Source organism: Marmota monax, unplaced genomic scaffold (genome assembly GCF_021218885.2).
Source record: "Marmota monax isolate L192 unplaced genomic scaffold, Marmota_monax_Labrador192_F-V1.1 WCK01_AAM20220418_F8-fsc00018, whole genome shotgun sequence".
NCBI lineage: Eukaryota > Metazoa > Chordata > Mammalia > Rodentia > Sciuridae > Marmota > Marmota monax.
In genome coordinates this window covers 14,285,083-14,573,440 of record NW_026692201.1, presented here as the reverse complement: position 1 = coordinate 14,573,440, position 288,358 = coordinate 14,285,083, and the positions used below count along the sequence as shown (strand labels likewise).

At 33.9% G+C, this 288,358-nt stretch overlaps 2 protein-coding genes, 1 non-coding gene and 1 pseudogene across 4 annotated transcripts; 2 read left to right on the top strand and 2 right to left on the bottom strand.

Annotated features, from left to right (window-relative positions):
• Positions 1–118,830: 118,830 nt before the first annotated feature.
• Positions 118,831–135,958, top strand: Ccnh (cyclin H). 2 transcript variants are annotated; one of them, XM_046428258.2, is made up of 9 exons: positions 118,831–118,921; positions 120,349–120,471; positions 122,269–122,342; positions 123,623–123,833; positions 125,800–125,963; positions 129,138–129,208; positions 132,205–132,316; positions 135,177–135,237; positions 135,798–135,958. In XM_046428258.2, the coding sequence occupies exons 2-9, from the start codon at positions 120,391–120,393 to the stop codon at positions 135,834–135,836; spliced, it is 813 nt and encodes a 270-aa protein (XP_046284214.1). In that variant the 5' UTR covers positions 118,831–118,921; positions 120,349–120,390; the 3' UTR covers positions 135,837–135,958. The 2 variants fall into 2 exon arrangements, with proteins under 2 accessions (XP_046284214.1, XP_046284205.1); XM_046428249.2 differs by having other exon boundaries at positions 118,842–119,112.
• On the bottom strand, positions 133,956–240,612 carry Rasa1 (RAS p21 protein activator 1). Its single transcript, XM_046428235.2, has 26 exons — positions 239,431–240,612; positions 194,826–194,978; positions 193,507–193,642; positions 192,940–193,010; positions 187,690–187,807; positions 184,600–184,631; positions 181,265–181,317; positions 178,436–178,586; positions 174,183–174,261; positions 166,367–166,487; positions 165,261–165,417; positions 159,376–159,463; positions 156,999–157,076; positions 155,309–155,466; positions 154,743–154,819; positions 153,499–153,671; positions 152,799–152,958; positions 151,630–151,772; positions 149,802–149,917; positions 148,875–148,961; positions 146,616–146,683; positions 144,828–144,916; positions 143,564–143,641; positions 140,380–140,514; positions 139,081–139,210; positions 133,956–138,046 (listed from the first exon to the last, which is right to left on the bottom strand). The coding sequence occupies exons 1-25, from the start codon at positions 239,946–239,948 to the stop codon at positions 139,127–139,129; spliced, it is 3,123 nt and encodes a 1,040-aa protein (XP_046284191.1). The 5' UTR covers positions 239,949–240,612; the 3' UTR covers positions 133,956–138,046; positions 139,081–139,126.
• On the top strand, positions 217,024–217,131 carry LOC124082833 (U6 spliceosomal RNA). The gene has a single exon (XR_006848498.1). It is a non-coding gene; the product is annotated as a U6 spliceosomal RNA (small nuclear RNA).
• Positions 240,613–255,198: 14,586 nt separating the features above from the next.
• LOC124081849 (actin, cytoplasmic 1-like) lies at positions 255,199–256,998 on the bottom strand (annotated as a pseudogene).
• Positions 256,999–288,358: the final 31,360 nt, after the last annotated feature.

Genomic DNA, 288,358 nt, shown 5'->3' with positions numbered 1-288,358 from the left:
AAGTGGCAAAGCAATTTTTTCATAGCTGAACAAAAAAGCTAATACTCTCCAGTTGGGTCAGGTAACCTTTTTCTTGCTCACAGCAAGTAATGGAGTTTGCCTCATGTGAATGAGACTGACCAATGGACATATATTGCTGCATTCCAGTGAAGCAAGTTCCCCTGTGATAAATCTGCTCTCCACTTATTAAGGTTTTTTTTTTAAAGCCCTTTCTCATTTTATTCATTTTTCTTAGCAAGCCTAAGAAAGGCTATATGCACACTCTTTTTAAAAATATGTAGGTTGACATTAAAATGCCCCGCATGATTTCCAAAAGCACCTGGAGAAAAAATGATCCAGTACCTCAGAATTGAAGTTTCTAAAATAAAACAAATCAAAGCAAACTCACACACACACACACACACACACACACACACGTCAAGGAAATCTAAATATCTAAATGGTGTCAGAAATTAATTAGAATTTTTTCTGTGTAATTCATTTCAGAAAAAAAAAGTGTTAGTCACGGAGAGGCAAGACATCACAAAGTGAGTATCTTAGAAACTATTCTATTAACAGTTCCAAAGCAACAAAATGTAGGCATCACCATATAAACTAGAGAATGACACCCTACTGAATAGAGTATGATATTTCTACCATCTAAGCCAGCCAGAGATGCAAAACTGGTCTAGTGCTGCCTGGACCAGACCAGACAATTCTCTTTCACTAACTGCCACTAATTGTTTTTCTAGGGCTACTGTTCATGCTTGTGTTGCCTCCATAGTCTATTTAAAAATAATTCTTTCCTCAAGTAAAGATGCATTTAAAGGAGTGTATTAGTGATTCTCCAATAACAATGACAAACTCATTTTACATAAATTATACAACTCACATAATTGAATTTAAAGGAAAGGAAAACAGGTATGATGGCCCAACTCACTAGCATATCATAATTTGTTATAAAATACTTCTCTCACTTTCATGGAAATAAAATTCTTTGTGGCAGTTTTGAGGCTGACTTGTTCCAATATCTCCATTTTTATAGAAAGAAAATGATAAAACAGGAAACAGACATCACTGACTAAGTTTTTAATAATTTGTTGTCTCAAGATATGACATTCTCCAATGAGAACTGATGTTGAAAGAGTCAGATACTGAAAACTACAAAAGTATTTAGAAGTACATTTTTTAAATGATTACTGTGAACATACTGTAGCATCTCAACAGGAATAAAACTACATTTTAGAAAACAACGGCAAGTTTTTAAATTCCTCATATAACAATGTACCACTAATATCATACTTCTTTACAATGTTCATTGTTAAATGTCAAATGCAAATTTTTACATCATTTTATATGTATCACTTTTTTATAATTCTTTAAATTATGAGTGTTATTTAGAACTGTGCTTCTTAAACATTAATGTGCATACAAATCACATCAAATCTTGTCAAAATGCTGTTTATGCTTTGGGGCCTGAGATTCTGCATTCTAACATACACCTGGGATGCCAATGCTGTTGGTCTGCAGTCTACATAAAAAGACTATAAGATTCTTTCACTATTATACAGCATTCTTCAAAGAATAATCAATGTTTTACCCTAAAATTTATCTTTAAAAAATTAACTATATCAAGCTACTAAATTTTAACAAAGTCCATTTTTATACTGATGAAATTAAAGATTAAAAATAAATAGCTACTATAACTAGCTAGCCAGCATTTTTGTAATTCTGAGCTTATATCTAATTCCTGCTTTGTGAGTTATTAATGATAAATGTATATGTATTATTACATAGTGAATCATGTAATAATGAAGGCACTTAGAAATTTACATGAGACAACAGTAAGCTAATGGCAATAATATAAATTAAAATACAAAATATCAGACTATTGTTTATACTAATACTGAACTAGCAGTTTAAATTTTTTAAGATACTCAGCAATCAGAATACAAATGTGGGAAAGCAGCAAAATTTCCTTATTTAGACATTATATCAAAAAGATCCTCAATTGCTGAGTGTTCCTCCAGAAAAGAATGAGCATCAACCCTTCTAGAACAAGACATTTCTTTCATTTGTCTGAAAATTCTTGCCATGTGTGGAGTTTGTTAGAATAACTTCTGTATCTGCATATCATAACAAACCATTTATATTTGGAAGAAACAAAGTTATAACAAAATTGCACACATTCCCCAACTAATGAAAGTATATACCAGGTGCCAGTATATCTTTAGGAATGGGCTCCCTTGTTGGGTATATACAATCTTGACAAATGTATGCAGGACACATAGCTCTACTCTTCTGATTAGAGGGTAAAGGCCAGTGACTATGGACCATGGAAAGAGGAATTGATATTGTTCTCACAACAGCATCCAGAAGCACAGTTAGAGAACTCAGCACAGAGGAGTTGTGACAGTCACGTGGGTGGAAGCTCCACAGGGTCCAACGTGGCCACCTTGGGGCTTACACTAGTGAAAGAGGGTGCTGTTTCATGTGGAGGGTGGATTCCCTCTTAACTGATCATTGTTTTTAGTGGCCACTGCCTTTCAAATATCTAGTCACAAAGAGATTTATCTTCTTTCTCTTAGGAGGAGTAAGCAGCTGTCACAGAATATAGCTGCTTCTTATTCTCCCTTAACTTTACACTGCAGATTTTGAAACTTAAACATCAGGACTTCAATTCCTCTTTCTTTAGTGTCTAGTTCCTCTTGCCTCTGGTGACTGTGCTTAGAAAAAAAAAAAAAACTGAATATAAAGGTGAGAATCCTCCTGTTATTTTAATACTTCACAGTATTATCTTGTGTTGTCTTATAAATGCTAATTGGAAGCATGCTATTAATATTACACATGGCACTTTTACATTTTAAGCTTCAAGCTAAATTGTTTTTATGTTAACTACACTAAAAATAGTATCTGTTGGAAGGATTTTTGATAAATACTAAAAAGAAACATCTGGCAGTTCAGAAAGTGATCACAGAAATCTGATAGAAAAATATTTAAAAATTGAATCATAGGAATGTTTGGTGATATAGAGGGCTAAACTGATATAGATAAACATTTCTGATTACAAATACCCAGGTTGGTTAGATAGAACCAAAAACTTTAGATGCATGGAGACATTAAAAAATGAAATAAAGGGGGAATCCCCAGGTATCAGAGAGAAAAAAAAATGAATCAAGAGATGAGAGTCTGCAGGTTGATGGATGTTTCTAACTAGCTGCAGGCCCTGGGGTTGTGAAGAATAGGGTACTGATGATCATAGTGTGATAGTAGGAGCAAATGTGACTCCATTTTGTTTTATGACTTCATCCTGTAAAACAACCAAGCCAAGTAGAAGAGTCATGACTGGAGCAAGATGTTCTTTTCCTTTTGCTATAGAAACCTTTAAGAACATGGAACTACCTAATGGGGTATTGTTTCTGTAACTAGGGTAACGGGGCTCTGTTTCTGTAACTGGGGTGACTGGGCTAACTGTGATTGGTTAGGCTTCCCTCCGCTTGACTGCACTGTCCTGCTTCTGTAACCTGGCTGGCGTGCATTGGCTAGACCCGCCACCCCCCCCCACCCCCGCCCCCGAACATCCCTTTTGCGGTTTTCAGGTTTATAAGGAGTGCCCTTGCAATTGTTGGGGGCTGATCAGGGAAACAGCTTCTTTATGTTCTGGTCAGCTGCCACCAGTGTGCTTCAATAAAGGCTTGATTCGATTATACGTGAGTGGTCTGGAAGTCAGTTTATGAAACCCTGGGACAGAAAAATAGGAGGGAGGAGTTGTAACCAAAGACATAGGGCATGAGTGACTTCAACCATTAACATTCCATTTGCTGACAGGTATTCTTGCAGCCAGAGTCCTCCAAGGAGCTCCTCCTTCTATTAGCCCTTTCCCTTCCTGAACAATCAGTACCAAATCCATGAGGTGGATAAAGAAAGGTAGTGATAGAAGTGGGGGGAAGAGGCCTAATGAGGAGAACCAAATCCCAAATAGGACAAAGAGGGCTTCCTTAGGCAGTCAGAAAATGGCCCGGTTTCAGGGCCAAAATGGAGTAGAGAGGACTTCTATGCAGTGATTCAGTGCAGTGCAGTGGGTGAGCAGGGGAAGGAGGCCCAGATGGATGTCCAGCCAAGAAGGGTGAAGCAGGCATGTGCATGGGAAACAGTTATACACTAGAGAAGGGTGAGATAAATATATGTAAACACAGAAGTTTCTCCCAAAAGGCAATCGCAAATTTGAACAGAAAATTATATTGAACCTTGAAATGTTGTCCAAAAATATAAAAAAGACATTATTTTTAAAAGTATTGCATTGGTGTAAACATCTTTGCATAACCTAAAATTGTTTAGCATAAAGAATGATAGAAAATAATTTAGAGCACATCAATGCAAGACATGATTCCCATCATTTTTATGAATTTTACTTGATTTGATTTCAGAACAACACTATGAGGCTCATAATGGCAAAGCTGAGGCACATAAAGGTTTATATAACTTACCCAAAGTTATCCTAAAAGTAAGCATCAAAGTGGGGATTTGTATTTATATGAAATATTTATATGCTCTCTAACCATATAGAAATGTAATTGGTCCAGAGTAATTTCACTCTGGGATTTGCTTTAATACCACCTTTATTCAAGTAAAAGTCACTTGATCCTTTTAAACTATTATCTTAAGATTTAGATATAGGATATTTGCCCAGGGTTAAGATGAGTCCTTCCAAAGGGAGACACAGAAAAGCTCAAAGTCAACAAAGGCAAACAGCAGGGCAATCACAGTGTAATTAATCTGAGAGCTGGTTCAGCACAACTGAGTCAGGAGAGCCCCTTTCCCCTCTGTTGTCCATGTGTACAGAGTAGGAACACAGTGCAGCCAGGGTGGAGTCTTGGCAAAGGGTGCAAGAGCTGTTCTCTCAAGATGGTAGAGCCTCTTTGGGGGAGAGAGTCACAGTAAGTGTTGAAAGTGGAAATAATCTCAAGTAACTTAGACCTTCAATGACACACTGAAAGAAAAAAGTCATATCACCAGAAACCAAATACTGTAAAGCTATTCACACCTAGAATAAATTCACCTTTAGGAAGACTATTTGCCTGTACACTCCATACACCCACGGGACATCTTACCTGTCAACACAGAACAAGCAATTCTCTTTGTTCTCCACTTTCAAAATTAATGACTATCGAATTTTTGAAACTTAAAGAAAATATGTTAATCTTTTATTTATAAATACTCTGACAACCAGACAATCAAATATTTTTAAATATTATTAATAAGAAAAAGAAAGATTGAGCTGAACACCATTAGGAGATTACCAATAGAAAAAAATGGCAAAGAGTCTGAGCAGTCATCCTATTAAAGAAGAGAAAACTTAAATTACTAATAAAGAGGTAAACAATGTTTAAACCAAAGAAGACAACTCAGTCTTGGTGTATGGATGGTTATTCGTAACATGTAGGCATCCCCTGGAAATGGACATAGCCGCCTCAGCTCATAGCTGCTCTGAGAACTAGGGGGTCAGGTAGAAGCAGGGGTTCATTCTACCTGGAAGAGAGGATAACTAGATTATATATAGATCTGCACCAGTACATGAGTTGTAACTATTTAAGTGGGTGGTCAAGAACTTGCTAAGAAAACTACTGGAAAAATCCTTCTGAGAGGCACAAGATACTGTATCTCATGTGAGTGCTCACCAAATGATGACCTTTGGAAGACTTCAATAAACAGGAGAAGATTTCCCCAACCTGAGGATGTTAGTCAACTCCCTCTCTAGACACTTAATTCATTGCTCAGTGGGAACATGAATAAAGTGGCCATGGGAGTAAGTAGGGAGGTTATAGATGGACTGTCTTCCAAAAGTAAGGAGCAACACTGAGGCTCTGATATGGCACCATACTGCAAAAGAATCACCAATAGCAGGTTGATTGAATTGGATTGTTTCCATCATGGAAGGGGCAGTTCTTTGTTCTTACTTGAACAAATACTGTAACTATGGATTTGCCTTATCTGTCTTTAATGCTCATTACCACCACACTGAAATAGCTTCCTAGACAGAACAGTGGAATGACCTTTTGAAGACAGTTAAGGGCCAACATGTTGTATGGCAACACGTTGCAGTGCTGGAGCAATGTCCTCAAAATCGCAGTGTATGTTCTATATATTTCTAAATCCTCAAACAGTATGTGGTACAGTTTGTCCAAGAGCCAGAATGTGATATAATTCTACAACACTAAAGAGGGAAATGAGAACAATTTCTATTACTTAACTTTTAGTGATAAATTAGTAAAACTTCTGTTTCTCATCTCTACAAATCTCTACATCTCTTTGGAGCTAAGACTCCGAAGGCCACTTTATTCATGTTGCAACTGAGCTAAGACTCTAAAAGTCTTAGCTCTGAAGGGAAGAATATTTCACTACGGGATTCAGCAATAATTTTGCTAACCCAGCTGAGATTACCACATGACCACTTTAGGCTTCCATGCTAATCAATTAGCAAGTGAAGAGGAGGGTTACATATTAGCTGGGGTAACTTATTTATCTTGAGGACTATGGAGAAAAACTGGGTTGCTATTACATAATAGGAGATCTTTCCCAGCACCTCTTCATACGCTCATGACTTGTGATTAAAGTCAATGGAAAATTAAAACCACTCATTAGAGGAAGGACTTCTAATAGCCCAATGAACAGAGCTCAACACACAGACTGTTGATGTCTCCACACTTCCATGTTTCATTACTGGGCTCCTTTCGGCAGCTACTCCATATGCTGCACCCATACTGAGGTGATTGCAGGAAATCCAGAATTCCGTGTGTTCAGCTGCATCATGGAGATTAGGGGTGAGGAAGCAGCAGCCAAAGACATGTGATTAGTTAGCTTCAGAAGTGATGAAACTGCATCTTCAGAAGAAAAAACAGTAGAGGGAAACTGATAGAGCCAGTGAGCCCCATGTCTGTAAAGAAAGACTAGATAGTTAAGGCTTATGCTTCTTTCTGATGAACCGCTTTGGGTAAGCCCAATAAGCAGTTCCTTGTGCTGTGCTGAAAAGAATTTAAAGAAGCAGGAGCTAATTAAATGTTTAAGTATCTTGTGCTTAATAAAAAAAAACACTATAAAAGTCAGGATTTAGGCAAGGATATCTACTAAAATAATGATTTCTTAACATTTCTCTGCAGAAACTAGTCAGTATATTTATAAAAAAAAGAAATTATCAATATAAAAATTGGACATGATAGAGTATCACTGTTTTTAGGTAGTGTAATTGCATCTTGGGAAATGTAATAGAATTGCTGAACTATCACAAATAAGAGATTCCAGGGAGATGGATAGATACATAATTAATAAACACAAATCACTGTTTTTCTTTATTCAAAAAAAAAACATATTATAGGTTGAACCTACACTATGAAATGAGCAAGAGCTATAGAAAGAAAACTTTAAAAGTCTACTTCAGACAGAAAAATAATACACAGAAAAACAGAACAGCATCATATGATCTTGATAGGGAGATTCAATATCACAATGTTTCCAACTCTTACCAATTTAATTTATAAATATATCAGAATCTAAGAAGAATAAAAATTAGTCTTAAACTTGACAACTTGATTCTAAAAATTTATAATAAAAAATAAACAAACAAAAATAGGCAAGTTGTGAAGAAAAATAATATTAAGAGGGACCAGTTCCATGAAATATTCAATTATATTATAAAGCTGAGGATGTAGCTCCATTGTAGAGTGCTTGCTTAGCTTGTGCAAAACCTTGGGTTCAATCCCCAAGATTGTAAATAAATAAATAAACTATATGAATAAAAAGAGTGTAATATACTGGTTCATGGTTATAAGAAGGCATTTTTAAAGTTCAAAATGGATTCAAATATATATATTAGAATTCAGCATATGGTGAAGATTAAATTACAAATCAGCATGAAAAGATTTTATAACTAATGAACAATGTTAGAGAAACATTAGAGGAGAGATACCTATTCCTCAAGCTGATAAGTTCCACTCAGATCACAAATTTAAATATAAAAAGAAAATCAGAATTCTGAAAATGCTAAGAGAATATGTACTATCTATCCTTGTTAATCTCAAAATGAAGGAGGCCTTCTGAGAGGGAAAACTGACATAAGGATACAGAAGGCCACTCCTCTGCCTCAGGGTGGGATGAACTCCACTTGGTTTGTGCTCCAAAGATTCTACAGGATCCCTCTCCTGCTGTTCTTTCCTGCTCTCCAGCTCCTTTTCTTAAGAGCATTTCTTAATAAATCATGTAGACAAGAATCTCTATCTTAGGACATGCTCCCAAGGAATCTGAGCTAAACCACTGCTTAGTTTATACTCTGTTAGAAAATTTATTTAAAATAGAAGTGAAAATAAAATAAAACCTATGTTCTGAACCCAAGGTGCAGGTTATTTTACTGCTGGAGCACATCATGGTTATTTGCTTTAATTCTTTGAGATCCAGTGTAAGCTGTGTCAATTCCCTCATAAAAACAAGCCAGTTAATTTACAATGGGCCTCAAAAAAGTCAAGTTCTGGTCTACAAATCTTTTATTAACATGATCAGTCACTGCTATTTGAGGAGAATCTCTAAAATGGTGAGAATCTCTTCTCTAGTATCAAGACCTAGAAACTGGTGAGTGGGGAGAATGGGTTCCATTAGTTCTAACATCTTACGTCTGGGAACATGGACCAATGAAACTGGAGACCATAACATCAGGAGATTTCAATATTAAGAGATTTTAACTGCAAGATCTTTGTTTGCTTTCCTGTACAAATCCCCAGACATGCTTTCTCAGCAAAATTATGTAAAACTTTTGAGCAGAGAGGATTATATTTGCATTTGGGGCTCTACTAGGTTTAAATGAACATACCAGCCCACGGTTGTTGAAAGTTTGACTGATTTCTCCCCATCCCAGTATGGACTGGCCCTTTACCTCTCTGCTTGTCCAACACCACCCTTAACAGCTATTCCTGGTATAAAACCAACCTCCATCCTTAAATCACCTAGGAAGGGTTGTTCCTATTATTGTTCAGTTCTTTCCATTTTCTTTGTATCTGTAACTTTTCAATAGTTTTAAAGAAGAATATGTGTATTAGGTTAATTTGGAGATTTCTTATTGTTACAATGTTATATATTTCTTTTATATCTTTCCACTTTCTAATAAGCAGTACCCCCAGCCTACCTCAAATTATGCCTAACATTATTCTGGAAGTGTATAAAATACAACAAGGTATAAAGCAAAAATAGGGAACAGAGAGGTGAAAAGGATAAAGCAAAATATTACTTGAATATTATCTGAATGAATACCAGAACACTTGAGAGAATCACATAAAATGAGAATTCACTGAATCCAAAGCTAGTTAGAAGACAATATAAAAATAATTTTCCCATATGACACAAACATAAAAGAAAATACAAGAAAGTAGAAGCTTATCAGTAACAATTCCTGTGGCATAAACAAATACCTAACAATAAACTTAAAATATTAGCAAGGTCTTTATGAAGAAAATCACAAGTAATAATGAAGATTCGAATAAATGAAGAAGCATACCTCCTTGCTAGACAGGAAAACTTAATAATGTTTTGACATTTACATTTTTAAGGAATTACTGTATAAATTTGATACATTTTCAATCGAAACTGAGCATGTTTATAATTTCGGATGAGACCAAGGAAGATTTCACTGAGACAAAATATTTGAGCCAAGAACTAAAGAAAGTGAGGATGCAATGAAGAAGAGATCTAGAGAGAAGCATTCTAGCTGGAAGAGACATGGAGGCCCTGAAATATGCAGAAGCCCTGAGAGATTGAAGGAACAATGCATCTGGAATGCAGCGAATGAGGGAAAGGGGCATAATAGGAGAGTAATAGGAACGAGATCGGAGAGGAAATGGGGTCAGTTCACATGGTTCAGTGTCAGGCCTTTGCTCTGAGTGAATTGGCAAATCCATGGAGAGTTTGAAGCAAAAGTGTGATGTGGAATGAGCTGCATTTTAATAGGATCCATTTCATTGCTGAGTTGAAAATGGTCTGGTGAATGGCAAGGGTAAAAGAGGGAAGAACAACTAAAAAAATTGTTATGAAATTAAAAAGCATTTACCCACAATTAGAAAGGAATGATGTGATAATATAACTAAGCAAAAGACAGAGACAATCTTTAAAAACTAAATAAATAGAAGACATGCTCCTTGATACAATAAAGGATATATGTGACAAATCCACAGCTAACATCATACTTAATGGCAATAATTTCTGCTAAGATCAGAAATAAGAGAAGATTAGGAATAAGACCTTCCAAACATTCCAGCCAGAGCAATTAGACAAGAGAAAGCAAGAGGCATCCAGTTGTGTGCAGAGGCATGCACCTGTAGAATCAATTGTTTGGGAGACTGAGTCTGGAGTATTGGTTGAGCCCAGCAGTTCAAGGTCAGCTGAACAATATACTGGGAACAACATCTTAAACGATTTAATTAATTTAGTCCCAGTTACTCAGGGGACTGAGGCAGGAAGATCACAAGTTCAAGGCCAGTCTCAGCAACTTAGCAAGACCCTGTCTCAAAATAAAAATTAAAAGAGCTAGGGCTATAGGTCAGTGTCAGAGCACTTGCCTAGAATCTAAAAGCACTTGCCACGCTTTTAGATTCAATTCAATTCTCAACACTAAAAAAAAAAAAAAAGGCATCCAAATTGGGAAAGAAGAAGAAGTTAAATTATAACTGTTGGCAAATAACATGATTATATACATAAAAAACCCTAAAGGCCCCACCAGAAAACTGTGAGTCATAAATGAATTAAATGAAGTTACAGGATACAGTTGTATTTCTCTATACCAACAGTGAACTATAAAAAAAAAAAGGAAAAAAAATCTCATTCACAATAGCTACAAAAACAAAATAAAAGAAGTTGAAAAGTAGATATAAGTAGAAAGATATGTCATGTTTGTGAATCTGGAAGAATTAATATTGTTGAAATGTCTATACTACCAAAGCGATATACATATTTAATGCAATCCCTCTCAAGATACTAATCACAGAAACAGAACAATCTCTAAATGTGTGTGGAATCACAAAAGACACCAAATGGCTTAAGAAATCTTGAGCAAAAAGAATAAAGCTAGAGACATCACACTATACAACTTCAACATACACTTCAAAACTATTGTAGTCAAAATAGCAGCTTGCTGGATTGAAAACAGACACAGAGATCAATGGAACAAAATAGCCTAGAAATAAATCCACGTCCTTATGGCCAATTGATTTTTGACAAAGGTGCCAAAAACACACCACAAAGAAAGGATAGTCTTTTTTGAATAAATGGAAATGGGACAAAGCAATATCCACATACAGAAGAATGAAATTAGAGCTTTATCTCAAATCATATAGTAAAATCAATTCAAAGTGGGTGGAAGCACACATAGGGGAAACACTTCAGGACACTGGGATGGTCAAGGATGTTTCAGAAATAACCCCTGACGTATAGGCTACAAAAGCAATGATAGACAAAGAGGATTAGAAGAAACTAGAACTTTTTTGCACAGCAAAGGAAACAATTCATGTAGTGAAGAGACAGCCTATGGAATAGGAGCAAGTATATGCAAATCATGCATTTGATAAGGAGTTAATATAAAAAGAACTCAAAATATTAAGAGCAAGAAAACAACTCAGTTTTGAAATGGGCCAAAGACTTAAATAGACATTTTTCAAAAAAAAAAAAAAAAAAAAAAAGATATACAAACAGCCAACAAGTACGTGAGAAAAGGCTCACTCAATATCAGGGAAATGCAAATCATACCCACAAAGAGATACCCTCTCATTCAAATTATAAAGGCAATTTTCAAAATGACAAAATATAACAAGTATTAGCAAAAGTATGGAGAAAAGGGAACTCAAACATACTGTTGGTGAGAATATAAATTAGAATAGCCATTATGGAGAACAGTAAGGAGGTTCCTCAAAAAATTAAAAAATGAACTATCATATGATCCAGTAATTACACTTCTAGCTAAATCCCCAAAGCAAATGAAATCAGTATCGCAAAGGGATATCTGCACTCCTATTCATTCTCAATAACAAAGATGTAGGAGCAATCTGTGTCCATCACAGATGAATGGATAAAGAAAATGTGGTGCATATGCACAATGGAATATTAGCCACAAAAAGAATGAAACCTGTCATTTCTGACAACATGGAGGGAACCAGAGGTCATTACTTAAAGTGAAATAAGCTAAGCACAGAAAGAGAAGCAACACCTGATCTCACTCATATGTGGAGTCTAAAAAAGTTGATGTCGATCTCATAGAAGTTAAGAGTAGAGTGGTGGTTAACAGAGGCTGGGGCCTATAGGAGATAGGAGGGAGCCTGGGAGGGATAAGGATGAGCTGATCAATGGGTGCTAATTACAGTTAAATATACCAAGAAGGTCTGTAGTGCTGTTGCACAGTGTGATGACTACAGATAGCAATAATGTACTGTACATTTCAAAATGCTAGATGAAAGTATTTTGAAAGTTTCACCATAAGGAAATTATAAATGTTTGAAGAGACAGACATGTTTAATCTAAATTTAAATATTATGTAATGTGTATCCATGTATAGAAACATTTCAAGGCACACAACTAATATATACAATTTTTGTATTTTTATGTATCAGTTAAAAATAAATTTTAAAAACAACATTAAACCTGTAGTAATATAGAAGGGTAAAAGGAAGCCTACTTCTGTAGGGATATGTGGTAACAGATTTCATTTTTAATATAGTGCATTAAGCTGTATTACATATTGATGTTCATAATTAACCATTTAACCTATAGTTATGATTTATTATATTTTTATAATAGCTATGCTGTCAAATTTTTCTGTAATATAATAAAATGTTGCTGAAGAGCATGGCAGGGATTTTTGCCTCTTTTACCACCTCTCAAAGCAAATTATTAGTATTGGAATTTATATTGAAAAATCTGCCTTAGTTTTCAGTCTTTTTGTTGTTGTTGTTGTTGTTATTTCATTTTATACTTAACTGACACGTAATAAGTGTATATGTTTGTGAAGTAAATGATTAAATCAGATTGATCAACGTTATTAACCACTACATATTACTCACCACTTCTTTGTGGTAAGAACATTTAAAATCCACTCTTCTAGAAATTATTATTTTGTGATTTACATGTTTGTTTTACTTTCCCTGTCCTCTCTTTAGTATAGCAAGGACTGGCTGTGCAAATAGATTTCTCCAGCAGTAGTGGATAAGGAGTATGTTGTCTGTAGAAAATTTCCAAACAGTAATAAAGCCTCTTCAGTCTGGCTGCTTTTTATTATCACCCTGCTCCAGCGGTCCTAAACAATGTTAGTGACAAATTTACTCCTACTCCAAAGAATTTTGTATATGCCCTAAATAAATGTTACAGCTATGGATGTTTCAACAATTTATATGTAACTTCAAATTAACGCAATTTTATACTTAAATAAATATTGTATTTCCTTCGATTTTTAATTCGGTGGCTTCCCAGTTACACAGCCGCTTCCCAGGCATGTGTGGACCCAGCCCCATGCATTTGTTTGGAGAGTCATCTCCTAAGGGCTACAGACATCTGCCTTGTTTCCAGTACCATTGGTGTCATCATCCTCTGAGATAACTCATATTCCTGCCTCCAAAAACTTAAAATAAATGATGACAATGCATGATTGTAAAGCCCAAGAAATTGAACTTGAATTATTTCAATTCTGTCACTTTATATGACCACATGGAGTTTTTACGCAATCTTAAAAAGTTTAAAACTGAAACTGTGTGCGAATGACAAGACATATTTTTGTCCAGTATGTGCAAATTTATAGACATGAAAAATATACATGAATGTGCATGAAATATGTCTATTTCACATTATGATCTTTACGATAAATAAACATGTCTAAAAAAAGAAGGTAAGAAGATATTCAAAAACATCTACTCTGGGGTCAAAAACTACATATACCATGCTTACTACCACCTTCTTTCCTTGCTAAGCTCCCTTTAATCAACATGTATAATATAGTTCAGATGTCCATTACTAGATATTCTGAGAAGATACACATATAGCAGCTTATTATTGTTACAGAAACAAAGCGTCAAATAAATGTTTAACTTAGATAATGTAGAACTAATTTTTGAAATAATTATAACTATATGAGTAAATTATAACTGTATAAATAAACTGTTTATGAGTAAATATGTGTACATATATGTAAGACACACAAATTTTATAAATGTTTATTTAGATATTACATATCTTCTTGGAAAAAATAATAGCATCTCTTTTAAATAACCTTTAGGTGAAAGAAGAAATTGAAACTCAAAATATGTAATGTTTAGAAATGAGTATCAGTATGAATTTACATACCAAATCTGTGAAATATGGACAAAGAAGAATTAAAAGGAAAATTAAGAAGCTTTAATGTCTTTATTAGAAAATGAAGCATGTTGGTAACAAATGAATTAAATTTTCAATTCAAAAAGCTAGCAGCAGTAGTAACTATATTTTTAAAAAGAAAATAGCAATTGACAAAATAGAAAATACATTCAATATGTAAAAAATTCTAAGGTTTTGTAACAATTTATAACTACCCTACCAATTAATAAAGAAATAATAATTTAAGTGGATTAGTAATGTGAAAAAGGCAAGAAATATTTAAGTAAATTTAAGCTCATTTGAAATCAACGAATTTCAAACTAAAATAAGAATTTTTGAACATCCAATGATAGAAAATGTGTGCAAAATATGATCTCTAATACAGTGGAAGAAAATTTATCAGTACTTGTAAGCATTACAAGAGACCATACCATGTTGACCTGTCAGTTCAATACAAAGCAATAAGTTTTACAGAAAGACTTGTTTATATGTTCACAAAGATATTTGTACAAGTAGATTTATTGCATCATTCTTTATAGTAAAAAAAAATAAAAGATATAACCTAAAAGTCAGCCATTTCTAGCTTAGGAGTATAATTCCTCCATTAAATAGAATAATGCAGACCTGTATGTAGCAAAAAAAAATCAAACCTTATCCCCTTATCTTCCTAAGCATATTACTAAGTGAAGAAAGTCAAGTCATGGAAAAAAAATACATATACTCTGCTTTCATTTTCGGAAATAAATTTTTGAAACTTAAATAAATATATATACTATAAGTAATTGCCTGGAAAGCAATCTGGAAAGCACAGAAAAGTTTTCTCTTGGGATAGCATTGGCATTGGGGTAAGAGGATAATAGAGAATTTCCATTTTTCATTTCATATATTTCTATGTTATCCATAATTCTTACTGTATTAATAAATAACTTTGCAATTGTGAAATGTATGTTTCCAATTTAAAGGTTAATATAAGAGCAATCAATGGAAGGCCATCCTAAAGATGATATCAAAACCAAGATAATAGTACATCATTTCTAGAAGCAACTTAACTGAGTTTAAGCCCCACTACTGTGCAATCTTTTGTCTTTATTCCCTTAGCTGTGAAAGAAGGGTAGTTACAATATCATCCTTTTAGCATGATTTGAGTTAATTGTGTAGAATTCTCAGACCAGTGTCCAGCACATATAAAAAAGCATTTGGGACTGGGGATGTGGCTCAAGCAGTAACATGCTAGCCTGGCATGTGCGGGGCGCTGGGTTCGATCCTCAGCTCCACATAAAAATAAAGTAAGGATGTTGTGTCCACCTAAAACTAAAAAATAAATATTTAAAAAATTCTCTCTCTCTCTCTCTCTCTCTCTCTCTCTCTCTCTCTCTCTCAAAAAAAAAAGAGCTTTCAATGATTCAATGCACACATACTGCTAGTTATTCTTATTAAAGTCAAGGAAGGAGCATTTTTCCACAAAAATGTTTGATATTCTTAAAATGGGATTGGATGAGAAATGAAACAAGTGAAGTACTATTTTCACATTAAAGAGGATTGAAATCAAAGAAATAGTTAACAGCTGAGTCCCCAAATTAATAAGAAGTGTAAAGTGGGAGCATCGAAACATGTTGATGCCTTAAATAAGTATACAAGAAAAATGTGTGATGAGAATGTAGATTAATTTGTGGGAGCAGGAGTGAAGGAAATGTTTATAGAATAAGAATGTTCAGTATTGTTCATAGCAAAAGGAAACAGTGGAATGTAGGAAAAGGAATCAGTGGACAAAAGCCTAAAAGGTTGTTGGTAGGTACACGTGATTGATGGGAAATGGTCCCAGAAGCGACAGAAGGGAAATGGAATGAGTAGCACAGCAAGAGGTTATAGAAAACTTATATTTCCAATTAGGAATTAAGGGACGATACCAACATTCATAAAACTTACATAGCATTATAACTTTAGAGTTTGAGTCTTTTTTTTTTTTTTAATGCTAAGAACACTTACCTTGCCAATATGGAGGAAAAGGGCTGGTGCCACGGTAGCTTAGGAGATGACTTTGGTTATCATACTGAATGACAAATTAGGACATTAGAAGGACAGGAGGAAAGTGCAGAGGCTCAAAACTATTGATGAAAGTTTAAAAGAATTGTGGAGGTATGAAGGAAAGTTAAACCTGGTATGGAAGCTTAAGAAAGAGTGTGCTAAACCAATCAGTCACAAGAAATGGAAGTTTCCAAGCCCTTCTCCAGTACGGGATAAAATGAAATTGGTGAAATGGATTATTTATATAAATGTCCAAGGAATGTAGACATTATTTTTAGTGCAATCATTTCTTTTAGTGTTTTTGTTATATTTCAAATGTCATGTATTTAACATGTTACATGGTATTCAATCATAACAATGCACTTTCTACTGTTTTTAAAGACATTTAACATATTTGTGGACTCTTAAATTTTGAGTCTAATTTTTTCCTATAATTAGAAAATAGAAAAGAACCTACAAGCATAATTCACCAACCTTATACAGCTAATACTACTCATGTCTTCTTTGTTCTAAATCCTAAGCAAAATATGATGTTTAAGAAAGGCAAAGGCCAGAGTAAAGAGTGAGCATGGGGAACCTGTAATGGAAGGAACATGGGACATTTCTCTCCCCTACCAGTTCTGATGTGCCTTTCCCAAGCCTATGACTGTTCTAACATAACCTTTCCCCTTTTTGAGAAAGTATTTGGGAAGGAGAAAGGTGAAAATAATGGATAGATACAGGGAGAAAGTAAAAATCACAATGTATGTCTTTGTGACAAAGAAATGTATTTTTCTGGGTATGTGCATGGATCCTTGAAGCTCATATGACTGTATCTCATTTTAAATAAACTTTGGTATACTAAAATCATGTTTAATGTATGCAAAATACAAACTAGAAAGTTATTATTCACTAGGATTTTTCAATTGGCAAGAGACCTCAGGGTACTCAACCTAAGACTCCACCTACACATAATGCATTCAAGTGTATCAAATTCTGCCCAAATTCCGAAAGAAAAAAACAAAACCATGCTAAATGCATGTCAATAATAATATACATGACCTTCTAAAGGTCTAATGTAGGCAAGAATAGATGATAGTTTTACCAGTCTAATTACTTTCTGGTAGGTAGAGTGGTTTTCCTGAGCTATTTATAAAGTGTAATTAGAAGATTTAAGGGAGAGGAAGTTTCTGCTCAACAAGTGGCTTGGCTGAATTAGAAGTATTTTCTTGCTTTGTCATCTATAAAATTCAGAAAATGCTTTATAATATATATTTGAATATCTATGTCCTTTTCCTGTTGCAAGATCTCTGTAACACTTAGCGTGGAAACTTTGCCAGGCTTTATTCCTTCTTGATATCTAATTAAACCTGATTTAGTGGAGAATTTATCAGTATGTCTTTTCCCTCATATTTCATTTATGGATATGGACAGCCACCCATTTTTACCATGCATTGTATGTTGAAAGATCAAATACATCAGCATAATTTAAATAAATCCGAGCCCTATAAATTCCCACTGGATACAAGACCACAAATGGAAACAAGAGCAAGGGCATGTTCAATGATATTAAAATGCAACTAATTTAAAACACAAAGGAAATATGTTTCTATGGAGTGCCTAATAAATCTACAGCACTCATTTCCACAAGATTTTAGTGAGCCAAATACCTCAGCAACTTTCAAGAAAGAAATACACATTCACAGCCTAGGAACAAAATATTTGTGGCTAAGATTCCACAGACTATCAATTAAAACACTTTGTTTTTGAGTCAAAAGAGACTCCAAACAACTTGATATATTAGTAAAAACTCCTTGACAATTAGAGAATGTGCTAAAGAAAACTATCTTTATATTTGGAGTCTTCATTTATTCAGTTATTTTATTTCTGGGCTTATTTCAAGTGGCACTAAAATCACTGATATGGCTAAATTTTTTCTTGATTATCTTTGAATTGATTATATCAGTGTAATCCAAGTAATATCTCCCAAAGACTGAATGATATACAAAAACAATATTTTTATGATAACACAAATATGTTTGTGTGAGAGTGTTAATGGAAGAGAGTGTTATTGGAAATAAAACAATGAATAGAAGATAAAAACGAGAAGATGAGAGCTGGAGGGGAGAAAGAAATAAACAGAACATGGCTGGATGTGATAGTATGACTAGAGCCAGAGAATAGTTCTGGACAAAATAAAAGAAACCAAGTTTTCCTAATTAAAAGATAAAAAACTTAATTTTTCCTCATTATTATTATTGTTTCTTAATCATATTCTTTCACACAATGTGGAGATACACACACACACACATATATTACATAATGTGGATATATATATATATATATTTTTTTTTTTTTTTTTTTTTTGATACCAAGGATTGAACTCAGGAGCTCTTAACCACTGAGCCACATCCTCAGCCTTTTTGTATTTTATTTAGAGATAGGGTCTTACTGAGTTGCTTGGCACCTTGCTAAGTTGCTGAGGCTAGCTTTGAACATGTGATCCTTCAGCTTCCCAAGCCACTGGGATTACAGATTTGTGCCACTGTGCCAGACTCCAATATTTTCTTTTTATTCCTCCTCCTATGCCAGCAATTGCCAAAGAAAGGAGACTTACGTGAGCTTACCTTTATCCAGATAACTTCTTATAAGTACCTCTGAGGTTAAGAAAGCTAACTACCCCTTCCTGAGAGCAGGAATCTAAAGCTCATAGTAAGTAGATGTATGGAAGATTCTGAATGCCATTAATGAACTCTCTACAATTACAGGCCTATGATCATTCCATTAATTAAATCATAAAGTGAACAACCTACTATATCACCAGCACTTCAAAGGGCTCTAGAAATAAAACAATGAATAGATTAAAATCCCCATTTTCATGGACCTTAGACTCTACTGAGGGAGGAAGGGAATGATTAAAAAATAAACTAGATAATAATGTAGAAAAAATGTTATAAATGCAATAGAGAAAATGAAGCAGGAAATGTGAGTAGAATATATTTGTAAGGCTGTGACAGGTGAGGATGCAGTTTTAAGTACAATGGTCATGAAAATTCTCACTGAAAAGTGTCACATGAACACCACAAAAAATAAGAAGAATGTCCTTGGACTAGCATGAGAAGAGTATTCAAGTAGAGGGGAGACACAGAATGCAAATCCCAAAGGCAGAACCTTGTCTGGCATGTTTAAAAAAATAAGGCCTACATGGCTTGAGCTGGGAAAGCAGCAGGTCATGGATCGGGAGACATCATGGGGGGAAAGGAGGTAAGGTACAGAATGTGCCTTATGGATCCAGATAACAACTCTTGATTTAATTTGAGAAAGACTTTGGAGGATATTGACAATTTGTATTATAATCGTACTTGTATTTTAACAAGATCATTTATTCTTGCTTTATATATAAAAGAATCTGAAGCTCTGAGTAAATAGATGTGTGGAAGAAGATGTAGAAAGTTTTGGAAATAGATGCAGATGTTAAAACCTTGAAGGTTAATACAAACTTCCAAAGAAAGCAGGTGAGAAAAATATAAAATAGGGAGAGTGATGAGAGCTTGTTGAAAAGTAATATGTAAGGGGTGGAAAGAAATGAACTAATGGAATCCAAGCATGAACTTCTCAGAAAAGTATGAAAAGAAACACACACTCAAGAGGTGAAGACAGTCGAGCTTCACTAAGGACATGGGTGACCTTAAATACCATGAATTTGGAAAGATTATATATATATATATATATATATATATATATATATATATATATATATTTGTTGAATTCATTCAGCAGTTCTATTCTAGTAGCAGCATAGAAGATGGATCACAGAATTGATTTAGAGCTGTTGTTTGCCTAAGTGGGTATAATACAAATTAAGAATACCAGATAATTGAGGTAGTATAGATATTAGTGAGAGTACAGATATTCAGTCATGTGGTTCTGTACAAGTAATAGCAAATAAATCCAAATAAATAAATAATGAGGAAATGTAGGAATCAAGAGTTGGAAGAGCAGATTCGTAAGAATGAGGTTGAAATTGAGGAGCAGTCAAGAATACAAACAACAGTAAGTGTTGGCGAGGATGTGGGGAGAAAGGCACACGCATACATTGCTAGTGGAACTGCAAATTGGTGCAACCAATATGGAAAGCAGTATGGGGTTTCCTTGGAAAACTTGGAATGGAACCACCATTTGACCCAGCTGTCACACTCCTTGGTCTATACCCAAAGTACTTAAAATCAGCATACTATAGTAATGCAGCCACATTAATGTTTATAGCAGCTCAATTCACAATAGCTAAACTGTGGAAGCAACATAGAGGCCCTTCAATAGATGAATGGATAAAGACACTGTGGTGTATATACACAATGGAATATTACTCAGCATTAAAAGAGAATCAAATAATGGCGTTTGCAGGTAAATGGATGGAGTTGGAGAATATCACGCTAAGCGAAGTAAGCCAATCCCAAAAAACCAAAGACCAAATGTTCTTTCTGATAAGTAGATGCTGATCCATAATGGGGGGCAGGCATGGAGAAAATGGAGGAAAGTTGGGCAAAGGGAAGGGAGAGGTAGGGAGAAGGCATGAGGGCAGGAAAGATGGAGGAATGAGATGGACATCATTACCCTTGGTATATGTATGACTGCACATATGGTGCAACACTACATCACATACAACCAGAGAAATGAAAAGTAGTGCTACAATTGTATTCAATGAATCCAAATTCATTCTGCTGTCACAGATAGATAATTAGAATAAATAAATAAATAAAGGATAGTGATATGTTGTTATAGAATAGGATTTGATGTTTAAAATTCTTAGTTTAGGACATAATATAATGAAAAATAATTATGCAAGACGCAATCAAAGTTTGATGTCTTTGTTTAGTGAATCTTCAGCTATAGAGAGTTTCATATCATGATACAGATCTGATCTTCTCATTTAATTTGTTTTGTTTTTGTCAGAAAATCTCAAGTTAAAGCACTCCTTTCCAGGTGTTTTTAGTTAGAGGTATCTGTTCCAGCATACACCATCTGACCACTGTAGGCAAAATTGAGGGGCCCAATGTAGGAAAGCTACCACTAGTTCACAGCATCCTCTTTTCACAAGGCTCATTTCAGACTGATGTAAACATTTTATTCGAACTTACATCACTTGAGGAAATTCATAAAAGAAGTTTTGACTGTGATTAGTTCACCAAATACTGAGTGTTTCTTGCTCAAAACAGTCTGAGTTAAAGGAATTCATGCCTATTTAGTAAAACCAAGAAAATCAGATGAAAAGAAGGAAGCATGCGTTATTTAAATTAAACATATATCATTTGCTACCAAATATAGTCATAAAGGTAGATAGATATACATAGATAATCAACCTTTGTTTTAATTTTAAACATAAGCAGAATATATCTCTTGAAAGAGACTAACAGACATGTCTAGGTCTGCTCATGCTTTTCTAATTTTTCTGTATTATCTTCCTAAATCAGCAGAGCAAGGCCTGCAGGTATAATTTCTTTCTTAGTATGAATGCTGAAGCAAATTGCCTCACTTTCTCTTAGGCAGAGTGCACTACTTTGAGTTTGCTTCTAGCCTCTTTAAATTCCAGTCACTAAGTGTGAACCTAAATTTTCTGCTTCACACCAGTTTTACAGGTATTTAAGTCTTTCTTGCTGTCAGTGAATGTTCACTACTTTAAAGCTCTGCATAAAATCATGACATAATGACCCAAAAGACTTCTTTTGGTCATTAGTCTCCAAGTGTCTCTCTCTAATGTAAACCTACAAAGGAAGAGTTTGTAGTTCCATGTAATTAGAGTAAAATCAAGATTTTATGGTCCTCAAACCCAATACTCCCTAAAGTAAATCTAGCAGCATAAACTTCTCCTTTTTCCCTTTAAAACAAATAGCCATTTTCTCAGCAAATAGAGAATTCATCAACAGAAAGAAATTCTCATAAAAGCTTAATTAGATATTTAGCAAAATAAGCTAAAAGAATTAATAAAAGAGAAGATAGTTTTTGTCACAATTTGGTGAATAATGTCCATAGGTATGTTAAAATAGGGAGTAAGCATTATGAAAAAAGGAAAAAAATCAGAGAAGAGAAAGAGAAGCAAAGTTCTAGAGATGTATAAGGAGAAATAGAAGAAATGAAAGAAGACAAAGGATAGTAAATTTTACAGAAATTTACTATAATAGAAAATTCCTACCATTGTAAAGCACAGTATTATTTTAGTAATAATATTTTGAATATTAAATAACAGGGTAATATGGAATATTTTCTTATTAAAGTTCTATTTACATGCTATTGTATTGTTTTTTATCTAATGTACTTCTATCTTAGTAAAATTGTCTATGGGCCTCTTCGTAATATCATTGAATAGATTATTTCATATAGATAAGTTCATGTGAAAACAGAGTAATCATACAATGTCTCAAATGCAGAGAACTTATTATGTGTGTGCATTAATCAGAATATTCAATTCTACTTGGGTAAACACAGTTACAATGCCAAAGTTTTATATTTTATGGATGCTTGACTATTTGATCGATGTTATAGGATTACCAACACATTTAAAGTATAATTGAGATATTCCCCCAAAATTCAATAGTTGTTCCTTATAACTGTGTGCTCAGAATTATGTTAATAGAAAAAAATTTCTGCAGCATCCTTGAAAAATGAAAATAAATAAATAAAGTATCTGATTGTGATTGCTGTTTTGTAGATTCAGACAATTTTTGCATTCTTTCTTGTAAAAAAATAACAATAACCAGGGACAATAATCACAGGCAAAACTTTGCAACACCAATTGCCTTGAAAAGGAAACAAATATTTCCCCCACACACAAGAAAAAATACTGTCCATTCCTGTCAGCCTTTTCAACCTCTTTTGTGTTCCAAGAAATTGCGAGTAATGAAAACAGGGCAGAGCCAATCAAATGGGTGTGTATACTAGTGCACTGTGAGAGTTGAAAGCTCTGCATTTAAAATAAGGTTTATGCATAATTCATAGGCTATGCATGTTTATGTAAATTACCAAAGGCGGAAGTGTATAGGAAACCAGAATCTGAGGTAAAATGACGATGTTATAATATACTGCTGGACTTGCATCTTACCAATTCAACATACCCCCGTTATACTATTCTTGAAAATTACATCATATGCCAGTTCACACTAGGAAACCTAATAAAACTTTGAGGCTTACACACATCATATATTTCTCAACATTTCTTTCAAATTCAATATATCATTAAATGCTAAAACTGAACCATACATATTTCAGAGGGCATAGAAATAAAAATATACACATAGATTCCTGTAAATGAGTGTTATATAAGTAGAGGAAAATAGAAACAGTGCCTAGAAATTTAGTTTAAAAAAAAAAACACATAGTTTTTAATGTATGGGGATTTCTAGTAACAGCAATAACAACAACAACAACAACAACAAAAACAAAGGACAAAATGAGCCCTTCCTTCTTCAAAAATAGAGCCAGTGAATCTTGGACCTAATATCATATTTGGAAAGCCACATCCCACCTAATATAGAACACAGGAGTGGTCTCTGGCTGGCAACATTTAGCTCAGACTCATCTTCTGGGTTATAGTGTTCTTTTGAATCAGTCATTGTGGACTGCCAGCAGAGGAGACTAGCTCATTTGCATGAGCTCTCCACCTCCTGGTCAGCCCTGAAAATCTTGCCAGCTTAGCACTGAATTGGCAAAGCAGCGTTTTTTTAAAAAAGAAATTAATAAATAAGGGTTTCCAAAGAAAACATTACCACCAAATTAAGTCCAATGCACCTGAAATACATTGCTCTGTTATCTTTTCAATTGTTACAAATATGGCAGGCATTTTAAAGTCATTTCTGTTTATTCCCTACCTAATGTACTCTGTGAACCATTTTTCACATATGTTAACGTACTATATGCAAATGGTGTTTAATGTGTTTTACTCACAGAATGCATTTACAAATCATTTTGTGTATGAGGGAAAGCAGTTGCTTCACTTCTGCATGTAAAACTGAAAAAGGAGGACTGTATATATCACTGTATTTCTAAAATGAGAGAATATTTAAATGGAATGAAGAAAGCTCACAGATGCTATAATAAAATTTGTCTGTGTACCTAATTCAACTATTAGTGCCTTTTCTTGCTTCATAGAGCTTCAAAAATCTAGTTGCTGAATTTTCTTTAAGAATCTTAAGCTCTTATAATTTAAAACAATTATCCCTTCCATTATTCATGCATAGGTCCATGTGCACCGTTCCTCTTAGGAAATCAAGAGAAAAAGCTCAGAAACAGCAAATACTTCTAGGTGAAGCAAAAAAGAAAATAAATAAATAAATAAAACATTTGTGCTCCATAAAATATTGCAGTAACTGGGAATAATTTTGCTACATCTAATCATCATGTACATTTTATTCGTGGCACTTAAAGACTTTCAAATAATTTGCAACATAACTTGTTTTATTTTTATTTTAAATAGTTCCCATACATTAAATCATATAAAATCACCAGGTATTAAAATGTAGATTAGGTTAAATACTGAAGATATATTAAAATTCAATTTTACATAATATATAACCAAAAATGAATGTCTCTAATTATTATAAAATTATGTGTAGAATGTGTACAGCATAATGCTTTTATTCTGCTAATTTATAAGAATAAGTTCCCTAACTGGTTATTATTTTTTCTTCCACATATAGAATGGGAAAAATGCTGGCAATTACTCTGTGAATGGTGTTCTACCCTGGCATGAAGCTATGACTAATTTGCATATAGCATTGTTGGAAATGAAGCCTGTGACATACAGATCATCATCAACATTGGGAATGCACACTGCCAACTGTACCTCCTCATACAAATAGATACTGCCACTTATGGATCAAAGGGAGTGTTGCGACTGCAGTCCTTAGCTATTAAAACACATCACGCTGCAGGAATTTTAAATGTGGTTTATAAGTGGGGCCCTTACCATTAGAAGGATATTCTTCCTTTGTTATGTAAACAAAAGGAATTTTCTTATAAAGTTATTCCATGAAAATATTGATCTTTTACCTGCATTGTCATATTTCCCCTTAAAGAAATAAACCTTAGAGTACAAAAATAAAAATTTGTAATTTTTTGATATGTTAGTAAACAGTACTTTGTATTTTTCATAATAGAATGACAATGAAGTCTTCTTTAAATTTTAGAATAAGAAAGAGAAAGAACAAAATGTGGATACAATCCACTAATCTTTGATCGATGGCTTAGTAGTTTCCATGGTGACATAAATCTACAAATATAAACTCAAGTAAGGCAACTTTTACCCCATTTACCAGGAAAAAAAAAGGCAAAAGAGAATTTTATTTTCAATTACCTGGATAATCATCTTCATATTGCATATACATCACTGATTGGCTTATCTTCTACTCTGCATTTTTGTATTTAAAAAATCTAAACATTCTTGTTCTGCAAAGTTTAGAAGTCTAGATTTTTTAATTTGTTCTTTTTACTTATACATGACAGTAGAAGTCTAGATATTTTGAGTATAATATAATATGTACTTATTATTTCTTGGTGTTAAATAAAATCTTTTTGATAACAAAACAGTGAATTGGTTATAGAACTTGAAGAGATTTAAGCTCCCAGCAGCAAGATATTTCTCTACCAAAATTTTTGAAAGAGGACTCATGAATACATTAGAGATTTTATATCTGCCCTCTGGGACTATCTACAGCATATTGTTTCTATATGTTATGTGTCAAGACTTGCCTATTGAGGCATACACAGTTGATATGCACACACAATTTACCAAGAATATTACAAAATATTTCTAAAATGTCCTCACCTACCCTTTGTGGTCTTCTAATTTTCATGAATCTTCATCATGCATCAATTTTTTTTATTCAGTGAAGAAACAGGGTGATTGGTAATGGTTGATAAGAGTAAAATCATTGAAATGTGGACAACACTGGCCTGATAAGACTGAAATGAAGTATGATTTTGGTTGGGTAATAATTTCCAGCTGTGTTCTAGTTTAGGAAAATGTCCAACATGACACTCGTAGCTTAGCTCAGTCAAACATTTCATACAGGTAGTATTTTTCAGATGACACTAAGTTAGACGGGGTTGTTAGAATCAAAGAGGTTGTTAGAATCAAAGATCAGAATTAAAAGTGACCTTGATGAATTGATGAAACAGCATGAACCAGATGAAAATACTGGTTCACAGTTCCTTACAAGGGAAAAAAATAAGCTAGAATTTACCATTCATTTATTTATTCTTTTATCAAATAGTTATTGAATAGTTATTATTGGCTCAAAGCTGAACATCATTTAGTATGAACACATTTTAAGTTTAAAAATCTACCCTTTCTTCATTGAATAATTGGATCCTTTTAGAAAATCAGTCCCTTTCAAAATTGCGGGTTTATTACGTTGTACAGAACTTAGTGTTAAGAAGAAAAAGCATAAGCAGGTCACGAAATGCAGCATCACATTAATATGTAGATATCAGGTATATACACCTCCTCATTATTTTTAAAGACAAAATAAGTCATATTTAATGTTTAACTTTGGGTTACTATAGGGTTATAATAAAAACAATGAAAAAATATATTGTACTTGTTCAATCTTTGAATGACAAATTTTAGGAATATTAATGCACCTTGAATTCAATGCACCTTGAAGATAACCTGATTCCAGTAGTTTCTTACCTGTGTTTCCACCCTAGCTACCTGAAAGTAGGGTAATCATCTATACTAATTTGAATGGGAGAGTCTACCCTTACTGTCTCAGAATAACAATCTTTCAATCCCAGAAGTGGAATTGACTATTAATTTAAAAATAAATTATATGCCTTCCATGCATTGAGGTCTCTACAACTGTACTTAAGCTGAGCCTTTTTTTTTTACTTATTTTTTATTAGTGCATTTTAATTATAAAAATAATGGGTTTCATTATGGCATATTTGTGTGCATATATAACATACTCTGATCATATCCATTCTCTCATTACCTCAATTTTCCCTCTCCTACTGATTAAAAAAAAATCTGGGAATATAACTCCATGGTACAGCTCCCTTGGGTTCAATCCCTAGTACCAAAGAGAGAAAGAGAGAGAGAGCGGGGGGAGAGAGAGAGAGAGAGAGAGAGAGAGAAGCATCATATGTTTTTTTTTCTCATACGTGGACTCTAGGGGGAAAAAAAGTGGACATGAAAGAAAGGAGAGGATATTAAAAAGGTGAGCCTTTTGATGTTGTCAAAAAAGATGTCATTCCCATCCTCTGACAGGTCACTGAACACTGGGGGAGTCATAAATATCAACAGAGTTTTTCAGGGGAAATCAGGACCCAAAGGGGGAGGAAAAGCCTTCATATAAAGTTATAGATAAAAGGGGTTAGTATTCAAGAATCCATTAAAGCTGTCAAATTTGAGAACACAGGACATCAAAGCCTAATTAACAACTTATCAGACACAGTTCACCTTTGTACAATAACCACTTTAGATAGGTATAGGTAACTTCAAAACCAGGTTCCAGACCCTGTGACAAAATAGGCAGAAATGATAATGGTACATGTACTACCAGTAATACCATTAAATAAATCATATGTGCACATATGTATACACACACATATAAATATGGAAAAGAATTTCTAACACTATTCCAGTCCCTTATTTTATCTATCCTTGAAGTAAACAATGTATATGTTTTTCTGATAACAAATATTTTATAACTGTTCTCATAATGTTTATCTCTTCTTATTTTTGTAACCTTAGGTATGAGGAAATAAAGAGTTAAAATTTTAAACAGCCACTGATATGCTCTCTAAAGCAATTATTCCTTCTGTCACCAAGAGATAAATGTACTACCACAAGACATTACAAATGTGCTCTTCCAGACTCTAATACAAATTACTGTCAGACCACACCACTTAAAGTCTTCCCCCTCTTATTTAGTAAAGACAATTTCTTGTGAAAATTTTTTACACATAAAGAAGAAAATATCTTGCTTTGATGATTGTTGAACACATTTTTAACAATTTTTAACCCACTTTAAATAACATTAACCACTTATTATTAACACCTAAAACTATTGAATACTGAGACTCAGACATTCAGAAACAAGTTGGTGAAGAAGAGAGGCTCTGATGTCAGGTGAATTTACCATCTGTTAGTGGAGCCAAAGCAATGAAGGGAATTCCAACATTAGCTCTGATCCTAAACAAGCCTCTGAAAGAATAATTTATTGCAAAAATTGCACTAAAGTTTTACCTCAATTACAGTCTCCTCCCAGACGGAATTATCTTCGCATTATTCAGAGCCTATCCATCTTCCAAGAGATTGTAAACAAATAACTTCTAAAAATAATGTGACTCCAAATGAAATTTCCCATCTACTTTCCCATGGAGGAATGGGAATGTGTATTTCTGTATTTGTATATATGTATAATTCTATATTTCCTCCTGACTCTCTGTGTGATTACTGATGAATAACTAGAACTTTCTGTTCTCATCTGTTCACCCATTAAAAGCAAGAACTATGTTTTGTGAAGAGTTTGTGTTGAACCAAAGCCTATGAAAACTTTGAAGAACAGTCACATGCACTTTCTAGATATGGAATTATTCCTCTTCACCTGCATCCCAACTCACAAACTGCTCCTAAGATCACACCATGAAATGTTGCTTCCCAGACCTCATATCACATCCATGGTCACACCCTGTCAGTTGCTCCCAGTTGTGCCACAATTAGGACCTGCTGGATCCAGTGTCTGCCTAATTCCTCTCTCATCCCATGCCTCGCTGACATTCAACTTCTATGCCAGCTGCACCAGGCTTAGGTCAGTTTTTAAACACATCTAGCTCTTTCCCAGAGAAAGGTTGTGCACCATTTTTCCCTCCTTCGGGAAAATACTTCTCCCAGACCTTAACAAGGGCTGCCTCTTCACCCTCCTCATCTCTGTTTAATGGTGACCTCCTGGTGGATATCTTTCCTGATCCTCTGTGTACACTATCTCTTTTCATTGATCACCTTAGCAATCTGTATTTCTATAGTATTAATTGTTTTTGTGTTAACCTAGTTTGTCGACTACAAAAATGGCCCTCTAAAGGCAGGATCAACATCTGTACTGTGGGTCTGGTGCTTGTATTCCCAGCACCAAGCCCAATGTCTGGCACATAATCATTTGCAACTCGTTTCTCCTAAAAGCAGATGGAAAAGTAGTAAATGACATAATAAGCAAGCAAGAAAACTGGCATTCCACATGCATAGATGTGCACACTCACAGACAATGGAAATTATGCATTAAAGAAAATAAAGTTACACTTTAATATTTGAAGAGGATGAACAAGAGTAACTCAGCTCTTGAGAATATTGTGCTTTGGGGAATAACCCCAAACCTTTCCACTTTGGGCTCCACAAACTTTGGCAGTCAGTAATTAAATGGCAGACAGGAGATCACTGGATCCTGCATCAGGGAAACTGATTAACCAAAGAGAAAACATCCACAAAAACAGACAGTTGAGAATCATGCAACAACCAATCAGCTCCCTGTCTAATCATCACATAATGATGCTCATAATTTCACAACTCCTTCCTGTGCATCAGAGTTTTCAGTCAATCATTTGCATGCTTCCATTAAATATAAACAGACAATCAAAGATTTGAAGAAAGCCTCTAGAATAACAGCTCAAAGAAACAAAGCAGAAAGGAGCTGGGGATGTAGCTCATTGGGAGAGGTCCTGCTTAGCATGCGCAAGGCCTTGGGCTCAATCCCCAGCACCAAAAAAGAAAAAAAAAGAGAAAGAAAGATAATAAAGAAAATAGAGGTGGGGGAGGAGGAAGAAAGAAAGGAAAGACTCAGAGAAAGTCCATTCACTGAAGGAAAGATTAAAATGTTTTCCTCAGAAGATATTAAACCCATTAAGAGGAAGAAAAAGGAGAAGGGAGAGGAGGGAGAGATGGAGAAGAAGAAACTGCAATAGCAGTGGCAACCTCTATGAAGCTGTCATTCTAAGTAACAAAACACTCTTAAAATTAACATATAATAAAAATGAAATAGTCAACACAAAAGTTGGTTGACAAGACGCTCAAAAGATAGAAGAAAAGCCCAGGATAGAAAACAAGGAATAATAAATTTTGAGGACAAGGTAAAGGTCAATATAAGAAAAAGTAGAGTTTGAGAGAAAGAACATAGAGAGTAAAAGGAAGATAATCAATGAAATGACACAAAAAGTATCTATGAAAACATGACAAATACCTCCAAATTGAAGAACACCAAATTGAAAGTATCCATGGACCAATCACATCAATGCAACTAATTATGAAATTTCATAATTTCATAATTTTCAAAATAGAAACCCTCAAAATCTTCCCAAGTAATATAATAGGTTTTGAAAATAGGATCAAGAATCATGATAACACCTGATTTCTGAACAGGACCAGGAACCCAGAGAAGCAGTGGATCCATGCCTTTAAGCTGTGTTGGACAGAAGATTTCCAACATTAAATGTTTTAGCCAGCCATATCACAATCCATGCATCTTCAGAGGTACAAAAATTAAAAAATTAGTTTCCATGCACCCTTTCTCAAAAATCTACTATGGGATGTGAACTATCAAAGAAAGGAGAGTCAATCAAGAAAAAGCAAAGAAAGAAGCAAGGACTTGGGAGTCTAACATTGCAAAAGTCAAAGGGAATGTCAACATATAATTGTACAAAAAGTATAGAAAGAAGCAGTACAGATGAGAGCAGGAAGGCTTGAGGACTCGGAGGGAATGTCTTAGAATCTCATGAAACTGGTAGAACTTGTAATGCATGGGAAAGAACTGAAGGAAATTTATACTTTTGTCACAGAGGTTTGGATAAGTCAATCCTGAGAACTATAGAAAGTTTAGCAATGAAAAGTAAATTTTTCATCTATAGGAAATAACAAAAAGTTGTACAACATAAGAAGAATAATCAAAAGTTTATTATACTGCATAATTCTAAGTAGTATTTGCATCATAGTGATATAAACAAAAACACCAAATACAGAAGCTGCTAAAAAAAAAAAAAGGACTCAGCTATTTTGCCATGTAGGACTGTAGGGCCTATGTAGCCAGATCTTGTCACCTTTTAAATAACATTTAACCCAAACCAAACATGCTTACAGGCACCTGAAACCCATTTAGTACCTGTTTATGACTTCTGGCTTCTTTCTGATTGACCCAGAGCATGGTCACATTAGCATATACAAATGAAAGCTAAAGTAAGGCTATAAAATCAACTGTGGAAAACAAAGATTCTTTTCACTCATGCCCACCTGGAGGATACCAGATTTCTCCACTGAACAGCTTGGGATTCTTGTAACAGAGTGCCTAAAGACTCAACCTCTGAACAAACACTGCATCTGTAGGACTGACATCCTTGTGCCCAGTGCAAAGAACAATGTGGGAACCTGGCAGACCCTCAATAAATAGTTATGATAATTTTGAATGAATGGATTTTTGTCTTTCCCAATGCCTTGAAAATGTTTACATCTTCTCTGACCACTTTGAAGAAGAGGTAATCATTCTCCATTTTGTATTATCTCTGTATAAAGTACTTGCCACATTTTTAATATTGATCATTCTGTAATGAAAAATACATATTTTATGTCTGTTTTCCCCAAAGTCTATAACCACTTTGAATGCAGGAATTCTTTTTTAAATTGTAATATCCACAGTAATAATTTATTATATTCATTGATGATTTAATGTTTACCAGGCTTCCCTTATACTAATTTCATAACATTTACTCTCCATAGTATCCTCCTATAAGACTATAGTACTGTTACCATCACCATTTTACTAAAGCATAGTGCCTAGCATCTAACTAATCATTTAATAAGGTTGTTGAATGAATGAATGAATGAATGAACAAATGTATTTAGATCTGGACATCTAGATTAGATCCTCAGGAAATTTGAGAAGATACATCACTTTTTAAGTTTTCTATCAAAGTAACAATAATAAGGTTATTTCTTTACCTGAGACTCTGCACATGCCCATAGACAGGCAAATATTCACGTGGGAATGCCTTGGCAGAAGACACAACTCATCATATGTAATTATAGACTTACAGTAGCTCCCCCTGAAGTGGTACAATGTAGAGTTCTTTCTGTATGTGTGTGGTTCTAGGGATTGAACCTAGAGCCTTGTGCATACAAGGCAAGCACTCTACCAACTGAGCTACATCTCCAGCCCAACATAGTGGTTGAGTGGAGAACACATGAGAATACATGATAGCTAGTGGTTATTTTGAAAATACAATGGAGTTTAAAAGTAAACAATTGTATTGCTAAATGATTCAACATTTTAAGATCATCTTGTGAAAATTTCATACATGTTGTTTTAGTCTGATTTAACCCTGGAAGCATAGTCTGAGACAAAGTTTTGATGTAGGTAGGTAGTTTTGGGGAAATGATCCAAAGAAGAGGAATGGAAATGCCAGGAATAGAAAATACGCCAGAAGAAAAGATCATTCAAAGGTTTAGGTGGTTTTAGAATTACAGGTCATGAGGACTCAGTCTCCTTCAGGAAGGATGTACTGACTCTCAGAAACATATGTCCAAGACATGACAGAGAGATGTATTTATTCACCATCTCCCATTGGTCAAGAATTGAATCAATAGGATGTTAATCCCTTCCCACTTCCAGACTTTTGCATGCCTCAGAATGAATGAGCAAGCTCTGTGGGCATTCCACAAGGCATGGCAGAGAAATATTACACTTAAAACAACAGACAATTGTTGCAGCTAAATAGGATGCTCTCAGACTATATATCCGAGCAAAACAAGTGGACCTAAAAGATGTGATGGCATGGTAAAGGTTCAACAAGTGCCAACCTCATACTATTCTTTTCTTTTTGAGAGAGAGAGAGAGAGAGAATTTTTTAATATTTATTTTTTAGTTTTCGGTGGACACAACATCTTTATTTCTATGTGGTGCTGAGGATCGAACCCAGTGCCCTGCGCATGCCAGGCAAGCGTGTTACTGCTTGAGCCACATCCCCAGCCCTCATACTATTCTTATAAAGGAAGAGACTAAAATTCAGAAATTAAAAAATAAAAATGTCAATATATGTTTTTAGTTAATTGTTAATTAAAAAAACCTATAAAACCCATATTCTACATGAAGCATTAAACCTGGAGTTGGGAGGACTATAGAACAAATAAATACTACAGACCCTGTATTCATGTATTTTTAAATTAAAATGAGCATAAACATGAATGTATGTGAATAGAAGTAATTAAATAGAAAATAGAAGTAATTAAAATGCTGAAATTTGTTTATTTCCAATTGTATGGATTCCTGGAGTTTAGAGGGAAAGGAGGTCAATAAATGCCAAGGTAGTTAAGCAAGGCACTGTGGAAGAAGTCATACCTGCACAGACCTCCTAGGATGAGCACATTTTCATGAATGGAAAGACAATTTAAACTTACTTGTGATAGTAGTATACTGCTGCCCACCCACATTCTTTTGTGGGAGAATGAATCTAACTGTAACCACTGTTGAAAACATAGTAGGATTTTTTTACCAGATGATGCCATATTGCCCAGTATTCAGACCAAAATTTGCTTCTGTTAGGTGACCAAAGAAGTGTGAGCACAGAAGAGAGAGAGAAAGGGGAGTGGGGCAGAGAGAGAGAAAGAGACAAAGGGAGACAGAGAGAGAGAAAGAAGTAAAGGCACCTTGATGGACCTATCCAGAATATTGTTATTTGAAATTATTGGATCAATCTAATTTAATTTATGCACACATGTAAGTTTGTGCTTTTATAGTATAGTTTTAATTCTTCGGACTTTTGGTCTTACTCTGATCCTACAGCAGGGGATTTGCTTTTTTCTAGACACAATAGTGACAACCAGGAGTAAGCATCTGACTCAAGGCCCACTGATGAGCACCAGCAACCATCTGTGACATGGTTTTCTGTGAAAAGATAAGTAAATCCAATCAGCAACTCATTCCCCAAAAAAAATTTAAATTAAATTTAAATTAAAAACTCAACTACTTGCCACCTATAAGCCAAGAAAATGTACCATGAGTTAGACTAGGGTACATGTAAGGTAGTGAAAAATTGACTGTTTAAGAAGAGGATTTCAGTCAGTTGAGTGGAATATGATGTGTCTGTGCAGTTTGACAAAAGTTTAAGAGACTGAACCAGCTTAGATGTATTCCCAGGCCAGGCCTGCTTTGAGTGCAATACCCACTCAAACCATCAGCCCAATTTAAATTATAAATTTTAGGTATTTCTTCAACTAAGGGGAAAAAATGGAGAGTTAAATGTATAAATAAGGAAAGTGTGGGACAGAGAGATCATCTTTTGTCTGGAGATTGTGTGTTGACATTAATGGGAAATAGGTTAAACGCTATGCCAAGGACTTGAAAATTCTGGCTTTGGGACTATTGACCATGAAAAAAAAAATATTCTCTATATTTTGTTTGAAAATTTTTCACAAAAGTTTAGAATAGGGGATCACAGGGCCTTGACCCTTCCTACCAAGATATTTACACAAAACACAACAGCAAAAGAAAAGAGGCTTGAAATATTCTAAAAAGTCACACTCTCTGGGGAAATCATATCTACTTTCTATTTCATAATAATTCTATTGGATATCAAAGAATACCTCTTTGATATTCTCATTGCCCTAAATAAGAACAGTCACGTTTGGACAGTCTGATTTTTGATCATTACATCCAAAGAGGGGGTTCTGTCACCTCATTCTCTTTGAAGGTGGTCAACAGATCACTTACCTAGAGTTGACTGTGGAATGAAATGTCCTTTTAATTTGTTCCTCATAAGAGCAAGGGAGTTCTAACTTATCGGAATTTGAAACAAAACCAGCAAACCAGCCAAGACCCAAGAGTCAACATATATACGACTTTATTTAACTCTTACCTTGACACTTAAAATTCCTCCAAATTATACATTTATAATGGTTAAAATAGCAAATTTTATATTATTATACTTTAGTTTTAAAATATTAGTATGTTAAAGATAAAGGGACTTTGTTTAAAAAAAAACTTGACTTGTTTCTTTCTCTTAAAATTCTGAGTTTTGGAACCCACTAATTGTGAAAATGACTAATTAATTAATTAGGACCTGTATGAAGAAAAAAGATACCTAGATTATCTAAAACTTATAGGTAAGATAAAGTGAGAATAAGGCAGACATTGAGAATCCCGGTATTATCACCTTAGGAATGTATTTTAAATAAAACAAGTTTAGTCTTCAACACATCTTTATTTTTCGAGATCTTTATTACCATTATGAAGAGAGATAAAACAAATGACCAAGTAAAAAGAAGAGGAGACAGGTGATAATTAAGAGTGGAAAAAATAATTTTTAAACATTCGGAAATTCTTGACTGTGGTGATTGCTTTGCTACAACTGCAGTGACATGAAGACTATTAATTTGCCATAAAAAGAAAGAAAAGAATAATTGTTGGCATTCCAAATAATTAAGCAAAGTAATCTTTGCTTGTATTGTTAAAAGCATGGTCAGGAAGACTTTCAAACTAAGTTCTTACATCTATAGAGAATAACATTTTTTTAAAAAAAAAAAAAAAAAAAAAGAGCAGAGAACTTCCAAATGATATTTAATAAAATCTTTTTTTTCTTTTGATTGATGATCCAGTGCTAAGGAAAATCAGGTATACCTTTATGTAGTGCCAGCCAATATGCTAAATTTTTCTATCAAAAACCTTATCAAGTGGGGAATTATTTCGGCTAACCTCACATTTATGGACTATTTAAAAGACCTCTGATACCTCCTTATACTATTCTGCAATGCCTTTCTCATGCTCCCCCCTCCCTTTTTTTCTTTTTCTCATTGATAGTTCTCTGCTAAAAACAGCCCTTTCCTCTTGTTTGCTTTGTCTTTGTGAAATATCAAGCAAAATGATCAATTTAAAACTGACAAGTGATAAGAAACTACCAACCAAACTACCAGGCAGTTGTAAAAGCACTGAGTGTGTTTCATCAGAAAAATGGCAGACAGAGGCAGTACTATGAATAGAATTATATATTTCTAAAAGATTATTCATAACAAAAGACTTTCTTCCTCATTTTGTAGAATATAAAATACAAACATAAAAAAGATCATGAAAGTTCCTCTTGTTTTGCATGTCTTGTTTTGCATGCTGACCTGGGTTCAAAGACAGAAACAAAAAGCTTTCACTTATGGTTATAGATAAACAAAAACAACAACAACAAAAAAAACACCCTGTCATCGTGCTTCCTCCTATCTACTTCCATTTACGGAGATAACAATGGAAGCATCATGGCTATATGCATCAGCTCTGAACAAAGTTATTCATTAAAAGAAACTTCCTACTGGGGCTTACCATCTCTCCTTTCATCTGCCCTCCCTTGTTGGTGGAATAATACATGTATGTTATAGCCTTTGGTGTACATCTTCCAAATTTAAAATATATGTATACCGTTATCCTGAAACTTGTATGAATATTTCTGTAGGGCTGATTTTGAGAAAAATAAATCATCCCCTAATACCCAGGCATTGGCCTGATACTGACCCAAGACAGGATGTTGCCAGTTGCTTGCCTGGCACCCACAGAGGCATTCTGTTGCACACAGACACTGTAGAGGACACCAACAGTCTCTTTGCACCTGTGATGAAATAAGACCAAAGCAAGGCAAAACTGAGCAAGTAAACCAAGACGCAAGTAAACCAAGACCACTTCCTTGACCGCAAATTACCTAACCAAAATCCTAAATTCTGTAAGTCTTTCTCAGTACCCTATTACTAAGATGGCCCTGTGGTTCCCTATGAGGAGAGCTGCCTCTGATATTGTAACAAGCAATGTTGTAATAATTGTAATAGTAAATATAACAGAAAAAACTATATGTACAGAAATATGAAAATGATTCAATAGATTATGGGACACCCTATTTATGAAACAGATACTAAGAAATAAGGTACACTGCTGGGTGCAGTGGCACATACCTATAATCCCAACAACTTGGGAGGCTGTGGCAGGAGGATCAAAAGTTTAGAGCCCAGACTTGGCAACTTAACAAGGCCCCTAGCAACATAGTGAGACCCTGTTTCAAAATGAAAAATAAAAGGAGATGAGGATGTGGCTCAGTGGTTAAGTGCCCTGAGTTCAATTCTCAGTACAAAAAAAAAAGGAGAAGGAGAAGAAAGAGGAGGAGGAGAAATGGAGGGAGAGGGGAGGGGAAGAAAGGAGGAGGAGGAGGAGAAAGAGGAGGAGGAAGAGGAGGAAGGAGGAGGAGGAGGAGGAGAAGGAGGAAGGAGGAGAAGATGGAGGAGAAGGATAAGGGAGAAGGAGATGGAAGAGGAGGAGAAGGAGAAGGGAGGAGGAGATGGAGGAGGAGAAGGAGAAGGGAGGAGGAGATGGAGGAGGAGAAGGAGGAGGAGGAGAAGGAGAAGGAAGGAGGAGAAGGAGAAGGGAGGAGGAGATTGAGGAGGAGAAGGAGAAGGGAGGAGGAGATGGAGGAGGAGAAGGAGGAGGAGGAGAAGGAGAAGGGAGGAGGAGATGGAGGAGGAGAAGGAGAAGGGAGGAGGAGATGGAGGAGGAGAAGGAGGAGGAGGAGAAGGAGAAGGGAGGAGGAGAAGGAGAAGGGAGGAGGAGATGGAGGAGGAGAAGGAGAAGGAGAAGGGAGGAGGAGATGGAGGAGGAGGAGAAGGAGAAAGGAGGAGGAAAAGGAGGAGGAAGAGGAGGAGGAAGGAGGTAGAGAAGGAGGAGGAGGAGAAGGAGAAGGGAGGAAGACAAGGAGGAGGAGAAGGAGGAGGGGAGGAGGAGGAGGGGAAGGGGGAAAATTAGATGCCAGAGCATTACAGTGGGGAGGAAAACCTGTAAAATTTGGTGCTATATTGGAAGAGAAAACAAGCTAGTGAAATATATCAGTGACAAAAAATAAGATAACTATGTTTAAGAAAAAGCAAATGTGGTATGGGGAGTAAAAAGTTCTGAAAATATACACATATAATTCAATGGTAATATTGAAAAGGTATGAAAGGAAATTTTCATTTTTTAACTTGTACATAATAATATTACTTTAATTTTACAAGGTTTTAAAGAATTGCTTTTGTAATTTTTAGAAAAGACTATAATCTTAAAATTGACTTCTGGGCTGGAGATGTAGCTCAGTGGTAGAGCACTTGCATAACATTACGTGAGGCTCTGGGTTTGATCCCTAGCATGGCAAAAAATAAACAAATGAATGAATAAATGAATAAAAATTAGCTTCTCATAAACAAATGCCAATATATATGTAAATGTGTCTATGTGTATATTATACAGGCTGAAGGGAATGCTGTATACACTCTGCACCTAATATATATATTAAAAATCCCTCTAAGTCAACTGGTACAGATATGAGTGTTTATAATAACTACATAACATTCCATCATACACATGTGCAAAAATTGTTTGTTCATTTTTCTGTTGATAAAAATTTGTTTTCCATACCTTTTTGGCCATTATACATTGTTGTTCATGATAGATAGGTACATCCTTCTCAACTTACATCCTGTTAAACTATCATAAGCTTAAGTCAGAAATGCACTAATACGACTAACCTCCAAACATCCTAGCTTAGCAACACAGCACATGTCGAATATCAGTTGATTACCCTCGTGATAGTGTGGTTTTCTGAAAGATACAGCTCACTGCTGCTCTCCAGCATCACAAGACACAAGACAGTATCAAATGGCATATCACTAGCCTTGGAAAAGATCAAACTTCAAAATTTGAAGCTCAATTTATATTAAATGTTAATCTCCTTTGCACTATCAAAAAATGGGAAAGTCTTAAGTTGAACCATTGGCCGGTTAGGGATCATGTATATATGTATATATGTATTTCCTTATAGGCATATACTTCCTTGGTATAGATTGATAAAATGGGCTTTGGGGACCAAAGCGCATGATGTATTCTCAACTTTAATGGCTACTGACATCATTTTTCTCAGAATAATTCATTTTCTACCAGCAAACTTTGGGAATATTTTTTCTGCTAATTCCATTCACCAGTAGGTATCACCTTTCTGTAAATTTTGCCAGACACAAGTGATTTATTTTTTATATTATTTTGCTTTCTCTTACATTTAAAAACTTGAATAGATATATAATATTACATATGTATGTGTGTTGTGTGTGTGTTTGTATACATATATGTATATTTAATTATTGAAAACTTTGAAATTACTAATCAGTGTCAATAAATATCCTTCATAGTCTTTCCATTCTTCTATCTTAAATCATTTTTATTAATAATTTATGTTATATTATAGATATATTTATTTACATTATATTATTTATATTATAAGTAAGTTTATATCATAGATACATTTGTAATTTGCAATAGTTTCACAAGTTTTCTTTCAATTATTTACGTTGGTATTTACTTTGGTATCTTGCTGTTTTTACAGGTTTTATGCAATTCAATGTGCATAGTTTGGGAGTTCTTGAATTCCTGTCTTGGTTAAAACAGTAGCTACTAAATTTGTATTGCTTTTATACTCAGGAGTTACTCTGTCTGAATTTACGTTTTTTGTTTTATAGAAGTCAAGGGATACTCTATTTTCTTCCAAAGCATTAGTCCATTGTGCCACTTGCATAAAATATTCCATTTCCCCATAGATTTGTAAACCTCTTTCATATGTTAAAGTCCCATATTTTTATAGTTTAATTTGTGGCATAAACATTTGGGAGATTTTAGTGCATAGGCATTTGGGAGACACTTATCCAAATAGTTGGTGCCCAATGTGGCATATTTGGGAGATGGTAGTACCTTCTGGAAGTACAGAAAGTCCTTAGGTCATTGGGAGCACCCTTGAAGGATATTGTAGGACCCTGAGCCCTTCCTCCTCTTTTTTTGTTTGTCAAATAATGATGTTAGTGGTTTTGCTCAGCTACTCATTTGCACTATGATGTGTGAAATTTTCCAGAGACATAAATTAATAAGGTCACCTAATCTTCAGCTGGAACCTCCATAACCTGAGCCAAAATAAACCTTTTCTCTTTTTAAGTTAATTGTCTTGGTATTTCATTACAGTGAAGGAAAAGTGGACTAATATACATGTGTACTAGGATTTCTATTCTCACTTTCCTGATTTGCTATATTCACTAGGATTCCTAAAACAAGTTGAATTATAATTGGGAATATTATTATTAATTCTAATGTTTAGCTTTTTTCCACTTACCATAATGTTTGTTGTTGACTTAATACAAATAATTTTTGTCATGCTTAAAGTACAGTATCTTCAGTTTTATGGTTGAAAATGTCTCCTTTGAGACTTCTGTACAAACTTGACTAGCAGGGAACTAAAACTCACAATTTGATATGGGCCAAGAACCTTATACAAGGAAAAAGTATTCTCTTGAAACAATAAATACTTTTGTTTATTTAGTAGTGTTACCATAAATAGCCTCCTTCTGTCCTAAAAAAAAAAGATATAAAATTTTTACAAGTTCATGAACTTGAAATAAAGCCATATTATTGACTAGTCAGATTAAAATCATTGTCCCAGATGATGAAATTTGACTATTCTCTGTGCTCAATGATAAATTATGGATCCTCTGTGTTTCCTGATATCAGGATCAGTTGCTTAATTTGTGGGGCTAAGTGCAAAATTAAAACATGGTGTCCCTTATTCAAAACCAGGAAAAATGTATCATGAACATTACTAAAACAGAAAACATTTGTCTTTTTCTATTTTATTTTCTTTGACCTGTTAAGATTTTTTTTTAACTTGTTATTCAAGGTTACACTCTCTGGGGCATAGTAATCTTGTTGGTGCAAAAAGACACAGGTACCCAAGAACTGGGCTATGATTTGACCCACCTGGGAGTCTTTTGGCTACCATTCTGTCAGCCAGCCAATGGCCAGATAGAAGCACAATGCCGCATCTAGGAGCAAGAAAGTCAAGCCAAGGATTTCCCTTTTACATGGGGTTCACTGCTACAACCCACAGCAGAAGGCTGAACCCCCAAAGAATATAACACTTGACTCTACCAAATTTAATTCAGTACTGGATGGAAGTGAGTGTATATCTTGCCCCTAGGAAATATGGGCCAAAAAGCACTGTGGCATTGACACTTGTCTCCTAGAACTTCCCCAAAATGCCATGAGGCCCAAGCACCCAACCTTAGTCCTTCTTGACCTGTGCCTAGGCCCAGGCCAGAGAGAAGACATAGTAGTATCCGGATGAGGATAGGGAGATGGATCCAGGTGCAGGGTAACAAGCAGCTGAAATTCCACTCAGGAGAAAGAGGGGTGACCAGTGGGGGCTTCATGTGACCATAGACTTAAGGCCTTCACCCTCCTCTTTCTACCATGTGCATTCAGTTATCCTGTTGGTCTTCACTTCAAAAACACAAATTCAAAGAAAAAATAATTAAGGTCATCAAGACTCCAACTGAAAAACATTGAACCCCAGACCTATGGCCCTTCTGAGAGTGAGACACTGTACAATTACACTAGTCCTGTGCCCATGAGGCTGGCCCTGTATGACACAACATTTAAAAACACTAAAAAATAGAGTATCATAGCCAATAATATATCAAGTAATTTTTTTAAAAAGAGAGAGAGAGAATTTTAATATTTATTTATTTATTTTTTAGTTTTCAGTGGACACAACATCTTTGTTTGTATGTGGTGCTGAGGATCGAACCCTGGGCCGCACGAATGCCAGGCAAGCACACTACTGCTTGAGCCACATCCCCAGCCCAAGATATCAAGTAATTTAACAACAAAGCTTACCATCACTCCAACATCAAGTCATTTATGAAATCTGAACCTTGTAAAAAGTGTTTTAGATAATACTATGGAATCCTCAAGACTTATGTCAGTAAGGTCATGAGTTATACTCTGTTAATTAGCAAGAAAGTCAAGCCAAGGATTTCCCACTTGAATTGTACATGTCATGCTTATTTAGGGGAATTATCTTTCTTCTTTCTTTATGTGTCCTTACATTTATGCTTGTGTTCCTACATTTGCTGATATCAAATAAAGTATCTCTGAAGAAAAATTTACCTGACTAGGCATTTCTCAAAAGACATAAAAAATAACAAATACATGAAAAATGCTCAACATCACTAATCATTAAAAAAAATACTAACTGAAACCATAAAGAGGTGTCATCTCATTCCAGTTAGAATGACTATAATAATTTAAAATAATGCTGGTGAAGTTAAAAGAAAGGGGAACTCTTATATACCACTGATGTGAATGTAAACTAGTACAACCACTCTGAAGAACAACATGAGGTTCCTCAAAAAGTTAAAATTAGAACTACCATATGATTCAGCAATCCCACTACTGAGCATATAGGCAAAGGAAACTGAATTAGTATGTGAAGGATAAACCACATTCCTATATTTATTGCAGCACTATTCACAAGAGCCACAATATAGGATTAACGGAAGTGCCCATCAGGAGAAGAACTGATCAAGAAAATGTGGTATATATACACAAAAGGAATATTATTCAGCTGTAAAAACAAAATAAAATACTGTCATCAGTAGCAACATTAACAGAACTAAAGGACATTATGCTAAATGAAATAAGCCAGGCATGGAAATGCAAATACTGCACTGATATGTGGAAGCTTATATATATATATGGTAGCGAGTAGAAGCATCACCTCTATAAACTAGAAAAGGAAGATGGAGGAGGACAAAGACACCAAAATAAAGCTCTGTAGCAGAGTGTGGCAACTGTAGTTTACAATTCATTACATATCTTATAAAGAAATAAAAGAAAGGAATTCAAAGGTTCCCAGCCATAAGAAATGATAGATGTTTAACAGGGTGGAAATGCTAACAACCTTGACTTGATCATTACACATTGTATGCATGAGCCAAATGATCATCCTGTACCTCATAAAGATGTACAGTTTAAAAACAGAATAATATTGAATGGGAAAATATTTCTCTGTCAGTTTTCTGAACAAAAACAAAGCAAATAATTTTTACCACATTTTCTCCACATTTATATTTCTATTTTACTAAGTTTTATTAGGAGTGGCTGCTAGAGTTTATCAAATGCTGTTCAGCATATTTTATATTTTTCCTCCTGTAATTGGTGATTAATTAGTTATTTTCTTACACTTTCCTGATATCGTCCTATCCTTGCATTGCTAGAATGCACCCTACTTGGTCATGACATGTTTGTCTTTGAAAGTCTACTGGATTCTCCATGCTGTTGTTCAGAATTTTTTTGCATTTGTATTTATGTATGTGATTGGTTTGTAGTTTTCTCCCTTAACTATCATTTTCAGGCTGGATTAAGTTACTTGATTTATAAAATGAAATGGAAAGTTTAAAGAGCATTTCAGTATCCATTATCTCAATGTAGAGACCTCAGTTGTGCAGGCATTCTGTAGTAGTAGGTCTTTAATCACCTTTCCCACCTCTTTTGTGATTAATGATCTAGTAGTAACACTATTACTTCCACAAATAAGTCTGGAGATCTAGATAGAGTCTAGAATTTCACTATGGTTATGACAGAATCACACACTTCTTTTTAATCTGTTCTGAGTGTATATTATATCTTACTTCCTCTCCCTCCCTCTCTGTAAAAATTTCCTGTTGTTTCCTAATACCTTATGATGAATAACACTTTTCATTAACTTATTATTTCTGCTTTAATAATTAAGCTATTTAAGAGTAAAAAGCTTTCTGTAAACATTGCTTTCAGTGTGTTCCACTGATTTTAATGTATTCTTATTTTCAATTTAATTTGTAATATCAGTTTTCTTTCCTTTTAAATCTACAGATTATATAAGAATGTGGGCCTTAATTTCCAAGTAGTTTTTTCCTGGTTATACATTTTGTATTTCTAAGTTTATTTGTCAACTAAAACTATGACCTATAATATTCTTGCTGCCTTGAATTTAACTACATGATCAAATTTTGTGAATGTTCAATAGCGATACAAAAAAGTAGATTTTCTAATCAATGATATAAAAGTTCACACACACACACACACACACACTCAAGGTGAGTGTATCCTTAAATTCTTCTGTGACCTTGATGACTTTATATCTGCTAGATCAACATTTTTAGCTATATTAAAGTACATTCATTCCTTGTTCTGGCATTATAATCAAATTATGACTATATTATATAAATTTAGTTTTTTACTAATATATGTTAGATACATTGTCTGGCCATAGAGTTTTGTTTTCTTTTTCTTTTTGTTTTTGTTCTGGTACCGGGGATTGAACCCAGGGGTGCTTAACCACTGAACCACATCCCCAGCCCTTTTTCAGCCCTTTTAAAAATATTTTATTTAGATTCAGGGTCTCACTGAGTTGTTAAGTGCTTGCTAAATTGCTGAGGCTAGCTTTGAACCAGAAATCCTTCTGCTTCAGCCTCCTGAGTCACTGGGATTACAGGCATACGCCATTGAGCCTGGCTTGGTCATAGTCTTATAACAGTACCTTTTTAAACTAAGATTTTTATCAAGTACTAATATATCTTTTCTCCTACTTAATGCTTATAATCCTAAGTCCCACCTTCTTTGATGTTAATCACTAGTATGCCTTCCATTTGATTTAATGTGGGTTATTTTTTTCATTTTTTTTATCTTCAACTTTTTCTTGTATTTTCAGTGTGTCCCTTGTAAATAATGTAGAGTGGATTCTGCTTTTACTCAGTCTGATAATTTGTGCTTTATTAGTGGTATATAGAATACTGACACTGCATATAACATGCAACTATATTTCGTACATCTTACTTTATATTCATCTTCATATCATTATTTTTTACTTCTTTTTCTTAATTTTTTTCTGTTTTCACAGTTTCTGGCTGTCTATTCCCTCTCTTCCTCTTGTAACATGGAAGTCCTACAGGGTTTTCCAAGACCACAAACGATCACGTTACTTTCCTCCATAGTCAAACATTTATTTTTCTGCTATTATGTCCAATAAGATATGGCCTTAGATTCAGTGTTCTTCCCACTCCTCCTACCTTTGAGAGCTTTGTTATTTTTACTTCCTAACCTCATCCTTTTCTCCAGCCTCATCGCAAGTGCTAGCTCTTGCTCAATTAATTTAGTAATTTAATCCCTGATAATCATTTTCAGTGTATTGTTTCCATTTTGAGTTGTTTTTTAACACTTAGATGTCACATTCCTAGTCACTGTTTCATTAACCATTTAACTACAATTTTAAATAGCACAGATGTAAATACAATGTGAATTTATTATACATTATAATTGATGTTATAGATATAGCATATAAATACACGTATGTAAATTTTGCTCACTTCTCCTTTTGTATTCCCCTATTTGGGAGTTTGTGGTGATTTATTAATGCAGATTAAAACCTGTGTACTTTTCTTTATAAATTGTATATAGTACTTACTCTCTGAATCCATGCATATTTGCAAACACTTTATTTTACTTGGTCAAATGAACAAAATAGCCTGACTATGTTTGGAGTTCTCTTGCTGCAATCTCTTTTCCCTGCAGTCCTTTAGAATGCTTCTAGCATCCACTGAAAATACTATATAAGTAAAAAGTTTTTTGTCAATTTGATTCTTTCTACATGCTTCCTCTGTTTGGAAACTTGTATAATTTTCTCTTTATCTTCATATTTGAGGACTTTATCAGTTTATATGTGTAGTATTTCTCAGTTCTGCCTGGAAGTGGACTTTCCAAAATAAAATTTCAAGAACTCTTTTCATCATAATTTTCTCCCATAATTTGTTTAATTACTGAATGTCCTTCATCCCTTTTCTTTGTGACTTTATCTTTTTCTTTTCTTTTTTCTTCTTCTGGGCCTCTTATTATTACCTCTTAGTGCCTCTTTTTTCCCTTATGATTTCTGCCCTCTAGTTTTTCTATTCTCTTGTGTTTTGATATACTATTTCCACTTCATATTGAAGGTCACTGGAATTACATTAATGAGCATAATTTTCTGATTCAATTCATTTAGCAATTTTTTTAAATTACAAAAATTTTAGAGTTTTTCTTAGCTTTAATATGATGAAAATAAAGTGACTATGTTGGATTTTAGGTACTCTGTTTATCTTGTGTTTGTGTAATAATTTATTAGAGTTGAAAGTTGCATAAAATCTTTTTAAAAACTGAACAATTAAGTGGTAATTAGCTTATTCACAATGTTACTGTAACCACCTCTTCCTAATTCTAGCACATTTCCTTCACTCCAGGGTAAAACCTCTTACCATTTCAGCACTTTCTCCTCAGACAAACATTTACATACATTCTGTCTCTGGACTTATGTATTCTAGATATTTCATGTAAATGGAATTATACAACATGTGATCTTTTGTACCTGAATCATTCACTTAATATATTGTTTTCAGGGTTCTTCCATGTGTAGCCTGTATCATATAATAATAACTGAATGATATTCTTTTTTATAACTGAATGATGTTCCATTCTAAGCAGACATCAAAATTTGTTTATCCATTCATTTGTTGATGAAAATTTACACTGTTTTCACATTTTGACTATTATAAATATTAAACATGTAATTTACAAATATTTTCCCCATTCTAGTAACTTTCATTTTCACGTCTTGATAATGTCCTTTTATGCACAAAAGTTTTAAATTTTGAAAAAGCACAATTTATTCTGTTTTTTTTTTCCTTTTGTTGCTTATACTTCAGGTGTCATATCTAAGAATTAATTGCTAAATTCAACAGGAAGATTTGCCTGTTTTATTCTAAGAGTTTTATTGTATAAAATCTTTTATTTAGCCTGTTGGTCTTTTTTTGAGTTAATGTTTTTTAATGCTGTGAGGTCTTTGCTAACATAATTCTTTTGCAAATGGAAATCCAGTTCTCTAATCAGCATTTGTTGAAAAAACTATTCTTTCCCTATTAAAGGGTCTTGGCAAGACCACTGGAAATCAATTGGTCATAGTTGTATACTTTATTTCTGAGCTCTCAATTCTACTCTATTGGTCTATATGTCTATCCTTAAAATCAATACCACTCTTTTATGATTATTACAGCTTTGTAGGAAGTTTTGAAACCAAGTATAAATCACCTGACATTTTTTATTTTTAACATTGTTTTGAAATTCCATGATTTTGAGGAATGATTTTCCACTCTTTTAAAGGTCACATAATTTTAAAAGATAGCTTTGAGTAGTATGATATCACACCAATATTACTTCTTCCAATTAATTAACACTAAGGTATTTCTAATTATTTACTTCTTCTTAAACTTGTTTGAGCAGTTTTATGGTTCAGTGTATAAATCTTTCACCTCTATATTAGTCAGGGGTTTCTACAGATGCAAAATCATTAGGATATACACAGATATAAAGGAAGAGATTTGTTAGGTGAAATTAGCTTATGCAATTATGAAGCTTAATTCTAAAGGACAGCTTTGTTATGCACTATATCCAACCTTTTTACATTGAAATATACCTTAGAGTTTTAAATGGGAAATATGATTAATTTAGGGAAACATCATATACATGGATAACTTTTCATGCATTCATCTCAACTACTTGCTTACCTTAAATAAAAAGTACAATCATCCTACACCATAAGGAAATATATATTAATATCCTTTGTTCCAGGTAAATAATGAATTGAGATTCTTTCCACAGCTAAATTATTTATTTCAGCCAATGAGTAACAAAGTATACTGTACTTTGTAAGATTAATTCTAAACACAGTATTAGGAACTACAAAATATTTTCTACAAATTTTCTCCAAGCCCCAAACTTAAAGGAAAAATAGTCACAGAAAATAATTCAAGTGAAACTTTGAGGGCTGGGCTGTAGTTCAGTGGCAGAGTCACTTGCCAACCATGCGTGATGCACTAGGATCAATCCTCAGGACCACTAAAGAATAAACAAATAAAATAAAGGCATTCTGTCCATCCACAACTAAAAAAAATTTTAAAAAACTTTGAAATAAATTTGTTAGAAAAATCAACCTAAATTCATAAAAACCAGTTTTTATAATTTGAACATACATTGTACCACAATCTTAGTAATTTTTATGTCAGTGGTTCTTAAATGTCATTTATTTTTTGGTGGCAACAACAAATGGTTTATTGCAAGCCCCCTAGAGCTTCTTTTAAAAAAATGTTCTTAAAAAATTATGTATTCAGGGCTGGGGTTGTAGCTCAGTGGTGGAGCATTTGCCTCACACACGTGAGACACTGGATTCAATCCTTAGCTCTACATAAAAATGAATAAATAAAATAAAGATATTGTGTCCATTTACAACTAAAAAAATGTTTTAAAAAATATGCATTCATTTCAATAAAAAGTATTTTTCTAAATCCATTTTTTCTCTGATTTTCAAAATTATGAACAATAGTTGATATTCTAACTCCCTCACACAGCCTACAACATTTTGATCATCCAACCACATCAAAATGTAAATAACATATTCTCCATAACTCATACACTTCACAAGAATAATAATTTTGGAATTATTTCAAATCTTGTTTTAAAATGTGTTAAGCCTGCAAGTTTCACCCTTTTGCTTATAAGCCACTTATTCTTATTCATCAACATTCACATAGCAAGATATTTCACCAGCTGATGGTAGGTAAACAAGTAGTAATTTAAAAAGTGGCTATCAATAAGACAATGTTTAATTTGTAATTTGCTAGTAAGTCAGAGTTTTTAATACTTGTTTATACTTTGGAACATTCATCTTTTGACAAGAGAAATAAAACCATTCTCTAATTATACTAGTAACTCAATATATGAAATAACTGAAAGATTTTGCTTAAACGGTGTATGATATTTTAATTATCTAATTTTAAATTGAAAAAAAATTAATTTTTGCAGTTCTGGGGATTGAACCCAGGGCCTCACCAGGCAAGTAGTCTTCCACTGAGTCACATCTGCTCCCTTCAATTTTAAACTAAAAAGATACTGTTAGTTATAACAACTTTGTCATCATCTACACATACATTTAGTAGTTTTCTGAAAAAATATATGTACTTTAATGTCTATTTGAATTGTTTGCCTCTACTTTCAGTTTTAGCAATGTTTTTCTATTTGCTGTTGCTCTTTGTTTATGACAATAGAAGATATTATACAATCAGCCATCTTTTTCTGTAGTTTCTGCATCCTCAGAGTCAATCAACTACAGGTTGGAAACATTCCAAAAAGAAAATTGTATCTGTGCTAATATACAGGTATTTTCCTCATCACTATTCCCTAAACAAGATAATATAATAATTTCTTACATACTATATACATTATATTAGGTGTTAATCATCTAGATATGATTTAAAGCATATGGGATGATTATGTAACCAATATGGAAAAATATGATGCCATTTTTATAAGGGACTTGAGCATCTGAAAATTATGGTTTTTGCACAGGGTGTCCTGGAACCAGTGCCCCATAAGTACTGGGAGACAACTGTATTGTGATTTGAAAGTACAATCTAGCTAAAAATTGGGGGACATTACTCATACGACACTTCACAATGAACATAGTACAGCTTACTGCACAGAATTAGACTTCACTCAAATTTTTTCCAGAGTAATTGTCCCCTAATCAGTCTACACATATTCATAACTCATAAACAATTTTTCAATAACCTTTAGCATAAATGTCATGCTTGTCATTGTGGAATTTTAGAAGATTGAGAGAATCATAAAGCAGCAGCTAATGTTTGTCTTTAAGCCCATTACCAACTATACATTTCAATATATATTTTCTTATAAATATATACATATGGGAACCCCCAAATTTAGACCATACCATGCATATTATTTTATAGGCTACTCTTCACACTATGTATTATAAAACTTTTAAGCATATTGGTGCTTTGTGTAAATTTAAATAGGAAGTCTGTGTATATACACTAGTAACTATCCTAGCATTTCATGACCAGAATAATGAATGTGTTTTTTACATATATAATCCTTGCTTTAATTTTGCCCAGATGCTGGAAAGAATCTAATTCTCCTTATAAGAAATTAATAAGAATTAGTACACTAGTGGCTTAAACTCTTAAGAGGTATAGTCTTTAAAAAGAAAAAGGCTTTTTAGTTGTTATTTTTAAAATTATTATGTACCATAATTTTGAGAAATTTGAGAGTTCATGAACAAGCTGAGTTGAGCTAGTATGTATGTCTTTGTTTTTGGTTTGCATATTGTTGTTTTAAGGCTTTTTTGGAAAGGAGATTCTAAATGATGAAAATTACTGAAGACCTCTTAAGTCTATAAAAGTTATCAGTTTCATGCATAAGTAGATTCTAATTTTTGTTTTGTATCCAAATTTACTCACTTTGTTTTTTTAAGGATATTGGGAAATTAGCCATAATCCCATTAAAGTGCTGAACTGTATGTTTACCTTCATCCTTAGCACCTAACAAAATTTTTTGCTTATTGTTTCCACTGCTGTTTCTATTGTTGTTGATAAATTTAAGAAAGCTGTCTTGCTTACTCCATCACTGAATTGCTTCTCAATAATTTGAGAAAGTTGGTGCATAATTTGATGATCCCTGTTATGGTTCAGATATTGAGGTACCCCCTAAAAGTTGACATGTGAGATAATGCAAGAATCTTTAAAGGTAAAATGATTTGATTATAAGAGGTATAACCTAATGAGTGGATTAATCCACTGTTATGGATTAACTGGATGGTAACTAGAGGCAAGTAATGGGTGATTAGAAGAAGTAGGTCCCTGGAAGTATGGCTTTGGGGTTTATATTTTGTCCGTGGAGAACAGATGTCTCTCTCTCTCTCTCTCTCTCTCTCTCTCTCTCTCTCTCTCTCTCTCTCCTTCCTATTGCCATGTCTTGAGGAGCTTTCCTCTGCCATGCCCTTCCACCATGACGTTCTGCCTTCCGGGGTCCACAAGTATGGAATTGACTGACTATGGACTGATCCTCTAAAACTGAGTCAAAAGAAAATTTTCCTCCTCTACATTGTTCTTGTCAAATCTTTTGATCGCAGCTATAAAAACGCTGACTAAAATTATTCCCAAGATAGAGTTCAACAGATATGGAATAATAAAGCAAAAAATGTAAGCTTTAATGCTTAGTAAAAGTATTAAAATGACTTTACAAGTAGGGCTTACAAATTGAACTAGGGAGCATAATCCTGTGTACCAGGTTCACAGGCAAAGATCTTGCATGGACAATCCACACCTGGTTCTTATTCCATGTTTCTCTTCATTCTTTCACTCAAAATAATACCCTCATTCTTTGCCCTTTACCGATAATGATTCTATGACCATTATGACTGCTGTCTAAATACCCTGCATTCTCAGCATCAAACTCTATTCCTTAGGATTCAACATATCACCTACAGAGTATGAACGTATTCTTGATGTTCGACTTACTGGGGCTTGACATTAGGGAAAATGATCAGATTCTGTGCGGATGGGCTGGAGCTTTTAGAGGTCACCATCTGCAGAGGGTGGGGCTATCAAAGGTGATCACTTCTGCATAGGAATTGAAGTTTTCACGTACAGACTTTTTCTTTGAATCTTTGTTAAGGAATAGAAGGCTGTAGTAAGGAGCAAAGTGAGAATCGTTTCAATGAGGAAGAGGCTTGATATTTATAAAGTTTTGTGAAACTCTTGAAAACTCTACTTGATACGTTCACATTGTATTTGTCATCATCCCATTTTATATTACGAGGTCAGGAGTCTTTCTTAGATTCTGTTAAACAGAATTCTTAGACTGTGAGTTTCTTCCTGTGACCTTGTGGAGTATAAGGCTACATAGGTCAAGGGGTCCAATACTAAAAGCATTGTACAATAGTCTCCCCTTATTTGTGGTTTTACTTTCTGCTATTTCAGTTACCCAAGTCTGCTGTAGTCCAAAAATATAAAAAAGAAATTTTCAGAAATATGTAATTCCTAAATTTTAAATTTCCCTCTGTTCAGAGTAATGTGATGACATCTCACATTATCCCACTTTGTCCCATCTAGAAAATTCCTTTATATATCCATACTGACATGATGCCTGCCCATGAGTCACATAGGAGCTCCATTTCAGTTATCAGATCAAGGATCATGGCTTTGCAGTAACCCTATTTTCTTAAATATTACTTCAAAGTACTAGGGTAGTGATACTGGAAATTTTATCATACTATATTGTTATAATTGTTATATTTTATTGTTATTAGTCTCTTACTGTGCCTTATTTATAAGTCAAACTATGTGTTTGTGTACAGAAAAAGAGTCTAACACACATAAGAAGCCTGTTAAACTTCTCTTATCCTTGGTATCTATATCTTCATGTTAAGAATAAATGAACTCATAACATTTTTGGCAGATTTAGGCAGTGGGAGCTTCAGTAAAATGGAAACAAAATAAATGTCTTAGGTGGAAGGAGAGCATAACTAAAAACATTACACGTTTATGCATATAATCACATGGAATTATTTTCTCCACTTCCCTTTTGTTTGTTTTGTTTTCATAACTCCAGTTTAAGCACTTTAAAGATCCCAGGATGTGCTAATTAGAGTGGCTATCTTTAAAGTGTCAGAATAAGTCAGACTACCTCTACGTAGCCTCCTTAATGTATTACTTTGAAATGCCCTAGGATGTACAAGGATGTGGAAAAATATTAACCCTACAGAACAAGATTTATCACCCCTGTCAAATAATACTCACACTGATGAATTCTGACATTCACCTAATATAAGTCATAATCCACTTATTATTTAATTAGCTAATTCTATATAACTTTTGCCATTAAGTTTGACAACATATGCAGCCTCTCTCTTTTCCTGTATTATTGTATAACCTAACATGAATTTAAAATTGAAAGTTCAATCTTCAAAGTCACGTATTCTTTGACCTGTAGCGTGGCATCCCTTGAGTGATCTGAGTTTTTGTGAAGAACTAAACCCTGTTGGAACATTATAAAGTCTGGTGGCATTTCAAAAATGTAAATTCTTGACATCAAGTTGACACTTATTTCTAGAAATGAGTAACTTATGAGGAACATAATGGCTTATGTGGTTTATCTGAAATATGATTGCTATTATTCAGGTAGTCTTTGTTCCAAATATCTGTTTATTGACAAACTGAGTCACGTTTTCTAACTCTGAGAATAGTGGGGTTTGCCTATGAAATTAAAAGTATTTCTAATCGCATCTCTTTTTATAGTTGAAGCAACTAGATATCTAAGTCTAAACAGAAAATGGATAACCATTTAATTAAGCACCTGATTGCCTCTAAACCTTAATATTTTTAAGCAAGAGGAACCCACCAAAATCATAATGTTTAGAAATGCTTGCATGTTATAATGTGCAGAAGTGATTTTGTTAAGCCAGATCTCTTCCTCTCATTGCATTATTCTGGTAATAGCTTTCCTTCCTTTTGTAGATTTTTTTCCTTCATCATTCCATTCAAGTGTTTCAAGTAGGGACTGCCATGAGTACACACTTTTCTAGCCAAGATTGGGTGGAGTACCTTATACATCCCGAGCCCCACTTATTCCTCCATCCCTGAGGCTATGGTTATTTTTCTAACACCAAATAGGTGACCCAAGCTGAACCAGAGGACTTTAGTAGAACATAGTTGAAGATTTTCAGGATCTCTTTTTTTACCTGTTGAATTATAGAGATGGAAGTTTTTAAGTCTGAATTCTAGAGCCATGTTCCTAACTGTGGGGAAAATTTATCTGGAATAGCAAAGAAAAAAAATCAGAAAGAATAAGACATAGAGTCATTGAGAAGAAGGAAGAAATTGACAGGGTAAACTTCATGAATCTCATCATCTTTAAGTCTATTTCACCCCTGCCTTTTCTGTGGATTGGTAATATGAGACAACAAATTTCTCATATTTGCTTGAGTTAGTTGATCCAAGTTGTCACTTGTAACTGTAAAAGAATTCAGTGTACTGGGATATTGGAAAGTTTCAACGTTCTTCCAGAATCCTAGTGGTTTCCAATCAGCCTTTACAAGGTTTTTAAAAGACATTCTTGTATCTAAGCATATATAATATGTAATACACACAGATTCAGTGTTGTAATAATTAAATAACTGTTCCCAATGATTTGTCTCAAAGAGAAAGTGGCGTTTATAAAGATATTCATATCATGAGATTTATTTATATAATTTGAATCTTACCATATTTTAAACAACTCAATAGCAAAAACAACAATGAAACAAAAATATCATTCAATTTAAAAAATGAGTACAAGACCTGAATAGGCATTTCTCCAAAGAGGACATACAAATGAATGACCAATAGATGTATGAAAACGTGTTCATCAGGGAAATGCAAATCTAAACCACAAAGAGATGTTATCTCACAGAAGTTAAAGTGGCTATGGTTTTTTAAAATGATAGTAAATGCTGGTCAGTATGTAGAGACAAGAGAATCTTTATATATTGTTAGTAGAAATGAAAACTAGTATAGTCATTATGGAAGGCAATATGGATAGTCACAAAATTAAAAATAGAAATACTATATAATACAGCAGTCAAACTGCTAGGTGTATATTGAAGGGAATAAAAAATAGGGAGCTCAAAAAGAAATCTTCACTCCCGTGTTCATTACAGTGTTGTTTTACAACAGTCAAGATAGGGAAGCAACACAAACAGCCATCATTTAACAAATGTATAAAGCAATTGCAGTATATGCCTGTAATAGAATATTATTCAGCCATTAAAAAAAGGAAATCCTGAGATTTCCAGCAATGTGAATGACTTAGAGGACACTATGCTGAGTGAAATCACTCTTAACACAAGGACAAATCCTACAGATCCCACTTGCTTGAGAAATCAAAAATAGTCACTCACAGACATAGAACCAGTGCTGGTTGTCAGGGACTGAGAAGGTAATATTTCTGGAGGTAGACACAGGAAAAATGTTTGCATCATTGAGATTAGTGAAAATTCTTCAATATGCCCAAAAGTACAAACCATAAAGACAGAAAATTATTAAACATCACCAAATTTTTCAATAATTTTTAATTTGTTTTACTTAGTTATACATGACAGTAGTATGCACTTTGATACATCATATATAATGGAGTATAATTTCTCATTCTTCTGGTTATACATGATATAGAATCCCACTGGCCCTATAGTATATATGTATATAGGGTAATAAGGTCTGAGTCACTCTACTATCCTTCCTACCCTCATACCATCCCTTTACTCCCCTCTACCTAATCTAATTATATTCTTCTTTAGCATGCCCCCATGTGAATTAGCATCCTCATATCAGAGAAAACATTCAGCCTTTGGTTTGGGGGGATTGGCTTATTTTGCTTAGCATGATATTCTTTTTTATTTTTTTATAAGTTACACATTACAGTACAATGATCTTGACAATTCATACATTTGAATCAAATGGGGTATAATTTCTTATTTTTCTGATTGTACAGGTTGCAGAATCACATTGGTCATACAGTCACCCATATACATACACCAATAATAATATCTATTTTATTCTGCTGCCCTTCCTATCCCCCCTTCCTCTCCCCTCCCCTCCCATCACATCTCTCTACTCAATCTAATGTGACACATTTCTTTTTTTTTTCCTCATCACAACATCATACATGTATTCTATATAACGATGAGGGTCTCTTTCCATCTTCTGTGCAAATCCTCTAAATCCATTTATCAGCAAACATCACCAAATTTTTAAATTTAAAATTTTAAGATTAAAAATTTCCAATCTATGAGAGATACCACTGAAAAAATAAAACACCAGCCACTAACTGAAAATAAAAAATACCTGCAATAAAAAAACTGAAATAAATCATTTTAATAAGAGGAAAAGTTATTTTAGCTCACAGTTGGCCCTGTTGCTTTGAGCCTGTGGTGAGGCAGCACCACATGGCAAGAGCATGTGGCAGAGAAAACTGCTTCCCTCACGGAAGCCAAAAAACAAGAGAAAGGAGGGACCAGTTATGGTTATGGTTACAGAACTTCCAAACAGGGCCGACCTCTTGAAAGTTCCACCACCTCCCCAACATAGCACCATGGACTTGGGACCAAGCCTTTAAGTAAAGGACCTTTGGGGGCACACATATGCAAACCACAGTGCCAATTAAGGATTGGATCCTTATAGAATATAACAAAAAGAAAAAAAACTGCTAAAACTCAATAATGAACATACAAACAATCCAATAAAACTTAGGAAAGGATTTTAACAAAAATATCGAAAAAGATGATAGAAACAAATAAGGAAACAAAAAGATGTTCAATATCTTAATGAAATGCAAAATAAAACTATAATGAGATATAACTGTGAATCCACTAGAATGGGTAAAATATTTTAAAATTGATTATACTGTGTGTAAATAGAAATATGGAGTAACAGAATTCTTATACATTGCTGGTGGAATGTATAGTGATACAACCACTGTGGCAAACAGTTTAGGGACTTCTTAGATAAAATAAATCCTTAACAATAACATTTTCTTTTATTCTTCTGTTGTTAACTTTTCTATTAAAATATTTCACCTCACTACGTGATTTTGTTCAGTCCCCCAATATAGCAACAATGTTAATATAGAATCAAATTTTTAGAGAAAAAAATTAAGAAACAATCTGAATACAACTTTATAAACCTATGAAACTAATGGCTTTATGGCCACTATAGAATAATTTTGTTATAAAGAAGAAAAGAAGAACCCGCTCAGACTTCCAGGCTACTGATGCATATCTATAAAGAAAAAGTTGCTTTTGCCAATAATCTGAGAAATAATTTCCTGGCAGCCAAGTATTGTAACCTACATACTAGATGGAACATCTTTGTAAAGGAACGAAAATTCCATCTCTAAGACAAATTGCTGTAGCTATTGTCTTTTTTTTCCATAAGAGAAAATAAAGTTACAGAACTTCATGTCATAAATACATGGATCACAGCTTGTGAGTTTTGTAACATTTTACCAACTATAAAAGAAGTTTAGTGATGCCAAACGTGTGTTTTTTGGTTATTCTTTTATGCTCAAACTGTTATCTGTCAGGAGCCAAACAAAACTGTTCATGCTAACTGGAGGTGAGAAAGTTCAACTTGTTTATCAAGAGAGAAATATTTTATTGCTTATGTTTTCCAGACTGAGGCAAACTGATAAGCTTTAAAAGAGGAAATCCACTCATGCTAGGAATATGATAGGAGAAATTATCTTTAGGTTTAAGCTTCTTTCTTGGCACAGGCATAAAGAATAAAATTTTCAAAATGCATTCTTTTCTATCAGAAGCTAACAGTTCACATTTCAATACATTTAGCAAGTAAAGAATAGCCCCCAAAGTCTTCAAACTGTGCTGGTAGTTTTTCTTTCTTTCTTTCTTTCCCTCTTTCTTTCTTTCTGTTTAAGTGTGTGTCCTTGTCACTTTTTTTTTTTTTTTTTTTTTTTTTTTTTTTTTTTTTTGTTATAGGGCTGCAACTCTCACAATTCCAAACTGAACTATAACCATAGTTTTGCTCCAACTCACTATTTGTCTTTTGGGGAGTCCCTTCATTTCTCTGTCTTACATTCATGCCTGACAAGAAAATGGGATTAAAGTATACCATACCTTAATGTCTTCTTAAAAACATACAGATATTAAACTAAGGGACTGATGGTTTATAATTCTGTAATCATGCTTGTCAATGTTCTTCACACTATAAACTATTATAATCTTGGATAAATTTCAATATGTTCACTGTAACTGGACACTCCCTTAGTTCTTCTTTTCTTATTTTTTTCTTTCCTTTCTTTTTTTCTTTCTCTTTTAATATAGCATTGAAAAATGCTGTCTCCAGTAGAACCTGTGCTTTCCCCTCTCTGGTCTTTGATAAGAATGTCAAAATGTACTTTATTTTCTTAAAAAGAAACTTTATAAAGAGGAAAAAGTACAAGAATAGCCTCGTGAATTGAGTAAGAACCCTTTTTTAGTTTCATTTCTAATGGGAATATTTAGCAATAAATACAAAAGTGTTGTGGTGACTTTTTTATCACAGAAAAGACAATTGATTATGTGTGTGGGAGAAAAATGGAATTAAAATACCTATCACTTACCATAACCAAAAGTTCATTACTGAAGGACTTAAAAATATAAAAGTGAAAGACAAACCATAAAGGCTTCATAAAAATGTATTTATGTTCTCAAGATGGGGAAGAATTACTTAAGCAATATACAAAAATTAATCAGGGCTGGGGCTGTAGCTCAGTGGTAGAGAGCCCGTCTCACACGTGTAAGGAACTGGGTTCAATCCTCAGTACTACATAAAAATAAATAAAGATATTGTGTCCAACTACAACTAAAAAAATAAATTTAAAAAAATTAATCATAAAAGATAGATTAACTACAATAAAATTTAGAACTTCTGTTCAAGAGACCCGCAAAGAAGGCATAAAGGTACTGTAAACTGTGGGAAGATGTTTGCAACAAATATAGGCAAAGAAGGATTAGTATCTAGGTACAAAAAAAAGAAAGAAAAGCAAAAGAAGGAAAGAACAACTCTTTCCTAAAAGCGAGACAAAAGACTCAGTAGAAAAATGTGCCAAAGAGAGGGAAATCCACACATTTCATAGATGAGAAACAAATAGTTCATAACCATGAGAAAAGAGATTCATTAGCAATTATTAGTTGTCAGAAAAAAACATAAATTAGAAATAAACTTGAAAAAACCAAGTACATGTATAAAGACATGAATTGGCATGAACATACTCTATATACAAAGATATGAAAAATTGTGCTCTCTATGTGTAATAAGAATTGTCGTGTATTTTAAAAAATAAAATCAATTAAAAAAAGAAATACAACTTGATATTTTTGGGCACCTACAATATTGATATAAATTTACTAACTGATAACTGCCCACAATACAAACCATGGAGGAATCCTAGACATTGTTGACAGGAAATGAAACTGACAGTACTACTTTGGAAAACAATTTTTGCATTGTAAATCTGTGAATAGTCAGTCACATCCCTAAACCCCAGCAGTTTCAGACCTGGATATAGAGCATCTCTCTTGCATATGTGTAAGAGAGATAATATACAAGAGCCACAGAGTTAATAACAGCAGCAACCAAAACAAAACAAAACAAACAAACAAACAAAAACCTGGAAACAAGCTCAATTTTTTCCACAGAAGAGAGAAGTATGTATATGTATAGTTGAAGGTATCTGCCAGCATTAACTCACCAATAATTTCCTTTTGTCTTGCTCCTGCCTAAAGGTCATGTGCTTCCAAAAAAGGTCAAAACAGAAAAGCAGAGAGAATCCATAGTTCCTTGAGGTAGGCTGTGGTCTTATTCATATTAACTGTCCACCATAGCCTGTAGTTCATATGGGAGGCATGCTTAGAAGAAACAACATGGGGTACAAAACGTATCTGCTACCAATACATACTTACCCAATCTAAAAACAGTGTCTGTATTTTATCCATTCCTCTGTTTCAGCTCCTTGTAGATTGTGTGGAATATTCTGGAGATAAAACATATGTGTTATCAACTGTGGAAACTCCACTGCAACTGCTGGAGTACTGGAATATAATTTGAGAACTACTGGGCAACGGCAGCATTCCTTGTCAATTTTTCCTGATAAACCCTTTAATGGTTAGCATGTTCAAGACTATAGGGCCACATTATTCCCCAAGACAAAAGGACATTCCCAACCATTCATTTGAGGTGACCTTGAGTAAATGGCCTGCTTCAGAGGAGCTAGGTAGAGCCCATTTGGGGGTTTCAGCCATTGATGTATAAACAGAGACATATGTACTACTTCTAGTACTGCCCTATAAAAACTTTCCATATATAACCATCCATGCTCTTTTCACCCTATAAAATGAATAGATACATAAAAATTTTTTAAAGGAAAAATAACACAGTGTCTGAGCTCTTCAGAGGTTCATGAGCCTTACTTAGCCTATCCACACAGTTGCAGGGAAAATGATATTATGGGGAAGGCAAAGAAAGATCCTAAATATTAGGGTTATGATACCAGCAAGGAAGACAAAAATCAATACCAATCTGTCGGCTATCTAGACTTGGTGAAGTAAAGTGCCACGAGGTTACATGCTATGAAGTATATATAAACAAGTCTTAGAATAATTAGAGCAAAATCAATTGAAATATTATCAAATATGGGATCAGGGATAGAGGAAAGCTAAGCTAAAATTATAAATAAGATTTTAAAAATAAAAAAGAAAAGTATCTGTAGATCTGATATATAGAACTTACAAATAAAATGTCAGACAAAAAATACATAGCCAAAATTTGCCTATTTTTTCACTAATAGTAATATCAAATTACAATTATATTATTTTAATTAACCTCTCTTTTCCATTTCATATAAGGAATTATTTTTCTTTTTGCTGGCTAAACTTAATGCCACTAATATCAATATTGACAAAAATAGTGAATAAATTAATAAATCTGATTTCTCCTGATAATGCAAAACTTGAGAAACAAGGACATGCTTGCAATTCACAAATACAATTCACTTTCCTGGAAGCTAAGATTAAGAGAGTCTTTACCTAACTAGTTGAGTCTGAATTGATACTGGAAAACTACACAGCATCACCATAATTAATACTGTAAAACTTCTTTCCATTCAGAATATAATCTTTGAAAATGCTTAGACACTTATCATCACTTTGAATTTAATTTTTTTCTGTATTTCATTAAGATTATTTCTTGTGTTAGTATTTTCTCTATCTAGATGCCCTCTCTTCCCCCCCCCAACCCCCATTCATCAAAGAACAGCTCAAATCTATTTCCTCTGGGAAGCTGACCTTTCTCTTTTCTAGATTTCTCCAACCCTTACCTTTGGAAGCAAATCTCCCCTTGCTCAAATCTCTCAAAATTCTGGAATTTCCATTACAGCTATTTTTTACCACTCCTCCCACACTAAATTATAAACCTTTAAATGCAGAATTCACTTGATTCATCTTAGAATTCCAACTGCATTTAAGAAGAGTAATATTCATATAGTAGATGTTCTAAAATAGTTCTTGTGTCAACAAGTTAAACTAATGATCACACACAGGTAGCTAACATATAATATTTTTTGCTACTTACTTCTATGCCTTACAAGCCATTTAAATCCATATACATGTAGAAATCTAGTACTTCCATTAGTTGAATCCATTTTATAAAAGATAAATTTTCACTTTAATTTACAAAGTGGTTATTATTAATCATTGGCAATTTGGACTTGTTCAAGTTACCTAATGAAAATAGATTCTCACAAATATCTAGGATTGATAGGAGTAATAAATGATAATGGACAGAATCTCCAAATATAATACTTATCTCAATTTTATTTTTGAAAACAGATTATAAATGAGTGTGTGAGCACACACCATTGTTTCTCATTTATTCTAGATCTTTGTGATTATAACTTCATCTGTGAAAATTATTGAAAACTTAGTTGTGATTCTTGCTAGTCAGTCTTTCTCAAAGTGATTTCTAAATATTACAGGAAATTGGGGGAAAAAAGAAATTTGCTTGCCTTAGCCAGTTTGCAGAGATAAACAACTCGTCCTACCTTTCTGTATTTCTTCTTTGTAATGTCATTCAGAGAAGGCAAGTATGTCTCTATAATCAAGAGACTGAAGTAAAACCTTCTTTGAAAAATCTACAGTTTCGTCAGTATAGTTAACTCTGAACTCAGGGTATATTCACATTTCAAAAAGAGTGGCTATAAAGAAAGTCAACAAGGTGCTGGTTTTGTGAGATATTTTTATTCCATGATGCTAATATAACTACCTGATATGTTAAATCTGAAAAGAAGTCTTGCCAAGAATATTTTATGATATGAAAGGAATTCACTAAGTTTGCCATTGGTTTCTTAGTCTCATAATCAAATTGTCACCAACTTGATTATGGTCAATGGAAAGAAATTAGGATAAGTTTTTATAAACATCTTTTACAGGAGGACCTAATACTGAATCCAGAAAACACTGTCAGGCTATGAACTTTTCCAAATAACTCAAAAGATAAACTTTTTCTTTTTTTTTTTAAGGAAAATCAGTATTTCTATAGGATCAGTATCTACACCTTTTATGGAACTGAACCTCAAATGCCTTTGATAATATTTTATATTCTAAACTTATATGCCAATCATTTCTCCTCCAAACCTTCATGCATTGTCTCACATGTGAGCTTTTTGGGGACACCTCATATCCAAACTACAGCAATGTATAATACAAGTGAGATGTTGAATACCAAATGTGAAAAAATGTAAAATATCTCAATAATTTTATATTGATTATATGTGGAAATGCTCATCTTTCAGACACGTTTATTATTAACATTACTTTTACCTGTTACTATTATTATTATTTTTGGCACTAGAGATTTAACCCAGGGGCACTTTGCCACTGAGCTGAATCCAAGCCATTTTTTATTTTTTAATTTTGAGACAGGGTCTGCTAAGTTGCTGAGGGGCTGACCTTAAACTTGCAATCCTCCTGCCTCAGACTTCCAAATTGCTGGAATTATAGGCATGTGCCACTATGCCCTACAACCTGTTAAATTTTTCTTTTTGTAAATGGTACCATTAAATTTTTAAAAATTATATGTGTAGCTTCTTTTTTGACACTTTATACATATTTTTTAAAAAATTTTTAGTTGTTGATGGACATGTATTTTATTTATTTATTTTTATATGGTGATGAGAATCAAACCCAGTGCCTCATACATGCCAGGTGATTGCGTCACCACCAAGCCACCATCCCAGCCCAACACACATTATATTTTTATGAAACAGCATTTCTCTATACCTTTACCTTGTTTTACCTAGTTTTTTTGGTACTCTGAATTTTACCAGCTGTAAGTCGAGAAATTTGATGAAGCAATGAATGGTTATGATTGATTTTCCAAACCAGATTAGTGTTTGAGAGACAGTAGCTTGTTAAGTGATCGTTTCTCTCCTCGATAGTTGTTTTCACACATTATGAGAGTTTGTTTGGTTTTTAGTTAGACTGTGTGCAATATTAACTTAACAAAATTAGTCTTGATTGTGTGGCGTGAGATACATATGAATGTTGTAAAGTGCTGCCCAGTGTATTGGAAAGCCATATTCAGCATGCTACTTCACATTTAACAATGACTAATAGTCACATCAGAATATTAATGCTCTAAAGTCAAAATACCAATAAAATAAGTGAAGAACTCAGAAAAGAAATGAAGTCCTTCAAATAAAATCACTGTAAAGAACTAGAATTAAGTTGTTAAATCAGAGTGACACTCTTGCTTTTCTTATCATATAACTTAATCTATAGATTGATTCTTAGTCATCAAAGTAAAAAGGATAAATTTTAAACATTAAAGATATAATGGGAGTTTTTCTTATAATCTTTTAAAAATCTGGCTTTTGAAAGTTCTTTAGTGTATCTTTGAGAGAAGTCACTATTTTCCAGCATCATCTAATGAGAAGCCTAAACACAATGATACATTAATAGAAAAGAGATGGTTCTGGAGCTTTCTACTAACATATTAAAGTATACTGCACACTCATCAATTTTCCAAATTCTTTTTAGACAGTAATCATTTGCTATAATTCCATCCCCTAGAAATGATTCAATATCAGATACTTAGCATGCACATCATCTGTCTGTGTTATTTAAACCAAAGAAAAAGGGACCTGAGTAGTGGATAAGTAGTGTGGCTCCCCTTGCCTGGTTATTGTTGCTAGGGAAACCACTTCCTTCTAATCCTTGTGTTCAGCTTGTCCATCCCACTATCTGGCATCATTGCCTCTTAAAAAGGGCAACATCACAGCATGGCATAAGAACAGGAAACAAAAGGGACAAAAAAACAGTACATTTGCCCTGCTGCATATAACATTTCTCAGAAAATCTACATGGTAGGGACTTCTGGGAAATGAAAAGCAGAGCCAATCCCCTAAAAACTGCTATGTGCACATGTGCTAGTGGTACTACATTCACACATACAAGTATGCAAAAACACCAATTTCCAAGTCACACTTGTGTTTTGCAGAAGAGAATATAATGTGTCAGGCCTGGACAGGACAGGGCTTGGCAGATCAGCATCCAAGGGCATGCTGGGTCAGTAATGGAGCCCTGTGATCTTCCTGAGAGGCAGCATCACTGGCTGGCAATATGATCAGTGAAGCGACTTTGTAGAAGTATATTCTGAAGACAAGAATAAGGAGAACTGAGATCCCCCAGGTAGGTCCTGGGGTCAGGCTGAGGCATAGGACACACAGCTGGTCAAATCAGAGCATGGTCATGAGTAAATAAAAGGAAAAGCTAGTGTGAGCTGGTAAAAGAACCACAGGCCACAAAGGCAACTGTTGTTATCAATTCAGTATTGGTTTCCTCCTGTACATCTTATCAACACACTAAAAGATCCAAACTGGCTCTACAAAACAAAGAAACAAAACCTTGTAAAGTGATAATACATAGTAACTAATTTGAATGAATACAATTAAAAGCACATTAATATTATCATCTGTGAGAATACATTAAATAATCAGCTCTGTTTTTTGTTTTACTCTGTTTTTAATATTTACTTCATGTGTTCTCTGTAAACATTTGTTAAATTAAATCAAATGTATAAGACAGTATAGCAGAGAGTAAACAGTGTCTATCCAATTCTAAAGTCAGTGGGTGATAGAAAAGAGTTGCAGCTGTAGCAGATAATTATGCAACTAACTTGCTACAAGGCTACAAAAAGTAAAATAAAGTATACTACAGTAATCTGAAAGAAGTATAACCCAAAATATGATTATTATCAACCAGATGCACTAATAGTATACAGTTGGTATGAGACCATGTTCAGACTCTATCCAGGGACAGTCAGCTTCCTTTATGCTTTTATAAACCATAGCACATGAGTCTTAACTACCTTATAAAGTACCTATGTTTGTATCTTCTTGAATGATCATAGATGGTGGTGCCTGGATACTGCTACTATAAAGAGTGCCTGCAAAGACCTCCAAAGATAGCCATACTAATTTAAAAGGTTGAGTTTTCCCCCCCTAGAGTCTCAAAAGTGCTTTTCTGTTCAGTGCCACAATACAATCATCAGATATCACCTCAAAATGTAATGGCAATTTATCTATTGAATATAGGAAAACAAAAGCAAGTTGTTTCAAGTTCTATATCACTGATACCCAAAATTCATCCATCAATTTCTTAGACGATTTTATAGGCAATGTCACAAAATAAGAAGCAGCTTCCAAATTCTCCTCCTGCAAATAGACCCAAATTGCCTTCCAAAACTTACATTCCACGTGTTTATGTAATCAGTTTATAAACTTACTCAGTTTCTAGACTCAGATACACCTAAGATCTCTGAGAGAAAAATCTAAACTCATTTTAAAGGATAGAAAATAGTAAACTATCCCAGGTGCAGTGATACACACCTGTAGTCTTAGCTGCTTAGGTGGAGGTGGAGGATCACTTGAGCCCAGGGGCTTAACACCAACATGGGCAACATATTGTTAAATTAAATCTAAAAAAGGAAAAATAAATTGAAAACATTAAACTTGTATTACTGATAAAACTAATTTTAATTCATTTTTCTAAATAAATACTATGTTCCCAGTGATACAAGACCAAATAACAGAATTTCTTTTGCTTTAGTCAGCTTTTTCACCACTGTGACTAAAAAACCTGACAAGAACAACCTAGAGGAGGAAAAGTTTATTTGGAGCTCATAGTTTCAGAGGTCTCAGTCTATAGATGGCTGAATCCATTGCTCAGGCCTGAACAACACGGTAGAAGGGTGTGGCAAAGAAAAGCAGTTCAGGACATGGGAAGAGAAAGCAGAGAGAGCTCTGCTCACTAGGGACAACAATATATACCCTAAAGACACACTTCCAGCAACCTACCTCCTTCAGCCACACCTTACCTGTTTATAGTTACCATGCAATTAATCCATTCAAGTGTATTAATTCCCCGATTGCATTAAGGTTCTCATAATCTGATCATTTCACCTCTAAACTTTCTTGCATTGTGTCACACATAAGCTTTTGGGGGACACTTCATATCTAAACCATAACACCCTTCCTGAAAATTTGAAAAATTAGTTGCAAATGTGATGAATATCCAGTCTCCTAAGTAGCTATATAAGAGTTACTTAAGTATTCATACCAATAGAGGAAGAAAGAGAATAGAGGCAGATAATATTTGAAACTGTGACTATAGCTTTCTCCAAAATGTAGCTTTAGCACTATAACACTGCAGAAACAAACACAAGACATGCTACCTTCTTTCAGTTTTCTGTTTTTATTTTACTCCATAATCTAATGCAAAGTTTTGTGGTATTATCTCCCTTATACCCATAATATTCTTAATAATTATGACCTTATAATTTTATATTTTACCTTATCATTTTAGGCATGAACAACAGATACAATTTAGTAACTTAGTTCTGATAGCTAATGAAGATATCAACTCAGTGTTTAAACAACCAGGACTCAGTATTTGACTAACCAGGAATTCCAAGTGGTTGAATTAACTTGTAGTTGAATTAACTTGTTGTACTTGGTTGGTTCAAGTGTCAACCACTGATGAACAGACAGCAGTATTTGAGAAAACTATATAAGTAGTGAAGTAATGTTTGATATGTTGTGGATCTATAGGATAAGATTTCATGTCCTATCTGATAGGACAAGAATTTATATGTGGACTCTGTACCCTTTATTTCACTGTCCTCATACCCCATCTCTATCCCCCAGTGAAAGTGCCTTTGAAGATGTCCCATTTAGCATCTCCTGCTCCTTGCTCTGAGAAAGAGAGACACAGATAGGGACAGAGAAGTCTCAACTCTGAAAGCAAGTCTTGAGGAAAAGAGTTAAGAACTCTATAAGAATGGGAGCTGAACTCCCATTTGGAAATCAAATGTGTGTGGTGAGGGGGTGAAGTGTCTGGTAAGCTTCATGCGGGAAAATGCAACATGGTGGGGGATGGATTCGGGAAGCATAAGCACCTACAAGAGAGAAAGGATATGAAAGGAAAGAATGGAAAGCCTATTTGGGGTGTTCTTGAAATGCTACACCAATGCAAAACTAGACCCTTTGGGTCTAAGTTTTATAAGCATTACACATAATAATAAATATCCATGATATTCACACAATGAATTTCTGTAGGTGAAATTCCTCAAACACAATGTTTTTTCTAAAAAAGGAAAAGCTAAAGAAAGATCGCAAAACAATTCCATATCTTGGAAGGATTTAGTAGCACCATGTTCATGTGTAACAGTCAAGTGTATCTTAACTCATAGTGGAGCGTCATCTGTTCAGTGTATGTAAGATCGTCCTTGCACGCTCAGGCTGCAGACTGGGCAATAGCCAAAGTTAACTAACTTGAGAGCATCCTCCAGACTTCTGACTTTTATACTTTTTTTCACTCCAAGTAACCAAAGCCACATTTTAATAAGTGACCTTCAACAAGCTGAATAATTTCTTCAGTACACGGGTACATTTAAAAGCCTTGGAGGATTTAGCTATAATAAGTAGTCCTTGCAAATATATGGTCTTATGAAGCCTTTGAAGTCTCTGAAAACTTCCCTTAAATAGCCTCAATTGAAGGTTTGGACTAGATGATTTACAGAGCCCCTTGCAAGGCAAAAATCCTATGATTCGGAATCAGCAGAACTAGCTGGATATTACAGCTTAGTGCCCTTAATATGGCTTCCCCAACTTGAAGAATATTTTTGGATATAAAATAGGACATTCAAATTGTTCAGCTATTAATTATCAATTTACACCAAGTCTTTAAACCAAACAAGGCAAACATTGTTATTCCCATCTCCCTAATTTAAAGAATGTTCTAGTGAAAGTTTTTTATTAATGTAATTTGAGATCATGGCACAGTATTGAGAAGCCAAAGATATTTTTTGTGACTTTGTTGGTATCACTTAACACACTTCAGGACATGTATTTTCCCTTCAGCAAACATTTGAACTTCATTTAAAACTCATTGCACATCTATTTCTGTTGCTTTTAAATAAATTGAAACTAATATAACACAATGTTGCTGATTTTTAATTTTTTGGTTAGATAAATTAAACATCACAGAAATTTTCTCTGGTTAGTAGCCCATTTTTTAAAATGGTATTTTAAAAATGCCATTTTTTTAAAAAAAAACTTTTTTGAAGACTTTTTATGCTAATTACTGCCTTTCAAAATAGTAATTGTATACTTTATCATATATGGCATCTAGGCCATGATTTTGGAGAAATAAAATTTTATACATACTCAAAAATAATACATGCATAAATAGAGGATCATCATCAATAAAAAACATAAAAATTGACACAAAATTCATCTACTAAAATCAACCAACTGAATTATCAATTCTTATATATATATGTACATATATATTTTTTTTTCAGTTGTAGTGGGACACAATACCTTTATTTTACTTATTTATTTTTATGTGGTGCTGAGGATAGAACCCAGGGCCTCACACGTTCTAGGCAAGTGCTCTACTGTTGAACCACAACCCCAGCCCTCAATTATCAATTCTTGAATGTCTAAATGGTCTGCTTGATTGCAAAAAAAATGTCAAAAACTTATTTTAAGAACCATTCTTTTGCAATGTATTTAATGAAAATGAATCTTTTAAATACATCTATTGAATCTAGTCTGTTTTCCTAATATTTATAAGGACTTAAATTTGTCAAGCATTATTTTATGTTTTATATAAATTTACTCTTCACAACAATTCTGTGAGGTACAGTCTATTATTATCTCCATTTATTGAGAAAGAAACTGAGACACAGTCACACTGAGTAATTTGTTCAAGTTTCCACAGTCAATAAACTACAGAGTCGAGCTGTATCATATTCACTCATAAAATAACATTCAAGAAATTGCATTATCATGATATATTTTAGAATGCATTTTCTATACATAGAAAATAAGGAGTTTAAACCATGTTGTAACTTAGCTTACAAAATTTGAGTATTTTGTAAGTTTGTTCAGAAGGATATATTCATTTGAAAAGTAGATAAAACTTAAAAAGAATATATTTGTTTTAGTCAGCTTTTTCACTGTTGTGACTAAAAGACCCAACAAGAACAATTTTAGAGGAGGAAAAGTTCATTTAGGGGCTCATGGTTTCAGAGGTCTCAGTCCATAGACAGCCAGCTCCATTCCTCAGGGCTCAAGGTGAGGCAGAATATTATGGTGGAAGGGTGTGGTGGAGGAAAATGGCTCAAGCAATCACACCAGGAAGCAGAGAAAAAACTCTGCTCAACAAACACAAACCCCAAAGGCACACCCCAGGGACTCAATGCCTCCAGCCACACCCTACATGCCTACAATTACAACTCAGTTCATCCCTATCAGGGGATTAACTCACTGATTGGATTAAGGCTCTCCTAACCCAGTCATTTCACTTCTAAACCTTCTTGCATTGTCTCAAACATGAGCTTTTGGGGGACCCTAAACCATAACAATATTCTTATTTAAGAAGAATCTTCATTCCCTAAAACATGTCACCACTTAGGCTTTATTCCACACATTAGAGAACAATCATTAAATCCAAGAATTTAAGGTAATTAAGCTCCACCACTTGAAGGGAGAATCAAAGAATTTATTAAGATATTTTAAAACCACCATGTGAGGAAAAAATTAATCAAAATAAAAGATTGAATATAGAAAATTATATACAATTATTTAATGCATAATTAAATGAATAAATGCGAATCAATTTTATATATATTCATGACCCACTGGAGATCCTATGTCTTCCATTGTGCTGGTCTATCTCAGAGTTACCTACCCAAATGGGTATACATCCTTAATTTCTCAGCTCTAATATCACTTTCACCACAGCTTCCTAAACTATTAACTGAAAATAGTTAAGGTGCTCTATTATAAACTCCTATGTTCTTCTTGACTACTTTATTTAATATTTAATTATCTGATTAAGTGTCTTTAATATACCCAATATGCCCAATTAAAATCTATAGTTCTTGAAGCCAGGTAGTATGCTTGTGGTTTTATGTATTCTACACCTGACCTAATATACATACATGTATATGAGCATACTTAATCAAATAAATGATCTGATTATCTGATCAGGCAACATCTGGATGATTTTTCCTGCCACTAGAGCAATACTGTTATGATTTGAAAAAGAGTAGAGGAAGCTAATAAAAGCATGATGGCCTAGTAAAAATGTTGGTGAGGTAATATATCTCTTGAACCTAACTTTAAGTACCAATAATAGTAGGCTCATTTGACCTATAAATTTTTGTTGGTTTTCTAAACTCATATGTCATAAAAATCTACTTCATAGAGACAAATGTGCAATAACTGTGTTTTTTAAGAATTTCTTAAGCTTTTACATTAGAGAAATTATCCAAAATAATACTGGATGTACCACTGGGGAAAGAAAATCTTGACAGTTGATTTTAGAGACAGGTTATTTTAAAAGCTTTAAGTAGTATGCATTTTTTTTTTGGTATGAATATGTTTTACTGTATATTTAAAAAACAAAATAAATGCCACTTTGTTTTTGTCACCTTTTTTGCTGCTGTGACCAAAACACCTGACAAGAACAATTTTAAGGGGGAAAATTTTATTTGGGGGCTGACAGTTTCAGAAATCTCTGTCCATAGAAGGCTGTATCCATTCTTTCTGACTGTAGATGGGGCAGGACATCATGGTGGAAGGGGATGGTAGAGGAAAACATCTGGGAACATGACCCCCAGGGAGCAGAGAAAGAGCTCCATTCAACAGGACAAAATATAAACCCCCAAGGCATACCCCCAGGGATCCATCTCCTTCAGCCTTACCTGCCTACAGTTACCACTAAGTTAATCCCTTTGGGGGATTAATGTACTGATTAGGTTAAACCTCTTACAACCTATTTATCTCTAAACTTTCTTGCACTGTCTCATATATGAGCTTTGGGGGACACCTCACATCTAAACCATAACACACTTCAAGGCCATGATTGACATAGCTGTAGCACTTTGGATGTGTTTAAATAAGTATTTCAATTTAAAAAATAATAATTATCAATTAAAATAAGTTAATAATATGTGATATTAGATATGTCCAAACCTATGACTAAAGCTTGAGAAACATTGTTTTAAATAACAAAAATATTAATTTAGCTGGGCATGGTAGTGCATAAGTGTAATCCCAGCAGCTTGGGAAGCTGAAGCAGGAGGATTGCAAGTTTAAAGCCAATCTCAATTAGTGAGGTCCTAATCAATTTAGCAAGACTGTGTCTTAAAATAAAAAACATACAAAGGGCTGGGGATATGGATCAGTAGTTAAGCACCCCTGGGTTAAATCCCTTTAACCAAAAAACATTAATCTAACTCTTTTGTAGTGTTGGAGATCAAACCCAAGGCCTTTTTCATGCTATCCAAACACTCTACCACTGAGTTACATCCCAGCCCCCTTAATCTAACTTTTTATTGAAATCTAAGTTCTTGGGGCTGGGGATGTGGCTCATCGGTAGAGTGCTCTTCTTGCACATGTGTGGCCCTGGGTTCCATCCTCAGCACCACATAAAAATAAAGGTATTGTGTCCAACTAAAAGAAAAAAAAGAAAGAAAGAAATCTAAGTTCTTACCACTATTGAATCAATAATTAGGACTGCTAGTGCACTAGTTAGCTTTACATCACTATAACAAAATACTTAAGATGATAACTTACAAGAAAAAAAGCTTTAACATCTCAAGTTTAATTCATCCCAATCAGATGGACTGATAATTGTGACAAGGTAGCACATCATGGCAGAAGTGCATGATGGAACAAAACTGCTCAGTTCATGAGCCAAGGAGCAAAGAGAAAAAGAAGAAGGGGTCAGGCTCCCATATGCTCCTCAAGGATATGGCCCCAGTGATCCAAGGACCTACTACTAGGTTCAACCTTTTGAAGATTCCAATTCCTTCCAATAGTGTAGTCCTGGGGACCAAGCTTTTAATACATGGGTCTTTGGGGGTCAGTCTAATCCAAACTAACTTTCATTCATTTCTCAGACATTTATGGAACACAGAACTACAGAAATGAAATGATCAAGATATTTCTTTCCTCAAGAAGCTCACAACTCCAAAGAAAAGGAATCACTGGATAATGATAGTGTAATTGCTCTATTACAAGCACATATATTGGAGGATCAATTGTAGAGGGTTAAAAAAAAAAAGATCAGGAATAATCAGTTCTGCATGAGGAAGGAGTGTCAGCAAAAGGGCCAGTAGAGAAGCTGCATTAAGGAGGCTGAGATGTTCATCAGTCAAATGAGTGAGCCACAGCAATGAAGGCATAGTTTTTCTCAAGACAGAGGCAACTAGGATGAGAAGCAATTTCAAATGGGAGGAGGCTTGGTTGCAGCATTGTAGGGAATGGGAATTGAGGCAAAGAGCAAGTAGAAGTTTAGTATGTCATGCTGAGGGGTTATTCCAGTGTCTTAAAGGACCAATTCTTATGACAAGCACATGACTGGGTATATTTATATACTTATAAATACAACAGGAATGTTATACTCTTAGGAATTTTAGTTTGTAAAGTTTGAAAAGTGCTTTTCCTAGCAATGATTCTCTTGTAAAAAAGAAAAAAAAATTCTCCAAGATGCACCAAAGTGAAATTAAAAGAAGAGACACAAACTGATGTGAAGTGAAGAGAAACTTAACAAACCATTACAGAAAAAAAAAACCAAATTGACCACCTCCCTTAGTTTCCATTTTCAGTCCTGCAGATCTCACCTATTTCTTAAGTAAAACAGTTTGCAGTCAGCTACTGTCATATTCCTTTCCCTTTGGCATTTTCTGAATAATCATGGTGATTTTATGATCTTTTATTGACAAATATACACATCAAGAGCTTTAAAAAATAATTTAGCCTTACAATGTAAAATATCAATGATATTTTTCATCATTACCTTTAAAAAAAAAAACGTGGGTAAGTGGGTAAGTGCTGTGACCAGTGTGGCCAAACTAGCAGGTTCCAGTAAGGGGTGATGGGAGATTAGAAAAATAGAGACTTTATATGTCCTCACCATGAAATAATAAGAATAAACAGCCATAAAAAGAAGGTGGAAGATCTCTAAGTACTGAATGTATGAATTGATTCTCAAGTTTATCCAAGAACATTAGTAAGAAAAAAAGGGGAAAAGCAAGCCTAACAAAAAATACATACACACACACACACACATATACACACACACTTTTTTAAAAAATATTTTTTAGATGTTGATAGACCTTTATTTTATTTATTTATATGTGGTGCTGAGAATTGAACCCAGTGCCTCACACATGGCCAGGAAAGTGCTCTACCGCTGAGCCACAGTCTCAGTTCCCTCCTCACACACACTTTGTGTAAAAAATAAGAGAAAATAAGAATGTATTTTATGGGTTTTATGTTTGCAAAAAGAGACACAAAAATAATATTCCAGAAAATAACAAAATTAATTGCCTACAAGAAGTGGATAGGAAGGGGGAGGGAAGCAAGTGAAACTTTTCTAATATTATCTCTTTATATAGTTCTGATTTTATAAAATCTTAATGTTGTATGTCTTCTAAGAAATCAAATAGGAAAAGATAAAAACTAAATAAAAATGGAATCAAATGAACTCATCTGTATATCAAACTGATAACTACTAAGTGAGAAAAATGACTGATTATGAGTAACTCCTGAATGCAGTATTCAGACTATATACCTTCAGTGGAATATAGTCTAAGGAGCAATGGAACTGCAAATAAATCTTGAACTTCACTCAGTAGGTTTTTTGGTGATGGTAACAATAGGATAATTGTAGTCATTCAATAACAATTTTTTGTGTAACCCAAGTCCAAGAAATACATAAATGTTTGGTGTGTTTAGGAACCAGTCTTCTGTCTGTGGGAGAAAGCAGATGCAGAACAGAGACGAAGAAAAGAAAACTTGTAGTGTTGGATTTATAGTAGACATATTTACATAAACTCTTAAATATACATGAAATTACTCCCTCTGTCCACTGAATGACCCTAGAAGCAGTAATCTCAGTTCCAAATGAGCACATAAAACAACCAGAACTAAATGCCTTTTAAAGATATCAGGACTTTTAGAAAACAACTGAGCCAAGTGTGGTGGTGTACATCTGTAATTTCAGTAACTCAGGAGACTGAGGCAGGAGAATGGAGGCCACCCTTAGCAATTTAGCAAGACTCTGACTTAGCAAAACACTGTTTCAAAATAAAAAATACAAAAGGACTGGGGATATGGCTCAGTGGTAAAGTGTCCATGGATTGAACTCCCAATACAAAAACACTGATTCCAGTCTGAGGCAGTCAAAGTGTTCATTAGCTTGGAGTATCTTGTTGTATCAGGGAGATAAGAAGTATCCCAAAAATTGAACAGGGAACTGTCAAGAGGACACCACAGAGCCATTTAAAAAAGCTCCTCCCATGAATCAAATTTGGTAATTGGAGCATTAAAATGAGTAATGACAGTTACGTATAACGTTGAATTTTAAAACCCATATGTATATATTAGAAAATTAAATAAAATGAGGGCATAAAGAAGATGTCTTGTTTAGAATTCTTTAGAATACCAATTGCACACTGTATTAGGCATGACAAATTTTTTTTTTACTCTTCATCTTACTAAGACCATTATGATAATTGCTTCAGGCAAGATTAACAATGACAGTTAAAATCATCAGGTGAAAATTTGCTCAGAAGTAGAATGCTGAATCACAGTATCATTTCATTTGTCACATTATTAATGACAGAGTAAAAAGAGTACATTTTTATTGGAGAAATCTTTAACCAGGTGATTACTAATGAGACAAATAACATTGGGTGAACTGAGATGAACATTTCACAGAAATAGCCATCCTACCTAAAATGTTTAACCTAATATTTTTTTTCTTCCTCATTTTGATACCAAGGATTGTGCCCAGAGGAGCTTTCCCACTGAGCCACATCCTAGCCCTTCTAATTTTTTATTTTGAGATACAGTCTCATAAGTTGTTTAGGGACTTGCTAAGTTGCTATGATGAGCTTTAAACTTGTGATCCCTCTTGCCTCAGCTTCAAGAGCCACTGGAATTATAATTGTGCACCACCCCACCAGACTAATCTAACCTAATCTTGAAGAAACAAAAATACAAATCCAAGTTTTATATCTGTTTTTTTTTTTTTGGCTTGATGGTTACCATAAGGTTTACAGAAAACCTCTTGTGGTTCTGACAAGCTGATAAAAACCTAACTTTGATGTCAAACAAAAAAGCCCTCTTTGTCTTCTTTAATCTAAAACACTTCTCAAACAGACTACACTTTCATTTCAAGTCTTAGAATATTCTCTGGAGTAGATTGTATGTCAGGCCACAAAACAATTGTTTATAAATTTAGGAATATTAAAAACATATCTAGCACATTTTAGGACCACTAATGTATGAAACCTGAAATCAATAACAGGAGGATTTTAGATAATTTACAAAAGCATGTAAATTAAACATCATATTACTGAAAAAAATAATAATCCAAATAAGAAATTAAAAATATAAATGACAATGAAAATGCAGTATACCAAAACTTATGGGATATAGCAAAAGAAGTTCTAAGGGGGAACTTTATAGCATTAAATGCATAGCCAATAAAAGAAGACCTCAAATAAACTAATGTCACACCTCAAGGAACTGAGGGGAAAAAAAGAACAAATTTGATTCTAAATCAGTAGAAGAAAAGAAATACTAGAGATCAGAGCAGAAGTAAATGAAACAGAGACTATAAAAAAATGAGAAAAGATCAACAAACCTAAATTCTGGTGCTTTGAGAAGAAATAAAATTGACAAAACTAGCTAGACTAAGTAGAGGGAAAAGAACCAAATGAATAAAATTAGAAACAAATGAGGAGATATTACACCTGATTCCACAGAAATACAATGGATTACAAGAGAATACTATGAAGAATCATATGCCAACCATTGGGTAGCCTATAAATAAGTGGATCAATTTTTAGAAACATACTACCTACAAAGACTGAGTAATAAAGAAGTAAAGAATCTGAACATCCAATAAAACTCGCAACAAATTAGGTATAGAGGGAATTCACTACAACATAATGAAGCCCATATAATGATAAAAACACAGCTAATATCATTCTCAATGATGAAAAGTTGAAAGCTTTTTCTCTAGGATTAGAAACAACACTTTCTCATCATTTCTATTAAACATTGTACTGGAAGTTCTAGCCAGGGAAATTAGGCAAGAGAAAGAAATAAAAAAACATACAACAGAAATAAGTTAAATTGTTCCGGTTTGCAAACAACATGATCTTATCTGTAGAAAAACCTGAAAAAATCCACTACAGAATTATTAAAAATAATAAAGAAATTCAGTCAAATTTCAGAACACAAAATCAGTATATAAAAATCAGTAGCATGGGCTGGGGTTGCAGCTCAGTGGCAAAGTGCTTGCCTCACACATGAGAGGCCCTGGATTCGATCCTCAGCACCACATAAAAATAAATAAATTTTGTCCATATATAACTAAAATTTTTTTTCAGGGCTGAGGCTGTAGCTCAGTGGCAGAGTGCTTGCCTAGCATGCGTGAGGCACTGGGTTAAATCCTCAGCACCACATAAAAATAAACAAAGGCATTCTGTCCCTCTATAACTACAAAAAAATATATTTTTATTTTTTTTTATCAGTAGCATGTTTCTACACTAGCTATAGACTATCTGAAAAAGAAATCAAGAAAACACACACATACACAAAATACAAATATACCCACACTACTGAAAGCAATCTATAGATTCACTACAAAATTTCAGTGACCTTTTTCACAGAAATAGAAAAATTCTCAAATTCAGATAGAATACAAGGGACCCTAAATAGCTTAAGTAACCTTGAGCAAAAAGACCAAAGCTAGATGGTGACCACCTAACTGCAAAATATACTGCAAAACTATAGTAGTCAAAATAGCATGAGGGCATTAAATATACACAAAGACCAATGGAGCAGAAGAGAGAACACTGGAATAAATCAATACATTTATGGTAATTTGATTTTTAACAAAAATACCAAGAACACAGAGTAGAGAAAAGATAGTCTCTTCAGTAAATTGTGCTGGGAAAACTAAATATACACATGCAGAAGAATGAAAGTAGACCCTTACCTCACATCATATACAAAAATCATATCAGTGTATATTAAAGACCCAGAACTGTTAGATCATTAAAAGAAAACAGAGAAAAAATTCCATTTACAAGGGTCTGAGCATTAATTTTTTGGATTCTGACCCCAAAAATATAGGCAAAATAAGTGAATATAAACAAAACTATAAAGATTTTGTTCAGCAAAGGAAACAATTAGCAGAGTAAGGAGACACCTATGGAATGGGAGAAATATGTGAATACCAAACAACTAATTAAAGGTTAATATCCAAACTATATAAGGAACTCCTACAACTCAATAGCAAAAATAAAATGAATTTCTTTTTTAAAAAATCTGATTTAAAAATAAGCAAAGGCAACACAAAAAAATGGTAAATGTTTGAAATGATATGCATGCTATCACCTAATCCCTGACTTGATCATTGCACATTCCAGATATATCAAAATATCATACTGTACCCCATAAAAATATACAAATATTATGCATCAATTAAAAATTTTTAAATAAATTTTTAAAAATACCTAGTCGATGTTCTGCTATCTTGTGGGTTTCTGTCTATAGAAGATAATCATTTGAAAAGTATTAGGCAGATGTAGAATTTGTCCAGTCCCTACATTTGCAAGGGCCAGCACAGCTTAATTAGCTTGAAATATAGGACCATGAAACCTGCTATCCCAGTGAAGGACCTCTAGTTAAACCAGATGAGCCAAAAAAAAAAAAAAACCTGAGTAGACATTTCCCAAAAGAAGGCATACAAATAACCAAAAGATATGCAAAAAAAAAAATGCTCAATAGAATAAATCAGCAGAGAAATGCAAATTAAATTAGAACCACAGTGAGATATCTCACACTTGTTAGAATCAATATTACAAAAAAAATAATAATAATAAGACAAAAACTTACCCAGCATGGCAAGAACATGGAGGAAAGGGAAAACACTTGCACACTGTTGGTAGGTAGCATTGTGGTAGCAAAAGAAATTAGTGTAGTTTGTCAAAGAGATATCTGCACTTCCATGTTTACTCGATATTATTCACCATAGCCAAGATATGGAAGCAACCTAGGTATCCATCAATAGCTGATTGGTCAGGGGCTGGGGTTGTGGCTCAGCGGTAGAGCACTCGCCTAGCATGAATGAGGCCCTGGGCTCGATCCTCAGTACCACATAAAAATTAATTAATTAATTAAAGATATTGTATCCAATTACAACTAAAAAATAACTATTTAAAAAAAGAAATAGATGATTGGCCAAAGAAAAGATGGAATATATACACAAAGGAATACTATTCATCCTGAAAGTATATCCTATCATGTGATAACATGTATAAACCTAGAGGATCTTATGTTAAGTGAAAAAACTGGTCACAGGGATTGGGGAAGGAGGATGGCAGGCCAGAGGGAGGCAGCATTCTGTGTTGCTCTGTGAGCCAGATCTCACCTAGCCAGAATACTGCATCTCAGAGGACATAAGAGGACTCCCATACAGCTGATTTCTGCAGAAATCACCAGTGCTGTGACCCCTGTGCAGGGCTCAGAGCCTCAGCATTTGAGTAGGACTCCGGACCTCTGGCTCCCAAAACCCAAAGCCCGCAGCTCTAGCCCACACATGGCTCACAAGGGCCTTAGCAGAATCACCTATCAGCACCTCTGCAGAACTTCAGACTGCACTCTGCTCCCATGCAGGTCACTCTGCTACTACCTACCAAGAGCATAATGCCACCTCCTGGCTCCTCCCACATCACCAGACACCCCAGCACTGGAAACAGACTGCCTCCATCTTGGATAACCTTTTTCACCATATTAGGTGGGGGCAGATCTCAGATCAGATCTCCATCTGGCCAGGTACCAGGTAACCAAACTCACCCTCTCCCCAGTGGTGATAACTCAGCACAGTGACCACACAACAAAAAAACAGCTCTCAGTTGGGCAGGTGTGCAGTGCATCCAAGGCGCCTCCCACCTGGTGTGAGCCTTGGTGAGAGAGGTCCTGCAGTTGGGAACTGCTAGGTAAGAGGAAGACAGGACTAACGTTTGGAACCTAGCAGAGAGACTAGGAACTGGGAAATCTCCAGGCCCAGAGGGAGATAGTATTGGGCGCTCAAGTCAGATGAGCGGTCCCAAAAAGAGACCCGTGAAGTGCAATCTCCCTGCAGGGACTAGCGGGTGGCACTCCCCACTTCCAGACGCCCTACACCAGGACTAGTCTTCCCACCCTGGTAACCTCCACCATCCTGAGGGCAGAGACAACAGCTTACAACAGACAATCCCACCTATTGGATGAGAAGAGAAGTAGAAAAGATACGGATCTCTAAAACTAGTAACAACCCTGGTTTCTTCTTGCAAATATCTTTGTTCTTTCTCTTCTACCCCTCTATCCTCTAGCCCTCACATCCCCAACATATGTGAAACTAAGAACTTTGCATGAAATAGGATTTTGAGGACTAAGTTATCTGAATAATATAATATAGAGGTGTTGTATATGCTCTTTTTTCTTTCATTTTTCTTCCTCCTCCAAATTTTACTATTTTAAGATTCTGTATATATATATATATATATATATATATGTTTGTTTTATGTACTCTACTGACTTCCCATGTACTTGTCTACCCTAATTTACTTTTTGTCTATTCTCTGCTACTAACCCTCTTCATTAGATTTCTATGTCACATTTCCTAATGTTCTCTTTCACATTTCCTAATATTAACTCTATATCCTCACATCCTTCCTCCTCAGCATATCGTCCTACGCCCCACCCCCAGTTCATTGTCCACCATCAGAAACTGTAAACCTTTTTACAAAACTACTGATATATTTTAGATAATAATTGAATCCAACATTTCTGTACATTGAGACTAAATTGTAAACATCTTGATAACAACAAATTGTTCATAGGTGATATATTGTTGATATGGGGATCTGTTAACATTGTCCTTCCCCCAAATGGAGGGATCTTGGAACACTACAAGAGCATTACAAACCTATAGGGTAAAAGAAATAACACCCTAGACCCACAGAGCTGGAAAGGAAGACACACAAGCAACATGAACAGACAAGGTAAGAAAGTGCCCCAAACAAATCAAGACACTACATCATTAGACTCATTGGTAGCCACTGCAGAAAAAAATTAAAGAGAAAGAAAGAGTTCAGAATATACATGGTTAAAATGTTCTGTGAACTCAAGGAAGATATAAGGGAGCAAATACAGGCAGTGAAAGATCACTTCGACAAGGAGCTACATAAACAAATCCAAGAAGCAAAAGATCAGCTAAACGGGGAGATAGAGGTTCTAAAAAACAAACAAACAAACAAATCAAACAGAAATCCTTGAAATGAAAGCAATAAATCAAATTAAAAGCTCAAATGAAAGCAAAACAGAGTAGACCACTTAGAAGATAGAAAATCAGACAATGAAGATAAAATATACAATCTTGAACATAGACCACAAAGTGATAATGGTAAAAAACCATGAGCAGAACATTCAAGAAATATGGGATAGCATAAAAAGTCCAAATTTAAGAGTTATTAGGATAGAGGAAGGCATAGAGGTCCAAACCAAAGGAATGAACAATTTATTCAATGAAATAATATCAGAAAACTTTCCAAACATAAAAATGAGTTGGAAATCCAAATTCAAGAAGCCTATAGGACACCAAATACACAAAATCATAACAGATCCATACCAATATACATTATAATAAAAATGCCCAACATACAGAATAAGGAGAGAATTTTAAAAGCCACGAGAGAAAGGAATCAGATCACATATAGGGGAAAACCAATTAGGATAATGGCAGATTTTTCAACACAGACCTTGAAAGGCAGAAGATCCTGGAACAACATATATCAAGTTCTAAAAGAAAATGGGTGCCAACCAAGAATCTTGTATTCAGCAAAATTAAGCTTTAGATTTGAATATGAAATAAAAACCTTACATGATAAACAAAAGGTAACTAGAAAACTGGCACTAAAAAACATCCTTGGTAAAATGAAGAGGAAACAAAAACAACAATAAAAATCAGCAGAGGGAGGTATTACCCTAAAGTAAAAACTAATCAAAGAAGAAAATCAAGTCAAGTTAAATAACAAAAATAAACAAATATGGCTGGGAATACAAATCATGTCTCAATAATAACCCTGAATGTTAATGGCTTAAACTCATCAATCAAGACATAGGCTAGATTGGATTTTAAAAAGACCCAACAATATGCTGCCTACAGGAGACTCATCTGATAGGAAAAGACATACACAGACTAAAGGTGAAAGGTTGGGAAAAATCATACCACTCACATGGACTGCAGAAGCAAGCAGGGGTTTCCATCCTAGTATCAAATAAAGTAGACTTCAAGCTAAAGTTGATCAAAAGGGATAAATATGGGCATTACATACTGCTCAAGGGAACCATACACCAACAAGATATAACAATCATAAATATATATGCCGCAAACAATAGTGCAGCTATATTCATCAAACAAATTCTTCTCAAGCTCAAGAGTCAAATTGACCACAACACAATAATCTTGGGTGACTTTAACACACCTCTCTCACCACTGGATTAATCTTCCAAACAAAAGTTGAATAAAGAAACTATAGAACTTAACAATACAATCAATAATTTAGACTTAACTGACATATATAGAAAATTTCAGCCTACATCAAGCGGATACACTTTCTTCCCAGCAGCACATGGATCCTTCTCTAAAATGACCCATATAATATGCCACAAAGCAACTCTTAGCATATACAAAAAAGTAGAGATACTACCAGGCATTTTATCAGATCATAATGGAATGAAATTGGAAATCAACAACAAAATAAAAAATAAAAATTTCTCCAGCAATTGGAGACTAAAAATATGCTACTGAATGAGCAATAGGTTGCAGAAGACATCAAGGAGGAGATTAAAAAATTCTTAGATAAATGAGAATATAGACACAACATATCAAATTCTGTGGGACACTATGAAAACAGTACTAAGAGGAAAGTTTACTGCGTGGAGTTCATTCCTTAAAAGAAGAAAAAGTCAACAAATAAATGACTTCACATTATATCTCAAAGCCCTAGAAAAAGAAGAACAAATCAACAGCAAAAGCAAGTAAAAGGCAAAAAAATAATTAAAATTAGAGCTGAAATCGAAACAAAAGAAACAATTGAAAAAAATTGCCAAAACAAAAAGTTGCTTCTTTGAAAAAATAAATAAAATTGACAGACTCTTAGGTAAGCTAACAAAGAGAAGGAGAGAGAAAACTCAAATTACCAGCATACGTGATGAAAAAGGTAATATCACAACAGACACTACAGAAATACAGGGGGTAATTAGAAATTATTTTGAAAACTTATACTCTAATAAAATAGAAGACATTAAAGAAATTGACAAATTTCTTAAGTCATATGATTTGCCCAGATCGAATCAGGATGATATACACAATTTAAACAGACCAATATCAAGTGAAGAAATAGAAGACATCATCAGAAGCTTACCAACCAAGAAAAGCCCAGGACCAGATGGATACACAGCCAAGTTCTACAAAATCTTTAAAGAAGAACTAATACTAATACTCTTCAATTTATTTCAGGAAATAAAAAAGGAGGGAGCACTTCCAAACTCATTCTATGAGGCCAATATCACCCTGATCCCAAAACCAGGCAAAGACACATCAAAGAAAGAAAACTTTAGACCAATATCTCTAATGAACATAGATGCAAAAATTCTCAATAAAATTTTGGCAAATTGAATACAAAAACATATCAAAAAGATCATGCACCATGATCAAGTGAGATTCACCCCAGGGATGCAAGGTTAGTTCAACATACAGAAATCAATAAATGTAATTCATAACATCGATAGATTCAAAACTAAGAATCATATGATCATCTCAATAAATGCAGAAAAGCATTTCACAAAGTACAGAACCCTTTCATGTTCAAAACACTAGAAAAGCTAGGGATAACAGGAACATATCTCAATATCATTAAGGCTATCTACATTAAGCCTCAGGCCAACATCATTCTAAATGGAGAAAAATTAAAGGCATTCCCTCTGAAAACTGGAACAAGACAGGGATGCCCTCTTTCACCACTTCTGTTTAACATAGTTCTTGAAACACTGGCCAGAGCAACTAGACAGACGAAAAAAATTAAAGGGATATGTATAGGAAAAGAAGAACTTAAATTAGCCCTATTTGCTGATGATATGAATCAATACCTAGAAGACCCAAAAAGCTCCACCTGAAAATTTCTAGAACTATTAAATGAATTCAGCAAAGTAGCAGGATATAAAATCAACACCCATGAATCAAAGGCATTTCTGTATATCAGTGACAAATCCTCTGAGAAGGAAATGAGGAAAACTACCCCATTTATAATAGCCTCAATAAAATAAAATAAAATAAAATACTTGGGAATCAACTTAATGAAAGAGGTGAAAGAGCCATACAATGAAGACTACAGAACCCTAAGGAAAGAAATCAAAGAAAACCTTAGAAGATGGAAAGATCTACCTTGCTCTTGGATAGGCAGAATTAATATTATCAAAATGACCATACTATCAAAAATACTAAAGAGATTTAATGCAATTATGATCAAAATCCCAATGGCTTTCCTCATAGAAATAGAAAAAGCAATCATGAAATTCATCTGGAAAAATAAGAGACCCAGAATAGCCAAAGCAATCCGCAGGAAGAGTGAAGCAGGTGGCATCACTATATCAGACCTTAAACTATACTACAGAGCAAAAATGGCATGATATTAGCACCAAAACAGACTGGTAGACCAATGGTACAGAATAGAGGACACAGAGACTAACCACAAAATTACAACTATCTTATATTAGACAAAGGTGCCAAAAACATGCATTGGAGAAAAGATAACCTCTTTAATAAATGGTGCTGGGAAAACTGGAAATCCATATTCAACAAAATGAAATTAAACTCCTATCTCTCACCATGCACAAAACTCAACTCAAAGTAGATCAAGGACCTAGGAATTAAACCAGAGACTCTGTGTCTAATAGAGGAAAAAATAGGCCCTAATCTCCATCATGTGGGATTAGGCCCCAACTTCCTTAATAAGACTCCTATAGTGCAAGAATTAAAGCCAAGAAAACCAATAAATTGGATAGATTTAAACTAAAAAGTTTCTTCTCAGCAAAAAAAAAAAAAAAAAAAAAAAAAAAATCTGTGAAGTGAATAGAGAGCCTATATCCTGGGAGAAAATTTTAACCCCTCAAACATCAGAGAGAGCACTAATCTCTAGGGTATATAAAGAACTCAAAAAGCTAAGCACCAAAAAAACAACCCAATCAATAAATGGGCCAAGGAACTGAACAGACACTTCTCAGAAGAGGATATATAATCAACAAATATATGAAAAAATCTTCTCAGAAGAGGATATATAATCAATCAACAAATATATGAAAAAATGTTCATCATCTCTAGCAATTAGAGAAATGCAAATCAAAACTACTGTAAGATATCATCTCACTCCAGTCAGAATGGCAGCTATTATGAAGACAAACAACAATAAGTGTTGACGAGGATGTGGGGGGAAAGGCACACTCATACATTGATGGTGGGACTGCAAATTGGTGCAGCCAATATGGAAAGCAGTATAGAGATTCCTTGGAAATCTGGGAATGGAACCACCATTTGACCCAGCTATTCCTCTCCTGGGTCTATACCCAAAGGACTTAAAATCAGCATACTATAGGGACACAGCCACATCAATGTTTATAGCAGCACAATTCACAATAGCTAAACTGTGAAACCAAACTAGATGCCCTTCAGTAGATGCATGGATTTAAAAAAAAATGTGGCAAATGTACACAATGGAATTTTACTTAGCAATAAAAGAGAATAAAATCATGGCATTTGCAGGTAAATGGATGGCATTGGAGAAGATAATGCTAAGTCAAGTTAGCCAATCCCCATAAAACAAATGCCAAATGTTTTCTCTGATATAAGGAGGCTGATTCATAGTGGGGTAGGGAGTGGGAGCATGGGAAGGAATAGATGAATTCTAGATAGGGCAGAGGGGTGGGAGGGAAAGGGAGGGGGCCGGGAATTAGCAAGGATGGTGGAATGTGATGGACATCATTATCCAAAGTATGTGTATGAAGACACGAATTGGGTGTCAACCTACTTTATATCCAAACAGAGATATGAAAAATTGTGCTGTATATGTGTAAAATAATTACAATGCATTCTGCTGTCATTTATTTTTTAAAAAAAAATCAATAAAAAAAAACTGGTCACAGAAAGAAAAATACCTCATAATATTATTTACATGTGAAATTTTAAAAAGTCATACTCCTAGAAATATAGGAATAATGTGGAGATAGGAGGGTAGGAGCACTGGAGAAATGTTTGTGTTAGATAGAAGAAATACTTTCCAGAGATCTGTTATACAACATGGTGAGTTAATAACAATGAATTGTACTCCTGAAAATGTCTGTGAGTAGATTTTTAAGTGCAGTCATTACAAAAAAATGCTAAATATGTGAGATAAAACATGTTAATTAGCTCTAGTGAGCCTTTCCACAATGTATACATATTTCAAAATGTGCCGTACATTATAAATCTATATAAATTTGCCAATTACAAACTTATCAGTTAATTTTTAAATAAAAATAAATATTATGTAAATTAAATTACCACTTATGAGTTATTTGCATCAGATAATTATGATACTCTAAGACAAATTAAAGGTGAGAAAATTTGATTTAGATAAAAACAAAAGGACGAAATATACAGACAAACAACATGTAATCTTTGAATTGTGATTTTTAAAAACACAGGTATGGCCAGGCATGGTGGCGCATGCATGTAATCCCAGCAACTTGAGAGGCTGAGGCAGGAGGATCATGAGTTCAAAGCCAGCCTCAGCAAAAGCGAGGCCCTAAGCAACTTAGTAAGACCCTGTCTCTAAATAAAATACAAAATAGGGCTGGGGATATGACTCAATGGTCAAGTACCTCTGAGTTCAATCCCTGGTACCAACCCCACCCGCCCCAAAAAGAGCTATGAAGGACATAATGAGCATAAGGGGATATTATCAATACAGACTGTGTATTTGATAATAATGTTATCATTGTAAATTTCCTGAGTGTGATAATTATGTGGGGTTTATATAGAAGAATGTCTGTTTTTAGGTGTTAGGTACAGAAATATTTAGAGATAATATTTCATAATTTAGAGTATTTCAGAATAATAAAAACATATTAATGCTTATATAACAAGAGTTGAAGCAAATGTTCCAAGGGCTATAAGTGTTGATTTACTATTCTTACAGATATTCTCTGGGATTGATATATTTTCAAAATAAGTGCTAGGAATAAACTGATGCCAGAATCCCACTCCCACATTCCTGATTTAATTGTCAGTAGGTATAGTGTAAGTATGGAGATTTTTTGAAATGGCCTAAATAATACTTAGGTTGAAAACCACTGCAATAGTTCAAAATTACTATTTTAAAATTATATGTGGGGGATGGAAATCACATGTCTGAGCACAGCAGGTATTGAGCTAAAACTATAAGACAATATTTTTATAAATACTTAACATGTATTAATTGGCTGCATTAATGAATAGCATACAGGCCTTGAACAGATATTTGATTTTACTATTTTAATCACTTTTGTAAGATGTATATAAGTGATTAATTTGTTCTGTAAACCCAAACCACTCTAACCCATAAATAAGCCCAGACCATTTAAGAGTGTCTGCCTTGAATATGTAAACTACTAGATCAGAGAGTTAAAATTGAGAATGTTATGTGAAAAACACTCAAAATTATATGCAATCATGCTATATATCTCTGAAAAGACAAGATTTTTCCACTCAAAAATATATTTATGCAAGAAAAGAGGTGATAAAATATGTACATAGTTATCCCAAGCATTGAGAGAGTGACATAAATATAAATTTCTGAAATCAATAGCTTACTAAAAAAATTAAACTTTATATTTGACCTTCATCTAGAGTAAAAGAATAAAGATAAAAATTTCAAATTTAGTTATATTTTATGTTGATTTTTTAAACAGTTTAGTGGATGATATAATATCAAAGTTACTCTATATCTCCCTGGCCAAGTATAAATTTTAGATTTCATTTGGTAATGATTTCAGAGATTTGTGTTACTTGCTATGGGAAAATTAGACATCATCTGAAGCTGTAATTACATTTTATTTTTGCCCTGACATTTGTCAGCTAGTCAGTGTTCTTGCTCTTTCCATGTTTTGCATGTCAAAAATTAAATAAATTAAACAGTAATATTTCTATAAAAAGGAAGGGTACAAGAAGAATGGAAAATGAGTGCTCTTCAATATAATAGCTTCTCAAACAATCTGTGGACATTTTTAGTCTCAAACAACATATTAGTTCTTTATTATTATTATTACTTCAACAATTAAATATTTCATTTCATTAAAGCTTATCCTTTAATAAGAAGCATATAATTGGTCCACGATAGTGTTTCCTGAGTTCTAGTTTCATAGCTAAAATTAAATTTGAAATTTAGAGCTTATCTTACACTGTTAAACACAAGGAGTCTATATGTTCTATAAATCATTTTTCTAATTTGACCAGTACCTCAAATATTGACTCCATTATATACATCAGGGAAAAAATTCGTTTTATAATTGTTAACCAGAGAAATGAAACCCTGCCTCCTCCTTCTTGACCCCCTTCAATACCATCTGCATGTCAAAACCAAAAAGGAGGTCAATGCATTGGTGCAAGAAATTGTTTGGTTTGGTCCATATACAGTTGAGGAAGCAGCCATAAAGAAAAATCTGTTCTGAGGCTGAGGCAGGAGGATCACAGTTACAGTCTAGTCTGGGCTTAGTGAGACCCTGACTCAAATTAAAATATCACAAGAGCTAAGGATATAGCTCAGTGGTAGTATTTACCTAGCACATATGAAGACCTAATTCATCTCCAGTACAACAGAAAAAAAAACTGAATCAATTACTTTTTTATACTCAGTAGCCTTAGGAATGATTTATGATTTGGAAATGTGGGAGTAAATGAACAAAATTAATACCAGTAGACCAAATTTTGAATAATGGTTGCCTTGAAAATTAGAGGAAGGATAATCAATTCTCTCCCTCCTTGTAGATTTAGTTTTTCCTGTTCTTGAACATTAGTATTTGCCATTGGGGAGGCTTTCAGAAAGTATGCTCGCGAGGCCACAAGCAATCTAGACATTTTCATGAACTTTCCATGAGGCATGCCATGTGAATGTCAAATCTAAACTGTCCTCACTTATCTCCTGTGAGGTTATTCTAATTTATACTTGTGAAAATATACTTCCATGAGGAGAAATAGATTCTGGAGTAAGATTAACCTTTGTGGAGTTATGTATATATAGAGAGAGACAGATATATATATATATATATATATATATATATATAGAGAGAGAGAGAGAGAGAGAGAGAGAGAGAGAGAGAGAGAGTTTCTGACAATATGTGGAGGACTGACAAGCAGAAACTCTTACAATTTGGAGGATAGAATGAATGAGGTTGGATGCTGGGACACTTTCCTAAAAGGCCCTTCAAGAAAGGTAGAAATTCTTGCGTGCATTCTCCTTTGACTTTGAGGAAACCACATCTAACATACTCATTTACAATTTTTTTTCATTGTTTTTAGTTTTCTTCAATCTTTAATAAATTCAAAATAATTTATAATTTTGATGGTTGTGATGAAGAAGTAAGGAAGGAATGTGGCCATAAAGACAGACTGGATTTGCAACACTTTTACTGTACGTATCTTCTGAAAAGGACCTTAGAAAGTAGCACCATTTCCCTAAGCGGCCATAAAATCCATGAATAAGATTTTAAAATAAGAGTAAGGATTTGCACATCTATTTTTCTATTATCATTGTATGTGTGCCCTCCCTCATCTTCCTTGTGGTATTTTAGAGACTGTGAAAAAAAATTTAACTGGTCTTTTGTCATTAAAAATGGAAGAAAAAAAAGAATTAGAAAGAAATAGTATAGAATGTTGATCTTCTGTTCCTAGAACCCTTGGGTTCTATCCTCAGAACCACATAAAAATAAATAAACAAAATAAAGGTACTCTGTAAAACTAAAAAATAATTTTTTTTAAAAAAAAAAGAACATACAATGATTTTCATTCAGGATATATTGCTTAAAAAAAAAAAAAGTTGATGAGTACAAATGGACCTTAAACAAGTGACCTGATCACAACCACATAATTAGTAAATAGCAAAACAAGAGTCTGCTCAGTTTGTCTAACTCCAGAACTCTTTGTTTTTTCAGTTGTAGATATACACAGTATCTTTATTTATTTATTTTTATGTGGTGCTGAGGATCGAATCCAGTGCCTCACACATGCAAGGCAAGCGCTCTACCATTGAGCTATAGCTACAGCCCCAAACTCCAGAACTCTTGTTGTTCCCTACCTTGCTGCAGCACCCCCTAACTGCACAATGTCAGCCTATACATGTGAGATCATAATGAATCTATCAGTTCCCAGGATCTTGTAGAGTGACAGGAAGCCTTGCTGAATCCCTGGGGGCAGGTTATGACAGCACTATTTCTCTTGAAAATGTGGAGCAGAGTTGTGCTTATAAGTTACCAACCGTATAAAGATACTGATACTTTTTGTTTTTTACTCAGAATTATAAAAGGGACATAGGGGCATCAAGACTGACATGCAGTAAGATCCTTCTGCCTGCAGCCTTGAGAAGCTTGAAATTTAGGTAGTTAAAAGGTGACTGGCAGGAGGATCCATTGTGTTCTCGGCATTGACATATATATCAGAATGTTGCGTAACAGTACAATTTTGAATGCAGGATATAGATTTCTTGTCATATATCATATTTAATAGATGTATTTAATATTCACTATTGAATATTAAAATTATATTCCCTTGAAGCAATAGAGGCATCAAAAAAGAAAGAAAAATGACATGTTATCTTTTTTGACACGGTGAATATTGAGAAAGACTCAGAATAAATACTTTCTAAATCATGACAGGTATGCCTGGGGAAAGCTCAAGGTTGTTGCCAAAAGCACAAGAGCATCAGATAAGTCCAGTAAGCCTCATTCTGTTTGTGACTGTGACACCAAAAACATAACCTAGGACAACCTTAAGTCACTCACCTTAGTTTCCTCATCTGTCAAAGGCAGATATTTATATGATCTATATTTTCCTTATGGTTTCTTATGAGTAGCAAATAAAATTATAAACATAATTACCACAAACTATTATAAAAATTCAAGTTGTCTAATAGTTTAATAGAATAATCTATTGTAAACAAATTCCACTTATTAATTATATAATTATTCTAATTAACAAGCTACAGATTAACTGAATTATCTATGCAAAATAGAAAATGCATGTATTTAAGCAGAAGCAAAAGCAACATTGAAACACTATCTATTGATTATAATCTCATGTACTTATTCAATTCCCATCCCAATGAGGTGGAATGCCTGGGTTTTCACAGACAACACATAATATCAAACTCTTCAATAAGAATTGGAAGTGTTAAAAAAAATTTCCAATTAACATTAAATTCTGACAGGTGCAATATTTTGAAAGGAGAAATAGAGCCAATAAAAACATTAAATTAGTTTCTAAGTCTAAAAATTTACTAATGTAAAAAGTCGTAATTGAAGCAATAAAATGGTGGCTGTAGGATATGTTCAGTGCCTTAGTCTGTTTGGGCTAGTATACCAAAATACCATCAAATTGGTGTCTTATCAACAACAGAAATTTAATTCTCACTATTCTTAAAGCTGGGAAGCACAAGATGAAGGTGCTAGCATATTCAGTGTCTGGTGAGGGCTCATTCCCTTATAGCACTTTCTAGTTGTGGACTCCCTTTGGTAGGAGAGAGAACCAGCTCCCTAGTGTCTCTTTTATAATAGATTACTGAATGGCAACAATAGGGAGGTGTGATGTGACTAAAGAATATAGGTCACTGGTGTGCCCTTGGGAACTATATCTCATCCCTAACTCCTATTTTCTCCACCCCTCTCTCTCTCTCTCCTTCCAAGCTGCTATGAGCTGAGAAATTATTCTTTGTCAAACCCTTCCACCAGCTGGCCTTGGAGCCAGCGGACTATGGAATGAACCTCTAAAACTATAAGCTGAAATAAACTTTTCTTCCTCCAAATTGTTCTTATTTGGTATTTTAGTCAGAATGATAAAAAGCTGACAAACACACTCAATGTCTTGATATGTCTCTTGAAATTTTCTAAGGCCGTCTCTGATGCCTAGTTGTAGCCAGAGCCAACAGCGCCTATGAAACAGAGTTCTCCAAACTCAAATCATGAACTTTAAGACCTTCATTTTATTTCCTATTTCTCCACTTAGTTGAAGTATCCTACCCTCTTTCCAAGTCATGTGTTTAATAAAATATCTCAGGAGGCCTAGGACTCATGTTGATAAAGTTATTCTGAAACTCCCAGGGTGGCCCTTATTCCAGAAGATCTGATTAAACAAAAGAATGTTTCCTGATGGTCAGTATACCATTCCATTTGCAGGTTCATACAAGATTGAATTGCCAGAATGGCACTAAAGAACACCAGATGTTAGTTAATGCTCTCATAAATATAGGACAAGTTTAGGGCTCTGGGCTACAAAGAATTGACTGCTGAACTTTGGACTTGATCTGTGTATGTGTGTTCTCATTCATCTGTTTTGACTACTGCATCATTTTTGATACATCATCAAAGGGTGTGATATATTCTGCATACCCTTGGCTATTGACCATCTACTCTTTTATAGGCCATGACAATTATCTGGCAGTCTTCTGGGTATGATCCTACTTATCTAGTCTAAGGGCTTTGGATCAATAACAACTCTTGCCTTTGATCAATGTGGTAATGCAGTTTCTGGAATAGCTTTCTTCAAACACATTGGACCATTTACTTTTGTTTTTTCATTTCCCTATTCCCTAAACCTCTCACCTATTTTCTCTGGTGTTAATGTATAGAATAAGATAGGCAGTCAACATTTAAAGATAACACATTCTAGAAATGTAGTGATTATACTCTAAAGATTTCAAGAGAAAACATTATTAGAAGGCATGTTGTTGTATATTTACATCATAAAATTCCAAATGATAAATTTAACATAGGTGGAAAATGAATTGCTCATGTTTCTGTGTAGTTTAGGTAAAAATTAAATTTGTGTTTTTCATTAAGAAAGCATAGTGACAACATTTAAGAGGGTCTTTGGAAGCCAATAATCATGGGAGGTACTGTGGATGATGCAAAGTCATGAGCAAGTATATGACCAGAATTAAATAAATGGTATTGAGGAACTGCAGAAGCAAGATCTATAATTTCAATAAAAGCACGTTTCAACAAGCCATGGTCTTGTAAGTAATAGCAATGTTAATGTCTTTTTCTCTCAGTGGGAGTTAGGAAATCAGCCAGAAATGGTACATTTGAAAATAAGGAATATGAAGAAATGGTTGCTGGGGCCTGAACAGGAACAGATAATGCCTGGATAGTATTGGGAAAGGCTATCTGCCATGGCCTTAGTAGTCCCTGAATGATCTTGCTTTGTGTGCTATATTCCAAGGCTTATCCACCCCATGATATGGAAGAATGTCTGTTACTAGTTGCTAGATCCTTGGCCATTGGGTTCTCTCCTACAACCCACTGCTTGTACAGGTGTATTCTTAACTCATCTCATCCTCTTGGCAAGGAGAATCAATGTAAACATGCTGGTGCTCACAACTCTTTGCTGTCTTGTTAACTAACTCCTTTGTCTCTGACTTAGAACTCTGGTTTTCCTCTGCCATTCTTGAAATAATAGCAACTAACTTGTTAGATTTCAAGTAGAGCAGACTCTCAACCTTCATCATTCATGGCATTTTCCCTTTCTTTGTTTTTTTTTAAATAATTTTTTAGTTGTAGTTGGACACAATATCTTTATTTTATTTATTTGTTTTTCTTAATGTGGTGCTGATGATCAAACCCAGCACCTCGCATGTGTGCTAGTTGAGTGCTCTACTGCTGAGCCACAGCACCAGTCTGTCTTCCTTCCTTCCTTTCTTCCTTCCTTTCTTTCTTTCTTCCTTTCTTTCTTTCTTCCTCTCATTCCTTCTTTCTTCATGGCATTTACTTCAAAGAATTTTCAGATGCACTGATTAGACAATAAATAAATACAGAAAAATCACTGTTCATTATTCTAAATCTTCATCAATTCATCAGTATAACTCAGATAGACCTGTGAATTTCATAACATATTTTAAAATCAAATTAACCACATGGACAGTGACCTGAAAAAAAATTTACCCTGGTCTCTATAGTCCCTGGGGATGGAGTTGGATAGGTTCCCATTGTTTGAATGATTACTTATAGGAGAAAACTTATCCAAGTTGGCTTTGTATCATGAAATTAAGAGTTCCAAAATAATATATGTATTCCAAATATGTGTTGTGTAAGTAATCAAGAAAGATGATAAAAAAATAATGACTTTTTATTTAATTATTATATTCCAGGCACTGACCAGATGTTTTATTTATTTTCTCATTTAATCCCAAAATACTATTATCCTCAATATTTTCAGCTAATTAGCATATCTAAAATTTCATCCTTAGTTAATATTTTAAAACATTCTACTTAAAGGTGTGGATAGAGTTAAACTTAGCATAAAGAAGGTACAGTATATGGGCTGGGGTTGTACCTCAGCAGTAGAGCGCTTGCCTTACATGTGTGAGGCACTGGGTTCAATCTTAGCACCACATAAAAATAAATAAACAAAATAAAGATATTTGTCCATATCCAATTATATATGAGGGTACAGTACAAATAAAGTGCTAATGGAGAAGGTGAGTGTATTTGCTGATATTTACAAAGAACACTAGATCCACTTAGGTTGAATAAGAACAATCAAAAGCAAAATTGGAACTAGAGATGTGAACACCCTCCTCAGGACTCTATTTCTTGTGTTCCTTCAGTTCCTCATTGTCTTTTATTCTTATGTCTGCTTATAACTCTTAGTCCAAGGCTGAAACATTGCCATTGGCAAATAATTAATATACTCATGTTTTCACCATCAGATATAAACGAACTCATCCCTCTAATTTAGGTTTAAATTTTTAGGAAGACTCTTATTGGCATGACATGTCAGATGCCCACTCCTTGGACTAATCACTGTGTCACAGTGTACTATGATTAGCAACTACTAAATGTAGGGTGTTAATCACAAAAGAAGGGAAAGATACCAGGCAAATTAAGCAAAGAAATATCTACAATACACCACTGAGTCCATCATTACTCTAAAATTATGAACTAGCCATATCAATATCATTGGTTTGTTTTTGGAAAAGGAAAAAAAGGAGAATTGTGAATTGGTATCCAAATATGCAACCTGAATGCCACCTAGGGAACCAGAACCCACATAGCTAAAATTCTCCTACTTTATGAGCATGGCACCAAGGTTTACAAAACACACACACACAAAAACAAACAAACAAAAAAAAACAGTGCTCTGTATATCCAAAAAATATATGCTAAACACACTGTAGTTATCAGGGATCAACAAAAAGGGATTCCCTGATACAGCCAATAAAAGCAGTAGGTTTGTAATTTATCTTTAATAAAGAAGTATAATACACTTATTCAATGTCCTAGCACTAGTTAATTGATTCAGCAGCATGTTTGAATTTACATTAGAAAAGCACGATCATTTGTTTAGTATTACACTTAAATATCTGTATTCTAATCATGAATTTTTTAAAGTCAAAAATGTTCTTTGCAATGATTAACACTTTCAAAATATGTATTTTCATGAACTTGAAAATTTTGGCAAACTCTTTCACTACAGGGCATTTAGAAAACTATTTCTGAACACGACAAGACGGTATGTTTCTTCTATGATTGTAACCATATCTAATACTGTCATCTATTTGTGCATCAAGATGTGCACATCATCAAGATGTGCATGTTCCAAAAAGTGACTTTCACATGTCAGATGACTCACTTAGACATAAAAAAGTTACATGCATTGTGAAATCTCAGTTTAGAGGGATGATTAGGGACACATTCCATGGTGTTTGACAAATTCACTTCTAGAAATTTAGAAAAAATAAACTATACTGAGTTAGATATTGATGGTCTGAAAATAAAGACCAAGATGCTCTAGTAGATGCTAACAGCGTATGTCATCCAGCAGGCATATATAGGAACTATTTCAGGGCTGGATGCCTCTTCCCTAGGGAAACTAGGGACACTTTCCACTTTTGGAGCCCCTTAATCCATACAAATAATCACCAATTATATTTTATCACTGCATTAGCATAAAGATGAATACAATACTATTTTACATTAAAACATTTTCTTTGATCTAAAGGTTTGTTTATTCTGGTTTAGAAGACATTAAAACATATTCATGGACTTTGAAAGTATTGTAGTCCCTAGATACTATGCCTTTTGCATACTGGAGAAAAAAGATCTGAATAAAATCACACAACTTAGTCATCAAAAATATTCATCTTTGATCTGGGCACAATGGCACATGCCTGTAATCCCAACAGCTCAGGGGGCTGAGGCAGGAGGATTTCAAGTTCAAAGCAGCCTCAGGAACTTAGCAAGGCCCTAAGCAACTCAGTGAGACCTTGTCTCTAAATAATATAAAAGAAAGGGCTGGGGATGTGGCTCAGTGGTTAAGCCCCTATGGGTTCAATCCCTGGTACTAAATATATATATATATTCAGCTTTGAAACTGAAGTTCAGTCTACAACCATACCACCCTTAATGTGCCCACCTACATCTGAAAACATAGTTCAGTTAGGTCATGGTATTTGTAGAATAAAAACTATTTTAAGACCAGATTCTGAGTGACTGGCCAGGGGGATATAAGGACACACTAATTTAAACACAATATTCACACCATCACCCATGCAAGCAGTCCATTCTGTTGCCTTAAATATAAAGTAAGAGTTGAGAAATTTAGATTGAAAAGAAGTACAATGTAGAAGCAGCTGTTCCCAAAGAAGTTTCAAATGTTACCTTTGAATTGAGTTATTTGGCAGAACATATGAATAAATTGGCATAACATGGTGTCTTCTTTAAAATATGTTAAACATTTGTTAGTTGATTAGATGCCATATTCTATATTCTAAGCCACTAAAAGGTAAGTAAACACTGGCCAGGCATTTGACAGAAGTAAATAGTGCTGTCCTAAATAAGAGAAAGCCATTTTACATTATTCATTTAGTCATTCAATAAATATTAATTAGCCTACTGTATTTATTGCTAGGAATATGAACACAAACCTGGAGGTGTTATAAAGCCTACAGAACTGTTTGTGGGCTTCTAAACTTCATAGGTTCACTGCATGTGTTGGGGAGTGGGAGATGGTGGTAATGACATGAGAAAAGGGATTGTTTGCCTTATCAAGGAGGTTGATGTTACCTTAAAGTTGATGAGGAGCCAATGAATGATTGGACTGGAAGAGTGGAGTTATTAAATTTATAACTAGAAAAGATCTACAGTGGTAGTGCAGAACGTGAGTCTGCAACCTTGCTGTCAGGATAGCATCACCCGTGAAGCCTTTAAACATGTCAGTGGCCAGACTCCATACTGGAAAGATTTCTGTTCAATTAGGTTAACATAGGACCCCCAGAATAACAGTTTTCAAAAATTCCCCAGGTGATTCTAGTGTGCAGCCAAAGTTGGAAAACCACCGCTAGAGAAGACAGACTACAATGGAACAGGATGGCACTATGCTAAAGTGACAGATTATAAGGAGCTAAACTAGTAATACCAGAGAAAACTGCATGTAGAAACAAGAAATTTGGTGGGTTGGATTTACCATGAGTTATTTCAAAATCGTGAGTGTAATAAAATTGGTGTCTCCAGGATCTAGCCACATGGCTCCACCCTGTGGATAAACTGTGATGTACCAAGGCGGCTGATTGCCTTCCTCCTGATTGTGGTTGCTATTAGTATGAGAATCTTAATAAAAATAAATTTAAAAGCCAAAAACAATGTGTTGATTAGAAGAAAAATGTATTGACACTTTAAAATATTTATAAATCACATATTTTATTAAAACCTGATACAATGCTTCACAAATGAAATTTATTTATAATTTTTCCTTGGGCACACTTAGGAAAAAGGTATCTATATTTTAAATTCTAAAACATATTAAATAGTGAAATGTTCTCATATAATTTTGTTTAAAGATATAATGTTGCTCTGAGGACTTTTGAAATGCCAACCACTTGTAACTGCTTTTTATGTCTATCAGATTCTTTCAAAGTAGCTTCATAATCATACTACTTTTATTCTTAGGTTATACTGAAATAATTCAGGTAGAAATTTAAACTGATTAGAAGAGCAAAATAAATTGACTAATTTTTATGACTACAGAAGTTTCTCATCTTATTTAACTACTCACATAATTCTCTTCAAAAGCTGGAATGTATGATGTTTAATGACAAAATAAAACATTTTCATAGTCTGTAAACTTTCATACATGATTGGCTATTGCAATTTATCAATATCTCTTCAAGCAAATTCTGTAAATGAGATTACTAAACTAGGAAATTAACATTGCATTTCTAATTCACCAGTCTCCAGACAATTTGCACAGTAAGCAGTTTTTTAGTTCATAATTAAGGTGTACTCTTCATCTCAAGGCTTGAATCAAATTTCAATTTCAATTCCATAGTATGATTTAATATACGAATCCAAAGACTTGAATTTTATTTCAACACTGTTTTTGTTCTGGAAGAAACGTAATTCTTATCATCTAAAGAAAAAAATAATTTAGTTCTAAAAATGAGGTCACTGGTAAAGAATACCATCTCACTTACTGTGATGACATCCTATCAATAAAAAATATTTTTTTAGATATGGGACAGTAATTAACTTTATAAATATTTTGAGACCATCTGCCATATGTGAAATACTATGTGAACATAATAAACTTTCAATGTTTAAAATCAGGATCCCTACTTTGATGGAGTTTAAATCTTTGGGAAGAGTTAATATTGTCATACATTTAACATCAAACAAGGCATCACAGAGAACATTTAAAGGTAAAAGAGTGAAATAAAATGCAATGAGGAAGAAATCACAAAAAACTGGAATAGTTTGCAGAGTGCATAGAAATAACAGTATTTAAGTCAGAAGAACCTAAAGAAAACTGGTATAAGCAGGAGACCAAGATACTGAGTTGGGGGCTATAATGAGAGTAAAAATTGAGAAATAGAATATAGTCTTCAGTCTGTCAACATTGGCCTCACCCAGTACCATGATAGAAATGAAGAATCTTGGCTCTGACTTACTGAATCAGAATCAACATTTTAACAAGATCTGCAGGTGATTTATATGCATATTAAAATTTTAAACACTCTAATAGGCCAATCGTGAGCAAAATGTTCTCTATAGAGAGTCAGGTAATAAATATTTTAGGCTTTGCAGATCATATGGTCTGTCTCAACCTCTCAGTTCTGCTGCTGTAATATGAAAGCAGCCATCAATGACAACATGTATACAAATGAATGTGTATATGCTCCAGTAAAACTTTATCAGTTATTGTGATGGTTAATTTTGTCTATTTGACTGAAATGAGAGGATACTCAGACATTTTGTTCTGGGTGTATCTGGGTGTATTTCTGGATAAAAGTAATATCTGACTCAGTAGTCTGAGTGAAACAGGTTACTCTCTCTGATGTGAGTGGGCCTCAGCCAATAAATATATTGAGGGCTTGAATGGGGGAAAAGAAAGGCAAGAGTAGGGTAATGGAGAAAATGCTTTCTTATCCCACTGTATTTTTCTCTTTTATGCTGATTAGAACTTACATACTTGATTCTCGTGGTTATTGGGCCTTCAGACCTTCACTAAAACTACATGACCAGCTCTCCTGAGCTCTCTCTTGCAGAGGCATATCAGAGCATAGGACTTCTCAGCCTCCATAACTATAATAGATTATGCATAAGATATACTGGTATTCCACTGCATGGACTGTTAATGGAAATACATAAAATATCTGCACTGGATACTCTCAGACAATCAATTATAAGAATTAAGAGTTGAATGACTTTGAATATACCATTTTAAAAAAAACAACTAACCAACCCACATAATGAGGGTGATAGGTTGCTGTAATGTCACTGGACAAAAAGATGAAAGATATAGCATGAGTTTAGAAGTTCAGTTTCTCCATTCAGTTACTACATGAATGACCTAACCCTTATCTCCTGTAGATGCAGAGCTGAGACTACTGAAAATCAAATGCATAATCTAATCCTGTGGCTGACTGAATTATAATTCAGGATGAACTGCAAGCCTTCCAGGATGCCTACTTTTAAAGTGAGAGCACTGAATGGGAAAGAAATTTAGATTTTATAAGTTGGGATAGTGGTGTGTGGAAAGACCTGAATGAAATTGGGAACTTGAGTACCCAAATCCTGATGAATCTTTGTCAATGGAAGAGACCTCCCTAGTAGAAGCAGCATCACCACTTCCCCACGTGGTAGTAGCCTCTCCACTCCCATAAGTATCAACATCTCCATCCTAATATGAGGGGATTAAGCCTGTACTGCCTGAGAGAACTGTAATGTATTCCTTTGAGGCAGCTATTATGTAGATTCTTTTCAATACCCACCCTCTACCATCCCTCTCCTCTTTGCTTCTTATTAGATTCAAACTCCAGTATGCCCCTAACGTGAGGTACAAAGTGTAACCCACAAGGAGGTATGATACACTCCAGAAGAATTGCTTGAGTTTTCTAATTCATACATACAAAAATCATAAACCATGTGTAAGAATGAATACTAAGAGCATAGGGTAATGTTGAGAATATAAAGTTGGATCATGCCAAATTTATTTATTTGGGATCACTAAGGAGAGGTCTGCATTTAATGTTGCAGCTCAGAAAGTTAGAAAGAGCTCTAACTGGTTAGTTAACAGGAACATGTTCCAAAAGATGGCCCACCATGAGTAAATTGGAAATTCTAGGCTTGTTTTAGTTTAATACAGGGGAAAAAAAGGATTCAAAGGCTTAGGGAGATTGAAATGTTACAGTGGCTTTGTCATTTCAGACCCACTCACTCACAGAATACATAGCTTTCACTAATACTGTGAGAGGTGAATTGGTGAAGGGGGTCACAGCATTCTTGAAGAACTTTACAATGGCTCTAAGATATACCTCGCAGTGGGAACTTCAGACACTTACTCTAGATATGGGTTTGCCTTCCCTAAATTTAGTTCTTCTGCCAAAACTATACTCCATGAACTTACAGAATGCCTCATCCACTGACACAATATTCCACAAAGCATTGCTTCTGACCAAGGAACTCACTTCAAAGCCAAAGAAATATGGTAATTGGTTTCCTGCTCATGTAATTCAAACCAAAGCACCTGATTTGATCAAAGAGTAGAATGGCCTTTTGAGGGCTTACTTATAGCATCAGCTATGTGGAAATACTTTGCAAGGCTGGGCCAAATTCTCCAGAGAGCTGTACATGCTCTGAATTAGTAACTAATATATGGATATGTTTCTTCCATAGCAAGGATTCATGGGTCTAGGAATCTAAGGGTGAAAATAGAAATAGTGTCATCACTCACTATTACTCATAATTATCTAACAAAATTAGTCCTTCCTTTTCCCCTGACATTATGCACTACTGACCTAGAGGTCGTAATTCCAAAGAGAGGAATGCTGCAATTCAAGATGGTGGATTAGAGGAAGGATGCATTTTTAGTTCAATTCAAGATGATGGTTTAAAGGAAGGATGCATTTTTAGTTGCTGTGTGGCTCAGAATTCAAGCAGTAGGAGTACTGTATCTCAGAAAATTGGGTGAGAGGAATTTAATTAAAACTCAACATTGGACAGTCAGAGTGTCTTAAAGAAGAGAAATTTGATACATTGAACAAAGAATGAAGGGTACTTTGGAGTTAAATTGGTTACAGCAGTGGCAGTGGTGTTAGTTCACCACAGGGAGGAGGGAGGACACAGAGAGAAGCACAATGGACATATTTAGTACAGAAAAACCTGAGATAAAAAAAAAAACCAGTATGCACTTAGATGAACTTCTGATGAACTAGTATTTTAAGAGTGCTCTGTGTTTCTCAACTAACCTTGGAGAGCTGAGGTAGGAGCCATCTTGAGATGACCATGTTGCAGCTTCTGCTGCAGGAGCTGAGAGATCATAGCAAACATTGCCATACTGTCCCAGTAAGTGCCTACCACATGGCAAAGGGTTCACATAGCAGGCACATAGAAGATTGTACCCAAGGGGATTCTAGTTGAAAAGTGAAGAGGAGCACAACTCTTTTCCTTCAAGTCTAGTGCCTCACTTGGCCTACTGAAGGGAATCTGAACAGGTGGGCATGAATACACATAAGGACTGAACCTGGGAAGGCTGGTTTGTGTGCAGCAGAATGTGTGGAGTATTGGCTCCCTGCCCCATGAGTATAAGTCTTGGGAGGCTCCTGAGATCCAGACTTCCAGCAGAGCTCAGCATCTGCTTGGTTCCTAGGGGTATGTTGATCTAATCTCTCCAGAAGAAATATTACCCAACAATGTCCCTAAATCCAGATTAGACCTAAACCCCAACCAATGGAACTCCTCTCATAGAACCCTGCAGAACCACCTTGGGAGTGCTTTAAAACTCAAACTGACAGTGCTTCCCATTCCATTCTACCTTATACTGGTGAGAAGGGAAACTCAGAGTTATTTCAACCATCTTCAGTCTTAAGCCATTCCAACTGCCAAATCAGTGAGGAACACAAAAGGGTATTAGGTTAACAAGCCTGGCTCTCTCTCTCTCTCTCTCTCTCTCTCTCTCTCTCTCTCTCTCTCTCTCTCTCTCTCTCCATAGTTCAAAAGGAAATGAAAATAAGGACACTTGGGCATAGGCAGTGACCATCCAAACTCATTGACTATTTTGACCATCTCAGTGGAAACAATTCCCTCATTTTCATTAAGAATCTTTTCTTGTGTGTATGTGTGTTGTGTGCATGTTCTTGCTGTACTAACTGGTTCATGGACACATAGACCTATTTGTTTTTTTCTTGTTTTTAGCATTTTTAATGCTAAAAATAGCTATTTTCCCTTGCCTTGTCTTTAGAAGGTTAGAGTTTTAGTTTGTATATTTTTGTTTTGTTTTCATTTGTTTGTATTTCTTGTTTCTCCTTCTCTCTTTTCTGCTTCCGCTAATAGCCAGATTCTCTTGTTCTTTTTCTCTCTTTACTTTGTTTCTCCATTTTTATCTCCTCCTTCCTTATAACCATTACCTATTATACCTCTTCTGCCTTCTCTCTGTTCACTTTTTGAAATCGTTAATTCTTTTCTATCTTCCTATCACATTTTCTTTTCTCTTAATTACTGTATTTTTGCCATCTTTTAGAACTAATTGGTTTATATAATTCCTGTCCCCACCATTCATGCTGGTGCGATTATTACTTCTATGGATGACATAGTTGACACTGCTGGTTTGCTTTAATGCCAGATCTAGATAATGATTACTTAATTTCTTTATTGGAAATTGCTGACTCTACCATTTCTGGTTTTGGGTTTTTTCAGGGGAGGGGTTTGTTTATTTGTTTGTTTTGTGGTAATTAACAATGTAGATATAATAGTAGGAATCCGGTATTTATTTTAATGCTATATATTGTTTACATTGGTTGTTGTGTTTCCCCCATCATGTGATGTGATGTGATGGGAAGCTACAGGGACACTACAAGGTCACAGTGTAGACACTCTACTACTGAACTAAACTCAGCCAAAAGACAGCACACCTGGTTCCACACACAAATTAATGACACTCAAACTTCAGCTATAATTTAATACAAAGACTAGAAGAGACAAAAACCCAAACTAATGACAAGGATCCAAGTAGAAATAACTAGGGGTGGGCCCTCAGGGTCCAATCCTAGACACTCCTTTTTTATAGCAAAAACAGAGAGAATTGACACAAAGTGTATAGATACCATACCTATGAGGGTGTCTCAATCTAGATCACTCTAGGACAATTTGATGTGAAGATAAAGCCTTGCAAAGGTCCACACATAAGATTAGAAGAGAAATCACTCCTAAGCAATGCATAAAACTCAACACAGGAATATAAGAAATATGAAAAGACAAGATAACGTGATACCTCGTAAGATTCATAATTCACCAGCAACTCACCCCCAAAATATTGAAGTGGATGAAATATCAGATAAAGAATTCAAAAGAATCATTATAAAAAAGATCAATTAATTCGAAGATAACACAGAAAAACAATAAATTAATTTAAAAAGTCAGTTCAGGATATAAATGAGAAATTCAATAAGGAGATAGATATATTAAAAAAGAACCAAACATAAATCTTGGAAATAAAAGACACAATAAATCAATAAAATGTTCAGTTGAAATTCTGTCTAATAGATTAGACCATACTGAAGACAGGATCTCAGACTTGGAAGAAAAAGTGGCCAACCTTGAACATTCTTATAGTATTAAAGAAAAGAAAATAAGTAACCATGATCAGAATATACAAGAACTTTGGGACAATATTAAGAGACCAAATTTAAGAATCACTGAAATTGAGGAGGGTTGTGAGATGAAGACTGACAGAATGGATAATATCTTCAGGGAAAAAATAACAGAAAAACTTCAAAACCTCATCAACCTGATTGATAAGCCCTTAGCCAAATTAACAAAAAGAAAAAGAAGACCCAGATTAATAAAATTAGAGACAAAAAGAGAGAAATTAGCACAGACATCACAGAAATCCAGCAATCATTATGGACTAGTTTAAAAATTTATACTCTAAGAAATTGGAAAACCTAGAAAAATGGATACATTTTTTTGACACACATGATATGACAAAATTGAATCAGGAGGACATAGAAAACCTAAACAGACAAATAACTTGTAATGAGATAAAAATAGTAATAAAAAGTCTCCCAACAAAGAGAATCCCAGGACCAGATAGATTCTCAGCTGTATTCTCAGCTGATTTCTACTGGATCTTTAAACACCAACTAATGCCAATACTCATCAAATTATTCCATGAAATAGAAAAGGATAGAACACTTCCAAATTCATTCTATGAAGCCAGTATAACACTCATACCCAAACCGGACAAGAACACCTCCAAAAAAGAAAACTACAGACCAAAATCCCTGGTTAACTTATATTAAAAAATATTTAATAACCTGTTAACAAATAATTTTCAGCAACATGTTAAGAAGATTGTACATCATGACCAAGTTGGTACTAATCCAGAGATGAAAGAATGGTTTAAAATACCCAAATCAATAAATATAATTCATCTCATGAATAGAATTAAGGACAAAATCACTTAGTCATCTCCATACTTATAGAGAAGGACTTCAACATCCAATCCAAAAAAAAAAAAAAACAAACTGAAGAAACTAGGGGTAGAAGGAATCTACCTCAACATCATAAAAACTAAGTATGAAAACATAAAGCCAACTTCATAGTAAATGGAGAAAAATTGAAAGCATCTTCTTTAAAATCTGGAACAAGACAAGGTTGTCCACTCTCACCACTCCTATTTAACATGGTGCTAAAAATTCTGGCCATAGCAATTAGGCAAGGTAAGGAAATAAAAGGAAAAATTAGAAAAGGAAGAAGTAAAATTATCACTGTTTGCAGGTAATATGATTCGATGCTTAGAAGATTAAAAAAAAATCTCCACCAAAAGAGGACTAGAGGTAATAAATCCAACAAAGTGATCAACATGCAAAAAATCAATAGTTTTCCTATATGCCAATGATGAATCTGCTGAAAAAGAAAATTGGAAAACAATTCCATTCACAATAGCCTCAAAAAAATATCCAGGATTTAATCTAATCAAGGAGGTGAAATACCTCTATAATAAGGAAACATTGAAGAAAAAAACTGAAGAAGGCACAAGAAGATGGAATGACCTCCCAATGTTCATGGTTAGGCAGAATTAATATTATCATAATTGCCATACCACCAAAAGCAATATGTGGATTCAATATAATCCTCATAAAAATGCCAATGACATTCTTCACAGAACTAGAAAAAGAGCCCTAAAATTCATTTGGAAGAATAAAAGATCCACAATAGCCAAAGAAATTCTAAACCAAAAAAAGCAAAGCTGGAAGCATCACAAAACCTGACTTCAAATTATACTATAGAGGTATAATAACAAAACTGCATGGTATTGCCACAAAAACAAACACATAGACCAATGATACAGAATAGAAGACACAGAGACAAATTCACAGTCATCTACAGTCATCTGATCCTTGAAAAAAAATACACTGGAGAAAAGACAGCTTCTTTAACAAATATTGTAGGGAAAACTGGTTATCTATATGTAGAAGAATGAGACTAGACCCTTATCTTTCACCCTGAACAAAAATCAACCCCAAATGGATTAAAGACCCAGGAATTAGACCAAAAACTATGCAACTCCTTGAAAAAAATATAAGGTCAATACTCCAACATATAGGTGCAAGAAGTGACTTTCTCAATAGGATACTTACAACTCAGGAAATAACATCAGGAATTAATAAATGAGATGGCATTAAATTAAAAGGCTATTGCAGAGCAAAGAAAACAATTAGTAATGTCAAGAGAGAATGTACAGAACTAGAAAATCTTTGATAGCTATCCTCTAATAGTGAATTAATATCTAGAATATATGAAGAACTCAAAAAATTTAATGCCAAAAAAATAAAATAACCCAATTAATAAACAGGCAAATTAATTAAACAGACACTTCTCAAAAGTGGAAATACAAATAATCAACAAGCATATAAAAATATGAAATGCCATAATTAGCAATTAGAGAAATGCAAATCAAAACTATACTGAGATTTTATCTCATATTAGTCAGAATGGCAGTCATCAAGAATATAAACAATAACAAATGCTAGAAAGGATGTGAAGAAAATGGAACACTTTCAAATTGTTGGTGGGACTGTAAATTAGTACAACCACTATGGAAATCATTATGGAATTTCCTCAAAAGTCTATGCATGGAACCACCATATGGCCCAGCTATATACCACTCCTCAGTATTTATCCTAAAGCATTAAAGTTATCATAATATAGTAAAACATGCATACCCATGTTTATAGCAGCACAATCACAATAGCCAAGTTACAAAACCAACCTAAGTATCCATCAATGGATGAATGGATTTTTTAAAAATATGGTATATACACACAATGGAGTTTAATTCAGCCATAAAGATAGATGAAATTCTATCATTTTCAGGAAAATGGATAGAACTAGAGGCCATTATGTTAAGCAAAATAAGCCAAACAGAAGGTCAAGGGTTTTATGTTTTTTATTATATGTGGAAGCTAGAGATGAAAAAGAAAGAGAAAGGTGGAGGGGTGGGAAATCTTATGTAAATCAATGGGAGATCAGTAGAAGAAAGGGACCAGGGGATAGGAGGTCTGGAGGAAGGGTGAAAGTGTTGGAGAGTGATATTGGCATAAATTATATTGTGCATGTACAAATATGTACTAAAAATTTGAATAGTTGTATCATGTTAAGTAAAATTATGACACTGCTTTTGTTCATTTGAAGATTATGAAGATTAAGTATTAAGAAAATATGAAGCTGTGGCGATAGCTTAATGTTAGAGCACTTGCCTAGCATGTGTGAGGCACTGGGTTCAGTCCTCAGCACCACATAAAAATAAATAAAATCAAGGTATTGTGTCTGTCTACAACTAAAAAAAAAGTATAAAAATATTTTAAAAATATATATTGGTTCCAAGTTAACAAAAGGCAGATTTGTGATCATTAAATCTATGTTCCAACTTGATGGGATGGTGAGGTGCTCAGATATTTTATTAATTTTGTTCTGAAGATATCTATGAATGATATTAAAATCTGAATCAGTGCCTAAGTAAAGGAAATTACCCTCACCAATGTGAGCAGAACTTATTCAATCTATTGGAGGTCTAAATGGAACAAAAGATGAAGCAAGGGAGTATTGGTCCTCAAGGGAGAATTGGGGCCTCGATCTTCTCTTGCACTTGAACTAGACCTTATACCACTAGCTCTCCCAAGACTCCAGCGTGCAGGCAGGAGAGCATGAGACTTCTCTTTCTCCATGATTTAACAAATGTGAGTCAATTCCTTCTATTCCATTCCATTCCATCCATTCTATATGGCCTGTCAGTTCTGTTTCCCTAGGGAACCCTAATACAATTATGGACACAAAATTTGAATTTTATAGAATTTTTGTGTCATGAAATGTAATTATTTTGAATTTTTTCAATCAATTAAAAATGTAAAAACCATCCTTATCTTTCAAACCACACAAAAACAGGCACTGGCTCAATTTGGTTTATGAACGTACTTTACTGATACCTGTCTTAAGATATGAGCAGTCAATAGAAAAATTGAAAACAAATTAGCCCTTCAATTTTGTTTTATCATCTAAATTCTAGATTTTAAAACAACAGAAGGATAACAAAAGAGGTTGGTAGGTTTTATTACTTTATAACCAAAGGTTATTTTAATCTGTGGGGGAATTAATTTTTTCTTCACTTTTTATAGCCAATGAGAATGTGGTTATTTCCATTGTTTTTTTAAAATGGATATTAAATTTCACAATGGTCGTGAGTTATGTGTAAGGTCAAAAAAGTGTTGATCATGTTTCTTTTTTGTCCCCTCTTATAATAAAGGAATGAAATTATGGTTTCTTTCAATCAGAAAAGATAAAGACTCTTCATAATAACATCATCTTTTTTCCCATCAACCAGGCTATAAAAATCAACTGGAGTAGTGTTCCTCAAAGTGTGGTCCATGTTCTCAATCACAACCTGAAACTAGTTGAAATGCAAATTCTTGGGTGTGCCCAAGACTGATGAATCAGAAACTCTACAATTTGTGCTTTAACAAGTTCTGCAAATGAAGCTGTTGAACATTAAAGTTTAAAAACCATGGAATTTGAGAGAAATATTCTTAGGGCTCTTCAGATCTAATAAATTTGAATCTCTGATTTTGTAACCAAACACAATAAGTTTACCTCTTGGTGAGTGCAAAGTCAACAAGCACAACCAGGAGATGAAAGAGTAAAAAAAGGCTTACTGCAGCAAGTAAGGAGCTCATTAAAGACAATTTTTAGAGCAGTACCCCCTTTGAACAAAGAAAATGTTGTAGTTTGGACCTGGAATGTCTCCCAAAGGCTCATTATTAATGGCTTGGTCCATACCTCATAGCACTACTGGGAGAATTTAGGAAAATTTAGGAAGTCTCATTGGAGAATGTAGGTCATTACATTCAATCTGATGGATGTAATGGTATAAATAGAACAAAAGACAGAGTAAGGAGAATTGACTCTCTTTGCCTGAATGCTTTTAGGTCTTTGGAGATTTGTACTTGAAAGGTATAGCTTCTTCCTACCTCCCCCGCCCCTCTGGTTACCATGAGGTGAGCAATAGTTTTCTACCACACACTTCCTATCATTATGTTCTGCCTTACTATAGTCCCAAAACAATGGAACTAAGAGAACACACATCAAAATCTCTGAAATCATGAATCAAAACAAATCTTTCCTCTGTTAAGTTTGTTTCTGTCAGGTATTTTGTCACAGTGATGGAAAGCTAATTCAAAAAGCAAGGAACTTTTTTACATATTCATACAGAAAAGACTCATCATTACACACAGAGGGAACCACATTCCTGAGCATACTTAGTTCAATGCCATATGTCACATATTTTTTTTAAATGGCCGATAGTAATGCCTCTAGATGGAGAACTTAATATTATAAGGAGCAAAGTTTACTCTACATTACCTAAAATGAGTGAGTCAGAGTGACTCAGAGATATTGACTAGTTCCTTGTAAGGTGTTTTGGAGGGTCTTAGCATAAACAAAAAACAAGTTTGAAGGAACATTAACAGTCACTTAAAGGGGCTGAACCCTCTATATTAGTGTTAGAATTTAGATATGAGGTGTTCCCCAAAAGCTCATGTATGAAACAATTAAGGTTATAGAAGAAATAATTGGGTTATGAGAGTCTTAACCCAATCAGTGAATTAATCCCCCTGATGGAATCAACTGAATGGTGACTGAAGGTGGGTAGGGTGTGGCTGGAGGAGGTGGATCATCAGGGGATGTGTTTTGTGAGTTGAGCTTAGTCAGTGTCTGTCTGTCTGTCTCTCTCCCTTTCTCTCTCTCTCCCCCCATTCCTGATCAGATCATTATGTGAGGTGCTTCGCTCTGCCACACTTTTCTGCCTCACTTTGGGCCCCAAGGAATGGAGCTAACAGTCTATGGACTGAGACCCCTGAAACTATGAGCCCCCAAATAAATGTTTCCTCCTTTAAAATTGTTTTTGTTGGGTCTTTTAATCACAGCAGTGAAAAAGCTGACTAAACAATTAGTCAAATTTCTGTTGCTGTGAAAAAATACCTGAGAAAATCAACTTAAAGGAGGAAAGATTTATTTTGGCTCAGTTTCAGATATTTCAGGTCATCTGGCTCCATTGGGCATGAAGTGAGGCAGAATTCCATTACAGTGGAAGCATATGGTGGAGGAAGCTACTCACCTCATGGCAGACAGGAGACAAAATAAATCCCTCAGAGGAATGCCACCTGCAATCTACTCCCTCCAACAAGATCCTACCTCCTAATATTTCCACTGTCTCCCAACATGCCATTGGATAGGAAGCAAGCTTTTAGCACATGGTCTTGGGTGAAATTTAAGATCCAGAACATAACTTTCTTCATCTGGTCCCCAAAGTCTCCTGTACATCTCACATAAAAAAAAACAACATTCAGTCCAGGTGCAAGTATATCCAAGGTCATAACTGTTCCAGCATTGATGAAAAGGCCAAGTCCAAAGTCTTCTCTGTGATTCAAGACAAACTCTTAGCTATAAAACCCTGTAAAAATAACAAGCAACATACTTCCAACATACAATGGCACAGGGTAAACATTCCCATTCTAAAAGGAGAGGGAATAGGAGACCCCTTCATGATAGGACTAAAGTAAGACCAAAATCAAGTAGGGCAAACATAAAATCCTATAGCTTCATATCCCATATCTGTGGCATATGGTGGTGTGATGCGAAGAGCAAAGGGTTTGGGTCATCCCCCTCTATGACTTTGCTCACTTCAGCCTAGCCATTCTTCAATCTTGGTCTGGTTTTTCTCATTTCCTGTGGCTTTTCTCAGCAGATATTCTATGTCTCCATTGCAGCTTCATGCATCACCCTCTCAAAGGCTGCCCACAGAGTCTCCAACCCTGCTGCAAACTGTTTGGTCTCCCAGGCCTTCCTTTGAAATATGGATGGAATCCTCCCTGAATCCACAGCTTTTGCATTCTGCATGCCTGCAAAACCAGCATCATGGGAACAATGCCAAGGTCTGTTGCCAGTGGAATGACAATTGAGCCCACTTGGACTATAGTTGCAGTGGGCTCTGAGTGCTTAGATGGCTAGGCCAGTGAAACAAATCACAAGGAAACAACTTCTTAGGTGGTTCTGGGCAAGCAGTTACCCCATGTTTTCTTTTCAAAGCAAAGTCTTTCAAACAAATTTACACTTTTACACCCTTGAATCTGTGATGGGTAGATTCCTGCCAATTCCTGTGATGCCCTATCATACTGGTGCAAAGTACTTGGCTTCTTTCCAGTTGTGATAATCTCTTCAGCAACCACATCTTCCTTGGCTCCAATTTGTGCTTCTTTTAGGACAAACTGCAGGATTTTAAATTCTTTCTGCTCTGCTTTTTGCTCACAATCCATGTTAAAAGCAGTCAGCAATAGCTATGCAATAGCCTGAATGCTGGGATACCTTTAAATTTCTTAATTAGTCTAATGCCTTTAAATTCATCATTTCAAAAAGTCTCAGAGCATGAACAAAATGTAGACAAGTTCTTTACTAGAATGTAACAGGAATGGCCTTTTTTCTAATTCCCAGTAAAGTCCTCATTTTCATCTGAAGCTTCCTGAGCACAGCCTTAACTGCCCACATTCCTATCAACATTCAAGTCTTCTGAGTTCTTACCTTTACTAGTCAGGGTTCTCTAAAGGAACAGAATCAACAGGAAGTATAATTATAAAAAGGGGACTTATTAGGTTGGCTTACATGACCAGAGGCTGGATAGCTCACAAGGGTCAGCTGCAGGCTGGAGAGCTGGGAGAACCAGTAGTTGCACAGTTCAAGAGGCTGAAGCCCAAGAACAAGAGGGATCAATGGTGCTACCCTAGTCTGAGACCTAGGACTTCTGGAGAATCACCATCAGAGTCACCTTTGGAAGAGTGAAGAAGCAAGAATCCAATAACCTCAGAGGATCGCAGCAGCAATCAAGAACCCATTCAAGAAGAATAGAGCTTGCATCTGCTGCTGCTTCTTTATTCTTCCAACTTTTATTCCTTCCAAGCCATCATCCTATTGGTCGGTGCTGCCCATGCTTAGGGAGAGTTTCTGTTTCAGTTGGCTAGCCCACATGGAAATCATTCTTAGACACACCCGCATTGACAAACCCATAATCTTCTTAATCTTTGGCATCTCTTAATCCAATGAAGTTGACAATTCAAATTAACCATTATACCATCAGAATTACCCATTAAGTTATGCTTACAACATCATAAGTCCTCTCTATCCTGCATCATCAATCCTTTTCAAACTCCTCCAACAAACTAATTCAAAGGCTTCTGAACCCCCTTATTAGGTAAATTCACAGCAATGTCAATGTCCTCACTTCGGTACCATTTTTTATGTGTTTTAGTCAGCTTTCTGTTTCTGTGACAAAATACTTGAGGAAATCAACTTAAAGGTAGAAAGATTTATTTTGACTCACAGTTTTATAAATTTTAGTCCAAGGTCTGCTGCAGTCTGGCTGGGCACAAATCACGAGCCACTGAAGCAGGAACAAACTTTATTTTTGAACTGCAGGAAAACACTTCACACAGCTCCCGGGGAATCCTCCCGACCGCCACGCGGCTCATCCAGGAACCCCCAGCAGGAAATATCTCTCCCGGAAATCCCTCCTCCTGCACTTCCCCAACCAATGGGAACTCTCGGGAAATCCCCAGGAGAACTCTAAAATAGTGCGAGAACTCAAAAGTAGCGGCAGAGGCGGATAGTAATGCCTCACCTGTCAATCAATACTGTTGGCAAAATGCCAGGGGCCATACAGACTCCGCCTTGGCTCTCAGCAAAGGTCAGCTAGTTCCATTGCTTTGGGCCTGAAGCAAGGGAGATTATCATGATGGTAGGACATATGTGGTTGAAGAGGTTGCCCACCTCATGGCAGGTGTGTGTGTTAGTGTGTGTGTTATCTTTGCATCATATGACCAAAATACCTGACAAGAACAACTTAGAGGAGAAAAAGTTTACTTGGGACTCACAGTTTTAGAGATTTAGTCCATGGTCAAATAACTCCTTTGCTCTGTATCTGAGATGAGATAAAACAACATGACAGAAGGGCGTGGTAGAGGAACATTGCTCAGCTCATGGCAGCTGGGAAGCAGAGAGACAGAAAGGAGCCAAGGACAAAATATAACCCCCAAGAGCATGCCCCCAGTGACTTACTTCCTCTAGCAGGGCCCCATTTACCTACAATACTTTTTCAGCATATAAACATTTGGGGGGCCACTATATAGTCAAACCATAACATCAGGTAAGAAGCATGGGATGGAATGGGAACAAAACAAACCCTTCAAAGTCACATCCCCCATGACCTGCCTTCTCCAACTAGGCTGCCTCCTAATGTTTCCACCATCTCCCAACAATACCATAAGGTAGGGACCAAGCCTTTAGCATATAGCCTTTGGAGGACATTAAATATCCTTCACATGGCCCTCACACACATCCAGCGTAGGTGATTTCCCTTACAAATACCTTCCTAGTCACTAACAGTTTGTGTTTTCCAAAGCTCCCATATGATTTTGTTGATTCATATTTGAAAGTTACTACTGTAGAGTTGCTCCTTCTCTTTCATCCCACCACCAATCCTATCTATAGGACTTTACTGACTCCTATAAATTCCACCTTTGCAAAAACTTCCAAACCTAGTGCTAATTACCAGAAAAATCTTAAAAATTTTTATGAACAATGATTCCCAGGCCTGTCTTCAGAACTTTACATGCAAAAAATGTGAGATAGATGTATGATTCTTTCTCTAGGGGCATGGAGAGGAATCCACCTTATAAATTTGAATCTGATATAGTCAGTCAATAGACATTTGGGTATCACTATAGAATTAATCCCCTTGCTCTAGATTAATTTATTTTAATAAGGACTTTATAAAGTCCTCTTTTTCAGAATAGTCATAAATAATTTTCAGATAAAAAAGTAGTGTAATTCTGATCATTTTACCTTCTCACTCAAAAATTTTTATTCATTATGTCCAAATATTACTCAACTTGACATTCAAATCTTCCTGCTAGCTCATATCTCAAATAATTCAGCTTATTCTCCAACGAGTCAAACCACGCTACTCCTGAGTCTTTAGACACATCTGATGCTTTGTGCCACTTTGGGGTTGCCCACGCAGATTCTGTCCACATAGAGTGTTCCTTCCCTCAGCACCAACACAAATTCACATAAATGTTATATCTTCCTATTAGCCTATCTTAAGTATCAATTAAGTAGTAAGTAGCTTTTAACACTTTGTAGTACCCTTCATCAATTAATTTAATCCTCATAACCACCGAATGCGGTAGCTATAACTGAATAAAATATGAAACTTAGGGTTAAGTAGGTTGAAGTGACTTCCAACTCACAGTAGCAAGTAATGAGGCTGTGATTCTGACTTCAGATCCTGAGTTCTAAAACACTAGATCTACTGAATCACAATATAATCTTTCCATCTATAAGTTGCTATAAAACTGTACTGAAAATGATTATGTGGTGTTATGTATCATAACTGCACTTATTCTTTTTTAAAAAATAATATTTATTTTTTAGTTGTAGTTGAACACAATACCTTTATTTTATTTATTTACTTATATGTGATGCTGAGGATTGAATGCAGGGCCCCTTGTGGTACACGAACATTCTACCACTAAGCCAAACCCCAGCCCCTGCATTTATTCTTAATTGATATAAAAATGGAAAAGGTAGTAATAGATCACTCTAAATTGTGGTTGTAACAGTTAAGGTCATTTTGGGTTTTGGATTAACAGTGATTTTTTTTAATGCAAGAATTACATTCATGTTGACCACATACCTCTGGCTAATAGAGGGAGAACTATATCTTAACATTGAACCATGGCTGGTTAGAGCTAAATAAACCAGGCTCTGGACATTCTACTGCATTAAAACCACATAAAGGTCTCACCTATATTGGCATCAAGTATCAACACTTAGGGATCAAAAATCTTATTACATAGATCTTTATTGAATCCTAGTAAAGAAAAAATATTATAGTATTTATGAAAGATTGTAAAACAGACTTTATTCAAAGGGGGCCATGGAAATAGGTACAGAGATCACTGCAATGGGGTCTTGTAGTGAAGGAGAGAGATCAGACTCTATTCTGATTCTAATAAAGAGAAATAGGGATTTATAAGCCTGGAGCTGGGTGGGGGTCAGGATGAAAAGTTTCTAAAATTAAACATTAAAGATGAGGGGTTTCTGGCTAAATAGACTTGATAGTATTATTGCTAAAGGATCATCAGAGATTGAGTGTGGTGAGATTCTAAGGGCTAGAGATTTTCACTAAACCGACTTAGAAATTCTTGCTCACACTAGATTCTATAATGACTTAGAGGGAAGCTCAGGGTCAGGACTCCTCAAGAGAAGAACTAAGAAAAGCCTGACTAAAGTTTTAATCAAAGGAGAGAATAATTATCAATCCTATCCAAGGTCACTGCCACTGAAAAGAGACTGTATTTGTGCATGTTGTATTAATTTTGCTACACCTGGGGCAGAGATTATGAAATAATCATTTTTGTGTCCCTATCACCATCATCACTACCATGTAACAATTAGTACCAGGCCTTTAGTATAGTGGTGATTTATGCTGAATTGGACATGACTTTAGAGAAGTTACTCTTTAGTATGTTGTTAAGCCTTCTTTACAATCAAGCCTTCTTGATTTTGAATAGTCCTAAAACAAAAGAAAAAGCATTTCAATCCTAGATGAATGATATTTTGAAAATATTCTCTTTCCTTTTTATTTACTTTCCTTTAGTACCATTCTGTTTCAGAGAAACTAGGTATTTGCTATAGGAAACTTTTTTTTCAGATGTATCCTGACAACTGGGAATAAAAGTAGAATATCATTTTAGAGCCAATGTTAATTGTGTGTTTGAGAATTGTGAAGGGATTCAGGTTTTAGAAAACTAATTGCAAAGGTTTATTTAAAATGTCAAAAACCCAGTCAGTAGCTGAAAGGTTAGGGTTTCATGTCAGATTTTAAAATAAGAAGGATATTGTTTTGTGATCATAGATGTAGTTTATTTTCTCCTGTACACCTTTTTTCCTTTTCATTCCTACTCTACCTGAAAAATGTGATCAATGTTAATTTTTACACTTTTTTTTCTTTGTGGCCCTGAAACAGAAACTATATGGACATAAATATGCTAATGTGTTTGGGAAATAAGAAGTAACCAAGCCACTGAATGAGACATTTTATTTAACTCAAAATATTATTGGTCATCCCCTGCCCTCTACTTATATTTTCTTTTCATACAAGTTCTTCCTATGTCACTCAGGTTGGTCTTGAACTGGCAATCTCCTGCCTCAGCCTCTCCAGTAGCTGGCCTTATGGGCATACACCTCTGTGCCCAGTTCTCCCTTACCCTCCTAATTCCCATTTTCTTCCTTTACTCTGAGCATCAGGAAATCTGAGTTTTTTACTTTCATTGTTTCCAAAATATTAAGATAACTAGAGTAGAGTCTGAAAAAGAGGAAAGACTGTCTTTAAGCAAGTCTGTGTTGGCCAGTAGATGACACTTGCTCTGCATAGCCTGACCTCTGCAACCTAGGGATTAGATGTAATACTTGCAGTCAAAATATTAAGAATCTGACTAAAAATAATACTGGAACATATTTTAAGAACTGAAGCGCAAAGACATTGTGTTTACTTTTTAAAAGTCGATGAAATGTTTCTTGTTAAGATTTCACTGTTGGGTAGTGTGTAATGAAATAGCAATATTTTCATTGTCAAGTTGTGAATTTCTATATTACTTTTCAGGAAGACTAGATTCTGCTTTTTTTTTATTTGTTCCAGCCATTTCCATTTAGTAGCAGCGAAATTTAGTAGCAGTGACTTAAAGGTAATAGGTGAGGAGTAGAGGGTAAAGGGGAATTGGCCATGTATTGACAATTATTGAAATATGTTTCTCTATGTTCTTTATTTTCTTTAGAAATAAATTAATTAAACATAATAGGAGTGAAATACTAGATGCTTTTTTCTTGAAGTAGACACAGCAATAGATAAAGGCACCAAATTCTTCTGCTGTAAAAGTACCAAACAAACCAGTGTTCAACCAGTTCAACAAGAAAATGTCATTCAGGCCAACTGACTAATGCACCATCTAGCTTGCTTTTTTTTCTTCTTTCTTTTAATATTTTTTTTTAGTTGTTGATAAACCTTTATTTTATTTATTTAATGTGGTGTCTCACACACACCAGGCAAGTGCCCTATTGCTGAGGCCCAGCCCCAGCCTTGTGGCCTGCTTTAATAAGAATAAATCATATATAAGCCTTAATGTATGACATCAAAAACAACTTTATTCTATAGATGGTTTGTTCAGATACAGCCCAATCTCCATGCTACCTGAAAAAATATGGTCAATGTTAATTTTCATTGACTAATATTTGTTAAACTTTACAAATATAGTTAGAGCAGTGATACAGGCTTTTCCATATTTGTCTTCCTAAATGAACTATGACATTGACATTCACCAATTTTATTCACATAACTATGGAAGTCATATTCTGCTAATTCCCCCAAATACCCCTTTTCATTTGCCTTGGCATAAGACTAAGGTGTTGTCAAATATCTTTCAAAAAAAAAAAAAGAGAGAGAGAATTGATTCGATATACATAGCTGTCATGAGTCTAGTTTCACAAGTTCATTTATTTAGATCACTTCTTTTTCTGCCCATCTTTTGTGCCTTTCATTTTTTTTTTTTTCTTCTTTTAAAATTATTCTTTCTCCATTAGGCCACATTTTAGGTTGTCCACAATTTGTTGGACTTGTTACTTGCCATGTCCTTTTTAGTGTCAACTTATTTTCTCATTCTTTCAATTTTCTTAGCCAATTTACTAGTCCATATTATCAACAATGTTTGAGAAGTATATGTATCTCCAAATTTACCAATCACAAACGGTATAAATTTGAGGAGTACAAATAACTGTGACAAACTTTACTCATAACTACATCCAACAAAAAGTTCTCCCTTTCTTAATCCTCTAACTACATTTTCACAGAGGGCAGCATTACATCATCTTGCCATCTTGCCTCGCTGTATGGCTCTAGGTTTTGTCATTTTTATCTGTTTTTTATTTGTCCCTTATTAGGAAAACTTCTTGCTATAGGGAAAATCCATCTTTCTTGTATATTTGAATACACTTGATATACAGGAGATACACAGGATACCCAATACACAGGAGATAAGGTAGCCCAAGTGGGACAAAAGTCAAAACTAGTAAAGACTTTCGGAATCGTTATAAATTTTATATCTCAAATGCATTTTTAAAAGTCATAATAAAATGTAAATCTTTTAAGCATTAATGATAGCTTATAATGCTAAGATTCTCTAGAAGCAATAATGAAGATGGGACTCTCAATAAAACACTAAAACTACCATACACTTTGACTTCAAAGATAGAAATGGGGAGAGGATTGGCTAATAATCAACAGAAAGGTAAGGGGGAAAGTACAGGGCCACCTTAGCAGCAGAACAGTAAGGACCAGTCACGTCCACTGTTTTTAGTTTTCCAACCATGTTCCATTCCCAGAGATTTCCCCTAGTGGTCCAAGAATTCTTCCTTCCTTGGCTGCCACACCCATCTTTAAAAGAGCTGGGAGTGGGGCTGTGGTTGTGGCTCAGCAATAGAATGCTTGCCTAGCGCGTGTGAGGCCCTGGGTTCGATCCTCAGCAGCACATAAAAATAAATAAATAAAGGTATTGTGTCCAACTACAACTAAAAAGTAAATATTAAGAGAGAGAGAGAGAGAGAGAGAGAGAGAGCGCTGGGAATGCTTCTGTCTTAGGACCTTTACAGTTCTCACTCCCCTCAACTCCTCCACATCCCTCCAGATAACCAATAGGCCTGCTACTTTCTTAACTCTTTCAAACTTTTGCTCAAATGTAATGTTCCCTCTAAGGTCAATATTTTAAACATTGACACTCTCCAAGCTTTTTCCCACTTCTTATTACCTAATGTGAATTTATGTCAACCTACTCCAACCAATTTACTACATCCCATTTGGACACCCTTGCCTGTTTCTTTAAATCCTGTCTGAAAGGGGAGGGGTTAAGGGGAGGAGCTAAGTTAAGGACTCACAGACCAGAGCAACCGGCTCCTTAGGCTCCGCCCACCTGTGTCATCAGCTGCCGGCGGAAGAACACCGAAGACACTCCCCTCTTAGATGGCTCCGAAAACGCCTCTGTCAGCAGGCTCAGCACGTGGTCGTGACGTCAGCGCGCCCGCGCCAGCCGTCCTGACGCCCCAGGCTTCCGCGGGATCTTGCTGGAGTCACGTCTGCTTCACACTAAGGTGTTGCTGTGATTATTATTATTCTTATTATTTTTTTGTCCAGACCTTCCTTCTGGGCCTGGTCCTGGACGCTAAGATGTACCACAACAGCAGCCAAAAGAGACATTGGACTTTCGCCAGTGAGGAGCAGCTGGCGCGTCTGCGGGCCGACGCTAATCGCAAATTCAAATGCAAAGTGGTGGCAAACGGGAAGGTGAGGTCTCTGGCGGCCACCCGCTCTGCCCCGGCCTCAAAACTTTGAGCAGTTACGGAGCTCTTTGGGCTTCCAACGCAACCCCTCACTCCCGCTTCCGCCTCCGCCTCCGCGGTGCGGAGTGTGTTTATCCAATAAGTAGGCGAGCATTGTGCCAGGCTCGGTGGGTACGGGGACTAGCAACGCAGTCCCCACAGTAGAGAGGCAGGCTGACTACGTCTTTGTAAAATGGCGAAGAACAGACCATAGATGCTGAGGCAGTGGAGGATAAGAGCCTTTTACTTGTCAGAGATGTCGGGGAAAGCTTTTCCCAGTAGTTGATGGGAAGAAGATGGGAAAAGAACATGCGCCACAAACAGCCGCATTAGTAGAGTGGAAAATCAAAAGCTGCATGGCAGGTGCATGGAATGTTTGAGGACATATGGCTGAAACTGAGTACCTGTGCAGCAATAGCCTAAATAGGCAAGAAATTTTTAAGCCCAAGTAAGGACTTTGAAATTTAAACAGAAACTTTGGAGAACTTTTGAAAGATTTTAAATGAGAGGGTAATCATATCAGGTCCTCGTTATAGAAAGAGCCCTCTGGCAACCTGGAGGTGGATTTCTTGAGGGAGTAAGACAGGAAACCTTCAAACCATTTGACTGAAGATGTTTTGCAATGTGACCTAGCCAACTCCCTGTACAGCTCTCAGCCTCCTTTTTAATCTCTCTTACAAGTCCCCCTACCCATTCCATGCCTCCAAGCCTGTTGCTATTGAGCTCCTTTTACACTTAACTGATTTCATATTTTAGTACTTGTATTACTTTGTTAGGGATGGCTTTAAAAAAAAATCTCTAAGAAATGGGAACTAAAATCATAGAAATTTACTGAGATATTTGCTGTTTTTAATCTCAATTCATGTGACAGTGATTGACAAAGGATGCTGAAAACTTTCCATCCATGAAAAAGGTGTGTTGTCTTTTGAATTTACAATTAATGACATTAAACCTACAAACATATACTGTATCATGATTGTTTATGTATTCATGAAGCAACGTCCAGCTTACATGTGAAATGGTATAGTTTCAGTTCATCGGTATTTTTATAAAGATATTTTGTGCTATGCTTAGCAAATCTATAAAGAGAATGGTGGGTGGCATATTTTCCTTTGTTGCAGTTATAAACCTAATTTAATCTGAACAGAAGACAGTTTTACAGTTAATTCACTGAATTTATATTGTAATTTCTGCTCTAAAGGTTCTTCCAAATGACCCAGTCTTTCTTGAACCTCACGAAGAAATGACACTCTGCAAATACTATGAAAAAAGATTACTAGAATTCTGTTCAGTGTTTAAGCCTGCAATGCCAAGGTCTGTTGTGGTAAGTTATTATAGTAATGAAGTATGATGTCCTTTACCTGGCTTATGAAATCTGACCTTTTCTAAATTTCTAAATTCCCTATTCCCTCTAATCTGAAAAAATTCATCTTAGGTTGTATTTGTTTAGTTTTTATCATATCTTTCAATAAAACCCTTAAATTATGAGTTTCTGTATCATATCTTGCAAAGTATTTCAAATCTTATAGAATTTTGAGGTCTGGGTAAGCCATAATATCCTTATTTTATAGAGAAAGAAAAAGATACATTTTCTCTCCAGGTTCTCAACTAGTGAACAATAGAATTCGGAACAAAGATTAGTACTTTTCAATTCTATCACACTCAATATATGATTGGAATAATGCATTGGAATAATGCAATAGTTAGTAATCATGTCCCAGTTGAAACTCATGCCATAAATTTTTTAAAACCTTCATTAGTAGAAGCTGGGGATTTATCTTTGATTTAGAAATTGTCTTCTGGTTGTTTCGTAGATACAGTTCTGAGATCCCTGTTTGTTTTTGATGGGGAAGACAATGGTAAGGAGAAATAGGTAGCTTATATTAAAAAGCAGAATGATAAAGACAAAAGCCAGAGTGGAAGAGTGTATAAAACATTTTTACCTTGCTTATTATCTCACGGGGTTTGTTGTGAAGCTCAAATACAAAAGTCAATATATATTAAGTGTTAAAGTTATGACCCAGTATAGACTCTCTCGTTATGTGTCTTCATTTTTATAGTTGAAAAAAAAATTGAAGTATATTAAAATATAAGTTCAAAAATATTTGTTATTTCTTAACTCACAGATCTTTATCTGAGATATTAAAGATTCACAAAGAATTTTAGAATACTTTATTAGTTTCTATCTTGAAATTTGGCTCTTTGCTGTTAAAGGAAGTATAAAATGAAGTAGTTGGTATAAGTGATTTTAGGATGAAGAAGCAATCCTTAAATTAACTTATGTAGAATTTGTCTTTATGCAACATGTTTATGACTGGTGAAGAATTTTTTATATAAAATGACAAAATTTTTTAAAAAATATTTGAAATAAATATTCTTTTTTTCTGTCATAAAGTAGATTAAATGGTTATTTCAGTAGTTCTAGCCAAATAACATGTTTGTTAAAAATATAGACAGCTCTTCGTTGAATTCAGCCCTGTTCATTATTAGCTATCTGAATAAATCACTTAACCTGGTTGATTCTCAGTTTCTTTTTCTGTAGACATAGTAATACTTCACCAAGTTGTTGTAAGGATTAAAATAGAATGATAGTTTTGTGCTTGGCACAGAGTGGGACACATTCAGTAAATAGTAGATGCTGCTTTTACAGTTCATTTCAGCAGCAGTGATCACAGTTATATCTCAGATCTCCTATGTCATATCTTATTGGATTAGTGGATTGAGAGCAGGTTTATTGTACCAACTATGATTTTCTGTTAGGACTTTTCCAACATTGGTTAGTTAATTTGTGACCATTTGTATTTTTCTGACTCTAGACTTTTTTGAACTCCTTAGTTCTAAAATAAATATATATGTTTTAAAATCCAGTGACCATAAGGATTACTTAGAAGGCTTGCTGTCAGATGGCCAAAGGGTGGGAAAGAATCTTCTAACTATGAAATTTTCATAATACTTAATCACATTTTGATTAAAGGAAAATTAGCAGTTATTGATATTTGTCTGGAGAGCATTTTCAGAGAAACCTTTGCACAAATAAGTTCTTTTTCACAAAATTTATCATGTATCATGTGCCAATAGAGCCTGATAATATATATACATGTATATTTTTTTTTAACCTTAGGGTACAGCTTGCATGTATTTCAAGCGTTTTTATCTAAATAACTCTGTAATGGAATATCACCCACGGATAATAATGTGAGTATAAGTTTGTTATTTTCATTAAAGACCTTTATACTGTGTGAATATTTGTGTGTGAGGTGTGTGTATATGTAAGAGACGGGGGATGGGGCAGAGGGACTAGGAAATTTCTCACTAAGGCAATTTAGATTGGCATTCATGTTTCATATTCAGAATTTAAAATCCTTATTTACTTTTATCTCCTATAATATAGATGGCATCTGAACTTGTCCAAATTCACATTATTTTTCTCAAACTATTTCCTTAATACTGCTTTTTTTTTTTTTTTTTTTTTTTTTTTTTTTAGTGACACTTTTGTTCTTTCAGTTGCTAAGCTGAGAATCATTTGTGGTGATGCCTTGCTGTCCCCACCCATTCAGTCTACAGATCTTGTAACTTCATTTTAACTTTAGTTAAACAGAGGTCTGTTTTGTTTCTGCTTTGCTAAGCATGGTGCTCTTTAATGAAGATAAAAATAGTATGAGACTCAAGACTTTAAAATCACATTGTTCCTACTTATTTTCTCTTTTTCATTCCCATTCCTACCTGTCAAGCTCAGGTCTTTGATCCTTTGGAACTTCCAAAAGCTCTCTGCAGGAGCTTTCTTCTGGTTTTTGACTCTGAACTCATATAGTCACCACTTGAATTTTATAGGTTTGCCCATGAACTCATCATCCACTACTCGGATGACTTCAGAAATTTCTACTGATGGCCTTCTGAAATGTTCTTTTATTTTTATTTTTTTAATACCTTTATTAATTTTTTTTTATATTGTGCTAAGGATTGAACCCAGGGCCTCAAACGTGCTAGGCAAGCACTATACCTCTGAGCCACAACCCCAGCCCTGAAATGTTCTTTTAACTTAAATCTTTTTTCCATAGTCATATGGTACATACATATATACTGTTCTCTTTTTTAACTCCATAGTCATATGGTACATACATGTATACTGTTCTGGTTTTTAACTCTTTTATCTACATTTCATGATACAAACTACTGTTCTTTCTCAATTATTTTTTTTCCAGATTTGAGGTTGAACTATTTGAAACTACCATTGAGTCAATGGCCGAATGCCATGACAATATTAGATCAATCTGATTTTATAGTTTGTCTTATGAATGCTAATGGATAGAAGTTGAAGAGGAACTCCCCCTCCCCCCCACTAATTTTCTGCAATATTTAACGTAATGACTTGTGAATATTAGGCAATTTTAGAAAGTACTTTTAGAACTAAAACATTTAGCTATTTCTCAAAAGTATATGCATGCACCTTCACTCTCCCTTATTTTGTCTTGTAGGCTTACTTGTGCATTTTTGGCTTGCAAAGTAGATGAATTCAATGTGTCTAGTCCTCAGTTTGTTGGGAACCTTCGGGAGAGTCCTCTTGGACAGGAGAAGGCACTGGAACAGATTTTGGAATACGAGCTACTCCTTATACAACAGCTTAATTTTCATCTTATTGTTCACAATCCTTATAGACCGTTTGAGGGCTTCCTCATTGATATAAAGGTAACTTATTATATGAAGTAAACTAGTGAGTATACTACTTCCTATTCTTTTAAAGAATCTAGAATTTTATAACCTTTAATAATCCTGAATTTCTCTCTTCTTGTGTGTCAGTGTAAATAATAAGAGGAACTAAGTAACTCTTTCAATAGTAGGTATGTTTATACCAGCATCACCAGAAAGTAGTGCATCATGCTATGACTTTATAACAGCTGTGAAATGACTAAATGATAAGAATTTTCAGCTCCATAATAATATTCTGAGACCATAATCATATATGTGGTTTATCACTGAAGGAATTGTTATGTAGCACATAACTGAATATGTAATTTGAATTAAACAGTTGCTCTTTGAAGTGGAAAAAGGATTGAGAAAATGTGGTAACTGGTAGAAACAGAAGAAATGCTTTTGTTTTGTGGAAGAGACTAATACATGTTTCAATACTAATCTAGGGAACTAATAGTGAGAGAAAGATTAAAGGAAAAATGGAAACTATATAGCTCAAGTTTCTCTTTTGGAGCAAGGAAGAAGGGGTTGGCCTGGGATGCAAGGAAGAATTAGCATTGGAAGGAATGATAGCCCTTCCTTTTAACAAAAGGAAAAGAAAGTATGGATGAGGATATTGTTAGGCCTGGGAATTTGGTAATGGCAGGAAATAGTGCCTTTCTTTGTTAAGAGCAAAAATAATTTTCTGAGAATGATCGAGTTTCTGAGAATTATCAAAGACATTGAGACAGATGGAAATGTTGACCATACTCACTGAAAAATTGGAAAAAAAGTTTTCTATGAAAATATTATCTTTGCTTGGTAGTGTAAAGAAACTTAACATAGTCATTAAACATGAATTTTTAGTAACATTATCAGACTTCTGGCTGTATGTTTTTTTTTTTTTTTTTTTTGGTACTACCCAGAAATCTGGGTATAGTTGCAGAACAGAAGGTTGTTTGCAATCAAATACAGTTGACGTTAAGTAGAAATGTGTTGGCAATCTATTGGAGAAGGGAATTCAGGAAGGAAGTGAGGACTAGAGAACACTGGTAAGTGGGATCAATTACAGGGATGTGTGTGACCAGAGATTCTGAGCAGGGAGACTTGCTGTTAAGTATTAAGCCAGTGTACTGGGGAAAGAACATTAGTGCTCAGAGTAGAGTGTATCATCATATCAGGGCAGGCATCTTGGGATAATGATAGGCCTGTGTGGACTACACAGTTAAAACTCTGGATATTTTGTTTCCAAGTATAGACAGATTTCGTACTGTTTGAGGTCTTGATTATGAAGATCTGTTATTAATAAGAGGGTTTAGGATTTAGAGTTAATCTTAAAGGATATGAGGAATTATCAGGAAATATAAGGTCTTCCATATATCTCGGGCCTATTCTAAAAATAATTCCGTATGTTTTTGGAGAAGTCTAGTAGATTCAAGAATCATTAAAGTAAACTTTAGAAGAAATTTCCTATCAAAATATGGTGACATGATTCCTAAATATGGCCTTTTATCTGAATCACCTGGATCACTTGGAAAGTCTACCTGGGAATATGCATTTCTTGGATCTACTTTAAATCTACTTGAATCTCTAGAATCTGAATCTCAGGTGGAAAAGGGTAAAGAGAAGGGATTAACATAAATTTAAAATGGCATCAAGTGCTACTGTGCTGGGAACTTGATGTTATCTTAAAGCATATATTTCTTACTGAGGTATTCAGAAAAGTTTGAAAATCACTGAGTTAAAGGATAATATCAGAGAAGACATGTTGTTTGATATTCAGAATTTATTGGCTTAAATTTTATTCATTCTACTAGTGCATACAAAACAATCTCATATTAAAAATTCATTTCTTGTTGTGGTATACAGAAAAGGAGTTCTTTAGCATTTGTATTAAACACTTTCTAGTCAATATAAATATTTTTGAATTGTAAGTACTCTATTAAACAGAAATGGTAACATTTTTTGCAAACTTTATTTCTAGACCCGTTATCCCATGCTGGAGAATCCAGAGATTTTGAGGAAAACAGCTGATGACTTTCTTAATAGAATTGCATTGACTGATGCTTATCTTTTATACACACCTTCGCAAATTGCCTTGACTGCCATATTATCTAGTGCCTCCAGGGCTGGGATTGCTATGGAAAGGTATTAATTTGTGTTTTACCTTAGGTCAGATTCAGTCACTTGATTTAATTCTTACTGGAGTTTAAGTTTTTAAGTAAGGTCCACTTGTGATTCTAGTTCTGTATATTCCTTGTAGCCTCTGAAAAAGTTGATGAGGGAAGAAATGAGATCAGTTGCCTTTTAAAGAAGTCTAAGAATTAAGCAAAGTATGGTTGAATTAAGAAAATACATTTATGATTAAAGTAAAACAGGTAATCTTGGAAAGATTGATATACTTATTAGTATATGGAGAATCTATAAGTTTACAAACTGGTAAACAACTTGAATATAGCAAGTGTATTTGCTTTATTTTAATCGTTACTGCTCTGCTATAAAGCATATGTGAAACATGGAATTCAGTAAAGGTTTGTGGAAAGAATAATACTTTAGATGATGTCCAAATAAATTATAATTGAACCATAAATAGTAATAGCTAACAAATAAATTACACACCCACCGAGACCCAGGCTGTATGATAAGCACTTTATGTGAATTAAAATCACTTGATTCTCACAATGGTACTCTGTGTAAAGATTAATTAAATGTTATAGATTATGTCCATAAATGAATTTACCAGTACTCTGGTTATAATTTGTTTAATTGGAGAGGAGGAATAATGATGTAACAGACATATTTGCTTTACTCCAGTTGCTTACCAAATTAGACTATTTTTTTACTTTCTTTATTTTTTTTATTCATGATCTTTAAAATTCTTGTGGCTTTATTCCTAGAAATAGCTGAGGAAGGAAGATAAAACGTTTTAAACTTTAACTGTTTTATATGTTTATGTATCTAGAATTTTGAAGTCCAAATGAGGTGGTAGCAAGCATGAACAAATGTGATTCAGTTATTACCCCACTTAGTAGGAGTATTTATGTTTCCTTGCAGAATAAAGGATTTTGCCTCAGACATCTCTGAGGTATTTCACATATCATAGTATATACCAGGTTACTTTTCTAAAACATGAATAATTCTAAATTTTAAAATACATCTGCATTCAAAATAAGGGATTGTGGGCTTATTTTTTTAAATTTATGGTTTGCTTCTCTGCAAAGAAGAACTAAGCAACTGTCTGTATATAAGTATGTACATTTAATCATAAAATTATTTATACTCCATTTGTTTACTCAGCCATAACATTTATTAACTGCTTTCGAGGTCCTATCGTGAACTGTACTACATTTTAGGAGTGTGAAAATGAACAAGATATAAATCCTTGCCCTACTTAGGAAAGATAGCCATGTAAATCGTTGATATTTATGGAGTTTAGGTGTGGAACTTTCATTTTTTTCCCACAATTTAGATAGCCAAAAGTCATTTAATCTGTTGAAGCATCTTATTCAGTGTATACTGCAGGTTTTTTTGGGGGGTGAGATTTTAGTGATGTGGGAGTTATGTAGTGATATTTTTAGTTAAGCATTCTAAGGTCCAGATTACATTTTTAGTTTAGTTATAATTCCAAAGAGAAAAAAATGAAATTGTGGTACCCTGGTTCATTGCAGCTTAAATAGCTTTTATGACTTTCTCAAGGACTGTAGACATTGAGCATTTTTCCCCTATTAGGGAAATACTTCCATTCATTATAAACTTAAAAGTGATTTACAGGCAATCTTTTGGGATGTCAGAATTGCCATTTACATTTATTGGTTAACAGGAAGGCTCTTGTGATATTGTTTACATTTGGGACAGTGCCTCAAATGACTACTCATAGAATGTTATTTTGGGGTTCTCTTTTCAGTGGATATAGAACTTTATTTCACATTTACTGGTTTGATTTGTTAAGTATTCTTATTTGCCTGTGGATTTTTAACAAATTAAATATTAAAAGTCCAACTCAGAATTGAGATTGAGTTTAAAAACTTTCTTAGATTTAAAGAGTCTGGCCAGCTCTCAAAACCAAGTGTATCGCTCTTAAGCTTAAAAAATTGAAAGGAGGGGCTGGGGTTGTAGCTGAGTAGTATAGCTCTTGCCTAGCATGTATGAGGCACTGGGTTGGATTTTCAGCACCACATATAAGTAAATAAACTAAAGGTCCATTGACAACAAAAAAAAATGAATAAAAAAAAAGAAATTGAGAGGAGGAGGAATAAAAAGAAACAAAGATGGCAAAAAGAAGGCAAAAGGGAATGACTAGTTATTTTGAATCACTTATGACCAGAAATGCATTACTTGTCAAAAAAGTTATTGATTTCCATATCCAAAATTAGTTCTCATAATAGACAATGAAGATATAATATCAAATTTACAAGATGGTGTTAAACCTTGTAATAAAGTTTAAATAATCTGAATAGCGATAGCAGTTCTTAAAGTGGTTTTTTAACTATTTTTCCCAAGGGAAAAACTTTTTTGTATTTACGTTTCAAAGATTTACGCTTTAAGAAACTGTTCACTTAGGCTTTTATCGAACTATAGACCAATTTTGGGTACATTAAACTTCAGACTAAGTAAAAACTTAAACATACAAATTGTATTTTCATACTATTATAGTGATTCTTAGAAAAACATATAATTAGGCTTTGTATCACATTGATGGAAAAGCACTGACACCTTTGATTGGACTTGATACAAATAAGATGTAATAGATTTATAAAGCATGGGGTGATATTGTCATTGGTTTGAATGCCTTTTATTCCTTAGAAGTACAATCATAGGTAACATGATCTTGATATTCAAAGAGAAAATCCTTACTAATGCCAAATTCTAGGTCTATTAGGTAACAAGCTTTATGACTTGGTGAAATACAAGGTCATGATTTGTCCATCCCTATAATTAAAATTCCTTATCCATCAAATGAAGTTAGACTTACAGAAATTCTAAATCAGATAATATAAACATTATAAATATTGATTCTTATTGCTGTTTTCTTACTATTTTCCCTCTGAAAGATTATGCATTATAAAATTTGAATTAGTTAACTTTGAATAGTGAATATTTTTAAGCTCAAATGAGTTGTAATAAATCCTTAAGACTGTAATTGTTATAAATTATACTTTTATGGAGTTCAAAGGGTTATATAATATTTAAAAAATATATTAATTTAAAAATTGCTTTTGATAAAGAAATGAACCTAGAAGCAAACCATTTATAATGTCAAGTTTTCTAATATGCTGTATGTTTTCAGTAGATTGAAACTGTTTTTTTTTTTTTCTTTGCCAGTTATTTATCAGAGAGTCTAATGCTGAGAGAAAATAGAACTTGCTTGTCACAGTTACTAGATATAATGAAAAGTAAGTAAAACAGAATACTTTACAAATTGGTCTGTTACAAAGCTGTTTTCTGAATAAATATATGGTATTTAACTTAAGATAGCAGATTTTTGTTTAGATTTACTTATATTGGATTTTTGTATTATAGAAGCATTAAAAATACATTGGTGGAGAACAGATAAAAGGTACATGGAAGGAACTAACTTAAGGATGTTTGAATTCAGTGAAGGAACTTAGAAGATCCTTCACCCTCAGCCTCTTGAGTGTTAGAATAACAGGCAGGGACCACCACAACATATATAGGTCTTCAGACATATCAGGAAAAGAAAATCCGATTCAGAAGGGGATTTGTGAGCCAGCAAGATTCTTTTAAAGTATACACAATCATGTGATAGGCACTAAGAAAGATCAAAGGAAACTAACTTATGGATAATGTTTAAATTTAGCATGTCTATTTTGTATATATAAGTCAATTTTAACTAGCTAATATGTCACTTGTTGGTCATTTTGCTAGTTGATAATAACAAAGGCCATGGTTCTTAACTAGGGGTAATTTTTACAATTTCTGGAGATATTTTTGACTGTCACAATTTAGAGGGTAGTAATGGTTAACAGCATCTAATAGGTGGAGGTAAGACTGCTTCTGAACATCCTGCAGTATACAGGAGAGCTCCTGTAGAAAGCAAAAAAAAATGGCTTCCCAACAGAGATCCAAGTCCTATTCCCTGGAACCTGTCAATGTTACTTTCTATGGCAAAAAAGAACAAAGTGAGATTGTGGGTATTTGTGGATAATTTAACAATCCTGAGATGGTAGCATTGATCTGGATCACTGAGGTGAGGACTAAATGCAGTTACAAAGTTTCTTATGGGAGAAAGGTAGAGAGAAATTTGATACACACAATGTTTAGACAGCAGAGAATTTGAAGATGCTGGTTTTGAAATTTATAGGAATGTGGCCACAAGCCAAAGAATGCTGGCAGCCACTAGAAGTTGGAACAGGCAAGAAATGGATTCCTCATTAGAATCTCCAGAGATAGTTACCCTGCCCATACCTTAATTTTGGCTGAGTGAACCTGATTTCACACTTCTGGGCTACAAAACTTTGAGAGAATATATTTTGGTTATTTAAAAATGCCACATTTATGGTAATTTTAATAGCAGGCTCAGGAAACTAGTCTAGCCCTTTACAGCAAAGAATAATCCAGCCCAATGTGTCATTAGTGCTAGTGTTGAGAAACCCTGTTTTAAAGACTGAGTAGAATCTCTACATAACTGATTGGCATTCCTCTTCATTCTTATTCTTGCCTATGACACACTGATTTTTCACAGCTACTAGACTACTCCTTAGAGTTAAAATTTCTTTTGTTCACAAAATTTTTGTGACTATTAATTAAATTTGTAACTAAATGTTGACTAAACCAATAAAATATAAGATTTCAGATCTTGATTTGGGATGACAGTAAATATAAACATTCTTATGTTTACTTTAAAAGTTAGGATGTTTGGGGGCATATAGACTTCATTTCTTATTTCTCCAAAGTGATCTTGAGGGCTAAGGGCTTTCCTCTTTGAGAATGATGGATTTGATCATAAGCTGTAGGTCTTCACTTTTACCACCAGAGGGTTCACTTCCAAAGCTAATTGTTATTTGGCCAGATACCTGGAAGGGAGCCTTAAAGATAAACCACTGTACTCATTTAAAGCTTTGAATTTTATTATTAATTTCTCAGTACCTTTATTTTTTATTTATTTATTTATTTTTAAATATTTATTAGTTATCAGCAGACATAACATCTTTGTTGGTATGTGGTGCTGAGGATCGAACCCAGGCCGCACGCATGTCAGGCGAGCGCGCTACCACTTGAGCCACATCCCCAGCCCCAGTACCTTTATTTTGTTCCATTTATTTATATAGGAAAAAAATAATTCTCCATAAAATACTGAGTTTGAACAATGTTAAATATTCATGAGTTTAACACAACAAGTATACTGAGTTCTAAGTATTAATTCAGTTGAAAACATTACTTTGTTTGCATTATGAAATAAATCAGTAATATAGTTACCCATTTGGAGCATGTGGCTGGCTAATAATGAGCCTAGATCTTTGTTTCCCTAACCTTGAAATTTATATTCTTTGATTTACTACACTTGAACAACAAGATCAGCTAGAGGATTTTTTTAAATTTTATTTTATTTTTTTACAGTTATAAAGTTACTAATAGTTTTCTTTTAACCTAAAGGAAGATATGACATGGGTTTATTTATTTATTTATTTGGTGGTAGGGTCACTGGAGATTGATTCCAGGAGTACTGTAACACTGTGTCACTAAGCTACATTGTGATTCCATGCCACCGGCTATGTATATATAATATATATGTGTATATATATATATATATATATATATATATATATATATATATATATATATTTAACTTATTTATTTTTATTAATTAGTTTATTTTTTTAAATTTTGAGGTTGTTGTTGCTAAATTACCCAAGCTGGCTGGCCTTGAACGTAAAAGATCCTTTACCCTCAGCTTCTTGAGTGTTAGAATTACAGGCAGGGACCACCACACCCAACTTGACATGCTTTTTACTATACTAAATGTTCCTTTTTTATTACATGTTATATAGTAACAGTTTCTTTTGTAAACAAGAAGTATACTCTTCACCCTCCGTCTTTAAGATACAAAGTATGTTCCCTATGTTTGTGTAGGAATTTTTAAAAAGAAAAGCTAAAAACTTAAAAGTGAACATGGTAATATTTGTAAAAACATTAAAATACATGTTTATCTTTATGTACCACATAGATGGGATAAAGAGCAGTCAGCTATAAATTACTGGAATTTAAGTGTGGTACTTCTTGGATTTTAATCCAGAATAACAAATCCTGTTAATCATGTCGAGTGTTTTTTTGTGATTTGCTATAACAAGACGGGAGATTATTATTCACTCCCTTTACCATGAGAAACCTTTTTATAATTCAGTGTAAATCATTTTTTATCTCCACACAGGCATGAGAAACTTAGTGAAAAAGTATGAACCACCCAGATCTGAAGAAGTTGCCATTCTAAAACAGAAGTTGGAGCGATGTCATTCTGCAGAGTTTGCACTTAATGTAATTACGTAAGTAGAAAGAATTATTCAGATATACTTATAGCTGTTATCTAATCCAACTAGTTTTAAGACTGTAATTTTATTGTAAAAATTTGTTCGTGTGGGAAAAACTGACTTGTTGGTCAGATTTTTTTTTTTTTTTTTTTTAGCTGAGTACAGTTCTAATAGGATTAAACATAATAATTGATTTGGCTTCCCTTGTACAGTTCTGATTCTGCTTTCACCAATGGCTTTGGCTTATAGGTCTTTTCCTATTCTGTTCCTCCTTGTAGGAAATCAGTGGGCAGGCTGTCTAGAGAACTCCTGAACCTTTTCCTGCCATTTGCTCTGAGGAGCAAGCATATGGTTTAATAGTTTCTTTGAGTAACAAATTATATTGAAGATAGAACCAATAGGAAAATGTGCTATTAGATCTTTTCTTACAGCCACGGGAATATCCTTAATGTCTCTTAATTTGTAGGCTAATGTGGAATAACCATAAAATTTACACTGTTTTATATAAAGGATCCACTTAAACTTTAGATGATAGGAATGATGAAACTAAAATGTTCTACATCTTTGGTGGATTGCATTCTAATTAGAAATTTCTTCTACTTTATTAAGATTTATAGTGGGAGTTAGCTGTGGCCTCTGAGAGTTAAGATGTATTTTAAATATTTTGATTCCTATATTTGGTGAATATATGCTAATGGATATGTATGAAAATCCTGAATGACATTTTCAGAACATTCAGAACAGGTATTATGACTCAGAATTCCTTAACTGTACAGTTGTAGTAGGGGAATATCCAGGAATGTATGGAGTGTACAAATTAAAGAACTATTTTTTTTCTTTTGGTACCAGGGATTGAACCCAGGGATACTTAACCACCAAGCCACATCCCCAGCCCCCCAACCCTCGCCTTTTTTTTAAGTTGCTGAGGCTATTTATGAACTTGTGATCCTCCTGCTTGGCCTCCCAAGCCATTGGGATTATAGGTGTGCGCCACTGTGCTCAGCTAAGATACTATTTTATTATAATCATAGCTATAACTTGCATGGCTTAGCATATATCTTGAAATTGGTAAATTACATCAATTTCCCAGATTTCAGTAGTAACTATAGAGTGTTAGAAGGTTATAAAGAAATAAAAACATTTACTTTAGTGAATAAAAGTATTAGAGAACTCATTGGGTTTTCAGGTTGATTTTGAAATGGGCTTAAGCCAGGAATTGGCAGATTGTGGCCTACCAGCCAGATCTAGCTTTCACTTGTTTATATTGGAACATAGCTACCCATTAGTTTACGTATTATTATAGCTGTATTCATGTCATAGCAGGAAAGTTGAATGTTGTGACAAACTGATTATATGGCCTGCAAAGCCTAAAATATTTACTCTTTGGCCCTTTAAAGAAAGTTTTCAACCACTGCTTTATTTAGACTATTAAACTATTATTCTTGCTAAGCAACTCATTCAAAATTCCTGATTGCCAGAATTTTACATATTACTCCAAGTTATCATCTGCTTAAGACTCTTTGACAATTGAGATTGTACATGAGCACCTGAAGACTGCTTTTCAAATTGTAATATTTTTCTAAAAAATGTAAGACATACTTCTGTAAAATATAATAAAAAATGATTTGCTAGAAAAATGAGACATACAAAAATATAAGTTTAAATTTTATTATGAACAGTCAAAATTGTTCTGTTAAATTGATATGAAAGTTTCTAAATACACAATTTCTATACTACTGATCTCACTGCAAACTGGAAACAGTTCAAGAACCACACTATGAGTAGTACTACTTTAAGACAAAATATTTGTTCTTTGACCTTTAAAATTATTTTATTTTTTTTTCATTACACAAGAACTATATTGTCAGTCAGTCAACATGGGTTAAATCAAAGGTCCCTTTGACCAAAACCCAAATCTCAGGATCTCAGAAGTAACTTATTATTTGTTGCCAACTTTTATCAGGGTGTGTGTGTGTGTGTGTGTGTGTCTGTCTGTGTCTGAAATAAGTATATCTGTTTTCCCTTTGTATGTTGTCATGCATATTGTACAACACTTATATTAATCTTTGCCAGTGTGGGTGAAAAAAACCTTCACATTTGTATTTTAATTTGAACTTCCCTGGTTACAATGAGGCATTAATATTTCCATGTTTAACATTTATATTTCTTCCATATTGGTTACTTATGACCTTTCCCACTTTTCTGGTGTTTTTATAATGCTTTATATAAGTTCTGTATGCTCATCTTTTTATATGTGATTCAACTATTTTATTGTTTGTTCTCACTTTTTCATATATGATTTCTTTTGCTTTATAATTGTATATCCAAATGTCTTTAGTATTTTTCTCTTTGTTCTGCTTGTAAAACCACTTGGAATTGATTATGAATTTGGTAAATTTTTTCCAAATATTTTTCTCCCTGATTGCTTTTGAATATTTGTTTTTCCCATTTAATTGAACTATTCTTTGACAGATTAAATTCCTATGTATATAGTCATTTCCTACCTTCTTTGATCATTGATGTATAGTTGTTAATAATATGCTTTTAATTACCTTAGTTTTTAGTTTCTTTTTATGATAACTAAGATAATATTATTCTTTTTCAGATTCTCTTCCCATAATCTTTCCTTTGTCAGTGGTAGAGTGACATGTTCCAAGAAAAAAAAAAAAAAAAAAAAACTAATTAGAACTGCATTCAATTTAAACATTGATTTGAAAAGTAATGTCTTTCCATAATTCTTTTTCTTTCCACTTATCCAGGCCCTGTTCTTTATTACATAAAATTTCAGATTACCCTTGTTAGTTTATTGCCAGTTTATATTTTTTAGTTTCTGTTTCCAATACCAGATTGCTTATTGATAATTGCCTAATTACAGAAAGAAGAGGAAAGGTTATGAAGATGATGATTATGTATCAAAGAAATCCAAACATGAAGAGGTATGTTTACTACAAAATGAACTTTAACTCATACATTCTGGTATGACATATAGTTGAGATTTATTGTTCTGGATTATGATGGAGATTTAGGTTTTCCAAGTCTTCATTTTTTGCATACTTCTTTCTGTATACTGTCCATTACATAGGGATTTTTCTTGCTTGCCTTAGCCTGTTCTGAAGCATGTAATAGTTATTTGATGAAGAATCCTTCCTATGTTCCTAGAAGGCAGCAGGGATACAAACACATGCTAAGTTTTTGCTTTGTTTCTTATTCTCCAAGAATTCTTCCCTTGTCTCTTTTCTTTAAAATTGGCAAGCCAGAGATAAAATGAAAAATCAGAGGCAAAAGGTCACAAGTATAAGCTTTACTCCTGATTAGAGTGCTCTGGTGAGATCATGCCAGTATTACTATTAAGATTATGATGAACTTTCCTGTTTTATCTTCTATAAGCATAGGAAAAAGAATATTTTCCTAAGGAGAGGAAAGGAGGTAAAATACACTGATTTTGTTTCAACATCTTATCCTTAACAGGTTTTCTTTTCTGTTTTTTCCTTCTTAGGAAGAATGGACTGATGACGACCTAGTAGATTCTCTCTAACCATTTGAAGTCAATATTGTCAGTGCTAGCGAAAGTAGCAGAAGTAGGAAGCGTATGTGGCACTTTATTCAAAAAGTATAATGTGAAAATATCAAAAATATATTAAACTTTTTTATTTGTTATTTTCCTTTTGTGAAGTTGCTTTATATAAAAAATGTCTTTATAAAAGCCAAAATGGAAGGAATTAATTTGAACAATCATGCCTCCCCACCACAACTAGTATCAAATTAAAACTGTAATGTGTTTATTGTTTTAAACAAAATGTGATAAGTTGAAAAAAGGTCTTGCAAAAATCCAAACTTAGTGGTCACCTTTAAAAGTGCTAAGGAGTGTGTTTTGCCATCTGGAAACTTTTGTAAATGCTAGCCTGATACACTTATTTGTGCATAACTACTGAATTGCACAACATACTGCAACTATTACTTGGTAATGAAAAGCAGTCATCCTAGGTAGTGAATTTTTTTTTGTCCTTAATTAGTTATCAGAAAACATTTCCAAATATATTTTTAAAAAATCCAATATGCATTCTTGAGTAGCTGTCTAGATAAGAATTTACTTATAATCTACTATAGTACCTTATATGAATCCAGACAAATAGGTGTTACAGTTATTAGTAGTTTTGAAGAATATGGCATCAAATTATTTTGGTATTTATCAGGGCTGTCTCTTCTTTGCCATATGACCTTTTAAGTTACTAAACCTCTGTGTACCAATTTTCCAAGTTGAAAACAGGAAGATAATGTCCACTCCTCATAGGATTAAGCAGTGTCTGCATATGCTAATACTCAACTGCCCTGAATCTAATTCAATTGTGTGAACACACACACTTCAGACTTGGCGCATCCCAGGCTGCACTGTCTATGAAGATAGGTAGCAGTTTACTTTTGTCTTGGTATATGACAGAAGTATTTATTATGTGCGTATCCATCTCTAATAATTCTTTATATTTTAGGCTTGAGATTTTGGGTTTGTTTTTTGTTTTGTTTCTTTCTTATTCTGGAATGAATGGAATAAAATTGACAAAATGGGACTTGACAAAAACTAGAAGCCAAAGCTTATGGTTCTCCAATATAGTTCAGGTTAAATGGTACTATGCTAGACACAAAATAGAATTCCAAGGTGTTCACAATTTATGTCTTCCTTTCCTTTCAGATCAATAAACCTTGGCATCAGAGCAAGGTCCACATTTATCTCTGAAAATTTCCTACCCAGCCCCATTAAAAAAAATTAACGTTTGAGAGATTTTATAACATTGATCACCTAGTTACTATAGGGTCTACAAAGGTAAGTAAAAAGTTTCCCATTCCAATTTAAGGGAGTCTCTTAAGTCTTTCAGGTTTCTGTTTTTAGTAAGTGGCAGAAAAGGGAGAAGCATTTCAGACTACAGAATGGCAGATAAATTTGTATGGCTATAGACTGAGGTATGTCTACTGGGAGGGAATTACAATCCCTTGAACTGGAGTGCAGACCTTTTTTCCTGTTAAAACATGTTAGGAGATATCACTAGTCCTTATCTCTTAGTCTTCTATCCTGTAAACCTACAGAAAATAGACCAACTGTGGAACTCTAGCCAAAAAAACAGAAGAAATGGAAAAGAGGAAAGAAGTGATAGAATAAAGAAATAACAAAGGAGAGAATGAAACGCATTGATATCAAGGAAAAGGAGTACAGGATGTATTTTTTGGTATCATCGGTTACCATAAAGCTAACTGACTCTGTAGAAATAATTGCCTTGATAATTGCTGAAAAATGATACTAAGTATCCATATTTTAAATCTTGGGACTGGGGGCATAGTTCAGTGGTAGAACACTGCCTACTTAGCATGCACAAAGCCTTAGGTTCTGTTCCTTGCACTGTAAAGAAAAATAAACCCTTGATTACAAATCATCATTTTCACTCATACATATCAGGTGTAGATTCAAGTGTTGCTCTTGAAATCTAGGCCTTTAGAAAACTTTTCATTACTATGTGAACTGGTGGTCTTCATACCTTGCTTGGATCCTGTCTCACTCAAAACTGTTTACTAACAATAGTTCATATGTCTTATCTCCCCTGTCCAGTAATGGAAAGGAAGGAGATGTTGCTAAAAAAAAAATACATATGGAATGAATAAATGGAACCCTTTTCAAAAGAGACCATTAGCAAAAATACTGACTGAAGTTTCATCTTCTCCCTGGGCCTTGCTCTGGTGCTAAAGTTTGAACTGCCCCTAAAGGAAGAAGAAAATAATGAAATTAAATGCTTAGCTATATTTAGATATAATTAATCAATTATGCAAGATATCCCTTGGTTTTATTTTAACTTAACCCTTGTGAATATTTCACAAAAATACACAAATAAGCAAATAAAACTATACAGTCAAACTAAATATCCAGCAGATGCAACAAGTAGTCAGATCAGAGATGGATTAGTTGTTTAGTGGCTGATGAGGTTGTTTGCACAAAGGGGTAACATAGAAAAATCAACTTGTAATTAAAAGCATTGGAGCATTTTTTTACAAAACAAAACTGGTAATTTATAAAATGTCTGAAAGAGTAACGTGCATTCAGTACAATGACCAGTAATATTTACTGAGTTCAAGCTATTTACTGTTGTAAACATTTAACAAAAGCATTACAAGCTCTAAATACAGTCTTTGACAATTTCAACAAAATAAGTGGTATGTTTAAAAAATAAAGCTGATGAGCAATAGATCAATTCTATATATTTTCTTTCAACAGTTCCAGAAAGAGAAATAGCACAGTATTTTAAAAAAGTATACAGCAAAGATTGTTCCTATTATAATGGCAAACTCTGGAAACTGTAAATACAAATGAAGTCATTGAACAGTCAAATGGTCATATTCCTAAACAGGAAGGAATTACAGTAAGAACAGTCTGCAATCCAGTTATACGCAATTGTCAATAGAGAATGCTTTTCCTCCTCAGTTGTTTTCATAGTTCTTTTCCCGAGAGACAGCAACACTTTGGCAATTGGTGTATTGAAAATATATTTTCAAAGTTCAAGATACAGTCATAGCATTTTTTGTGAAAGGTGATCTGTACACCAAGGCTCAGAGTTTGGTAAAGATTCCATGTGGAAAAAGTGCAAATATCCTGCACAGATAGCTTACAAAATGGCTGGCACAGTTATTACCGACAGAATCTTGGGTTTTGTTTGCATAGCTCACACATCACTGGAATGTGGAAAGGTGTGCTATTTTTTGGCAAGAGCAAAGGAGACAATTATACTGATGTGAATTACCATGTTGGGCATGCTGAATCCATGCAGATCACCGAGGCAAAGGCTGCTACCTGACATCATTGGTTTTTGTATACTGGTTTTGTTTTTGTTGAAGCAGTTCTGTTATAGCCAGAAGCTTTTTCAGTACATGCTAGACAGAAAGAAACAGTGTGAAAATAATTAGTAAATAAATGAAAGCTTGGGCTGAAATTCAGATTGGGAATCTGTATTTGAAAGGAGCCACATCAAAGAAAAGGAATTCATAAAACAGATTCATTAGCAATCTACCCCAAGCATAAAATCGTTGGGTTCCTATTATTCAGACTTTGAGTATGTTTAGTTGTGACCAAGATAACAAAACACAAACAAATTTTTGTTATTCTTTATCTCCTAGAATAATCTCTAGATAGATCATCTTGCCAGAATACATATTTGCCATTAAAAACCTAAAGTTATCAAAAAAATTCTAAAGTAGAATTCTAATGAGGGAGACAATTATCTTAATTTGGAAAAAAGAAAATATCTAGAATACCAGGCTGAAGACAACCCAATCACTAAATGCACTGCTTTAATTTCTTTTGCAAAATCCCAAATGATTATCCAGTGTGACAATAATATTCACTGTATATGTAGTGTGCACTTTGATAAAACTGCTCCCACTTAACTTCCTGAAAGTAGCCCTTATCTCAGTTCAGGCCATACAAAACATAATTCATTTTGTTCTCTGCTTCAAGATAAAGAGGAACCAGAATTTTAAAGGACTTATTTGAGTAGTATTCCAATCTGTATATGTTGAGTCTAATAATATCAAGTAGTATTTCTTAAATTTAAATCATTGTAAAAGCTTATTAGAAATGTAGTTTCAAAAGCCCACCACAAAATCTCTGGATATGGAATTTGAAATACGTAATTATTTCAGACTTCCCTAATAATTCTCATGTTTCATAATTTGAGAATCACTTTGGCTGTGTACTCCGTATGAGAGAGAGTAACTGAAATAAAAATTTTTAAAAATAACACTATTAATCAGTTCACTTGCCATTTTCACATATGCCATTATGTGAAAGTGTTACACCATCATTTTTTAGTAGAGTTAAAAATTTAGACTAGAGCAGCTCTGCTATTTGGCAGTATCAAAAGTATTTTAGTCTGGGCCCTTTACTATTTGCTGAGATCTTTTTGGTTGATTCTTAAAAATTTAATAACTATTAAAATGTTGATCAGAATTTAGTTATTTACTACATCTCAGAGTCTTATGCTGATATTTTTGCTTAAGTGTTAATAAAACATCATTGTTAATGGTAGCTGGCAAAAACCTACCTGCTGTGCACCTCGCTCATTACTGAGTGTTCTCAGTTCATCTGAATGAGCCACACAAATCTCATGCAGTGCTGCTAAATCACGTGACAGGTCAGTTCTAGAATGCTCTGTAGTGTCCGGAAGTTCAGGTACATTCTTTAAAGGAATCATAAAACTGCATTTAGAACTACAAATCTTTATAATCTCTTCTGAAATGTTCTTAACTGGATATAGTAAACAGAATTTTCAACATAATAACTTCATATTTAAATGTCAGAATTTTTAAAATTGTAAGGGTTCTTATTGAAATATTCAGCATTAAAAGTTCTGATAAAAATGTGGATTGTCGGGCTGGAGATGTGGCTCAGCAGTAGAGCACTCGCCTAGCATGTGCGATGCCCTCGATCTTCAGCACCACATAAAAATAAAGGTATTGTGTCCAACTAAACTAAAAAACATATATATTTAAAAAAAAATGTGGATTGTCTAACTTCTGTATTCACACGAAAGCCAAGATCCATTTTCTTCCACAGCATGGCAGAATATGGCACAACACTGTGAATCTAAAACAATGGATTTCCTATAAGTTAGCATCTAGAACATATGCTAGATAAAGAGTATAGGGATTAGCTACTAATCTAGATTAAATGCATTTTATGAAACTACTGTAGTTTGTCCAAATTGATCAACATATAGGTAGGAACTAAATTACAGTACAATAAAAAAATCTTATCTGTTTTGTAACTGGCTAATATGCTCAAAACAATTACTAATTATACTATCTTTAAGTAAGGTTCATTAAGTAACTTGGTCATTATGGTCAACTTATAGAACTTTTTAACTAGCACTAAATGCTAGAATTATTTCAAACTTTGAAATAAAATTTAATATGGGTTTGGATTATCAATAACTTTATATAAATTCATTCGCCTCTTTAATGATAATGTTTTCTATACATTCCTAAAAATTGGAAAACATTTTTTTGTGGTAAGAAACACAATCAGAACAATACATTCATTCTTATTGACTGTTATTCTTATTCATTCAGTGACTAAAGGATTAAAGACATGTATTGCTTAGTGAACAGGGAAAAAAATTAAACCAGTCATAGCAACAGTTATGTATCATAGATATGCAGGGGGAAACCAAGGAAGCAGAATAGAGAGATGTTTTAGGAATTCGCACTATGCAAATTAATTTGAATTATGCAAGTAGTGAAGGAATAGAAGAGTATGAGGAAACTGAAGGGATATCAGAATATTGCCAGATTACACAGCCTAACTAGAGAATGATAGTAAAGCTGGATTACAGATATTTGTGATTATGGAAAATAAATGGAATTCAAACCACGAATCTAAAAACCTAGAAATATAGCTTAAAATAAGTTATCCAGCCTTAAAGTTGGGCATGCATTTCCCAAACAGCTCATTAAAAATAAAAACAAACAAATCTTTTTCTCTAATCACTAACCAACTGTATTTTTCTGGGTTGTTCTATCTCCAAATTTGCTCAGGAGTTCACAAATAGAAACATAATGGACGTTTAGCATTCACCCTTTTATTTCTCAATCTCCTTATAAATATAGATATTTGCTCTAAAATTCTTTCTCACTAGTTTTTATACCTGACTTGTAAACTAGGAGCCCACAGACAATTCTAATTTGTTTGTCTCAGTGCTGTGATTGCTACTTAAAATATTTTAACAGAATCTGAATGTATTAAGTAAGGTAAAACATGGGTACCTCAGACTAGCATTCCCTAACATCATACATTTGGCTCAGTTCACACCTGAAAATACTAACATACTGACTTTAAAACTGATTCAATGTGAAAAAAAAATTCTACATAATCCATAAAATTTAATCTTACTAAGAAATGCAGGATCTTAGAAATTATAAATATATCCTCATTTTTTTTTAAATTTTTTATTGTTGGTTGTTCAAAACATTACAAATTCCTTGATATATCATATTTCACACTTTGATTCAAGTGGGTTATGAACTCCCATTTTTACCCCATATACAGATTGCAGAATTACATCAGTTACACATCCATTGATTTACATATTGCCATACTAGTGTCTGTTGTGTTCTGCTGCCTTTCCTATCCTCTACTATCCCCCCTCCCCTCCCCTCTTCTCTCTCTACCCCCTCTACTGTCATTCATTTCTCCCCCTTGTATTATTTTTTCCCCTTCCCCTCACTTCCTCTTGTATGTACTTTTGTATAACCCTGAGGGTCTCCTTCCATTTCCATGCAATTTCCCTTCTCTCTCCCTTTCCCTCCCACCTCTCATCCCTGTTTAATGTTAAATCTTCTTCTCATGCTCTTCATCCCTACTCTTAGTTACTCTCCTTATATCAAAGAAGACATTTGGCATTTGTTTTTTAGGGATTGGCTAGCTTCACTTAGCATAATCTGCTCTAATGCCATCCATTTCCCTGCAAATTCTATGATTTTGTCATTTTTTAATGCAGAGTAATACTCCATTGTGTATAAATGCCACATTTTTTTTATCCATTCATCTATTGAAGGGCATCTAGGTTGGTTCCACAGTCTTGCTATTGTGAATTGTGCTGCTATGAACATCGATGTAGCAGTGTCCCTGTAGCATGCTCTTTTTAGGTCTTTAGGGAATAGACCGAGAAGGGGAATAGCTGGGTCAAATGGTGTTTCCATTCCCAGCTTTCCAAGAAATCTCCATACTGCTTTCCAAATTGGCTGCACCAATTTGCAGTCCCACCAGCAATGTACAAGTGTACCCTTTTCCCCACATCCTCGCCAGCACTCTATTTATAAAGGCCTGTATGAGGCATAGGTAGAAACACTGAAGCAAAACACCAAATCCATATTTTATTCCTAGAAAAGCCACAAGAACACCCAGTCTCTAGTCTATTTACTTTTTTAATCTGATCAGAACTGTGGATTACCCATCCTGTTTCAAATCTTATAGTAGATGTAAAGTGAAAGCTAAGGAGATAATAAATACCACAGTTACTGATATGGAATAGCCAAGAAGATAATGAACAGCAAGACAGAAACTAATACATTACACAGGTAGGTCAAAAGCCATAATAATGTATGCTTAGCATAAACCATGAGTCTTTATGACTCAAACAAAAATAAAATCTATTTCAATTCTGGATACAAATCTTCTTAAAGATTTTTAAGTACAGGTCTCAAAGTACTTAAAAATTATATACGTACCCCAAGTTCATCTAAAAACATGATCATACGATGTTTGTTGCTTTTGATGAATGGATTGACACCTTCCATATAAGGCTCCTAAAAATAATTAAAATTAAAAGCTTACCATATCCATCAGAAACAACTGCTTGAAAAACTACACATGTAGCAGGAATTCTTAGAAATCTAATGTCTATAAATAGCAGTTTATAGGACTTAATCACATGACACCATATTTCTTATAAACTGTTATGTTAAGGAGTTACGGCATTTTTAATGAAAGAATGATAAGTTCTGGACCAAAACACAGATCATAATATTAGTCTGGTAGACTCAAATTACTTATATGTACGTTCAAAAGTAATTACTAAAAAACCATCTAGATGTTAGAACCAGCAGAGATTATAAGGAATTTAAAAAATACAGTGTAACATTCCACAATATTAAAATATATAATTTATAACCTGTCTCAGAATTCAGATAAGGAGTTTATAAAACATGGTTTAGCTTTTGAACTTATCAAACTAAAATCCAATAATACTTTAAAATATTCTATAAAACATAAAACGATTAATATTAATACATCTTAAAATGAACAAGAAATTCAATAACACCTCAACAGGCAATTCCAAAGGTGTAGACATGAAAGTCTAAGAGTAATGAAATGAGACACAAAGCAACATTATGCGTATTAAATGGGAAAAAAATGAAAATATCTACTGAGTTTCGACAAGGCTATGGGGAGCAAAAAAATCTTAGGGCAATATAACATAGCAAAAGCTATAATGTGTTTATTTCAATTTGTAATCCTACTTCAAAATTTAGGAAATAAAGGAGAAGCCTGAAAGGAAGTGTATAAAAGGATACTTATTATAGCAATAATAGTGATAAATAGCATGTAAATATCCAAAAGTGATTTACTTCCAGGTATGGAAAGAAGTCTGTCACATATTAAGTGCAAAAGCAGTTGACAATATGATCCCAACCAGAATATTAATAGTTATTTAGTGTAATCATGTGTGTTTTTAAAACTCACCTGAATTTTAATTTATTTATTGTGACATTTCACTTTACTAATAACTTTGTTCCATGATTTTTATATTTAAAAGCAAGGGAATCCTGAGAAATTTGTTTTCTATACTGGTGAAAATTATTATTTTTACCATATAGGTATCTACTACTTAATACGAAATATCTGCTACTGGAAATTTATTTGAGCTATATTTATGACTTTATCATGTAAAAGTTTCCTTCACAAATGACATTTTAAACAAATTGTTTTTACCTTAGCTCCAAATTCCACAAGATTTGCTAAATTCTGCACAGATTTAGCTACTAATATCAGTGTTCTTGCAGCAATCGGAGATGGAGAATCTATAAGAGAAGTGGGCACAGGTAAACAATTCTAAATTTAGCACTTTAGTATTTCATTGCTCTTAAAATACTAACATTCTTCTATTAAGAACTCATAATGCTTGAAAAAAAGAACTTGAGTTCAAAGGGTAAAAAAGGAATACACTTTACTGTGCTTCTAGTTTTGTGAAAAGGGCACTATGAAGTTCAGAAATTCCAAACTTGTTGAAACTATTTCAGAATACCTCAAAAAGATTTTTATTCCTAAAGACTGTCATTCCACATATCTTTCACAACAATTCTCAAAGTCCACATATCTTTCAGAACAATTCACAGAGTTAACTTTAAACCACTAAACAATTTGGAATTTAAGCAATTTCTGGCTCCCAACTTTATTTCCAATTTATCTATAGATAATTCACTTTAAAGAACAAGAACAAAGGTATTCTGGGACCTCTGCTTTATTTATTAATAAACTTCAGAAATATTTTAAAGTTCAGTTAGGATACACTTCTAGAGAACACAGTTGAATGTAAATAAAATTTTTAGCTATTAAATATATAAATATTTATGTTGTAAATATTATAAATAGAAATATTAAAATTAATATAATTATTTACCTGCAATATCCTATAGGCAGTCTCCCTGACTGCTTGATTTTTTTAGATCATACTCTTAAAGCAGCTGAGCTATAAATATTGTTGAGTAGCAGATAAGAGGCCAACATTAAGATAAATGTTTCCAAAAGAATTCTAAACTCCTGAGTCTTAACAGACTCATAGATTTACTCATTTTAATAGCAATAAAAAATAACTACTGGGATGTGGTGGTTCTAAAAGTAAAAATCAAGATATCCCAAAATATTTTAGTTTTGAGCTTCAAATTATTAGGACAGTCAGGTGCAATGGTGCATGCATGTAATCCCAGAGGCTGAGGCAAGAATATTATAAGTTTGTGGCCAGCATGAGCAATTTTGTGAAACCCACTCTCTAAAAATGAAAAAAGCTGAGGATGTAGCTAAGTGGTAAAGTACCGCAATCAGATTCAATCCCAAAAACTGCAAAAAATTTTCTAAAAATTTTTAAATTATTAGGATAAAAACAGATCTGATGTCTTCTATTAATAATGGCTCATTATTAAATTTGAAATTTAAGTATCACAGTTATTCTTTCTTTGAAAGAAGCCTACAAGTATATCCAAAAGTCATTCTATAATGAACATGTAGGTAAATAAGAAAAACTGAGTCACATTGTATTGGTGGTTAAAAAGGCTGATTAACATCATATAACTGGTAACAAATTTTCATGGGAGGAACCAGCTCTAACATAAACAAAGAGCAGTACTGTGAATTGAGGTAGAATTTTAATTAGATCTTAAAAAGAAACTCCAGTGTACATCAATTGGGCATGGATTAAGCACGCAAAATTTCCCAACTTGCAAAGGCCCAATTATAGTCTGTAAAATGTCTTAAGAATTTGAGACACAAGTAGGGATGAAAAGAAAGTGAAATGTGTATAATTCTGCCATCTCAGCCTTAAAATAGTAGATGAAAGAAAAGCTAGGAAGCCAAATAGAAAAGGTAAAGAAGTGAAGAATGAAAGGGAAGGGTGCTTAGAATTTGATAATTTTTCCAAAATCAGATTTAAGAGTATTCTTACCAATTAATATGAACTGTTTGCTAATTTTATTTTCATTTCAAAATTCATCAAAAGCTAATTACCTGAGATGATATTAAACATCCGTGGATTCAGGATGGCAGGACAGATAAGCCGAAGAAAAACAAAACCACTGAATGGGAGGGAAATTTTCTTTTTTAGAAAATAAATATAAACAATTATTAATACTCATAGAACCACAACCTTTACTCTGAATTAACGCAGGGCAGCCCAAAGATAGAAAATTTAAGAAAAAAGTAAATCAAAGCATTGCATTTTGAGAACATGTATATCTACTTCTTGAATATATATTACCCATTTTCTCCAAATTGGGGTTTAGATTAATTTTGGGAAGACATTAAATTTCATACAGCATTTACTATCTTAGCTAAGAATTTCTGAGATGCTATAGTAGTACAAATAAACTCTTTCATAGATGTACAGTTCTGTATTCCTATTACTCTTGATTCTTTTTTATAAACAAAACATCCCAGTAAAGTCTGTTATAAATCAACTTGGTTGTTGTCAATTTTGTTGATGAGTCATAAAAATAGAAATCCAAAGGGACTTCTTATTGGTAAATGAAAGTGTTTACTACAGTAAATAGAATGATGAAAAGCTCTTAATAAAGAAAAATACTTTATGAATTCTAAAGTTTATCAAAACTTATAAAGTTCATAAAATAGCAAAAATTAGTAGAAAGCATATGGCATAATGATGAGATTTTATCTGCTGATTTTACTCAGAGAACAATTAACTAACTTATTATATAGATATATTCCTACTGTACCTCCTTTAGTCACTTGTACCAAGACTATATATATTGTCCAGTAGATTATTTTCTTTTAGGAGGAATCCATACTAATACTTGACCTACTAAAAGACAAGCATTATTCCCTAAATAGTTTATAAAAAGTCCATCTAGAGACTACTGGCACAGTCTTTGTTATTTGTTAACCTGCAAATGTATTCTATATTGTTAATTTTGGACTGTTAGAAAATAAATGCTATTTCTCAAACAGCATTTGTAGCAATTATGTAACTATAATTAAATCTTTAAATCTGGATTTCACTCTAGTAGGCTTTGTGAACCTAAAACTTAACCTGGCTCCATGTAAGAATGCAAAAGTGGACAAATCTACTTTGTTAGTTTTTAGAGATTATTTTAAATTTGAAAGGAATATGTAAGTACCTACACATATTTAAAAGGTTGGTCCCTAAAACACCTTGTGATACTATATCAATATTATAGGAGAAATTTCTACTGTGCTTAACAGTTAATTTTCATGATAAACATAACTATTGAAATATTGTTTGTAATCCTTTTCCTTTCCTCTGTTACCACTATAACCAATAAGTAGAGAATTTATAATTTTTAAATATAACCAATCAAGAGAGTTATTTTGAGGTGGTGTTTTTTGTTTTTTTTTCTCCTCTCTTTGCATAATAGTGGTACGGGGTCTAACAAAGGACTTTTGCACATGTTAGGAAAGTGCCCTGGTACTGAGCTATACCCCTACCTACCCAGGAAAAATTTCATGTGTGCAAGAAGTAGAAACACTTGAAAAAATTTAGATTGGAGGGAGGACTAATACACATTTCAAAACTAATTGCTAAAAGACACCAATATATAATATTATAATATATATATAATATAATATTATATATTATATATATATATAATATATAATATTATATATTAGTGTCTTTTAGTAATTACCTGTTTTTTTGAGATCTGACATAACTGACAGTATATATTTTACATAATAAATTATTAGAAAACTGCTTCATTTCTGATGCATTTGCACTAAACTTCCAATGATGTTGTATTGGTAGGGTTGTGCTTACTAACAAAAGCTTGCAACAATGTTAAAGATATCAGGTTGAATTTGCTTTAGTTCTGTCTTGGTTACTAATATTCCATATATCCTTAGGTGAACAATGTAACTTCTTTAAATCTGTTTCTTCATTGGAAGAGTAAGTTAGAATGATAATAATGAAGTTCCCACATATAAGCTCCCAAATTCCAAAGAATTACCAAAGCAGTTTTACCTAATTATTGTTCAATGATCAAACTGAAACAAGCTTTGGAACTGGAGGCTTTGGCTGAAGATCAGCCCTAAGTAAAAGACTGTGTTACAAATCAATTAATCAGTATATAAATGGTTCAATTATTGCTCTTCTCTCTTAGCACCAAATGTCTCTCTCTTTCTCTATATGTGTATATGTGTACGAATACCTAAATAAAAATGTGTACGTACACACACACAAAAATCAGTGTGTGCTATATAGAATGTTGTAACAAATGAATTAATGAAACTTACCTAACAACTCTTGTTCTCATGGTGGTATTTGTAGGCCATTTGTGTTGAACAGATTTCTGTAAACACCCATAAATATATCTCAGTGTCCTGCCAAAATAACACAATCATCTCAATACAGAAAAAAAAAGTAAAAAATACTGATTTCACGGCAGCCAAAAGTTTTACCCAAATACACCACATTTTAATTCAACTGGCCTTTCCCCTCAAAAAAGTATTTTGGGAAAAGTAATAAGAAACACATTTAGCAAGAGGTAAGGAAAACATAATCCAGTGAGTTTATCATGATCCAATTTAGACTGCCTGTCTTTAATGAAAGTATGGAACAAATATTGGAATGAGGATAGATAACTATTGTGGTATAAGTTCTGTGGAAAAACACTTTGACTTGTTAATTACATCTACTTGAATAAGAACGTTCGCTAACACTGGAGGCCCTTAAGCAGATATAGAATGATATTGACATCTGGAATACATTTTTTAATTTTTTTCTTTCTTTTTTATTGCAGTGCTGGGGAAAGAACCCAGGGCCTTGTGCATGCTAGGTGAGCACACTAGTCCAGAGCCACATTCCTAACCCTCTGGTATACATTTTGAACAAGAAATTCAAATAGACTAAATAGACAACATGTCTTTCATATCTTCTTAAATCTGAGGTGACAGGCCCCCTTTATTCACTTCACAAGATACTAGATATGCATGGTTTGTTTTCCAAATCTAAGTATTTCATTCGACTTTCTTGAAGAATATTTTTCTCTGGATACTTTCACTCTTTTTCCTTAAGTACAGTTCACCTTGTAAAGATTTAAAACTATAACTTTTTCAGAGTATAATAATATCAGGAATAGACAGCTTACATATACTTTAGAAAAACAATTTTTTCAAAACACAAGTAGACAATTCTTGTCAAATGAAGATTTTACTACTTACGGTGGAAGTATTTCTGAAGCCATGAATATTTTCTCTACAAGTTCTGAAAGTATGTTCAATAGGTGTGCTAAATTAGTGTTCACATCTTCATTTTTTTCTAATTTGGATGGACTTAACTAAGGAACAGATAAATATAAATCCATTTTGGCAATGATAAATACAAATAAATCAAGGTAAACAAACAGTTTTCAAGATTCTCAATTTTTCTATTGTATCCGTCTTTCCTTTTATACTTTGCATAAACGGGAATTTTAAGTAGCTGCTCTATCATTCATTCCCAACTATTCAACTGAAAACCAAGCAGTGATTAATTAATTTTATTTATCTGAAGGAAAAAATGATTAAATAAAAAGGCTTTTCTGAATGAGGTGGGACGTATATAATGGCTAATGAAAATACCAATGCCTTAGGCAGAATCATAATCCTTTCTGAAAACTGAAATCTTAAAATTAAGTTCTGGACTGGTGTCAATGGAGTGGGTTTAAGAAAGTATGAATTCCTTCTATTAGGAGTTCAGGGATTCTCTACAGACTTGCTGCATTTCTGCATCATCTTTCATGGTTAGATCAACTATGGCATTATCCTAGATTTTCAACGCCAGATCACTCATCTCTTCCCTTTACTAAATAAGAACTGACAACTTAGTGCAGAATTAACATAATTTTAAATTATTTTTGTCAATGAATCTTTATTTGTATTTATATGCAGTACTGAGGATTGAATCCAGTGCCTCACACATGCTAGGCAAGCGTTCTACCACTGAGCCACAACAGCAGCCCCAGAATTAACATTTTGACAGTTCCAACATTAAAAGAAATTCCTTATTATTCAAAAAGGTATAATCAGTATCTTTCTTTTTAACTGCTCCACCATGAAAATAATATAATAGCCATGTGAGTTTCTACTCATCATCTTATATATAATGAAGCTTTAATCATACTAAAAACATGATTTTATTTGCTTTCCTTATAATCACCTTTCCCCAAAAGACCTTCCAAGGACAAATCTGTGTTGTGAAGTGTTATGTAGTTTTACAGGTTAAGTAAGCATCCCTAATTGGAAAATCCAAAATCTGAAATGTACCTAGTTACAAAACTTGAGTGTTAACATGTTGCCACAAGTGAAAAATTCTATACTTGACTTCATATGGTGTATCTTAATTAAAGCACAAGCACACTAAAAATATCTTATAACATTACCCTCTGTGTGTATAAAGTATATAAATTAGTTTTGTGTACATGGAAATGTCTAAAATCAGGGGCGAGGGGGAATCCCAAATCTGAAATACTTCTGGTCCCAGCATTTTGGATTAAGAGATACTCAATCTGTTCAATAAAAGTCCCTAAAACACTCAAATTTATGTGATGCACATGAAAGTAGCAAATTCTTGTTCATTAGTATAGTAGGAGAAAATTAAAAGGAAATAGTTCTAGACTTTGCAATGTTTTTAGGGAACTTAGAAGCAAATACTGTTACTAAATCATGAATTTCTGGTACAATTTAATAATTTCTAATTCCAAAATAAAGCACATGTGTGATGCTGGAGATTAAACTCAGTACCGTACACATTCTAACAAGTGTTTTATGACTGAGCTACATGCTAAACCCCTACTCCTAAAGTACCTCTTTTTTTAAAAAAAATCTTTTTCACATTTTTATAAATGTATTACATACATGTCCAAATACATTTTATAAATGTATTACAGAAGGTATAACTGCTTTGATGGATAGTTTTAGAAAATGTATTTTCCTTAAAATGCAATTTGTTATAATAATTACTAATTAATATATGCTATTTGCTGAAATACTTAAAGCATTAAATTCTTACCTCACAAGATTGTTTGCTTTCCATTATCTTTAAGATGGAGTCTTTCAAAGCATGATGAACAAATTGTGTAGCAGTGGCTTTCATATATTGCTCCATCAAGGTACTTGCAAGTGTTGTGGCTCTAAACAGAGTAGTGGCTTCATCTACACAAACATTTATATTAAAAGATGATTTGTAGAGGACTCTACTAAGGTGACCAAATTAGAAATTAAATTATTTTTCTGCAACAGTTATAACCTTTAAGTGCCCTATGCAGCACTGAAGTATCGATTATAATGACATAATTCTAACAACTCTTGTAAAAGACTTTCATGTGTGGTAAATCAAAATTAGATCATAAGAAGAAGGAATTAACACCATCATTTTCATATGGAAAAAAGGAAAACTCAGAATCGTTATATCACTTGTCTCAGATCAGTTAGCTAGTTAGTGATAAGACTGAAACCAAAAAATGCCTTCTTTGCTATCTCATTTCATGCTTTGAAAAGTCTGAGTCCATTTCCAAATAATAACATAAAACCCGAGTATAAATTATTAGTTATTGAAACATTTTAATAAATATTACTGGAAAAGAATTTCACTGTAAAATATATACCACTATTTTATCTACTCCTTGACAAATCTATGTATTTTTACAATTTTTATGATTAAAAGGAAATAGTTCTAGACTTTGCAATGTTTTTAGGGAACTTAGAAGCAAATACTGTTACTAAATCAAAGTACTGGGAGAAAATGGATTATTCTGACATTATTAGCAAAGTGGTTAAAAGGACTGTGTGTCGCATGGCCTGGGAACTACTAAGCAAGAAATAAAATTTAACTGACATCAAATGTCCATTAGTAAGTAAAAAGACATTATAGTAAGTATACTAAAGTTTTCTTAATAAAGAAGCTCACTGGGCCATTGATCTAGACTCAGAAATCACTTTCTTAGAGCTTGTAATACATACCTGTTACATCAGGAACATATTAGAAATATTAGCCTCCCATATTAACCAATGTAAGGAGGAATACTGACGTTTCAATTGCAATTTTTAAATGAAGAAAAAACAGAATAACTTTTCTCTGCTATGATTTAATTATCTGAAGACAGAGCCCAGATATTTACATATTTATATAATAAACATATAAATCTAATTATTAGCCCATTTTTACACATCCATACTCACCTTCCATGCTTATTTCTCTGTCATTTAGTGTACATAACAACAATGATTCAAGCTTTTCATGAAGGAAAATCCTTAGTAGGATGCTAGCCAGTAGTGTTCGGTCTTGTCCACATACATGTGATAAAGCATAGACTACATGAAGTTCTTTTTGCAGTATAAGCTAAAATGGCATTTTAAAAAAGATGGTTGAAAATTCAGAGCATTACATATTCTCGGTGAGACTAACAGGAAATAATTGTTTTTCATGTTATTTTTAAAGAAGTAGGTCCTGAATAAATTTATTTAAAATACCAGTATGTTTGATGCCTACATATTTCTTAATTCTTTTTTTGGTATTGGGGATTGAACCCAGGGGCTTTTTGCCACTGAGCTATATCCCCAAGCCCTTTTAATTTTTTATTTTGAGACTGGTTCTGAGTTGTTTAGGGGCTCACTGGATTGCTGAGACTGGACTTGAACTTGTGGTCCTCTGGCTTTAGCAGCCCAAGTCACTGGAATTACAGGCATGAGCCACCATGCCTGGCCATATTTCTAGTCTTGTAAGATCAAAATTATACTACATGATTTTTAAGCTCTGGTTATCAGTATGCCACTAAGCTTTGAAATTACTATATTTAACTTAATGGATCTTTTATTAAATGGTAAATGTTTCTATTAAGAATGTCATTAAAAATAATTAGACTGGCGAATAACACAGTACCTCTTTAAATTCACTGTACTCTTCTTCTGGCATGATTTTTTCCATAGAATATCGTGCTCGAACACGCAGAGATCCTGGTTCAATACCTTTTAGTGGTATGTGGGAGCTGAGCAGAAACCATTCGTCTGTGGCATGTCCTTTCTGTAACCTGCTTAACTGGCAGCGCATAAATACTTTGAAAGGAAAACAATGACTTCATTAAATTTCCAGTCTTCTCCACAGTGTTACATGCTTTTTATTAAAGGGGTTTTCTACCACAAATTCAGTACTTATTAGCTTACTTCATTTACTTAATGCCTACTGTATGCTAGGTTGTGATGGATGGGCATGGCATATAGAGATGATTAAGACAGGGTCTTGCAAGAAATCGATTATGGTATAGTGTGATAAGTGCTGTAATAGTGATTAATGCTTTTTAAAGAAATAGTATCTAATTCAGCCTAGGAAAATTAAAAATTCATTCCAAACAGGTAACTCTTGAGCTGATTTGTAATAGGATAAGTGAAAAAGTAGAGGGGAAAAAAGAGAGATTACAGTCCAAATAGGACGTATGGCTTTCCTTTTCTATGATTACTAAGCACATGAAAGTAAAGGGGAACCACTAAAAAAATGTTATGTTTAAATAGTATAGCAATTACAGAATAAACATTTTATAGAGATAAATTCAGGCTTTGATCTATCAGTTAATACATATCACTTCCTTCCCTAAGCTTGAGTTTTAAGATGGTATTAACCTAATTCACCCTGATGTGAATGCTAAATCCCACTGACATCTGTTCTAGCAATAGTCTGAGAAGAAGTGTGCTGCTGCTGAGAACAAGAACTAGGAGCATTTGGAGATTAGAGTGAACAAATAACATACTCTAGTTCAAAGAATCCTTTTTTAATAGAGTACATTTTTACTTAGATATGCTAAGTACAGGAAAGTAGGAAAAAGTAGAAAGGAAGAAGGGAGAGGGGAAGTCCCACGGAAAAATTACCACTGTTACCATTTATTCTTTATTTGCTGGAGAAAGACGTCTGTTTTAGTCTTAAGGGCTTAAGTTTACAATATGTACAATTTAGCTATTTTTTTCTTAGATACACCCTCTCAAATAATCTAAACTTTAGATTACAGTAAGAAACTATCTCGAATTACAGTACTTTCATTTGTTTTTAATTTCCATTTTAAGATATATCATTGTGATTCTAAAAATAAATAAAGGATGCTATTTGTACTTTAGAAAGTTTCTATATCAACTTACAGATATCAGGATCTTTGCTTTTCTTTGTTTTATTACTAAGCGTGATTTCAAATCTATTGATGTCAGGAGGAAGATCACTACAGAAGCAAGGAGAAAAAGAATTAACAATATGTTCTAACTACTTGATTTCTTCAGTATTAATGCTAAATAAATCCTCAATTTCTGTTAAAAACAAGTGTGCTACACTAAAAACTAGATTTGACAACATATTTTATTATTTGGTATACAGGAATGCCTATAAGCACACTTTTCTACCATTTTTAATGTCCTAAACTACCAATAATTCATTCAAATAGGTCATAGAAACCCTAGTAATCATTTTGTATGTTTTTGGACTTATCAATAATGCTAATTTATATTAATAATTAGGTGAAAAAGCCAAGGTCATAGCACTTTACTAATAAAGGTGAACAAATGCAACACAAAAGAGTTATATTAAAACATCTAGACTTGATTCCTTGTTCTGACAGTATAGATTACAGAGACTCCCCTCCAAAAAAGGAAAGAAAATGCAATATAGTTTTTTTTTTTTAAGTGATTTAATGTAATGATAAAATAAAACTTACTCAAAGACAAACTCCTCAGACCACACTGGGTTTTGCCCTTCCCTTGCATGAGTTTTTGCTACTTGGACGCTATTCAGGTAGATATTACAATATGGATTAGTAAAATGTTTTACTGGTAGTTTATGGGCTTCTTCAATATGTAAAACAAGGCTGCTGACCTGAAGAAAACACAAAAATGATTACCCCAGGTTGAAAGAATTATACATTAGGTTTCTAAAACAATTATTATGAAATAATAAAAAATAGTGACTTGTTTTTCTGCTTGTCTTCTTTCATGTGACATACTACAGAATGCAACATTTAAGCATTTAAAATAATCCTTCTCACTTAAAATTTATCTCAAATAAAAACACAAATTTTGTAAGTTATTTCTATTATTTTCTTGCAGAGTAATGAAATACACCTTTCTACCATATACAAAAAGTAGACACCTCTCACTACCCTGAATCAAAATCTTGAATGATGGATAATACTAACCTGAAATATTTTATCACTACAAAAGAGAATTCATTAGCTAAAAAATGTTTTTCAAACACTGTGTCTGCCTTGTGATTTTACAGAAAAGGATACAAATCCAAGGAAGCTTAGTTGCTTATCAGTGTTGGTCCAAAATTCAAGACCTTCTGCCTCCTAGTATCAAGTCATCTTTTTCTCTAATCATCTACATGTGTGAACTTGGACAAGTCAGTCTGTTTGAGCCTTGCCTTTCTCTCATGTATAAAATGTATAAAGACTGCACTGAAGGTCATAAGGACTAGAAACAGTATATATAGAGCACATAGCAGAGTATCTGACACAAAAAAGGCTCACAAATGTTAGCTATGATTATAGCTACAATTATAAGTTCCATACAACATACAATTTGCTGCTATTTGAAAAAATCCAATCTGATTTTCTATAACATTTAAAATTTTTATGTTTTAATGACATATGGTGATTATGTATATAATTAAATGTCCTTGCAAGAAGGGCCAGACTCTAGATTACAGGGTCTGGTTACTTAAATTGCCATTTATCCATTTCCAATAGAATAGTATATTACATTTGACAAGCGTTTTGGAAATTCTTTGGTCAATAAATATGTATTATATTAAGCCTTTCTAAAAATCCCAAGAATTTAACAATTTTTTCCCCCAATAATCTAGGGATTCCTATGAAGAAAAAAAATCTAAAAGCTGAAGAATATAAAGTTGCTCTTACATACATATAAAAAGAGAACTCCTAGCTTAACTTTCCAAAAATTGAAGTATGGGCCTTGTTATTAATGTTTCAGATTCCTTAAGAGTTATGAAGTAGGTTTCAAAACAATCACTATATAGTAAAAAGCCCAAAAGTCACTCAGGTTAGTACTCTATGTCAGATAACCCTTTCAATAATACTTTTAGTTCTACATTTTTGGGATAGGCCAAAATAATTTTTTGAAGGAAAAAAAATTCCCAACTGAATACATTACTTTTCTTGGTTTGAAGAACAGACTAAGAACCAGAGGTAGGTATACAGAAAGCACTGTCTTTCATAAAGAAATAACACATTGTTCTACTACTAAAGCAAATGGTAGTAAGGCTTTAAAATGCCTGAAAAGATTAACCTTTCTACAGAAATGTTGCAAAAACATAGAAACATAAAAAGATAAAAAGCAATAAATGAAATATAATGAAACTTGACAATTACAAATCAAATAAAGTTTCACCTGACGAAGACGTTTATTACATGTTCCTGGACTACTTTTCCGTAAATTGCAAAATGCCTGCAGACCTTTCATCCAATCCTACAAAAAATAACATACCATTTGAAAGACATACACATTAATTTGTTTGGTTTCCAACTGTCAATTTATTTTCTTCAAATTAAATTTTTTTCTTTAGATTTCCATTTCTAGTCTAAGACTATTCTATACTATATTTGTGCCCCAATGGAGTAAGGAAAAAAAAATATATATATATATATATATGTAAAAAATTGCTTGAATTTATGTAGAATCCCTACATTAATTTTAAGTATATCAATGAATGACCATTAATTAACCAAAAGTGTTTCTCCTCAACAAGTACTACCTTGGAAGAAATGTCTGTAGTTAAGCTTTTAACATTTTATGAGGAATGAAGGCCAATTTCAAAACCAACTGGTAATGTGATAACTGATATGAAAAGCATTCTAATTTTTACCTCAGACCACAATATAAAGGTAGAAACATGTAAGTGAGTTGGGTTATTTCCAGCCCTTTAGATATAACATGAGATTTTAGAAATCATTTTGGCCTGATATTTAAATTATAACTACATTTTAAAATGTTAAACATCTACTACTCTGGAAAAAAAAAGAACAATTTAGGTTTATTTAAAAATCTAAATATTTATTTTAGCTTAAAATTTCTGAAAGACTCTATACTGCTTTATTTTAATTTTTGTCTAGTTTGTTCGCTCTTTCAATGAATCTAAACAGTCTGTATTTAAAGAATATTAAAGGAGAGCAAATCCAATCCAAATCAATTATCACAACTTTCAGAAATAGAAAAGAATAACCAGACACCCTGCAACCCCAACAAATTGACAAATATTTTTCTTCTTCATGACTGAACTTTTATTTCAAGACTTGGGTTCAACCAGTGAAAAATCCCTCATTTGGACTTTTTATGGTACATGGAAAGTAGATTATGGAAAAAGCATATAAAAACATTTTAAGTGAGACTTGGAAAAAAAACTGAAATGTCATCAAGGTATGTGACACATCTTTATTCAGAAAGAAGGAAAATGACAAAATATCTAAAAGATAGGATACTGGCATTTAAATTTCTATCCCTAAATCAATTTCTATCATTAAAAAAAAAAAAAATCTAAGTTACCAAAATGTTTTGAGCCCTACTTTTCTCATCTTAAAATTGGGAATATATACCTACAAACAAACATGGCATTATTAGGAAAATAAGTATTTGAACTATTTTATAATGATTTGAAATATGACAAACTATAAACTAAGACTCATCATCCATTATATTTTTTCTGAGTCTGAATTTTCATAATTTTTGAGTCAGGGGCCCATACTAGGACCCACAGGATTGTTAAATTATTATTATTAGTTTGTTTTGTTATGTTTTATAGTACTAGGGATAGAACCCAGGGGTTCTATACACTAAGCCTTACATCCAGCCCTTTTGATTCTGAGAAAGGGTCTCAGTTGTTGAGACTGGCTTTGAACTTGCAATTCCTGTTTCAGTCTCCCAGGGTTTGAAGAGCATTTGCCTTATATACATGGTTAGCAAATCTGTTCTACTTCCAATCCAGTGAAGCCACGTTAGTTGCTTCTTAGCCATCTTTAAGTTCCTTCCATAAAGTAAAAGCAGAAATAAATCCATATTTGTACAAAATACAACTAAGCATGCCAGAAATATTAACATTTAAAGAAAATGTTTTTAAAAGGAGACTTTTGAAAACATTTCTTCAAAGACTTACTTAAAAATTTTATGTTACAATGATACTGCATATGGGTCAACGGCTAATGCAAAACTTAGACCAAGAGAATATGTAGAAAGAAAATCCCTAAAATATTTTTCCTCTTGATGATTGAACTTTTTGTTCATACAAGGGTTTAACCAATGTAAACAATAATAGTTAACAAAACTAACTGATTTAACTTTGGATTTCACTGAGACTATCTATAATCTTTAATGCAGAGATTTTATATAAACATTCAAAGACTTGACATAGTTTTTAAAGTTCAATTTTAAATTAAAAATAACCCTTCACTGCATTTGTTTTTGCATTTCTTTCAAAAAAAATTTTTACATGTGAAAGTTCTCTTAAAATAAAAAAGATTAGATTTTAGACATCCTTTTATTGCATCTTAAAGGTAAGAGTTTTCTATTCTAATTTAAAAGAAAACATGAGCTAACAGAAATATTTCCAGTAGTTAAAGAAATAGGATCTGTTTTAAAGTATTTTTTTAGATGTTGATGAATCTTTATTCATTTATTTATATGTGGTTCTGAGAATGGAGCCCAGTGCCTCACACATGCTACGCAAGTACTCTACTATCAAGTCACAACCCCAGCTCAAGAAACAGTATCTTACCTCTGCTTGTTCTGGTGTTTCTCCTGCAAAGTAAAAGATGTAATGTTCTTCACTGAAGTGCTGAACTACTATCTGAAAACAGTTTGGCCTTTAAAATACAAAAAAAAAGTATACTAAGAAACCTAAGTATTAAAATATTTACATCAACTTTTTAAAAAAAATCAATACATAATCTTATACATATTAAACTGTCCTAATTTAGAGAAACAATACCCCATAGTTACTAGAACATGACTAAAAAGAAAATGTCACCTGCATGTATTTTAGAAAATGTTGTTAATACTACTAAAATTTTATCAGTCTTTCCAAGTATAAAGTACTGTGTAAAGACAAACTTTTCCTGTGTGCTGAAAAAAGACACATAAGTTGGTTAGGGCCTTGCTAAATTGCTGAGGCTGGCTTTGAACTTGTGACTCTCTTGCCTCAGACTCCCAGGCTGCTGGGATTGCAGGTGTGCACCAACATGCCTGGCCAGAAGGAATTCTTGATCTAAAATATTTGAATGCTCCTATCATGAAGCCTCATCATCAGTCACAAACTTAAATAGAATTTTCATAGACTTTTGTTTCAAAACATTCACTCACTATACTTCATCCTTAATAAGTATTTCTCTGAACAGCCAATGATTTTCTTCTAAATATTTCTGTAATGTCTATAGAATTATCTGTCGTAGTGAAAATGTAGTCTCTAGATACATATGTACAACTTAATTTTCAATTCACAAAAATTGAAATTTTTTTACTGAAAATACTGAGTAGTATCTACTACTATTTGAAAGTGATGACCACAAACAGAATTGGCAGTTTCCATGAAGGCTGGTAAAACAAGTAATTCTCCAGCTCCGTGTGAAGCATTATTGCTTCAGCTTTAGCTATTAATTGCATGATCTCATAACAAGCTTCACAAGTTTAACATGATACCATAGGAATATATCTATGAGAAAAGAAGAGGGGTAGGGTGGGGGAAACAAACTGTTTTTCATTTGAAGTTTACATTTCAACTTTTGTCCTCCCACAAGAAATAGATATTTAGTGGCATTGTGCTATTATAATGCACTTGGCATCACTGACTTATTTAGAAATGAAAATACAAATAAAATTTCAGGTTGAGAAGAAAAAGATTTACTGGGTTTAGAAATCAAAGTTTAGAATATTTCTTATAAGTAGCCTAGTAAGTGGGTTAAATTACTTTTAAATAGGCTACTATTTTATCCTGTGAAACTAATGACTTTTTTAGTATTATCACCAAATTGTCTTTTATAGTGGTTTCAAAAGTATCTGTACATTAAAGCCAATTGTAGCTGGGCTTGGTGGTGCATGCCTGTAATCCCAGCGGCTCAAGAGGCTAAGGTAGGAGGATCTCAAGTTCAAAGCCAGCCTCAGCAATTCAGGGAAGCCCTAAGCAACTTAGTAAGACCCTGTCTCAATGTAAAAATAAAAAATGCTGGGGATGTGACTCAGAGGCTCAAGCACCTCTGATTCAATCTCTGGTACAAAAAGAAAGGGAAAAAAATTGTAAAAGTAACAATGAAAAAATATCTAAATTATATTCTTTTCAAGAACTCATAAATATTTTACAATAATGAAAAAATTAAATTGTATTAATAAACTAAATGTAAAAGCAAACTAATTTATGCATCAACATGAAAAGAAAATATCATTAATGACTGACCAAAACAGGCAAATTAAATAATATTTAGAACATCAGTGATTTAATGAGAAAGACAGAAATAATGAAGTATAGTCACTATAAAGAGTTTTCTGTCTGCAAATGCTATACACCAGTTCTTTTGCTCTAATAAAATAATGATTTAATAGATTATAGAGGGAGCCATATAATTTAAATTAAGTGTTAATTTGAAATGTAAAAATTTTTACTATTTTAATTATAATAACATTGTAAAATTACCAGTATCTCAAAAGGTACCTTAATGATCCATAGCACACTGGTTGAGAAGCTCTGCTTAACTATTCCAAAGAATTTATATCCATCTCAGCTCAAGAACCACCTACTTCCTATTATAGCTGGCCTTCCATATCCATGGGATCCAAACCCACAGATTCAACCAAACACAGATCCAAAATTACTTCTTCTAAACACGTCTGTACTAATTGTACTGAATAAGTACAGACTTTTCCTTCTCATTACTCCTTAAATGACAGTTTGACAACTATTTACATATCACTGACATTGTATTAGGAATTACAAGTAACCTAGAAATAATTTCAAATGCATAGTAGGATTTATGTAGGTTCTATGCAAATACAATACCTTTTTGTTTGGGGGTTTCATGAGATTTTTTGCAGTGCTGGTTATCAAACGCAGAATATCATGCATGCTAAGCCAAGTACTATACCAATAAGCAATATCCTGAGTCCTACTTTGCCATTTTATATAAGGGACTTGAGCATCTGTGGATTTTGGTGTTCACGGTGGTAGAACTAATCCCCCAGACTTAGAAGAGACAGACTACTTATCTCAGTACAGTTGCCTCCTAACATCTCATCCTTACTTAGCACTAATACAGTTATTGATAAACTGCACTAGTTGATATTGAATACTGTTGCTGGATCCCCAACATCTACTTTACCTACACATATATAGTAAATATAGCAGCCTTATTATTCATAGATCAATTCCACCAAAAAGCCTCATTCATCGGGGTAATCTCATTCATCTGCAATCCTAAGAATGGTTCTGAGGTGCCTGTATTCCCAATATTTTCAACAATTAAGGAAATGAATGTTTGCCTATACTGTAGGAAATTGGTTTTGAAGAAAATGCAACATAATAAGGAAAGGCAGAGCAAAACTAAAGAAAAGAAGACAACCAACCACATGTAAAGGCCAAGATTCCATATGATATTTTTTCTAATTGACACAAAAATTGTATATTTTTATGGAATACCATGTGACTGTCTCAATACATGTATTCACTGTGTAATATTAAAATTGGTATAAGCATACTGACTTTCTTTCTCCCTTTAATAGTCTTCTTCTGTGGGTAAGTGATGTTGTCTAGTAGCGTTTTTGTTTGTTTGTTTGTTTTTAGTTGTTGATGGACCTTTATTTTATTCATTTATTTATATGCGGTGTGAGAACTGAACCCAGTGCCTCACACATGTGAAGCAAGTGCTCTACCACTGAGCCACAACCCCAGCCTTTTTTTGGTTCTTAGTTTTCATGTGTCTATTATAGGTTTTTACTTGATTACTAGGAGGCTTACAATAAAATATCTTTTGATTATAACAAACTTTTTAATTGACAATCACCTAACTTTGTAAAGTTAGGAAAACAAATGCATAGATTAAAAATAGTAATAAAAAATCTACTCTTGCTCTTTATCCTCCTCAGATTTTGAATTTTTGATGTCCCATTTCACATCTTTTCATATTGTCTATCTCTGGACATACAAAGGTAGTTATTATTTATAATTGTTTTGGTTTTTAGTCTTGATTAAAGACATCACGATTTATGTGCCATTTTTACCATATTAGCATGTTCTGAATTTCTCAGTATAATTAATCCTACCAGTAAGTTTTATACCTTCTGATATTTTATTCTTATTCAGCATCTCTTTTCAGTTTGAAGAACTGAAAAGAGTATTTCCTATAGGACTAGTCTAGTGCTGATAAATTATTAGCTTTCATTTGGGAATGTCTATCTCTCATTTCAGAAGGACAGCTTTGCTGGGTACAATATTCTGGTTGGCAGTTTTTTATTTAAATCTCTCTTCCCATTCCACCTTGATTTCTGCTGACAAATTAATTTTCAGATAAATTGATACATCATTATGCAAAATTTATTCCTTTTCTCTTGCTTTCAGAATCCTCTCATTAGAGTTTGGTTAGAATGTCTTGGGATAAGAGTTAATGAATTTAAGATTGATGACCTCTGACCTTCCTTTTCCTTGTATTTGTGTACTTCTCTAAGTTTGTGAAGTTCTCTGTTATTCTCTCTTTGCAATCAAGTCCCTCTTGAACCTCAATAACCCAAATCCTTGTTCTTTTAATACTGTCCCATAGTTTCTTAAGCTTTCTTCATTTCTCTTTTTTTCTTCTCTGACTATATTTTTTAAATAGCTTTAGAGCTCACTGCTGCTTTCTTCTGTTTGATCATTTCTCCTATTGATGTCTTCTGTTGCATCTTCCATTTAATTTATTGTATTTTCAACTACAGGATATCAGTCTGATTCTTAAAAATGACTACAATCTGCCTATTAAACTTCTCTAAGTTTGAGTATGTACAGCTCAGGAATAGAAGGTGCTGGGTTTAATCCCCAGCACCACCATCCCCCCATCTCATCCCATCCCTGCAAAAAAAACTGGCAAATTACTAAACTGTTACTGTGCTTTCCTAAATTTCATTGAGTTTCTTAAAACAACTCTTTTGAATTTTGTGTCATAAAGTTAACATGCTAGTTGCTATGTGGTTGATTTCTGGCACATTTTTTCTCTACTAGATTAGGTCCTGGTTCCCTTTCAATGGATGCTTTTTAATATTTGACAGTATCTCACATTGAAGGATTAGAAATTTACTCCAGTCTTTACAATATGGTTTTAATTTGTGTCTGTCCTTCCAGAAAGTCTAGGTAAGCTGTTTACTATGTTTTCTGACCCTGCAGTCAATGCCACTATTTTCAACACTAGATGGTGCCCCAAGCCCAAGTTTGTTACAAATTCAAGTTAGTATATTGTTCAGCATGGAGGGAAGAAGATGTGTGGTAAAAAACTGAATACAGTCCTGTTGTCTAAAGCCCTCAGCTTGGGACCAGGGTGGGCCCCTGATGTCTTGTCCACAGTCACTATGGTCAGACACAATGGGTTCTGTCAGCCAGACTCCAAAGCAACAACTTACACTTCTTCCCCCATGTAATGACTCTCTCCATGTTGTGCTTCCTAAGGCTAGGGAAGGGATAGATAGGACAGTCTACAGCTCCTACAAAATGGGTCACATCCAGAGCCCATAGTCCACCAAGACCAGGGCAGCAAAAAGGCAAAACCAAATCCCATACTATGGCCTGCCTGCTATCATAGTCTATTCATAGTCTGAGACCACTGCAGGCAGCTAGAACTTACAATACTTCAATAAGTAATAAAAGTGATGAGCACCTCTACAAAGACTCTAGCACGAAGTATTCATAAAGCTTATGGTGAAAGGTAAAGCCATTAATCTTAAGCAAAAATCTAAATATAATTACAAGATGGATTTGTCTTGTAATGCTTGGTATTTAGCTTATAATTTCATATTTGATTTAAAATCAAAAACGTTGAAATCAATGTAAGAAAATTCAAATCTGAAATTTTTTTTGTACTGAAACAATTTAGCTTTTTTTTTTTTTTTAATCGAGTTCCTTGGGGAAATGCCTACAGATAAAAGCAGAATTGAGTATACCTAGCATAATCAGATGCACTGAGTTAAAAGAGAATGTGATAAAATTAGAGAATAGGTGAAAAGACCCAAATTAAGTCATTCAAAGGATTATTAAAAGAGGCAGAGAGAAAACAGGTTATAGACGGATCAAGTACTACTACAAATGTCAAAAGATTAATAAAATAATTTTTTAAAAAAGAATATTTTATTAACTATTTTTGATGATAATAAATTATTTTCTAATTATCTTTTGATGATTTCTATATTTAACATGGGTAAATAAACTTGATTTAATGCTTTAAAAAGAAAAGATTTCTGCCTAATATAGTGGAGTAGAATTTTAAATACAAGTTAGTCTAAAATAAACAAGGAAAACAAAATTACAAAGTAAATCTAAATTTTTTAGATGATTTTATGTTCTGAAAAGCATTTTTGTTATGCTTTAAAATGATGTGAATATACCTATTATTTTATTAAAATAATTACAAAAGCAAAATAGAGAACCAGTCTTACCTGCCAAAGAGACTATCATGAACAACATACACAGAACAAACACTGAGATCTATTAATCCTTTTGGTTTTGTAGCTCGTTTTTCACTTTCAAAATAAATAAGTTGGGCATCACTGCCCTCTAAGATAAAATATAAATTTTTCCAACGTTTTCCTTTGCCTGTTAAAAAATAATTGTTTTCCTTTAGCCAAGCATGAATTGTAAAATCACATAATAAAAAGCTGATGATTATTAAACACATTTCAATTTTTATTATAAAACTTAAATAATACACCAATCCTTTTTGGAGGGAGGGGGCCACAACACCTTTATTTTATCTATTTATTTTTAATGCACTGCTGATGATCAAACCCAGTGTCTCACACATACTAGGTAAGTGCTCTACCACTGAGCTAAAACTCCAGCCCCTACACCAATCCTTGAATGAGAAAATTTCTGAGACTTCTTTTTGTTTTTAAAATACTTTTTTAGTTGTAGATGAACACGGTACCTTTATTTATTTATTTTTATGTGGTGCTGAGGATAAACCCAGTGCCTCATGCATTCTAGGCAAGCACTCTACCACTGAGCCAAAACTCCAGCCCACTGTAACTTCTTTTTAAAAGTGCCTTCTGTTATACTGCTTATTTTAATGAATCAAAGAACAAATGACAAAGATATTTTAACTGTATCTTCAGAGATTTCACTGTGATAAAATGTTCAAAATTCTTATTTGGGCATAATACTTTATTCTAATCTTAAGGAAAGAATTCTTCCAATAAAACACAACTCAATTTCCTCAAATCATCCCAATGTCAAAAATAAAAACCCCAATACCATGAGTGTGCAAGCAGTTTCTCTCTGCTTACAAAAAAAAAAAAAAAGTCATGGAGACAGGGAGCAAAGAAACACTTGGAACTACCTGAGAATTTAAGAACATTCTTGGAAATACATAGGCTGTTTTCTAAATCCCTAGTTGGAAATATGGACAATATACATATACTTGGGCTTAAAGGATGTCAACTTACTAAATTACAATTAAGTTTTATGTCTGATATTTGCAATCTCTCTATCAAATGGATTAATAGTAAAATATTAAACTGGATCTTTATTCTAAAAGTTCACTTACCCTTTTTCAGAAGATAACCTTTCTTAACAATATTTTTATAAAAGGCATCCTTTGTTTTGCGACGTATTGTATTATAGATTTCCTTGCCATCCACTGTATCATTGAGTACTTGTTCTTGATCCTGAGTTTAAAAATATTTAAATTATTTCATGAATTCTTAATCTAAATAAGGAAAAAATATACCAAATCAACAATTAAAAACCAGAGAAAGGGTTTTAATACTAAAATCCAGATGTACCTAACAGATAAGATTCTTTATTTTCCAAAGATATTCTCAGAAAGATTTCCTTATTATTTCTCAAAAACATGGACAACTTTCCCAGAAATTTTCCATACCATTTCCTAAGAACATATCTCATGGAAGACAAAGAAGCCATTTCAAACACTATTTTCAATTTGTTATTTTATAGCAAATTATGTTTTATAAATATTAATTTGTCCTACATAACTGGTAAATTAGTAGCCAATCTGAAACATAAAGCAAATTATTGTTTGCTTATGTACAAGTAAAAAAAAAAAAAATTAAGTGAACATAGAAAACTGAACCCAGCTGAACTTTAAACACCTGAACAAAACACACCCCCCATCTCAAATACCTAACAGTTCGCATAGTTCACTACTGTGTGATATGTCTGTCTCACCCATCTATCTATCCACGCCTGGTGTTACACTTCAGATAATTCTCATTCTACCACTTCACAATTTTCTCATGTTTCAACACCCCACTTCCACACATAAACTTCAAGTTTTTATCAAGTGAAAGTGTCATATCTATTATAATATTTATATATTTCTTAATCATTTAGAATGTATAAAGTTATGCCACATTTTTATTAGGAACCCTGTCTTTTGATGTGTCACTGATGAAGTGAGAAGTGTTAGACTTCTAACTTCACTTTCCTTCCCCACAAGCCCTGTGGTTTTTATTGCTTGATTTTGCATATATTACATTATAGCATAGCTGATACATAGGAATGCATGTATCACATTATAGCACAGCTGATATTAATCACTAAAATGTCCAAATAACGCCAAGAATTAAGTTAGAATGTAAAGAAAAGAGTGCTTTCAATCAAGATCTTCCCAGAATAAATCAATCTTCAATTTTACTATTGATTGGGGTCCTGTTAACTCAATTTTAGTGTTTTGATTCCTTTTTCAACCAGTTCTTATATTTGCAAGAAATGGTATTTTATAAATTTTAGTCTTAAGAGACTTTGTGAGTCCATTCAATCCTTTTATAAATCTAAGATGCATTCTGGGATTTTCATAATCTTCTTTGTCCCACATTTTGAGACATTCTATTGTTTCATCATCCTTTATTTCATTATTACTCAACAGTTATTCCCAAGTATGCTAAAAAATATACTAAAATAGTAAGAAAATAGAAGCATGAATTACCTAGAGCAGAGGTGGCCAATTGTAGCATGCATGCTAAATCCAGCCCACCACCTGTTTTTGTACATAAAGTTTTACTGGAACACAGCTGTGCTCATTCTTTCACATATTATATGTGGTTGCTTTCAACTACAAATGCAGTTTAGCAGTTGTGACAGATTGAATGTCCACAAAACCTAAAATATTTACTATCTGGCCCTTCACAGAAATACTCTACCAACCTCTGGCTTAGGAAATGATGCAATACTAAAATAATCAGCTCTATTGCATCATTCTTTTATTTCTTTACTATGTTGCCAAATATTGCAGCATCTCTTGAAAAAAGATAAAAGGCCACCTTTGTTGTCTTTTTATTAGCTTTCATGGAAGAAAGTTAAAAATTCATAACTCTTAATTATCTGCACTGATAAAGAGAAAAAATTGACAGATTAAATGTTTACCATTTATCAAAATAACATGATGAATTTAAAGAAACAGGTCCACACTGGACTCTACTGTGATGGCAAATTGATTTTGATGATCAAAATCTTACGACTATGAGTCCTCACATGATAATATACTTAATCACTTTTCTGAAACTTAAAAAAACCAATGAGTGAGCCATATTATTTCTAAGGGGAAAAAGGAAATACAATGTTATCATCTAGTTAGCAATTTAATAGAAAAGACATTATCACACTATATTTTGGGATAACCCGGATTATCCTGTTTTGCTAAACAAAATGAGAAATGAAATTTTTGTGCGCAGATTTTTAACATAAATTTTAAGTAGAAAAATATGGAAGGCACTTTGCATAAAAAAAAAGGTTATTGAAGGAAAACAGCTGATGTAGAAATTTAATTTACTGGAATAGTCAATCTAATTTGGTATTTATAAACCTAAACACTACAATTATCTTACACTTATGGAACAAAGAAGACTATACTCTCCAACAAAATTATGAGCCTTTAATGTTTTCAAAAGTACTGCATTTGGCAAATCAAAACTACTCTTAAGATTTCATCTCACTCCAGTCAGAACAGCAACTATTAAGAATACAGACAACAATAAGTGTTGGCAAGGAATGTGGGGGAAAAGGCACACTCATACATTGCTGGTGGGACTGCAAAATGCTGCAGCCAATATGGAAAGCAGTATGGAGGCCCCTCAAAAAACTGGGAATGGAACCACCATTTGACCCAGCTGTCCCTCTCTTCTGTCTCTACCCAAAGGATTTAAAAATAGCATACTGCAGGGACACAGCCACATCAATGTTTATTGCAACACAGTTCACAAATAGCTAAACTATAGAACCAACCTAGATGCCCTTCAGTAGATGAATGGATAAAGAAAATGTGGTATATATACACAAAGGAATATTACTGAGCAATAAAAGAGAATAAAATCATGGCATTTGCAGGTAAATGGATGGAGTTGGAGAAAATAATGCTAAGTGAAGTTAGCTAATCCCAAAAACCAAATGCCAGATATTTTCTCTGATATAAGGAGGCTGATTCATAGTGGGGTTAGGAGGAGGAGCATGGGAAAATTAGATGAACTCTAGAAAGGCAAAGGACAGGGAGAAGAAGGAAGGGGGCAAGGGGTATAGAAACAATGGTGGAATGAGATGAAAATCATTACCCTAAGTATATATATGAAGACAAGAATGGTGTGAATATACTTTGTATACAACCAGAGACTTGAAAAATTGTGCTCTATATGTGTTATATAATTGTAATGCATTCTGCTGTCATATATAACAAATCAGAATTTTTAAAAAAATTTAAAAAGTATTACATTTGATGATACAAGTACAAGAAAGAACCATAAGCTAGGAGAACCCAGTAGCAATGTATTTAAAATCTGCTACCAGTATTGCATTTTTATGGTAAAAGTTCAAGAGTCATGGTAATTATAAGCAGGACTTACTAGAAATCTAGAATTACCAATAATAAAATGGGTATGTTTCAGGCTGGGACTATAGCTCAATGGCCGAGTGCTTGCCTACCACTGGATTTAAACCTTAACATCACATAAAAATAAACAAAATAAAGGCATTCTGTCCATCTACAAAAAAATTTTTTTTTAAAAAGTGAGATATGTTTCAAGTACACAGAAAGGAGCTAAAGAGCAATTAGCTGCATTCAAAAGACTTGTCTATTTCAGGAATGTAAACCTATAGAAACAAGGAAATACAGAACAAAAAAAAATTGCTAAACTTCAGTTTTTAATCACATTTTCTAAAAAAGTTGTTTTGGTCCATTTCAATTGCCAGTACTACCCGCTTTCTTTCCCTCCTCCCACCCCTTGGACCCCTTCCTCTACTCTACTGGTCTTCCTTCTATCAATTCATTTTTTAATTGGTATATTGTACTTTACATAGAATTGGAATTCATTGTGATATATTTGTACATGCACATAGCAATGAAGCAAATTATGCTAATGCATTTATGAATGTCAAAATGAACCCCCAATCATGTATAACTATAATGTACTAATTTTAAAAAAAACGTGTGGAGGTAGGAAACAAATTGTTTTGATATTATTTCTTTATTCTTACCTGTATAAATTATGTGTAAAGATACTTATGAATATAAAAATTTAAGAGGTTACAAAGAACAAAACGGTAAATCATGATGACCACTTCCTGGTAATACAAATTTATACTTATCAATCTTTATTTCAGTGGTGATAAGACTGTTTTAGCTGTAGAATAGGTCATATTTGTCATTAAGACATACTACATTAATATTTGTGTCTAAATACCTGATTTCAAGATAATCTGTTTATGTCTTAAAAATTAAATTAAGGTAAGTTGTGTTATTTTAACCCTACAAATGCTAAAACATTCTAATAAAATATAAGACACTATGGGGAAGAACACAACTTTGCTTTCCAAGCTCTAGAAAAACCAGTGGAAGATCGAAGGGAAGGTTTCTCTATGTGTTCCTTATCTCAGCCCACTCGCTACATAATTCTAGAGAGGCAGATCACATATCTGACATATATCTCCCAAAGCACAGAAGATAGTCTGATTAGTGAGAGTCTGACAGCCACTGAAACAAGTCTTTGCATAGAGATATGGCATGCTCCTGAAGCCAGACTTCAATAACAAATCTTGCCGTTGTCACTTAATGGCTAGGAAAACTCCATTTAATAATTCAATACAATAAATGTTTGTTGATTGTGCCTTTTCTAGTTTTTTTTTTTTTCTTTTTTTTTTTTTTGCTCATCTATTTGTTTGTTTTGTGGTACTGGGATTGAACCTGGGGTGCTTTACTACTGAGATATTTTCCAGTCCTTTTATCTTTTGAGACACGGACTCACTAAATTTCAAAGGCTGACAAATTTGCGATCCTCCTGCCTCAGCCAGGGAATTATAGGCATTTGCCACTGTGCTTAGCTCTGTTCTAGTTTTTGAGATACAACAGTAAACAAATCAAAAATGTCTATCTTCATGGAACTTATATTCTAACCAGGGAAAGATGATAAATGCTTTACAAGATAGAGTAAGCTGCAGTGACACATCTAGGTATCTAAATAACTCTCATTGTGAAGCTAATTTTTTAGCAAAAACTTGAAAGACAAGAGTTAAGCAATTGGATTTCTGAAAGAAAATAATTTTGGGCAGAGTGAAAAACTAGTGACAATATCCTAAGAAAGGAAAAAGTATGACATTTAAAAAGCAAATAGCACTTGAAGCAAGTATGTATGTAAAAGAGTGACAGACAAGGATAGTAGAAGGAGATGAGTGTAAGAGAACTAATGAAACACCACTGTAGAGCCCTGTATGCCACAGTAGGGACTTTGGCTTTAACTCTTAACTGAAATGTAGAATATCTGCAAGTGTTAAGCAGTGGAGTGACATGATCTAACTCACATTTTAAATGATCCCTCGGTCTTTTGTGTGGTATAAGGGGACAAAGGTAGACACAGTGGGATGAAGTCAGTTTCTGGTGTTGTTCACATTCTAGATATATTTTGAAGCACAGTTAGCAGGAAACTCCTGACAGGTCGGATACAAAGTACAGAAAAGAAAGAGAGGAGTCAAGATGACTTTAATGCCTTAAGTAATTAACTTAACCTCTTTGGTCTAAGTTTCTCTACTTGTAAAATAGTCACAGTGTAAACCTCAACAAATTGTGAAATAATTAAAAGAATTAACATGTATAAAAACCTGTGCTTAGAATATGGTGCTCAATAATGTTAGTTACTTTTATTGTGAAGTGTGTTATCTCAAAAGGCTCACTCTTTTTTTCTAGAGCCTGTCTCAAGAAGCATTAGTTCAGAACTCTGCTGTTTCCATTCCACCATCTTAGCTTGAGTCTGCGAATGCAGAGTTACATTAGGATAAGTGAGCTGATTTTACTAATCAGTTTGTTCATCAGCAAAAGAATATTACTGCCTTTATGTTCTCTAATAGTGAGAATCCTACTAAAAGTCTAAGTGAGTATTTAATTCCCCAACTTCTGTTGTAACCTATTTTTACTTCAGGACCAAAATAATACACTACAAATAGTATATAATAGTGCCCATATAGCAATCAAATTGCTTTATAATAAGCAATAAGTTATTTTTTAGGTATTCCATACTTATAGACATTCTGCAAAGGGCAGCAATTTGAAGCTTATTCAGTTATAAAACAAGAAAAATAAGAGTGAGGTACTTTATTTCAAGTAATTCTTAAAACAACCTTGCAACATTTATTAAAAGTGTTAGATGCCACATACTACTTATTTTTCTAACTATAAAATGTTAGAAAACTACAAGCAAAAATTTAGGATGGAAATTTTTATTATTTAATGTGTGGACAGATATAATTTATAGACTTATGAAAGAAATTTAAAATCACTAACTCAACCAGTCAATATGAATTAGAATTAAGAATATTGAAATGTAACAGATGTATGTTAGAATCTGTTACATTTCAATATTCTTAATTCTATTCATACAACTCTGTATGGTAGAATCTGTCATCTAAAGACAAAGGCACTTCTAACCCCTAATAAAAGGCCTTAGCAGTGTTTCTAGAAAGCATATACCATACTGTATGGTTTTTTTTTTTAAGTCTGTTTTACATAAAATTAGAGCAAGCAGCCAAGCTCAACCAGAACTACCAAAAAAAGTGGTGCATCTGTGTTGACTAGTTATTAGAAAGTTTTCAAGAAGGAAGTGAAACTTAAGATTGATTTTAAACTAGCAGCATTTAGATAGAGACTGACATGAAGATAGGAAGGAGTACAAATAGATTTAAAACACTTAGTTAAAAAATAATAATAAAAAAATTTAGTTACAGGTAGAAAAAAGTGGTTGCTTCATTCTAGAGAACATAGTCATTCATTCAACTAACACTTATGAATTATTTAATGGTGTCAAGTACTATTTGAGGAATAAGGAAAAACAATTCAAAGGGGGAAAAATCATTATCATGACCTTATATTCTACTAGAAAAACATGAGAAAATGAAGGAAAATGTATTAAAATGTGACAAGATTATGATGATTCTTGAATTTATGCTCAGCTTCAAAATAATGATTTCTCACTTAGTAACTACAACAAGTTGTAGATAACAACCATCTGAAATTAACTTGCTGGTAGTAGACAAAAACTGGAAAATCAGAGACATTCCAAATTAATGAACAATTTAGCTGTATACCCAAACCTCTTACATAATCCTTTTTAATCTCTGAGTTATCAATACCTCTTTTTTACACACTGGAAATTCTTAAATTACTCTGTAAAGCACTTTTTTCTAACCTTTTCCCTATCATATTTCTGAAAGTATGAGTTAAAAGTAGAGGTTAATCACCCTGTGAATTGAGCAACCAAGATTTAACAGGCTAATTTGAGGCTAATCACTCCTCTTTAGTTTTGGATTTTACTTGCTCATACCTTCTCTTGGGCCTTGTACAACAGGTACTGCCACTACATATCCGCACCCCCCACCATCACTATCACTTTCCTCTTTACCATAGTCTTAGTTTACGAAGAGTATACAGACACACTCAAACTCTCTGGCGATAATACTATAGTCAAAGAAATAAAAAACTGAAACCCCTCTGGGCACTAGTCCTCTTCTATCATTGTGTGTGTGCATGTGTGTTTCATTTCCTTTCCTACTGAGCTTACCTAGATATTTCTGGTTGTGATTCATCCATGCTACCTCCACTTTTGCCTCTAATAACTCACTCCTTAACCCCATGCTTCTTGGCTTCTGTCCCCATCACATTTCTATTCTCAAAAAGCCACCAAGGACTTCCTAATTATCTAGAATCAACAGATAAAAACTAAGAAATTCTCTTAGGATTCATTTTTTGAAAGAATCGCAGTAAACTAAATATTGTTTAGTTTTAATTGAATGAATGTTTGCATAACATATCACCAAAATGCATTTTAAAATACAATGCTAATTAATGAAAAAAGAAAAATAACACTGACCTGAATTGGAACCGGTTCCTTAAGATAATATCCTTCAACAATCTGTTCTTTTCTATAATGATCTATGATATCCCCAATGCTGTTAAAATAAAAATAACATAATTGGTTTCACAAAATATCTAAATCTTTTAAAATACAACTAAATCCTGTTACCAAGGGTCATCTATTCACAAGTTTCTTTCAAAGCATGTAACTTGGATATATTAATAGAATAAATGATCTTACATTATTTTAGAAAAAGAAGAATGTTTCTAACATAGGTTCACAGGTCAAAAGAAGTGAGCCAGAGATTCTAATTTCCTATTTACATCAAGTGAACAGTCAAGTCAACCATATACTCAGAGCCACCATCAGGAAATGATTAAACAACCATATTTTTTGTTTTATACCAGAGTACTTAAAACATATTAAGAACTGACAGGGGAAAACAATGGCATTTATTTAGGAAGTAGAGTTCAGATAAACTAACAATTTTTATCGTGGAAATATTTATATATTATGCTTTCCCATCAGATGCAGTGGTCATAAATGAATAGTAGGTGAAAGCAGAGGAGAAGAAAGGGAAAGGAAAAAATAAAAGTGAAGAGCTAATTTTACCTTTATGATTAGCACCAGACCAAGAAAGGCTTACTGATGATTCTGATAAAAAAGTATTATCAACTGTTCTAAATATTTGGGAAATATTACAAATAAAACAAAACTAAAAATAAAATGGTATAATGTATTTTAACACAAAATTTAGCTTGCCATAATGAGTTTTTTAATATATAAAAGTGCTTCTTGGGTTTGGGGATGTGGCTCAAGCGGTAGCGCGCTCATTTGGCGTGCGCGGGGCGCTGGGTTCGATCCTCAGTACCACATAAAAATAAAATAAAGATGTTGTGTCCACCGAAAACTAAAAAATAAATATTAAAAATCTCTCTCTCTAAACAAACAAACAAACAAATAAATAAATAAATAAAATATAAGTGCTTCTCTATTATCACTAGAACACTTTATTGCCCTGAATATTTAAATCCTTGAATTTTAAACCTTCCTTTAATATAATAGAGGAATGGGTATTTTTAAGGGAGCTAAGAAACATTTCTCCAAATAAGTCTGGCTTAACCTACCCCTTGATTTTTTTTCCATTATATTTCCTATTGATACATGGAATACATATGTATATGTCACAACTGGAATATATATGTATGTGTGTATATATGGCTCCAAATATCTTTCCTATACTACAAAATTAATTTAAACCAAATGTAAATAATATTCAAAAGCAAAACTTGAAAACTAATAAAAAATAATTATAAGTGAAGCTTAACTAAATATCAGAGGCAGTATTCAACACAAGGCAAAGGGGTGAGGTTAAAAATGAGACAGATAAAAAGGTATTATCATATATAGTACTGGGGATTAAACCCAGGGGCTTTTTGCCACTGGGCTACATTTCCAGTTCTTTTTGTTTTTCATTTTGAGACAGAGTTTCACTAAGTTGCTTAGGGCATCCATAAGTTGCTGAGGCTGGCCTCAAACTTGTGATTCTTCTGCCTCAGCCTCCTTAGTTGCTGGGATTACAGGCATATACCACTGCACTCAGCTGGTTATAAATTTTTAAAGGAAAAATGCAGTACCCCATAAATCCAAAAATATTTAAAAGAAAAAAAATCACCAAATATAACTGAAAATAGCTACATACTATCACAAAGACAATTGTGTTATATACAGTAAAAAACATCAAATCTATAAAAATTAGTAAATATCAAAGGTTTCTGGTCAGTAACTATCAAATGCAATCAATCTTATGTGCCACTCTGTTATAATATAATACTTTCCATGAGCTGAAGGAATATAGCTCGTGAACTCTGTAATAACGTATATAGTTCAGAATATACAGGAGCAATTTAAAAGTGTGTAGCAAATAATAACTTTTCACCAAAAAACTAGGCTTACAAGATTAAAAAAAAAAAAAAAAAGTACTCCACTTCATACCCAGATGCACCTTAAAAAAGAGACAGCAAAAAGTAAAATTTCTTAGACATTTCATAAGAGTTCTAGCTATGAAATCAGGCAGACTTACATCTCAGAGTGCTCAGTATAAACTTATTGGTGAAATAAATGTGAGTTTTTAAAGACATTATATCCTGTAATTTCAGTTAAGTACTTAATACATAAAACTATGTGCCACTCTTGTTGAAACCTAGATAAATGTTAAAAATCTTCAAGGTCTGATGAAAATCCTTTCTTTTCCCTCTTACCATTACCTGAACTACTCTATTCTGACTCTTGTGCATATTTGTACATCTTCTCAATTTATCAGTCTATATTCCTACCATCTTTCCTAAAAGACCTGAGCACTAATAATTCAGAAATGGTATCTTTTTCTTTAATGTGTATGTATAGGATCTATGCAGTGTATTTCACAACAGATTATCTAATAAGTGTTTACTAAATTAAATTTGCTAAATTCCTCCCCTATTTTCTAAACTTTTGAATATAGGAACATCAGAGTTAAGTCTCAATAATTTCTAAAAGAAACAGACATAACTGCTACTCTCTTAATTACAAGGTTAATGCACAAATAGTTAATGGGGAGACACTATAGCAGAGCATGGCTGTGTCAGACTTACTGAATAATCTTGAGTTTTACACATTTATATCTAAACAATGTTAACCATGAAGATGTATCTTCCTAGAAATTGTTTCTGACATTAATGCTGAAATGGAATATGTAATTCTAAGACAACTAGAAAAACTGCCATTTTCCCCTCATCAGAGTTCCAATTTGGGCCTTCCTTTAAAAAAAATTAAAACTAGAAACTATAAGACACCTGAATTTTATAGGAAATAAAAGTCAAGGATTTGGGGGAAGAGTCAGGCTCGAATTACCATGTATTTTTAAAAAGTCCTCATTTTGCAGCCAGACTAATAATTCTATAACAGTTGAGAAAGAAATATACTTCAAATTCTTTTCTTATTCCATTATGGTCTTTATCAACAAAGACTACCTTTATAGGTTTTACAGACTATCTTCAGTGAGTAATAAGAATTCCCATTGTTGCAGAACATATACATTTGTTAATAACTAAAATAACGTCTGTCAATAACCTATGGATATTTACCAATAACCAAACTTACAAAAAATAAAACTTATGAAATTATTTAATCTTAAGCAAATCTTAATTTGAACATTTATTCAGTTAAGAATATTTATTTTTAATTTTTAATTTTATATTGTTCCAAATCTCTAGAAAACTAGACAATGGGAAAAATTAATTTATAAAGAGCTCAAATTGCAGCCACCTGGATTTTCAGTGAGGATGTCTAGAACCCAGATTGCAATGTAGAACGTATTCAAACACAGCTTATATATAAGGTATGCAAAAGGGTCCAACTACCTTGAACTATCTTTCATTTGATGTTTTAGAACTGTCCACTGACCCTCTGGTAGGCAACCAGAAGAATCTGCCACTGGAATTTTTTGTTTTGTTTTCCAAATAAACCAGCTGCTAGATCTGCATCTACTTAAAGGTCAAGCTGAAAATAAGAAAAATTCTAATTGGGAAGGAGAAAGATAGAGTGGTATGAAGGTATTAATCACGTAAATGTCAGTTCTTTAAAATAAGACTACACCAGCCTCCAAAGGAGCAAAATGATGGTCTACTCTAGAGTATGAGAAAACATTTCATTCAATAATGAAGAGGTGACTTTTTCTTTTGCAGAAAAAAATACTGACATGCTATCATATGGTTTCCTCTATTATTTTACTTCCATAATCAAGCAACTAAAATTCATTCTGAGTTTCAGGACAAGAGTTTACTCTGAAGGAGAGAAGTCAGAACCAATCATGATATATAAAAACTACTGACTAGAGAACAGAGCAATTACATAGTAACATATGTATAAATCTCAGGTAACTCTTGAGGAACCTTTATTTTCTTTTTTGCTATTAAAATGGCTCATTGATAAAAGAATGTACTAGATTTTCTTTTCCTTAAATTAGATGTTTTACTCTTCATGCAGATAGTATATAGATTTAGCAAATTTGTTACAAAAAGCTTGTATATAATTTTTTTTTTTAAGTCACAAGTTATTTTGGAAGGAAATAAGTTATTATTTTAACACTGTGTAAAATATTCTTGGATATGACTACTACTAAATTATAGTAAAAAAGTCAGGAACTTAATTTTGAATCTAATTTGTTTTCAATATTGTAACTATTTTTGCCAAAAGTAAAAGATAACTAAACATTTCTCAAGATTTACCTGTTATAATATCGGCCTCCCATCATAAACTGATTGTTTGGTGTTGGACATATTTTGAATCGCTGAATATTTTCATTGGTCCGAAAATAAAGTGAATAATCACCAGGAGTATTATCTGAGGGCCTCACAAGAAAACTGCAGACTTGGCCAACTGTAAAAATTAAGCTGTTAGTTTTATTTCCTAATTATCAAATAAAAAAGAAAAGATGTTAAGTAGTATAATTATAAAGTACAAAGTCATAACCATATGCAAAATTTCAAATTTTCACCAGAAAATTAATTCTTTTATTCTTTCTTTCCTTCTTTCTTCCCCCTCCTCCACCTCCCCCTCTACCCCTCTTTCTTTCTTTCTTTCTTTCAGGATTCTTTCTTTTTTGGTCCTGGGGATTGATCCCAGGGTTGTTTTACCACTGAGTAATATTCCAGTCCTTTTTATTTTTTATTTTGAGACAGGGTCAGCTAAGATGCTGAAACTGGCCTCAAACCTGTGACCCTCATGCCTCACTCAATCTCTTGATTCACGGGGACTTACAGGTGTGCGCCACTGAGCCCAGCAGGAACTTGTTTTTTAAGACAATCTTTTTGTATTTCCTGATTTATGCTTCACAAACACCCATTGTGACTGGCTACTATATGCCAGATATTTGTTAAAAGCTTTATTTCATAAAAATGCAGAATAGAAATTCTGCAGCAGTAACTTCTGGTCAATAATGTCTGTAATTGGCATAACTTAGAAAGAACTACCTAGCCAGAAATGTGGGGATAGTGACTAAAACTGCTACACTGTTTGTAAATCCCCTTAATAAAAACATTCTAAAAAGAAAACCAATTTTGCATTTGAATAGTCTATACTTAATCGGTGTTTCCAATTAAAACAAAAGGCTATTTCATCAGTACCACACACAAAAAAATGGCTATAATAGAAGAATGGCAAAAAAAAAAAAAATAGATTCAAAAATAGATTCAAAACAACTGAAATGAGTAATTATCAAAAATCAATACTCATGTACTACATTTTATTTAATATAATCCTAAAAATACACATGGAAGCAAATTATCATACATCAAGTATCTTCAAGTCAATTTTAGACTTTTCACATCTTCAAGTGGCAATGACTCCTAATACTGAGATGCTTTTGCCTTTTGTCTGTTTCAGACCTAATAACATGAAAAAGATTAGGACTTATTTTTAAGAAAACATAAGGAACATTTAGAATATCAGATATAATTCTGTGTAAATTATTAATAGTTCTAATCTAACCATGATCAAGTAACTTCATGTTCAATACAAAGAAGTAAAAAGTAAACCTCCTTAAACTGAATCTTAAAGGGCTAAATACAAAGTAAACATAAAAGTTGCAAGAAACTGACTGGAATTTAATAAAGGCTAAAATGAAAGTACTTCTAATTGGATACAATAAATCTTGGTGACAAGAAACCAGGATACTCTGTTTCTTTAAGAATGTGAGATAGAAATTACAAAATTGTACATGCAAGTTCTAAGTCCAGTTTTCAAGGAAGAAAATTCCACCAGATTCTCAAAATAGCAGACTCAAAAAATACAAATTATTGTAAGATATTAAGTTTTCATATTAACATGTAAAACAAGAAGGGGTACCCCAAGTATTCAGTGATGAAAGTTCCAAATATAAACATAAATTCACTAAAATATGCCTTTTTGGTACCACCTTGAAAGTGGAGATAGCATGTCATTATGGTTTGGTGTTTGCTCTTAATTACTACCACATGGTATTATCATGTTCTTTAATTTATGTTTTGAACTTACTTAATATAGGTTAACTATATAAACCCCTCAAATATTGCCTCGAATCTTTCAAAAGATTAAGTATTAACTTAAAATGTAATACCTTATTGCATTTTAAAACAATTCGGATCACATCTTTAGTAACCTTTAATAATTAATCTTAATAATGTTTAATAATATCACCTTTAATCATCAGTAAGAGAATCTATTGTACCAAATACAGAAACTATCAAGCAAATCTTAAAGAACTAAAACTTCTAAATTATATATTATGGATTAAATCTGTCTTGTAATCTTTATAAGATATGGTTTACTGAAGAAGCATTTGGTAGTTAAATTAATTCAGCCTTTAATACTTAGTAAGAATAAAAATGATAGTATAGTTTTTATTTTAAATAATAAACCGACAATACAAAGTCAGTCTTTGTGTTTTCTTACATCCACAGAGTTTTGAGATATGTTAAAATTAATGTATTTTAAGTAAGACTCAATTATATAATTCCATGAAAGTATAAGAATAAATACAAGAATGTTTGCTGTAGATGAATGAAAAAAAGAATGCCAACATACCACTCCTCTATTGGGGCCCGGCAAATTATGGTATTCATAGAATAGAAAACTTACAACTATTAAAAATAATAAAAATTTATATCTGTAGATTTTGAATGCTCTCCCAATATATACACAAATATGGAAAAAAGTATTTTACTTGTTCTTATAAGTGTGTGTATGCATAAGGGTAAGAAAGGGAGATACATATAAACACAGAACACTTCTAAAAACAGAAAACAACAATTATCAACATGTGTCACATCAGGGGAAGGGTAAAGAGACAGGCTAGGGTAAAAGAATAACACACTTTATGGAATTAGACACCACATGTGTGTTTCAACTAGAAACAAATAAACAAAATACAAGCTTCTCAGCACTGGGCAAGAAATTATAATATGCATAAACATTAATTTAGAATGCTAAAGGCATATACAATGCATGAAAATTGGTTGGTTCACTTTTTTATTCTTTTAAAATACAGACTTTAAAAAGGCAAGTGAATATAAAAGTACCTGTCATTAGTAAATTATAAGCTTCTTGTTTGGAAATCTTCCCATGGAACCATCTTAAAAAGAGAACAAATTAAATATATGAATCAAAAGTCCTTTTGGTTGCTATCAGTTGTTCAAAACTAAATCAACATAATCACAATTCAAACAGAAATGTGAAATAAATGCAACACAATTGATCAAATTATTTCAGTTCTAATACATTGTTACATTTTGTAAACATATTATGCTTAATTTCAACAAAATATGGAAAAACTAGGAACTACCAAGTACAAACTACAATTTCCATATTAATTACCAATAATAAAAATAGCAATGATTTTAATCTTCATAATGTCTGTTAATTGCTTACATCATAGTTAGCTCTTTTTTCTTTTGGGGGGCAGAGGGGAAAAAAGGGATAGTACAGGTAGAGCCCACCCTAGAACTGCTCCAGAAAAAATACTTAATGAATTAATTTTTCTTATATTTCTCTCATAATAAATTTACCTATAATTTAATAATCTCTCTCTTCCAATAAAATGAAAATGTTGATGCATACTTTAGTGAAAGCCAGTAAATAAGATTGGATGATGATAACAAGTGAATACCAACATTAAGTACTAAAAGAAAAGGACACAGTGTTCCTAATTTTATGTGAGTTAATAGCTTATCAAACTAGATTGGTAAAGTATTTTATATTTTATATTCCAAAATTAAGCCTCTAGAAATTATTATAAATGGCATTATGAATATTGAATAGCATAAATACAATGACTAAAGCACTCCAAACTGCCTTAAAAGGTAGAGAAGTTCCATATTGCTTTCACGTATAAGTTAAATGACCATTTGCTACAAATGTTACAGCATGACTTCCCTATTCTAAGGGAATTTCAACTAGATGACCTCCAAGGTCAGTCCTATATTTGTATAGCTAGTAAAAGAAGAAAATTCAAAGAGGATGAAAAAGCAATACATAGGATTTAGAGATGAACAAAATATCCTAAAGCCCAAATGACAGTATCTTTTTCTGAAGTTATTCCTATATAAAATTTATATAATTCAAACACATACATGGTTTACACAAATGATAAAGATAAGTACTTGCTCTTAAGAGATCCCCATTCTACTTAGAAAAAAAAAAGACAAAAATAAAACAATATTCAAAATATATCAAGTGCAGTGATTGGTATGTTCTGAGGGTAGTTTGGGAACAAAAGAGAAAGGCACCAATTCTTAACTGTGTGTAAGAGTTAACAATGAAGGAAGAGTCACTGAATACCAAATCATTCAGTAAAGACATATATCAATAAATGCATAATGAATGAAGAAAAATCCTGGCCTACAAAGCAGATAAAGCAAAGGCATAAAGGAGAAAAACAGGATTATGCATTTGAAGACCTACAAACTACAGAGTATAAAACTAGAAATGACAAGTGATAACACTAGTAAAAGACACAGTAGATAGATCACAGATGGTCTTTGTAGGCTCTGCCAAGGTAAATATGGTGAAAAATTGGTTAATTTCAGGTGAGAAAGTGATACCATCAGATCATGTATTTTTAGGTAAAACATTCTGGCTATTGGAAGAGAGAATCCGAGCAATCTAAAAGACTCAGGAGACAAACTTGAGGGTTACTGCAGTATCAGGTACTAATAAGAGAAGAAAGGGCCTGTTGAATATAATTACTTAATATTAAGAAGAAGACACACATTTAAGAAATATTTTAGGAGGTAAAATCATCAGAACTTGGTATCTACATCATGGAATCAGGGAGCTGTAAAGAAACTCAGCCAAAGTTATGCCATCTATTTAATCTCAAAGGGGACTCAGTGTTACAAATGATATTTAAAGGATTTAAGATACTTTACTGCCAGTCTTCGTCCTAAGAAATTACAGGATGTGAATACACATAAAATAAATCAACACTACAAATTTAGCATGTGCTAAATACCCAGTAAGTAAGAAATTATGAAATCTTTAAAAATGAGAGACTAGTTTAAAAAAGACTACCCACTTAATAAAGAATCACACTTGGACACCATGGAAAATTGGATGTGGCTTCAAATATTTATAGCATTTGACCTATATTTTTAAAACTAAATCTACACTATTTTTAAAGTACAGATAAAAATGTATGTTTATAGTTCCTCTTAAAAATCAGGAGGATTTCATTCTAGACTCATACTCTTGAACACATCAATTCGACAGGTCACCTTACAATAGGCAACAACTTTCTAGTTTTCAATCTCCCACAATCTTAATACCAAGAGTAAAGGTCAGCTGCCATTTATCATCACTCTTAAACTGTTGTTTTTTGACAAGAGGGGAACAGTTTCTATGTACCTTGATCTGTATCAAAGAGGGAAAATAATAAAAATCATGATTATTGTGTATGGAGACAAATGGTGTGTGTGTGTGTGTGTATGTGTGTGTGTGTGTGTGTGTCTCCCAAACTTCATTTGCTTACATTATTTAACTCCTCTCCAAGCATTAAAATTTATAACTTCTAATAATAGGTAGGGAGGAGACTTCAAACTAACATATTCAACTAGTCTCAGTAATGCAGTTCCTTTTGTAGCTATAAAGAACAATAGGAAAAATGAACACAGAAAATATTTCATATATTCTACTTAAGGAAGAGCAGGAAACTAAGTAAGGTAACAGAACATATTCAGTTTAGTGTATTAAACAATGGTTAGAGAATAGAAAAAGCAAATAGTTGAGGCAAGCTTTAAATTCTATCCATAAATGCAAACAGGATGGTTAAGAAGGGAAAAAATCTTCTAAAAAGGTATTAGAAGATTAGCAGTATATTAAAATAATACAAACAAGACAGAATTGTGATTAATAGTTAAAATCTTATAAAGAAAACTCATATACATAAAATCAGTCTAAAACAGTTATGAAAAGAAAATCCTTTCTTAATCTTACTAAAATTATGTAGAACTCTGATCTCAGGGTAAAGTTCTTTGGCAAAAAGAAAAAGAACTTGAACCAAAAAAAAATAATAAAAGGTGTGGCCACAAAAACAAGAAATAGTATGAGTAATCAGTAAGAAAATTAAGAGGAATTATGACATTCACTAATGTTATTAATGTAATGTTTACCAGAAAGTCATTAGTTTCATGATATAAGAATAATACATAGGTAACTGGCCACCATTTATTTAAAAATAAGACTTTAACACTAGGTCCTTAGGAAAAGTGTTTATAAATTAGTTCTCTGAGCAAAAAAAAGAAAGTATAAGTCATTCTTTTGACTTTTAAATATTTGGCTATTAAAATTTTTTTTGGCAATTTTCCAATTAGTAGCTTTACAATATATTTTTTTCTTTTAATAATTAACAAAAACTCACATTTTGCCTTCATGTGGATCTTCTTCCCGGCCCTAAAGGGAAGACATTAAAACAGTATTTTATATAATTAACTATTAATCTACTTTTTAAAAAATTCATAAAAATCATATCTTCAAACACATCTCCACAATGCTCTTCATATTTATGTGTATATGAGAAAAGGCTTATCAAGAATTCTCTCCACAGAACTCTCTAGCGTACACTTCTCATCATGTTGCCATTTGTCTAATTCCTCTTTTTCCCCTTTATCAAACTACTTCTATAGCTCAACTACACAGTACAATTACCTCCATATCCCACAGCACCACTCTAATCTGAATCAGTTTCAACAGTAGCTTTGTTCTGCATTAAGACAACAAAACCAAATAAAAACAAATTTTTAAAAGCAAACATTTAATGCCTTTTTCCAGTCTACAAACACCTCATTCTGTACCACAAACCTCACTCAAGTACAATTCTCCTGTCTCATACTACCAATTCTCTAGGTATCTTTACCACTATCACGCCTAAACTATCCATTTGTTAACCTACATTTTCTCACCACTGAGGCTTTTTGTTGTTATTGTCATTGTTGTTCTTAGAATGTCTTTTCCACTCACCACCTGCCTCTTAGATAAAACCTAAACCATCCATGCAGGGTTTATCTCAAATGCTACCTCCTTGAAGAAACATTCTGAGACCCTAAAACAGTGAATATCAATTTTTGCTTTGAATTCAAAAGACATTCTCCTTTTACCATCTTTTGAAACTTATTTTATTCTATATGTCAATTTTCTAAAACACACCTACTGTTATTCATTCCATAATAAAGGCTATAAGCACCTCAAGTCCTAAATTTCTATGTTCTCACCATCATTACCACCACTACCACCATAAGCACCAGCACAAGGCCAGTACACAGTTTTCACTGCAAATCTATTAAACTATAGTCTTAGTACCTAAAGTACCTGGCACTGAGTTGCCTATGAATAAATAATAAAGGAAAAAATAGAAAAATGGTCTAACTATACATGGATTTGTGTCTTTCAATTGATTCTCACTCATTAAATATCTAAATAGAATAAAATCACTTAATGAATGCTAGCTATATGTAAAGCAGTACGCTAAAAAAAACTGTATGAATGAACAGCATCATCACTGACCTCTTTTAGAAGAGGTTTACACAATAAATTAATTAAATACAGGTTAACAGAATACAGAACTAACACAGTGCTATGGAAACACAGGAGGAAACAATTTAATCTCAAAGAATCTAGGAAGTCATAAAATCTCTATGAAAGAAGGAGGGACATCTGAACTTAGCTGATGAAGACGAATCTTACAAGGCAATCTATAATGGCAGAATGTCAAGGAAGAGGGAAATACATAAGCATAGGAACATTCATTACTCAACAAAGATTTACTCAATGGCTACTAATGCCAGATACTAATCTAGGCAATAGGGATGTATCAGCAAATGAGAACAAAATTCCACATACATTCTAGAATTAAGACATAATAGTATAAATATGCTTAAAGAACAGTAATTAGAATTCTAGAAAGGGAAATTTCTTCAATCTAGCTACTAAACAAATGCCTGAAACATCTTTGTTGTCTAGACAATGTACAAATAGCTTTCTAATCTACAAGGAATTCACTAACTTCTAGTAAAGCCCATTGTGAAAATTACTCTAAATATTTGAGTAAAAATTGTTCAGAAGTTTAACCTGGAATTATTCCACTCTTAATTCAAAAGATGACTATATTCATTTTTAAGAGCCACATCACACTATTTACTCACAATGAATTGTTTTTCTTTTTCATTCCTTATATTTATGTAAGGAATGTATTTATGGACCCTTTATCTCAGACGAGGCTATTTATTATTTTTCTGCAAAAATAGATAACTTTCACTTATCGTTATTAAAGTTTATCTTGCTAAATTTGATCCAGAATTTTAAAAGTTCAGGAAAAGTTCAACTATACTTTAATTCCTTTAAATAATCAGAATAGGGAAGAGGTGGTAACAGGGAAAAGGAATCGTAATGTAAAAATTCAAAGAAATTGTATAAGAAAACCAGCACAGACAGAAAAATGCTTCAGTTTCAACATTTCTCACCTATGCAGAATGAATAACTACTGTAGAATATAGAATACTATTCTTGGGGTTCCAACTCTTTCACTAAGTAACAAGTGTGTAATATATCATACCATTTCAATTCCTTCCACCTTTCCTCAGTATATTTTACTTCTGTGAACTAAGACATATTTGCTAGAATAGGCAGAAAAATAGTAGCAAAGTATATTTTACTGACATTTTCCTGAAGCAATAATCAAAAGCATAGGTTTCAGTACATTATCAGGCCTGTGGCATAATTTAAAAACAGGAGCTCTGAGGGTTATCAAAGATTACAGAAAGCCATCCCATCTCTCTAGACAAATATGAAAGGTAAGAATAAATTTCAAAACTACAACATAATGTTTAAAGTATTTCAGTGGTATTAAATACAGTCTCTGAAGTACAAATACAGCTGAATCCTATCTTAAAATGGACATATAGGATAATTTTTACTGTATGCTAACATGACTAACAAAATATTATGACAATAAAACAAGGGGAATATTCAAAATATAAAATCAGGAGATAATAAATGTGTAAAGAGAATTTCTCCAAGGTTAAATTGTACATATATTTGGAAAATAGAACAATATGAAACTAAATATGTGTAACCATTAGGGATTCCATTAATTAGTTTAGACAATTTCATTTATAAGGAAGCCTAGGAGGGCAAAAGATGGATCAAAATAAGCACAAATGTTAACATTTTTAATTCATAAAATCATGAAAGCTTTCTGAAAACCAGCAGCTACATATTACGATATTTTAGCTTGTTTTTTTAAAACAAGTAGTGTTTACTAAGAGTAAATACATTTTAATGAAAAACTCCATATATATATATATATATATATATATATATATATATATATATATACATATATATTTAAAAAAAATCTTTCAAAAAAGAACTTTATCCTTAGGTAATTACCAAGTTTTAATGAAATATTTGGAATGTGGAGTTCAGAATTAAAAAAAAAAAAAAAAAAACTTACCACCTCTTCTACTAGATCTTCAACAATAAGGCCTTGTTCATCCGTTCTTAGATTTGTAACCCACATCCATCCATCTTCTAATTCATTATGAACAATGAACATATCTCCTTTTAAGAAACTAAAATGCCAATTGTAAATTTATTAAAGTTAAAAATTTTAAACATACACATTTAAATATTTATATACCACAACACAGAAACAGTATGATATTAGAAAAATGTAAAGGATTTGAGTCAAATATCCTGGATTTTTGTTCTGCTTCTGTCATCTATAACCTGAAGACTCTTAATAATCTGAATCTTAATTTCCTCATGTATAAAATGGGTTTAATAATATTACCTACACTATCACTGGGTTATTATGAAATTCAAATTAAAATCACTATTTGTAAACAGTCACTGATTACATATTCTGCATGTTTTGGGGTGTAATTCCAAGAAAATCAAATTTAAAAAATTTAGGTTTCAATGTTATTATGCTTTCAGAAGTAGATTAGATATACAAGTAAACACAAAATAAATATAATCAATACATAATACATATATGAGAAGTAGTTACTTCAGAAAAATATTAGATAAACTAGCTTTTATTATGTAGATGCTCGTATCAATTAATACTTCTCTAGACAAAACATTAGGGCCAAATAAATTATTCCTTTACAGAACCACCTAAATAAGCACATTAAAGAAAATTCTGATGAATTGTGTACAAATATGTAACAACAAATCCCATCACTATGTACAACTATAGTGCACCAATAAAAAATGTGAGGGAAAAAACAAAGAAGAGACATATTACAATGAAGTCTACAACTATAATTCTCCATAAAAGTGTTTTTAAAAACATAAAAATTGAAAGAAAAAAATAAACGAAAATTCTGGGTTTAAATGAACATTAAACATTTGACAAAACTTTAAAAAAAAAATGCTGGGAATGTAGTACAATGATATATTACTCATGTTTGAGGCCTTGGCTTCAATCCCCAGCATCACAACAAACAAACAAACAAACAAACAAACAAAAACTAGGTGTGGTAGCACTTCACTGTAATCTGAGCTATCTAGGAGGCTGAGACAGAGGATCACCAAGTTCAAGGCCAGCATGACCCTGTCTAGGTAAAAAGAGTTGGGGATGTAGCTAATTGTTAGAACTTTCCTGGGTTCATTTTTCAGTATCAAAAAAAAAGAAAAGAAAAAACAATTGGAAAAGAAAATCAAAAGGGCATATGGACAATAACCAAAATATGGCAAATTTCATTTCTTGGTTTAAAGCAGTCATAAGAGTATTTTTTGTTTTTTAAGTTTCAGTTGTTATTGCTGCTATGTAAACTTTTTATGGAATTAAAAAAAAAAATTCAAGCAAAAGCTTACTTGTACAAACCTAAAATTCATTCTATATTATTTTGCTTTGGCTCCCCTCCAAAAATAAGTTAAAGTATTTCATTAAATCTCATTTTCAGATATTTTTATTTCAAAAATAAATTCAAAGGTATGCATAAAGCTAAAAATTATACTTATGACTTCATAAAAATTTATATCATCAAATTAAAATGTATACATTCCCTCTCTAATTAAATTCCTATTTCCCTAGAGCAGTAGTTCCTTTTTTTGTTAGTCATCTCCAGGACCCTGTTACACTCCTAGATGACATTTATGTATATTAATTATATTTTTATTATAACTGTATCATTATTAATATCTATTGATATTTACCATATTAAATTTTTTTAATGATTTTTTTTAAAGACAGAGAGAGAGAGAGAGAGAGAGAGAGAGAGAATTTTTAATATTTATTTTTTTTTTTTTTTTAGTTTTTGGCGGACACAATATCTTTGTTTGTATGTGGTGCTGAGAATCGAACCCGGGGCGCACGCATGCCAGGCGAGCGCACTACTGCTTGAGCCACATCCCCAGCCCCTACCATATTAAAATTTAAAACATAGATCTTTTTAAGTATTTATCAATTTTTTTTTTTTTTTGGGGGGGGGATACAGGGGAATTGAACCCAGGGGCATTTTACCACTGAACTATATCCCCAGTCATTTTTATTTTTGTTTTGAGATAGGGTCTCCTTAAATTGCTTATAGCCTCACCAAGCTACTACGACTTGACTTGAACCAGGCGATCCTCTTGCCTCAGCCTCCCAAGTCACTGGGATTTCAGGTATGTGCCACATATGCCCAGCTTACTAATTCCTTTAATGAAATTAACATATTCCATTACATTAAAAAATTAAAAATTTTTAACTTTTGAGGGTTTGGTGGGAACTCATGTTTGACATTTTTGCAAATCTCTTAATGTCTGATCTAACTGAAAACTGATAGATACTCAAATCTGTTTCTGTAATCTATTGCTATATGATTTTTTGCTTGAGGTATATGAAGAAAATATAACTTCATACAAATATGTAGCTATGAACTGTTAGTTTCAATAGCCTTTTCTGATAATTATAGATATTCTATGATACTATACCCAAAACTCAAGAATCGGTACCTTCTTGAGGATAAGCTGCATAATATGGAAACTACAACTATGTGTCAAGAAACTTTCTATATGCCTTCTGGTAACATCCACTGTTCTACTTTGTACTTTGTTTGGATCTTTTACCTATGCATAATTTTCTAACATCAGACATTGATCACAGCCTGGCATGACGGACACCCTTGTAATTCTAGCAATTCAGGAAGCTGAGGAAGAAGGATCACAAATTCAAGGCCAGCCTCAACAAGTTAATCAGACCCTGCCTCAAAATTAAAACAAAAGGGCTTAGTAGTTGAGTCCCTCTGGATTCAATTCCTGGTACCAAAAAACTTAAAACAAAATATTAATTTTATGTATCAAATCCTTTGGGCCACAGGAAACCCAGATTAAAAATTATTTCTGAATTTGTCTGTGAGGGCATCTGAATAAAATTAGTATTTGAATTAGTGGACTACCCTCCTCAAAGTGGGTGGGCATCATAATCCTTTTAAGTGTCTGAATAGGAAGGGGGAAAAAAACAACACCATGAAAGAAAAAGGAATTTGCCTTTTTTTTTCTGCATCACTGGTTAATTTGGGACATTTCCTGTCATCTTCTCCTTCCCTAGACTGAGATTTCCACTGACTCCAGGTTCTCAGGCCTTTGGACATGGAATAAATTATCCCACTGTCTTCCCCAGCTCTCTAGCTTGCATATGGCAGATCACAGAACTTCCATAATTGTATGAGCCAATTCATCAAATAAATCTTTTCTGGAGAACTGCAGCTAAATACATGGACCTGAATGGGTATCAAGGATCCTCTGAGTTATGCAGAATATATTTTGAGAACCTGCTACATAATCCCACTGGAAACTGACAAATTTTCTAAAACTCCTTAGTTTGTACTTCAGCTCAGTTCTCCTTTATTAAATGCATTGGTTCCTTTCTCTCCCTTTTTTTTTTTTTTTAAACTGGCCTTTCAGACAAAGATCACAAATAAACACGTCAATAGTAATTTAAAAAGAAGCCATTATTTTGAAGATAATCACACAAAAATGGAATTCCTACTTTGAGACTGAGATTCTTGAATCTCATTTTTTAATACTGTCTTTCCAGAAATTTTTAGTACCACAAAGTTTTCACTACATTTTAAATGCTGCTATTGATTTCTATTTTTTTTAATTTGTAACATATTTTCTTTACTTAAATTTAGAACTTCACTTTTTATTATACAAAATAATATTTGAGAATTATGTAGCTCAAAAAAATAAACAAAGACATTGCATATAAAAATTAAATTATTTTGGCTTATTTGGGTAGTCTAAAGTAAAAACGCATACTTTAGATGTGTTACAAATAATGATATTGTGTTAGTCATCTTTGCATCGTTGTAACCAAAATACCTGATAAAAACAACTTAGAGAAGGAAAAAATTCATTTTGGCTCTTGGTTTCAAAGGTTTCCTCCATAGCCAAACAAGTCCATTTCTCTGGGCCTAAGGTGAGAACATGGTGGAAGGATGTAGCAGAGGGAAGTTACTTTCCTCATGACAGCCAGGATGCAGAAGAAGAAAAGAGGCCACAGGAAAGATGAATCCTTTTGGGGCATACTGGCAGTGAGGTGTCAGTAGTGTGGATTATCTGCTAAGGAAAATTACTGGCTATAGAGTGGCCCAGGCTAAAAGTCAGCCCATGGGCACTGCATTGCAACCAGAGACGTCAAAGTAGTAGGGCTATCCAAGGCTATTTCAGAGATCTTGCCACCACATGTCCTAGAGTTACAGGACATGTTTGCCCAGTTGTATTTTGGTCCAATCCCTTCTTTCTATGCCCCTACTCCTTCCTTTTGGACTAGGAATGTTTATGCTATATCATTATATATTGGATATATGTAAGTTGCTTTTGATACTTACACCAAAAGTTTGCTGTGAGTCTCAAAGGAGACTTTGGACTTGGACTTTGTGGGCAAACTTGGGACTGTTCAGACCTTGAGATTCTTGAAGAAGAATTAAATGCATTTTGCATTGTGAGGTAGATGTGAACTTTTAGGGGGACAGGAGTGGAGTATTATGAATTGGATATGAGGTGTCCCTCAAAATCTGTGTTAATACAGAAATGTTTAGAAGTGAAATGATTGAATTGTGAAATCTGTAACCTAAGCAGTCCATCCTAGTCCATCCTAGCTGCTATTGATTTCAAAGAGAAACTACTCAGAATCAATAATAATTCAGAAATAGTCTTAACAACTTATAGGTAAAAAACAAAGTTTCTACTGAAGAGTTAAACAGCTTATAAAATGACAATGATAATTTGGTTATTAAATTATAGAATGAACTAAATTATATAGAAATAATAAAAATAGAAAACTATCATGCTCTATAGTTCTATAACATTCTTAACATTTAAAATTATTCATTCATTACATAATATAGAAGCTTAATTATCATTATAATTTCATTTGTAGCTGAGGCATAAATGTCATGGGGTAATAAAAATTAAAACAGAGTATGTATTATAAGAGAACTCTCCTTACTCTGTCAGAGATAGGGTGTAATAAAAGCTGTTCTTTCTCCTGTCATTTTCACTGTGGCTAGCCAGATTCAAATTCTCAGTCTGACAAGCCAAACCAGTAGTATGAAACTACTAACCCCCAAATAAAGGCAGTTTTACCTTTTTATATGCTATTCCCTCAAATTCCAAACCTTTCCTAGTCTAAGAGCAACAAATCTTCAATTCCTAGCTTGAAATGCCTATTTCTGGTGCCTACTACATGAGAAACATTATAAAATACCTTATTTCATCAGTGTCTGGTACTTTTGTATAAGGCAGAATGGCTCGCACACGCCTTCTATCTTCTACTGGCTAGAAATTATTAAAAAAAAAAATCAAGATTTAAAAATGACAAATCATCTATCCTTCAAAGTCAAAGAGGTATGTCCAAACAAAGTTACAGCCAATAAAGTCCACATTATATACTCCATAGTATCATTCAACTTAATTTTTACTGACTAAATACTCAAAGCTTAAAAATGTTTGATGCTCTTATTTTTATGTTTTTATAGAAATTCCTTCAAAAGTCTAACCAATATGTGTTTTATCAGGTAATAAAAATGATTTTTTTAATTTTAAGTAATCTACATGCAACATATAAATTTCCTTTCTGCCATGATGTAGAAGCCAACTTTTGCAGCCATTTCCCAATTAGCACTATGAAATCATAATTACTCCAAATATATTCAAAAAATATTTGTGAAGCTATTAATAATTTTTTTAAAATGTATTACTTAAATACAAAATTAAAGAAAAAATACTTTTTTTAAAAGAAGTTTCAAAGACATTTTAGTCAAGTTCTACTCGCCTCTGGTGGTGCAACTGGATAAAGTAGTTTTTCTCCTTTAAGCAAACAAGAAACGTGACTATAATAACCTATTAGGTCTGACAGTGAAGAAAAACGTCTTCCACCAATGTAGTAATCGCCACACATAGCAATAATCCTGTTTGGACAGGAAAAAAATACAGTATAACAATAATCTTTACAGCCAATTTTTTTTTTTTTTTTTTTTTTTGTAGTTCTGGGGATGAAACCTAGGTCCTAGCACATTCCAGGCAAGCACTGTACCACTGAGCTATAATTCCAACCTCTATAGTCAATTTGTAAGACCAAATTTAACAAAGAAATTATAAAACTATAAATTTCATATTCTTTTAAGTATATCCCTGTTTTAAAAATATCATTTGCTAATATCTTAACCACAGGCAAATTACTTGGGGTTATTTTTAAAAAAAAAATATACACATATAGAAGCATATGATATGAAATACATATCAGACTTAAAAACTTCAATTACATAATTCAATCAAGTATTTAAAAATTCATTCTCTGCTATCTCCCCTTCATTTTCCATATTTAAGACTGAGTTAGCAATTTTAGTAAGTTTTCTCTACCCAAAATTCACTCAAAGATATCTTGAAATTTATATAGAAATATAATTTTACCTAAAAAATTATTATACTATCAAATATTAAATTAGATTACTATTAAATTGTGTAAAATTATACTTTATGTAAATATGTAAGAAGTATGATAATACTCTTAAAGCTTATTTTAAAATCTAAACATCAAAGATACATGAATATTTTATAAGTTAACATTATTGACAATAGATGATTTTTTTCAATTTCTCCCACACAAATTAAATAGAATAATATAGGTAAATATATTTTTATACACATATTTTGGTATCTGTACTTGAAAAATCATATACCTGTTTCACTGAAGCAAATGTCTACAGAATTTCAGAACATTGAAGCTAATCTTGTTTTTAAGCAGTGTTTCTGGTGCTTTGTTACTCTGTAGTCTTAAACGTACACATTTCTTTTATTTCAGCTTTAAATTTTTTTCAGAGTTTATTTTTAATTCTTTGTACTTTAAAAGTGGTAAGTATATTTGGGGATTAGTACAGTAATGATCAATAATCATGTTTTTAAGCAAAAAATGTAAACCTTTCAATAATGCCTATTCTAAACCACTGATTAAATCATTTAATTGAGAATAAGTTTTCTCCTCTATTACTTAAATATCACTAGGTCATTCACATTTTCATAAGCAGTCATATTTATGAATACTGCATCAAAATAACTATACTATGCAACCTCACAATAGGAATAAAGACTTACCTAAAATGGTTGACAACATTTGTCTGGCTAAGAAATGAAAGTACAAAGGATCCTGGCCTCCGATCACTCTCTCTTATAAGGTAGCTGCCAGACTTCCCTGCCTGCCTGAGGCGTTCTTCTGCTATAGTTCTATCAAGTTTTCCATGATACCACCTAGAGCAAAAAAGATAAAAGAGATGAGAATAAAAACAGCAACCCTAAAATTACTAAGTTGGCTGAAAAACATACCACAAATTTTAAATATCTACATGTAACTTAAAACATTTATATTTTACTCTGAGCCAGTTATTAAAATTTTAACTCAGTTGTTTACCTTTTCTCAGTTTCTCTAAATATATGCACTTACTCACTTTTAAGTTTGTTCTATAAACTCAGGTCCAATCATACACAAACCTCTTCTAGGGCTGGCGTTGTGGCTCAGTGGTAGAGCTTGCCTAACACGTTTGAGATACTGGGTTCAATTCTCACTCAGCACCACATATAAATAAATAAATAAATAAATAAATAAATAAATAAATAAATAAATAAATAAAGGTCCATTAACAATTAAAAAAATAATTGAAAAATTCTTCTATTTTTACCCATCTTCCAACCTCCACGTTCATCTATTCAAATTACAAACACTACTGGAATCAATTAGAAAAATAAAAGATGGATAAATGGAAATGATTTATGTAGAACTAATCTATGCATTAAGGAACCAATACTTGACATTAACAAGGCACAGGAACCTATGAGAAAATAAAATGTTTTAGTTAAGTGTCTATGCCCTGTGACAGGAAAAAAGCATTATGCTGTCTGAAGGCTGCGGTTCCTTTGTTTTATCTCCTTTTCTTTTCTTTTTTTTTCTCTTTCTTCTTTTATTTTTTCCATCTTTTCTTCCTTCTTTTAAAGCTGACGACTGAACCCTAGGATGCTTTACCACTGAACTATATCCCCATCCCTTTTTATTCTTTAGTTTGACATAGGGTCTCACCCAGTTGCTCAAGGGCATTGCTAAATTGCTGAGGCTGGCCTGTGGAACCTGACATCCTCCTCTCCACCTCTGGAGTCCCTGGAATTATTACAGAGGTACACCACCACAGCCAGGATGCTGCTTTAATAATTTCTTATTTCTAAATGAAGCTGATCATTCCCCCTTGATTCTAACATGATCTACTCCATGACCACATATTTGAACTCAACTTCCCAAGTTTATAAAAATAAAAAATAAAATGTGGGGAATAAATAGCTCCTTTGTCCCTTTAAGCTATCAGATATTCTGCTTAAATAACTAGCTAAAACTAGACCATCCACGCTTTCAATCTATACTTATAAAGCCTCATGAATCAATATAAACAGAAACATACTTAGAAAGAGAACTATTATATGAGAAGTAAACCTATAAAGTAAATATAAAATATTCTTACATTTTTTTATGTGCTAGCTAAACTTATCCTTACGTATTGGTAGTCTCACTAAAGTATTCAGAAAAAAAAACCAAAAATATATAAGTGAATTGTTATGGTTGCAAGTGAGGTGTCCCCCAAAACCTCATGGGTGAGACAATGCAAGAAAGTTGAAAGAAGAAATGACAGAGGCTGGGGCTGTAGCTCAGTGGCAGAGTGCTTGCCTTGTACATGTGTGGCACTGGGATCAATCCTCAGCAACACATAAAAGTAAACAAATAAAGGCATTCTGTCCATCTAGAACTAATTTTATTTTTTTAAAGAAAGAAATGACTGGGTTATATATGAAAGCTTCAACCCAATCAGTAAATTAATCCCCTGAGGGGATTATTTGACCAGTAACTGAATACATGTACTTCATGGCTAGAGGAGGGGAGTCCCTAAGGGCTGCCTTTGGGTTATATATTTGGTATCTGAGTGGAGTCTCTCTGCTTCCTAATCATCATGTGAGATGCTTCCCTCCACCACACTTTTCCACCATGATGTTCTGCCTCACTTCAAACTCTGAGGAATGGAGGAACTGTCTGCGGACCAGGACCTCTGAAACCATGAGCTCCCAAATAAACTTTTCCCCCTCTACAATTTTCTGATGAGATCTTTTAGTCACAGCAGCAAAAACACTGACTAAAACATGAATGATAAATAAAACTGTTGTACTACTCTATTTTTATAAGCCTGATACAATGAAAGATTATCCTTGACTAGTTTGTTTTTTAAATTCTAGTTTGGTTTTTTAAATTCACAAAATTGAGAATTTCTCAAAAGAATTATCTTTTGTTTTCTTCTAAAAACAAGCCTATTTATTTAGAGGTCTGTGCATAAAATTGCAAATAAAATAATAAGACAATCGTACTGTCATTATAACCTAATAAGAAAAACGTAATTATAAACTGTAAGAAGGGAAAAAACAATCTCATATCTCATTATCTTTAATGTGATTGACAAAGTAAATTTTACTTTCAAGAGCTGTTTCATTTTTATCACTTTTTTTAATCTAAAAGGAAAAATTAAGTTAGCTGGGTGCAGTGGTGCATGCCTGTAATCCCAGTGGCGTATGAGGATCACAAATTCAAAGCCAGTCTCAGCAAAAGCAAGGCACTAAGCAACTCAGTGAGACCCTGTCTCTAAATAAAATACAAAATAGGGCTAGGGATTAGGCTCAGTGGTTGACTGCCACTGAGTTCAATTCCCAGTACCCCCTCGAGGCTCAAGTAAAAAGACAATAACTAGAGATCACTAAAGGTCCCTTCCAAGAGTTCAAATTTAATGACATATGAAGACAGAAGTTTGAAATTTCAGGCTAGAAATTTATTTAATTATGAAAGTATGAGACATTCTTAGAATATAAAATATAGATTTTTTTCATTACCTAATGCTGTGGAGATATTCCACAAAGCAGATTTACACATCAAAGGAAGAAAAAATTAAGAAAAATTTTAAGCAAACCATTATTTTTGTTAACTTAAGATTGTTAAATTTCTTCTGTGTTTTAGGCAAAATAATAAGATTAAAAGATTTTGTTTAATCTCCACTTTGTAAATTTAGCATAAGATGATACAAAATTTCATGGAGTATTACACAAGTTGGTCTTTCAGTGTTTACCTTTATGTATGTCAACATTTTAGCATTAAAATGGGTAATCAGGAATGGGGCCTTGGCTCAGTGGTAGGGTGCTTGCCTGGCAAGTGTGAGGCACTGGGTTTGATCCTCAGCACCACATGAAAATAAATAAATAAACTAAGGTATTATGTCCATCTGCAATTAAAAAAATATTTTTAAAAAATAGGTAATCAGTTCAAAACAGACATTAAACAACTTTATTTCCTGAATATTGTTGATTCCCTTTTATGCCAAAAGTATGTAACTCTAAAGAAACAAAGTAAAATATGTCAATTCTTGATTATGACTATAAACTGCAATTAAGTTATCCATCAATCAATCATCTTCTAGAATATATGTAATTGACCGGCTCCTCAAAAAGTTCTAAAATATTTTAATACTACAAACCTCTAGCTGGTCTGGGAAAACCAAGTAAAATTAAGTATGGGAATTTTAACTATTTTTATTGTTTACTTCGAATTATCATGGTGAATCCTAGCAACAAAAATATTTTAAATGCCTCTGCCCAGATACTTGTAACTACTACTTATTTTTATTTATTTTTTTTTTTTTTTGGTAGTTGTAGGTGGACAGAATACCTTTATTTTATTTGTATATGGTGCTAAGGATTGAACCCATTGCCTCGCACATGCTAGGCAAGCACTCTGCCATTGAGCTATAGCCCCAATCCCTTGTAACTTACTTTTAAAGCAGAAAAAGCACTTTAACTACATTGATACATGAAGTCTGTATCCCATTTAAAAAATCAAAATAATAGTTAACATATTAGATTTTAAAAAGTCACTTAAATCGCATATATCAATATAATATGCAACCAAAACAAATATTTTACAAATAATAGTGAGGTAGGATTTAATTCAGACATTTCACAGATTTATAGAACCCAACTAAATATCTTTTTTTTTATTTAATATTTTTCAGTTGTAGTTGACACAATACCTTTATTTAATTTATTTATTTATATGTGATGCTGAAGTTCGAACCCAGGGTCTCGCATATGCTAAGTGAGCGCTCTACCACTGAGTCACAACCCCAACCCCCCAACTAAATTTCTATATCAATTAAAACCTAGGCCTTTTACTCAAAAACAATGCTTCTCAATCTTTTTTCATCCATAAATCTCTTTTTATAAACATTCAAGAGACTCAGAGTCCCTAAGGTAGCAGCAGTTCCTCATGATCATATTTTCTACTGAACTCCAGAAGCCAAAAAATTGCTACTTTTAACTTTCTTATATCTATAATGCAATTTTATTTTAGATATAAAATGATATGGAATATTGCTTCTTAAAAAAACACATGCTCAATAACAAAGATACGATACTCCCCAAGAATAGACAGTTCCCTATGGATATCTAAAATATTCAGTTAAAAAAAATATGCTAGGCTTTCTGCCTTTGCAAACAGTTATAGCAGCAGCATTACAAAGAAATAAAAGAAAATACTTAATCAACCCCACTTATGTCCAAGTGTTTACAGTCAAGGCCTTATTATATCTCTTTTAAGGGTAGCTGGTGATTGTTTTTAAATAAAGTTGTGGGGGGATTTCAATTGGGATCCAGAATATTTAAAACTTCAAACACAGTCAAAAGTGCTACATTGGAAATATAAGGATATTTTGAGTATAACACGAGATTACTAAAATAATGTAATGGCAAGTCCAATCACCTGAACTTTACAAATCTGCTGAGATTTATGGCAATTGTAACTCAGAGATAGGAATAATTTTCAAAAGTGTTTCCTGACTGGGGGAAGAAGTATTAAATCATAAAACATAATGATGTAAAACACAAGTTATTTAGTTTAACTTTCTTGCCGATGTTTAAAAAAAAAAAAAAGTGTTCACTGAGTTCTGATCTTTGAGGGCTATTATGCATATCCAAAAAGAATATGAAAATAGTTTAGGCTAATACAACTCAAAGAAGGATGGTTATACTGACATCCCCTAAATTTGTTCCAAAAGAAACTAAACTGACCAATAGAGGACCAAGACTTACTAGATACAAATTGTCAGAAAGTTTCTTCACAGATATGAGAAAGACTATATATTTTTATGCAATTACTATCACTTGTAAAAATAAGGAAAATAATTTGATTCAACCTCAGTATAAATTAAATACTCATTCTAAACTCCTTTCATAAAATACAAAAACAAAAAATATCACATATGCTATGGAGTATAATGGTTAAGAGTAAAGACTCTGGAACTTTCCATCACAGCTCTGCCACCTACCTGTTGCAAATTACTTAATCTGTGTTCCAGTTTCCTAATTTACAACAGGATATATGATAACAGTGCCTACCTCATTAAAGGTTGGCTTGATATTACAGGATGAGCATACATAATCCAAAAATCTAGAATCCCAAACACTTTGAAATCCAAAACTTTTAACACTGATGTGACACTCAAAAATTTTCAGATTTTAGAACATTTCAGACTTTGGATTTTGGATTAGGAATGATCAACCAGTAAAGTCTATGAAAAACCTGAAAAACTTCAAAATCTGACATAAAATTCTGGTCCCAAGCATTTCAGATAGGGAATACTCAACCTGTATTATTCAATGAGCTAAAACATATAAAGATGGTTAGATGAGGATAATACATATAGTAGAATCCCACTAAACATTAACTTAATTATTATTAAACCAATATCAAGGGGGAATAAAGGGCACTAAAGTCTATAAAACTGAATATGTAACTTTATCAATGAAAACTCTCAGATTTTATGACTGCTACCTGAAGATGATCCAACTGGAAACTATCTTAAGTCCTAATTATCTTCCTTTTTTCCAGTCTTGCTTACTGTCCATTTAATTTTGGGAAAAGAAGAAACTAATCTTTGTTTCTATTAAAGCACTGATTTTAGGAGAAAACTACTTTCAAAACTGGTTTTTGGGGCTGGGGTTGTGGCTCAAGAGGTAGCGCGCTCGCCAGGCAGGTGCGCGGCGCTGGGTTCGATCCTCAGCACCACATACAAATAAAGATGTTGTGTCCGCCAAAAACTAAAAAATAAATAAATAAATATTTAAAAATCCCCCCTCTCTTAAAAAAACTGGTTTTTGAACATCACAGATTATACATATTAATCTAATTAGGGTAGGACATGCCATTGTATTCATAAACTAGAAATTTTTCCATTTGTCTTTGTAATTCCACAGGAAATCCTTAAACAGCCCTACTGTTTTCCCAAGGTGCATATATTCTTTGGAGAGATGGCAAGGATGATATGTATTTTAGGTGCTGTGACTTAAATTTGTCTAATATAACACTTTAATAAAAAATACTTAATGTCTTCCTTCCTATTTTAAAAATAAATTATCCCTCTTTTTCTGTGTGTCTCTCTCTTTTAAGAAAGATGGAGAAAAGAAACAGTAAGTTCAAGAAGTAAAATGCCTATCCCCTCAGCTAATTTTGCAAATTTTTGTCAAGAAATCTTACAGGTGGATATAGAGTCCCTGATTTCATTTTATTAAAATCACAAGTTAATTTATCTAAGATATCCTAACATCCAAAATAAAACTACACATTACATAAAAGAACAATAAAAGAGACACCTTAGATAAGTTTAGGAATTGTTCTACTTTTAAATGTCAAATCGCATTAATAGTCTTTATTAATGTGTGCCATGTACTGTTGGAGTATATCTGAGAAGCCTCAGAGGATATTTGCACTTTTTAATTTGTCTTCCCTGATGGGAAATAATAGAGAAATCTACACAATGAAAAAGCAACCAATGTGAATATAAACAGACACTTCATTCAAATTGTACAATAATTTAAAACTAACTTGACAATCCTAAATGGAAACTGTCTACCACAGTAGAAAACAACTAAAATAATGCTAATATCTACAGACTTGCTTTTTAATAAAAAGGAAAATAAACTGAATTTCCCAACAGATTACTTTCTAATATGCTCTTCCTTTTATTTATATTACTGGTAGGCACAAGGTTTTTGTTGTTATTACATATTGAACCCATTGTGTCATCCATGAGTACTCTACCACTGAACTACACCCCCAGCCTTTTTTAAAATTGTAGTTTGAGATAAGGTCTCCCTAAACTTCCCCAGGCTAGCATCGAACTTACCATCTTCCTGCCTTGGCCTCCCAAGTAGCTGGAATTATAGACATGCCCCCTTCCGCCCCACCCAACCCCTGTTGACACCAGAGTTCTTATTGAAAAACATATATGCAGAAATCCCAATTGCCAGAAAATTTCCTCTCACATGAATCAAGTGGTTGTATGCCTACTCATAAAGGTCTTCTGCAACTCTCAATCTTATACACACTTATACATGTCTTTTCTGAAATTAAACTGGTTATTTCAGATTATTGTACAAAGTATATATTTGCTGACTATAAATCTAACGTTCCTTATTTCCTTTTTAACAAACAGTTCCTATAATCTTATAGGCTGAGCTAAAGGTAAAGAAAAATAGTAGCCAACAAAGATTTTCTCCCATTCTGTAGGCTCTCTCTTCATGCTTTTAGTCATTTCCTTTGTTGTGCATAAACTTTTTAATTTGAAGCCATTCCACATATTCATCCTGGTTGTATTTCTTGAACTTTAGGAGTCTTGTTAAGGAACTTGCTGCCTGTGTCAACATGTTGGGAGTGTTGACCCAATGTTTTCTTCTACTAGTTGCAGTGTTACTGGTCTAATTCCTAGGTCTTTGGTCCACTTCCAGTTGATTTTTTTGCAGAATGAGAGATAGGGAATCTAGTTTCATTCTTCTACATATAGATAATTCAAGTTTTCCCAGCATCATTTGTAAAAAAACTATCTTTCTTTCAATGTATATTTTTGAAAAATTTGTCAAGATCAGACAAATTTTTGGCTGTATTTATGTGGATTTGCCTCTGTGTCTTTTATTCTATTACATGGTCTTCAAGTCTGCTTTTGTGCCAGTACCATACAGTTTTGTTCCTATAGCTATGCAGTATAATTTGAGATCAGAAATTATGATGCTTCCAGCATTACTGTCATAGCTCAGTATTGCTTTGGCTATTCCGGATTTTTTTCTTTCCCTACAATTTTAGAATTATTTCCTCCGGTTCTGTGAAAAATGTCATTGCATTTTTTTCCAGGTATTCTTCCAATAAGAAATTAATATCCAGCATATGTAAAGAACTCATAAAACTTAACGCCCCCCAAATAACCCAATCAATAAATGAACAAATGATCTAAACAGACATTTCTCAAAAAAAGAAATACAAATGGCCAGCAAATATATGAAAAAATATTCAACATTCTCAGCAATCAGAGAAATGCAATCAAAACCACAATGAGGTTTCATCTCACTGCAGTTAAAATGGCAACCATCAAGAATACAAATAATAACAAATGCTGGCAAGGATGTGGACAACCATCAAGAATACAAATAATAACATTGCTAGTAGGACTATGAATTAGTACAACCTTGAAAGGAATATGGAGATTACTCAGAAATCTAGGAATGGAACTACCATATGATCCAGCTATCCCACTCCTTGGAATTTATCCAAAAGAACTACAATCAGCATACAACAGTGATATAGCTACATCAAAGTTTATAGCAGCACAATTCACAATAGCCAAATTATGAAACCAGCTCAGATGCTCCTCAGTAGATGAATGGGTAAAGAAAATGGCTTTACTCAGCCATAAATAAGACTAAAATAATGGTATTTACTGGTACATGGGTACATCATACTATGTGAAATATGCCAGACTCAGAAAATCAAGGGTCTAATGTTTTCTCTTATATGCAGAAGCTAGAGCAAAATAAGGAAAAGACAGTGGTTGGAGAAGGAATCAGATATCATGAATATAATGGGAACATCAGTGGAGTAGAAAAAGTAGATCAAGAGGGAAGGAGGAGGGATAGGAAAGGGGAGAAGATGAATAATAAATTTAACAAAAGTCATACTATGGACATATAAACATATCACAGTAAACTCTACCTTTATGTACATGTATAAAGCATCAATCAAAAATAAACAACTGAAAGGAACATTAGTAGAGTAAAAGGAAAATAGGGGAAGGGAAAGGTGTAGGTGAGGGGGAACTGGGGACTAAAATGGAGTAAATAAAATTTCATGAGTGTACAATTGTGTCAAAATGAATTCAATTGTTATGTATAATAATAATGCACTGATTCAAAAAAGTTGAAAGAATACAAATAACAATAATTGCTAGTGAGAATGTGGAAAAGGTACATATATTTCATTAGTGGCCCTGCAAACTAATACAATCTCTTTGGAAAGCAGTATGGAGATTCCTAAAAAGACTAGAAATGGAACCACAACTCCTTGGTATTTATCCAAAGAAACTAAAATCAGCCTATTATAATGATACATGCATACCAATGTTTATAGCAGTACAATTCACAAGAGCCAAGTTATAGAACCAGCCTAGATGCTCATCAACAAATAGATAATGAAAATTTGGTATATATATATATATGTATATATATATATATATATATATATATATATATAAATAAATAACAAAGTTTTACTCAGCCATAAAGAAGAATAAAATTATGTCATTTTCCAGTACATGGATGGGAACATCATAACTGACTCAGAAAGTCAAGGGTAGAAAATTCTTTCTCGTATGTTGAAGCTGGCGATGGGGGTTAATAAAAAAAATAAACAAATAAAAGAGGGCAGAATCTCACCAAAATAGATTTTGGGGACCAATGTGGACTCATTTGGAAGACCAACAGAGTATAGGAAGGGGACCAACTAGGAGGGAGGCAGGGAGGCATAGGGAAGTACTAGGGAACAAAATTAACCAAATTATGCTATGTCCTTATATGAATATACCACAATGAATCCTGCTACATATATATAATGATAATGCAGTGATTAAATAACAACAATAATAATAGAAGGGCACAAGCATATTAGAGGGAGGGAAGAAGAAAGGGAAAAGGAAAGTACCAGCGAATGAGATTGATCCAATGATGTTATGTGCATGTTCATAACAAAGATGGCAAAATAAGTATAGTAAACCTTTGACCAACTATGTACATTACTTAAACTTGACAAGAAATACTTGTATGTATACACTGGATACTCTTGGTATGTTCAAGGCAGATATCAAGAGTGTTATGTTATGTATAATAATAATGCACTGATTCAAAAAAGTTGAAAGAATACAAATAACAATAATTGCTAGTGAGAATGTGGAAAAGGTACATACAAAGGTATACACACACACGTGCGTGAATGTATTTATGTACCTCAGACCAAACTACCTAAAGGTAGAGCATAAATAATTTTCTTTTTTGAATTTTTTTTAGTTGTAGATAAAAAATTGATGTTTTATTTATTTTTATGTGGTGCTAAAGTTCAAACCCAGTGCCTCATACATGCTACACAAGCGCTCTACCACTGAGCTACAACCACAGCCCACTGAAATACATTTTCTTTTGCAATAGATAACATATTTACAGAGTCCAAAAACAGGTTTTGCTTTTGAGGAAGTATTTCTAGAGAAACAACACCGTCCTATATGTTCTATCCACCCAAAATTAAGTCTGCTGAAAGACTAATATCAAAATTAAGAATCCATGTGTTAGTTTATACTGAAATTCACTCAACCAAGATTGCACCATTTTTCACTCCCTATTAACTCCCATCATCCTAGAAAGATAATGCAAAATAGAAAAAGTCACACCTCTCAAAAATATCATGCAGTAATCAAGTGTTGAAAAAGAGAGAGACAGACAGACAGACAGAAATAGTACACTACCACATAGCAGAAAGCTAAGATCAGGTCCTATATCACATCTTCTGATCTTTTATTATATCTGTGTACTTTGAATTCTTAAAAAAAAAGCTGTTAATTTTTACAGATATGTTTTTCTTAGAACTTCGACAATTACAGTATCATACTACTCAGCACATGAAGACAGGGCAAGGAAATGACTTGTGACCATCTGGTCCAATGCACTGTTGCAACATCACTGTACACTACCTTGAAGTAATCCTTTACTTAAAAAGAAAAAAAAACTTATTTTTCTTGACAATGTTCAATCTTAAACTTTGGAAAGTATATTGGTTCATTAGGTACCTAATGCAACTAAAACACTTAACCTTTATTTTAAGAAATATCTTTAAACCATTGAACTTGAAGGCTAAAAGCAAATTTAACTTTTTTTTTTTTTTTTTTTTTTAAGATAGGGTGTTGGTAAATTGCTAACGCTGGCCTTGAAAAAATGATCCTCCTACCTCAGCATCCCCAGTAGTGGGGCTTATAGGCATGGGCCACCAGCTCCTAATAGTACCTTTCATTTAGTCCATCTCCAAAAAACTGGATGCCACTCATTATGGTTTATTGTAAAAATACAGCAGCAAACACTGAAGAGCACTATGACATGGAAGTTTATAATACAGAGGAGAAAACAAACAAGATATTACAATCTTGTATAATAAGTAGTAGGGTATAGGGGCACATAGAAAACATCTGTCTCAATCTTAAGATTTTAGTATACCCTTCCTGACAAAAGCAGATGTATAAACCAAACCGAAACCTATAAGATTAGTGACAACTTACTTGGAAAAAGCAAAGAATTGAGAAAGTAGGCAACAATAATATCACAGGAAGAGAGAAAATCAGACAAAAAAAATTTATGATTTATGGACAGATATATGAACAAAATACTTTTAAACATTCAAAGTATACCTTATAAACTTAACTATTATTTAAGAGGAAATGGAAACAACATAAGCTTTCAAATTAGAGATTTATAATCTTGCTAAATTTCTTTCAGTTCCTCAAACAGAAATATACTCATAGAAAAATTTTAAAGTTAAAAATATTTCAGACCTACCCTCTAAACTGGTCTCAGCAATAACCCTATTAGGGGTGTGAGGATGGATATTATCTACTGTAACACTCAAACTTCTCCAAAATATGTTTATTATTTTCTTGGACATACCCTGTATCCGAAACAAATTGTATTTATTTATTCATCAAACAATGATTTTTTAAGCACTTACTACAGTGGGTCAGGCACTGTTTTAAACATTACTTTTCTCCCTATATGCTTTCTCATTTTTAATAAATGAAGTGAAAAAAATTATGATTTACTCAAAGGTCATCCTAAAATTAAGGCATTTCCTATGAATTTCAGTTCAAACTATAACCTCTATGAAGATAATTTCCACATTTCCCTCTCTAAATCTGACTTCCCCTCTAAGCTCCAGCGGTAAGTTACCTGTTAAGAAACTTTATCTTGAGAATGTAGCTGCATCTAAAAAACTGCAACCTCTATAAATATACACAGGTGCACATACCTGCTGCTCTTCTTCTTTATTCATTCATATTTTTAATAGCCAACAGCATCCTTCCTAGTGCCAAACTAAAAACTTCAAAATCAACTTTGATTAGTTCCCATCTCCCTAACCATATAGCTATTGCCCATTTATAGACTGCACTTACAACTTATTTCAGATTATTCCTCAATTTTCCATTTCTTCATGGATTAATTCAGGCACTCTTTCCTTTTTCATACTGTTTCCATCCTTTCTGCAACTACGTGAATAATGGTCAGTTTTATTAAAGAGAAAGATTATCTTTCCTTAAAAACAGAAGAGACAAAAGACAATGGATAAAGAGATATTATTTGCAATCCTGGAATGGAAAAGGCCAAATATAAAACTGCCTGAAGGCAAAAAGTAGAGAAAATTATTTTGAGATGAAACTTTCTGTGAAGGAAGAAACCTCAGTCTAATTCTAGTTTAATTTTTTAAGGTCTCAAGTAAGTAAAGGGATAAATGAACTTGAAAATACTCAACTCCCAATATTCAACTGCCTCAATAAAGTAGTAGTCAAGGACATGAAGAAGGAAGTAGGCTTTCAGCAGTATGTTAAAATAAAAAATATATTAGAAGTCTGGAAAATATGAATAAAAGCTCTGCAGAGCCACTTTAAAGGCACTGAAAAAGTTATCACAAATTTGTAGTATCCAAGTAGTACATTCAGGTAACTTTTCCCCAGAAACTCATCCTCTTTGACATTGTAGAGTAGTATTAATTCCAAAGATCGTTTCCCACATGGAAGAAGAAATTAGTCCATAGTTACCAGAAACCAGCTTTTTGCATCTATAATAATGAGAGGCTTTGATTGTTTATGTGCAGAAGTTCCCCCAAAACTGGGAAAAACATAGATACACCAAGGATATTGCAACTTTCTTATTCCAACACTCCACACTCCACTCAGTTTTTAATGTCTGTAAGAAAGGTCTAGAAATCTTGGAGAAAAAAGACACTCAGAGTGAAAGGAATTGCTGAAGTACCAGTATACGTATTAATTTTTAAAAACTAAACTTTTCTTTCACTTATAGTGTACTTTACTGTAATAGAAAAGCTAACAGGCTGATATTCTCAAGTCACCATTTCTCGTTTGCTACATAAAGTAATACAAAAAACAATTGTTCAATCCTCTTCTATACAAGCATTATTATATGAAGAGCTTTTGTTTGTTTGTCTGTTGTTCTTTATTTTGGGTTTGTTTTTATAGTGCTATGAATTTAACCCAGGGCCTTGCATGTGGTAGGTAAGCACTCTACCACTAAGCTCTATCTCAGGTCATTTTATCCCCCATTTATTTTGAGACAAGGTCTCACTAAGCATCCCAGGCTGGCATTGAAATTGTGATCCTTTTGCTTCAGCCTCCCAAATAGTTTGGATTGTAGGAGTGTACCATCATGCCTACTCCAACAAGAGATATTAAACAGTACTCTATATGCTATATTAACTCCAGATTCAAGTTGTTCTCTGAAATTCCTCACCAAACCATACATAATAGCTTTTACCTGTACCATTAACAGCAGCTGTGATATGATTCTATATTCATTTTGAAGAGTAAATAAGACAACTAAAATAATATAATCATCTTAATTAAAACCCTTTGTATTTTAAATAATTTGGAAACACTCTGCCTTGACCCCAAACGTCATCTCAAAAAGTGTATTTAAGGAGGTTTTGTTTAAGAGCTCCAAAACAAACTTTAAAGTTACCACTTATATAATCTAGGTCACAAATATACCATTGTTTTTATCCAGTATCATGATAAAAAGTGTTCAACAATGTAAATCATTTCTAACTCTCCCATCAACTTTAAAGACAGTATTGCATTTCTATCAGCTGGTGAATCTTTCAATCTGGATATCTCAACTAACAATTAAATCCAACATATTAAAAAAAAAAAAAAAAAGACCTCATAGTCATAGTCTTCCTACAGCCTTCCTCTTCTACTTTTTATCTTTACATCAATCCAGTCAACCAAGCTATTAGAACATCTGCTGTTTTATAAGGTTAAAAAAATACATCCAATTCAACATACTGCAAACTTCTCATGAGTTTATCTGTCTTACTCCTCTGTCCTATTTCTTTCATATTCAATCAGTCAAAAAGCCTTTTTAGGAATCCCACTTTCTCAATGCTCTTTGTTCCATCTTATCATTTCCTTTTCCTGTCAATATCCTTTCTCATAGTATCCAGTAATAATTCCCACAAAAGATCTTCCAGTTTACTGATTGTCTATCTCCTTATACACCTGTAATATTCTAATATTATGGCTAAGCCGTAAATCACAAATCAAAACTTGAACTGAGATATTAAACAGTCCCATCGCTTATAAATTGAAATCCATGGTATTCATTCAGTAATCTTGGCCAATTTCCACTGGACTACTTGCCACTTCCTAAACATACCAATCATGCACTTTCAAGCTTCTATCCCTTTGATCATACTATTATTTTAATCTGAAATGCCCGTATTGCCAACTCTTTGCCTAAAGAAATTCATCTCATTATTCAGTGCCTAGTTAAAGTGTCATCTCCTTGATTGTTCACAATTAATCTTATATCATGTCCCTTGCTTAGTTCTTTTTTGGGAGGTGTTTTTTCTGTTAGTCATTTTCACCACTAAATCAAAGGTACTTAAGGACACTGGGAACAAGTAAATCATATTCACAATTCTCTATCACCTGGCACAATGACATAAAGATAATAGCCCTAGCCTACACATAAATTCTAAAGTCATAATCCCTTACTGGAATCCACATTATCTAGCCAAATTAAAGAAGTCTTGTGTTCTCCCACTCAAACTATTTCCTCAGCCGGCATAGTCCTCCCATCCCACTATAGAGATCTTTAAATTCTGCCTCCAAACTAGTACAACTTAAAAATGGAAAAATTAAAAATATATTTTAAACAATTTAAATATGAATTTTAAAATAACAGATGATGGGGTTATTGTTAATATGGCTAATGTATTATTTACATAAAACATTTTTCATAACAAAATTATGTAAAGAGTAGCACTATTTTACATTTTGCACAACTCTTTAATATATAACTTAATAACAACAGCTAGATTTTCATATCCATTTCTGCATTTAATCTGTTGCTGTATGTTTTGTTTCACAGTACATAAAGATATAACCTAACATAGTTACTTTTAATTTAGATGAAATGTTCAATCTGACCATACTTAAAAACATCTATACTCCATTCCATTAAATCCATTGGTCTGTCATTTACTCATATGTATTTTGTAGCATTATGCAATGGTCATTTGAAAAATATTGGTTTGCTGAGCTACATAGATTTTCCAGGTGGAAAATTTACAATTTTTATTTCATTTACAATGCCAAAGCATCACATTCCTTATATCATTATTACACAAATACTGATATTCCCAAAAAAGGTTTGGCTCTAGCCCAACTCATGGGAGTTAGCATTTAAGCCTTTGAAATACTCTACTTAATAAGAGTGCTTTTGCTTACTGGGAGCCTTGATCCACACCAGAGAGTTTATGCTAAAAATGTGCTTTATGGTGGGGGCCTTGGTCCACTCAAAATCAGTTTCACATCTGGAGTCAAAATGATGGGAGTAACAAAAGTTACTAACATAAACCACATGGGTGTTTCCAGCCCACATAATCAACCCCCAATAAAAATCTTAGACACCAAGGGTCAGGTGTGTTTTCCTGGTTGTAGATATTTCATTAATATTATCATACATACATTATTGCTGGAAAATTAAGCACTATCCATATGACTCCAGAAGAACAGGAAAACCAGAAGTTTTTATCTAGTCTTTCCTGAACTCTTCGCTATGCAGCTTTTGGCCACTGCTGATTATAATCTCTTTTTACTATAATAATAATGCTTTACTTAGGTAATAGTTTACCAAACTATTACTATAACTGCTGTGTTCTGTTACTCCTGTTAGCAAATGACTAAACCCGAATGTTGTCTTAGAGACTTCCAAAAAATCAATTTCATAGAAAAGTCATTAAGTATGAAGTTCCTAAATTCTCAGTTGCAGATATAAGGTTCCCAAAATTCTAATTTTGCATAAAATTATCAAATACCATCAGTTCTTTTTCAAGAAAAAGTCTGTCAAATACTCAAGTCTTAAAAACCTCTTTGTCTTTCAGTCATTCTTCAATGCAAAACTAATGAGCCATAAAATAAGTGGCTAGCTCAGCTCTCAACTGAAATAATCACATAATTGCTTTTCCTCAAGATGCTGAACCTCCACATGCAGTGTTATATGTATTTTCCTTTTCAATAACAGACTATTAAGCAGACATATATTCTGACTGCAACTTAATAAATTATTAATTTGTACTGTTCCATCAAAGACACCCTTAAATTTAGACAGGCTTTTTTATCTTTTTCACAAGTATGTGGTAGCAAAGAATATGATGACTGGTTAGTACAATGAGGTATCACTGCATTAATTTGTAAGAAGGAAACAGAAATTTTACCTCATCACTTTGTACCACCAGAACAAATGTCAAGAATGTGATAATGACAAATAATGTCTTACTATTACATAATTCATTTGACTTCATGAATCTCCTGAAAGAGTCTCAGGGAACTCCAGGATTTGGAACAAATAGTCTAGTGAAAGTAGACTAAATAAGACTCAATTACAAGAAAGCTATTCCAACTGCTCTTTTGAATAATCTAAATCTGTCAGCTTTCACACAAAAGACACAAACATCTTCAATATTATAACCAAAGTTTTAATTTAATTCCTCCCTTTCTATTTTGTTAGGCCAAGCCCACCTAGCCTCCACTAGTTATGGAATTTCTGGTTGTCATTGCTTTTAAATAAGATCAACTCTGTTATAAGAAATAAGCATAGAAATTTTGGAAATAAATCATTTCCATGTAATTTAGTAATTCAATTCACATTATATTTTATTGATATATTTCAAATTTTGTTAAGCTTCTTAGCTTTGGCAGCATTCTGCTTACATTTTAATGATCCATTCCAGTCTCTTCAAATTACTAATTTTCCTTAACTAAATCATGGAATTCTTTTAATTTTTCTAAATGTATGGAATTCTTTAAAATTCCTTTGTAGTTGATGGTTTGCTATATTTGTTACCTTTAATATAATTTCAGCAACAACTTAGGAAAGTCTTACAGATAAATTCTAAGTTATTCACAAAGAAACTTCAAAATAGACATTTAAAAAAAAAAAAAAAAAGCCTTAAGAAAAAAGAATACCTACCACCTAGTTGATCTTCAAACTCAACAAGCTCCTTGACATCACTTGCCACAGTCTACAACCTAAGACTATTCTCTGGTTAAGACTATATATCTCTCCTTCCCCTAAAATGCTACCCAACAGGTAGCAGATCTTTCTACTAGTATGTACACATCAATCCTAGAAAAGGACCCTATCACATATAATAAAACTGTAATATATAATGGGAAGCACATCACAAAAGTATTCAGTAAATATTGCTGTAACACTCATGCTTAAAAAATAATCAACATACTCTAAAACTGTACCAAAAATAAATGCCAATAATTATATTTATCAAACTATAAAAATGTTTATATGTAAAATATTGATAACAAAAATACTTAACAGATAAAAAACAAAAAAATAACAAAGACCTGACAATATAAAAAGTATATCAAAATAAAAGTAGGAAGTGCACATGTGCTCATATACATGCAAGGATCGTCACTACAGTGCAATATCGTAGGATTAGGTAAAAATAAAGGTAAATAAACTATGTATATCCAATAGAAAACTGTGTAGCCACTTAAGAGAATAAAATAATTCAAACATACATAAATAAATATACAAACAATGCCTTATATACTTATATACTACCATATACTTATATACTACCATATACTACTTTCAAGTCTTTGCACAAAAATTTCATTCAGTGAGACCTATCTTGACTACTCTCTCTTCTGGCATTGCCAATACCCCTTTATTCTTTTGTTGTTTGTTTTCTTTTTTCTCATAGCACTTATTACTTTTCTCATTCTATACAATTTATTCTTTTATGATATTTACTACTTTTCTTCTTCTGGCAAAATGTAGCCTACAAGGAAACAGGTAGAGCCCAGCATTAAGTTAGGGGGAAAAAAAAAAAAAAACATCTGCTAAACAAATGTACAGAAATGTGGCCAAGAGTTGACCACAGAAAGTATATTTGGGGAACTAATGTCAATAAAAGAAGAGGATCTTTTTAATTAAAAAATATAAATGTATATATTCCATTTTTTCCTGTGCATAAATGTATACTGCCTACTGAAAAACTTTTTTTGGTGATGGAGATAGGAGGTAGTAGGGGTGGGGAGGAGAACTAGGACCCTGTGCATGCTAAGCATGTGCTCTACTACCAAGCTACTCCCACAGCCCTGGAAAATTTAAGATTCCTCATAACACAGTCACATACTTCATAGATATACAATAATGTATACAAGTTATACATATGCGTATATAAATACATGTATATATACACAATAGCAATGATCACTATTAGAAACAATAAGATTAGGGAGTGGATACTTTTTTCTTGCATTGTTTGGGTTTAATTTTTTTTAGTTGTACATAGACACAATATCTTTATTTTATTTATTTTTATGTGGCACTGAGGATAGAACCCAGTGCCTCACATGTGCTAGGCAAACACTCTACCACTGAGCCACAACCCCAGTCCCCCTTGCATTGTTTGTTTTTAAACAAGAGCTATCACATAATACTTTCACATTACTTAGAGCAGAATAATCCTCCAACCAAGAAAAGCTAGAAAAAGAAAATAAAATACAAAAATAAGTCAATAAAGAGAAAGCTGACTGTTTTTAATCATCTAAGAGCTGTTGAGGAAATCAGAACTTCATGAATCAACATTTCAGAAAAAGTAGGAACCTCAAAAAGTAACTGCACTATTCAGGAGCCACTTGATACTTTTTTCCCTCAGAATATTGTCTATTATGGTCACAATGCAGAAGGCTGAGAATGTATTCAAAAGACCCAGATCCTCTGCCTGGATTCTAACAGGAAGAAAAGAATTCAGCTGAATTTTCAGTCAATCTCACAAAGCTGGTAGGCCAACTATTAAAAGCTGTAAAGGGCCAGGATTTCAATCATAAAAGGGAAACAGAGAACTGAACCACAATCTATTTCCCCTCTAGACATCTTCACTGAGTTCTGAAGCTATACTGATAAGAATGAAGCAAAGTCTATATAGCAAAAAAGGAGTAAGAAATTTTGTTATCCAGGTGATCTGATTGCATTCTATCAGCTTAGCAGAAGGAAAAGCCATCTTTTACAGCAAACTATCATTCAGATATTCTATAAACTACCAAACACAATGTCTGGCATTTAATTAAAACTTAATAGCATGCCAAGACACAGGACACAATGGGGGGCAGGGAAGGAATAAACAAAAGTATAGCATAAGAGTTTAGAAAAAAAAGAAAACATGGTTCTTAGAGAAATAAAATCAATAGATCCTAGCAAGACTGATCAAAGATGAAAATGTCACAAAGTATCAATTTTGGATCCACAGGTGAGTAACTTTTAAAATGAGGGACTTTAAAATAACAATTATTTGGGGCTGGGGATGTTATAGCTCAGCACCTGCCTAGAGTGCCTGAGGCCCTGGGTTTAATCCACAGCATTGAACTGAACCCAGTAAGAGAAAGAAAGAAAACACATAAGCACATGCCATTATCAAGGCACATTACAGCAAAGTTGCTAAAAAACAAAAACAAGACTAAATCACAAAAGTAATCAGAAAGACATTATCTTCATTGAAATAATAATAAGAATTTTTGCTAACTTTAAAAAAGTACTCCAAGTGAGACAAAATGGAATATCTTCACATTTTTTAAGGAAAATAAGTATGAACACAGAGACAATATCCTTCACAATAAGTATGCTTTCAGATAAACAAAAAGTAAATCTGTTTGACAATAGATGTTTACCAAAAAATCCTAAAAGATCTGTAGCCAAAACATGTTCCTACAGAGAAGGGTGGAAATGCAGTATAAAATGAAGAGTATCAAAAAGAATAAAAAGAATAAAATCATGGGTGAATCTAAATATACACTGAATTTATAAAGCAGTAACAATAATTTAATATGTATTAAAACATATGTATGATGAAAATACAGGACATTAATTTAAAAATCAGGAGAAGGATAAGTAAGGTTCAAGGATTCTAAGTTTTTAAAATTGTTAGGAAAAACAAAAATTTTCAATGGACTATAATAAGGCAACAATACGTTGTAATCTCTAGGATAATCACTAAAAGACTAAGATTTACAAATTGTATTTTTTAAATCCACTTAAAAGAGAGACATCTTAATAAGAATGCAGAAATTTTTAAAAGGATAGAAAAAATTCTACCACACTATTGCTAATTAAGAGCTCATGTGTTAAGCAATGCAACAATATTTAGAGGAGAAATGATTGAATCATGAGGGCTATGACCACGTCAGTGAATCAAATCACTTGTTTAATAATTTGAATGAATCTAGTGAAAGACGGTGAAAATTACAGGCAGGTGGAACATGGCTAAAGGAAGCCATGGGGGCATGTCCTTTGGGACTGTAATTGTCTTTGGCCCCCTCACTTCTCTCTACCTCTCTCTCTCTCTTTGCTTCCCAACTATCATGAATTGAGCCATTTTCCTCCACCATACCCTTCCAACATGTTTCTGCCTTGAAGCCAGTCAACAATGGACTGAAGTCTCTGAAACTGTGAACCTTGAACCAAAATAAACTTTTCCCCTCTAAGTTGTTCTTGTCAGGTATTTTGGTTATAGCAATGAAAAGCCAGCTAGCAAAACAAACTAGATTTTAAGATAAAAATTATTATTAGAGGTAATCACAATAATAAAGGGGTCAATTCATCGGGAATTTAATTCTAAATGTGCATATACCCAATAATGCAACATAAAAATACATAACTTATAAAATACATAGTTCTATATAGAAATACATATAAAAATCCCTGCCGCATATTCACCGAGATCAGAGAGATAACAGAAATTCATGCTTCTACTCATTTAGCATGTGTATTTTTTTGCCTCTTAGGATTTTGTCACTACTTTTCACTTTCTGTGTTCATTAAGTAATTACATAAACTTCAATAATATCAATCACACTTTAAACTTAAAAAAAAAAAACTCTGAATGGTTTATCGTCACATTTTATGTTCTTCCATCCTCAATAGTCCTTATTCTAGAACTCATCATTTCAGCATGCGTAGAATAAAACAATCAGAATTGTAGATATTTCAAAAACAAATGCATGTGATTTTATTCAAAAATTTTTCTGTCATGCTTCTATAATATTTGTCATTAATAAGTAGAATAAGCTTCTTGGCGAAGAAGACTTTCTCATTCCCTCCAAATCTAAACAAGTACCAATAAGGTTATCTATTCTTGCCTTTTGGTCATCTCTTCCTGGACACACACGATAGTGTGTCAAGAAAAAAAAATACAGGAAAACAACATGATTTCTTGGCATTACTGTCTCTATGTAAGTGTTAACATTCCACACACTTACATACTTGATTCCTTTACTTTTTCAATATTTATATAGGTTTCCACTGGGCATGGTAACAAAGACCTGTAATCCCAGATACTCAGTGGGGTCTGAGGCAGCAGTATGGCAAGTCTGAGGCCAGTCACAGTCCCTGAGTGAAACTCCTTTGTAAGGCACCCCTGGGTTCAATGCCTAGTACCAAAAAAAAAAAAAAAAAAAAAATCTTTCTGATTCTCATGACAATTCACATCAGTCTCACCTACCATCAAAAAGATAAATGTTTCCCTTTTGTAGAAACCATATACACAACGCTTGCTCTACAGCATATACACTAAAAATTAGAATGATACAGAGGAAGATCAGCATGGCCTCTGCTCAAATATGGCATGCAAATTTGTGAAGCATTCTGTATTTTTAAAGTATTCTTACCATACCCACACACACACACAGAGCAGATATGTCAATTTACCAGACTGTAAAAATTACTTCACTACATATGTATATCAAAATATCAAGTTACATCTGAAATTTATATTTAAAATGAAAAAAAGAACCATACAAAAATCTTATATGTAAAATACATACTATTAAAGTCTTTTTGAAAATTAAATGTCAACATCACTATAAATTTTTAAAAGTAAAATGCTACCATTATACACAAAAGTAAACGCTGAATCATGATAAAATTATTTTCAGTACAGTAATGCACTAAAAACATACAGGTTTTCCAAAGCCTACAATATGGGTCCTTTCTCTAATCTACTTTTACTGCAAGCACCAGATAGTCAGAAACTTAGTTAATTGCAATTACTGTATTTCTCAAAACATGCTCTGAACTTAACGAAAGAGGTGAAAGACCTCTACAATGAAACTACAGAATGCTACAGAAAGAAATTAAAGATGACTTTAGAAGATAGAAATATCTTCCTTGTTCTTGGATAGGCAGAATTAATACTGTCAAAATGACCATACAACTAAAAGCACTGTACAGATTTAATGCAATTCCAATCAAAATACCTATGACATTCCTCATAGAAACAGAAAAAGGAGTCATGAAATTCATCTGGAAAAATAAGAGACCCAGAATAGCTAAAACAATCCTTAGCAAGAAGAGTGAAGCAAGTGGCATCACTATACCAGAACTTAAACTATACTACAGAGCAATAGTAACAAAAACAGCATGGTATTGGCACCAAAATAGACTTGTAAGACCAATGGTATAGAATAGAGGACACAGAGACTAACCCACATACTTACAGTTATCCTTCTTATATTTGACAAAGGCGCCAAAAGCATACATTAGAGAAAAAATAGCCTCTTCAACAAATGGTGCTGGGAAAATTGGAAATCCATATGCAACAAAATGAAATTAAACCCTTATCTCTCACCATGCACAAAACTCAACACAAAGTGGATCAAGGACCTGCGAATCAAGGACCTACAAATTAAACCAGAGAAACTGCGTCTGTTAGAAGAAAAAGTAGGCCCAAATCTCCATCATGTCAGATTAGGCCCCAACTTCCTTAATAAGACTCTCATAGTGTAAGAATTAATATCAAGAATCAATAAATGGGATGGATTCAAACTAAAAAGCTTCTTCTCAGCAAAAGAAACAATCTGTGAGGTGAATAGACTGCCTACTGATTGGGAACAAATTCTTACCACATGCATGTCAGACAGGGCACTAATCTCTAGAATATATAAAGAACTTGGGCTGGGGTTGTGGCTCAGTGGTAAAGTGCTTGCCTAGCATGCATGAGGTACTGGGTTTGATTCTCAGCACCACATACAAATAAATAAAATAAAGGTCCATTAACAACTAAAAATATTAAAAAAAAAAAAGAACTCAAAATTCTTAACACCAAAAAAACAAATAACTCAATCAATAAATGGGCCAAGGAACTGAACAAGCACTTCTCAGAAGACATACAATCAATCAACAAATATATGAAAAAATGTTCAAAATCTCTAGCAATTAGACAAATGCAAATCAAAACTACTCTAAGATTTCATCTCACTCTAGTCAGAATGCCAGCTATTAAGAATACAAACAACAAAAAGTGTTGGCAAGGAATGTGGAGAAAAAGACACCTCATACATTGCTGGTGGGACTGCAAATTGGTGCAGCCAATATGGAAAGCAGTATAGAGAATCCTTAGAAAACTGAGAATGGAACCACCATTTGACCCAGCTATCCCACTCCTCAGTCTATACTTCAGTCTATAAAAACAGCATACTACAGGGACACAGCCACGTCAATGTTTATAGCAGCACAATGCACAACAGCTAAACTGTGGAACTAACCTAGATGCTCTTCAGTAGATGAATGGATGAAGAACATGTGATATACATACATAATGGAATATTATTCAGCATTAAGAGAGAATAAAATCATGGCATTTGCAGGTAAATGGATGGAGTTAGAGAAGATAATGCTAAGTGAAGTTAGCCAATCCCAAAAAACCAAATGCCGAATGATTTCTTTGATTTAAGGATGCTGATCCATAATATGCTGGAGGGGGAGGGGGAATATGGGAGGATTAAATGAACTCTAGATAGGGCAAAGAGAAAAAGGGAAGGGAGAGGAAGGAGGGGCATAGGGGTAGGAAAGAAGGTGGAATGCGATGATCATCATTACCCTAAGTACATTTATAAAGACACAAGGATGTGACTCTACTTTGTGTACAACCAGTCATATGAAAAATTGTGCTCTATATTTGTAATATGAATTATAATGCATTCTGTTTTCATATAACAAATTAATTTTTTTTAAAAAAAGAAAACAAAAAATAAAGAACATGCTCTGTTCACTAAGCATGTAAGTTTAGGAAAAGCAGAGTTAAACAAAAAGCAGTTTAATATAATAAGGCTTTTAGAACACCTATGCTAATGTGCATTCTGGATTTGCAAAGGAGGGAAAAAAAAAAAAAACGAGACTCAAAATTCAAAAGTTTCCAAATTATTAAACTGTCAAAAAGGTCAAAGAATACAAATTCCTTTAACTACACAACAAAGTGCATTGTTTAAGAAATTCTAACAAGTTTATGAAACAGATAATACTTGTTAACTTAATAGTAGTTCCCTCTCTTTGTTCAAAACTGTCTTCTGATAAAATGTCTACCATATTTTTTTAGGTTTCAATTAAGTGTTTCAATAAATATTAAAAATAAAGCAAAAAATAAATAAATAAATAAAGCATCACTTACTATCAAATGTACTGAAGTAAAAAAGAATAAATGCAAGCTCAATAACTATCTAAAAAGACAGTTAAATATTTATAAATAGGAATTTTTAAAAAACTTATCAAATTTCATCTTTTTGCTAGTTTGAAAGAACTGTTCCTCTTACTTGGCTATCTCCTCTATCAACCCTTCTCTTAAAAGACTTCCAAATTCCCACAAAAGAATCTCTTTCCAACCTCTTTAAAAAAAAATAACTTCAAATTCCTTTCATCTGGATGCAGTGGTGCATGCATATAATCTCAGGGACTCAGGAGGCTGAGTCAAGAGAATTCTAAATTCAAGACCAACCTCTTCAACTTGGTGAAGCCCCAAGCAATGCAAGGAGAACCCTGTTTCACAATTTAAAAAATGAAAAGGGCTAGGGATGTGGCTCTAAGAACCCCCGATTAAATCCCTAGTACCAAAACAAACAACCACCACCCTCCTTTTAGACACATCCAGATTCCCATCTGGCAATAACAAAGTTAGAAGTCACCACTTCATTCTTTCTAACAAAAAAGTAAAAAGCTGAACAAACTGAAAAATCAATACTCTTGTTAAATTCTTCAGAGAAATGAGTCCTCAGGGCAAACCACTGCTCCAAAAATTGAGCAACTGGCAAATGCAGAAAATCACAGCACACCAGAACAGAAACCCACAAGAAAACCCACAGAGAAACTTGCCTGGGAACCAGTGCCAGAGTAGAGAAGCCTCAGTGTGAACAGGTCTGAGTTAAAATCTCCAGAGAACCCAATCATATGGTTTCATCTCCAGGAACTCTCCCAGGTCCCACAGTAAATACAGGAGATAAATCTCCCCATGCTTGTGATAGGGAGAAGTGGAAGAGGAACAATTTTAAAATATACCAGAGCATTCTATATTCTTAACAAGGCCTGCCTTCAGCAAAACTAATTACCAAAGCCTGACATACCTGTAGGAAAAAGAAAATATATGACTCCAGCTCCCTTTACTGACATACTAATAAAAGGCAAAAACCACAGTTTAAAGAGACAGCAAAAACATCAAAACCAGACATTTTATCAAGAGATTTGGAAATTATTAGACTGGGAATTTTTTTAAAACCATGATTAATTTTATGCTAAGTGTTTTAATGAAATGGAAGACAACATTTAAACACATGGATAATGTAAACAGAGAGATGGAAATTCTAAAGATAAAGAAGAAGTCCTAGAAATCAAAACACTATAACAGAAATGAAGAATGCTTCTAGTAGGCTCATTAGTAGACTGACACAGTTGAGGAAAGGATCTGAGCATACAGTTATGACAATAGATATTACTTCCAAAAGGGAAAAGTAAGAAGAAAAAGACTGATTAAAAAAAAAAAATCTTAAGCAACCACAAAAGGTCTAACTTAAGGAAAAAAATATTTTCATTAGTGCATTTGAGCTATACATAATAATTGGGTTCATTCTGAAATAATCATACATGCTAATTTAATTCACTCCATTTCAGTCCCCAGTGCCTCCTTTAATCCCTCCCCACTTTCCTCCTCCTGTTTCCCAAAAGGTACAAATTTCTGTATAACATGAAAATGAAAAGGTAAAGAAAAAGAAACAAGAAATATTTGAAACAATAATGACTGAGAATTTCCCCAAAATAATGTCAGATCCATAAACTCAGAACTCCAGACAAAACAAATGCCCCACAAAATAACACTTCTATGCATATCATATTCAAACTTCAAAAAAAAATCAAAGAAAAAAACCTTGAAAGAAGCCAGAAATTGAAAAATACTTTACCTAAAGAAAACCAAGCTAAGGATTCCACCCAGCATCTCAAAAACAATGCAAGCAAAAAAAATTGAATAAAAATTTAAAGAGCTAAGAGGAAAACAACACCAACCTAAAATTTTGTACCCTGCAAAATTATCCTTCAAAGTGTAGGATAAATAAAGATATTCTCAAAGAGAAAATGAATGGATTTATTGTCAACAGATCTGTCTTGCACAATATGTTAAAGCAGCTCATCACAGAAAAGGAAAATGATATGGATAGAAATTCTGATCTACATAAAAAGAAAAAGAGCATAGGAAAGAATGAATAGCAAGCACAAAAGAATGAATAAGCAAAGATAAAAGGTAAAATAATTTTTTTTTCTTATTCTTAATCTAATAGGTAACAATTTGTTCAACATAATAGCAACAAGGTATCTAATTATGCATGGTCTAATTATGCATACTTGTAAGTAGAACAAATGACTGCAGGAATATAAAGTACAGAGGTAAGAAGTAGGAATATTTTGCTACTATAAAGTATTTGCACTACAGATGTAGGAATATACTATTACTTGAAAATGGACTTGGATAAGTTATAAATGTATACTGTAAAATCCAAAGCAAATACTTTCAAAAGCCTTTTTTAAAATGTAATTAAAATGCCGAGAAAGAGAATAGAAACATAAAATACTCAATTAAAACCACAAACAGCAAAAAGTGTGGAAGACACAATGTACAACAAAAAGGGTAAATGATAGAATAAATAATAAATACAGTGGATATTAATCTCACTACCCTAGACAACAATAGTCTAAACTCACTACCCTAGACAACAGTAGTCTAAATACATTAACTTAAAGACATTGTCAGGGTGGATGAAAAACAAGAATCAATTATATGTACTTAACAATATGTACAGATCAAAACAAAGGAATGGATAAAAATACACCATGCTATCACTAATCAAAAGAAAACAGAGGCAGGGCATGGATGTGTATACCTGCAATTCCAGGAACTCAGGAGACTGAGGGAGGAGGATTGAGAATTCAAAATCAGCCTCAGCAAAAGGGAGGTGAGACCCTGTCTTTAAATAAAATACAAAATCGGGCTGGGGATGTAGCTCAGTGGCCAAGTGACCCTGAATTCAATCCCCGGTACCCAGAAAAAAATAAAAATAAAAATAAAAAGAGCAGGGATGCAGCTCAATGGCAAATTGCCCCTGGGTTAAATCCCAGTGACCACTACCCTCCCCGCCCCAAAAACAAGAAAGAAAAAGAAAAAAGAAATCACTATTTTAATTTCCTACAGAGAAGATTTCAGAGCAAGGAAAGTCATCAGGGATACAAAGGGGTATTCATAGTGATCAAGGGAGTCAATAATCTAAAACATATATTCCTTAATGTGTATGTGCCTAACATAAGAAAAATACATAAGAAAAAAACAGAACTGAAATTTAGAATTCAACATGCTTCTATCAAAAATGGACAGATCCAGCAGGCAAAAAAATCACTGACTCAACAGAATTCTCAAATCAACTTGATATAAATGACATCTATAGACTACTTCATCAAACAACAGATTTCACATTCTTTTCAAGTACCCAAGGCATTGACCAACATGCCCCACATTACATTCTGGGACATAAAAGGTACCACAACAAATTTACAGAAATAGAAATCACACAATATTTTCTATCAGACCACAATGAATTTAACCTGGAAATCAATGGAAAAAAAAAGATGGAAAATCTCAATACATGAAGATTATACAACACAATTCCTAAGAACACACAGTTCAAATACAGACCAATATCTTTCATTAACAGATGTGAATATTCTCCAATAAAATACTAGTAAATCAAATCCCACAATGTATAAAAAGAATTAAACACCATAACCAATTTATCAAGGCTAATTAAAGATTTTAAAAATCAATTAATGCAAGCAATCACAATGAAAAATTTTTTAAAAATCACAAGATATCAGTGGATACAAAAAAAAAAAAAAAAACTTGACAAAAATCCAAACTCCATTTATGACTAAAATATTTGCTCAGCAAAATAGGAATAGAGGGAACTTCCATAAAGAGCATTTACCAAAAAAAAAAAAAAAAAACCTACAGCAAGCATCACATGTAATGGTAAGAACCTCAAAACTATCTCACTAAGATGGAGAACAAAGCAAGCAAAATTTGCCTCACCATTTATCTGTTCTACCACTACTTTTAAACACTGTACTTGAAGTGATGGCTAATGCAATAAGACGAAAAAAAACTTTTTTTAAAAATAAAAGGTTTAGTGATTGAGAAGAAATAACACTATCTTTGTCAGATAAAGACATACCAGATGACAAGACTGTCAATGTAAAAAAGAAGGAAAAAAAAAAACACCTTACAGAACTAATAAGCAATTATAGCAAGGCTGCAGGATACAAGAGTTAATGGCTTTCCTATATAAGCCAGCAATGAAAATGTGAAATTTGAAAATTAAAAACATATTACCTTTATACTACCACCCAAAAAAAATTATAAAATAATTAAGTATAAATCTAACAAAATATGTACAAGATCTGTATGAGAAAAACTGTAAAGTTCTGATAAAAACCAGCAAACAACAAAATAAATGAAGAAAAAAAGTCCATGTTCATGGATAGGGAGACTCAATATTATCACAATGTGAGTTTTCAACCTGATATACACATTCAATGCAAACCCAACCAAAATCCCAGCAGGTTATTTTGTGGATATCAACAAACTAATTTTAAAGTTTATATGGAAAGGAAAAAAGATCCAGAAAAGTCATTGTAATATTGAAAGAACAAAGTTGGGGGACTAGAAATTCATTTTTGAGACTTTGCATAATGCTGCTATAATCAAGACAATGTGGTATTGGCAAAAGGATATATAAGCAGGACAACAGAATAGAGAACCAAAAATAGACCCAAATAAATATAATCAGGGCTAGGGCTATAGCTCAGTGACAGAGTGCTTGCCTTGCACTTGTGAGGAACTGGGTTAGATCCTCAGCACCACATATAAGTAAGTTTAAAAAAAAAATAAAGGTCCACTGGCAACTGAAAATATATTTAAAAAATAAATAAATGTAATCAATTAATTTGACAAAGGAGCAAGGTGACTTAGTATGTACGACTCAATCTGGAGTTAGTCAAATTTGAAGAATTGACTGAACCTAAGGTTGTGGATCTATTCTAACAAAGGTCACAAGTAATTAATAAAGAAACCACAAGGACAATTAATCCATTAACAAAAATAAATGTCTGCATATCTCTCTGCCCAGCTTAACCTCCCTGGCAGGCCTGCCAAGAGGGGAAGCCAAACTCTAATCATAACTTTTATAATGGCAAATGTCAACTGGTGAATTTCAAAGATGTGATTAATAGGGGGAAAGAAATCACCACTTCACAACATCATTACAAGAGGAAAATAAATGATTCAGGCAAAAATCATCAATGGATATTGAAACAATTGGGTATTTACTGACTACTTATTAGCTACAAAGAAAAAAGTACCTTTTATAATGGCAAAATATGGTACAAACAAGCTCAAATCATTAATGCAAATCATTAATAGGACAAGTGACATCTGTACCTGTAAGTTATGCATTAAGAACTAATGACCAATGAACTATTTCTACTAATAATGGTTAACCCAAAACTAATCATGAGGAAGCAATCAAATACAAATTGAGACACATTCTGGCGGGGGAGGGACCCTATCCTGGACTCTTCAAAAATGTTGATGTCATGAAAGAAAAAAACACTTGAAGGAATTGTTCTACATTAAAGAAGACTAAGGGGACATAACAATTAAATGCAATTCATTAAAATCAAAAGCAGATATAAAGGACATTATAGCAACAATTAAGAACATCTATACATAATATTATATTGATAGTAAATTCATTATATTTGGTTATGAAAGTTATTTCCCTATTCCTAGAAAATTCACGAAGATTTAGCATTTAAAAAAGAAAGGACAGGGCTGGGGTTGTGGTGCAGAGGTAAAGCACTTGCTACCATGCATGAGAAGTAAAACCTATTTCTTCTGTGAGTCATCATCAAAATTAGGTTTGAAAGCTACTACTGTCTGGACAATGGAGACTCTCAAAAATGTTTCAAGAGACCATCTAAGATTTGTCTTTACAAGATCATGCTGGAAACAATATAAAGTGGTTTTTCAAATTCAATTTAGTTGCTTTCCACTAATTTTTGTTTTCAGTAGAATAGAACAAAATTAAAATAAGAATAGGATGCATCATGAATAGTAATTAAAAAGGACATTTTTTTCATTAAATTTTACTTTCTTTTTTTTTTCCAATTTTGACACATACAAGTACTGAGTCACAATGTATAAAGAAGTTCACTTCAGTTGAAGTCAAAACATTTTGAAAATCATTAATAATGAGAACTGTTAATTGGTTGAAGGAGACATTAAGAACAAGGAGAAAATTAACAGACTACTTCAATAGGAAGAAAGAGAAAATGAGGGTTTGAAACAAAAAGAAAGAGAGAGAGAGAGAGAGAGAGAGAGAAATGTTAGTTAAGATTCTAAAGCAATTTAGGAGGTAGAATAAACAATCTTGGCAACTAATTAGACCAGAATGAGAGAGAAGGAGAAATCTTAAAAATAAAAAAAAAATTATTTTTAAAGGTTAAGAAAAAGATCGAATTTCTATGGATTCCACAAATCTACACTACTAAACATAAGCCCTTAAGATGATATTCAATAATATAATAGGTCTCCAAGGTATTATATTTCATCTTTCTTTTATTGTTCTCCTTCATAAGCCCTGTGTAGAAGGCAAATACTATTTCCACAAAAATAAACTCTTATGTGATTAAAAGTACTATTCCCCCACAGCAATCTAAGACTCCACATGATTTCTACCACTAAACTGTATTGTTACATGTTATTTGATCATATTACAAACCCTAAAAACAATGTCAATGAAAAATATTAGTTATTTTCAATGCAATTTTGACAATATTTTTAAAAAAAGGCTTCATGATAAAAACATTCTGATCTTAAGATCATAAAAAGAGGATAATATTAACAAGTTCTAATATTTTACCTAGAGGATTTAATCTGCAATCTGAGATTAGTGTTTCTTTCTTCCAAATCCCATAAGAAAATAATCAGGTTTATGCAATAAATTAATGCAAACACATAAAACCAAAACACATAATTAACTCCTTTTTAATTGCCAGCAATGGCAAAGAGAATTCTTAAGTGATTCTATTAACATTGTATTTCTCCTACCACCAGCAATAAGCATTGCAAGGTGTCCCATAAATAATATAAATATAGTAACAATTCCACTCTACATACCTAGATTGCCTTTCTTAAGTGGGAACTACAAAGCAATAAAATATTCCTAAATATTCATATGGTCACTACTTAACCCAGTGATTAGCAATTCCTCTGAATCTGTGCTTTGGCAGCCACCCTAAATTACAAATTAAGTGGATACAAAAAGTTAAGTATGTACCTGTCTATCTATTTACAAATGTAGAGAGATACCTACAGTCATTTAAACAATATTCTACACAGTTGTTGCTCAATAAATAAGTTAACAATGATTTAGTTTAAAAAATATTCTCTTCAAAGAAGATAACCTAAGAAAACAAAGCAAAAAAAAAGGCCTATCATTGCTTCCCATTCAACTTAAGAAAGTTATTTCCATCACTTAGTAAATGCTTGTACAGAGACAACAAAGTTTCTTCCTGTATTGCCTGAGATAACCTTTCAGAATGCATGTATATATGTATCTAAACATAAGTCAATTTCCTCAAAAACCACAACTTAAAAATTTAACTAGAACAAAATAAATGAGTAGCCATGTAACAATTAAAATAATGAATTCATAATTTAAAACCTTTTAAAAAGTAGGGGAGGAATGTACAAGTGTACCCTTTTCCCCACATCCTCGCCAGCACTTATTGTTGTTTGATTTCCTAATGGCTGCCAATCTTACTGGAGTGAGATGGTATCTTAGGGTGGTTTTGATTTGCATTTCTCTGACTGCTAGAGATGGTGAGCATTTTTTCATGTACTTGTTGATTGACTGTATGTCCTCCTCTGAGAAGTGTCTGTTCAGGTCCTTGGCCCATTTGTTGATTGGGTTGTTTGTTATCTTATTGTCTAATTTTTTGAGTTCTTTGTATACTCTGGATATTAGGGCTCTATCTGAAGTGTGAGGAGTAAAGATTTGTTCCCAGGATGTAGGCTCCCTATTTACCTCTCTTATTGTTTCTTTTGCTGAGAAAAAACTTTTTAGTTTGAGTAAGTCCCATTTGTTGATTCTAGTTATTAACTTTTGTGCTATGGGTGTCCTATTGAGGAATTTGGAGCCCGACCCCACCGTACATTGCTGGTGGGACTGCAAATTGGTGCAGCCAATTTGGAAAGCAGTATGGAGATTTCTTGGAAAGCTGGGAATGGAGCCACCATTTGACCCAGCTATTCCCCTTCTCGGTCTATTCCCTAAAGACCTAAAAAGAGCATGCTACAGGGACACTGCTACATCGATGTTCATAGCAGCACAATTCACAATAGCAAGACTGTGGAACCAACCTAGATGCCCTTCAATAGACGAATGGATAAAAAAAATGTGGCAGTTATACACAATGGAGTATTACTCTGCATTAAAAAATGACAAAATCATAGAATTTGCAGGGAAATGGATGGCATTAGAGCAGATTATGCTAAGTGAAGCTAGCCAATCCCTAAAAAACAAATGCCAAATGTCTTCTTTGATATAAGGAGAGTAACTAAGAACAGAGTAGGGAGGAAGAGCAGGAGAAGAAGATTAACATTAAACAGGGATGAGAGGTGGGAGGGAAAGGGAGAGAGAAGGGAAATTGCATGGAAATGGAAGGAGACCCTCAGGGTTATACAAAAGTACATACAAGAGGAAGTGAGGGGAAAGGGAAAAATAATACAAGGGGGAGAAATGAATGACAGTAGAGGGGGTAGAAAGAGAAGAGGGGAGGGGAGGGGAGGGGAGGGGGGATAGTAGAGGATAGGAAAGGCAGCAGAACACAACAGACACTAGTATGGCAATATGTAAATCAATGGATGTGTAACTGATGTAATTCTGCAATCTGTATATGGGGTAAAAATGGGAGTTCATAACCCACTTGAATCAAAGTGTGAAATATGATATATCAAGAAATTTGTAATGTTTTGAACAACCAACAATAAAAAAATTAAAAAAAAAAAAAGTAGGGGAGGAGAAAAGACCAAAATACAAAAAAAAAAAAAAAAAAAAAAAAAAGCCCACAGGCCCAGATAGTCTCACAAGTGAATTTAACCAAATATTTAAAGAACACTTAATAAATATTTCATAAATTCTTCGAAGAACTAGAAGAGGAAGGAAAACTTCCTACATTATATTATTAGGTCAGTATAGTTCAAATACTGAAACCAGTGAAAGACATACGGAGGAAACTTATAGACCAGTATCTCTCTTGAACTTAAGACAAAAAAATCCTCAACATGTTATCAGGAACCTGAATTCAGCAATCTTTGAAAAGGATTATATACCATGACCGTGTAGGATTCATTCCAGATATGCAAGCTGGCTTAACATTCAAAAATCCACATCGACCAGCTTAAAAAAAAAAAAAATCATTTGCTCATAAAAAGCGACTCAGGAAAAACACCTGACAAAATCCAACAAACCATTCATAATAAAAACTCTCAGAAGAGCAGAAGAAAGTGACCTACCTCAACCTGATAAAGAGCACCTACCAACTACATAAACTACAAGCCTATAGTTAACATCATAGGCTTAATGGTTGAACACTAAATCCTTTCTATTTAAGACAACTAACAAACTATGGCATGGATTTCCACTCTCACCACTCTTATCCAACATGGGCACACACATCAGAAACAAAGAAAACTGTCCACATTTACAGATGACATAATTGTATAGAAAATCCCATGGAATCTAAAAATTCTAGGAACTAAAAGGTAAGCTTGGCAAGACTGCAAGATAAAAGACCAAAATACAAAAACCAACTGCGTTTTTTTATGACATTCTATATACTATGAGCATGTGGAAACTAAAATTAAAACACAGTAACATTTACAAAACATTTCAAATAAAATAAACAGATTAAATATAAATTTAGCAAAAGATTACAGGATTTATATACTGAAGATTATAAAATGTTCATTTAAAAAAAACAAGACTTAGAGAAATACATGAAGGCACACATCCCATATGTACCCATGACAATAAAGACATCAATTCTGCCAAAAATCATCCATAAATCAATGCAATTCCTAAAGGAATCTCAGCAAAGATTTTGTAAACAGGGAATAGCATGTTTTAAAACTTAAATGTAAAGGCAACATCACTAAAATACTAACACATAATGAAAAAGTATAAAGGGAAGAAATCACTCCACTTGACATTATACATAATAACAATAGTAATCAAGTGTGATACAGTAGTCCCCCCATCTCAGAGGATATGGTAAGACCCCCAGTGGGTAACTGAAACCAAAGACAACACTGAAGCCTATATATAGTATGTTTTTCTCTACCTATGATAAGTGTAATTTACAAATTGGCACAGTGAGAAATTAACAACAATAAAAAATGGCAAAATAGAACAATTCTAACAATATACTTTTAAAAAGTTATTTAATACTTGATGAATTATTAACTTGTGGAATTTTCAATTTAGTATTTTGGACCACAGCTGATGAAAAATAAAAATGAGGAAAGTGAAACAGGATAAATGCAGACTACTGTATTAATTAGTACATGGAGACACAGATTCATGGAACAGAACAGAAAATCAAAAGGTAGACCCACACAAATATGCCCAACTGATTTTTAATAAAAGTGCAAGAACTAATGAGGAAGGATACTTGCTTTTTCAACAAATGGTGCTAGAGCAATTTAACTATAGTAGGCAAAAAATGTGAACCTCAATTTGAACCTCATATTTTATACAAAAATTAACTTATTATGAATCATGAACTTACTATAAAACAAAACTATATAACTTTTAGAAACAGTAAAAACAGGAGAAAATATTTGAGATCTAATCAAGGCAAAAAATTCTTTGAAATTACCTCTAAAACCAAAGAGTTCTTAGACTTACCTCTAAAACCACAATCCATTAAAGGAAAACCTGATATATTAGGCCTCATCAAAATAAAACTATTTGTTCTACAAAAGGCTCTATTAAGAACTAAAAGGTAAAAAAAGACAAGCTACAGACTGGAAGAAAATATTTGCAAAGTACATATGCAACAAAGGACTAATATTTGGAATTTATAAAGAATTATCAAAATTCAGCACTAAAAAAAAAAATCCTATTGGAAAATGAGCAAAATACAGGAACAGACATTTAGCAAAGAGGATGTATGTACATACAAGTGTTAATGAGCATGTGAAAAGATTTTCAACATTAGCAATCATGAGAAAAATGAAGATCAAAACCACAATGAGATATCACTAAACATATATCAGAATGGCTAAAACAAAAAATGGTGACAATATCAAATGCTGGTGAAGATACAGAAAAAATGAATCATTCATACATTGCTGGTGGGATTGTAAAAGGACATAGCCATTTTAGAAAACAGATTGGCAATTTCTTATAAAAGTGAACATGCTCTTGGGCATTTATACGAAAGAATGAAAAACTTGTGCTTATATTCACATAAAACTTACACATAAATTAAATAGTAACCAAAACTGGAAGAGGTCCAAATAAAGTTAAACAAACTGTGGTACATCCATAATTGTGGAATACTACTCAGCAATGAAAAGGAGCAAAGTTTTAATACATAAAAAAATTTAGATGAAGTTGGAGGAAATTATGCTGAGTGACTAATGACAAGGTTACATATTCCATGGTCAATTTATACAACCATTTTTAAATGACAAAATGAGCAGCAGATTATTGATTGCCAGGGGTTAGAAGGGAGAGAAGTAGAGAAAATTTGTTATAGAAATATGGCACAAGGGATCCTAGTGGGATGAAACTTTCCTGTACCTCTAATATGACGATGATTACATGAATCTACACATGTAATAAAACTGCACAGTACTAAATACACCACATGCAAATGCATGCACACACTCAAGTGAATGTATAAAATGAGCAAAATCTGAAGAAGTGCATTATATCAATGTCAATTTCCTGGTTTTAACATTGCACTTTTATAGTTACACAAGATGTTACCACTGAGGTAAAATGAGTGAAGGATACATGTCTTGATTATTTCTTTAAACTGCATGGAATCGATAACTATCTCAAAAGAAAAAGCTTAATTTAAAAATTGAGATCAATATTTAAATAGACAAACAAGGACAGAAGAGGGATACCGTTTTATTATATGTCTGAAGTAAGAATCCAGTCTAGAGAGTTATACCTACAAAAAAGACAAAAAGAGTTGAGATCTCTAAGTCTTTCCCTAAGCTTGACACAGATATATTAGAGAAAGAAAATTTTTTCAAATATTGACTATTTTCAATATTAAAAGTAAATTAATAATTAATGATGTTAAAAGTAAATATTAAAAGTAATATTGAATGTTATTACAAGAAACACACAATAAGTACAGAAAACTTGCTGGAGTGATATCTCATCCACAGGATTTTCCATAGCTACCACAGTCATGTGTAAAGATCTTCCTAAAAAAACAGATATGAATTTAAATAAGCTTTCCATCTTTCAACACAGTTATAGCCAAGAGATATAAGGCACTGACTCATAAAAAAAAGAAGGTAAAGTAAGACAAGGTTTCCTTTTCTACAGTGAGAACTCTATTCAAGTAGTAGCTGTATTTAATCTGTTCCAAAATTATCCAAATCCATACTTAAATATGCAAAATTATCCATGTATTAGTCAGTGCAAGCTGCCATAGCAAAATGCTACAGTCTGAAAGGTTTAAAGAACAGAAAAAAAAAATTTCACAGTTCTGGAGGCTGGAAGTTGAAAGATCAAAGTGCCAGCAGAGTCAATTTCTCCAAAGGCATCTCTCCTTCACTGGCAGATTATAGCTTTCTCAGTGTCCTCACATGACCTTTTCTTTGTGCATGCACACCCCTGTGTTTCTTCTTATAAGGAGACCAGTCCTATTGGAATTGTGAGCTATACTTTATGATCCCATTAACCTTAATTACCTTTTTAAAGGCCCTGTATTCAAATACAGTCACATTGAGGGTTGGATATTCAATCTATAATGGGAGGGGGGGACATAATATAGTCCCTAACACCCAATTGACTACCAACCCTGCTGTATACTGTTTTGTATGGTATACATACATATATGTGAGGTATTCTATGTACTGAAAGGGAACAAAGCAAAGGAAAAAGCATAGTACATATTGAGCATATCCAATCTGAAAACCTGAAATTCATTCAGATTTCAAATTTGGGATGCTCAACTGGTAAAGTCTATGCAAATATTCCAGAATCTGAAACACTTCTCATCCCAAGCATTTAAGATAAGAGATACTCAACCTGTATTTGCATTAGAATTCCATTTCCATTACAGTTTTCTCAATATTAAATATTAAGATAATATTTGTCAACTAAAGGAACTGAATAAGATATCAAGTTATAAGAACTGAATAAGATATTTATGTAAAAGCCTGACATCTAGAAAATGATTAGCAAATTCAGGGTAGTAGGCCTTTGCCTTCTAGTCCCTTCAAAAATGGAAAAAAAAAAGTAACTTGATTATAAATTTTACCCAAATCTAGACACAACGGAAAAAATATGAGAACAAAAGTCTATCTCAGTTCTACCACTTCCTTGCTATGTGAATTTAAGCAAGCTATTCTACCTCAGTCAGCTTCCAAACTTGGGCAATAAGTGTTCCCTCAATCACTAAAATGCATATATCAAAAGGTAATCAAACTTTATAAAAATTCTAATTACGATTATAGTATGAAATTTCATCATTCTTTCATTTACTGTCTTTCATTCCTTCAACTCTACAACAAATATACTCTGAATTTATAAAACTTACTTGTACAATGTGTCTATAGGTTAATTCTTATCATCTTATTTCTCAGAATAATCCCTCATTTTAAGTAATCCTATATGTTCTTATAATTTTGTCATGTAGTGTTCATTTTTTTACTCATTAAATCATATAATCACTAAAATGACTAAAATTATACCACAAACTCTGCTGAGATAAGATATATGAAGATGTTATCATTAAGTTGTACCTAGTAACAATTATTTTTAACTTAGCCCCAAACTGAATTATATTGCAGGTGATTTGGAGATAACACACCCATCAAACAAATATCTACAACAAACCATATGCAGTATCCTGATGATATTTTTGGTTTAAAACTAAGATAATGGTAGCCAAAAGATAACATCTATTGTTGTGATATGACTCATGTAATGAAAGACAACTTATCATGTTGGGGCTAAGGAAGGAACTTATATTTGTCCTTTCTCCCATCCCAGTCTTCCCACTAATATCTAATATTATCCTGCAATACATACAAATGAATAATACATGTGGTACACTACCTTTAATTGACCTCAAGAAATCTCACCTCCCGTATTTGTGTTCTTATATAGTCACCTCCCACACTAAATTTCCAAAGGATCACTGGACTAGCATTGGCCATTGAAACATTAGCAAGCACGAGGAATACAGAGGTTTGGTAAGTATTAGCACACTGGGGTTTATTCTTTAAGAACATGTTCTTGTTCTCTTAGAATGTTTCTTGCTATTAAAAAGCCCACACTTCTTTAAATGTAGAGGCTAGAGGGAGGAAAGAAAGAGGAGAAATGTCCAATAAAATGCCCAGCTATCCACCAGCTTTAAAAGCCATCACAGATGAGGCACCAGCTTTATGAGTTAAGAAGCTGTCTTGGAATTATAGCCAACAGATGACACGTGGAACAGTCACCATCAAGCCTTGCCTGAATTTTATAATTAAAAAATAATAATAATTGTTGGTGGTTTTGCAAATAAGTTTTGGAAAGTTATGCAACAACAGATATCCAAAACAAGTAAAGGGAAAAGAATATTTCCTGTTAGGTAGTAAGCAACAAAAAAAGGTCAGTTGGGTCCAGGATTGTGGCTCAGTGGTAGAGCACTTGCCTAGCATGCATGAGGCACTGGGTTCAATCCCCTAAACCACACACAAACAAACAAATAAAATAGAGGTATTGTGTCCATCTACAATTAAAAAAAAAAAAAAAAAAAAAAAGGTCAGTAGTAATTCCTACTGCAAATTATAATAAATATTTGCCCTACTGAAGTTACTGTTTTGGGTATTTTAGTGTTGTTGAAGGCATTCTGTTCTTTTCTCTAATGAGACCAGTAAAGAAATAGAAGTAAAACAACCAGAAAGGACTGCTCTTCGTTTCCCTTTTTTCTTCCTGATTTATGGCTGTCCTTGTTCTTTTTCCATCAAGAAAGTTTGCCTAGTTTACCCAGAGTAGCTTACCAATCATTCAGACCAATCGCAGCCTTCAGTTTTGCTCTGTACCTCAGTAACTACAGGCACCCTCTTTAACCTCCCTCTATAACACAGGTAAAGTTCAGCAGAGACTACTCCTCACTAAGGACCAAAAGCTTATTACACTCATTTAACTCATAATTCTTTGACCCGATATAATCCTTAGGCAAAGGAAATCAGAACCTATAATCTCTTATTTAGAAAATAAACTAAGCAGCAGGAAAACTATACCTGCTACTTTCCCTCAATGAATCTATTTTAATTATATAAATTTCTTATTTTAGCCCCCATTCCCTTTGCTCATAATTCAGTTATGATATTAACCTTACTCTAGCTTTAATATAGTAGTTATTGGTTTACTTAACTTCCTCCTACTAGAATTAAAACTTCCCTGGAAGAGGGACTCATTAAGAAAGGGAGCATTTTACTCATTGCCGTAATCCCTGAAGCACCTCTACCACTTATACAAATACAGTAAAATTATCTTGAGTCCTGGTCAGCACCTACTCTGTCCATAACTAATCTTTGCAATTCTCACCATTACTTTTATTAAGAAACAATGACTCACCCATACTTATAATGAAATCAGTAACAATGTTAATGAATGCTACATGTCCTAACATTAACCTTCAACAATTATTTAACTTAATTAAGCATGATTTTACTTTTATAAAGACAGTAAAATTATTTTTAAGGAAATAAAGAAGCTATTATAATTCTGTTTTCTCTTCTTTAAGAACACAGGCTTTACATGCCTAAATATTATTAGGTCCAGGGCAAGACCTAAGCCAGATGCCAGGCAAACAATATCAAAGGCAAAGCATGCCTGGTGGAAACTACAGCAAAATGGAGAGCCAACTACCCATATAAAACTGGCAACCACTACTCAGCTCTAACAATCTACTCTCAATCAGGAACAGCCACCAGGTATAGCCACATCCTGTGACTTTTCAAGAGGTTACAAAAATTAAGACTTCTTAAATGTGACATCTTCTTATTTTTAAAAGATGGCAACTAATTACTAAATATTCCAAGTAGACTAAAAGCAAACAATATATATCTGTGGGTTGGATTCTCATCAAAGGCCTCTGGTACTCCAGGCTAACAGTTCAAAAATCTCTAAATTATTAAAAGTACACTAGGGGAACAATTCCCATTTATCATCACCCTTCAGTCCTATAGAAAAGTAACAAGGACTATGAAAAAGTTCCATAAAATTACAAAGTACCACTGACAAACTCCTTTAATTTAAACTTTCTTTCTATTGAAAAAGAAATGCCAGCAGTTTTAGATACAGAAATTTTCACAGCAGAAAAAAAAAAAAAATACAGGGAGAATTTTTTTTTTATTTCAAAAAACTTGAGAAAGGAAGATATTTTTAAAAATAATAGTTAAACTTACACACTTTCAGCCTTAACCAAACTCATGAAAATGCTTAGTAATAAGCATGAGACTAATGATGCATCATGCACCCAGACAGGCTACAAAATACTAATAGTGTTAATATATTTCCATTGATCGGTCTACAGACTGCCACTGGACTCTCGAGTTCAACAGCACAAAACCAGCTGAAAACAAGGTTAAACATTTTCCTGACCAGAGAACCCTAGTCTATCAAACTATTAGTTCTCAATAATGTGACCCACACCTTTGTAATACCACGCTATCAATAACTAAAATGATCAGTTATTAGTAGTCAAATATTTATTTAATCCAAGAACACTTCTTCAATTCTTTCTACAAAAGTTGACATTATTTAAACAAGTTGTCAAGTCTGTTTCCTTCCATATAAAAATAAAAATTTATATAGAACATTTGAATGTCACTTCTAGAAATGTTTTACCTTTTGCTGGAAGCCCTTATAAAATTAAAATAAAGTTTTAAATAAAATCAATCATGGTAGGCTTGTCTTTGGAGTTCAAAACATTCTCTAAAACAGCTCTCTGAGCCAGTGTGGTATTAGCACCTGTAGTCCCAGTTACTTGAGAGAATGGGCAGGAAGATAACTTTAACTCAGGAGTTTGAGGCCAGGCTGGGCAATATACTGAGTCCTTATCTCAAAATAATTAAATAGCTATTAATAAAGAAGATGTTCTAACAAAAGAATTAGTAAGCAATCTATTGACAATAAACTTACATTACTGTTATTTGGGGGGACTGCTTATTTATTAGGACACTAACTATATACCAGGCACTGTGCTGAATAGTTCAGAATTCTCATTAAATCTTAAAAATAACCATAAGAGAGGTACCATTATTAACCCTATTTTACAGATGTGAACACTAGCATTTCCAAATCACTCATCAAGTAACAGACAAATTCCAGCCCAAATCTTGACCAACTTCACAATTTGCATGCTTAACAACTACACTTTATTGCCTCCAAGAATTCTGGGTTGATATCTAAGGCACATATTTTTTTAAAAGAGAGAGAAGAGGAAATTTGTATTTCTGAATGACAAAAGTTTATAACTACATTAGAAAATAGGATGGTGATGTATCCCAGTGGGTAGAGCTTTTTGCCTGGTATGAGCAAAGAAAGCATGAGGTTTGATTTCCAGCACTGGAAAAAATAAATACTAGAAATAGAGGGTACTTTTTATAACATTAACAATTCCAATATAGTCATACCAATTTTATTCTTATTCCTAAATATATATAATGATAAAAGTGTCACCTAATGAAATTCTCACAAACACAATTTTTCCTAAGTACTCAATCAGGTTTATTATTAAAAAGTTAATGGGAACACTTTGTACTTTCCACTCAATTTTGCTGTAAACCGAAAACTTCTCTTAAAAAAGTCTATTAAAAACAATGTAAGAACTATAATGCTAAATATGCCCAAGCCAATTCAGTTATGAAATGACACAAGACTATATCCTTTCAATATTAGAAGCTGCATTCTGTTTATTATAACCACAGTACTAAGCATGTACTGGGCATTTAATAAATATTTGTGTAACTGTAAGGTGTGTAAAAATGGAATTTTGAACACTTCCAGAACATTCCCAGGAAAGTATGCAATACACAAATATATGTTGGAACAAAATTAGATCAAAAAAATAAACTGCTGAATAACATAAAAGGAATACAACATTTCTATACCATAGCTGGCATAAATAAGATTACTTTCCACCTTAATTATCAAAAAGTATAGCCTTAAGTAAAAAATGATTATTACAGAATCTTTTCCTAATTAGTTTTTTAAGTCCTTTCTAAATCCTCTAAAGAAGCTTATAAAAAAATCTTTTGAATTGTCCATATGAACCAAATCTTTTTTTCCTAATATAATATTTTCTTAATATTAATTTAAAAATGATGAAATGATGTATCAAGCAAGTGTTGCATACTACCACATCACATCTCAACATTTTCTTCTCATGGAGGCCCACCTTTATAAATACATACCTAGTTTCATTTATGAAGAGTAGATGTAAGGAATATGTTCTACCTCATACAAAAGTGATTTGTCCTATATGTTCTGAAGTAAACTATCAAAATTAAGTTTCAAATGGAATACTATATTGCCCACCAACAAAAAGTGCTGAAGAGAAGCACCATTAGTTATTGGTTTTCTTCAATTTGTATTTACAAAGTCTCAATGTAAAAGTATTACACAAATACTAATAAACAGAAATTCCATAGAACAAGTTACAAACATTGTTGGAAGTGTAGGGCCTTAATCATACGTGTAATTCACAGAGCTTTTTTTTTTTTTTCTGATTTCTCATAAGTAATCGAAGCACTTCTAAATCACTTTTAGTGATTTTGGTAGACAGAAGCTGGGATTTGCAATTTAACAAAAAGAAAGCATTCTGACCAGAGCGTTTTCCAAATTTTATTAATATAACACTCATTTCATTATTTATACTTTAGTTTCTCACTAAACATCCAGCTTCGATGGGGAACAAACACAGGTTATTATAGGCTGTGACTGCCTTAATAGCTACAGGCTCGGCTGAATCCTAGGACACCACCTCAGTTTGGGAGGGGCAAACCCATATCTGATTCTCACTAGATACACATTTTCCCCATGCTTCCCATCTTAAATTTTTACATTTTCCCAGAGGAGCAATAAATACACGAAAACGCCAGGGAGTATGCCTGTAGGGGAGATTACTGATCAAATTAAATTCCGATCCATGAAACCTGAAGCTTCAAAACTTTTCCGAACATATCACAGCTGAAAGAACAAGGTAGGCTTTAGTCTATTCCCACTTCTTGCCTGGTGCCATCTACTCCAATCCAAGAACAGAAATCATGACTTACTGGTTAGTTGGAGGAGCAGTCAGCGGTATGGCCACCTCTTCCTCCTCGTATTCTGGTCCATCCAGAGAGTCACCTTCGTCCACTGTGCCAAGGCCCGCGCCCAAACTGGGCAGCTGAGGCGGCGGCGGCAGAGGGGGAAATCCGCCGCCTGGCCCGAGGGTCTCAGAAGGCAATGAAATGGTCCCCTTCGTGAGAGCCATCTCTCCACCAGGTCCGGCGGCAGCAGTAGCACCAGCCACGCCAGCAGCAGCGCCTCCCCCTGTCAGTCCAGCTCCCCCGAGTACCCCCGCCACGGACCCGGCTCCTAGGAACCCTGACCCCAAAGCAGCTCCGCCACCCAGAGTCGCGGCCACTCCAGCCTCCACTAGCCCAGGATAGGGGGCAGCTGCCACGGGCAAGGCCGCGGGTATCTTCACCCGACACACTGCCGGATAGGCGCTGGAGCCCGCTGCCGCACCGCCTCCTGCTCCGGCAGTCACCGGGCCGCCTTCCTCACTGCCGGCCTCGGCCGCCATCATGTTGAAGCCCGCTCTACCGTGCCTACCCTGCCTGCCCGGGAGCCCCGGGGGCCAGTAGGCCCCGGCTCCGAGCCGCCCCACCCAGACGTGTCCCCACTTCAGCTCCCTAGGCGGAGGAAACAACAACAAAAGGAGAGAGTCCGCCGCCGCGCCCCCTCTTCGGGCCACAGCCCAAGATCGGGAGCAGCCTGGGATACGGGAAGCGAAGTGGGCAAAAAACCCAATGCCAGCACAAACGCCACCTAAACCTCACCTTACACACCCACACTCACGCACACACATGCACAGAAGCGGAAAACTTCCTGGCTTCAGTAAAGAGGAAGGGAAGCCCAGGGAAAGCGGCTGAGACGGCTGCTGCTCCTTCAGCCGCCGCCGCCGCTTCTTCACCACCCCAGTTCCGGCCACCCCCACCGCAGCCACAGTCGGTGCCGCTGCTGGGGCTGGGGCTGGGGCCACTGCAGCCGCTTCATCCTCCACCCGGCAGGAGCCGCGAGGGGTGGGGAGGAGAGGAGGAAGAGGGGCGGGGTAGTGGGGAAATTGAACTGCTCACTACCTGGAGCACTCAGTTAGTGAAACCCGAGAGAGAAAGGAAGGCGGGGTAGGGGAGGACGGGCGGAGGGAAGGAAGGGCGGCAAAGGAGGAGGGAGAGGGCAGCTTCTACGCAGGCGCATTCCAGTCGCAGGGCCGAGGGGCCGGGCCTGGAGGGAGGAAAGGGAAGAGTAGGGAGGGAAGGAAGCGGCGGGGACGCGCTCGCCGCGTCCCTTGGGCTCCGAGCGCGTGGCGGTGCGGTCCCTTCTCCAGTCGCTGTGGCCAGCGGCGCGCGCCTGCCTCACCGGGCTTTGTCTGATGCGCGGGAGGGAAGAGTACTTAAGAACGCGACGGGAGTGCTGGAGGAACCTGCCTGCGGTGTAGAGGAAGGAAAGGAAAACGAAAATGCCCTAAGCTAGTTCCCTACTTTCTGACCTGTGGAAAAAACCGCCTCAGCCGGCGGCACAGAAACTAGAAGGGGCGAGTAGCCTGCTGCAAAGATCAGGGCAGTACTATTAATGTGCTCTTCGTTCTTGTGTTGCATTATACAAATCAGCATATAACAATTACATGTTTAAAAAAAATAAATAAACTAGATCCTGCCACTCAAGAAAGGAAACGAAATGGATAAAGGGAGCTATGTGAGAAAGAGGGATGGAAATGTTGGGTAGAAATAGTAGCTGTGAAGTCACATTTCTGCCACATACGTATGTTTTCTTCCCCTGCTGTCTCACATAAACGTATTTTCCTGTGCCATTATAAGTCTGTCAGGTACTAATGAAGAAGTATGAAAACGAAAGGTGCCGCAGAAGACAAATCAATCTACTTTTGTCCTGCTTTTTTGCGCAAGACTGCAGAACATGATCCACAATGCACCTTTATGTGAAACCTCAAGAATGTCCCAGAGTGCCAGTTGTATATAGTTTCCAAAATTATCAATAAATTCAAGTTTTACCCTTCAAATAGCCAAAGAGAGGGGCTTTGTTTTGTCTTTTATCCTAAAGTATATATAAATTATTAAGTTGTCCTTTAGTATACTCAGAGGATTGCTTCCAGTACCAAAATCTGAGAATGATCAAGTCCCTTACATAAAATGGTGTGATATTTGCTTATATGCACATCCTCTCATACACTAAGTCATCTCTAGATTACATACAATACCTAATACAATGTAAATATCATGTACACGGTTATTGCGTTGTATTGTTCAGGGAATAATGTCATGAAAAAAAGTCTGTCCATGTTCAATACAAATGCAGTTTTTTTTTTCTTTCTTAGAGAGATAATTTTTTAATATTTATTTTTTAATTTTCGGTAGACACGACATCTTTATTTTATTTTTATGTGGTGCTGAGGATCAAACCCAGCGCCCCGCGCACATGCCAGGAGAGCGCACTATAGCTTGAGCCACATCCCAGCCCACAAATGCAGTTATTTTTTCAAATAATAGTGTATGCCTCTTAAATAGTGTAACTGAGAAAACAAAGATGCATTAGTCTCAAAAGCTGGACTTCATACAGTGGATTCAGACCAGAAATAATAGCCCTGGAACTTGTAAGAAAGGACAATTCTCAGGCCCCACCTAAGACCTTCTGAATTAGCAACTGTACAGCAATCTATTTTTTAACCAGTCCTCCCAGTATTGTACACTTAAATTTCAGAACCAATATACTAGAGTCTAATATGATAATCAGGATGTAGGTAAGCAATGCCTTTAAAATGTTCTGAAAGAACAAATAGGTGTCATTCAGTAAATGGTGAATAAGAGATGTGGATACTGGGTTCCTATGCTCTGTGCTATTCTACAAAGGAGGTTAGGAAGTGAGAAAAATACAGAATGAAGCAGTTTCACGATCCTTAAAATAAATAACAAAGTACTACTTCTTGTGGGCATTCTGAGAATAATTTTTTCTTTTAAATGTAGACCCCCAGAGTTATAAGATCATCAAAGTACCTACTGTGCCTGCTACCTAATGTATGAACCCCAAGTACAACTTCTCCAAATTTTCATATAGTTGGTGCTTAAAAACCAGTCCTCCAACTCTCCACCCCTATCAGCACCATCAGCTATGGAATGAACTTGAACTATCAGTTTCTCACTATCCCCTGGCAATCACACATCTCTAAATGCTCAAACCCCATCTACTGGAGAATCTGCCATCAGGATTACTACTCTAATCACCTAATTACCTCCTTCTTCTGTTTTGCTCCTTCCCTGTCCACCCCCACTAGGGATTGAACCCAGGGGCACTTAACCATTGAGCCACATCTTCAGCCCTTTTTATTTTTTTTCTTTTGAGATGAGTCTCATTATGTTGCTTAGACTGACTTTGAACTTGCAATCCTCCTGCAAGAAGTGGTTTCTAATTATTGCCTGATTCCAATACATACTCTGCCTGTTCTTTTAGTAAAAATGTATTTTCATATAGAAAATAAAATAGAAGCAAAAAGTAGTTATGTGCTGGGCACAGAATAGCTCATTGACTGCAAAATGGTAAATATTTAAGAAAAACTATTGTGAATATTATGATAGCACCTTTGAGAAGTAGATTAATAAAATATTTTCATTAAAAGTGCCTTATATTTGCAGATATTTTTAAAGGTTTCAAAGTGCTTTCTTGTGCACTGTCTCTTTCAGAACTCTGAAAAAGTATGACAATATTATTATTCTCAGTTGGCAGATTTGTAAGGCTTTTGAGTTCTAAAGGTGTGGTCAGTTCATCTCAAGAGATGGATGTCTATTATAAGGATTTCCGGAGAAGCAAGGCAGAACAAGAAAACTGTTCCACAATAAATGTCTAGTGTCATAGGGAACTGTAATAACTCTTATTGTTCAGGATCCAGAAGCAGCTCTTGGGAATTAGCAGGCATGCTCATGGCCATGTCTGAAGAATCAAAACTGTGTTATTATCTCTTTGGGTCACTATACCATTCCCATGACTTAAGCGCTCTGTCACTGCTTCACTGTTCCTCCCAACACAATCACTGTTTCTACTGATTCTCCACCCCCAGTACCACCATTGCTCTCTCCATACTTCTCTACTTTATGATTCCTATTTAGTAGTGGTTTTCACTGCTTTTGATTCTACTTATAACATGCCAAGGGTACAATGGTGAACTGAAGTAGTTGGGTCTTTGATCTTATGGAGCACATAGGTTAGAAAGAGAGGTAAACATTTAACCAAGTAGCCACAGAGATAAATGTAGCATTTGTGGTAGACTGGGGGTATAGCTCAGTTGTAAGTTACTTGACTAACTTGCCTGAGGCTCTATATTCCATCCATAGCACCCCAAAAAATAAAATAAAAGCTGCATTTAATACTAAGATAAATTATATTAGGAAGAGAACTCGAACTAATTTGAACACAACAGTCTTTATGGTCACTTGATCTAAGTCTTTGAGTGTTCAGAGCATTTTGGTGTAATAATGTAGACACAGTAAATCAGCCCCAAACAGGAAATATTGCAACAGATTGTCTTTGAATCCCACCTCTGTCACCACTAGCTCTGTAACTCTGGCAGAGTTACTTAACCTCTCTCAGTCTCCATTTTCACATCTCTTATATGCATGGAAAAAAATACTTTTTTTGCTAGGTTTGGTTCTCCCAAGAAGCAGACCCTGAAACTGAACTGGAATTTAAGTTATTTGGAAGGTAATCCCAATAAACCCTATTGCAGAGAGAGGAAGGTGAAAAAAGAAAAGGAAGGAAGCCAACAAAATGTGCATTATCAAACAAGTAACCACTGAAGATGGGGAAAGGGTGTCAGTTCCATAGGGTTACAATAGAAGACTATGTAAAACATGTCTCAGGTTTTTATGAAGATTTAAAGTAAGGAAATAGTGGAACAAGAGAGGCTCTCAATGATTTGCATCTATAACCATTGATAAAAGTCTTGTTGAGACAATGAGCTTTACACTCATAAAATGGTAGCATAATAATATACTATAATTATAATGTCAGTACATAATGGATCATGAATGGTATAAATGACAGTGATGCTGGTTTAGAAAACTTAGCTTGTTTCCTGGATTAAAAGGGCTGTTGGTAGAGTGCTTGCCTTGCATGCACAAGGCCCTAGGTTCAATCCCCTGAGCCACAAAAAAGGGGGGGGGGCAAAGCTTTTCTTTGAACTTCTATTAACTTTCATTATTAACTTCTTTAATAATAACAGAAAAGAGATCAGATCTCCCAAACAAAGAGATAGGAAAGATGAAGAAACAAAGTGATCATTTTTTGGTGATAGAGAATAAATAAGCCAGCTTTACTAGAGTGGAGAATTTGTGTTCAGAAAGGAATATGAAGTTGTAAATTAGAACAAGATTATGGAACATTTTTAAGGCCAATCAGAGGCTTTTGGCTTTTATCTGGGGACAAATAGGCAGGTGCAGAAGATTATTGAATAAAGCAGATTATGATAGAAACAAAAATCTATGGTTGAGGGGGCTAGAGTTATGGCTCAGTGGTAGAACGTTTGCCTGGCATGTGTGAGGCCCTGGATTCGATCCTCAGCACCACATAAAGATGAAATAAAATAAAATAAAGGTATTGTATTCATCTACAACTATAAGAAAAGGTATTTTTTAAAAAAAAATCTATGAATGAGCATTGAGTCTTAGATCTTGAAAAGCACATTGGATTTGCCTAATATAAGTCCTATGCGAATGTAAAAGACTTTTCTAGAAAGTTTGTGACTTGTAGGAAAATTTTCAGTGAGTCAGTGTTAAAATCTGGCATAACTGTAAATGTTAGAAAGTTTAATCAGAAATGTGATTCTGATCAATTTCTCACATTGGTCCTAGTTCATGTTTCTAAATCTATAATATAGAGAGACCCCTTAAAATACTTGAAGCTAACAGTTTCCCAAGAAAAATTTCTTATGTGAAAATTCTGGTTTCTTTCATCAGATTTCAAAAAGCCAGATGTGGAGGCCTCACCATCTTGTTCACAATCCTCTATACACATTCCCATTGTTGCTGTCATTTGGTCGTGGTTTGATACACAGCAGCAAAGACATATTCTAACCAACCTACTGTAGATAAACTTTATGTACCTTGTTCTAAGATCCGTTAATGGAGTCTAAGATTAGCAGATATTCATATCACAACATTTGGATGACATATAAATGCTGGCCCCTTCCTCCTGCAAATATTTTCTTTATTTAGTGTTCAAAATGCCATTTTCTTCAGTCACTGGTATCAGACTCCTTTGCCAGATGATTTCCATCTTCTCAAGTTCTAAATATTTGTAGTTTCCTTGGCTTTTTTACTTTGTACTATTCTTTCCCAATAATTCTATCTAAATCTATGAATTTAACTACCATGTATATGTAGACGATTCCCAAATATCTCCAACTCTAGCCTCTTAGCTCAAACTGTCCTAACAGGGGCAATGGCCACCGTCTCATTGGGGGCTTCTGCTTCCTGTCCAGGAGGATGTAAGCCAACTAAAACTTAAAGTCTCAAATAATTAGTGAACAGCAAAACACAAATGGCCAGAAATATATTTACAAAAGCAAAGCCTCTGATAGATCTAGTCCACATGGGTGCTAAAACTAGACAAAGAAAATATGGCTCCAGTGGTTTATTTAAGGGGCTACATCAAAGGCAGGGATAAGTTTTCAAGGATGGAGTCTAGTAGTCAGCAGGTTGACTGGCATCTTCTAAGGTCACACCCATCTCAGGTGCTGTGTACATCTCTGGCAGAGTTTGAGGAGGAAGTTTACCTGCATCAGGTGATCAATCCCTGTGGGGGTTCCACATGAAGTTTTCAATACCAGTCTTATCCCCTAATTAGGCTACATTGAGCAACATAGTCCACACGCAGCCCACTGTCAGCTTGTGACACTGTCCCTTGGCACTCCACGTGAACATCTCACATCCAAAAGAGAATTCTAAAATGCACCACACATAATAATACTATCTTCAGTATCCCCCAGGTAGTACATGGTGTCACACTCACCTACTGGCCAAAAACCTAGATGACATTATCTGATTCCTCTCTTTCTCACATCTCACATTTAATTCATCAGCATGTCCTGTCACCTCTGCCTTCAAATTATATACTATGTCTTTCCATTGGGCTATTAGAACAAAATGTCATAAACTGGGTAGCTTATAAACAACAGAAATTTATTTCTCACAGTTCTGGAGACTGGGAAATCCAAGCTAAAAGTATCAGCAGATTTGGAAGCTGGGGAGGGCCCATTTCCTGATGCATAGATGGCACCTTCTTACTGCATCCTTACACTTTAAGGGGACAAGTTAGTTCTCTGAGGATTCTTTTCTAAGGATGCTAATCTATTCATGAGGGCTCCACCTTCATGACTCATCACTTTCCCAAGATCCCACTTCCCAATACCATAACCTTGAGGGTTAGGGTTTCAACCAATGAATATAAGAGGGACACAAGCACTCAGACTACAGCACTGTATTTTAGCACATTTCAACCTTGATTGCTACTACCCCAGTCTAAGCCACTATCATCTCTTACCTGAACTACAATAAAATCAATCTTTTACCAATTTCTTTCCTCCACTTTTACTCTACACACATTTGCCAGAGTGACCTTCTAAAACTATAAATCAAATCACTTCAAATCCCTTTTTAAAAATTCTTCCATCACATATAATAAAATGCAGACATCTTCTGATGGTCTCAATGGCCCTATTTGACATGGTTCCTGTGTTTCTCTTAAACCTCATCTTCTGCCACATACATGTACTCTTCAATGATAGTTCTGTCACACTGAGTTATCTTGCTATTTTTTGAATATACCAGGAAACCTCGTATCGCAGAGATTTTAGGATTACTATATCTGTGATATGGATTTAGGATAAAGAGAGAGATATTAAAGAAATCAACCACAAGCCATCGAGAAGTGTGCAAACAAAGGAAAAACTGATGTGAAATTGTGTAGTTCCATCCTTCTTCCACCTCTTGTCCAGTCCCTAGCACTGGCCCTCTATAAATATTAACATCCTACACCAATGGGTTGCTCTCTTTTCTAGAGATAACCGTATTCTCCCTTGGGTGCACATTACTTGCTTTACCCCAAAGGCATCTCTTTTGAAATTGCCCTTTCTGCTCACTTGAATATGTATCTACTTTCCTATATAAACTTGGTGTCCATGCCTTTGGTGCATGTTGAAATTCTTTTCCCTCATGTATGCCAAGAAACCAGCTGGTCTTAAGTTGAGTGCCCCCTTCCCTCTGGGCACTCCTTAGACCCTTCTCCAGACACATCTCCTACCACATATACTCTGCATGAAATATTTTAACTAGAGCTTTGACTGGCTTCCTTCCTTCCTTTCATTAAAGTGTGCTTAAATGTCATAGCCTCATTAAGTTCTTCTCTGACCCTTAACCACAAAAAACCTCCACCAAAGAAGAAGAATCAAAGGATAAGTAAATAGAAGTGACATGTCATTGGGTATTTCTGACAACAATCTTGTACTTTCCCCTTGCCATAAGGATAAAATATACCAGACATAGGCCAATGCTTTAGTCAGGATCCCAAAATAAGATGAAGCATGGTGGCACATGCCTGTAATCCCAGCAACTCAGAGGGCTGAAGCAAGAGGATCACAAGTTCAAGGCCAGCCTCAGCAACTTAGTGAGACCCTAAGCAACTTAACTTCGTAAGACCCTGTCTCAAAATGAAAAATAAAAAGGACTGAGGATATGGCTCAGTGGTAAAGCATCCTGGATTCTATCCCCTGTACTAAAACAACAAATGATGGGTAGAACAACATCAGGCCAACATGTAATATGAGCAAGGAATAAATTATTGTTATTTTAAGTAACAGAATTCTAGGATTGATTATTTCTGAAACAAAGTTGACTGATCAACATCTATAACAACTGGAATAAGATATACTAAAAAAAAAAGTAATTTTTGGGTTAAATTCATGGCCAGAAGAATGCTGCAGTTTTATGTAAGCCCCAAATCTGGATTACAAAATAACTTTGGTTACCATTTGGAAATAACCAGAAATATCTTCCATAAGATTATGAAGTTGGCAGTTGCCACCAGGAAGAGGGTCCTCTTGAGAACTTTAACAATGCTGGCACCCAAATCTAGAATTGTGAGAAATAAGTTTCTGTAATTTATAAGCCACTCATGCTATGGTAATCTGTTATAACAGCTAACACTAAGACAGCTTTGGAATGTGTATTGTCTACATAACTGTTAACCAAAGATAAGTTGAAATTCTTTGATTTATTTACAGAATCCCAGTAATAATTAAAGCACAAATAATTAGGGTTTTGTTTGGGGATGGAGATTTCTTTGTTCTTTTAGACTGAGGTATTAAAATTAATTTTATATTTCACCATTTTACCATTTCTTTATTTGCTTTATTAGTAAGTTATTGTTATTGTTGTTAATATTAGTGGAAGTTGAGGTGAAAAGCTAGGGCCTTGTGCAAACTATTCAGGTACTCTATTACTGAGTTACATTCACAGCCTTGTTTATTAGTAAAATCTAAAGCCAATGAGGGTTTATGACTTTGTGATTGGTTATTTTTTATAAATGTTTTTTTATGTCTTATAATAAAGATATCCATTATGTTTCTATACTTGTTTGAGATGCTTAAACTAACTAGAAAAGCATTTTAAGGATTTTCATTTTGAAAAATCAAAGCAAATACAGTAGATTAAAAAATACATGGGGCTACGGTTATAGCTCAGTGGTAGAGTGCTTGCCTTGCACATGTAAGGCACTGGGTTTGATCCTCAGCACCACATAAAAATAAGTAAAATAAAATAAAGATATTGTGTCCACCTTAAAAAAAATCTTTAAAAAATGTAGTGACATTATTTGGGCACATAGCCTGACTTCTTTAAAATGTTCTTTCCTTAAATAAAATAATAGCCTTTTAAGACTTGGCATTAAGCTTATAGCATGAAATGATTTTGACCTAAAATCTCTTAAATGCATTATTATATTGATGTTATTTCCTGAGCCTTCCAACTGAGGTCATGTACAATATGCTGCTTATATAATCTCTAACCTTAGATGATATAAATCTATTTAGTTTTTTGTTCTATTAAACCAATTGTTTTCACCTAATTAAATAATTATTGAAAGATTGTGCAGTTATATGTATTACTTTCTTTATATTTTATAGCTATAAAATCTTCATATAATATTCATCTGCTATGAATGAAAGTTCTGAATTTAAAAAACAAAGCTCTGTGATTCATTTTCATCTAAAAATAATTTGCTGCCTCTATAACATTTTTTTTTTTATAGATGGATCTCATTATGGTCCCCAGGCTCGTCTTCAACCTGGGCTTAAGTAGTCTCGGTCTCTGAACTGTCTGGGACTACAGGTGTATGCCATTCCACCCAGTTCCTAGCAATTATTTTTTAAGTTGATTTATTTTTCTTTTTGGATAAATTAATGTGATATTCACATTTTCTTTCATTTTACATACTAGGTGAACATATTTTCTTAATTTTGGCTTATTTAAAACGAATCCATTGTTCCTTTTTTTTCTTTTTGTGGTGCTGGGGATAGAACCGATAACCTCACACATGCTAGGCACCCTACCACAGAGGCATATCACTAGCTCAGTTCCCCGCTTTAACAATAGTACTTATAATTTATATGTTTCTAAAAATTTTGTATCCCAAATTCTATAGTAGCAAATATTTTATATTTTTATAAATATTTTGATCTATTGTTCTAATATATTACCACTCATTTTTATTTATGTAATTAAAATGTAAGCAATGTGATGCCAAGAGTTAAGAACCCTACAGGGAAAGAACCCAGATTATGGCAGATCCTGAGTTGTTTATCCACAATCGTCCTCACACCTCCCATATTGCTAAGTGAACTTTTTCCAACCACCCTTGCAACTAAACATGATATGTGAACTTCAGTTCATTTATAGCTTCAAGATTTATGTCATAGTTAAAACACTTTCTTCATTATAAGACTACTAGAAAATCTCCCAAGTTATATTCTGGTGTTCTTTATGGTTTAACTTTTTATGTTGTTTTAATATTTGGTTCACCTGAAATCTATTTTGATATAAGGAATGAGGTACTTATCCCGCTTTTCTAAACATAACTTCCTCTTTTCATGAACTTTTTGTTGTTATTTTGCTTGTTCTTCCATTACACAACTATCTAACTTTCAAAAAAATTTTTGACTCTCAGCAGTAAAGTATTATTAAAGAGGGAAAGTAACATTAAGACTTTCATATTTTAATTATCTTTGGCATTCGGGGAACGTTTCTATTATATTTAAACATTTGGATAATGCAAGATAAAAAAAACCTACTTAAAATTCCTCTCCTTTCCTACACCCCATACAAACATCCACTTCATAGTGAAAATACCAAGGAAGAAAAACCTTCATGAATAAATGTAAGATATGATGATGTGCCCAAAATTTTGTTGAAAAAAAAATTTTGGCATATCATAGAGATTTCTGGTACCACAGAATTTAAAAAGTCAAATAGAGGCCTTCTACTATTTTTTATATGTTTGTTTTGTTTCATTTTTAACTTTATTTTATTTGTTTATATGAGGATTGAACCCAGTGTTTCACACATAGTAGGCAAGCATTCTACCACCGAACTACAGCCCCAGCCCATACTATTTTTTTTTAAGAGAGGAATCACTTCCTACTCTTAAAAGAGAAGAGATATGGTTCATGAATATCCTTTTCCTCTCAGTGAATCATAATTATCTTTACATGTAGAAATAAAATGCAACCACTTACAAGTATCATCAGTTAGGGCGGTAGGTTATAGGAAGATCCCTTTCAAAATAATATGTATGCTTATCAAATATATTTGAGACTACATGTATATTATACATGAAAATACATATGTATAGATACACATATACATACACAACACATATGCATATACATAAAATAAAACTGACAAAACATTGATACTTGTTGAAGTTAGATGAAGTACATGGGAGTTTACCATCCTATTTCTCCTACTTTTTTATGTTTGATCAGTTTCAAAATGAAGAAAAAAGAGTAATATTTTAAACTTCTGTAAATCATTTGTATGATGATCTTCATATGAAGATCCTTAGAACAATGGGGTAAGAGTTTCTCTGCCAAGAGGTGATTCACTTCAGAAATATGAATTCAAATCAACCATTTAATCAACTGGGATTAAAAATCTGTTTCCCAAACAATTTGGAGATAACCTTTATCTAAATAAATAAAAAATAAGGAAAGAAAGAAGAAAGAAAATGAAAAAAAAGGAAGAGCCTAAAAGGAAGGTAGTTTATGTATATATATGGTTCTAAAGCTGGGCGTGATGCTGCACACCTATAATCTCAACAACGCAGGAGGTTGAGGCAGGAGGATCTCAAGTTCAAAGCCAGCCTCAGCAACTTAGCAAGATCCTGTCTCAAAATAAAAAATAAAACAGGTTGAGGATGTGGCTCGGTGGTTAAGGGCCCTGGGCTCAATCTCTAGTATGAAATAATAACAACAACAAATGGTTCTGAAGACGTCTATAAAATATTTCTGAAAGCATAATGCCTTTCCATTACACGGAAGTTGCATCACAACATTCTGTTTAGTGTGGCTGACTGTTATGAGTCAATATTACATCCCTGATTTTAGGACATTATGTCATAGTTTTGTACCTATTTATTATTTCTTTAGAGAACAAAGACTCTCTGCACTATAGTTTTGAGCTATTAAGGCAAATTTAGATTTTAAAATAAAAACAATACGGCATTTAGATTAGTAAGGACCAAAATAGATAAATAAACATCTGACTTCCATTTCAATCTTAAGATTCAAATATTCTTTAATTTAATGTGCAAGATTGAACAGAAAGAGGTTTATCTTCATTGAAGTAACATTTGTATTGAATTCACACTTAAAATTTTCTTTTTTCTTTTTTTTTTTGTGTGTGTATGTGGTGCTGGGGATCAAACCTAGGGCCTTGTGCTTACATGGCAAGCACTCTGCCAACTGAGCTATATCCCCAGCCCCACTTAAAATTTTCTATAGCTTCATTTTCAACAGAATTTATTTCTACAGTGTTAGTCAAAAAAATTAGAAATAAGGTTTTTGTTGAATGTTGTATGCCCTGTTCCCCACTAGATCCTTCCCATAAATGACACAAGCCCCAAATTAATCATGTTTATTCTCATCCTCATCTTCCACTAATCAATTAATCAATCAATAAAAATGAATGAAACAAGAAAAAAATGAATGGGGTAGAAGCTACCAAAGAATATAAAAAACTGTTTTCAAGTACTTTGCAAAAGAGAGTAACTGAATAAGAATGGCTTACTTTACTTCATAAAAAGTTGGCAAAGAAGAAAAGAACAAATAGGAGAAAAGAACCTTTTGAAGGCAGGTTGGGGAATTGTGTTTTATTATTGTTTGTTTTATTTTTGGTAGGTAGAGAGAGTAAATGCTAGGGAAAACAAGATTGTAACAAAAAGTTTTATGAAGTTTTGAAGAGTGATCAGAATATGCTTATAGAATCCTGTATTATTTATTTTGGATGTGTTCCTAAATTGACATGAGTCTGAGGTTGAAATAAGTAGGCCCAGTATTATTCAGGTTTTAGATCTATAAAATGAACTTACTTTAAGTAACCTCAGTGTGTATTAATGGTGCTCCTTAAGGTTGACATTAAAACATTGATTTCATTATCAATGATTCAAATATTAAATAAGGTTAAATCAAAAGATTGACAAGAAATATTATCTATGGAATTCCCAACTTGCTCATTTATTTTTCCCCTAAATTCAGAACACAGTATAATGAAAAAATCATAGACACTGTTTTTAGTTAAAATAGCTCTTGTGTTCAGATCCACTACATACCAGTTGGATGATGATAGGCAAATCAAATTTAATGAACTATTCTTCTATATATGTAGTTTCAATGACTAAATTCTTTTTTAGTTCTAGGAATTTTATTTAGTATTTTTTCAAAATTCCCTACTATCATTTGAAAATATGTTTTGTTCTCTATTTTTTTAATATATTTTGAAACATACCTACTTTATAGTCGATATCTAATGATTCTATTTCCTAAAGTTCTCAGGGGTCTAAACATATTATTTGTTGTCTTTAACTTATGATGAAGGATCTCCTCATGGGTTTTATGACTTTGAATTTTGGGTACTTTTTTTTTTTCATACAGGGGATTGAACTCAGAGGTGCTTAACCACTGAGCTATATCCCCAGCCCTTTTAAATATTTTATTTAGAGACAGGGTTTCGCTAAGTTGCTTAGTGCCTCACTAAGATGCTGAGGCTTGCTTTGACTTGTGATCATCCTGCCTCAGTCTCCCAAGTCACTGGGAATACAAGTATGTGCCACTCACTGTACCTTGTGGATTTTGAGTACATTTTAACAACAGTCTTATTTGTGAGAATCCTGCATATTATGTAAAAGGATTTATATTTTTGCATCTAGGCAATATAGAGTAACAGAGACTAGATTTACTTTCCTGCTTAAAACAACTAAAAATATGGACAACATTTATAATGTAAAAGTTTTCAAAGATAATAGACATTAAATAACAAAGAAAATAATTCCTGAGAGATGGAAAGCAAGTGAGGTAAACTCCACTGAGAGATGGGAAACAATTTAGTGTATCCAGGGAAGTGATATACAGGAAGAGCCTGGCAGTTTTTCTGAGATAACAAGGAGTAACTAGAAATTTGGAAATGCCAAGTGGGTTAGAATTTTTGGGTCAGAGTCTCAAGAAAGAGAAAGTTGAATAGAAAGAAAGTATCAGAGATTTGTAAAAGGTACCCCTCAAGTCTATACACCTTAATGAAAAGTCAGAGATGACAGAGTTTATATAGAAGCAAAACCCAACTATATGAAATCTACAAGAAATGCATACTAATGATAAGATATAGTTGAAAGGTAAAAATGGAAACAAAATATACCATGGAAACTGTAATCAAAAGAATGTTGAAAATTAGATTTCAAAGAAAAAGAATATTACCAGTGATAAAGAGGGTCATGTTTTAGAGTGATTTGGATTTGTTTCTGAGTAGTGTTGGCTTTTATATCAATGGATATACAGAGGAGAATAGGCTTTAGACCCAGAAAAGGCAAACAGTTGCCTTTATAGCTGAGATTTTTTGGTGTAAAGGTTTCCAGCCCCTTCAGAGTGTGGAATATAATCTGAAAACTGAACGCTTGTTCTGATGGCAGTTTGAAGTAGAGGATTTGTTTTCTAATCTAGAATATAGTGCAATGAACAAGCTTTCCTATTGCCTGACGTGGGTGGGTTAATTTTTTTCTACTTCATTCTTTTCACTAGATTCCAGGGAGTCCATTTTTTTTGTGGAGGGTCCCAGTTCTAAACCTTTACCTTGCCTGATCCAGGCTTCACTTCTCAATGTATTTATGATTCCAGTGAATCAGAACATCTTTAGAGGCCCACCTTGAGACAACTCCAGCATCAGTTCACACTTTTGTTTTTCCTTTTGTGGTTCCAGTGATCAAACTAGGGCATTGTGCAGGTTAGGAAAGCACTCTTACCACTAAGCTATCTCCTTAGCCCCTCAGTTTACACTTTTATCTTTGGTTTTTAGTTTCCTCTTTATATTTAACCTCTGGGGATTTCCTTTACTTTCTTGCAAGCTCAGCTGTATATTTAAAAATAAATTTGTCATTTAAAAAAATATTTTATTTTTTAGTTATAGTTGGACACAATACCTTTATTTTATTTATTTATTTATTTATTTTTCATCTTTAAGGTGTGCACTTTTATTGAACTGGTCTCAAGTCAGTGTACAGGTAAGCCCTGGCTGCCTCCACACCTTAGCCCACTCCCAGGGAGATGAAAAGCCTTCATACATCTCAAGTTGGGGGACAAAAAGGGGGCCACGATGGCTGACCATTCAAAATAAAACAAAATAAAAAAGTATTAAGGCTAAGATTTAAAAAATTTGCATTACATAATTTACACAAAAGCAATGCTGTCACCTCCCCTGTATGGACTCCGGTGAGGACTGGGCCATCCTCCAGGAGGAGGAGTGGGGCGGCTTTTGGGAGGGCGAGGGACTTCCTATGACAATGCATCTCACTATATTTGAAATGACTATTAAAAAAAAGAACAATGTACAATCAAAGTCCTCGGCCATATTGTAGAACTTTGGGGATGCTAGCTCCAACCGACTGCTGTCACCTTCACCGTTCCAGTTTTTAAATCCTGAGTCAAAAGCGCCAAAACAAAAAGGAAAAAAAACAAAAACAAAAACAAATAAAGCCATGCCAATCTCATCTCGTTTTCTTCGCAAAGTTAGGTTTTGTCAAGAAAGGGTGTAACGCAGCTAAGTAACAGTCCGCCTAGAAGCATTTACGGTGGACAATGGAGGGGCCAGATTCGTCGTACTCCTGCTTGCTGATCCACATCTGCTGGAAGGTAGACAGAGAGGCCAGGATGGAGCCGCCAATCCACACAGAGTACTTGCCCTCAGGGGGAGCAATGATCTTGATCTTCATTGTGCTGGGTGCCAGGGCTGTGATCTCCTTCTGCATCCTGTCAGCAATGCCTGGGTACATGGTGGTGTCACCAGACAGCACTGTGTTGGCATAGAGGTCCTTGCGAATGTCAACGTCACACTTCATGATGGAATTGAAAGTAGTTTCATGGATGCCACAGGATTCCATGCCCAGGAAAGAAGGCTGGAAGAGTGCCTCAGGGCAGCGGAATCACTCATTGCCAATGGTGATCACCTGACCATCAGGCAGCTCGTAGCTCTTCTCCAGGGAGGAGCTAGAGGCTGCAGTGGCCATCTCCTGCTCGAAGTCCAGGGCAACGTAGCACAGCTTCTCCTTGATGTCACTCACGATTTCCCGCTCGGTTGTGGTGGTGAAACTGTAGCCACGCTCAGTCAGGATCTTCAAGACGTAGTCTGTCAGGTCCCGGCCAGCCAGGTCCAGACGCAGGATGGCGTGGGGAAGGGCATACCCCTAGTAGATGGGCACTGTGTGGGTGACCCCATCACCGGAGTCCATCACAATGCCAGTGGTACGGCCAGAGGCATACAGGACAGCACAGCCTGGATGGCCACATACATGGCTGGGGTGTTGAAGGTCTCAAACATGATCTGGGTCATCTTCTCACGGTTGGCCTTAGGGTTCAAGGGAGCCTCGGTCAGCAGCACAGGGTGCTCCTCAGGAGCCACACGCAGCTCGTTGTAGAAGGTGTGGTGCCAAATCTTCTCCATGTCGTCCCAGTTGGTGACGATGCCATGCTCAATGGGGTACTTCAGGGTCAGGATGCCTCTCTTGCTCTGGGCCTCGTCACCCACATAGGAATCCTTCTGACCCATGCCCACCATCACACCCTGGTGCCGCGGGCGCCCCACGATGGAGGGAAAGACTTCCCCGGGGAGCATCGTCGCCCGCAAAGCCGGCCTTGCACATGCCGGAGCCGTTGTCAACAACGAGCTCAGCGATATCGTCATCCATGGCGAGCTGGGTGGCGGGTGTGGACTGGCGGCGGTGGAGCGGCGAGGAGACTGTACTCGCAGGATGGACGCGGTCTCAGCAGTGTTTATTTTATTTATTTATTTTTATGTGGGGCTTAGGATCGAACCCAGGGTCTTGCACATGCTAGGCAAGTGCTCTACCACTGAGCCACAACCCCAGCCCATGTCAGGATTTATCCAGTGTTTTTTTTTTTTTTTCATTGTGTTTTGTTGCAGATTTTCCAGATAAAGATTGCCATTTTGGTAGTAATGGAAGTCTGTGCTCCTCTAAGTGAAATGGGAATTAATAGTGGACATTATAAGAGTAAGGTTTGGAGATAATATTCATGAAATGCTGAACACAGTGCCTAGGCCACAATTAGTGCCCAATACAGGTGGTTGTTATGGAGTGGGTGACTACAGTGTCAAAGCATAGTGCTCTGCAGAATTTAAAACTGGGGAGAATGCACTCTGCACATTACAAAAATGGGTTGAACAAAGGTTTTGTTATTTTTTTCAGACTTTCTGTAGGACTTCTATCAAGTTCTTTTTCAAGAACTTATAATTTTTGATGTTTGTGGTTGTGAATTATAATTTCTTTCTTTCATGAGACATTATTCACTTTTTGTGAGGAAGAAATCATATATAAAATGGTATAATTATCTAAGAATGACTATTGTGTAAAGGGACTATGTACTAGACAGGAGGTTAGGAGAGTTCATCCATACCTTTGTTAATAATCACTGTTGAAGAAACTGAGACATAAAAGCAACAGTCCCTCCCGGCCCCCCCAAAGGAGTTGGTGATCTGGTATAAATATTAGACATATACATACTTGCAAAAAACCCCTAGATTATCAGATAATATGTGCTTTTAAAAAGTAAATATCATAAATAATAAGTACCATGGAAGGTTAGAAGAGGACAAGCACTTTTGGTTGAAATAGGAAAGACTATACAGCCTATGTGAGATGATAATCATCCTTTACAGCTGAGTAGAATCAGATAGGTGGAGAATGAAGGTTGGAGGAGGAGGAGGAGGAGGAGGAGGAGGAGGAGGAGGAGGAGGAGGAAGAAGAAGGTAAAAGCAAATTGAGGAAGGTCCTGAATGCCAGGACTTGTATTTTAAACATTGAAGGGTTAATGAAGGTTGAGACCAAGTGACATAAAGAGATTTATTTTTTAAAGAATAATTGACACTGTAGATATTATATGATTTTTTTTTTACTTATGTATCTTCCTCCTTACATTAGAACACAAGCTTCCTGAGAGCAGATGCTTTGGTTGTCTTGTTCACTGCTGTACTCTTAGCATTTATACATTTCTGAATGATTGAAGGAAGGAAGGAAGGAAGAATTCATCTGGTAGCAGTATGCAGAATTAATTAGATATGAGGGAAGTTAGAAGCAAGACAAAGTATCCAGGTTTTTGACACAAAGCAGGCATGGTGAGAATAGATACAAAGGGAAACATTGTAAATCTACTGTACTGGGCCAGAAGGCTCAAGAAGCAAGATTCTTAATTTACAGGTTAAGGCAGTTCCAGAGTGTGACATGATGCTTTAAGACAACAGGCTCTTTGTTAATGTTTATTTAATGAATGAGGGGAAAGATATAACTAAGTAACTCCATTTGTTATGGGGATAAGGAAGGAAAGGGCATGAAGGATGACTTTGAGGTTTCTATTATTAGCCACTGGGAGGATGATGATGCCATGAATAGAAATTTACAAATTAGGAAGCTGTTCCTGGGCAGAAAATGCTACATCTTATTTTAGAAAGGTTGAATACAATTTAAGCTAAGCTTTAAATATATATGCACATATATTATATATGTAATAAATATGTATGTATACATACATATATGTGTAATATATATGCTTGTAGTTACTAAACAATTTCAATGACAGTTTAATGTTTCACAAGTATGCTATTTTTGCATATCTTTTTGTAAATGAGTTCTAGAGTTACCCTTGAAATCCTTGCATAGGTTATTTGTCTTATAATGATTTTAGTATAAAAAGTTAGAATATTAGTAATCTAAATGGGTTTCTTTCTATTTTTCAATTGCATATTGTTCCACAGGTGTCAAGTTTCATTTATACAAGATGAATATACCCTGGAGATCTGCTGTACAATGTGGTGCCTGCAGCTAACAATATTGTATTTTTTACCTAAAAATAATTTGTCAGGAGAGTAGATCTCATATTAAGTATTCTAAGCACATTTTAAAAAGTCGTGTATTACACCTTAGTATGTTAATGTTGAATTTGTATCTTATGTTTACTTTTTAAAATCTGTGTAATATTTGACACTGAACTACAATAGTTATGTCTTTTTTTCTTAAATATATCTTTTACATTTCTAATAGTCATGTCATAACAGAGTGGATTTTAAATTAATTAAATCTTTCTTATGTTGGGAATTTATATATGATTAATATGTACCTGTGGTAAGCAGTAATCTAAAACGATCCCAAGATCCCCAATGCCTGCAGACTCCTCTAGCTGTTTGGGCAGAATCATGAAAATAATGATGGTTATCCCCTTTATGAGGTTATGTTATATAAGTTTACACCTGATTCTACTTCAGGAAGCAACTCTTACTGGCTTGAACAACTGCTAGATTGTGGAGGCCGTCACCTCTAGAAGCTGTGAATGATCTCCAGCTGACAACCACCAAGAAACTAGGGAACTTAGTCCTGCAGCAGCAAGAAAATTAATTCAGGCAACAATCAGGGAATTTGGAAGAGGATCCAAGAGCCTCCAATATAAAGATAGCTCTAGTTGACACCTTAATTTTAGGTCCATGAGATCCCGAGGAACTGACTCAACTGCCTTGGATCAGGCCTTCTACCCATGAAAAATGTGACATAATAATTTTATGCTATTTTCAAACTCCTACATTTGTGATCATTTATTATGCAACAATAAAAAATTAACACAGTACCTATAACTTTATCCACAATCCTTCTTTATTTGTATCATATTTTTGAAATTTTAGACAGTGATGGTCTCAATTTATATATCTATTTTTACTTATCTATTAGGATCAGTGTTCTTTGTCATAGTATTAATAGTTACATTATTTAGAGATTATTATGAATTCATTGTTTTTTAGAACACCTTATTAGAAGATCATTGACAAGATACAACCTTTTTCTCATTCTTTGTTAATCACATAATTCAGGTGATAGCATTTGTACTTACATGTTTAAAATGCAAAATAGTGTTCAGATATTAGTAATCATTGACACTACAAACAAAGGCATGAAACATTTTCATGAGTACATGTGTGTGTGTGGAAAGAGAATGAGAGGAGGTATTATTAGTATGGGATTTTTAAATTTAAAATAAGTATTTAGTGCTTATGTTTTTATGTGAAGTTTTAGTAGTAAGCTTATCAATGTTTTAAATATTAATTTTAGTTAACCAACATTTTAGAAACATAGGGACATGTTAGTGAAGTGCCTTTTGTGTGTCTATTAAGAAAACTTTGTCTACTCCAAAGACATTCTGTTTTCCTCTAGAAGCTTTATAATTTACCTCTCACATTTAGCTCCATAAATCATCTGGGACTGATTTTGATATGTAGTCCTTTAGTTATTCTATATTCACAGTCATATTATCTGTACATAGCATATTTATTTGTTTCTGATCCTTATGATTCTATTTTTCTAAATTTTTTAATACCTTTATTTTTATTTACTTATTTTTATGTGGTGCTGAGGATTGAACCTAGTGCCTCACATGTGCCAGGCAAGCACTCTACCACTAAGCCACAACCCCAGCCCATGCTTTTTATTTTTATTGTGCAAGTACTTGAAAAGAATTTGTATTATGATATTGTCAGATGAACTATTCTGTCTGTACTGAATTATTCTCATTTGTTAAATGTGTTGCTTAGATTTTCTTTGCCCACAGTGATATTTTGTCTGCTTTTTGTTGTTGTTGTTGTCTTTTAAGAGAGGTTTGTTGAAATTTCTAATATGTTATGTTATATTTCTCCTTTGAGCTTTTTTTTTTGTTGTTTTATAGGTGTTTAAGGCTATATTATTTGGTGCATACAGTTTTAGAATTATGATTTTCCTCGTGGATTACTCCCTTTGCTGTTATAAAATTTCCCTGTTTGTCACTAGTAAAATTTCTTTTTTCTATATGAATACACCACAGTGAATTCCACCACCGTGTATATACACAAGAATGGGGTCCTAATTAGAATAAGACATATTCCATATTTGTATAATTATATCAGAATAGATTCTACTGTCATGTATAACTAAAAGGAAACAATATTTTTTTTTCTTTTTTTTTTTCTTGGTGTGCATGGGGTGGGGGAGGAGCATATACTGGAGATCAAACCCAGGGGCAATCTACCATTCTATACGTCTCACTTTTCATTTTTCTTTCAAGACGGGGTCTCACTAAGTTGCTGAGGCTGACCTCAGACTTGAGATCTTCTTGCCTCAGCTTCCTTAGTTGCCAGGATTATAGGCGTGAACCACTGCATTTGGCTCTTTAAAGTTTCTTGCCTTTAAGTCAACTTTGTTCTGGCATTATTATACAGGTATTGATTAATTAATTAGAGCATAATGGTAAATACAGATAGAATACCACCTCAGATTACACCTCAGATACTCTTCAGCTAACTAGCCTATAACAATAAAATCAGAGCAATTTGAATATCTAAGTAATGAGAGATAAGGGAAAAAGGAATTAACTGAAAGTGAATCAATGAAAAGTTTTACAGTGTAAAGACAGAAATTTAGAGATCATAATAGAAATATTTTTTCAGCTGTCCTTAACTATGGATTTTCAGAAATTTATTGTAGAAGACCTTATCAACAGTGAGATCTAGAGAGATTGATCAGTAACCAGCTAGATAGCTAGATGTACTACTCAATGGAATGTAATTATTGTTCCACACATCTTCAGGAATCCTTAATAAATCCGTTTTTCTTTATAAAAATCATAAGTAACTCAGCTAATTATTATGATTAGTAGTGAATTCATTTGAGATAATTACCTCATGCTTAGAGTGGGCAAGAGTAGATAAATAATATGCCTATCAGAATGGTATTCAACAATTCTCCTTGGTGTTTGATTAAAATTTTTCATTGTACCATTTTATTTTGCTTTCATGACACATTCTTTGGTTTTTCCCCTCCTAATGACTACATATAAAGTTGCCCAAAATATATCCACTTAATGGCTATCACCTTAAAAAAAATTCATAAGAATTTACTTGTAAGACTGCTGAAAAATTTTCTTAAAATTGTTGAGTAGTAACTCTTCCTGACAACTCATTGACATCAGCCAGATTTAAAGCCCAGTTATAACAAATTTATTGAACACTGATATGAATAGTTTGGCTTCTCCTTTTTATCATTTCATTTTTTCTCATTTGTGTTTATTAAAATTTACTTTGTGAATGATTTATCTTAAGTTACCTGAATCTTTTGGAAAAGCAGCAATTTATAAATAAATACCATGAATGCCAAAAGTCATTTTCTCCTATAATGTAAAAGTCAAAGCATTTAAAAAGCAGGAATCTTCATCTTTTTAAATGCTTCTCTGGAGCCTATACTTTTATTTTTTATGTAACACCAAGACATCCAATGCTGATTTAGTTTCTAACCATTTATGTTAATTGGTGACTTTGTGAAACTATAGCGTACTTATTTCTAAGAGCTTGGTTTGTATATTTATTTAAATATTTTCCAATTTTACATACCATATTTGAGAGGAAGATAGAATAAAATTCAAAATTGCCAATTGCAAGCCCAACCATAAATTTAATAGTATAGCCATTCTAAATGAAATAAATCATATTTTATGTACTAAAAATGTATGTATAAATTATGTCCAACTATATTCAAAATAGAGTTGAGGTGAGTTTGTGGATGAATTTACTCTCAGATTCTTTAATTTAATTATAAAGTATTAATGGAAATATATAGGCATTCCCCCATATGCACAGGTTCTGCATCCATGCATTCAACCAAATGTGGAATGAAAATATTCTAAACTAAAAAATATGTTTGTACTGAACATGTAGACTTTTTTCCTTATCATTATCCCCTATACAATATACTTAACATTTCACTGTAACAGGTATATAAATAACCTAGGATGATTTGAAGTATACAGGAAGTTGTTCATAGGTTATATGGAACTATTACATCATTTTATATCAAGGATGTGAACATCCATGGATTTTTGGTATCTGAGGGGGTCCTAGTATCAATACCCCACAGATACTGAGGGACTACTATATATTCATTTTTACACACACTTTTTCAGTGCTTGCCATCTAGATTTTAGTTTTAGTATTTCTTTTCTATTTATGATGACATCCTAAGATCACCTGAACACATATGAATAATGCAAGAAGTGTGATTATTAAAAAGTGGGTATAAAAATCAAGAATTTTGTGGACAATATACTGACTTATTTGGATGTGCCTCCAACTATAGTCCTCTCAGAGTCTGGCATAGATACTATCGTTGGAGTTAGCAGTTGTAAAAACACAATTGCACTAAATGGGTAAGGGTGGTGTAGAGAATAGCAGCAGTTCCCAGTGCCCATTTGGTTCAGGCCACAAATCTATTCATCTACATAGTTTACACTTTGCTCTCTTATAAAATTATCTTACCTTTACCATATGTCATACTAAATTTTCATTCATTCTACAAATATTTATGGCATTCCTATAATAGTATATTACTTTCCTAGTGCTACATCACAAATCATCACACACTTAGCAGCTTGAAAGAATCCAAATTTGCCAGCTTACAATTCTCGAGGTTGGAAGTTCAGGCATGACACCACTGGATTCTACCTCTGTTCAGGGTCTCACCAGGCTAGGATCAAGGTGTTAGTTGAGCTGTGTTTCCCACTTGGGGCTCACACTGTCATCCATGCTTGGTCAGATCATTGGCAGAATTTAGTTTCTGTGATTGCAGGACTGAGGTCTCTAATTTCTTGCTGGCCATTAGCAGGGAGCTCCTCTCAGGTCCTATCTGTTTCCTGCCTCAGGGCTTATTAAAAATGCAGCTTTTGCTATCATTTTTAGAATTAAAAAAATTTAATACTAGAACTTGAATCCAGGGGCACTTTACTACTCACCCATATCCCATCACTTTGTTAAAAAATTTTTTTGAGTCAGGGTCTTGTTAAATTGTACAAGTTGACCTTGAACTTGTATTCTTCCTGCTATAGCCTCCTGAGTAGCCTGGAATTACAGGTGTGAAGCACTGAATCTGGCTGTTGCTTTCTTTTTAGATCAGTCAGTACATATTTCTCTGGTTTCTTCTTGTGGGATTAGCAGAGAAAACTTTGTTTTTAAAGACTCATGTAGTAAGTTTAGGCCTACAAGAATGATCTTCCTAACTTAAGTTGAATGATTTTGAACATTAATTATATCTGTAAAATCCCTTCACAGTCATACTTAGATTAATGTTGGAACAAGTGGGAGAAGCTATGTAAATATCAGGGACTGGGTATCTTGAATGATCATCTTAGAATTCTGCCTAAAATAGTTAGATTTTACACTCTGTTCCATTACTTAGGAAAAACATACCAAAAAAATTCCAGTCCATGTAAAGCACATACTCTAGAGAGTTTAAAGGAAAAATGTTTGTGTAATACCTTATTTCAGGATCTGTAGGAGATAGCCATCAAAATAGGCTAATGTACCTGCTTTACATTTGTTATTCCCTGCTAGTATTTAATTAACTATTCTTAACAGATGGCTTTTTTTTTGGTATGTGCTTATAAATGTGTACATCATGAAAATGTCTGAGTTGTTTATTTCTTATTTTACATTCATGGAATTTCAGAACTGAGGAAAAGGAATTTGAACATTATGCCACTCTTTGTTAGCATTAAAGGATAAAGTAACTGAAAAGAGAATTTTCCTGCTAATAGTTAATAAAATATCAAGGTGCTATTACATGTTTTTTGAATATGTATACTTCTTTTCAAATCATAACAGATGTGACCATCCCTAATGAGTGCATTTCTTGAAATAGAGCAGAAACTTAAATAGCTAGAATGGGCAGGATACCAAGGAAACAGACTAATCAGACAGATGGTGACTGTTTCCTAGGGAAAGTCTGAGTAAACCAATAACTCTGCAGCAGTGAGCTGAAAATAAAGGAACACTGTGGGTATGGAAAACTTAACATTTTTTTTCATATATTCTTTTCATTGTGTTACAATAAATTATTGAATTTACATACTTATTTTTTTCTACCATAGATAATATGATGAAATTTAGTTGTTTCCTTTATTATAATATTCCTTCTTTGTACTAGCAAAATTTAGTCAAATTTTAACTTTAATAATTAAGATATAGCAATGAATTTATTTTTTCTGCCTAATACCTTTTGAGTATTTGTAATACTTTTTGAGAGCTATTGTCTTTAAAATTATTTAATCTTCTTGAAATGTTTTATTTTTAATTTCATAAAATAGGTTTATAAATGATTGTATTCTGGTTATATAAAAAATAATCCACTGAAATACATTTGGTAAATAATGAAATTTTGCATAAAATGCAGAAGTAAAAAATAAAAATGCTATCAGGAAACCAGGAACGGAATAAAAACACAAAAAGGTATCTCTGGCACAATGCCCTGAAGGTCAATAGCCAAGGCCAAAAGCATGAGGTAATATCACAAATAAGAAAACACCCTTAGTTGGATCCTTGTCACTCTAAGAGCATTAATGTTTCTGTAAAAATGTAATCTGTATAGTGATTTATAAAGTTGTCAGTCTAACATTGCATCTCATTTCTATCTCAATATACCTTGATCAGACAAAGCAATTCTTATAAGTAAAGGCATCATATAGGAAAGTTAATTTGCCACAATTTACAGAGTAGTTAAAATGGTAATTATTAGCATTGAGTCTTCTGATTCTGAATCCGATATATATACTCTGGGCTGAAAAATGGAAGTCAGAAGAGAAAGTGGCTATTAATCAAAGACAGGCTCCCCCTCATTCAATACCTTAATATCCACTTATCCCACAATGTGATTGTATTTTTTAATTATTTAATAGTTGTAGATGGACAGCATGTTTTTATTTTATTTATTTTTATGTGGTACTAGGGATTGAATCCAGTGCCTTACGCATACTAAGCAAGCGCTCTGCCATGGAGCTACAACCCCAGCCTTGTGATTGTATTCTTACTAGAGCACATTGCTTTTAGTTTATAAAGATAATGTTTTGGTGTTAGTGATATTAAATACAAACAAACAAACAACAACAACAACAAAAAACTTCTGTCCCCCAAAACTCCTCCTGTCTTCAATATCTTTCTGGAAGTTGTGAAGAATTTGAATTGTTTCATAGAAATTCCCTGGAATAAATTTATTTGCCAGATTATCTCTCTTTGTATCAGTTGAAAGAAATCAAAAGGTACAACCACAAAACAAAGGAAATTAGTCCTTACAGGGATGAATCTCTCAGACTGAATCCATGGGCTAAAGATAACTCCCACAAACATTCAAGTCCATTGGAGAAAGATAGGAAGGATGAATTTGAAAAAGGCACTGAAGAGGAACTAAGTTTTGGGGGATCTGTGGTCTGAAGCAACACCCTCTGGTAATGTTAAGTTCTCTTAAAAGAGAACAACTCTCTTTGCACAGTGTTCCGTAAGTCTGCCTTCCTCTCCTGTCTGTCACAACATAAAGGTTTTACCTTAGGAAGACTACAAGTGAATGATCCATAGTAGTCTTCTGAGAACAAAACTCTGATGTACAAAGGCTTAAATTTTTCCCTGTATCTAGGTAGAAACACTAAAAATTTAATTTTTTATGAAGGATGTATACGTGCAAGTCAGGGTAACCACTGTTTCTAGGACATTTTTCTTATATTTCTGGACAAATCTCCAAACATTATCCAGTGTTCCTTGCAGTCAGGAGATATCCATGAGACAGACTCCAGGTTTAGAGCAGATCTGTATGATCATATTCCATCCTTCCTTTCATTTACTTTTTCGCTAATGCCAGAGTGTTCTTGAAAGTCATGAAAATCTTTAGCTGTCTTGGTCTGTTTATGTATAAGAGAAAGAAATTTCCATTATGTTTCCATCATTACACATTTTGGGTAAAATTACTATAACTGTGGGCAGTTAGCCTACTTAAGCTAATTTAATGTCCTAGACAAAGTGTCCCAGCATTCTCTTCATGAATGAGAACAGTTGCCCATTCATTCCTGTAGCAATTCTTTGTACCTGACACTAGTGTCTCACCACTGAGCTTCCTGTATCATTTCTGCAGAAAACAATGTGTTCCCAGGTCATTTTAGCTCAACTGCAAACCCACTCTACCTCTGATCTCAACTGTTGTGTGTACTTTAACACAAAGGACCTGACCTAATCAGTTGAAATTTCTGTCTACTGAATATAATGCTGGATGAGGAGTAGCTATGACAAGCATGACCAGCCATGCTTGTCTCTTTAGTTAGATGAACAAAACCTCCAGCATACCAGATCAACTAGAATAAAAACTTAATCAAGCTAAATGTCACCAGATTCAAAGACCTACATCATGTGTCCACAATTGTTTTATGACTGGACTGCTTAATCAGAAAGAACATTCTAAATCTCAAATATCAAATGATTGACATGGGATTTGATTTTCACAAAATCTTGCCTGGGAACCTGCACTTTTCTTTCCAGTAAAATCTTATATATATAGTCAGAGAGCTCAACTTTGATGCATCACTCCTCTTCTCTGAGGTGAGGGGTGTCTACGCTCTGCCTTTGGGGTGTGTATACCTTTTTATTTTTATTTTTTGCTCTCCTTTAATAAATCTTGCTTTTGCCTTGTTATTGCTGCATCCTGAAATTCTTTTCAGTGGCATAAGTCAAAAAGTGGCCTGGTCCCTCTTGGAAGGACCTTGTCGGACCTCTGTCCAGTGATAACATGAGTCCTTGAGGGGGACACTTCATATCCAAAGGGACTTTATTTGCTTATCTGCTTATTTTTTAATATTTTATTTTGAAAAAAAAAGTTGTAAAATATTACAAGAGTTTCTTTACTTCAGTAGGCTTATTTCAAGTGTTAACATCTTGCCTGAGAACAATGATCAAGTGAGAAATTAATATTGACAGAATGCCACCAATTTAAAGATCATTTTTCATCTGGTCCAGGATCACACACTGCATTTAGGCAGAGTATCTGCTTGGTGCCTTCCAGTCTGTGAGAGTTCTTCAGTCTTTCCTTGACTTTTGGTTCCTTGTGGTTCATGACCTGGTACTATTGAAGAATGATGGTCAGGTTTTTTGAAGAATGTTCCAGTTTGTGTTTGATATTTCTTTCTGATTTCATTCAAGACTACCACAGTAGTGATGTTGGGCCCTTTTCAATGCATCTTGCAGGGAGTCTCTAGTTTCTCTTCTGTTCACTACTGAACTTCAGCATTTGCCCACAGCTATCCACCTCAGCATCCAGCTGTTGTCTAGTTGTTTTAATTCTATCTTGTGGAGAAACAGGTTGAGTTCTGGGTGCCTCCAATCTGCTTCTTCTTCACTCTCCTTATTTTTTAACAGTCATTGTCTCTTCCAACCCTCATCCATTATCAGGTATTTTAAGTAGAGTGTACAAATGGTAACTTTTTTTTTTTCTGGAAAAAGAAGTCATTACCCATTATAAATATCAAATGATAGTTTTACCCTGTAAAGATCTTTGTTTTATAGCATCAATCTTTAAAAATTAAAATAGATTAAATTCTCCTGAAAAAATGTAAAGATTTTTCAGGTTGGATTTTTTCAAATAACTAAAATCATTGTTAGGTTAAAGAGGTTAACAGTGATAAAAAGATCAATTCACCATGATGATTTTGTTATTATTTTTTATTTGTTGTTTTTAGATATGCATGACAGTAGAGTATATTTTGACATGTTATACATATATGGAGTAAAACCCATTCCAACTAGGATCCCATTCTTGTGGTTGTATATAATGTGGAGTTACACTCATTGTGTATCCATAAGGAGAGTTATGTCTGATTCATTCTACTGTGTTTCCTATTCCCACCCCTCCTCCCTTCCCATCATTTCCCTAATACAAGTCTAATCCAATGAACTTGTATTTTCCCCCTCCCTTGTTGTGGATTAGCATCCACATATCATAGCAAACATTTGGCCTTTGGTTTTTTGGGATTGGCTTATTTCACTTAGCATAATAGTCTCTAGTTCCATCCATTTACCAGAAAATGCCATAATTTCATTCTTCTTTATGGCTGAATAATATTCTATTGTGTATATGTACCACATTTTCTTTATTTGTTCATCTATTGAAGGATACCTAGGTTGATTCCACAGCTTGGCTATTATGAATTGAGCTACTATAAACATTCATGTGGCTGTTTCACTGCAATATGCTGATTTTAAATCCTTTGGGTTTAAACCTAGGAGTGGGATAGCTGGCTCAAATGGTGGTTCCATTCCAAGTTTTCTTAGGCATCTCCATACTGCTTTCCATGGTGGTTGTACCAATTTGCAGACCCACCAGCAACATATGAGTGTACATTTTTCCCGCATCCTTGCCAACATTTATTGTTACTTTTATTCTTGATAATTGCCATTCTGACTGGAGTGAGATAAAATCTCAGTGTAGTTTTAATTTTGCATTCCCTTAACTGCTGGAGATGTTGAACATTTTTTCATATATATTTTTTTTTATCAAAATTCACTCACAGAAATTGTTAATGTTCTAGATTGGGAAATAACACTTGCACATTTATTACCCCAAAATCAGTCATTTGGGTTCAATAAAGTTATAAGAAGCTGATGAAAGCATTTGAGTTGTAATCTAAAAATGAAGAGGAGAAAATGAATATTAATATCATCATGGTAATATCATCATAGGCTTCTTAAAATTCTATTGAGCCCAAATGACTGACTTTGGGTAATAAAATGTCCCAGTGCTATTTCTTGATCTGGAACATCTACACTTTCTGTGAGTAAATTTTCAGAACTTCCTCTCATTCTTCAGTAATTTTGTGATCTGTAGTTGAGTTGGATGAGCTGTTGATAGTAGTGCATGCTTTCTACTCTTCTCCTTCCTGATCAGTCTGTAGTAGAATTATTCTACTACTATTCATTATCGTATGTTAGGGGTGTGTGTGTGTGTGTGTTTGGGATATATGGTAAAGATAAGTTGTGTATTAATTTCACTAAATTTCATTTCAGGAGAACCCAAACATTCACATATTACATCAGACTAAATTCCTTAGATATGTTATTTTATTTTTTAGCTGAATGCCCTGACTAGCAAGGACTTGGGGCTGTCTTCCCTAAGGAGATGAATATATCCTTCATGTATAAATGAAAGTGAAATTATAACAGAATGTTCCTTTTCTCCTTCCTGAAAAATAGTGCAAATGTGTTTCTTGGATTTCTTACAGTTGAGTTGGACTCATAGATAGACATAATCTTAAAATATCAAAAATCATAAGAAAATTATATTTAAAATTTCACAAAGATAAATATAAAACCTAACTCAAATGGGAAAAAAATCTATAAAAAATTCCAGTTACCAAAATTAACTCTAGGCAGCTTTTTGTTGCTGGGACTAAAATATCTTACATAACTTAGAAGGTGAAGATTTATATTGGCACATGGTTTTAGAGTTTTAAGCCATGGCCAGCTAGCTCCATTGTTTTGGGCCTGAGGTGAGGCTAACTATGGCAGAAGGGTATAACAGAGGAAAGCTATCAGCTCATGCCAGCCTGGAAGCAGAGGAGGTGGGGCAGAAAGAAGATAAATCTTTCCAGGTATGCCCATAGTGACCTACCCCCTCCAAATAGTTCTCTCCTCCCAGTAAGTAGACCATTCATCCTTCAGTAGATTCATCCACAGATGAGGTCAATGCCCTCATGATCCAATCACTTCCCCCAAACCCCACCTTTAATCACAGGAGACTTCGGGGGACATTCCAGATCCAAACTATAACAAAAAGTGCCTGAGGAGATGGCCATCAGAGACACTGAATCAGTGGGCAAAGTGTCTATCCAAAATAAAGGCAGCAAATTCAAAAAATTTATACAAGTTTACCAAAGGCTTCAATTCACAGGAAATAGCTCTCTTTTGCATAAAATATACACAAAATAGAAAAAGAGGGAAATTTTCTAATTCCTTTGATGAGGTTAATGTATTCTAATTAACCAAACTAGAAAAACAAGAGAAATACAAATTGTAGGTTAATCTCCCCAATGAGTATACATATACATACCTGAAAATGTTGACAAACTGAATCAAGGATTTTTAAAAATGCATTATGATCAAATTGGTTTATCTGAAGAATTGTAAAATCTCCATTAATATATGAAGCAAGAATTAATGCCTGTTATCTCCAACAATAATCATCATTGCTCCAAAGTTTCTAACCAAAGAATTAAAAATAAGTAAGAAATAGCCATTATATGGGCTAGGAAGATTCAAATATTTGTTACTTTAAGATGGTTTACATATAAAATATAATAGTATGTACAGCCAAAAACTAGAATAGGATAGGTAAGCAAAGTTTCTACACATAAGAAGAAGAAGGTTTCTACATATATCCAAAGCAGTTGCATATTGTATCCATGTACACTGACATGATAGCCTTCACATTTTCCCATACAATGAATAAATCAATTTTACTGATATTCTCCTACCAGATAGTGATAGTCTAAAGTTATATTAATAAAAGAATGGTTTTATTCATAAATATAAATTAGACCAGTAAAACAAAAACTAGAGATACAAACAGGCTCACATATGGGAGAACTTGGCATTTGACAAATATGGCATTACAATTCAGGGGTCAAAGGAAATTGACTGAAAAAATAATGCCAGAACAATTGAGTAGTCATAGGAGAAAAAAATAAAACAAGAGTTCTGCCTCACACGATGTACAAGAACATATTCTAGATGAACAAAATGTAAATGTAAAGAAACTTAAATATAAGGGCAAAGCTTAAAGACTTCTAGAATAAGACAAGAGAATTTATAATTTCAAGGTAATGAAGAATTTTCTCTCTTTCTTTCTCTCTGTGCTGAGGATGGAACCCAGGTCTTGGACTTGCTAGACAAGTATTCTACCACTGGGCTACATGCCCAGATTGTGAAGGACTTTTTATATTAGACAAAATAACATAAAGTCTAAAAAAATCTGATCATTTTTACAACATTAAGATAAAAAATATGTTGCATAAAGTACACTAAAATAAAGTTAAAAGACAAATCATAATGTCTTAGTCCACTCAGACGGCTATAACAAAAATATCAGGGCTGGGGTTGTGGCTCAGTGGTAGAGTGCTTGTCTAGCATGCGTGGGTCACTGGGTTCGATCCTCAGCACCACATTAAAAAAAATGAAGGTATTATGTCCATCTACAACTAAAGGAATAAATGTTTTTTTTTAAAAGAATATCATAGGCTGGAGGACTTAAATCACAAGGATTGTTTCTCACAGATGTTTATAGTTCTTGGGCTGGAAAGTCTAAGATCCAAGATGCTGGTATCTAGTGAGGGCCTACTTCCTACTTTACAGACAGCCTCTTCTTCCCTTCTCATACTCACATGGCAGAAAAAGCAGGATGACCATCTTCCTCCTGTAAGAACACTAACACTAACACTATTCATGAGTGCTCCACTGTTATGACCAAACTATCTCCCAAAGTCCCTACCTCCAAGTGCCATCACATTGGGGTTAGGATTTCAGCATGAATTTAGGGGAGACACAAACATTTGATCCACAAAATAGACTGAGAGACAATATGATATATACAATTTAGAAAATAATTCATATTTAGACTGTATAAAGAGCTTCTTAAATAGACAAGAAATAGAGAAAAAGAACAAAGATATAAACTCAGTTCACAGAAGATGAGACCCAGATAGTCAAAACACATAAAAAATTTGCTACAATTTTAGTATCAGAAAAATGTAAATGTGAATAGTTGAGTTTACCAATGAAACACAACATATTCCAAAAATTTAAATGACTCAAAAAACCTGAAATGTTAGCAAATAAATCACATGTGCACACACACACACACACACGCACACACACACAAGTGCTGATAGGAGTGAGTTGATACTTGACTTGATACTGTTAGTTGCCTGTACAATAATACACACACACACACACACAAGTGCTGATAGGAATAAGTTGATACTTGACTTGATACTGTTAGTTGCCTATACAATATCCATTGCCTCTTCCTTCCTAAAGAACAGAAATACAATTTTGTTTAGGACAAAGAGTGTTCGGTTCCAAATGATGAATCATGACAATCTTGTCTTCCTTCTCTCAGTCTTTCTTGCAAATAGTGTTTCCATGTGACACTATTTTGGCCAATGAACCATAAAGAGAAATACTCTGGGGATGTTTCTGTGAAAACTTCTGCTGTTTTTCCTTCCTGTCCACCCTTCTTTCTGATGCCAAAAAAATGATGACTGTATCTATGGCATATAAATTAAGTGACTACCATGTCACAAAGAACAAAATATACAGAGAATTGCAAACATATTGCTTACTGTTGTAGGTTCTCTTAGGCTTGTAAGCAAATGCAATCCTACTTGACAAAAACCATATTAGTGAACAATTTGTAGGTATCAGTACAGATTTTCTTATTTTAAAAGTCAAGAATTTCATATCTGTTTCTGTATTATATAAGAAATCTTATATAATAAATCTTATAAATTATAATAAATCTTATAAGGAGATATGCATCAGGCCTGTAGAGCAACACAGATTATAAAACACTGGAAACAATCTAATTGTCCCTTAATGGGAGTGTGAACAATAAACTTTTATGTATTTATGCACAAGTGACTGTCATATCACCATGAACAAAATACAAAGAGAATTGCAAACATGAATTACTGATACAGATCAGATTAACAGAGTGAACTAGATCTACAAACATCAATACAGATGCTTCTCAAAACTGTAATTTTTAATTACAAAGAGTAAGTGGCTCAGCATAGAGCCACTACAGTCTTCCACTCTGCCAACTGAGCTATTGAAAAAGACACACTCATACATTGCTGGTGGGACAGCAAATTGGTGCAACCACTATGGAAAGCAGTATGGAGATTCCTCAGAAAACTTGGAATGGAACCACCATTTGACCTAATCATCCTACTCCTAGGTTTATACCCAAGGACTTAAAATCAACATACTAGAGTGACACAGCCACATCAATGTTTATAGAGACTCAATCATAATAGCTAAACTATGGAACCAACTTAGGTGACCTTCAAAGATGAATGGATAAAGAAACTGTGGTATATACATACAATGGAATATTATTCAGCCTTAAAGAAGAATGAAATTATGGCATTTGCAGGTAAATGGATGGAGCTGGAGATTATCAGGTTAAGTGAAATAAGCCAATCCCAAAGAACCAAAGACCAAATGTTTTCTCTGATATGTGGATGCTAATTCATAATAAGAGTTGGGGGAAGGATAGAGGTATTTTGGACTAGACAGAGGGGAATGAAGGGAGGGAAGGGCTCATGGGGGTAGAAATGAGAGTATAATGAATCAGATATTACTATCCTATGCACATATGATTACATGATAACTCTCCATCATGCACAATCAGATGAATGAGAAGTTATACTCCATTTATGTATGATGTGTCAAAATACATTCTACTGTCATTGTATAACTAATTAGAACAAATAAAAACATTAAAAATAAGAGTAAGGAGCTCAGGATAACATATTAAGATATCATTTATATAAAATCCAGTGCACATTAACTAATTTTATGTTGTTCAGGGTCCTATATTTATATAGCAAGGTCAAGAAATAATACCACCTTCAGACTTGTGTTTACTTTAGAAAAGTTGTGAGGAACATCAATTTGGAGGAAACTACCAAAAGAATGTAAAGCATATTTTATTTAGTATCAAGTGAGTGTTTTATTCTTTAAATAAAAGACTAAAACAGGCATGGCAATATGTTTATATTGTATTCTATACTGAATTATAATTGTATGGTTGTTATTTTATTGTGGGGGGGATACTGGGGATTGAACTCAGAGGAACTTGACCACTAAGTCACATCCTCAGCCCTATTTTGTATTTGAGACAAGGTCTCACTGAGTTGCTTAGTGTCTTGCTATTGCTGAGGCTGGCTTTGAACTCACGATTCTTCTGCCTCAGCCTCCTGAGCCATTGGGATTATATGCGTGAATCACCATGCCTGACTTGTTTATTATTTTATTCATACTTTACTGTGTGTTTGAAATAGTTACCTTTTAAAAATTAATTAAAACAGTAAGGGAGAGACTCATCAATCCCACTACTGGGTATATTATATTCAAAGGAAGGAAGTCAGCATTCACATCTTTATTGCAGCCCTATTCATGGTAGCCAAGATATAAAATCAACCTAGGTGTCTACTGGTGTAGTGGATAAGTCATTTGAAACAATGTGATGGGAATAAAGGACATTATATTAAATGAAATTAATCAAAAACAGAAAGGCCAGTACTACATGTTCTCACTTATATATGGAAGCTGAAATGTTGATCACATAGAAGTGGAGAGTGGAATAGTAGAGCCTAGAAAGAGAATGGAGAGAGGGCAGAGAGAGGATAGTTAATAGGTAGAGGGGCCACAGCTGGATAGGAGGAATAGCTTCTAACGTTGTGTAGCATGGTAGAATAACTATGGTTGAAACAAATCTTCCATATTCTAAAATGGTTACTGAAGAAGATTTGGAATGTTCCTAACACAAATAAGTGTAAATGTTTGAGGTGAGAGAGATGCCAATTTCCCTGATCTGATCACGACACATTATATAAATATATTGAAATGCCTACTGTCCTCAATAAATATGTACATTTACTATGTGTCAATTAAAAATAAAATATTCTATTAAAAAAGTAAGAAAGAGAATGTGTTCAATTTCTATGAAGAGAGTTATAAAATTTTTTGAGAAACAAAAATGAAACTCTGAATCTCTGAGAAGATTTAACCTTATTTCTGGATGGGAAAAAAAACCTTTGCAACAATATAAATCATTCACAGAAAAATAAACAAATGCAATGTAACCTAATTAAAAATCCCAGTAGAATTTCTTATGGAACTTTATAAGACAACCTTTAATTTCCTTTGAAATATGAGAATAACTATTAAATATTGATGAGAGAAAAAAATAGAAGAAAGCTTTTGTCTACTTTTTTAGGGTTCTCCAGAGAAGCAGAATTAATAGTGTGTGTGTGTGTGTGTGTGTGTGTGTGTGTATACAGAGAAAAAGACAGATGGGATTTTAAGGAACTGACTGACAATTGACTGTGGAGGCTTGGTAAGTCCCAAATCTTCAGGGTAGACCAACAGACTGGAGACCAGAGGAAGAGCCGCATTTGGAGACCAGACAGTTGACCAGTTGGCAGAATTCCCTCTTTCTCTGGGGAGATGAGAGTAAGGCCTTTTAATATTAAGGCCTTCACTGTTTGGATGAGGACCCTGTACATTTTAGAGGACAATCTGCTTTACTCAAAGCCTGCTGATTTTTATTTGTCTTATTTGATTGTAATATGGGAGATTAAACCCAGGGGCACTTAAGCACTGACCTACATCCCAATCCCTTTTTCTTTTTCATTTTGAAACAAGTTTTCACTAAGTTTCCAAGATTGGCCTGGGACTTGCAATCCTCCAGTCTTGGTCTCTGGAGTCACTGGATAATAGGTGTGTGCCACCATACCCAGCAAGTCCACTCCTTTAAATATTAATCGCATCTAAAAAATAGAAACATTTAAAGTAATGTTTTACCAGTTATCTCTACAATGACCTAGCCAAGTTGACACCAAATTAACCATCACATTCACAATATGTAATAATGCAATTTTAAAACCTTGAAATGGATATAAAAAGGACTTCCTGAAAGTAATGATATGAGAGTGAACAAGGCTCATAGAAGCTTCTCCAATAACTGAGAAGTCAATCAGAAGAATATAAAGGTTGAATGTCCCTCATCTGAAATGCAGTTCTCCAGAAGACACCATCTGGGTGTTCTTAATGCCATTCATATTATCATTTGACATATCTATCTGGAGATAGCATCAGATCTCACAAGACCAGTATCCGCTCCAGGTGCCAATTTCAAACCCCAGGTTATGGCCTGTACTTCTGACCAACTGGCTATAAATCGGGGTACCATGACTCTCTCCTTGGGTTTGATTAATTTGCTAGAGTTGCTCACAGAACCCAGGAAATCATTTTACTTATATTTACTGTTATTACACTTTTATTACCTTTATTATAATTATCTTTATTATAGAGGATGTTACAAAAGATACAGATGAACAGACAGATGAATAGGATGGATAGGGCAAGGTATGGAGAAATGGGTTATGAAGTTTCATGCCCTGATTGGCTGTGTCACCCTTCAGTAATTTCCACCTGTTCTCTCTGGAAGCTCTCCCAAACCCTGTTCTTTGGGTTTTTAATAAAGTTTTATTCATGATTAATTACACCCTTGATCATTGGTGATCACTTCAACATTCAGCTCCTTTCTTCCCCTCAGAGGCTGGGGGTTAGGGCTGAAAATTCCAATCCTGTAATCATGCCTTGGGTTTTTTTTTTTTTTTTTTTTTAATCCCCATCCTGAAGCTATTAAGGAGTCCCAGCAACCAGCCATCTCATTAACAGAGAAATGTCACCCTTATCATTCTTGAGCTTCCAAGGGTTTTAGAAGCAATATGATAAACTGTATGATAGCCAGAAAAAGTTTCCACAGCTCACATATATATTTCAGAATATAACCACTGCCTTTCCTGGGTCTTCAGTTTATAGATGGCATATTGTGGAACTTCTCATTTTCTACAATCACATGAGCCAATTTCTTATAATAAATCTCTCTCTTTCTTCCCCCACCACACCCTTGGGTTTGCCTATTAGAGAATATTCAACTAATACAAAGATTCACCTGTGGAGTTTTTCCCCCTGGAGATTGAGCTCCTCCTTCCTGGTTTGTCTATGCGTAACTCCCAAACCTCCAAACAGAATCTGAGAGCTGGAAGAGAGCTGCAGTTGGTTTGTTCCTGCGTGTGGTAGAACACTTTCAAAAACTAGGCACCCAGGCCAAACCAGACCACGCACATTATAATCTCTTGGGGTGGGGGCAACAGAAGATTTTCACTTCCCAGTACATCCAAATGTATGATATGGCAATGCTAATGGGATAAGTGCACAAAGTCCCTAGAGCCTGGTGAGGGCAAGGTGAACAAATAATTTTCCTTTATTAAAAATGGGAAAAAAAGCAATTGTTGGATGCATGTTTTTTACCTAGCAGCCTTTTAGGAAAACAAAAAATGTCTCATGTTTAGTCTTTCCCTTAAAGATAAAAAAAAAATCACAGGGTACACTAAGTGAGAAGTAACTTCTTTTTGAAAGAAATTTGTGGTATGGGCAGGGAATTTTGAATATAAACTGAAAATTTTTCCATCTTTATGTGAGCTAGTTGAAAATAATTGAGCACAAGTCTTATAAAAATTCTTATCTGCATGCTAAACAGAGTTTCCTGATTCTAAATCTTTCCAAATAAAGAGTTTCAAATTCATTTTTTTACATAAAAATGTTATATCATTTGATTGGTTTATAGGAAAGCAGAGTAGCATCAGGGCAAACTAAAATTTACTACAGTAGATAAAATCTTTATGAAAAACCTTTGTAAACTTGGTAAATGAAATTGAAAATGAGCATGGAATTTAATAAATACAGTTGTGTATTTCTTTCATTTATATAAATAGTTTTGTGAGGTTTCTTTCTCATCTAGAAATTTTGTACTGATATAAACTGAACTTGGTACCAGATCTTCAAATCACTTTTTGTTTAAATTAGGGCCTTAAAAAGTAAAATCAATAAAGTATTTTCAATCGTAAAATGATTAATGATTCTCTAGTAAGAGAAAAATAATAGTATTGCCAAGCTCAGTGGTGCACACCTGTAATCCCAGTGACTCTGGAGGCTGAGGCAGGAGGATTGTGAGTTCAAAGCCAGCCTCAGCAAAAGCAAGGTGCTAAGCAACTCAGTGAGACCCTGTCTCTAAATAAAATACAAAATAGGGCTGGGGATGTGGCTTAGTGCTTGAGTGCCCCTGAGTTCAATCTCCGGTACCCCAAAAATAAAAAAAAATAATAAAAACAACAGGGGCTGGGGTTGTAGCTCAGTGGTAGAGCGCTTGCCTCGCACACGTGAGGCATCAGGTTCGATCCTCAGCATCACATAAAAATAAATAAATAGAAATAAAATTATTGTGTTCATCTACAACTAAAAATTATTTTTTAAAAATGATAAAAAGTAACAGTATTAATAAATAAAATTATCTTAAATATAATTTATTTTATTAGTATATTTTATCACTTAAAATTTATTTTATGATAAACATACCTTTAGAATACCATGTTGGTGATAAATAAATAAGTAGTATGTGCTTGGAATCCCTGGTTAATAAGACTATGTGATTTAGGAAACAAATACAAAAAAAAATCTCAATTGAACAGGTGCTCTGTGTGCCAATTAAGTTTTACTGCCCCTCCTGGGTGGTGATTCCTTTCAAAGACAGCATCTTCAATCCTGTCATTGTTCTTAGAGATTGCAAGAACCGTGTGGATAAAATACCCTAAACTTTAGCCTCTCTATTGATTGATATCTCTGCTTTCACTGTCTTCCTCAAACCCACCTTTGCCACTTATTCACATGAGCACTGAAACTTATCACTACTAATGAAATCACCTCCTTAATCTTTAGGTGTCCTATTTTATGACCATCGCTCCCTACTCTTCTAATTCACCTTTCTTAGTCTTCCACTTGCTGAACCTTTTTAACCTCTAAACTACTGACCCCTCTACCTTGTCTGTACTTCAGTAACTGAACATTTGTGAAAAAACTAGGCTGACTGGTAACACTTGAAATTGACAACAAAACCCTCAACCAGCCATTCAGTACTTCCTAGCACTCTCGTATGTTTTCCTAGTAAATTTGCTTTTCACTCTCTCAGATGACTGCTTGAAATCACCTATTCACCCTACACAGCCTTCTTTGAACATAACTGAGAAAATAGAAGGCATCAAAGTAAACTCCCTTATCTTCGCCCACTAAATCTAACCAAATAGAACCTGTGCCCTCCTCCTTTCAATGAACGACATATCCCTGCCCCTATCAAATGCAGATCGGTTTACTTTTCTCTGGATTTAATCCCTCTTGTTTGTTCATGAACTAGGACTTATCTCTCCTCTACCAACACTCTCACTCTTTCTACTGGATCAAACCTATCAACATAACTAATATGTCTAAGTTTTTTTTTAAAGTATATACTTGTATCAATTCTATTCCATATATCATCCTACTCCTTTCCAAGTATCTTACAAGTATCTTGAGCATGCTATCAACGTTCACTATCACCTCTTTCTTTCTTTCAATTAATTCTTCATCCTTTTCTAATCTAGTTTCTGTTTCCACCTTTGCACTGAAACTTCTTTTGTCAAGGTCTGCCACAATCTTCATTGCTGAACCCCACTCCTCTGTTTTGACCTCACTAGATGGCTTGACAGCATTAAACACAGCAATGCTCTCACAGGACCCTCTGCTGGTTTTCTTCTTTCCTTACTTTTGCTTCTCCTTCTCTATGCCAAACAGAACTAGCCCTTTTTCCAATTCTCTCACAACTTTCCCCTTGATCTCATTTAGTACCTTGTTGGTGCCAAATGCTTTCAACACTAATTTCCAACAGTTTCAGTCAGCTTTTTTGCTACTGTAACTAAAAGATTCTACCAGAACAACTATGGAGGAGGAAAGGTTTATTTGAGGGCTCATGGTTTCAGAGGTCTTAGTCCATAGAAGGCCAGTTCCATTCCTCAGGGCTTAAGGTGAGGCAGGACAACGTTGAAGAAGAGTGAGGCAGAGGGAAACAGCTCACATCATGCATGATCAGAAAGCAGAGAGTTGATTCTCCACTTGCCAGATACAAATATATATCCCAAAGCCATGCCCCAATCCCCACCTCCTCCAGCCACAACCTACCACTTTAGTTACTACTCAGTTAATCCCCATGAGGGGATTAACTCACTGATTGGGTTGATTCTCACAACCCAATCATTTCTCCTCTGAACCTTCTTGCATTGTCTCACACGTGAGCTACTGGGGGACACCTCACATCCAAACCTTAACGCTAACCCAGTGTCCAAATCTAATTTTTTTAGTTGCTTTACTAGTCTTTTGCTACTGTTCTCCATCTCAGTACTTGGCAGCATCATTCATCCATCTCATTGATCATTTAGTTCATTTGTTTCTACTCTCCTCTAATATCTCATTTGACACCCCATCTTTATACCACCATCCTAAATTAACCCACAACAATCTCTTTCTATACTATTTGAAATAGCTTCCCAACTCGTCTTGCTTTTTCTCTTGCTCTTTTACCAAAACATTTTTTTTCCCAAATCAATCAGTAATCATTGTTTAGAAACATAAATTGGACATGTCACTTGTTACTTAGATTATTTATTTGTTTGTTTTTGGTACCAGGGACCAAACCCAGGAGTGCTTAACCACTGAGCCACATCCCCAGTCCTTTTTCTTTTTTCTTTTGAGACCGGGCCTCGCTAAGCTGCTGAAGCTAGCCTCAAACTTGCGATCTTCCTGCCTCAGTCTCCAGAGTCTCTGGAATTATAGGTACGTAGCACCACACCTGGCACTTAGATTAATTTAATGGCTTCTCATTAACTTACAAATAAATCCATACTTCTTACACTGACCTACAAGACTATGGGTGGTGTGGCTGGCTCTATTTTTACATGCCACTTTTTGTCCATTGTATTCTCCCTTGTTTATTCTATATCCATCCAGTTATCTCCTCCTCTCTTTCTCAAGGGCTTTCTGAGGCCATGCATTTGCACTTCCTGTTCTCTTTGCCTACAAAGATTTTACCTCAGTATTTTGCATAGTTGGTTCATTTTCATCATTCAGGTCTCAGCTTAAAGACCATGTCCTTACAGAGTTCTTTGTTCAAGACACAACTGCACTGAACACATTTACTTTTTACTGCATCTCTCTTTGAAGCCCTTCTCATGATGTCTGTCTGTCTTACTTGTCTGTTTCTTCTTTATGATGCATCACAGAACATAGGTTCTATGTTGATGGACGTTGTGTCTTGTTTACCACTTCACTTTTGGGATCTGGTACAATATCTGACATCAGTTCTCAATAAATATTTATGATTAAATGATTGAAGACTTTTTCCTTGACTTCATACTACATGATTTTGATTTTCTTCTCACCATTATTCCTATTCATAGTTCCTCATTTTAACCCTAGTAATCATCTGTCTTAGTCAGTTCAGACTGCTCTAACAAAATACCACAGGGTGGGTGGCTTAAACAACAGAAATTTATTTTCTCACAGTGTGGAGTCTGCAAGATCAAGATTCTGGCCAACTCAGTGTCTGTTGAAAGTTCCTGGCCTGGCTTATGGGCAGCCAACTTCTTGATACAGCCTCATGTGGACTTTTTCTTGGTGCATGGACTTGGAGGAAGGAGTTGGGGAAAAGAGCAAACTTTTTGATATTTCTTTTTATAAGGACAACAGTTTTATCAGATCAGGTTCTGTACTTATGACCTTATTTAACCTTAATTACCTTCCTTGGAGCCCCCATCTCCACACATAGCCACCCTGGAAATTAAACCATCATTATATGAATTTTGGGAGGACACACCATCTCTTCCTCAGTAATTTCATTCCTCTTAAATATTGAGTGTGTATACGTGTGCTTCTCTCTAATGAACTCCTAGGTAGGTCTTACTTAAGCCTGTTCACACTTTTATGTTGTTATCTTTATATAGACAAATGCCCTGATTTGCACTTCAGTATGTACTCCCTTTCCCTTTTCCAGACAAGACCCTGTAAGTAGTTGTTCCATATACATTTACTGGTTTATTGATTAAATCTACATCCACAGTTCTAGTCCCAAATTTTCACCTGACATGAAGTTTTTCATCTCCAGCTGCTAAGTATATTTACATTTGGATTATCTATTTTAGTCTCAAATTTAGTGTGTTCCAAACTCATCATTTGCTCAATCACCAGCAAGCTTCCTCTCTCATTTTTTCTCTTTGTCACTGTAATTCATTTTCCTGACTATTTGGGCCTAAAACTTTGGCATGATCTAAGACTGAGTCATTACTTTTTCATCTACTTTATCCAATCAATAACCAAACTAGTGTAACTTCCATTAAAATCTACCATAAGATGTTTCCCTGAAAATTCTCTGTCATTTAAAAAATAACCTTTTTATTTTAGAAGAACTTTAAGTTTACATAAAATTGCAGGGCTGGGGTTGTAGCTCAGTGGTAGAGTGTTTACCTCACATGTAGGTTTGATCCTCAGCACCACATAAAAATAAAATAAAATAAAATAAAGATATTGTGTCCATCTACAACTAAAAAAATAAAAATCGCGAAGATTGTTCAGAGTATTCCTTAATGCCCTCCATCCAGTTTTCCAACATCAACATCTTAACATTATTATGGCACATCTAGTAAACTAATGACACAATATTGATGCATGTTTAAACATTATTTTTATGTGTATTTTAATTGTTGATGGGCATTTATTATATTCATTTATCTATATGCAGTTCTGAGAATCAAACCCAGTGCCTCATACATGCTAGGCAAGTGTTCTACCACTGAGCCACAACCCCAGCCCTTGATGCATTTTTTTAAAACTAAAGTGCATGCTTGTTCAGACTGCCTTATTTTTTACCTAAGGTTTTTTTTTTCTGTTTTAAAACCCTACCCAGGATGCCACATTACATTTAATTGTAATGTTGTAGTGAATTCTTATATTTTTATGTTGCCTCAGCTCCATTTTGAATATTGGATTTTCTTGTATCAGAAGCAGGGTTCAGTCACCCTTGACACAGTGTCTGGTTCCACACTTCCTCTCAGTTCTTCAATGTGGTTGATTTAGATATCTGCCTTATTCAGCTTCCTCCTAGTGATGATCTCTCTATGGGATAGCCTAGATACAGCCTACTTGACTGGCCTTGGTAACCTTCTACCTGCTAGGACTCTGCAGCTACCCTACAGTGACAACCTGAAACTCATGACTGATGGTTTAAACTTGCCAATTAAAACTCCCCAGGGGAAACGTGTTTGGATAACACTTTGGATCCAATAAAGGCAGTGGCCTGCAGATCTCTCTGTTTCTCTCTGTCTGGCTCCTCATTCTTTTCTCAAGTGACCTAAGACAGAGGACTGCCTTCCTGTCTTAGTCTGTTTTGTGCTGTTATAATAGAATACCACAGACTGTGTATTTATAAACAATAGCAGTTAATTTGCAAAGTCCAAGACTGAGGGGCCACATCTGATAAAGGCATTCTTGTTGTATTATAACATGTAAGTCATCACATGGTGAGAAAATATGAGGGAGGGAGGGAGGGGAGAGAGAGGAGAGAGAAGAGGGAGAGGGACAGGGAGGGAGAGAAAGAGAGAGAGAGAAAGGGCAAGTATCTTTTTACCAAGAGCCTACTCTTAAGATAACTAACCCTCTTCCTCAATAACTGCATTAGTTCTCACTTCCTAAATTAATACTCATTAATACTGCTGTATGAGGATTAAATTTCTAACACATGAAATTTTGAAGGACACATTCAAACCATAGCACCTCCTAACTCATTCCACTCTGCTTGCCCAGGATCTGTATGTAAACATCATTGAACTTGTTTCCTGTTGTCATAGTATATTGCATTTGTGCCTACCATCTGAAGAACTAGGAACTATCACAAGCTGGATTTTCCCCAGAATGCTGAAGAGAAATCAAGTTTGAGCTCCCAGTGCCTGAGCAGGTATAAATTAATCATGAAATCCGTCAAGAACCATAAGTGCATCTGACACTATAAACACATTTTCTATGTGAGGAATGCCTTGGTTAGAGGTCAGACCAGCTAGGTGTTGTTGAGATGTCCCATGGAAGATGCATTGTAAACATTCATGTCCATCTACCCATCTTTCCTATTAGGGCTGGGTCGCAAGCTGTTCTGGTACTGGAACCCCAATTTAGCTGGGAGTTCTCAAAACACTTGTCTTCTTAGGCTTTTTTGGCTATGACAGCTTCTCAGATTTTCCATATTATAGATTACCCTCACAGTTTTGAGAAGTACTAGTCATGTATTTTGCAGAATGCTCTTTGATTGCAGCTTGTATAAAGTTTTTCTTATCATCAGACTACAGCTAGGAGTTTTTTGGAGTAAGACTATGGAGACAAAGTGTCAATCTCATCACGTCAAGTCAAGAGAACATGTTGTCAACATGATATCATGTTGATGTAAACCTTGATTACCCAGTAGAGGAGGTGTTTGTCAAGTTTCTCCACTGTAGAAATCATTCTCTTTCCCCTGTTCCATACTACATTCTTGAAAAGGAAGTCACTAAATGCAGCCCCCTCCCACCCAAGGAGTGAGAAGTTATGTTCCCCTCCTTGAGGACATAGGCTATTCACAAATTACTTGAAATTCTACATAGTTTTTCTGCTTTTCTCTATCTATTTATTCAATCATCTGTTATATCAGTATGACATTATACTATTTATTTTATTGCTCAAGTTGTTCCAGCTTTATCATTTGGGAGCTCTTTCCTCAGCTCCTGTTCCTTTGAGTATTTTATTGTTAGGGTTTTTCTTCTTTTTTAAAAAGCACTTCATTATATTCTGGCTCTATAAGATACTCTGGGGTCATCTTGTATATACTGTATGTATTAATTTTCTATTGCTACTACAACAATTTACCACAAAATTGGTGGTTTAAAACAGCACAGCTTTTAAAAGTTTTATCATTCTAGAAGTTGGAATTTCAAAATTTTAAGTAGGCTAAAAATTGAGATATATGAAAGGCTGCATTTCCTCTGGAGGCTCCAGGGGAGAATTTTTTTTATCTTCTCTATCTTTTAGAGATTTTTAATATTCCTGTCTCTTAGCCCCAGTGCTTTCATTTTCAAAACCAACAATGTTGGGTCAGTTCCTTGCCATGCTAACAACATCTCTCTGGTTCTCTTTTCCTGTTTCTCTCTTCTACATTTAAGGACTCTTATGGTTACATTGGGCTCATCTGTTAAAGCCATAGCAATCTGCCCTTATTAGAGTCAGTTAATTAGCAACCTTAAATTCTTCTGCTACCTGAATTTCCCTTTGCCATTTTACATAATGTATTTGGAAATCCTAGGAATTATAATGTGAACATCACTGGGGACTGTTATTCTGCTTACCATTCTGCCACAGTCATAGAATCAAGCATTTCTCCAAGCATTCTGCTGGGATGCAATGCCACTGTGAGGTAGTTCCCTGTAGGCCCTCTCAACTGACAATACAAGGAAATATATGTATGTATATTCATATGTATATATAAACATATCTACAAATATTTCTATTGGTATCTATATGAAGTTAAAGAGAAATTCATGCCAATTTCTTCACCTCTGGTCTAATATCTATCCTTTTTTATTTTAAATCTTTAAACCTAGCCTTAGACACTGCAAGCACAAATTACTCTAAAGCCTCTTTACTGAGTGGTCACTTGGCTTAGGGCCTTATTTATTGTACATAGCACCAACCAATCAATTTTCCTTAATTACCACTTTTATCAGGTAAATATGCTTAGAAACAACCAAAAATATTCCATTCAATAACAATGTGTGCACAATTTAAGCCAAAATTTTGGGCTTATAAAGCTTTCTAGAATCCATGTCCACACTAACCAGTCACCTTTATTTCTCCAAATTCCCTAATACAGCCCACTGTCTTCTCAAAACCTCACAGCACCCCTGCACATGTTAATTAAGTCAATAGTCCTTCACAAGGAATCATTTCAGTTCTTAACATTGTAGTTTTACATTTATAAATATTTTCTTCTCCAATAGTTCATATGTGTCTAATCCCATTTATTATAGAAAATTTGTTTATTCCAAATGCTATTGATCTCCTCCAGCTAATGTTAATTTTCTGTCCTTTAAATTCTATAGCACTTGAACAGAGAATTTATGATACCTTAGTCTTAAAAAATATTTAATAATCCCAGTAAGTAGTGCTCAGTATATATTACTGAACAAGTTTATCAATTTTTATTTACTTTGCCTTTTTGCAGTGCTGGTGACAAGTTTGTTGACTTATTTATTTTTAATTTCTTTAAGTTTGTAGGTCTTTCTAACAGAAGTCTGATTACTCTTTTCCCTCTGTTTTGCTATATGGTGAAGGTAGGAAAATTCACCATTCTTTAAAAATATCTTTAATTTTTAAGACAGGAACTCAGTTTTAGTCATTATATACTTCTTCAAGAGGTCAGTATGTTTAAAAATGGATTAAACAAAGGCCCAACCCTTTGATGGACTGAATCAGATATCACTTTATTAATGTTCTAGGCTCAAAGCCATCACCCTTACAATGGGCACTCCAGGAAAAAGCCCTAATCCAGTAAAAACAGCCCAGTGAGCAAGGAAAAATGTGTTCATGATATCTGTTGAAGCTTCTCTGGGGTATTCCGACACTTGTCTTCATGCTCCAGGTCCTGATGTGGCTTATCCCAGTGAAATCAGCTTTCTGAGCATGGATTATAGCAGACAGAACATCCTTTTGACTTCATATTACTAACCTCTCACTACAACTGCTATGTGAGGCTGACTCTCGGCAGCATGGGATTCACTTGAATAGCTGTTGCACAGATACAATCACTGAATTCCAGCTTGTTTCCACAAGAGAATTTATAGTACTAAGACAGACTAAAATTGAACTGCCTCCTATGGGCTAATATCATCCCCCCAGATTTCTGTTCTTCACATATTAATTCACCAGCAAGATGCAGAGCTTCCTTCAGTATAGACTATGATATATCTCAAAGTAGGTATGATTTACTAGTAAGTTGATGAAACAACATAAGGAAAAACGGAAGATCTGGCAAAGTATCCTGGGGCAAAGATGAAAACAACTAATTATTTTGTATTAATTTTAAAATATTCAAATTATAATTTATATCCTAATTCATACTATAACTGTGTTTGATAATAAAAATGTAATATTTACTTCAAACAAAAACTAAAAAAAAACCCCAAGAACTCAAGACCAGTGGCTGGGAGAAATCAACTGGAGACTTATAGTAAGAAGAATTCCCAAATCTCAAATCCAGAAATTTTGATTGGGCATGTAGTTTAGTTTCCTATTGCTGTTGTAATAAATTACTATAACGTAGTGACTTAAACAACAAAAATTTATTATCTTACATTTCTGTCAGTACAGATAGAAGTCCAAACAGTTTTCATTTGGTTAAAATCAGTTCCATTCTAGAGGTTCTAGAGGAGAATCTGGTTTCCTCCCCACTTCAGAATCTCCCCCTTATTTTTAAAGCCAGACACACTGCATTTCTGTGTTTGTCTTACAT

Bases quoted from the DNA above. Each gene is read 5' to 3' on its own strand.
- Rasa1 (XM_046428235.2), bottom strand. From the start codon at position 239,948: ATGATGGCGGCCGAGGCCGGCAGTGAGGAAGGCGGCCCGGTGACTGCC. The intron at 153,672-154,742 runs GTAAGTTGATAT...TTCCTTTCAAAG, and splicing joins AAGCAAAGATCCTGATATCT to TATTTATGCGCTGCCAGTTA. The intron at 152,959-153,498 runs GTACTGTGTTAT...ATGCCATTTTAG, and splicing joins AGTACAGTGAATTTAAAGAG to CTTATACTGCAAAAAGAACT.
- Ccnh (XM_046428249.2), top strand. From the start codon at position 118,996: ATGTACCACAACAGCAGCCAAAAGAGACATTGGACTTTCGCCAGTGAG. The intron at 120,472-122,268 runs GTAAGTTATTAT...TTTTAACCTTAG, and splicing joins CAATGCCAAGGTCTGTTGTG to GGTACAGCTTGCATGTATTT. The intron at 122,343-123,622 runs GTGAGTATAAGT...TTTGTCTTGTAG, and splicing joins TATCACCCACGGATAATAAT to GCTTACTTGTGCATTTTTGG.